Raw genomic sequence first — 277,954 nt, 5'->3', positions numbered from 1 at the left:
TTGGGTCAATCATGGTCAGCAGTCCGACAGACAGTTCAAGTAGTTTAGAGGAAAGTTGCAGAAACATAAGGATTTGATAATAATGGAGATTTGTAAGTGAGGAAAATTGATTTCATGGAGCAAAGGCTTATGGTTTACACTTTTTGTTATTTCCTAAATTCTCAGTTTGTGAGAAAGACAAAGACTGATGGGTAAAACTGGACTAATTTTGTAGTAGTAGTTAAGTAAAATATAATCTTTATTTTAATGACATTTCATGAACATACTTTTGAGAGATAACCATTACTACAGGATTTCCTCCGCATGTTACAATGTCATGTGAAGGTTTACTAGTGACAGGTTTACTAGTGCCACCACAGTAACATTGGCTTACAAACCTAATTCATAAATTCATAATCAATATTCCTGACCTGGACCAGCACAGTGTAACGCTCCTTATCCTGAGGTGGGGAGCCACGAGAGCCAGGGTACTCCCAGTCGATATCCAGACCATCAAACTGATACTGACGCAGGAATTTGATCACGCTGTTGATGAAGGTCTGACGATTGGCAGCAGAGGAAACCATAGCTGTGAACCTGGGGAAAGTCAGGAAGACAGTCAGAAAGGCGCTCTTACCCATGTTACCGGTTCCTCTTGGTGAGGATATTGATTCTCAAGTAATTGCTACTTACTTCTGAGTACCAAAGTTCCATCCTCCAATGGCCAGCAGAGTCTTCAGGTTGCTGTTCCTGCAAGCAGCAACCACATCCACTTTAAACTCTCACACTTCTAAGTACTGTAATGTGTTTTTCCATGTGTCACTGTATCACAATGAGCATTTGCGTGTACTAACTGGTTCTTCAGGGCCTGGAACTGTCCGTAAAGTTTCTCATCATCCCACTCGTAGGTCTTGATCATGTTGCTGTCCATTCCGGCAAAGGCATAGATGAGGTGGTCACAGAGACATGGGTCGACGTTGGTGGGGAAAAACTTGCCTGCTCCGGGACGGTACTGTCCCCAGTTAGTGAAATAACAGGAGAGGATGTAGGATGATCCTGCAGCACACAGAACACGCTGTTACATTATGTTACCAACTTACATACATTTACACATATCATAGCAACACTGAGTGGATAATTACCAAGCTGCACGTGCAGCAGGAGAGCCAGTCCTGCAGGAAGAAGGAGACAGAATGAGAATCGATGCATCATGCACAAGATGAAATTAAGTTCAATTGTGTTGTAACAAAGTTCGAAAAGAGTCTGCGAGCGAGGAACTCAGCTTACCAACGCAGATGAGTAGCTTGCCCATGTTGCCTCTGTACAATGATCTGCGGCTGAGCGGACGCTTTTATACTGCTCAGGTCCTCTGCATATCTGCAGTATCTATCAACTGTGTTTGGTGAGGTTTGACTACTCAGGCAAAATGATAAGTCAAACGCATTCATGTATTTGGTCAGGACTGATAACCTTCATGTGACCTTATGATAATGATAATGATATGATACGATTAAATTAGTTCTTTTCAAGGTTATTACAGTTGACAGAACAATGTTTGTAAAAAAATTGTTAGTCAGTGACCATTCTTCATGGCGTAAGGGAATTACACTACAGTTACCAACAACTTTCCATTCACATGTCGTTTGATTGTGATGTTTACTCAGTTGTTCTTAAGTTCTCTGCCACATGCCTTATCACCCTTACATTGAATCAGTCAGAGTGTCATTTACATCGAAGGAAGTGTGTTTGTACTTTCCTGTCCTTGGATGTAGATCAGCGGGTTGATGATTGTTACGTGATTTGAATTGTAAAATTAATTAAATAATGTATTAAACTGTGTCATCGCTCTAAAATTTCATTATCAGACAATGAATGATAGTTTTTAATGTTGGGCACTCAGCGCTGCCATTCATGCTCCATTTGTGAAATTCCAAATTCTAATCTACAAAAAGTTAGAAGTTAAAATATAATTAGTAGATTTAGAGAGAGAATGTTTAAATATAAGCACAGAAGTGCTAAAAAATGTAAGTTAAAGATAAAACCGAATCTGTGTAGGACTTGAGTAATGCTAGGCATGAATTGGGACCAGGCACAAACAGCAATACATTGTTTGCATAGTAAAATAAAATCAAACATTGTGCATTTTTTGTTGCATTTTCAAATTATGGAGGTGAATAATTTAAGACTGAGGATTTGCAACAACTGACGCAATGTGCTGTGAAATAAGTCCTACAAAAGTGCTTCATGATAAATTTTCCCTACTATTCAGTTATCCTGACGCTCAAATCCTGTTCACATACATGAACCATTTCTATGACATTCAAAACCACTCAAGAAAACAGGTGAAAGGAGAAGTAAAATGTAAGCATGGCATGTACAGCTGTATACTGTAAGGGTTATGCATGTGGGAAGATTATTATATAGGACATATTTTGTAACTCTGACAAGGTCCAGCAGTTACTTCACACCTGGGAACTGCCCATGTTGACTTCTTTTCAAGGACACCACCCCGTGTGTGAGGATATGAAAAACCAACCTGTGCACAGATCTAACAACCCTACAGTCACAAACACACTATTATTACTTTATATATAATTGGCTTTTATTTTATTATAAAGCTGTGCAATGATTAATTAATAAAAGATATATACTGTCTGTATCTCCACAACAGTACTATGTGCTAGAAGCAGACTAGAAGTTAACATCTGCATGCTTTCATGCTCACAAATGTTTCTCAAAACCGAGTACGCAAAGTATAGACCTGAACTTGCCAAGAATGAACTTGAGTACAAACTCTTGCCTTTGGAGCCTCCTGACATCTTTGGCATGCCACTCACCACGGTTTGCGGGACCGTCCACAATGTTGTGGGGGGAAATGATGACCGTCCTCCACAGGGCGAATCATTTCACCAAACCAGAGGAGAGGGTGGCTGCTGGTGCCATCGATGGGAGCACCATCAGGATTCTTCCTCCTAAAGAGCGACAGAAGCGCTCTTATATTAGTAGAAAACTCTTCCCCTCGGTGCTGTTACATGGTTTCTGTGATGCACATTTCTTGCTGTTTGATTTGGGAATCCAGGTCCTCGATCCGCAGATCCCACATGTACTAACAGGTGCTGTATCCACCAGCTGTGAGATGGAGGATATCCATGTTCATAGATGACACCAATCTGTAGCAAGTAAGAACACTCTCTGTCTTAAGAACCACACACATACACACAGACAAATGATACAAAGCAGATTATTACTTTGGTGACTTTGAAATACGATACGAGAGGGAGAAACTCGTGATCTCCAGTGAAAAACAGTTGAACAATAACCACAATCTGTAAAACACCAACCTCTGCATCCTGCAGCTCATTCAAGAAGTTTATATGTTGTGATTCTTTAATTTGGCTGCACCACAGTTGCATCATTACTAAAATGGCAATGTCTTGGGGGTTTACTTTTTTTCCAAGAACTTCTTCCGGCCAACAATTATTAAAGTCACTTTGAAATGCCTCTTTTTTGGTTTCACATTTTATGTCAGCAGAACTTAGTTGAATACAGTTTGAAGCAGGGAGTAACTGAGTTAATGTTTAGCAATTATTTTTAGTTATATAATTTATGATGTTTTTGTGAGAAAGGGCAGAGTGTTTGGTGCACTATCAAATCTCACCACCAGAGGGAGACAACAAGCCGTGTGTAGTGTCCAGATCATAGGTCCAGATCCATTTTGTACAAGACGTGCAAGAATCAGCGAAAATGTGTTCCTGGGTCAATTTAATTCCCTCCGCAGTGATGTCATACGCTTTTCAAAATAACCACAACCTTCAGGTGCTCGTTGTTCTTTAATGCTGTGGAGATCATTTTATTTTGAACTTCTTTAACCTCAAAACAAACTCACTGCCTCTGTCTCTGTCACCATGGCAACCATGTACAGGGAAACAGTGGAGGCACACCGACCTGTTGCCTTACACACACACACACACACACACACACGCACACACACACACACCTAATTAATAAGAAAAATGTGGCACATGGAAACTGTGATTAGTCCTCATTAGTCACGTTGTCTATGTGTTGTCTCTTCTGTTGGAGAGACAGGATGAAGCTGATGAAATGCATCCATCTGGACTTGTGTATTAAAATGAAATACTACAAAATACAATACAACATAATAAATACAACACGTTCATTTAATTTTTCAGGTTTTTCCCAGCAGTGGAACTGGTGTGACGGAGTGGTACGATTAGCAGTCGCTCTCTGCAGTAAATGAAGTTGTAAACTTGGCAGTGGATATTTACATTGAGCCTCCATTTGTCTTTTTCTTTTCCGTTTGACTCTGGTATTATGAGAAAAAGCATTAAAACTGTACGGACAGTATGATGTCACTCTGCATATATGAATGCACTATACAAAAAAAAGTATGATTACAGTGCCAAACGGGGCACTTGGTGTTCCTTTCCCTTCAATGTATCTCTACTCCCTCCATCCTCATCTTCATCCTCACCCTCCCACGAAATGCGGACTTATCAACAGCTCGTTGCCATGAGATACTGCTGGGCTTGTTACCATGGCAGCAAATTCTCAATCATTTCCTCTCTCCTGTGTGTATGTGCAGTGTGAACACATACTTACACATTTAGCTGCAATGTGGGAGGCTTGTCCTTGAGTCCGTGAGCATTCCCAGGCTCAGCTGGGCAAAGGTCCACCTGTGAACAGATTCTCCGCTTCACACTTTGAAACTACGCAACCTGTTTAAAGAGATTGTGTGCATCATATCACATTCCTTAACTTGACAGTGTGACTTGTTTGCTGTGAATGTTTTAGTAATCTCACTGGATTTGACTCAAGACTTTGACTCAATGGAAGCTGGAAACACATTCTCAAATGTATGGCACATGGCGTCAGAGCAGTGTGTGTGTGTGTGTGTGTGTCAGCATTGCTGCAAGGATGATATTACTTCTACTTCTTATCCTTGAAATATGAGACGCTTTGTAAATTTACACTTTGTGACATAACTTTAAAAAAAAAACATTACAAGGAGAAAGTGCTAACCAGGAAGGAATTCGTCACCAGACATGACTTGAATTTTCACATCTTCTGGCAGCTGACGTCAGCTCATGGAAGATGAATTGAACGCGGAGGAAAAGAAAGGTGAGACAGGGCGAGAGAGGAGACTTGAAAGAGTGAGGAGTGAGAGATGGGAGGATAGGCAGCGCTGATTTTTCTTTCTCCAATAAAAGCATCGACCCCCCAGTGTTGCTATGGCGACCTCCTCTCACCCCCTTCCTTTCAGCGAGCTACCACTTATCCTTGCTGCCTTTCAGTCAGCAGGGCCTGTGGGTGGGTGCTTTGGAGTGCTGGCTCCTGAATGAATCACGCAAATGAAGGGGAAAGCCATTAGAGGCCAAATCTGACTGTTTCTCCCTTGCTCTCTCACACACACACACACACACACACACACACGGACATGTATACTCAATACTGGCGTATTCTTCATCGCCGACCAGAGGCTGTGTTCCTGTGCACCTTTGTTCACTCCTCACAAGATGCTTCATTTAATAAACTCTGCTAAATGCCATAAAATAACAAAGACATGGATATTTTCTGTCCACTGCCAGAGCCATTAGGTCCAGCAAATACTGGATGTCATGTTGTTTCAGACTGTCTGAATGTTTCATGATGTTTAATGTTCATATCAAATAGAATTGAGTATTTTACTTCCCCACTGAATACATTTTCAGAAACAATTTTATATTTGTACGTGTTTTGGGTTCCATTTCATACCCCACATACCTTCTGCGCCGCTGCTGCTGAAAATGTACTCTCATATTGCACTCTAACTGTTACTCTGTAATAAACTGTTTTGGTTCCAAAGCTCTGATTCTCACAGAATATCCATAGATTTAGCACCGATAAATGTGCTGGTAACACAGAAATACATGGTCTGTTATTTCAGGTAGAGAGTTATTCTTGTGGTAATGTCCTACATCTGTGTAGAACGTGCTGAGTGGTTAAGAGTTGTGGTCTTCAGATTAGACAGAAAATACTGAAAGACATGTTTTATGCAAAATTGCTTTGTTTTGTTGAGTCAACTAACAGTTTTGGGGTTAAAATAAGCATTGTCATCGTGGTTACAATCAATTAACACATTATTATGGTCGTGGGAAAATTATGCTTCGGTAAAAAAAACGTTTTTACAGTGTGTGGTATTATAATTATATATTTTTTATAGTTAAAATAAAACTATTGATTGTTGCAACTTTAAAAAGAACTGACCCAAACCACAATTCTGTGATTTGAACCTGTCAGTGTCATGTGGAAACTTACTACAAGCTGATTAAGGGATCAATGTGAAAACATTTCAGTCGAGCAGTCTATGCTGCCCACCTGACCCATCATCAGTTTACTGGTTTAATGAAAATGTGTGCTACTTGTAATTCACTGCTGTGACTGTAGGTGCTATATGCATAAGCCTCCACTTCAGACTCCACATGCTTTACACCTTTTACCTGAAGTATGGAGTGTCTTTTCCAGTTTATATTCCTCATGGGGATCACTTACAGATACAATGCATTCATACTCTTTATCATATGACTTGCTGTATTGCTGCAGCAATCCACAGAGTATAGTTACACCTCCTTTACAGTGTAGTCAAACTGGACTGCCTTCTCTATTTTCAATGCATAACCAAATTAATCACAAGTTATTCCTGACGGAGCTGTGGTGATCTGTGGTGAAAATATGAACATGCTGCAGTACGTCTGAGCCTCTCAATGTCTGCACCTACAGTATAGTGGATTGAATTATAATTCAATCATACATAAATTACCACCAGTTGCTACCAACAGTCTCTGTGGCATTACGCAGAGATCGGAAAACAGAAATAGCAATAGAGATGTAGGAAATGTACTAAGACTATTGGAATCAGAGAAATGAGACAAAGGCAAAAAACCCAGAGTTAATTTAGACTTTCTCTTCAGACCTTCTGTATACATATTTTGATGGTTCTTTTCATTATTGCTTTCTCTTGTAAGCACCACAAAACACAAGGCCTGTCAACATAGCAATTAAAAACTCAAATGGCATCAGGAGCCAGAGAAAACTTAACACAAAAGCAACAAAAAATAGCACTATAACTAACGCAAGTGGTTTTCCTTTTGGCTTGTGACTCAGGGAAAGAGAAAGAGTGAGAGAGTGCGGCAGGGAGCAGAAAGAGAGGGGGAGAGATGAGAGGGACAGAAGCTCTGCTGCAGAACACACCTCATCTCCTCTTTGGCTGGAGGGAGAAAGAGAGAGAGAGGGAGGGATTCAGTCTGTGCCAATTTTCTCCCCAGCTCCACAGAGAGGCAGAGCGAGGGAAGTGATATTTGAGGAATCTTAAGAGATCCACAAACGTGTGACTGAGAGGGAGAAGAGGGAGAAAAGGCATCCCTGCACACAGGGCATTCGCAAAGAAACTGACTGACAGCAAATGAATAAAGCAGCAGGAGACAGCGAGAAATGTAGTCGGCGCTTCTGTTGAGGTAAGAAAAATGTGCCGAGAGAATTGTTGCGCTGTTGCACTCACACAGACATGTAGTCACTCATACTGTACACAGAGGCAGCCGCGGATGAACGCACACGTTCACTCCGAGTGAAAGCAGGAAAAAAGGTGGTGGTTGCAGGTGTGCGTTCGAAAAGAAGCATGGAGGTGTGTGGCGGCAGTGCTCTGTCCTCACCCTCTCTCTATGTGTCGTAGCAACACAGAAAAAACAAACCCCATGTAATGTAATGTAATGGATCATCTCATGAAAGCATGTATTTCTACTCCATACCTGTTTTCTTCTTGTAGTCACTAAGAAATGTAGATCTTGCAGCTTTTCCATGGTCCTCTCTGGCTCTAAGTAAAAATGGAGATGATGAACAGACATTTTCGCTTCGGCAGAAGCATTCATGTGACTGTTCTACAGTTTTTCACCTCAACAGGGATCTGAAAAGTTCCAAACTAATGACCTGCTGACAGTTGCTCATAAGAGCACAGAGACCACCGTCTTTGTTATTGCAGAAAAAATGTCTCCAAACTTAGAAATCAAAGGTTGGAGATTTTCTGTGTGAGGGTGTAGGTTTGTAATAATGCTTTGAAGATTCCTCTTTCCGCCTCACTGTATCGTTGTATTGTTTTGCTCTCTTGTATTTGTTATGTAGCCCCTTACTGATAAAAGTACCAGACAGACTTGAATGTAAACATCAACTCAGATGATGAGTTTGTTCAGTACGTATCAGGTCAAACAAAGTGCTCTCACAAATGACAACCTGCCAAGAAAGTCATTGGGTCATTATTTGTCTTTTAGATGTGCAGAAAACAGTTAAAGATGCCTGTCATAATGACCCACAGATAAATGTGACATTTCAAATGTCATGTTTTGTTAAACCAAAAATCCGATGACGCAAAAATATTTAATTTACTAAAATATATAATTATCAAATTCGGACATTTGAGAAGCCGGAACAACAAATTGATTTATAGATAAATTCTTTGTTTGAGCAGTTGACTGGTTGGCCACTTCAAATTGAGGACTACGGTCAGAGCAGCTTTTGACTTTGTGTAACCATCCTTCAATGGCTGGGGTGTAGTTGTGGATTGCAGGAGCTACGGTCCAATCACATATTAAACTTTTAAAGAAATCTGAGTCAGAGGAAAAGAGGGGAGAAGAAATTTTTCCTAAGAGCAAAAATGTTTTCTACTTATCCACAGCGATAAGTATGTGGGGAGATGGGAGGAGACGAAAGAAGCTGCTGAGTCATACAGGGCTTTTTTTCACATTACTTTTCTGAATCGTTCGAATTTAGGGCAACAAAAAGTGCTTTGTACACAAACATCAGCGCACACCTCTCCTCTCCTGAAACAGCAAAAAAAGAAAAAGCAAAACACTATGAGCTTTTAAAAGCAAATGACAAAGGTGAGGAACATCAACATTAAATGAGGAATCCATTATTGAGAAGGTGGTTGCGTGTGAAAAGATGAGAGAGTGGAGATGAAAGTGAATGGCTGATATGAGAGTATGAAGAACCCCAGGAGGTTTTTACTGTTACAGCACAGACATTACATTGGCTTGGATAACACACTGCACCTCACACATACAGTGCTCACTTTTTTGTCATAAAATTAAACAACATTGATATATGACAAGCATCTTTCCACATTCTCTCCTCGTCACCTAACAGACATTAAAATCCTGCAGACTTGTACAGAAACAGTCATGCAGACTGTTGACATTATTGCACAAGTATTTTTGTAGAATAAATGGAGACGGATGAAGGAGGAAATGCAGTTTTTGCAGCCTCAGAAATGTAATGATGATGTACGTTTCTTCAATCCAGTCACTGTTGTTTCATCTGTGTTCTTATCAACCGATTGGACCGAAACAAATCCCAGACTAAATCTCAAAACACCAAGACAGAGCGAGGATGGGAGAATTGTTTCCATGGCAACTATGTATTAAGCCTTGCATGGCTTCTTCTCTGTGTGTGTGTGTTTGTGTGTGTGTGTTTGTGTGTGTGTGTGTGTGTGTGTGAGTTTTTCACACGCAGTAGACTTTTGTGCTTATATCTAATTTTGTTGACATTTTGTTATTTATTGAAAAAAATAAGAAAAAATAAGAAAAGCAGCTCCAGTGGGTCCCACCGATTCGTTTTTAGCCCTGAAAAAACATTGAGTGAGTGGGTGTGTATGGAAAACTATAAAAGCACTTATAGCAGAATAAGTGTTATAGCAGAATATGGGTTGTAAAAATGCAATCCATATACTGTACAACTGAGCAGTTATCTGATGAAAATCTTAGGGTAGAGTTTGATGCAAAGAAATTCAGTGATACGACGCCTGCTCCATTTGGATGCGAGTCGTTACCATGACCAGCTCCTGGGTTTTGTTTATCATTTTTACCAGACAAGTTCTTACAGGGTGAAGAATTCCTTCATTTAAATACTTCCAAAAACAAACCAGTTAAGGTGTTGTCATTCTACCCAGCAACAACCAACAGATAGATAAAGTTAGTGACACAGTGGTGAAAAAAGTTGGTAAAGAGACACATAGTTCTATCAGAGAGACCAACTATGGGGATTATATTTATCAATTAGGGTTAGGGTCAAAACTTACTCCATATCAGTCCTCATCAGGAGCCCACAACACACTTTGGCCTGTATTTTCAGTCCTACTTTACTCTATAAAGAATAACCTGAGTCCAGTGTACTATTCAATTCAAATCTTTTGTCGGAGCATTTTGAAACTTGTGACTACAGCACAAGGTTGTTTTTTTGCCAAATGTCCTCAATTACTTAATTGAACTGTCTTGTACCATGAATACTGAGTATTAAGTCGCTGCCGATATGACAGCCTGCCAAATATGGTAAGATAAAAAAACGACTTGAACCTGTTGTGTTTACTGTAACAGGCAGATAATACAACAGACCCCTGGGTCTTTTTAAATGTTGCATAATAAATAACATTGTGGGATGCTATGTTCAGACAGGCATTGAAATGCTGACATGAAATATTTACATGCAACATGATTTCATCACTGCTGCATATTCACTATTCAATCTAAAAGTAACACTCGCAGACCACTGTTTGTTTTTCCCTCCATTATTTCCTCCCACACTCTCCAAACTTTATTTCTTTCTCTCACTTTTTTCACATGATTGTCTCCACTCTACATAATACATTTTTGAGCACCTTTATCTTCTTTCTCATCCGTCCTCAGCTATAGAGCGTTTCTGATCTGAGATTTCTGCCCGTGAAACTGAATGTGACTTTGTTAGAGCATCAAATGTTAAACCCAAATGTAGTTCCATTCCATAGACACTTGCTTTTGAGAAGTGATGAGGTGTTTAAATGACAGTTGACAATGGCTTATATTTTCTTTTCCTTTTTTTACCCCTCTGAGCCTCAGTGTCTTTCTCCTCTTTTTTCTCTGACTAAACAGTGAGCTGCCACGCTGTGAGTGTTCCACCTGGCGCCAGGATGCGAGATCGATGGTGTGACGACAAAGGCCATTATTGAGCTACAGCCATTGTGCATTCCCTGATCCCTGCAGCCAAAGTTACACATGACAAGACTCTCTGTTTAGTAAAGCCAATCTTAACCACAAAGGGAAGATACTTTCTGTTTGAAGCCTGTGTATAATGCTGTTAATAATATAAACCCTCTTTAATTGCGTTATGATTGACGACACTGTACCACGTATCCTACCTTTTGCAGCCCACACACATTGAAACTCTAGATCACACAACTTCACACATCCCTGGTCCAAATGATTCATCTCTGTTCCTCTTAACAAACTCTTCTTCGCCTTGTCTGAATCAGCCCCTGTGACCTGTGAGGACTATGAGGCCGACTTTATTGTTTCTACCGTCACAGTGTCTCCTGTGTGTGTTTGTCGGCGTGTGTGTGCCCAGTGTTGTGGGCTCACTACCTCACGCACTACCATGGCATGTCTCCTGCCCAGTGCGCTGTGTGTGCCAGATCAAACCGTGGTTCTCCCCCGATTCGGTCTACCATGAAGCGCCTACTGTGGACTGCAATGACCTGCTGTTGTCCAAGTTCCCCTCACCCTTACCCCTGAACACACACACCCTGCGCCTGCAGAGCAACCTTCTGTTTGAGCTCGACACTGACGTGCTGCGCGGACTCCCCAACCTCACCGACCTTGACCTATCCCAGAATCGCTTCAGCCGTGTCAGGACGATAACACAGAGCTCCTCCCTGCCCTCTCTCCTCTCTCTACACCTGGAGGAAAACCATCTCAGTCACCTCCCTGAGTCCTCTTTCTCCTCCCTTCCAGCTTTGCAGGAGCTCTTTCTCAGCCACAACAACTTACACTCAATAGCCCATGGAGCCTTCACCGGTCTGGACTCTCTACTGCGCCTTCACATCAACAACAACAGACTAACCACCATTGACCCTCGGTGGTTCAGGGCTTTGCCCCGTTTGGAAGTTCTCATGCTAGGGGGAAACCCCGTAGAGGCCCTTCCTGACAAAGGCTTCCTGGCCCTAAAATCCCTCCGGAGTCTTGTGCTTGGTGGTATGGGTCTGAGAGGCCTGGCTGAAAAAGCATTGGAAGGGTTGGATGGCCTGGAGAGCCTCTCCTTCTATGATAACCTGTTGACCAAGGTCCCCACACAGGCCCTGAGGAGGGTGCCCGGACTGAAGTTCCTCGACCTCAACAAGAACCGCATCAAACTGATCGAGACGGGAGATTTCCGAGAAATGATCCACCTGAAGGAGCTTGGTCTGAATAACATGGATGAGCTTGTTTCTATTGAGAAAGCTGCACTGGAGAATCTTCCAGAGCTCACCAAGCTGGAGATCACCAACAATCCGCGTCTGTCCTACATTCATCCACAGGCTTTCCTCCAGCTGAACAGGCTGGAGAGTCTTATGCTCAACTCTAACTCTCTCAGCGCTCTGCACCGGCACGTCATGGTCTCTCTGCCCAGTCTCCAGGAGGTCAGCTTACACTCCAACCCACTACGATGTGACTGCCTGTTTCACTGGGCCACCGAGGAGGCCTCTCACCCTCACACTGAGAGAAACACACAATCAGATACAGAAACAGCTCGGATGGTTCGTTTTATCCAACCACAGGCCACGTTGTGCTCTGAACCACCAGAGCTCAGAGCCCGCGGGGTGAGAGAGGTTTCTTCCAGGGAAATGTCAGCCTCCTGCCTCCCCATTATCCCCACTAGCTCCCTCCCATCTTATGTAGGAGTCAGAGAAGGAGGCAAACTGGTCCTGCACTGCAGAGGTCTTGCAGAACCACAGCCTGTAATGTACTGGGTGACTCCCTCTGGGCTGAGACTTGGTCCTGCACCCAGCCCAGCAACCAAAGGTTTACCAGCTCCGGCCTCCTGCCAGGCTCAAGATGACACTGCCTGCAGCCCCTCCAAACACTTCCGGCTACTGCCTGAGGGAACTCTGGAGATCAACAAGGTCACTGCCAGCGAGGCGGGATTATATACCTGTGTTGCTGAGAATGTACTTGGGGCAGACACACGCAGTGTTACTGTCGGTGTGCATAGCAGAAAAAAGAAAGGAAAAGGGGGCATGTCCGCTAACCTGAAGGGATTTCCATTATTCAGCGTCGATGCCAGGTTGGAGGTGAGGGAGGTCGGACAATACTATGCTATCCTGTCCTGGCAGAGTGGGCACAACCTCCCTTCAACTCGCCTATCCTGGCAAGCCATTTACTCAAATGCCCACACACCTATATACACTACACGCATCCTGGCTGGCACACAAAGCTTCAACCTGACCCACCTGCAGGCAGAGACATTTTATCGTGTGTGTCTACATTTAGGGATCAACGAGGATGCCAAGCATGCCAACAGGAGATCGAGAGAGAGCAGTCAGCCTCAGTGTGTTTCTTTCAAGACAAAGGATGTCCCAGATCCTGAGCCCAGCCTGCCGCTAAGCCCAGAGCTGACCTCCACAGCAGTTACACTTCTGCTACTTGCGCTCATACTGCTGCTGCTGGCAGGTCAGAGCTGGGACACTCAGTCGAACAAGGGGGCAGGACAACTCCCTCTCCAGGACATCAAGAGTCCCAAGGCTCTGATCACCATACAAAACACACAAGAGCGCATCGGACATGAGTCAAAGCAGAATGAGAAACAGCTTTTACATGAGGACTGCTGAGATAATGTTGATTAAAATATGGAGTAAATTTGTGGAGGTCAAAAACAATGACACAAACATATAGACATATGAGATGACATATATACGCTTTGTAAATCACAGCTGGACGAGAGGAGTCATGGATCAGAGAAATGGTACAGAAGGAGATTTGTATTTTTTTTATATACAGTATAAAGTATATATTGACGTTCTGTGTTAAGACGTATTGTAAAGAACGCTTAGACCCTACCCAGGGAAATAAAAATGGACAATCATACTCCTGCTGCACAGACGGTGAACACAGGAGAAACAAATGAGTCTGAGCTTCTGATGATCACTGGACTGAGATGGAAGAAAACCGGATTCAATCCAAGGACAGATACTTACAGTGCAGCTCAGACCTCAAGGGTATTTTTAATATTTCCTGTGTACATGTGCCACAGACTGAACCATACTTTCTCAAAGCAGATCAACCTCTGCCTCTAGACTGATACTGAATGACATCTCTGCTTGTTTGAGCTTTGTAAGTCAAAGTGACTGATGTCAACAACCCTTCTGCTTTGCTCTCAGTTCATCGGACCTACTTGTCCATCTTGCAGTATAAATGTGTACAGTACATATCCGCCACCTAACATCCAATATCCTCTTTCAGCCTAAAGGTGACCCAGAAGCAATTGTGTTAAATTCTATTTTGAGCTAATAAACAAAATAAAATGTTTCTGATTTATACACACACACTTTCATCTGTTTTCTTACTTCTGAGTTGAGATTACACAATAAATATGATCCTTATCTCTAAGCAGCTGGTGTCGCACCACAGTAGAAGTAAGGCTGTCGCATACCTACTCAGTAAACACAAGACACATTGTCCCCTGCTGGTTAAGACCTGGAACTGCGCTGAGGTTTCAGCCAGGTTCAAGGATAGGTGCACATTTTAAAAAAGGAAAATACTTTTTTTTTTTCTTTTTGTATTTTGAGAACAAAGTAAAAAGTTCAAGAATAAAATGAAATTTCAAGATTAATGTTGCAACTTTTAAGAATATATCTAACAACTTACTCCAGTGCATATGACTGCCTCGACATAATGAATTGGTGAGAATGCTCTTCAGAATCAGAAACACAGAAAATTGTTTCTCTTTTAGCCACAAACACAGTGCAGTTATCAGTATTAGGTCTTTGAAGTAATTGTGCCAAAATACATAATCTCACAACATCTGTTCACAAGGAGAAAACACACGAATTTGGAAAGACGGAACACTGGCACTTCACCTGTCAGTCATTCCTCCAGATGGATTTGATGGACCAGAAGAATCAACTTTATTCTGGAAGTGCAAAAAAATAACTTATTTACCATTATTCTCAACATTTCTACTTTATTTTTTGCATTCTGACTTTATTGATGTAATAAAATAAAAAATATTCCCTTTGATTTAGTTTGACTTTATTCTCAACAGAAATGTATATACTGAATACATCTACAAAATATCATGACACAAGTCATTGTGCCTTCACAATGACGGCTTTTATTTTTTATATTCTTGGCGGTATATTCTATTATTTACTTTCGAAAACTAGATTTAAATCTGAAACTTACTCTCATTTATATTTTTGAATTAACCTTCATGTGGTTGGTTATTACAGACTGAGCCTTGAATGCAAAAGGTGCACATATCAAAGTATTTGCGAATAAAAATGAACTTTCACCAGCAGTTACACTTTGTATTTATTCACACAAAACATTATAGATCTTTTTCAATAAGGCAACACATCACTGTATATACATACATTTATCTATATGTATTCCATATTTTATGTTGTTATTTCTCAACTAACAACATGTCATTCTTTATTGTTACTAGCAAGTGTAAATAAATAGTTTAGCAAGTCATGTAAAAGAGAACAAGATGCGAAAACCTCAAGTCATACAGTAACGTCCAATGCAACAACCCTTTACACACTGCTGAAGTTTGTTTATCGATATATTTTAGCGGAAGTTTTTCTATTTCCGAGAGCAGATTAAGAGTTTAGTGACTTATTGTAATATAAATTTGTAAGCAGTCGAAAATCAGAAAAGGTTAAACATGATTTAAAAAAACTAAAGGAATATATTCCTTTTTACAAAGAGCTTAAACAGTAATTGCAGTTTTGTTTTTTTGTTTTTTTTGTTTTTTTTTAAATCATTACATTAACACTGACATCATTATTAGGGGCTGGAGTGGGTGTCATCCCTAAATGACAAAAAGTTGTGGTTTTTAAAATGTGGTCGATACTTTAAAAATAAAATAAAATCCAATGCGAAATGTCCTTCCAGTGACGAGCATGCTGCATGTTCTGTACACACTGATGCAAAGTGAAGCTGTGATGTTAGTTCAATACGCATTCTCTTCACAGCTGAACAGATTGTACAATCACTTACAAAAATATACTTCTATTCTGAATTAACAAATGACAGCAGTGTTTAGTACCACATTACAAGTTGACGGGACATTAAGTGACATGAATCAAATACACAAAAAGTTTAAATCCAAAAGCACAAAAAAAATGACATCAAGCAATACAACTGTAATTCAGGCCGTTGTATACAAAGCACACGTTTCTGTACCGTTGTATAAGCCATACTAAATATTCTTGATGCTCAAGGCCACGTCACTCAGCTGTTTTCAGGTGAATTTCACCTTTCATTTGAAGGCAGAGCTTCTGTTTTGTCCCTTTGAATTCTGTTCTGCCCGTGCACAGTGCGATAAGAAGTCTAAAATCCAGCCTCAAAAACGCTGATTAATTCAAACACCAGAGGCATCAAACACGCATGGAATGTGAAAGTAAGTTTGTTTTAAACAAAGCCACTGTACTGAAGAAAAATACTACGGACAATTGTCCCTTTCATATGCCCAAATGTGGTGACACTTTATATTAACCATTTAACAATTAACAAATGGTTTGCAACACGCACAAAAATCGTTGTAGCAGATATAAATCAAACAGTACATGAATGTTTGATATCACAGTATGAAATTGCTGTAACTTTTCAGTAGTTTTAAATATCCCTATGAATGGTTTTATTTCTGCTGTACTGTACTGTACATACGGTACAGTACAATAAGTGCTTTATAGCACAAATTGTTATATATTTAACAAATTGTTGACCACTAACATATACTGTATTATCAAATGTCCAATATCTGTTGAAGAAGTTATAAATGCTTCACAAAAACATTCATAATTGCTTAATATTCTCCTTATATCAGCTACAGCTACATGACATTGTGATATGATGTACCGTAAACCATTCACATACTGCGGATAAAAGCTAATGATACCCAAAAAAAATCTGGTGAGTGTATGACCGATAAGGCAATGCAGTGACTATGATTCAACAGGAAAGTTCATATATTAATGCTTTTTGATGTGTTGGATGTCAGAGCTTTGAATGCGACTTCAGTCATAAAATAATATGTTTACTTCTTACAAGCAACAAACACGAAATCCCCAAATCTTCAAACATACCGGCACAGACACGCGCGGTAGGCCAGCCATATGAGCAATACTTCGCACATTTCCTCACTGTTTAACAGGCTATGAAAAGGAGTGAAGTGCATCCAACAATGTGAACTAGCATGAATGTCGAGTCATAAGTTAACAGATGCCTAAATGGTTACAGTATTTCGTATATAGCGTATATAAATGAGTCTATTAACTGACCAGTTGATAATGAGACAATTTTTTTTTTGAATTGCCAATGTGTGAACAAACTGTAATGTAACCTAGAAAAGGAAACCTTCCCTAGACTTTCTCGGTTGCCTTTAACAGCCTATGTAAAGGACCCAGGACAGATTTTCCCTAGAGGATGTACCGTCTATTCTCGCTCCGCCAACAGAATCGTTTAGCTGACCCCAACACTTCTAACGCAGCTATCTAACACTAGCAGTGTAGCAGTGGAGTCTGCTAACGTCGACTAGCGGCTCCCAGCACAACACAGACTCCATATTCGTTAAACTACAATCTCATGTAGTCAGACCTCTCCACGTTTCAGCGCTGTGCCACCACTGGAATGTCAAATGGACAAAAACATAGTTTATAGTCCAACTATAATAAGATTAGATACTTCATCTGTCATGATTCTGGTCAATCATGATCAGTCTTGTGTAGGTCACGTGCTTCTCAAATATGACTATTTGCTGGTTTTCTTGGTTTTTCATAATAGTGACCCTGAAGATCTTTGAGTTTTGGAAAAAAGAAAAAGAAAAATACAAATATGTCAAATTGGGCTCTGGGGAATGTGATTACAATTTCCAGCATTTTATAGATTAATTTCATTATTAGATTATGTACAACCTTATCTTTAAGATTTTTCTATGATTAATTAATAGAGGATATAAAGATAATTGAATCTATATAAGATAGAAACATTTGTATATAAATGAATCAATACAATAATCATTAGTAGCCCTACACTGTTCTGTCTCCATATGATTGACATTCTAATAGTTACAAACTGTGGATTAGAGGGATTATCCTTGCACTTTACCATTGGTAAGGAATGGAGAATATAAGAAAAACAATTGTTGCCTGGAGACTCCACTGATGAATGAGTTTGATCACTGAATCTGTAACACCTCCAGGAGAACTGCTCTGTAAAGCACCCTGACCTCTGACCGCCCCCTGAAGCTATAAACACATTTCTTCTTTTTGAACAATATAACATCACAAACATGGAGATCTGGAGTCTCCATTGTTCTCAAAAGTAAAATTCAAAGTAGCCTTTTCTGGTGCAAAGATTTGCGGCTAAGTTCATCAAAAGAGGAGTATTCTCATCCTTGACAAACACATGCAGTGAACACACACACACACACACACACACACACACACACACACACACACACACACACACACACACACACACACACACACACACACACACACACACACACACACACACACACACACACACACACACACACACACACACACACACACACACACACACACACACACACACACACACACACACACACACACACACACACACCTCAGCTGTAGTTGTAGGTGAAGTTGTACGAGCTAGGCTCCTTCGGGACAGGAGGAGGGGCTTCTGGGATTGTGATGTTCTCAAGGTCGAGGAGGCGGAGCTTCATCTCCATGCTGATGAGTGTATCTAGGTCACTGCGGGTGAGGTCACTGCCCATCTCTCTGCCCAGCAGTGCACACAGCCCGTCAGTCCAGATGCAGTACTGCACCAAAAACATCATCATCACAAATATACATCAGACATAACATAACAATAGTGAGTAGTGCGGCTTTAAGCCTCATTGTTGCTGAGCTTACCTCATACTTGTTGGGTGCAACAAAATTTAACGTCTCGTCGGGATCGTAGAGGACAGAGAAGGCTAACTCCAGCACCTCCTGAGAGAGTCAAACAGGTCAAACAAACTCTTCCTACACTTGGTGACAGAAATATAATCAAGAGAACAGCTAAGTGACTCGGTTGACAATGAAAAGAGAGGAAAAACTGAAAGTACCTTATTTTGTTTCAGAGCACTTTTTTCTTTCATATGAGGGCAGTCCTTCCCAGTTACCACAGACTTGATATCTGACACAGGGACTAGGAGGAATGAAAAATAAACTATTTATGCATTGTAAGCAGGGGTGTCATGCTATGTGTTTATCATTGGAAGACAAACGCCATAAAAATGGTTTAAATGTGTCTCACTCTTGTCACTGAGGAGTTCAAAAGGCACTTCACCCTGAGGTGACTCATCCAGGTCCCCATAGTGCAGCACTTTGTGATTCAGAGAGAGTCTGCAGAACCAAAACTTCTCTACAAAAGATTCCAAGGGACACAATGCTTAGCTCATATCAGCAGCAGCAGCAGTAAAAAAGCAAAGTGACTGTATGTATAGTGTTATGTACTGTACCTTGCCTTCGGCGGTTCCCCAGCTTACGAAAGCAGCTTCCCTCACACAGCCGGTTGAGTCGCTGTTGCTTGATGAGCTCTAAGATCTCGGGCTGAATTCTCTCCCGCAGCTCACTGTAGCACAAACACAGCTTCAGCAACAGTGACAAATACCACAATATCTACTATTGAGATTTGAGCAGCAACATAGTCTGTTGCTAAGAGAAGGCTAAAAGGCTGAATGCTTGATGCAAAGTGATGTAATACGCTACCCACTCTGTTAAAACTACACTGCTAATGCCTGTGAAAGTCTAGAAGCCGACAGAAATGAGCTGGTTAATAAGATTACATTTAAAAGGGTAGTGTAGAGGTTGTGTAGACACAGACATACATGATAGGTGGAGACTGGAAGTCATCCTGGCTCATTCTCTCTGACTGCCGCAGACGCAGTATCTCTGAATAGTTGAGGCCTCTCAGTTTATTCTTCAGCTGGTCTAAAGATGACGGCTTCATCGCCAGGGCCCTGGTGATCTGCTCTCGGACCACCTGCATCACCTGGTCCAGGTTAATGCACACATGGATTGAGTGAGGAAAAGTAGCTGTAACATTTTTAGATCTACTAGCAGTGGTTTTTAGTGAACCATGGATATTGTTGAGTTATAATTCACAGAACCTTAATTTTCCAATTTAGAAAATCACCAGCAGGTATCTTTCAGGGAAAACATATTTCAAAAATGCACTAAATGGTCTCCGTTTACTCCTTATACTCTGTGACAATTGATTCTTGTTCATTTCAATGACTAGATAAGCAGTGATAGTGGAAAAGTGTTCATTCTAACAAAGTATCTTCAATTGACATAGACAGTATTAAGAAAGTAATTGTGATTCTTTTCTGTTTTTTAAACAAAAAAAACTTTCAGCCTTCTAGTTCAGTGAGCTGCTCAGTCACACAGTATAACAACGCCAGTAGTTAGAGATACGTGTGTACACATGAAGCCTGACAACGCTCACATAAAAATGAAATGTTTCATCTTGGGTTTCAGTTGGGTGTCATCAGCATAGTAGATAGATATGTTGGACCCAAGGAAGTAGTGTATGGTGCAAAGACAAGGGGCCATGCACTGAGCCTTGGGGCACGCCTGAGGTGAGGGGATTCTTGTCCTCAAGGACTTGTTACCTTATCTATATGAAAATTGTGTCAAATGAAAAGTGAACACGCCTTTATGTATATAAATATGAATATGTTCAAGAAAATCGTGAGGGGTTTATTCTCACACCTTGTTGAAGTCTTCGGCTGTGGCCCTCATCTCCTTCCAGGTTTTATTAAGCAGCTGAATGCAAACACAGAAGAACTCCTCCCACGCCCGGTCGTGGGTAAAGAACATGGGGTGGTAGTCATTGCAACCCTCGTTAGCTACACAAAAGAAGAGATACCAACTGTAAAATGAAATAACGTGTGAAATAAATGAACAGCTTTAAGTACGAAAAAGAGACAGAAAACAAGGACAGAGTGAGGGGGGCATGACACGCAGCAAGTGTCCTCTGGCCAGGAAATCAAACATTGAATGTTACAGTTATGTTGTCTGTGCCTTAAACATTAAGACAATGGACATAATGTTTATCCAATTTTATGACATAACTGATTAATAAAAGTACAACTACACCTCCTGTTAAATGCAGATTTAACTTACGCAACTCTCCAACCTGGAGTATCTCGCACAACATTCGAGTGAGTTCAATGGCACACCGGCCAAAGGGACATTCATGCTTGTCCTCTCGGCTACTGTTCTCCAGGACAATCTGTCATGGGTGAGGAGACATTTTAGGTGAGGTAGACTTCTATGCCTCTGTGAGCTGTGCTAGGTCATGGCCGAGGAAAGAAAAACTAACCCTGATGTACGTGTCCTGGTGAACTTTGGCCAGGTACAGCATGTTGTCCAGAGCCAGCATCCCTGGAGGAGTCTGGGTGAAATCCATGGCCGGGTTCACATGGTTCTGCATTTATAACAAAAAATAAGACAAGAAGACAAAAAAAGCAGTTTAAAACATGTAACTGTTTCTAACTAAATCTATTTATATAACTAGTTTTACAAGTATTCCCTCCCCAACCAGAAGAAACTAGGATCTGCACTGGAGACTCACAGTGAAACCCAGCATCTTGTAATCCTTGGTGTACATTGCCTTTCTCTTCTCAGTACCAGTGGGGTCATTTTCTCCATCGAAGGCGATCCTACGCAGCTCAAAAATGATATCTCTCTGGACCTGACCCACATCAAGAGGACACGTTATCAGCATAAGAAGTTAAACTTTAAACATTACATTAAAAAAAGTGGATGGCAGAACACATTACTTTAGGGGGGACAAACCTACATTTGTTTTGTTCTTAGTGGTGCTGGAATCAGTTTAACAGGATTACACAGGATTAAGAACATAAACAGAGAAACTTAAAAAAAAAAAAATCTTTACCTGGTCATTAGGATCCATTTTGGTCATCATTCGTTCTTCCAAAAGGTTAAAGGTCAACACCTGCAGCACATACAGCTGATGTGCCATTTCTGCTTTAATTGGTCGATTTCCTCTAATAACATGCTGGAAAAGAAGAACCTTGAGTTAAGAGAAGAATCTCGACATGGATTTGTGCACCACCCCTGCAACATAAAAACCTAACCATTTATCCTTTGATAAAATTTGGAAAGTCACCTGAATATTCAAGACAAAAATGTTTAACATTTTATGCACCGACTACGCTCTGTGCAAAATGAGGAAAATAATTCAGCCTTCTAACAGGTGATGACATAAACACAGAACAGAACCAGGTCCCATCAAACCGTCCACTAGAGCACACAGTGCTGGTGCAGCTCCAGGAAGGTTTCCTTGCTCCGGGATGGAGAAGTGATAGGACAGTTCAGTACGACTGATATTTGCAGCCATTTCCAAATGAGTCTGTGCCAAAAGGAATTATTTTCAGAACAGATTTTGTTCCACTTCATGGACTTAATGCCACATCACAATAGCTGGTTCTGTGTCTCATTTCCCTACGTGATCACTTTCTGAACTGCTCGTCTCAAGGATGAAACTTCCCGCCCCCAAATGGCCCCAAGAGAGGACAGATTCAAAAGAGCTGAACAGAAATATTTGTTAAGTTTCAAACTCTCTTCCAATGATGTGCTCACGTCTGTGTATTTCACAGCTGTCTGAAAGCCTAAAAGCCAGTTGAGCAGAGCTTGAACCAGAAATACTTTCTGCATTTCTGACTTGATACTCACATTGAGGATGATGGATCGCAAATGTTTCTGGGCCAAAGTGCTTGCCATTTCCTAAAATGCAAGAGAAACAAAAATCCAGACACACAGATCAGATGAGGAAAGAGCAAAACATTGAAAAATACCTAACTTCACTCAAATCTACCAGCAGATAATGGGAATTTTAAAGAATTACTGAATGCAGCAACATCCTGAAGCTATATTTTGATCACTGGTTAAAACCACTTGCACTTTCTGTAAAACATGACAACACAGCCTAATATTCAATAATTCAACACTGTCTGTCTGCTGCTGCAGCAAGCTATGGTTCTATCTCAGTGTGCGTGGATTATGCAGTGACTTGTCATGACACAGAAACAGAGAGAGTGAAGGAGGAGAGGAGGGCTGTGGGGTGGAGAGGATGGTATGAGATGTGTACTCACAGTGAGGTGCTGCTCCAGCGGGTTAGTATACTCCTCCTACGGGTTGAAGGGATGTGGGTGTAACAGTAATGGAAACAAAGAGTGCACACACGGACCATGAGATACAGGGATACATCACTGGCGCAGCATGCAACAGAATACAGACATGAAACAGCATCACATCAGGTAACTTAATATGCCTCAAACAGGCCCCAGAGGAAAAGAGAAACTTTAAATGTAGATTTATGCATGACAGACAGTCACTGTGGTGTCCCGGTATCTCCCTTAGCAGAGATGATAATCATGTAGCCCTGAACTGTTGAAGACTGTCCAATAATAAGAAGGCACCAAAACTGGAGAGACAACCTAACAGTGATAGTTTGATATGTGTTACTGCTGCTCTATTGCTACGCTGCCACAGTCAAACTGATGTCCAGTACTGTTGGTGATCGATTAATTCAACTGTGCCAGCCACATACAGAATGTGCTGTAAAAAATCCATTTACGTTAAGTGGCAATAGACCGTTTTTCTTGCTTTAACTTATCATTATGAAGTGAGACTTGAGTGAGTTAAAACTGACATTTACTTGAAATCATCTCTACTATATCAGTAAGTAACAGAACTTTACCAGATCACTGAGATTGGGCTTTTTAGAAACACTAGGAGGGCAAAGTAGTAAAGTTGTCTGTTTCCACTGTAGGTGTTTTGTGAGGAAAAAGGATCGATAATGTAAGTTAATCTAAAAAATGTTACTGCTTTAGTTAGGTATGACTAAATTAAATTAAATTATCTAAATTAAACTTGAATTTATCAAACTTTTTACCTGAGAATGCAATTACTGATCAACTATGTGATGTTTTTATCCTCCATACTTTCCTTTGGTTCAGTGATGAAGATATTATGTTATTTCCTGAATATGAAACCCTTTCAGAACTGTGTTAAAAGGGTTAAATTGTGAAAAAACTTTTGTATTCTACTTTGGCATTTACTGGAAAATAACATTTTGTTAAACTAGAGCAATGGCCATCAGTGAAATCATTAAAGGGTCGTCTCTCAATTCAAGGAAGTCCAAGTGCAGTTTACAGGTTAAAATACTTTTTTTTCCCCAGACAGCCACTTATTCAATAAACTTTAGTCAACTCTGCACTTCCTGGTTCCCCAGCAATATACCTGAAAAGTTCCAATTCGATTGGATGAGCATTTGCTGAGAAAATCGAAATATAGTAGGAAAAACAAGCAGAAACCTCCATTCATAGATTAGATATAAGATATTATAGAAACAACACACACACAAAAAATCTGGGACAAATCAGCGCATGAAACAGAATGAAGTACTGTAATATGTTAGTGCAATATATGTGCAAATTATCATCGCAGAGTGAGCAGAGCACAGGGAAACGAGACATTAGTGACCAGTGACATACTGGACAGACGTCCAAAAAAAGCACTCCCTCCTTTAGTGTTTGTACATTTGTCTGTGCTTCAATGATATTTCAGATTCAGAAGACTTTGTTTTGCATTTACTTGAATCTCCTCAATCAAGATGAAAAAACTTTGAGACATTAATGTAAATATAACATTTAAACAACTGCAACATCACGTTAGTAAATGTTACTGGGTTTTTTAAAATTGCGTATTTGTTCATTTCTGCCGACACGGCTTCTAAAGCCAGGTTTTGACCAATTAATTGTGATTTGAGTTGTATTATACACTCACACTTGCATTGTAAATATTTGACGTATCACTGAATGGCATCACGGCCAACCCTTGTAACAGAAATGAGCACTTTTCATTGAATTTTGGCTAAAATAAATCTTCAATTATTGCATTTTGCTTGGATCACTTCTGAACTCTTTGTCTATCTGACACTGTCCTCCTCCAGTTACATCTGCATCATAACAAATGTGGACACTTCACAGGAAGGCGAGTACTATTTTGAGAGTGTGTCATTACATCAATGACTGTCAGACAGAATCCACAACATGACAGCTGGCAGACAGACATCTATTCATGAGATTAGGCTTAACTAACACACGGTTGGAAACATGAGCAGCCAGGGTGAGGCAGCTCTCTGATATCGACTATTATGAATAAATGTTACTTTATGTAACAAAGTTTATTATGCATTGGTGGCTTTTTTCGGAACCTAACGTGAGAATGGAAGATTGTTATGATACCAGTTATGTCTATGTAATTTATCTAGTCAACATTTTCACTAAAACAGCCGATTGTGCTGTGACTGTTGTTCACTGACCTGTCGTCTGTCCTCTGGTGCCTTCAGAAAAAGGGCATTGATCAGGGCGATGGCATAAGTTTGGATCTCCTGGTTTGACCTGAAGGATTATCCAGCATCACAACAACCAGTTAGAAGCTTCGTGCTCCACAAATTTCCATACAGAGTTCAAACAAGTGTGGAACAGCTAGGCTACGCCACACCGCAGATTAGCTTTATCACTATTCGACTACTACAGGAGGTGAGTGCAGGATTTTTAGAAGCCGCACTTTCACACTAACAATTTTTCTTAATTTCACCTTACAAATAATTCAAATTGTCATTGACAATATATTTAGTCCCACAAAAAGCCAAAAAACAGCAATGAGTTTATCAAACTAAATAATGTGTCAGTCACTGAAATCTGATGCAGTGTATGTCTGTGTGCTGTTAGAGCACAAATATATATAAAAACAAATGTTCTTGGGTGATATGTGCCATCATTCTCATTAATATACCTAATTTGCTTTTATTTTGAGTCAAACCCACACATATTGTCTTGCTGCTGTAAATACTCAGTGGTGTATTAATTCACTGTTGAAAGTAGTCCCTCACAAGAGCACCATTTACTCATGTTTGAGAAACAACATGTGACCTCTATTTTTGTTTTAGATTGACATCTTCAGTAGCCTCGGATGGGCTTGGGGTTGGCAGCGTAAAGACAGAGACTGACAAAAACATTGTTGTCTTTGGTCATTTCATGGGATTTTGGTGGCAACAAAAAAATAAAAAACCTGAACACACCCTTCAAATAGCGCCATGAGCTTAGTATAATGGCAGCTTTAATTTACTTTCACTTCTTAAGTCACCCCAAACTGCTACATTCAATCAACTGCCCCGCAATCAGAGTGCGTGAAGACCCTGTGCATGTGTGTGTGCTCACACTTGCAGGTGCCCGATGAGTTGTCCCACGGTGATTTCCTGGGCCACTCGATGGTAGAGGCTGTGACTGTTCAGGACCATGCTCTCCAGGATGGCCAGAGAACGCTGCAGGATGGACACGTCCACCATGGGCTGGTTCACATATCCTGCAATCTGAGTGGGGGTAGAGGAGACGCAGCATGGACTTTACTGAATGGATGTCAAATGTGCGTTTCCCAGCACATTCAGTATTTGTGTTAACCCGATGTAAGCTTATGTAATCCAATGTCAAATAGTTAAAGACGAAAATCCAGCGGTCTCTTTTCCCCAAAGAAAATGTAAATTCATTTGAAAAAGAAAACTAAACAGAAAGTTCAGCAAGTTGCCCCAAAACAGCTGTCAAAGCCCCACTGAAGTTCTCAGAAGAAAACCCAAAACATACACACTGAATGAGCACAAAATAATCTGCGGAGTGAGGGGTTGCTAGGCAACAGGGCCAACTCGTTCCCGGGTATGTAGGACAAAAGGAGAGTGAAGTAATAAAATCAAAGCATGTGAGAAAGAAAGGAATAAAAAGGCAGACCTTGAAACTTTTAAACAGTGGAGATTTGTCCAGTGGGGTTTCTGAGAAACTCTAATGTGTCAGATTAATTATTCCGCTGTTGGAAGAGCTACCTGTTTGATGAAGGAGAGTGAGATTAGGTCCCAGGACACAATGCCATGGTCCATTAGCTCCAGAAAGGCAGTGAGAGTGAAGGCCAGCATTTCGCCGAAGCTGAAGTAAATAAAGAACAGTGAGTCATTAAGCGGGCGTGTTACTCATAACGTTTCTACACTGACACAGTAAGTTACATTGTCATCAATGAGAAAAATCTCTTCACTGTCAAAAAAACAGAACTATGCTTACTGGGTGCCACTCTCCACAAGACGTGCCAGTGTCCCGATGCCTTCCATGTTAATGAACTCTGCGGCAAAAGTTGGATCTGCAGACAGCTTGGCGAGCTCTTTCAGAGCCTCGAGGCGAGCGTCGATGCCATGGGACTGGATCCTCTCCAGGAGCTGACGAGCAGCACGCGCCTGTCGGCGGGAAACAACATCACCTCCATGAGGAATTTACTACTGAATGATGATTCTCGTGCTCTGCCTCAGGTGAAAAGCAATTACGAGAGGTTTGTTGAATTTGAGCAGTCACAGAAGACTGGATGGTAATTTTATGATTCGCCTTCAGTTTGTTTAATAAGAAAATAAGTGTGACTATCTGGGGAGTGTTTAAAAAAATGTCTGTTTGTCTGACTGCTCGTGTTTCTTGCCCCATTTGACTTGTTGGTGTTAGCACATTCACAGTTCTCATTGATGTACATGATGAGTTAAAGGTCATCAGTATAGCAGTTGGGCAAAATGACAAAAATAAGACTACTAAAAAGGAATTATCCTTTAAAGCACAGACAAACGCATAGTGCTTTGGTGGCACTGGTTTGGTGTTAGAGGTGTGAGGCGCACAAATGATGCACTTGGAAGCACGGTGGGATTAGAAAAATTATATTATCATACATTAATATTAAGATTGTCAGAGGCTGGTAATATTTATACTACAAAATAGTTTAGGAAACACACACACAGAGACACACTGTGTATAATGAGCTGTCTATCATATTGTTTTAAATAATTTCAACACTGCCTACAGACAGATACAACTGAACAGGAATTTGAGCAAGGGTCACTCACAGGTGAAATGGCTAATCGGAGGATGGTCCCATTTTTGATTTCACCACGGCTCTAGAAAGGTAATAGAGGTGGAATTTTGTTCAACAGCAATTTAGTTAGCAAAGTTATCAACACAAGTTAAGGAAGAAAAGAGCGTCGCTCACCTGCTCAGTGATATAAAGCTGAGGGCCGTCAGCATAACGCAGAGCAAACTGCTCTGCGCCTGACAAAGACCAGCTGAGGAGGAGGACAGAGAGAAAAAGGTAAAAATTCAGTGTGTTAGATCGCTACCACAAACACAGAGGAACATGATGTAGTACAGTACACAGGAAAAAAAGGTTGATGAATGTCAGCTCGCTCCCTCCAGCAGTTTTATTCACACGAATGGCAAATAGAGAGATTGTGGAGGAGAATCATTCAGTGGGTGTTAACAGTGAAGTGCGAAGAATTTTTGAAGAAGTTTCAAAATGGAACAAGGGTCATCAGGAGACGACATTGGATGGATACAAAACGTGGAAGGGAGAGAAATGATGATAAGTAAAGCACAAGGCAAAGGAGGGGAAAATAAAACAAAGCTTCTGAAGTCACAAATACACAACAGGTTGCTGTTCTTCTATCAGGGAAATCCTTTTCGGGCTTTTTGCTGTTTCTCGCAGTGACCAATTGAGTGAATATAGACCAGATAAATCACTGTCAACATTGGACGGCATTTACAAACAGCGATCCCAAGAGACTTTTGGACAAATTAACAGAAAAACTATATAAATACATGTGGCCATGGCTGAACTGCAGAAGTGGGGTCAGACAAATAAATGTGAACGTCAGTCACTGACTGACTGAGTCATGAAGTTAGACCATTAGTCAGCCGAATTCCGCAGGACTGAGTGATGAGGTGGGCCGGCCAGCTGAGTGTGGGAGTTTCCCCACTGACCACTCCTCTTTTGAGAAGAATTGGATTAATCAACTTCAACTTGAGCTGTTTTTGTTTGTTTTTTCCTGAAAAGGTGACAAAGTCAGAGATTTTTTTGAGACAAACTTTAGCTACTTTGTGTATAAAGAGTCGTCAGTGTTGCTCCACAAGGGCAAGGTTGGGCTTTCCTGCTGCAGTGCCTTAATCAAAGCTCTCTGTGCATCTCACTCAGGTGACCCCATGGCAGGTGACAGACATGAGAGCTTCTAACTTTCTCTCTGTGTGATCATTTGGCTTGTAAATAAAGCTGTAAGCATAGCCATAGTTTTATTAATTTATGGTGATTTTGTCATACAACCTTGTGGTTATAAAATCAGGATTTCAGCAGTGGAGAGCAGCAGAAAGGGACAGCTGGTTATAGTCTTAATGGGATGGCACGTTTCATTCACCACAAATCACTTAATTTAAACTTAATCAGAAAAATTAGTAAATGAGAGCAGCTGTACTACGAGATCGGTTGTGTTAAAATACAGTATACATGAGCACAGACAGGAGGAGAGAAGCAAACAGATAAAGGGTTGAAACCAGCAGACACCCCGCAGAATGCAAATACAACTCAGTGAAATCATAAATATTCTAATTAGCATATTACATCATCATGCGACAGTAACGGGCAAGATTCGGCTACTTTCCAACGAACGCTGCTGTTTCCAGCGGTTCCACAACAGTTGTTAGCTTTGTCCTCAATTTTGCACATTAACATGGTTTATTACAGTAACTATGCAAAACAAACTAAGGCAACTTTTACAATCTGCAAACTAGTATCAACTGCAATAAATCTTTGCAATCTTTGCCATGATCTAAACCACCACCGTGACCAAACTGATTGCATTTTTAGCCATTTTGAACCCTTATTCAATATAAAAACCCTTATATATTTTAGGTAAGATATGAGGGAATGCAAACGTATTTCAATTTTGCCAATATTTATTCATTCGGTAATTCCACAATAAAATATAAGACTATAGAGGAACAATGCTTACCCATCACATACTTCTCGTATTATTGAGGACAAAGGTCTTTTCTGTAAACAGAAGAAAAACATAACATAATTACAACATTAAATGGTTGGAATTACACATTAATCATCACTACTAACACTGCCCTGTTTGATTAATCTGTCAACACTAATGGTTTGTTGCAAAAGCCTATCCACCTATAAATGGAGGAATTTCTGTCTGTCTGCCTGAATCTGATGAAGTGCTGTGTTGCGCAACCATCCAACTGATTGTGGTTTCTATGACGTTATCGGTGGCATCACAGAATGTTGCTCGGCGAGTTTGTTAGCAGGACAGGAGCATATTTTAAAATGTGCAACTGGGACACAACCCTTTGATGACATCATCTGAAGGTCACGCTCCAGCTTGACAGCCACTAGTACTTTTAAAAAGCAATTTCTTCAATCTATTACTACTTCATCAGGTTTTTGTCATGACAACCACAGCAGGCAATTCCCTGTTTTCTGCAAAACTAAAACACAGCACAGCATCATTAATTTCTCTCTCGATAAAAAACTCATTGAAGCACCATGATTTCACTCTTGATGACTAAATGACTCTCTAGAGATTTAACCACTAACAGCCAGCGGCGAACTGGATATGTATCTAATATCCTGTCATACAGACCTGGTCCATCTCAATGAGCTGAGCATTAGCACCTGGCCATTCGATAGCCACCTTCACGATGTCAGCTGGGGGTGGCATGGTTGTGTTGTTGTAAAAAAAACCTAAAGAAGGGAAAAAGCATTTGTTTTAATATCTAGCACATCTTCCTCTTCATTATGTCAAAATGTTGAGTTTTCTGATCATTGATAACTTCAGGGTTTTATGAACTAGAAGTTATACATCACCCAGTGGAGAAGTGTTGTGGGGGTCAGTCACTCTCACAGCTCTGCTCTATAAACCGCGACGTCAGCTACCCTGGGAACACGGAAACCAACACAGTGGCCATGTCAGTGCCAAACCTCACTCTCCACAAAGCCCAAATCCCCAGCATATCAAAATGTGAAAAAGTGAAAGTGTGTGAAAACCTCCTGTATGACAATCTTGGGCCAAAAAAATAACAATAAACTGCAGTAGAGAAATGACAAAGATATGTTTGCGATGATTAGGCACGGCTTTGTCAACACGTGGTTTGTCTCCCTGTTAAAGCTGGCATTTTTTCAACTCTATACCGTCTCCACAAAAAAATTCTACTGAAACTTCATGATGTAGTTATTACTTTTTGTTATCATCGTTTTTTTACAAACAGGATCCAAATTTTTAATGCATTTTGGCAAAGAAAAAGTCCAAACAGACATAAATTGTATGCATGTAAAGATGTAATTGTCTGTCCATCTGCTCAGACTCAAACACTATCCAGGATAACATACAAAGCAAGAGTTTGAATTTTCACATTTGTAAAGCCACACCAGGAACGTTTCCTTTCCACTTCAGCACTGGCGTTTTTTTTAAACCTATTTCATTATTTTGAGAAAACAGCTCTGAAAAACAAGAGCAACACAACAGGGACGAGTCTGTGGCAACAGAAAGAGATTCTCTCTCTGCTCTGTCATGGACGAAGCACAACAAAGCTGTCAGCTGGTGATGGGAAGAAGAAGGTGGTAAAAAAGAAAAGACACTACTGTTCTCCAAATGTCTCTTTGCAGTCAGGGTGCTTTCAGTTTACAAAACACCTTGTATGTCTTGCAGCTGCTCATTTGAAAAGAAGTCTTAATCATTACCAAACGGTTGTAAGTGAAACAAACCCTCTGAGGCTGAACCAAAGACCGTATTCCCCAGAGATTTGTCAGTTACAATGTATGACAGCACAGCAGAGTCTTTCTGAGGAGATTGTTTTGTCCAATAAATGTATTCTTTTGAGAAAAGTGTCATCAATAACATCTCACAAAGAAATTAAAATTGAAGCTGTACTATGAATAAAAAGCATATCTGCAAATTTAAACTACAGAATCACTGAACTTTATTCTGCACAGTTAAAGTTAGACCCTGCTAATGATAGAATCCGAGTGAAAACTTGCAGCTGGTTTCAGATTCGAACCAGCCATCTGATGGAGAGACTTCACCCGCCTCCACATGTTCAAGCAGACTTTTCCGTCACATAACATGACGTGTGATCTCTGAGCCCGCGCTGCTGGAAAGTTATCTTGTCATCCATCTTGAAAACTGCCCCATTTTTTTTTTACATTATATTTCACCCTGAATAATTCACAACAAATCTGAGAATGAAGCTGAAAATCACAGTGTGACTCTTCATCTTCACCATGGCGTCAAATGTACATGTACCAACAAAGATGGCCGCCGTGTGAGGAAAGAAAAGAAATCTGCATATATATAATCTTTTAATTAATTTAATATTGATTTTTGACTTCTAGTGTTTGTAGTGTTTTTACAGCAATCCCACTTTTAGGTCCACCCAGCTGAACATTCCCTTTTTTGTTGTGGCTGTTAATTAGTGCATGTCTGTATCCCTTATTTTTTTATTTATTTTTTTTTGGCTTGTCCTGAACCAAATTGCCTTTCGGATTAATAAAATTGTATTGTATTTGTAGTGTTTTACTAGTGATACAAGACTATTTTATTAATCCACAGCTGGGTGGACCTAAAAGTCTGATTGCTTTAAAAACACTACAAATACTAGAATTCCTAAGTCAATATTAAATGAATTAATAGATTATATATATATGCAGATTTCTTTTCTCTTTTTTTGCAATTTTAACAGCAGGCTTCTTCAAATGCTTGAGGTTTCCTGTGGAACCGAACTGGCCCTCGGCTGCATTTATTTGGTGCGTCCCCCTGAAATCACAGCGGGGAGCCACCGCGACCTGACCCACCTACAACACACCTACCAACACACCTACAACACACCTACAACACACCTACCAACACACCTACAACACACCTACAACACACCTACCAACACACCTACAACACACCTACAACACACCTATACCTACAACACACCTACACCACACCTACAACACACCTACCAACACACCTACAACACACCTGCCAACACACCTACACCTACAACACACCTACAACACACCTACAACACACCTACACCTACAACACACCTACAACACACCTACACCTACAACACACCTACAACACACCTGCCAACACACCTGCCAACACACCTACAACACACCTGCCAACACACCTACAACACACCTGCCAACACACCTACAACTACAACACACCTATAACACACCTACAACACACCTACAACACACCTGCCAACACACCTACAACTACAACACACCTATAACACACCTACAACACACCTACAACACACCTGCCAACACACCTGCCAACACACCTACAACACACCTACAACTACAACACACCTATAACACACCTACAACACACCTACAACACACCTGCCAACACACCTACACCTACACCTACAACACACCTACACCTACAACACACCTACACCTACACCTACAACACACCTACACCTACAACACACCTACAACACACCTGCCAACACACCTACACCTACACCTACAACACACCTACACCTACAACACACCTACACCTACACCTACAACACACCTACACCTACAACACACCTACAACACACCTACAACACACCTACAACTACAACACACCTATAACACACCTACAACACACCTACAACACACCTGCCAACACACCTACACCTACACCTACAACACACCTACACCTACAACACACCTACAACACACCTGCCAACACACCTGCCAACACACCTACACCTACACCTACAACACACCTACACCTACAACACACCTACACCTACACCTACAACACACCTACACCTACAACACACCTACAACACACCTGCCAACACACCTGCCACCGCGCCTGCTCTTCAGAAGGGGGTCCTATTGCATTATGACGGTTATTTGTTTGAGTTGATTCTTTTTGATGGGGACTGCTCTCACACTGGCAGCCCCGTGGCGGTAGCTATGGGCGGTAGCGTAGCAACAGCTGCTAAGGCTCTCCAGCCTGAGGAGGGATCCTCCGCAGCCCCCGACTTCTTCCGACGCCATTTTACTCCCCTCGCGGCGCGGCGCGGCTCGGTTCGGCTCTGTGCCGGTGTCCGGGTCTGGTGGGTCTGGGGCCCGTTCACATAAAAGAAAGAAAGAAACACGGACGCGTGTGGCGCCTGTGAAGCGGCCAACTTCGACGACAGCGTGTTAGCTTGTTGAATGTGCGGAGAGCAGCGCCCCCCTCTGGCGGCACGGTGCTCATCGGGAGACGGCGGCTCCATTCGTGCAGAGAAGAAGAAGAAGAAGAAGAAGAAGAAGAAGAAACTACTTTGACGAATTCCCTTCATCCTCTTCACATACTACAACAAATCGTAACCACATTAATATTAACAGTCGTCGTCCCCCCCCGTGAAACACGACAACAGGTATCGTCCTGCACGTCTGCCCGTGTGACCCGTCACCGTCTCTCAGACACCGTCTGACCGAACGTGTGACGGTGTGAGGCCTGACGCTGGGTGATCGATCGGGCCTGGACCACATCGGAGGCGAGCGGACTGATGCGGCGGCGGCGGCGGCTGCGCTCGCAACCGTGTGAGCTCGAAACCAAATCAACCCCAGCTCCCGGTAATGGCGCTCGCTGAACAGCGGCTCACGCCGCCGGCCACTGCTGGCGTCTCCCGACGCTGCTCCGCGCGGAAGTAACACGCAACACGACCAAACTCACTCGCGATCGCCGCCAGCACGTCCGGCGTTAATCCTCACACGGCGGCCAGTGGTCTCCGGTCGTCCGGCGCCGTCGCTGTCTGCTGCTCCATCGCAGTCGGAGATGCAGCCTCGTCTCTGTCGGCGGATGTTCACATCGTGTCCCGATCCTCGCCGCCTGTGATCCGCTCGCCTGCGTGGTTCTTGCTGAAGGCCACTTATCTGTTGATGTTCAATGTTACTCGCGCTGTGGACGGGCCATCGATGATGCCTTCAGTGTCCCCCTCTCCTCTCCCTCTCCCTCCTTAGTGAAATACTTTCGGAGAGGAGACACATTTCCACGCCTTGTGGGCGGGACTCAATGTAAATATGTCACCTCTATCATGTGTGCACGTTCAAACTGACATCTTTGTCCAGTGCAGTGTGCTCAGGTGTGAATAAACCAGCTGCACGTCGTGCAGGTGCAGTAACAGGCTGACAACATCTTTAACAGCTTATATTAGTGAGTTCCCAATATCATGTCTCATAAATGGGACATCCTATACACAGATTATACGTGTTATACAGTGCAATTAGAAATTGTTCGGACACTGCGGCATTCAAGTCCATGTTTTTCAGATCCTGGTTCATTTTGGTCTGTTATGTCACATTGTGCTAAACTTCTACTGACTGGAAAAAACTACTCCGCATTAATGTTGTTGTGGAGTTCTTTGTTTGGGTGGGATGCAATACACGGATCTCACAACAGCAGGAATCCTTTTGCCTGCAATAAGATTCACTTGTCCTTGTGACGTCCATTCAGTCCCAGAAAAACTGCATAAATGTTTTGTAAAAGGATGTTGTCAGTAATTATCGGCTAATCAGAACAAGAGCATTTTTCTTAATGATCTAGGGATAAAATAATGGCCAATAAATCGCGCACCTCTAAATTTGAAGGATGTCTAAGTACAATCATGTGTCTCTTTGACCAAAAGCAACTCGTTTTCCACACACATCCAAATGAATCTACCTTTTAGATGAATTCCCTGATCGCTACCCAAGACAGCCAGGAAACCACACTCGATTCTAGACCTACAGACAATAAATAAAAGGGCTGCATTCACAGCACAATACGTTTTTATTCAACACAGAAACCATGTGTACAGGAAAAATATCCACAGCTTCAATGGAGTATGTAACACTCGCTCACCTGGAGGGATTGCTGCTGGTGAAAGGGGCAACAATTTTTGAGGATCAAAAACAGCTGAATGTATTTAGTCACGTTACACCTCATGCATGACATCAAAAATAGTATTTCTGCAGAACTGTTTCATCAACAAACACAGACATCCCAAATGTTCGACAGTCACAGACACCGAGCAAAACTGTTGCTCTGGGAAATGAAAGTTTAAATTCAGGTTTGTGGCAAAAAAAAGGGACATCATTTTTTTAATTATTAACTTATATCAATATCTAATTGATGCATTTTATTCAATAACATTCTGCAATTTATCCATAAATCAAATGTACCAGTAGCCCCAACAGAACATTCACCAAAAGTGAAACTAGAGTATTTCAGACTTACAAGCTTTGAGATTCTGAGATATCACAGCAGAGTTTTCCATTTATTTCCTGGCAATTCATTTTATTTTCTGTCATACCATTATAAAATAAAAGAACACAAAATAACTGACATAAAGCTTCAGTAATAACAGGTAAACGTTGAGGGTAATGATAATTTGACATGAACAACTCACTGTATCTGACACGCACGGAGATTGACAATATTAAGAAACCAAAAAAAAAACAGCTTTTTAAGGCATTTCAACACTTGACCACACATGACACATGACTGCGGAGGTTAAGCGACACAAATGTTCCAGGGGTGAAAATGGGTCCCAGGAAACCAAGCCTGCTACAATAAGGTCCACGTCAAACCATACAGAGAGCTTGAAACAAAAAAAAAAACAGGTTCACTACTGGGTACTTATCAGCTGAAGGCTTATAGAGGTAGGACATGGGAATGGAATGAAGTTCCCAGGAGTTATCCGTCACTGGTCACAATCTGTGATGGCAACATGTTACATTACCAATCATAAGGCCCAAAGAGGACCAAACATAGTGGCAAACTGCTCTGTGAGCAGTCGATTACTGACTACTGGCCAATGAGCACGCACACACACAAAGCCTCAAAGAATTAGTTGCAAACTATGTATGTTAAGATGCCCGCTGATGTATAACTCCAGACTTTTGTAAATGTTCACTTTTATACAATTCAAAGTCAGTTTAAATTGGTTGAGTTAACTCAATTCAATGAGTTTTAGCTGTTAGTTATTTATGAAAACTGAGCATCTGTAGGTTATTACTGTACAAACAAATTAAACTTTGCAGTCAGATAAAGGACACTCCGTCAGAGAGAGAATCTAAGGCCACATAAGTAAGTTGGGTGCCGCAAAATGTGTCTCTTCTAAACCTTGACAGCTTCTTTGAATTTTAAGATGACCAGAGAAATAGGCTTCATTTTCAATTTAAATTCTACTTGTTAAAATCAACGAGCCTTTCGTGTAACATTTGCATTTATGATGAACAGTGGTAAGTGCAGCTGTCATTTTATCTGACCGAGGATGCACTATGATGATTTAATTAATTCATATTCGTGTTTTGAGAGCTATGACTATTCTAAGCATCCAGCAGATACTGAGCCTTGTTATCATTACTTCACAATTCAGATGTCAATGCAAGTTTAAAGATATCTGAGACACAAAATCATCACAATAAATAGCAACCAAGGTGCAGTGACACTTCACACAGATGTGGAGAAGAGTTCACACACAGTTGCTTCATGGGCGATGACATTTACAATGGCCCGTCAGTTTAGCTGAGGTCACAAGTAACAGGCCGACGGCTTCAGCAGTCACAAAACCATGCAGATAATCTACAGTTCCCATCTGTATCTAGTTATATAAACACAACTTGCATACAGTACATACAGCATATACAATAGCCTTGCAATCACAGATCTATGTGGAAAATATCTACAATAAGCTATGTAAAATCTTTAAACACTGATCATTTAAAAGACCCAAACGTTTACTTCTTCAACATGAAACAACTGCTCATGACCAAAAGGTTCTTTAATAATATGAACTGGACTTAAGAGAAGGCCTGTTTGTCAAAATGCCTGGCCCAATGTAGGCCTGGTTTAAACCACTTGACAACAATTGAATGCAGCCTGTCCTGGCCTTGTGAAATCTTGCTTTAAAACATACCAGTCAGCTTCAAAGGAGACAGATTATGCTCATAATCAGTTTGATAATTCTAAATTGGGTTATTACTTGAAAAGTTTACATGCTCTGATGTTCAGAAAACGCACCAGGTTCCTCAGACTGTCCATTCGAGCAGCTCCTCTTTCCAGCCTCTGTCTGAAACGCTTGGTTTCAACTCCTTTAAGCCCCCCCTCTCAATGAAGCCCAGCCTGCTCTGATTGGCCCGCTGGCCCACTTGGTTGTGATTGGTCAAAATTTTCCAGCGCATTTAGGAAGTATCAGCCTCCGCTTTCACTTTACCTGGCTTTTTGGGGAGTGTGCTAGACAATAAGCAATAGTGACATTGCGATACTGCTGAAGTATCGGCCGGACTACAGTGTTTTCTGTTTGGGAGAGGAGCTCCTTATATCACAGACTTTGGGCTTTTTAACTTAGCAAACCTTTTACATACACAAAGAACCTCTATAACACACTAGAGGAAAGAGAAAAACTGTAAAAGCATAATATGTCTCCTTTCGTATAAGATGAAGAAAAACAAACAAAAACAAAGCATAATATTGCAAAAATCCACCCCTAATTTCAGCTCAAACCTGTGATTAATTGCAAAAGGATGCAAGAATACCTCGTCACTGTGAAATCTTGTTTTAAAAATGCATTTGAATGGGAATTACAATTGATACTGGATCTGAAAATCAAAATATTGTATAAATCAGTCAAAAACAACAGGTCATTTGTCTGTAATTAAACACATCCATTTTGATAAAAATGCAATTTTAAGGTCAGTTTGTTGCGTGACACCAGCGTGAAACAACCATTTACCCTAAAGCAATATCTAAGCATTCTGGGAGAATTTTCTGTCTTGGTAACGAAATGAAATGATTAAACCCCTTGACTGTTTGCACATTTTTGTAATTAAACAAAAACCTCACAAAATAATAACATTAACCAATAGAAAAGCCATTACCACCTCACATATGACATATTAGATTATTTCATTATAATTCATTCATTCATGATTTATTGTAGTCAATGTGTTCCTCTAAGCTGAAAATGGCTCCATTTGATCAAAAATGCGTTTGAAAATCAATTTTGCAAAAACAATATGTGCAAAAGGTCAAGGGTCATTCTCATGATGAAAATAATGTGATTAGTGTTGAGTCAATCATACTGTATTTATAAGGAGTCATATTTACAATGTTAGATTTTCCATCTCATGCATTACTTTTATGTAGTAAATTGCAAACCAGCATCAATATATTTGAGGAGTTCAGGCAGTAAATTTATGACCATGTCTATGCTGATATAGTGTAATTCCCTGTGATGAAGGTAATGTACAATATAAATGAATAAAAGTCAATATTGTTGTATTTTTCAAGAATATCTATTCAATAATGCGCACAACCTCACCCTGGGCTTTGTTCATTGTATCTTGGATTTATTTTATATGTATTTTGAATGGATTGACAGGAACTAAGGGGGACACAGCTCTTTCCCTGAAAGTGCCAGTGAGATGTTCAGAGAGAGATAGAGAGGGAGAGAGAGGGGGAGAGAAGAGAGAGGGAGAGAGAGAGGGAGAGAGAGAGAGAGAGAAGGCCTGAAAAGGGGAAAAAATGGGAGAGGTATGGTTGTGAGGTCACTACCAGTCTGCATTATCCCAGGTGTCCTCAGGAGGTTTTGTGGGACTCTTCTTCGTCTTACCATCCGTGTTATCCCAGTTGTTGTCCCAGGCCTCCCAGCTCTCCTCTGTGCTCTGTTTGTTGTTGGACGCTGCTTCGGAGCCCCAATTGTCCCAACTGTCAGAGCTCTTCTTTGCGGAATTATCTGGGATGGTCCAGCTGTCGCTGCTGGGAGACTTCTTGGCCTTTAAGGAGGTGGTGCTGCCAAAGGTTTCCCAGAAGTCCTTTGAGACAGGCTGGCTAGAACTGCCCTGATATCCCTCAGTGGCGTCCATGTTCTGATAGCTTTCTCCAGCAGACCTGGACAGAGTCAAAACATGAGGATATTGTTTAATAGTTCATGTTTCAAAGCATTAAACAAAGAAGTTTGTATGTGAGAGTTTTTAACTCGTACGAAATGTAATCATACCCATCTTCTGGTTTTCCAGAGAAGAGGTTAGTCAACTTTGCACCAGCTCCCTGGAACTGTGGAAAAGTATAAACTTCGGTAAAACATCAGAAAAACATTTTGCAAGACAGTTACTGGAAAATTAATTCTTGTTTTCTTTTATCTGAAAACTCAATTCAGGAGGAAAAACAAAACAATTTTTTTAAATAATACATTGATAAATTAATAATACTTTTATTTAATTAAAAAATAATAAATAACAAATACACCTTTTTTTATAACTTCAAAATAGAGTCAGCATGAATACAATTGCTTACAATTGTTTATTTTGTAATATGCATGTAGTACTCACCACCACAATAATAATAATAATGGCAGCAAGAAAAAAGATCAGATTACATCAAGTTAGTATTGTTCGTGGTACATTCATCATCACACAAAACCAGTCTCCTTAGAGGGTCACTATATCGAGGGGCACTGGCCATGCAGTTTTTGCACATCTGGACTAAGAGCCCCTTGTGTCACATCAGAACTTCTGTTCCTCGCTCAAGGAAACTGGTTTTGTAATACGGCAGACGTCTGCCCATCCTACCTTGTTTGCCAGCCCAGTGATGCCGACTGTCATTTCATCAAGCATTTTGCCATCTTTCACCTGGATTAATGCACATTGGTTGATGCATATTATTATCAAAAACAACACTCTCAATCCAAATGTGTTTGTCAAAAAGAGCATGTCGTGAAAAACATTTAGTTTTTGGATTGTGAGAAAAGCGATTGTGTTTTTTTAGTTAAGGGAAGAATCAACATGAGAAAAGAGCAACTTTTTAACAAAAGGTTATTCATCACAACAGAGAAAAACTCCACAGTGATCCAGTTACTACTATTTTGCAAGAGAGTAAGAAGATTGCTGCAAACTTACATTCTATAGAAAACTTTAATCACCAATGTCAACTGTACATTAAAAGACAAAAGCTTCTTTATCAGTGTCTCTCAGTCACTGGACTTTCCATATATCAAGCCTAGGGAATAAACCAGTACTGAGCAGGATGGACGAGACTTTCTACTATTTAAAAAGTAAACAATTATTTTATGATCTTGTTTTTGATTAATTAGCAGGATTTCTTACAGCTACACAGGCCTCATTTGAGTTCATAAAGACACACCCAGGAGCTGCTCAATTGACAGTGAGGGTTAGAGCTGGAGGCATTCTTGTGGAGAACACTTACCGTGATTTTGGGGATGATGGCATTCCTAAGTTCATGCATATTGTCAACAGCAAAGCTTGTTTTAGCATAAAAGCTCAAACACGCTGCATTTGCGAAGCCAGTGAGCAATTGATTGTCAACTGAAGAGCTCCGGGTTGTGTCATTTTGTGTTTACAGAACTACACAACAATATCTCACTGAGGAGGACTGGTGAAGCTCGGCTTGAAATTCTGGCCAAAGTTATCTTGCCACGTAAAATCAATTTGGATTTATTTGTGATATAGATTAACATAGATTTCCTTGTTTGTGAGGGTGGGTGTAGTTTGAAACCATAATTGACTCTTGACTATATTTGTAAATGCTGTAGTAAGATAAATACAATTACAACATTTATTGCCAATGTCTGATTGTGTTACAGTAATAGCCAAACCTACTTAAATTACTATTTTGACTAACAATACGTGTTTTAAAAATTTAAATGAGAACATTTCCAAATAAACTCTGGAGTGTCTTGAGATTAAAGTATTTCTTAAAGACCTTGACTCTTAAATTATTTACTCCACAGTTCACACTGACTCCCACCTGCTCCCACCATTATCAGTTGTATTTCTTCAGTATATCTCATGACTAAGTTATTGACTGAGACAAAGGTATGATCTTATTATTGTTTGCAGCTTTGAAAACACAGCTTTTGTCGTTTAGTGTAAGCTGACAAAAGACGAGCAGTGTAGAAAATAGCACTTTCACATCTGAAGCTGTTCTTCATCAAATCTAAAGCACTGCAACCTGCCACCAAATCAACAACTTCAAACATCAATGTTACCTTTTCTTGGGTAGGTTTGATAATATTCTCATTTACTGTCTGTCCTAACTCTGCAGCCTAGTTGGAAGTCAGAGGGGAGAATGCACTTGAATGAAACACAGTTTTACATTCACAGAAGCGCAAGACACTGAGATGTTTGTTCTGCAGTTGCGTAAGTGACACATCAGCCCCATTGACCATAAAACTGAACAAGCTACTAGAGGGTGTAACGGTTCACAAAATCATCTCTGATGAGGCAGCATATCATCTACATCTTTTTTTCTATGCAGTTTGGTTGAGTCGTTAAAGTGCACATCTGCAATTCCAGATATTAAAAGACAACATCTGCATCTTCGGATGCAGATGAGAATACTCTACATCCAAAGTTCTGCAGATCAACATGTTTTATAAAAGATTTGACTTTCCAAATTATTTACGTGTTAGCAGCCAAAAACCTCTGCATGAAAAACCTACATGTTGCTACTTCCAGCATTGACTTTGTTTGATCCATTACACATCTATAGCACTGTTTGCTGTCAACACAAACACTGTCATGCATGAACGGATACTCAGTTTCAATGGACGTGAGTGAACAACTATATTAGGGGTACAGGATTTAAAGAAAACCCCAAGATCATAAATCATAATGTGATATCCCACAAATACAGTAACCAACTGTCTTTTACAGGTTTTCCATAAACTCAAAGTATGGGTGCCAAACAGACACAATCCATTGTGTTAGTATATCCAAGCTGAAGCACATTACGAGGACATTCAAAATGTTTGTTTAACTGATGAAAAACTGATGAGTGGACAAAATAAACAACAAAAGTAAAACAACTATGATCTGCTTTACCGGTTCTGGCGGCGCTTTATAGCCTTTTAACTACATCCAGAGAGGGCATTATAGATATAAAGAGATATTAAAGTAGTCACATAGTTATAAAAGTTTACATGTTCACAGATTTACCAAGAAAAATTGTGTACAGTTTATGAATGCTGACACTCAAGTAAGAGGGGACAACTTCAAACGAAACAGAGAGAGAAAAGTAATTCTGACAGTCAAAAAACTTTACTATCAGTAAATATTATGGGTTGCCCATGATTATGTTAGTCTTACCTTTAAAGTCGCTTGGTTTGCCAGTTTACTTGTCTTTTCAAGGTGAAAAAAGAAACATATAATTAATCACCTTTACATTTTTCCTTTTGTTTTAATCATATGCAGACAGTCTGATGTGAAATTCAGTGCTGTACAAATAGGATCAGAAGTTATTGCCTAAGTACCTACATTATCTTTAGCGATAGAGGCAAACTTGCTAGCCCCAACAGCAAAATTGCTCCAACCCTGTTAGAGAAAGAAAAAAAATTAAACAGGGAGAAAAAAACAACAAAAGTGCAAGTCAGCCAAAAGATCTACCGAATAAATAGAAGACATGGCGGTGTTCAAGAAGTCATCCTCTTTCTTCTCCGGGGTCACCGTGTTGCCGAAGCCAACATACCGATTCTCTTGATTGCCACTATAACCCCCTCCGCTGAAGAAGCATGAAAAAAATATATTTTTTAAAAACACATAATTTACGGAAAACAACGTAAGAGTGGATAACCAAAAAAAGATTTCAGAAGTATGAGGCTCCCTTACCTCTGATAAGAGTTAACATCATCACTCAGCCAGTCTTCAAAAGCTTTGTCGCTAGATTTTGCTGAGTTTTGTCCAGGTCCTGAGCTAAATACCAGAAACATGAATTCACAGCATTGATGGCTGTTCTGGATCTGATATAAAACACAGTTTGAGTATGTTTAAAACATCTTTCCCACTTACCGGTGAGAGGATGAAAGGCTCGTCTTGGGTTGAGGAGATGTCCAGTTTCTGGCAGGTGATGTCTCGATGGACCACTCCTTCCCCTCTGCTAAAGTAGCAACCTGTCATATGCAGCATAACATCAAGAATTTTAATTATTATAATGAACAAAAGGCACAATATGAAGAAGCTACAAGTCTAACAGAAACCTCAGCCAACACAGGACACAACTTTTATACTTTCGAAAAATCTCACCTTGTCCCTGAACAGTGCAGCAGCCTTGCTATTGTATTTCTCCTGTAAATTCCAGGTGGGATCATAATCATCTTGGAGTTCAAGAAACAAACGGAATTTCCCATTTCCGCCTTCTTTCATCTTCTCAAGCTCCATGTCTTTCCACTTGTCCATGGTGACAGAGCGCACAAAACTGAGAAGAAGAGATTAACATTACCAAGCTGTAGTTGAAATGAATGACAGGTACCCTGACTCCTCTGGGTTGTTGTTGTTGTTACCAAAACTAGTCATTACATTGATAAGAACATACAATGACCGATCCATGCATCCACTATTGGTTGTTCACCTTGGTTTTGTGAGGATACTTTTGATTACTTTATTGAAAACTGGTAGAACATAAGTTTATCTAAAAGCTCAGAGTTTAAATGTATTATGTTTTACTTCATTGCTTAATGAATGAAACTGTAATAAGCTGCAAACACCAGAGCCATTACCCAAAATAGATACGTGAGCTCAACAGATTGCGAACATCACATGTGAACACTGCATCATATGTTTCATGGATCTCACCTGAGATGTACCCCCAGGCCTCTGTGCTTCCCAGAGCACTCTAGACAAATCCAGATGCCATAGGTCACACTGACCCACTGAGGGTTGAAAGCCCCGCATTCAAAACACAACTGTAGGGAAAACGATTGATGATTTTTACTTGTTAGTGATGTTACAATTCATTCATTACGTCTTGCATTGAGGCTTTGTACATACACATTTACTAGTGGATGAGATTGTTGGGAGCACATATCTTAAATTGATATTTTTTCATTTTAAATGTAAAAGACAAAACTAATAACCAAAGCAGTATAATGTATACATTTTAATGCAAATATTAACTTGATACTTAGTTGATGTTTAAATATGAAGATATTTTTTCAGTACAAATACTACTGGTACTTTCATGGTTAGTCGACGTTACAGTATATCTGCCCACTGCCAAAGAAGCAGGCAAAAAATATTCCACTACAGGTGTAATTCCATCTAAAATGGCTCCCATCATTTATTTCAACAAGGATGAAAATAGGGACATTTTGTTAAGGGTTGTGAAAAGGTGTTACATTCTACATGGCAAGCATCTCAAACAATTTTCTGCAACAGTATGCGAATTATAAGGCTCCAGTGAGGTGACACTGTTGACTAAGAATAAGTTGCTCTCAGGACTTACATTATTCTCATCCTGGGTTCTCACTTCCTTCAGAACTCTTCTGGTCCTTGGACTTGCCATTTTGACCCACGCTGAAAGACAATTGAAGAGGATATTCGTAAATATGAGACGTGATTATCAAAGCACATTATCCAAATATTGATATAAATCTTTTCAAAAAGAAGGAATCATACACCTGGAGATTACTACTCCAGAACACGTGCTATATTTTGAAGGAATAGCCTCACACTGAATAAAATCATAACAAATATTACAGCTATTTCACATACTGGAATCCTCCTGGACTGTCTTTTCCAGAGAAAATCCACCCTAAAATAGAAGTGACTAATTTATACCAGACAGTTACGTGCTCTTATTTTTTGTGTATGATCGTTTTTTTAATTGTGTATTTGAAGCAATAAAGCTGAACAGCAGAGAGAGAAACTGCTTTGACGGTGTCCTCGAACACAAACCTGGACAGTAGCCTTGTCTGAGATCGTATCTCGTCTGGAAAGTGGACAAAAGCAGCAGGCTGCAACCAGCGTCAATTACAAAAAGCTGCGATAAGGCCTTCTCAAATGGTACAGGAAGTAAATATATCTGGCTTTTTTAAGGTCAGAAATGATTATTACTTACTGATCTAATGGAATAAGCCAAATGAGAATTCAATCTATTATTAAATATTGTGATTAAAGCTGCTGCAACTAACAGTTGTTTACTTAAGTGAATAACCTTTTATTATATTTGAATAGCCTTTTATTATATTTGAGAAGCTGGAAGCAATTTATGTTTGGCATAGTGACTTCAGATTAATCGGTTGAAATACACTTCATTGCATAATTTATTTTACTAATCAATGAATCCACGAAGCAGCTAATGTTTCAGTAGTAGTTAAAATATACTAACATTGATTTCAAATAGGTGGATCGGTCAAATAAAGTGTATTCTTCTGTGACAAGGTGGATTTTCATTTAAACACAAAGAGCTGTGATGCATTCACTGATCACAGGTAAAAACAGAAACTGCGCCGTGAATCATGAAGGTGAATGAATGAGAGTTTCTCTGTTGGACTGCTTTGGTCTTGGAGGATATTCTGTAAGGGCAGACAGATATAATTTGTCCCCAGGAGCTAGGTTATTAATCTATCATCACCTTATGCAGTCAAGAGTCACTTCAAGCTATGTGAAAATAGATGTCATTACATGCATTTTAATTAAACAACTGCGATAACTTGAGTTCCTTAAAGAAATGAAGTGATTTGGCTCAGGATTGCAGTCGTGTCAAAGATCGTCGACTCGTAACAAACTACAGATGATCATACACCGGGTTCCGTGTCTTTTTGACAATATACGTGTACGTGATTAAATATAATGATGCTTTTTGCGTTGTCTCGCTTCGGGCGATGATTAAAAAAACTGTTGATGTGTTGATGTAAAGAAAATTCAAATGCCTCGAAATGGCAGTTTGACTGGCGATGCTAACGTTAGCGGCCGAGCAAGCTAACCGGCTCGTTACCTCTGTCTGCGGCTGAGGAGCGACAAGACGCAGTTTTCAGAGGCTCCGGTTGACTCTCCGAGGACCCGTTGTTCCTTCCGTCGCGGAGGCACAGTGAGTGTTTCACTGCCACAGAAGTGTGTTCTCAGACGGGCTGCTGGTGTTAAACGCCGGTAGCCATGTTCCTGTTTGTCTACGTTGGCAGTGCAAAGCACTCTGGGAGCCCCTCCTCCCTCCTCCACGTCCTCCTCCCCCTCCTCCTCCACGTCCTCCTCCCCCTCCTCCTCCCCGTCCTCCTCCCCCTCCTCCTCCTCCTCCACGTCCTCCTCCTCTTTCCTCTCCCTCTGCTTTTTTCCCGCCGCTGCTGCCTCCACTGTCTCGGAGTGTGAACATGAATATGAAAAGGTAAGCTGTAGTTTTTTTTTAAATTTCCGTTAATACTTCCGTAAGTCACATGCCAGGGGCGGACCGAGACAATGAATTCCCCTCATGGAAACCATTAGGCCAACCCTGTTTGTCAAGACTATAAATCTGGCCTCCATAAAACTATACAACACCTCACTTCTGGCTGACAGATAGACCTTGTTCCACTATGAATACTTCATGTATATTCTGTGAATTTATTATTATTATATTTTAATTGTTTTGGGCAATCCGTATATTTTGAATTTATTGTGTAAATATTGTATATATTTTTGAATGTGTGATGTGTTCTGTGTGAAACATGCAGCAGCTGCACCAGAATTTCCCAACTTGGGATGAATAAAGTATTTATCTATCTATCTATTTATGATTCATCGGAGAGGAAAGTTATCTAGATTAGAAAAGTACTGACAATCATATAAAAAAATTTTGAAATGCATACTACATGCTGTCCACCACTGGTTGCATCCTGGAGAAATAGACAATTTATATATTTGCAAACTTCTCAGCTAAACTTTGTACCCCCTGTATGCCTTTTTTTCTCCACGGACATTTTGAAATGTCACAGAAGAAAATGCACAGGTGTCACCGATAACATTAACAATAGCTCTATAACATGCAAGGGTCAGAGTACTGTAAGTGTGACAGTGAGCCAGCACCAGGCCAGCCCAGACAATACAAGGACCCCTGAAACTGAGGTAGCTGACCGGGATTCAGACAGTTTTAGTTTCATTATTTACACCCGTTTTTTACTACTGTGACATGTGAAAATGTCTTGTCTAAAAGGCTCATTCCTTATCATAGAGTAATATTACCTCTGCCAAGGAAGTCATGTTTTTACCCCTTTCCATTTGTCTGTTTGTCAGCAGGATTAAGCAAAAACTTCTCAACGGATTTCTATGAAATTTAGTGTAAGGAAGCGATAAAAAAATGTTGGCATGGATCCAGGATTCTCTTTTTTCACTTTATTTAACATTGCGACATGTGGCTTTTTTTTACATTTTCGCTGATTTCCCAGGGAATAATGTATGGATCATTTTGAGGAATCTGAGGGATTCAAGTTCTCAGTCGGCAAACAAGGTGCCTCAGTGTTTACTAACCCCGTCCAGGGGTTATGCTCTTTAACCAATATCATTAGCTGTTCTTATCTGATAAAATAGCGGTATAAAGGTGGTGTGAGTGAAGCTTGGAGAGTGACTGTGAGTTGTGCATCATCATGAACAGGTCTACAAGTTTGAAGGTGCGCCTGCCGGTGCTCGTGCTGGTGTTGGAGGTCGTCATCATGGTTTTCTATGCTATCTTTGTCACCTATGATGACAATGCCAATGCTAAGCTGCAGAACAATGAGACCAACCCAATGGAGAATTCCCTGTATCGCGACTATCCCTTCTTTGCCGACGTGCAGGTGATGATCTTCATAGGCTTTGGTTGCCTGCTTGCCTTTTTCCGATTCTATGGCTTCAGTGGAATGGTCTTCAACTTTCTTACAGCTACATTTTCAATCCAGTGGGCGATCCTGATTCAAGGTTTCTTCCAGTTTTTCTATGACGGTAAAATTCACCTTGGGGTGATCAACCTGCTGAATGCAGAGTTTGCCTGTGCCGTGGTGCTCATCTCTTTCGGAGCTGTGCTTGGAAAGACCAGTCCTGTTCAGCTCCTGGTTATGGCATTGCTGGAGATCCCTGTTTTTGCTGTGACAGAGTGGGCTGTATTGAAATACATTAGAATCAATGATGCAGGGGGCAGTATTCTTATTCACCTTTTTGCCTGCTACTTTGGTCTAGGAGTGACATTTGTTCTGTACCGCCCAGGCCTGAATGATGGACATGCTAAAGAGACAACCAGTTATCAATCTGACATCCTATCTGTAATGGGAACCCTGTTTCTTTGGGTGTTCTGGCCTTCATTCAACTCTGCTCTGACTTTAAAGGGTGACGATCAACACAGAGCAATACTCCATACTTTTATAGGACTAAGCTCATCTACGATGACTGCTTTTGCACTCTCTGCAGTGTTTAACAGGCGAGGCAAGCTCACAATGGCTGACATCCAGAATGTCACTTTAGCAGGTGGTGTGACTGTTGGGGCTTCTGTGGACATGATGATTTCTCCTGTAGCTGCATATGGCCTGGGCATCATGGGCTGTACTGCCTGTTTCTTTGGATACAAGTACCTGACTCCCTTTATAGCCCGACACTTGAGGATCCAAGACCAGTGTGGTATTCACAATCTCCATGGGCTCACTGGCCTGATATCATCCACAGCAGGAATCTGTGCTATCCTCTTAGCCAATGAGGAAACCTACGGACCCAGCATGTACCAGATATTTTCCCATCGCGCGCCACCCCTGGGAGATCCAAAACTGCTGGAGCTACAGAAGTTGATTCCTGGATTGAAGCCTGGCTTGGGCCGTACTGCGCAGGAACAAGCTCTCTACCAGGTTGCAGCTATCTTCTCTACCATTGCAGCATCTACAGTTGGTGGGCTGCTCACTGGTTTAGTCATAAAGTTGCCCTTCATGGCATCCCCAACTGACGAGGACTGCTTTGATGATGGGCTTTTCTTTGACATGCCGTCAGACTTTGAGAGCGTAGCCATCAAGACCACAAAAAGCTGCGATGAAAAAGGAGAAATGAACAGCAACGTCTGAGGTGTAGTCCTGTGAATCATTTTACAGAATGTAGACATTTTTCCACAGTTGTCTGCAGGTGTTGCTTATCATTATTATTACATAAATATATATTTGGAATCCTTCACAAAAAGCTGTTTACGTTTTTTTTATTATGTAAATGGAAATTGCCTAGAAAAACATGTAAAATAGGACGGTCAGTTAATAAAGAAGATATATTGTGATGCACTATCTTGTTATTAACTTCATGTGAAATAAATCATCTTTTAAAAATGCACTATCTTTGTATTATTTATGGAATCTGTTGTAGTAACACATTAACAAGGGAACATTACATTTTTTCCATTTTAACTTGCATGTACAGTATCACAGTAACACCTATTCAGAGTTTACTGTATGAGTCAGCCTCAGTCATCAAAAACTTGTGGTCTGATTCAATATGCTGGAATAAAGAGCTGTTACTGGTCAAGTAATCTACGTTTGGCACTATAATTAATTGTTTTGTGTTCTGTTGCACATTTAATTACAGACTCTGCCAAACCTACAAAAAATGAAACAAAAGCATTGCGACAGCATTTCTACCAACATGAGATTTTTAAAACAGCAATCTTGAGGATTACTGCATTAGTCTGCTTTATTCTGTGGGCAGTCAAATTCAAAGAGGTTGTCAGCCGGTAGACACAGATAAGACATTGTCCAACAAGACAACAGAACAGCATTGTCATCAAACTATCAAGTTATTTTTACACAACGAAGGATCTGCCCCAGTTTTTGATAATATTTGACATTTTTCAATACACTGTGCTATTGGTACAAAGGTGAGCAAATTGGTTCCCTGATCCATTAGTGCAGCATGTCCTGGTCATGCCAGCCAAAGATCATGCTTTGCTAAGTCTTGCTAACTTTTCTCAAGATAAAGGCAGAGTGAACATTGATTCCACAATTACAAATGTATGGATTTACACCAAAAGTTTACATTGCTAACACAATTAACACACAAGTGCTTGTGTTTACTGTGCCAGTTTTGGTTTAAGCTTTGTCAAAGCTTGTACCTTACTAAAATAAATGTTGAGTCAGTAAAGTTTTAGTGGGTCCATAACACAATAAGCAGTCAATAACTGATAACAGGTATTTTCTGCCAGGAGTGTGATTGCCTGCATTCACTTGAATGCTTTTTATTACAGATGTTAGAGAACAACAAGCAGTCTGTAATGTTTTGCGTTTATAACTCGCAGAGTGCTGACACAGGGATGTTGATTTGATCTTAAATGGTCTCTGATATAGTTTAATTAGTTTAATTATCAAGATCATTTGTCACTGTGAGCGTGTTTTTCCTCTTGTACTTGACCCTTGGCAAAGATTTCTGGTCAGATTCCGATTGATTGTACTGTTTCTGAATGATCTAACCTCTTTATCTTCAATTCTCAAAAACACATTTTTTCAACATTCAACACTTCAGCACATTTTTAGAGGTCCTACACTCCTACAGGAGATCAAGATCTACAGCCATCAGTAGCCGCCTACTGTGAGCCTGTATTTAGGCACAGCAGTGCGCTGAGGTAAGTAAGATAAAATAATACAGCACTTGCACATGGTCCAACTATCACCCACCATCATTAGATCTAAAACATAAAACTATATAACTCAGCGACGCAAAAGGGTATCTCCAGATGATTAACTTTTGGTGCTGATTGGTCAAATGTCACAAACACATTTTCCAAGATTTCTCTGCAAATAACCGGGCTAGAGATCGATCAATCTAAAGCTTTTATTGATCAAAAAATTATTCCCTATCATATCAGTGATGTCGTGAAGAAGTCACAATAAGTCAGAGAACAATTTTATGCATAGTTGAAAATTGCATTTTTTGATCTGTCAATATATTTCGACCTTAAGCTTGTATAGATTGAAAAATAATAGATTTTTAATAATAATCATTTGGCAAGATTTATGTCATTTTGACAATATTAATATTCAACACTCAATATTCAACATAATGAGTTTCAAGTAGGAGTGCCATTATCTTCCCACGTTTATCGCTCTGTTATGTTGTAGGACAATATTATAACTCTTCTGCAACAACTGTATCATCATTAATAATTACATAAGCTTATCATTTTGTTTTTATTAGTTTAAGTAATGAGTGAGGTGCAATGGAAGTGTAAAATATATAAGCAAACAACAAGCAGTTTTTAATGTATGTCACAGTAAATTCAATTTTACAGATCTTACAACTGAAATATTGAAAAGTAAAAGTAAATTATCTCAGAAACCCTTTTTGTCGAGTCAAATGATGAAGGATTTAGTGATATAACAGGTTTAAACATTAACATATCAGAAATACTCAACTTCAGTTGAAACTTAGAGGAGATTACAGCAAGGACACAAAGCTGGCAAACACCACTGACTCTATCTGCTGAGAATCACAGCAGTAAAAGGGTAGTAAAACATGCAAAAATGTTTTCTACTTGCTGTTACTTGACTGTTTCACCATGCAGACTGATGGAAATGCAGAGTTTTACTTTTTAATAACCCATGCATATCATTTCAATATAGATCACACAATTTACCTCTGTGTAATTTCTAATGGAACAAACATTCACAAAATGCAGTTTAGAAGTATTTCTTTCAAACGAAGTAAAAGGCCAAAGCAAGGTAAGCTTACAAAAAATGCATTGAATGAACATTCTGCAGTAAAACTAGCATCGGTGAGTTGGCTTGCATGAGAAACTGTGATACATGCACCCTCTCTACACAAAAGGTTATCATTTTTGATATCATGACAAACAGTGCCATCTTGTAGCAGTAGATCAAGTTGCAAATAGAGCACTTATGGCATGTCGGCTTCAGTTAAATGCTTCTTTCAGAGATGGTTGGCATAGTCCTCTCCAGTGTCTGCGGTATTGACTTTTTTGGTTTGCTGAGTTTGTACAGATGCATACAGATCAGACATGATGGAGACGCCGTCTGTGTTGCCATCATCTTCCTTCTCTGACTCTGGTGGCACCGCGACGTCTAACTGAACTACATCTGAGTACTGTATCTGTGGAGAGCTGCGGCCAGACTGCGGCCTGGGAGGTTTCAGGGTCAGATTGGCATAGCAGTCCTGAGGTTTGGACTGGAAGGAGAAATAAAAACTTAAAAACGTCTATTCACATCGCCCAGCGCACATTGATAGTTTCTTCAGGTCTTAGCATCTTAGCAATTCACTTTTTTTGGTCTGAAATAAATGATTATAGGCACAGGAAAAGTTTACATTGAAATTACAAAACACTCCTGTTTCGTATTTGAATCTGAATCTAAGGGTTTATTATTTTCCATTTGTTTTGTGCTGCTTCCCTTAATCCCACAAGAGGAAGTATAGTAAAGTGTTTCTGTGATGGTTAGTAATGTCTGTAAATAGCACATGCAGCGTATGATGAGAATGTACAGTGAATGTTTCATTTCCGTACAAGGATTTAAAGACAATACCTGCGAGTCAGAAGTGACTCTCTGTTGGTCCCTCAGAGATGATTGAGGAGGTTCAACTCCTGTGAACAAAGGCATCACACTGTAAACAGACGCTAATGTATAAAGGGGCTAGACATGCTCACACACAACGCACTTACTTGTTCCCATGTAGTTTATGTTTCCATAAATAGGATTGTCTTCCATATGCCTTGGACTCATACGCGATTTACTTTGACATACAGAGAAGAGATTTCTGGGTTGGTTTTTTTTGTAGTTTGGGTAACATTACATCACAGGAACATAATTTGCTCTTTCCTTTGAACAGTAAATATATAGGCTTCATACCTTAGTCTTCGACATGTCCCTTTTCCTGGGAAATAATACAGTCACCATCAAATTCAGAAAATGTATTGTTTCAACTGGATTTTTTATAAAGCAAATAATATAATTACCTGAGCGACATTTTGATACACAGCAAAAGATATTCCAAGATAGTGAGATGACCAACATTGTACTGATAACTCCAAAAAGCACCAGTCTGCGAGAAGGCGAACAAAAAAGAGAGTCTACAGAATAAGAGAGAAAGAACTATATTTATTATGGATCATTTAAAACTATCAAAGATCCCCTCCATACATGACTCTTGTGGAGGGCATGTCATTATGATTGGCTTCCAAACCAAAAAAAACACATCTTGTGTGTAATGTGTGTTTGGTCAGCAATGTATGTGTGGCTTAGGCTTGGCCTATTTCAATTTTATGCTCTTCAATTAAACGTGGTCATCATCTTTTTATCCCACACAGTAATTACCTTGGCTACCCACAGTGCCACCTAGTGACAGCATTTGATATGTCTCCAATGTAACAGTCAACATCCACACATGCTTTCACACGCACAAGTCAAAGCTAATCACATATTTGAATCATAGGTGATAGTGCTGCACTACCACTACCACTGTGGTGCCCAAATGGCATATTATTATTTTGAAGCACAAAATAATACATAAAAATGAATACATGAGGGCAAAACAGCTGCCGTCTCAAGTTTATATATTTCAACCCTGGGCCACATTGGTCAGCTACTGCAGCTTCCTATTTACAGAACCGCTCCCTGAATCCTTTGGTTGCACCTGTCCGATGGACTCATTCCTAGCTGGCAATTTACTTGTCAGTGGAAGTGAGCTGTCACTTCCTTCTTCAGCTGCAGAAGATGTGGTCGCCCTGCTATAATGCATGAATGTGTGAACTGTGGGATTGCAAGAATACGTGCTCAGAAAAACATCGTGCAATGGTTTCCTCCATCGCAACACATTTGTAAAGCCTTGTTTCAGTCCAACATACTGTGGTAGATTCATGTTTCACTGAATCTATATCATGCTTGAGTAAAGTACGGAATTCAGCTTGGAACGATGAATTGGGCATCTTGACATTTAATTAGAGTTTAAAGTCGTTCGGATGTTATTGTTTCAAGAATGGACCCATCACTTCATCACAATGTGATGCACATCCCCTGGATGATACTGTGTGACCCCTTTGGGCAAAGCAGCACCAACCTAGTTAACCCACTGAGTAATTATTTGGGCGTGCCTATGAATGTGTGACACTGACTTCTCTCATTTAGTTGTAGTTTCATCAGAGAGTTTCTGAAAGGAATAATTATATCACATTGTTTCCATGGCGACATCACATTAACATGCTGGGTAATTAGGCAGTTGTCTGTGGATCTACATTAGACGAGACGAAGACAATGGCTCAGTAGTTCTGGTAGATCAGGTCATCTGCCATTTGTGCTTTACATACTCATTTGATCAATTGTCAAGTTAAAGACATTAATTCGTGAGGCTTTAAGGATGGCAGTACAATAGTAGTACCCTTCTAAAACTAAAAAGAAAAACTTTCCGTCATTAATTATCTTAAGTCTTGAGCTTACTCTGCAAAGTGCCTTGAGATGCTGTATGATATGATTTGTCCTAAATAACCCCATTTTAATATTTACATAATCTCACAATGTTCTTGTGATCTCTTGACATGAATCTTTTCCAGACTGAGATTTGTATGGTCCTCACATTATCTAAAACATAAATAGTCCTTGTAGTAACTGAAGTAAATGTTTTCTCTTGCTAACTGTAATGAGCCATACTGTACTTAGTATGTTGACTGATTAGCACTTGACTCATTTCTACAAAAGGGGGAACACCAATGTATTTTTCAATATATATCTGGTGTTAAGAATGAGTTCCTATAGAGGTTGCAATTGCAGGTCTTGTACGTAATATCAAATTTCTGCCTGCTGACAAATTATAGCATAAGCGTGATTCTTTGTCATTGACATTTAAAAAGCAAACCTTTACATCTTACGCCCACTCTCACATCAAAAGTTAAAATTTTACATTGAACAGGGGAATCCTTATTCAAACTTACCGTTGGGTTGTGTCCCATTGCAACAGGACGCCAGGGCAAATTCAAACGAAGACATTTTTCTCCGACTCTTTCTACACTGTATCTAAGGACAAAGAGACTACAGCACCTGCTGCATGTTTTCGTGCTCGCACACGGTGATGCTGTTCAAGAGAAGAGACTGTTGAAACAATTCAGGATGTGTGCTCTTGCAGAAAACCACAAACGTATCATGTGAAACTCTGCTAACTTCTACTAACATTTAACAATAATAAGGAATATGAGCACAGAAACCACAATAGCTTTAAATAACTTAATATTTATTTTGTTATAGTTCAATACAAAAATATGCATATTTCTTTTATTCTTTTTTTAGAAGAAAAACTAAGTTTCCTTCCTTTCAACTCTCAACATAGAAGGAAATAGGATATTTGTTTATGAATTAAAAAATGATGATCAGCCAACATCCAAACAACTCGTCATTATCCCAGCGGCTTCAGATGTGTTCGACAAATGTAAAGTCAGAAGCAAACTTTAAAAAAAAATACCTGTGACATTTACCGAAGTTGAGACAAACCGATGCTGTTTCTCAAATCAGATCCTTCAGTCAGCAGAGTCACATGTAAGACTTCACTTTCAGTTCATTTTTACACAATACAAGATGAGTGGGTTTCCTGCGAGGTGTGTGGGCAACTAAAAGGTCGAGCTTAGTCCACCTCTTCATCATGATGCTCAATTCAATTATTTAAAGCTATAAATTTGCACAAGTTAGAAGTCAGGATGTGCGAGTTTTTGAAGAATAATCAAAGGCAGGAGTGCACAAGACACACAATACAGTAAATAGAGGTTTTTTTAAAAAGGGGGGGGGGCAGTGTGGAGGATTTAGTGGCATCTTGTGATGAGGTTGCAGATTGTACCAACTGTGGTCAGCAACGTGAGCCCATGATCACTATTGCTTCCATAAGGTGATTTTATGACACTCAATGATGATCTAATGCATAATTATGTATTATGTACAGTTGTACATTCATGCCAATTGGAGCAGAAGTGGTAATCACTGATCACCAGCATTATTCAACTGGTGTTTGATTTTTCTTTTCTGAAAAATGTTCAATATGTGACAACTGGGGAAGTGATTTTGGGCCTGTCTATTGACTACTTTAATTTACGCCGAATTAATTTATAATTTATTGTGATGACCAGCACATTGTCCTGCTGCTCACAGTGTGCAAAAAAATCACAATGTCAACTTTCATAATCCTTTAATAATAATAATAAGGTAGAGAATGGTATAGATAGATAGATAGATCGATCGATAGATAGATACAAGTTTACGGACCTCCCACTCTGCTCCGTCCCGCCTCCTCTCCTCTGGCCCCGCCCACCGCCGTGCCTCTTGTCCTCTGCTCCGCTGAACGCTGATGTGTTACTAGCACCACCAGGCGATTCCACGAATAAAAAGAATAATGTTCAACCTAGGATCGAAACTCCTGCTGCTCTTCCTCCTGGCCTTCCCCTGTGGGTTGATCTCCGTGGGTGAGTTGTGTGTGGTGTGTCCCGTCGTCTCTCCCTCTGGTAACAGTGGCACGAGAAGTTTTCAGTCTATTGACGTGGCAAAGTCTCAGAGCCTCACCGGGCAGCTCCACGTCTGCGCCGCCGCCTCACCGACCTGGACGTGTGGACGTTGTATTCATATCATATCATATCCGGTGTCATAATGACTGCTCCGCGTTTGACTCGACATGAATGGAGATGATCGTCGTCCCCCAGATGCTGCAGTTGTTAACAGGGAGCTGCTGCCTCTCGCTGGGACACGTCACCATAGATAAGATTACAGGTTTCTCTCAGCCTATACGTTTGACATGCATTCGTATGGAAATTGACATTGTTCCGTAATGTTGCTCATATTAATTTGTCACCTGAGTGGCACAGTTTATGCAGTCATGCAAATAACCCTGGCAACAGTCACAGCGTATCAGCAAATCCCCTTAATTTCAATTCTTGTTTCCAGATACTGTAAATTCATTTGATGTACTCACTGTTGCTTTTGAATTATTTGCTGAATATTTACTATTTAATATTTGTGTTTGTGTGTGTGTGTTTGCGAGTGTGTGTGTATGTGTGTGTGTGTGTGTGTGTGTGTGTGTGTGTGTGTGTGTGTGATGCTATAACTTCATGAGCATTCTGCACACAAAGCTTTGCAGTATACATTTTTTTAATCACACATTTTCACAGCCACACTGAGCTTTATCCACAAAGAAGCAGCTAGAACTGGGTTTTGACCAAACTCCTTTGATACTGATAAAACAATAAGAAAATCAAAAGTAATTTGGCTAAGATGATCATATTGATGTTCCATATTCACTCAGAGAACTGATGCTGTTAAAACAGCTATCTGCACGAATCTCTTATTATTATATCTCCATTTTCATCGCAATATCAATATGATTTCAAACTGCTTTACCACCAATGCCCCTCCACTCACGGTGGAACATTTGACCTTCGCTCACACCGTCATGTCCTCTTATCCGTGCAGGCCACGTCTCTGCAGAGTCACACTCTGCTGAGGACATTGCTGAGGATGCTGACGCTGCCCTAGATGAGGAGGAAGATGAAGAGGAGGTTCTTGTTGAGGAAGATCAGATGCAAACCTCGGTGTGTATCTTTGATCATGCAGTGCTGTGATGAAACATATATTTTACATATATTTTTTATACTTTAAGGTGGTTACAGTACAATGTCATGTTCATCTTTAGGAGGGAGACGAAGAGGAGACGGATGAAGCGGCTGATTCTCTGTTAACATCTCACACTGATGCTGACACAACCATCATCTTCACGACAGGAGAAGGTTGGTTGATGGCTCGTTCCTTGAGCTCCTACAATTATTGTGTTCACACCAAAACTTGTTGAAGGAAGAACTTAAAGTGGAGAAAACAGAAGAAGGAACACAACACAACTTAACCTGATTTTTTTTTGTGCTTTTTTTTAATCGTATCCATTATAGAGTTTTATGCCAATGAAATTGTGAGGTTCCTGGTGGGTTTCACCAACAAGGGGAGTCAGGATTTCAACGTTCAATCGTTGGAGGCCTCCTTCCGTTATCCCCAAGACTTCCAGTTCTACATTCAGAATGTAAGTTTGATCTGAAATGAAACCACCTGCAAACATCTCTGCGCCCTTTGACTTACTCTTGAGTTGGATGCACAGGAAATGATTTAAAAGTGTGTTGGTTCACTTACTATTTACTTTTACTTTTATGATGGAAGTATGTACAGTATGTTTACTTTTAAAATATTCTTTTGAATGATATAAAGAGCTTGAAGACAATTTTAGGTGAAATAAAGTTATTAAAATCAGTGGTTAGTTACAAGTGTTGATTCAAGACAAATGAAATCCATAACATTTATATTTTGATGCATATATGCATATGTTAATGCATGTTTGTGCTGAGAAGAAATAAGTCAGGAGCAACATTTGTTGTCGGCCCTGCTGCTAAAGACAATAAATACTACTGTAAATAATTACATTAACATTTATCATGGCATAGCTCAGTTTTTTTAATGGTGTGTGTGTGTGTGTGTGTGTGTGTCTGTGTGTGTGTGTGTGTGTGTGTGTGTGTGTGTGTGTGTGTGTGTGTGTGTGTGTGTGTGTGTGTGTGTGTGTGTGTGTGTGTGTGTGTGTGTGTGTGTGTGTGTTGTGTTCAGTTCACAGCTTTGCCCCTGAACACTGTGGTGCAGCCCCAGGCTCAGGCCTCCTTTGAGTACTCATTCATCCCCGCTCAGCCAATGGCCGGTCGTCCATTCGGGCTTGTTATCCTCCTCAACTATCTTGACACTGAGGTAAAAAAAAAAAATCATTGTTAAAAATAAGTTGTGGCGTTGATTGGTTGGATTTATTAGAGAAAATATGCCACGTGAGACAGTGAAAGACATGATGCACCACAGGAAGCTCTTTCACTGGCGGCTCTTTTCTGTCATTATCATTATAGAGTCATTTTGCCATTCTGATTTTTAAGGAGAGGTTTCAAGAAGGCTCCTGAAAGTTGAAGGTATTTGCTTACTTACAGTATTTCCTCACTAGTTATTTGTGATTTTTCTTCAGGGGAACGTGTTCCAGACTGCCATTTACAACCAGACTGTCACCATCACAGAGAGAGAAGAGGGACTGGACGGAGAAACGTAAGGCTTTCTACTAAGTCTTTCTGGATTTATATAATTCTATGTAAATAATGCGTAAATCAAATCATGTTTGTCTACGTTTTACTTATTTGCTGTGTCTTTTAAGGCCACATCTAGTTCCTTAAGTCTTCATAATACCATCTCTCCCAGAACATTGCAGCACATGCAGGAATCTGTTAACGGAGGTGTGAAACTGGCACAAAGAGATTAGTCGTCAGAATTGTGCTGCTGGTGCAAGATTCAGGAACTGTCACCAGCAAATTAGCCAAGCAAGAGACTGAACTGTTTTCCATCCTTAAAATCTAAATTTAATTTGTTCTAGATTATTTCTTATGCTAAAAGAGAGTTGCATTTGAAGTTGCCATTGAAGGCAGCCATTTGCTTGAGTCGTGCTCTGATTAAATTTGCATCCATTATTTAGTAAGTAAACAGCAGGAGGAGTCATAGAGCTTTTTCCATACAATCTCCCTCAACTCATCAAATTATTAAAAACTGTGCTGTACTACTTTATAAACTGAAATACATTCAAAAATATATATACAATTTGAACATAAATGGCTGTAAATTATGGCCCTGTATCATAATGGCTGTGTAAGTGAAGTGAATGAATTGAAGAACTGAATGGAGTGCTTGAATAACATGTGCTATGCACTTATGGTTGATGTTTTTATTACAGAAATAGTTTTGCTGTATTTGCAGGATGTTCTTGTACGTGTTCCTGGTTGGACTGGTCGCCCTGATGCTCTTTGGAATGTACCAGCTCCTGGAGACGAGGACGGTACGTGTTCGTCTTCAATAAATTTGCGGTTAGGTTTGGCCTCCAGGTGAAGTCATCCACCCTCCTTCAACAGGGAAAAATATTGAAGCAGGCTAATGTATGAAGTAGATTAAGGAATAATATGTGTTTTATTCTTTGCAGAAGAGGAGAATCCCTGTGAAAATAGAGAAGGGCACCGGTGGGATGAGTGATGTGGACATCAGCTGGATTCCTCAGGAGACTCTCAATGTCATGAGTATGTTCATTTTATTCCCAACTGTCACAAATGATAACAGCCTCATACGACTGTTACACTCCATGAAAGTGAAGCGACACAAATAACTGATCTGTACATCCTGTCTTACAGACAAGGCTTCCCCTAAAACATCTCCACGGAAACGAACCAAGAGGGCTGCCGGAGCAGATCAATAAAACTTTCCATTTTCCATCCGTCGTCATACCGTCCATCAGGCGTTCAATTAATTTCCTTGCCACAGTAACCCGACGCCCATTCACCATGGATCAGTATTTCTGGAATCGACCAGTTTGTTAAAGATGTTTCTGTGGATTTCAGCCTCTCAGTTTTGATGTTCCTGCAGGTTACATGAGCAGAGAGTCCTCTGAACTCTACAGCTTCTGTTCAAAACGTGACTATTTAGACACTGACAGGACTGAACTGCATTTTAATAGTTTGTGTATGAGTGTGTATAAAAATAAACCATTTAGTCATTAAAAATCCTGGAAAAAATAAAAAGGAATGCGATACAGGCTGCCCCCCCCCCCCCCCCCATAAAAGAAAAACAAAGCTGAATACAGTTCATCCATATGGAAGCTGTCACATTTCATCCTCATCCTGTCTATTATGTAAAGACCATTGTGCCTTACCTGCACTGTGCCCTGCGAAGAGGGATGCAATTGGTTAACGTTGAGTTTGCTGTGATGCTTGTCTCACATGGGGGCAGATGAAAGTACCAAACATTAAAACAGTGTTCTCTGGTCTGGAGGTACAATGTACCTGTTTGTCACCTGACTGTTGTTAGAGGCTCAGTGGAGCATTTCAGACTCTTAGGTGCTAATGGTGCAGTCTTTCAGATTGCATGCCATTATTTTTGATGAAAAAAATAAAAGGTTGAACTAAGTTTTTTCGTTCTTTTACTCCAGCTGGTTTCGCTCTACTTTAATTCTTAATTATCTTGCTGTTTCCCCCTGCATTCAGTCACAGTATGTGATCCATGCGGTAATGCTGCTATCTTCTGCAAACAGTTTCTGCAAAAATGGCAACTGTGGATGGTGTCACCATAGGAAACAACCTCGAAAAGATTTCATATGTATTGTTCTCATGTGTTCATAAAATTCCAGCTCCTGCTGCTAACAAAAAAACAAAAAGACAGACAGACGAACCAAACCAATCACAACCTCCTTGGCAGAGGTAAAACTTGATTCCATATAAATGTAAACTCATGTAACTCATGTATATATATGTATATATATATGTGTGTGTATATATATATATATATACACACACATATATACATACTACTACTGCTCCCTATATATATATATATATATATATATGTGTGTGTGTGTGTGTGTGTGTGTGTGTGTGTGTGTGTGTAACACCCTTTGCACCCTGTGTCCCTGCGCCGTGTGCGTGTTGCAGGATGGTTGCGCCGTGGCCCCTGCTCGGGGAGGTGAGGGCTGTCCGGTGCTGAGGGGGGAGATGAGCTCAGCGCGCGCCGGGGGGCAGGTAACGTCAGCAGTCGGCCGGAGCATACACACCCACCAAGCGTTCCTCTCCGCTCAATCACTGGCACACACACACACACACACACACAGGATGGGCAGATAATCAACCCCCGTGTGAATCAACACCGCATCCTTTCTTTTTTGGAATTTTGAAATTCCGATTCACGAGCATCATCCCGCGACCTCCCGCTCGGCTTGACATGGGATGATATGGGATTTTTCATGTCGACGAAGATCGGAGGGATTCTTGCGTTCGCGCTGGGTAAGATCTCTCGGGCTGCTCTGTGGTTTCACGTAGGCTGCGAGGCGCTATGGGTCGTTTTCATCTCCCTGCATCAGTATTGTCTTTAGAATCTCTGGGCATCTCCATCACTTTTGCCCGTTGGTGACGAGATCCGCACCGTGGGAAGCTGCTTGTAGAACAGCCTCTACCCCTCGACCATGGATACTGGCTCTTCTTGGGTGATGGTGTGCAAGCCTTTAGACATGCAACATTAAAAAATAAAAGCCCACAAATAGATTTTCAGTAAACGCCACTCTGATGTATATTATTGGATGCTTTCACTGGGCTGATCCTGTGTTGGCCTCGTGCAAAATTGCAGATATTTTTGCATTTATAACAGCCTGTATGAACCTAGTGTGAAAGAAATGTGTGAGCTGCAGTGTTTAAGATCGGTGATACAAATCTGCTTCACCCTGTCCACAGTAAAGGTCAGGTGACAGGATTGCAAATTCTCTTGAAATATTGAGGGGTGTCTATTTTTAATAAATGTTGCATCAGTGAATAGCCTGTAGGATGGAAACCAGAAAGAAAACCATTTCACATAAAATACCATAAAGCCTGTAAGCAGGGTGACTCAGTGAAACCAAAGACTTTTGAAAACTTTACTTATGCATTTGTCAGGGACATATTGCAAAGGATTCCTCGTTCAAACTTATCCATTAAAAAAAATAGTTTGGTGAGGACCAAAAATCGGAGGGGTTTTATAATATGGTCAAACTGTCACCTGTGTCCACTTTGCAGTGGCCCTGTCCCTCCCGGCGTCAGGAGACTCAGCAGATGTGAATTGTGAGAAGATTTACCAGGACTTCTCAGATTGTGTCCTGGAGCTTGGAGAGAGCATGGACAACTATCAGGAGAATGTGACCAGTGAGAGTGGAGTGGCGGCCGTGTGCAGGTGAGAATAACTCAGCATGCAGCACAGTACTCACTGGACATCTCTCCTCTAAACACCGGATCTGTCGGTTTTTATTTGAACTAACCCCACTGATTAGTCCACTTTCAAAGAGTAAAAGCCAGTTAGGATGGGCTGGAATAAAAAAAACTGCCAAAAGCACTGATCTACATCACTGTGCGTGAAACTGTCTTTCAGTTCAATTTGTATGAAATAAGATTGAGTGGAATATTATAGAAAGAGACAGATATGCATCTTCTGACCAAATACTTGAGAAGATGCCATAACCTCTGAGGGAGAATAGAGAAATGAATGATGCTGAGACACTGAGCCATTGCGTTAAATAATTTATGACTTTGCTGCAGCAGTAATGAAATTCCAGGGACATTCTTTGTCATTGTTACGGCACGTTGTCTGCAACCCCAGCACAGTATATTGAAGGTGAAGATTTACACATAAGCCTCCTGATGAAAATTGGCCAATTGCAATATCATATGAGATATAGTTTCACTCTCGGATGCAGTTGCCATGGTAATTAAAGCTCAGTTTGACTTACTTGAAGCCACCGAAAACCATCCGAGATCGTCGATAGATTACTGGCAAGACAATTAATCCACGACAGCCAGTGCACATCTGCATGCTGTAGCCAGGATTATTTGAGAGTGAAATGGCAGATGCAGCGTTGGTCTGATGATCATTTGTTTGTCACAGCCACTGGGAAGCTTTCCACACATGTGCCCTCACAGCGCTGTCCGACTGTGAGAAGGAAGTCAGCTCCATCTGGGAGACTCTGAGGCAGGACTCCAGGAAGATGCTCTTCCAGGGAAGTCTGTTCGACCTGTGTAGCCCCAGCTCTGCTCCCAGCATATGTTCACATTTTGCTGCCCTTACTCTGCCGCTGATGTTGATGTTGATCATGACTGGGCCCAACTAGTCCACTGTATAGATGGGGCGGGGGTGAGGGTGAGGAGATGGGAGAGGAAAGGGGGGCCTCACATTACCCGGGTTCAAACTTGAAGCCAAGGATTTAAAAGAGACAAATGTTTCAACAAGGATTATTTTGAGCCACGGATGCCTGTGGCGAGCCAATCAATATTTGCTGTGATGAATAATGTTTGAAATCCTCTCAAATACTTCAGCCTGATCTGTCCCTTGTGTCTAACAACTGGGTGAAGAAAATTTGATTTCTGCCAACTTATGAGTCGAGGCAGACTAAAGCAAACACCGAGTACTGTAGGGATTTCAGATAGGACACCTGTGGCTCTGAGTTACCACAATACAAGGGGCGGACACAGTATCGTGAATACCTGTATCACCTAACACATAACAGTAATGCAATCAAAACTACGTTTGTGAAGATTATAATGTTGGCCTAGTATTTGTCGAGTACTGGTTTTCATTATGTCACAGTAATGTTATTGTGTCCACTTCCTGTACCATGTATGGTTCCATCATGATAATTGAAGACATAGTTCAGCATTTTAGAAGAAAAAAGCAAAGCTAACATCCCCTGGCTGTTTTATATTTAGGGTACAGACGTGAGAGATTTATTGATTGTCATGTCTAATTCACTGCAAGAACAATATAAGATATTTCACAACATTCCTTTGATCTAGCTAGAGAATATGCTAATTTGTAAAGACAGCCAAAAACACCAAAAAGTAACAGCAATGTCTTAGCAAATCTTAGAAAACTATATTAATTTGTTAGTGATACGACCAAACCATACATCATTTTGACAGAGAGCTAATGACACCAAAGGTAAAAAAAAAAATAGCAATGTTTAAATAGGCTAAATGGTGAAATGTCCCTTGAAATTGTTTAAAACTTAGGCTGTATATAAGGATGGATGACAGGTCTCCAAGTGGCAACTCACCACGGCATCATCCATTGGCTTGTAAAAGGGCATTTTGAAGCCTTGAGTTTGGCCATTTTTGGTCAGCGCCATCTTGAATTTTTAAAATCAGAAGTATCCATATTTGGAGGAGCAGGGGGTGGGTCTGACTTGTCCACTGCACGTCCACCTGCAACCTGCACCTATTGGACGTACGAGGCAACAACGCAGTATCCTCGCCCCAATGCATAACGTGCTAATTTGCAAAATGATCATCATTCTGTATTGAAGAAGACTTGAAACTAGAGATTGAGACCATAGACTTCTCAGGAAAATGTTTACTAACATTATAAATCAAGTGAGAAGTAGAGTCATTTTCTCATAGACAACCAGTAGAGCCACCCTCTTCTGGTCATTTAAAGGGGCAGTAAGCGACACTAATGCAATACACGTTTTGTAAAAAACGTCCGATAGCTGTCGCTTTTGTGTTTGTCCCGAAGAGAAATCCGGGTTATCAGCTCAGCCCAGCTCTGTAAATGAATCATGAGCCAATCATGACATTCCAATCCGTCTTTATAGCATCAAATAACTAGTTAAAACCATATTTACTGGACGAATTGTCCAAAATATGACATTACATGTACGAGTCGGGGTTTATGACCTATACTGCAGCCCGCCACCAGGGGGTGATCAGGGAGCTGTCATGTCATCCTTCTTTATACACAGTCAATAGTTTCAAATCGTAATGCACATTAATATAAGTGACAATCAAGCCACTTGTATTAAACCTTTGACCCTTTCTCCCCTACAATATTTCAGCCCACTGGGGCTGATGTTGCACGGCTGCTTTAAAGACACCAAAAACAGACATCTGACACCTGGCATCACACATTCACTCCTCCAGCTCCTCTCTCGCCCTCTCAGAGCCTCGCTCCACACCTCGCTCATGAAACTCCTGACCTATTGATGTTTATTAAAAGAAAATATGGAATGGAAATGGTTTATCCCCCCCCACCCCCCACCCCCACACACACACAAATTTCAGTTAAATCTTGTGAGACTGTTCTCCTGTAGTAAACAGAATATAACCAGAGCTTTACCTCAGATTCCTTCAAGTACGGCAAAAAAACTGGATGTTATGCATGCAGATAGGAGCCACCCCTGTGTTGTCTATCACATAGATTAGAAGATTCTGTTTAATTCAGCAAATTCCGAAATTATCATATTTTAAAACTCATACACAGTACTAAATTTGCACATATAATGAATCTCTAATGAAGTCAAGTTAAATGCAGCAGCAAGATAACAGCTGTCAGTGTTTTTGTTGTTTTTCAAAAACATCCATACAGTTGCTTTGGTATCAATACTACAAATTTAGGATATACCAATTAATGCATTGCATAATTACGCTATCAATATGGATTCCATACTGTGCTGCTTCATTTATCTGTTTCATGATTTTAATTGGTTTGATTTAGAGAAGCTTGAGCTTTGATTTTCAAACAAACCCCAAACTGAAAAGCAGCAAACCGAACAAAAAGTGCAGTGAATCTCATCAAAAGAAATAAGCTTATTGGTGATGAGAGGTTTGTAGAAATATAATTGGCATATTTCCCACTGATTTGACTCCTCTATCAAATAAACTCTGGATATATCATTAGTCGTGATCGTCGGTATGAAATTAGTATTGAGGTTTTTTTTTTCCAAAACTTGCACATTTATTTTGTGATGGTCTTAATAGGCATCATCAAAATATAAATCATTTCTGTGGTCCAGGATATTTTCCATCATATAATTTGATCACAAATGCATGACAATGTTTGTGGCAGTTCTTTACTTGGACAGTGTAGTGGTATTGATCTGTGCATGAAGATATGCTAGCTCCTGAGTGTTTCAGCATCCTCTCTTATGCAGATTCATTAGCCACCCAACCCCACGACCATTACATTAGCATGTATGTTCTAATTGTTTTTTATTTATCCCATGTTTCATATGTGGTAGCATTATGTCATCCATTGTGTATCTGGTGGTGAGAGTACAAAACCAGTTGTTCCTCCGAGCATGAGCAATATGTACGGTCACTTGTTAAAAGAGGAATCTCTTTATATGCTGTTGAAGAAAGCATGAAAATGACTGTGTTATCATGAGCATTGTACCATAAAAATTAACCCTAAAATCAGTTTACACATGGAAAGAACTCCTGAATGTAAAATCAAGTCAGTATCCATGTGATGTTATTCTGTTAACGGATAGAAAAGCACACTATTTACAAGACTGTATAAAGCAATATATGGAAAAAGTGATCTTTGTAATAATAAAGCACCATGTTTAAAATAGTGTGTTTGTGTGTGTGTGTGTGTGTGTGTGATCTTCAGCAAAAAAAAAGAAGGTGTGCAAAGATCTACAAGCACAAAGTGGTAAAACAGTGGAGCATTTAATCGATGCAGTAAGTCCTCTACAACTCATTTTACGACTGCGTTTCAGTTTTCAGTCCTCCCTGCAGCAAAGTGTGGTAATGAGGATCGCCCAGCAGCTTTCCACTCGTTAGTGCTCTCCCATCTGCCCCTTTCCACCTGGACACTTCCAGCAGCGGCAGTGGTGGGAGAAAATGAGGGGTCAGGGCCCAGGGTGGAAAGCCTTAGCAGAAGCACAGACACGCTCGTGCTGTGCCCCTCATTAGAAGATCTAACTTTGATGTCTGAAGCATCATGGCCAATTCTTTTTTTCACCTGCGCTTTCCTGACTGGCATATTCACTTTTTTCCTCAATCAATCAATTACTCAACAGCATGTCCACAGAAGTACATATATTGTACCCAAATGTCTTAATGCTGGTGCAAACACTATTTAAATCTTGAGAGAGAAAAAAAAAAAAACTTCTGTGATGCTTCTGCGCTAGAAACAAGTCAGAGAACATATGTACACGAATAGGTCCAGTTCACAAGTTCTTTGTATTTAAATGCATTATAAAAACTAAAATGATGAAGAATCATTATAGAGAATAAAATGGTGGCATTGCATGTGAAAACTAGCGCAGTCATTGCTAGATATAATCCAATAATGACAAAGAGTAGCCGTGCGTTTGAATGACTCTAGAAGGAATAGTTGACGTTTTGAGATACACGCCTGTTTCCTTTCTTGCCCACATTTGACTTCACCACTGTCATGTCTGTACAGAAAACACAAAGATAGATTCTGGGGGGAAACAGGGAGTGAAGGATAACTTGGCTCCGTGCAAAGTAGCACAATCCATATACCAGCACCTTTTAAACCACATTGATTAACAAAAAACTGTGTCCAAACAATAAGTTGTGCCACCACTGACTTTTTTATGCATTAAACCAACGAGAAACTAGAAAGGTGCTTGGAGAGCGTATACCTCTGCCAAGATTAACGCCCTGTAACGCCGTTGTAAACAGTAAAAAAAAAATATCTGGATCTGCCCGTTTATCCGAATCCACAAAAAAATTCATTCGTTTTTGAGTAAGAAGAAAGACAAACAAACAGCAATGAAACCATAACCTCCCTGCAGAGATTATAACATGTTTCACAGTGATCTGGACAGGTGCTGGTTTGCTTACCCATTAACAACCGTTTCCCCGCTTCCAGTGATTGAACTACACTAAACTATCAAGCTTCATATTTACTGTACAGACACAAAAATAAAAAATAATAAAACCAACTCTGCATTTACAAAAATGCCAATTATTCCTTTAAGTGTCACCTCCGGTACCATAACATTGTACTTGTACTACTCTTTAGAAACCTCACTTTAAATCAAGAGACTGCATCAACCACACTATCACCTCACACAGCGAAAAGACTGTCACAGGTGCTGTAATAATAAGCAGTTGATTTAGACAGAGTTTTCAAAGCTGTGGCTAAATGATAACGCTGACATTGTTCCAGAAATCCTGGGTGATGCACATTTCAGGAATTTTCACGTCATGTTCCCACAAACAGTGAAAGTTTTTTTATCACACCATGACATAAAAAGGGGAAACAAACCAGACTAGCTGCGCAAAACTCTGTACTGAAGGCCTGTGACGAGCACAGTAAGATGTGAGATGAATGAGATTATAAAGCAGACAACTCTCTCATGTGTGGGTTTAAACAATGATTGATTACTGCATCGAAAAACTTTAGTTCATCTTATCAAACACTGAAGCTTGTTCCCCAGCTTCTGACTTTCACACCCAGCTACTGTATTTTAAAAAACCCAGAGAGATACACCTTGATACCTTTGCACACTGGCGTCTCCAAATTGCTGTGAGGTGTAACAGACATTTAAATAGTTAAACCAAAATATCCTGTAACAAAATGGTCAAGTGTGTTTGCCACCCAGCAACACAACATGATGCACAGAAAGAGGAAACATGTCTGGTTTGGACAGTTGTTGGCCTCCCCGTTGAGTCTCAATTTGTTATTTTCAATTGGTGTAAACAAGAAAGAAAACTGTAAATCTTAAAAAAGAATAAGAAGTTTTAAATGAGGGAATGGGAGGCTCATGATAATGTACTTAATTTTGAAAAGAAAAAGATAATTGCCAAAGAAACCATCTATCAAGGGGAAGTTTTAGAGAACGGTGTGAACTGACGACTGTTTTCGTGAGCATTATAAAACGTATCGTAATATGCTCGAGTTAACACTGTCCGACATACATTTAAAAGACATCGAATAAATAGATCAGTTCATCTGGTGTATCAGTTGAAGAGGAGATGCATGATGACAATCAAACACATATACGCTGATGGAGGTTCGTGTTCCATTTCTTTCACCAACGGTGGACAATCCTCCGATGAGCGAGTTCCTATAGAGGGTTAAACATCCACAGATTTGACAGAGTGGTGTCGACAAGAATTCACAGGTTAGACTTAGGTCCGCTATTGACTGGAATGGCCCGGAGTTCCGTTCGCATGCACAAGTACTCCCCAATTACAGCCATCAAGGCCATGCAGGCCACGTTGACGAGCCACCAGGACAGGGCGGCCGGAAGGTGAGCATTGTAGATCCAGCAGCAGATCATGTGGAAGAAATGCACAGTGACTGTGAAGTCCAAGCACTGTTTCCCTCGACGGATGAAGAACCACAGACCAAGGGCGCTGCGGGAACAGTGAGACCAAAGCTTTTGTTATCAGTCATGCTCGTTTATGTTGCAGGTAAGATTCTTGCGAATACAAAGGTGCTTTCCTGAATAATGATAATCATCTTTGTAGGTAAATAAGTTTTTGTTTCCAAAAATCCTTAGTGCCCTTTAAAATCATTAGATGTTTGAACCACAACATTTTAGTAAGACATTTCCCTGCTCTTGGCTGCACATATAAAAAGACTGAGGAATTGACTTACCAGGTGAGAGAGTTCAAGATGAACGCCATCATTGAGAGCCTCCCTTGCATGGATGCAAAGCCAAGGAGCTGGTAAAGAAGAGCATATATTTTAGTAGTCCCAGGAGTGTACAAATGTGTCGACAAAAGAGGTCCCACAAATAGAATATCTTATGACTTACTTCGTAGTTGAAGATCTGATCCAGTGACCGACTAGTTGGCACCAGACTGTCGACTCCAGCCAACCACAGGCCCAGGAAGCTGTAGTAGATGCACTGCATCAACACAATCTGACTCACAATGAGGACCGGGTCCCAGATGTAGCTACGGAAGTGACTGGCCATTGCGCTACACGGACAGGCCCAGGGGGTGTTAACAGCTGGCCTTAGGTGTTACCACCCAGCCCATCTGGTGTGGCCTGTGTGTGATCTCAAAATCTGAAATACAAAAGTTATATTTAATGAAAGCCATCAGTCATAGGTTTTGAATTTTATCCGAACTGCTTTATTACACAGAAATGGAACATTTCATAACTATTTAACTAAGAAGGCCAACAACTTTGCTGCGAAGTACCATGTAAACATCTGTCTGCCAATCTTAATAGACAAACGAGAAAAACCTAAAGGCTAAATAAGATAACAAAATTCAGGCACAGGATGAGTCTGAAGTTGCTTTTAGAAACAGCAAGAAATTCAAGGTTAGAGCTCACAATGAGCTCCATAATACACGTAAAATGTACTTGGCACTTTGCTGTTTGCTTGTGATCTGGTTCTTGGGATGTGAAAAGAACCTGTGATTAGTTTAAACAACACAAACAGTCCTTCATGACCACAGAGTCATCAGCTATTAATCAGTGGAGAAAAACTATCCACCTTTATGTTAAATGTTAAATTTAAGCTTTGAACACAGCTTTAAAGATAAACTTTCAGGTTATGGAAAGCAATGATGGAGCTTCACTATCATAATGGATTTTTGAGGCTGATGTTCAACATTTGTGAGTTGAATGCAGTAACAATATTTCAATCAGTCTTCTCTTGAACATGTTTTTGGTGTATGGTGACCAAAGTCTGTGGGACATTTTATTGGAGAAAACCACTTGTCAGTACATTCTGGGGAACTAACTTTGTAATGAGACACGCTTTCTAAAGAACCTCAAGCCTTGCTTAGCACTTCTGACTTGAAATGTCTTAATACCTACAGTGCTGAGCTAATATCCAAAGTTCAAATACAAAAGGTTTCAGGTTCATCCCAAATGCAATGTGCAGCAGGATAACAACCCAAAACATAAAGTACAGCGGAAGAACTGTGTGCAGGTGCACCTTGGAGAACTGGACCTCATTTAATGGTAAAGGGTGGTCGCAGCAAATATGGATTTGATTTTTCCCCCTATTCAATAGAGCCTGACTGATATCGGTTGGCCTATAATATCGGCCAAAGTAAGCCTTTCACAGACATATCGATATTATCGGACAGATGATATGAGCCTTTAAATGTGCAATTATGTTTACATTTTGGGTCAAATAAATGATTTTTTCTTAATTCAAGTTCTATTTGTTTGGTTGTATTTGTCATTTTAAATTGTTTATTATGATAAAGTTTATGGTAAAACAAAAATATCAGGCCTCAATTAAATTGTCTTTGTCATAAAGGTTTGATAACGACATCTTAGAAACATACATACATGGGAATCTTATATCAACTCCCTAATATCAGTATCTGCCCCGAAAAATCCATATCGGTCTGGTTCTACTCTTTAATGTACACGTGTGAAGAGGGCAGGCAATTCATTGTATTATCATTGCTATTAAAAAGCATTGTCAATTTACATTGACATGTAATACCTTAAACATTTGCACAGTAATTTCTATGCCAACATCAGTATATTTATAATAAGTTATTATCACTTGACACACTAACCTGGCTGATTCATTACCTCAGAACCGTTTTAGTGTTAAGAGGGGGGAGTATCATCTCAACCCATGTGACTGTAGACATAGTTACTTGTGATGAAATGAAAAACCACAACTGATGTCCTGGTGCCACCTCAGTTACAGTGAGCGTCATAACGTCATTGTCAAGAAATACGCTTCTTTTCATTTGACCCAGTCGAACAGCGGGAGCCGACCAACGGGGCACGCAGCTCGCTCCCGGTGCACACACACACCACCAGCGGCGGCGGGCTAAAGCTAGCACCGCCCGGGCTCACTGAGTCAGCACCGGTCATCCCGGTCATTTCACTACACAAACACATTTCTCATGACCACAACATCCTAATGAACACGAGGGTGTTATCAATATTCAACTAGCGGGACTAACTACGCGGGCGATAACCAACAGGTCGCAGCTTGTTAGCGCGACTCTCTTCTTTCGGGGGCACAGAGCAGCACACAGACGGAGGATACACACCTGAGTCCTGGAGCACAGAGAGTTCAGGTGGATGTGAGGAGAGGGGATCCTCTCGTTGTCCCACTGTCTCCAAAACAACGCCGTGGTCGATCCAGGGCCTTTTCTAATCAACTAGCTGGACCTTGTTCACAACACGGAAGTCGCGGCGATGAACCCGGAAGGAAAACTTTACAGCTAACAGCGGTCGTTTCAATGTAAAGTACCTCGGATATGTATCTCCACTAAATCAACTCTCCGCCGACGACCGAGGGAGAAAATGTCTAGTGATGTATTACATAATAATAATATTATTACATAATAGCTACAGTATCGTTGTTTTCCCCCAAATTTTTTTTTCTGTTTTTCAATTCAAATATAACATTTATTCTGAAGTCCTTTCCCATTTATCTTCCAGATCGTTGTAGCCGTAGTTTCAAATCGCTTTTTATAAAACACAATTTTGGACTCAAGTCAATGAGGACATGAAATCAAATTCAAACAATGATAGTGAAAGAAGTTGTGGATTAAGTGAACTTTCTCAGTTCATGAATCTCCAAATAAAATAAAGAATTTAACAACATTTTCACTAGACTTTACTTATACAGTCATACATTCAGAACAAACTGAATCATATTGTTTCATAATATTACTTGCACCACTGGTGTACAATATATTATTAAGTGCTCAAACAACTAGATTACTCTTTCTACAAAAAGATAATTGCCAACAGGCAAAGAACTAATGAATCATTCAAGCCATCTATCTTAATCATCTGTGATATTATTCAATATTTCTGCTTTTTTTTCATTTATTTTAGAAACTAGTAGGGATGGGCCGGCTTTATTTATCCCATTGAGGCTCTTATTATTCTACCTTATTCTGTAATAGAAGCTATTGGGGGGAAAATAAGAAAGCATAATTTCCAGGCATGGCAGGTGGCTGGTGAAACTAACTTGGAGCTTGTAAGGTAAGTTATGCAACTGTTGTGAGTATAATGAATGACGTCACAGGGGTGCCGTCATATATATTGTATGCATTAATGTTCTATCAATCGGAAAAGAATATGTTGTATTGAAGAAGACTTGTATACTGACGACTTTATAAATCAATGCATTTTGGGCGGAACCGAGTCGCCATCTGCTGGTCATTTCAGAGAATACAGGAATTCAGCTTAATTTTCCGGACACGGTGACTACTGCGTCTATTTTTATATACAATCTATGGCCACGTCTGTCAAGTCACAAGTCATGTTGAACACAAAGCATATTGAAGTAAGCTAAATACATCTCTAAACGTTGTTCTCTTCAATCCCCCATTCGTGGAATGATTTTCTAACGGGTTCACGTTGCATTTTTACTCCTGTTTTTATTTTCAGTAATATCTTTTTTTGCTGTTACCTCGTGAGTAACCGATGACTAAATTTTCCTCTATAGACTAAGAAAAATGTTTTCTCTCTAGGTGTGATCCCGTTATGGACAGGATCTACTTGCAGCACAGTTCTTCCGTGTACGTGTCTTCTGCTGTAAATAAAGTTGGTTTCAAAAAAGAAAGAAAAAAAGAAAACTAGTGGGCACAGTTGGATTTTCTTCGTACATCGGTTCTCTTTTCTCTCACAAAATTCCTTGACCTCACTTCATGACGGTCTTCAACAGGGAACTGTTTACTTTTTTTCGCGACCCAAGTTCCAAACCACCACGACGTCTCCCATTAGTTCGTGAGCTTCCGTTTTGAAGGAAGTGCCCACTCAACAGTAAGGTTCCGGAAGTGAAAATCCCATTCATATTCTGATTCAAGCATTTTGATTATTGGCCTTTAATGTGGAGGTATGACTTTTAATATCTGCTGCTGTCAGAGGAAAGTGAACACTCCGGAGCAGAAGGTGATACAGATGGTATAGGCTCAGAATGTGTCATCAACAGCATGAGTCCATGGACAGCAGGCTGCTGGTGGTGTGATGGTGCGGGGGGAGGTTTTTATTTTATTTTTAGGTACTCTTTTGGCCCATCACTACCAACCAATCACTGTTTTAATGCCACAGTCTACCAGAGTATTGTTACTGACCATGTGCATTCCTCTATGGGCACAATTTACCATCTTCTTATGGTCGCATGATCCAACACTTTGCAAAGCAAAAGTTGTCTCAAACTGGGTTCATGAGCATGACTTTGAGGTGAAAGTAATTCAGTTCCCTCCCCGGTCATGAGCTTTGCATCCAGAAGAAAACTTTTTGGAAGGAGTAGACAAAGTCTCACCATTTATTTGTTTGCCGACAAATCTGTACAAACTATGTGACATGGTACGAAGAGCTGATGTGGTTTTCGAGCCCCATCCAATGTTGGGAATATGTTACCCAAGTACTGTATATTTTTACAATAACCGCTGTTGTGAAAACTAAGTACATTTACTACTGTTCAAATACTGTTCCTAAGTACAGTTTTGAGATACTTGGATGTTTGTATGATGACTTCCATTTCATAGTACTTAATTTCCACCTCATTTCAGAGTGAAATAATGCACTTTATACTCTGCTACATTTATTTGATGAATTTGTTTACATGGTAGCTTAAGATTTTAGATGAAACACATGGACAGTTTTCAAAATATGATGTAAAAATTACAATGAGATGAGATACTTAGATACTAAAAACATTCTGAAACAGCTCAACCCTTCATATAATAGGAACCACCGACAAGGTCAAAGCAGAATATAATGTGTGTAGTTTTGGTTACGAATCCAGAAAATCATTGTAGAAATAGATTTAGTTTTAACTCGCATTAACAATTTATGTCTGACAGGTGCAACGGCTTTTCAGGATTGAGCCAGTCACAAAGCAGCATCTCCTGACGATGTTCTTACGCAATACTGGACTGGGCGGTTAATGAGGGCAAAGATCCAAGGTAACAGAGGAGCAGGGCTAAGCATGATAGTGCAGCCTTGGTTCCTGGTTGGATAAGTTGAAAGGTTACATGTTTAACCGGGGCAGGACCACCTTATTTGACTAGATAGACGTGGAAGTCTTTTGCGTTTTCATGTGTGTTCTAAATTCGTTTATCTTTTTAGGGTCAACAGAAACACCACAATGCTGAGACGACACATGAGTGTGACATCAATATGGCAGCTCATGGGAGAGAAGATAACACCATGCTTGAGGTCACACAGGAACCTGGCAAAGTTGCATTGTGCATTGGGTAAGAGTTCTCCGTTGTGCTTTTTCAGATCAGGTATTCGGAGAACTTGTCCCTCAGATAAGCAGCAAATTTCACTCTAACCCTGGGTGAACCTGCTTCTGCTTAACATGAAGGTCTGGTTGGGATGTACAGTACGTGATCACCTGAGATGTTAAGCATTTGTTTTGGGTATAATATAATCACTAATATAAATTCTCCACAGATTCTGTTATTGCTTTGGTGGAGTTACAGTATATATTCTCACTTTTTGTAACCCTTGGGATGAAACTACCTTGGTCAAAAAATTCACAGATGCATCTTAGCAGCATTAAAAATTACCTAATCAGCGCAATAAATACCTGTCAAACGTCAAATGTCTGTATGAATCTTGATCAGCCTTTTACCACAATTATTTGACATTTGACACTATCTACTCACTCACTCAGTTTCTCTTTTTGAATACTTGAATGTTATGTCTCTTATACTTGTAGGGGCAGTTCGATGGTCGAGCAGCTACAGACCAGCCCCTCTGTTGACAGCTGCTCCTGTTCGTGCCCTCATAGATGAACAGACCAGCATTAAAGGGCAGTTCCTGCCCCCACGCAGTCCAGTGACAGTGTGTGCACGAATGCACAATGAAGATGGTGACCTGTGGGAGGCATTCGCCCATTATAACACGAATGCAAATGGAACTTTCAACTGTGAGTTTTACAGTTCAGTATGTTTATTCACTGTTGGATTTTGTTTTTATTTACCTCCAAAACACATAACATGTTATCATACTAATATATCAGACGTCAGTTTGATAACTGATGATGATGATGATGATGATGATGATGATGATTTTGACCATTACACCAGATATCAGTGAACTACACTTGTATTCATTGCTGATTGTGACTCTTGGTGATGATCTCCCCTGTGTGTCTGTCTCTCCCTCCAACAGTGACCAGGGATCATTCAGTTGGGGGTTCATATTTAGGCTGTGAGCCAATGGGACTCTTCTGGGGACTGCAGCCGGCTGCTGGAGCAAGAGAAGGTTTGAGGCAAGATAAATAAAAACAAGATCATTGAGAATCATCAGTGGCATCAAACCCGACTGTCTGTAGGTCATTGTTAAGTTTACATACACCTGATGATAGTATCACACATCAATTTGGATTAATTCAAATATATTATGTTTCTCAAATCAAAAGTAATGGTTTGTTGTCTATGTCGTGTTCACACAAAATTGTTCTTGAGTGTTACAGGCTCACCATCAAACTCAAGTGCTTGTCATCACGCCTATGAATGGTTTGGGGTTGATGAGAGTTTAATGTCCAAGTGTGTCTCTTTCCACAGATTGAGGAAAAAAAACGTTGAAACTCCTTATGTAGTGCATGTTTCCTTACTGGATGGGCATGTGTCACCCAGTGAGGGACAGAGCTCTGAGCTGGCTGCTGTAACTACTGAGCGCTGGTACATGGCACCAGGAGTAAGGAGAATAGAGATTCGTCAAAACAAAGTCGTTGGAACATTATTCTTACCCCCTGGTGAGCACATGATTTAAAGCATAATGTGTAAAGCCATGTAGAAGATAAATGAAGATAAATGTGTCCACTGAACAGCGTCTACTGTACTGATGGCTTGCAGGTCCCGGTCCATTTCCAGGCATGTTGGACCTGTGGGGAATGGGTGGAGGACTGGTAGAGTACCGCTCTGCCCTGTTTGCATCCAGAGGCTATGCCAGCTTGTCCCTTGCCTACATAGGGCACAAAGACTTACCTGGCCCACACACCTCCCTCAATGTTGGTGATTCATATTTCAAGGTAGAATAAGATGCAGGCTTTTATCTTGCCTTATGATGTGTTATTTTCTCTCTGCATCATCTAATCAAAGTGCTTTTAATTATCCAATTGTTCTGTTTGTGCAGTCAGCTTTCCACCTGCTGCAAGATCATCATCAGGTCTGTGCCGACAGAGTTGGGATCATCGGTCTGTCGTTTGGAGTCTACCTGACTCTTCGAATGGCCACTCAGAGTGGTGTCAAAGTACGTCAGAAAGTCCAGTATCTGTCATTCTTTCCTCAATTCACAGAATGATCAGTAAAGGGCTTCATGTACATGAAAAGATACAAAAATTAATTTACCAGTTGTTTAGCAGTATAAAGTTAATTTTCGTATTCTCCTCTCCAGCCATCCTGTTTGATTTGTATCAATGGACCAGTAGGAAGTACCCTCAAGCTCTTAGACGAAGACGGCAGGGCTCAACACTTTGATAAGTAAATTGTACCAATAACTAGTACAGTCAAGTATCATACATCTATGAGATAGCCTAAATTACTGGTATTAGGCTTATACGTCAATAGTTCATTGTTAATTTACTTGCGTTTATACCAGGACATTTCTTTTCTGGTAAATAACATGGACATGAGAGAAATTTGCAACTCAAAATGTGAAACTTCTGTTAACTGTCCTTTAAGTGACCAGAAATATTGGACTTATGATGATCAAGGCGTTGTCACGTTCAAAGAAGTCTCCTTGCCTGCAAATCTTTACCCTGGAAGCATAGCGAAGGTGATGTGAAAGACTTAACAGCCGCTCTGCCACCTGCCATCACCAACATACATTGTCATTCATGCTTTTAAAATATCTATGCAATATGTTTCATATGAATTTTGCAAACATTTCTCCAGAGTTATTGTGTTTTTGCAGATCGAGAACCTCACCTGCCCATTAATGTACATAGAGGGAAGAGATGACCTGAACGCTGCAAGCACGGAGAATGCAAACCTGGTAGATTGTCTCTCTTTTTTTCTCTTTTTTTTCCAGAATGAATTGGGTAGATTTGTTGTTTATATTCCACTGATTCATTTGTCTTTAGGTGGAGGAAACCCTGAGGGCCGCAGATAAATCTCACCTGCTCACTCGTCTGTCCTACCCTGGTGCTGGTCACTTGATTGAACCGCCTTACACACCAAATTCAAGAGTTTCACTATGGAGAGTCAAACCAGAGAAATGTGAGGCCTGTTCCATAGCTGCATTTTTCATTCTGCCAGAGCTTGTTGTCTTCGCAGTGTGTGAGCTGTGAGTTGTCATGAAAAGTAATAATAACTGTAATTCTGATGGGGTTTTTTTTGTTCCTGCAGTGTTCTGTGAGTGGGGAGGTCAACTCGCACCCCATGCAGCCGCCCAGGAAGATGCCTGGAAGAAAATCTTGGATTTTATGGAAAACAATCTGAGACGGTGAATGTGTGGTGTAGTCATGGACTTTTAGAATAGACAGATAGAATATACCTCATGCAAGTGTCTGTGATATGCTGCATTTAGCTGAGAGAGGTTTACACGCAGAGAACAGAGGGAGAAAAGGGAACTTTGTTGTTTCTCAATGTAAATGACCTCTCAGAACTGGTGTGTAACTCACAAGCTCACACTGTCACATTACGCAGACTGTAGATTCACCACAAGGGGGAGCTGTTTGTTCACGATCAGAACAGTTCCGCACATGCCAGCCTACACCAATCAAAAGAGAAGGAAGCTGTGCGGCACTAAAAATGCTGCTCCTGCTACTTCTCTCACCAGAAGTTGCCGTTGGCCCTGGGCGAGATTGTTTGGTCAGAAATGCTTCATTTAAATCACAGCGTGTCCTTGTTGCAGCAAATGCATGATTCTTCATGTGTTGTCGTCACTTCTACATTTTACTTCATACAACCTACCTTTTTTATAATACAAGAACAAAAGTGTACCAATCTGCACTCCAAGTTGGTCAACATCTACACATCTTGATGTGTACTAATCATTCAGTCCCACTTCAAGAATTCAGACACAGTTTCTGTGTTCCTCACTTTGTTTAATGCCTTATCATTTTACATGCGGACTAATTATTCTGATGTTTTGGGATGAAGAGTTCATGGCATGCCGAGGTGACCATGGAGATGAGGGTGATGAACTCTTTAAAGTCGATCTCCAGGTCTCCATTCTGGTCGAGGTCCGCAAAGAGCTCATCCAGAGTTTCATTCTCGTGGATTTTCTGTTCAGCAGAAAAATTGAATGAAAGTAAATTTAAGGAGACCAAAATACCAAAATCTATAGCAATGCTAATGACATTATAAGGTTGACATTACATACATTACACACCAGAAAACAGGATTAATGGATTTAATGAAAGATCTGATGTTTGTTGATAGAGGAATGTTGTTAGTTTATCCTGTCTGCTACATCTCACATAAGCGGTCAGTATAAAAACATTTTATTTACACGTCTACATGCTGGTTTACTATGAATTCAATAAGTATCTAAGCCTGGTGCTAATCAAAGTGTTAAGTTGAAAAAAATCATCTAAAGACATTGAATGTCTGTGCCGGATTTCAAATCTAAGCATTGGAGAGCATGACCTTTCACACAACACTGACAGTAGATTACCATTACTGACAGATGGACAAATAGCAGTACAGTGTTGTCAATATATCCAAGTATCTTGATAGTGGCACACTGTGATCTCAAAGTAGACATGGAAAAGGCACATGCTTCTTGTCAAGCATTATACTGTAAAAACATGCCAATTGTTATAACAGCTCCATAACGTACCATTATGAAATGACTCATCTCATTGTTGATGAGTGCTTTAAGCTCCGCTTTTCTCAGCTTGCACTTGTGGCCTGAGTATTTGTGGAAAACTCGGATAATGCTGGCCATGCTACTCTCCAGTTCGGACATACTCTCCTTTGAAGCCTGCAGCAAACAGTTGAAATCGGTTTCCAAAACACAATCATATATTTTACTCCCACATGAAGATGATTACATTTCAGTTTGTTATTGTACATGAAATGCATTTTAACATATGTATTAGTAACCCATTATAATATCTATAAACTATGACTAGTACAAATGAATGAAAATAAACACAGAGTCGTTCTTACCGTCATCTGAAGAAACTCCTCTGTCATGTAAGGATCCTCAGTGCAAGAAATTGCTTATCTAGCTGGGACTGCCTCACCCACTTCACTGTGGACACTAAAATGTATTGATCAACCACCTCCACTTACATCTACTTTGCTCTATGTAATGTACGACTAATGGATGTTAGTGGTCAGAGATCTGACCAAAAACCAGTTGCTCTTAAAATGTGTCACTTGACTAAGATCAAGTTTCTCCATTTCGCCCTCCCTCCCTCAGTCTGTTCATGTGACGAACTGTGAATGTTATGAGTCCTGCAAACTGGAGCGGATTCTGGATTTGTTCCAGTAATGTCCAGAATACTGCAATGCAATAAGTGGCTGAAGCCTTATGGTGTGCAATTTTCTAAAAAGAGTAAGATTTCACCAAGGCACTGAAAACTACAAAGAACTGTAAGTGACAATTGTCGATGTTTGCCCCATTTGGCTGTAAAACAATTAGAAACATTTTTGCAAGGCCATACTGAACAAGTGAAAATGACGTTATTTACTGCAGTGGACATTTGGGTTCTGTTATATTGCTCTATAATTGCAAGTAGCACTTATCGGTGTGTTTGTGGTCAGTTCGTACAGTTCTGTGGGTGGTTTTGCTGAGCTGTAGCTCCACTCTAATACCGTGGCCCTTTGGGTCAAAACACGTCAACATTTTAGAAAAAAATGCATTTCTGAAAATACAACAATTGGGGAAACAACATTTCACAAAACACGACACTTCACAAAACATATATATATATATATATATTTAGAAAAACGCAACATTTCAGTTTACAGAAAGGGAAGAACGACACTTCTTGTTTGTGATTGGATTGGGAGAACCCAAGTCCCCTGCGACAGTCATTTCCTGTTTCTGTTCTTAGCTCAACTTTTGCCATGAGTTTGAAAGAATGGAAGAGGACTTTGAAATCATAAGGGAATATTGAAACAGAGGATGTAATTCTCAATATGCTTTCAAAATATGTAATTAAAGTGTCACATGGAAACCAATGAACCATGTTTGAGATGGGGCGGCTACCCGACAAGTGACATCAGGGGCCGGACTACAAAGCAATTTGATATCTTCAGGTTCACTTGCATTGTTTATTTATATGAACCTTATATATATTTATTTATATAGTACAACTTTTTTTCTAGTTTCTGTTTAATTAAATCAATTTCCTGTGAGGTTTTTTATTTTGTTGTTGTTTTTTACTTCTCAGACCCAATGTCTAGTTCAGGCCGAATGCTAAACGCGAGTTCTCTTTCGGACGCGGACGTCATGACGTCACGCGAAATCTCCACGATGATTGGCTTTTGCGACCTAACGTCACGCGAATCTTTCGCCCGAGTTCGTAATATTTCAACTCGAGCGGACTGGCCCCTCAGTTTGCGTTGACTTTGTACGTAATGTAAACAAAAACTATACAGTTGAGGCCGTGTTCTCCTTTTTTTTTTAAGCGCCACGGGGACGCCCCGCCGCTGCGCTTCCTGTTGCGCACGAACACGCCGTGCTGCTCGCTGTCCATACCCGTCTGCCTACGTGTGAGCGGAGCCCCGCCCCCCCCCCGGCCCCGCCCCGCCCCCCCGCGGCAGGAACGGGCAGTGACGTGACATGACGTGACGTGCAGAAACCAGAGCACACGGACCCCCGGTGTTCACGAAGATCTCTGAGCTCACTGTGCAACTGGAAACACACACCCTGTCAGAGTCCGGTCGCACGGAACCCTCCGCGGTGCGGCGACGTTAGAGGATCCGGTGAAAGACACAGCTACGAGAGAGAGGCACGGACGAGAGGGAGGTAAGCAGTGTGAGGTGAGCTTTGGCGGCCAGGTCACCGCGCTGTGCGCTGGTCCCCTCCGACGTTTTAAACTCCTCTGTGTATCCTGGTTAATGCGACGCGAAACATATGCGAACCCTGTCCACTGACGCAGCTCGTGGACAGACGCACAGCTGACTGGAGGCGGACTGACGACAGCAGCGAGTCAAAACAACTCCGTGGATATGATGTGCGCTTCATGAAGGCCTGTCGCCCCAATAGACTGCACACAGAGATGTCTTTCCATCCCCAGAGAAGGCACTGAAGTATCCCTCAGCATCGGACAGTGTGTTTGTTGTGCTTCATGTTGTTTTGTCTAACGCATTAAGTCCACAAGTGAGCCACGGTTTTGTGATGAAGTCTTACAAACGTATTATTATAGTTTGAAAAATTGGGGTCACTGCAGTGTTTAATGGAAACAAAGAGCCGCGAGCTGCAGAATTCATGTTGCATCTCAGCAGAGATAGTGTGTGGTTCACATGCAAAGAGCTGAAACCACATCCCTCCCTCCCTCACACTCTTTTTCGGAAATGCCCTGTTTTCATTTGGAGGCTATAATTAACTCCGTGTGTGATAAGACCTGCCTCTTTTTTCTCTCTCGCCCACTCTCACAGTTTCCATCTCCATGTTGACTAAATCCTAACCGTCTTCCCCTTCCTCGCCAGGCATGGCTGATCTGCTGAGGCTGCTGCTGCGGGTGGCTGAGAAAGCCGCTAACGTGGCTCGGGTCTGCAGGCAGGAGGCTCCCCTGTTTCAGCTCCTCGTGCAAGAGAAGACAGGAGATGACAAGAACAAGAAGTTCGTCCAGGACTTCAAGACGCTCGCCGACGTGGTGATCCAGGAGATGATCCGACATGATGTCGGCGCTCAGGTGGGAGAGGTCATCGCGTAGGTGTGCACTGTAAAAGTGAGCATGTGTGTTTTTGTGGCATTTTAACCGTGTCGTGTCTCTTTTGTCGTGCAGTTCCCTGAAATGGCTGGCTTCATTCATGGAGAGGAGTCCAACAAGTTTGAGAATGGGCTTGGTAATTATGTAATATTACACATAACATACACATAACAAACCACCGCTCGTGTGAAGCATGTGTTCGGGGTCGGTTTGTGTCATGCATGGGGATATTATAAGTGTTACGCTGAATCCCTTTCACTCTGCAACAGTTTTCTGCAGAAGGGAAAATCCAGATTTGCTGGTTTGAGCAGTTCATCAACTTCAATTTTTATTTTGAAAGTTGTTAGGAATGTAAGATTGAAGTCTGCTCAGTTTGATCATTTTCTCAAGCACAATATAACATTGTCGAAATTGTCAAAATGTTTTTAACCAAGAGTCCAAAAACCAAAGTCTTTCTAATAATTGTATTGATTCCTGGCGTTTGAGAAGCTGGAACCAGAGAATGTTTTGCTTATAAATGTCAACAAACCAAGTGCTTTAGTTCTTCTTGATATTGTGGTCACCTGGTACACATGCCTGAATAAAGTTTTGTGTTTGATCAAATCAAATTTTTAATTATTGGTCTCGTAGTATGGAGGTTAACAATAGTGATCGTATAGTGGATGAGGCTGTGGTCAAGAAATCAAATGAAGCCTCACTGACTGTGTGTGTCCACAGGAGAGAGCGTGACTGTCACAGTGTGCGGAACAGAGGAGGAGACCGCGGCACTGCTCGCCAGGGTGCTGGACGGTGACCGCACAGCGCCGTCTCTACTGGCTCGAGCCATCCACCAAAATACTGCAACCACTGATGCCAGCACTGACGGTCTGACGGTGCCGCTCAGCCCCTCTGAGCTCGGTATCTGGATTGACCCCATAGGTGAATGGGTCTGCACTTTCTTTCTTTGCTGCAGAGCTGAACGTCTTGTTTCAAAAGTAAGTGAGAAATGATGGTCTATCTTGTTTTTGAATGAAGATGCCACCAGTCAGTACATCGAGGGCCGGGAGGAGGTGCTGCAGGAGGGTCACCTGTCTCCCTCAGGTCTGCACTGTGCTTTGGTTCTGATCGGGGTCTACCGCCGGAGCACAGGCGAGCCCGTCATGGGCGTCATCAATCAGCCGTTCAACTACAAAGATCCCGTAGATGGAGGGTAGGTTAAAAAAAAACTGTTCACAAAAGTTTGACCGGCCTTCTGCTAGTTAAGTCTTGAAATTTGCCTGAATTGACTTGTTGAGGGCTGGTTAAGAATATTTCACAAGTGGAAGAATTTGCTGTGACTCTTCAAATCTTTTGGTAAGACTCAGAAACCACAGGCTCCTCTAAGCAACTAACTGAGGATCTGAAAATTAAGCTAGAGGGTCTGGGACGCCAGGAAAAGTTTCAGATAAAACTGCATGACTTCTTGCAAAACCCCCATATGACTGCAAAGATAGGAAAACAGGAAGATGTGTTTTCTGTTTATATCTACATCTTCTGTTTACCCGTACTGTACGTAATGTTCACCTTCTCGGTCTTTGTATCGGAAAAATATGATAAAAATATCTAGTGACCAGGTACCCTACATGTCAGAGAAACATTAAACTGCCTGATGAAACTCCTGACCATGGTGAACGACTACATGAAGAAGTTGATGTTGGTGGATTGTTGGCAGAAAGGTTTTTCAAGTGGGAGCTCAGTGACTCGTACAGTCCTCCTGTTAGGTTCATGTTGTTGTTCCACTGAAGGAGTCTGCAATGGGTCCTTTGCTCTCCCCTCTCTCTCTCCCCTCTGAAGTAAAACATTCCTTGCTTGCGTTCACAGCTGGAGGGGGAAGCACTTCTGGGGCGTGTCCTGCGGCAACCTAAACATCTGCTCACTGTCCCGGCCCAAAGGTGGATCTGAAAAGGACGGAGTTCTCTCGGTCGTGCTGAGCTCCAATGAGAAGCAGGTGGTAAAGGAATCCCTGACCTCACTGTGCGGCCCCGAGAAGCTCATGTACGCCTCTGGAGCCGGCTACAAGATCCTGTGTGTCATTCAGGGCCTTGCTGACGTCTACGTCCTCTCGGAGGGCAGCACCTTCAAGTGGGACTCCTGTGCTCCACACGCCCTGCTCCGAGCCCTCGGAGGGGGAGTGGTGGACCTGACGAAGAGTCTGCAGTCCGGCTCTCCGACAGAACTGACCTATCACCAGCCGTACACTGAGTGTAGAGGAGCTGACCGCTGGGCTAACCACGGGGGCCTAGTGGCTTATCGAGACTGTTCGCAGCTCCGCAGCATCGTCGGAGCTCTGAAAGGCAAGTTGTAGTTGGAATAACAGTGGATGTAATCATCATACGCTGAAGCAGTTACTGCTGCATATATGATCATATACAAAAAAAAAATCTATGGTAGAGAAAAAGTTATCTGTGAAGGATGAAATATTTTAATTATAATCAATACTATTGTTTTTAACCAGATAAATATATAAATATATATATATGCAAGTGTATATTTTACAAGGTAAACTTCAGGTCCGGGCCAAATGATATTTGCAAATATTGTTTAATTTTTACTCAATCAGAGGGGGGAGGACGGTTTAGTAGAAGAAAAGCCTGAATGAATCCAATTCATATGGGAACAGTAAAAAAAAACTAGAAAAATAAGGGTGAAATGTTCAGCATATCTTTGTTTTTGTTTTTATCTATGTTTTTCTTTTCATTTCATTCTCATAGCTATGCGGGGAGGAAAAATGTATTTCATGTTTCAATATTGTCATTTGATAAAAATCACAGAATCTACACTTCGTGAAGTTGGTGTCAAAGGTATTTTTCAATGTCCTAACAGGAAACTGACAGACAGATGGTTTGGGAACCACTGATTCACGTCTAATCCCGACTGGTGTAACACGTCGGGTTTAGACAACAGAGAGCAAAACCTTTGGACAATCTAGTTCATCAGTCCGTTTCACTCCCATGAGTGACAAGTTATCAATCAGTCACAGGATGGTGGTGATCACTCTGGTTACTTCCTCCAAGCTGCTACTACAAACTGAACATTCTTTGTGAATTCTGTAAAGCTCAGACCTGGCAAGCTTTTATTAAACATCTAAGCTTTGTCGCACAACGAGAAGTTGTCAGGGTTGCGATGAAACTGAGGCACACTTCACTGCCAGAGGAAAGGTAATGTGGCATCACAAGACTGCGTCTCACTGGTCTGCTTGATTTTCTTGGATTTAAAGGAGTTTAAATTGCACTTGTGAAAAGTGATATTGCATTTTTTTCACCCTAATCTGTAAAAGGCTATAATTAGTCAAGCGACTCAAATCAAGCATTGTGCAGGAATCTGCACCTCTCAGAAACCAAGCCTTGTAAGGAGTAGAGGAATACACGTGCCCTGCCCTCTCTCCACGGCCGTAGCACCAGTAGTCATAAGGTCAGAGAATGGAAAAGCCATATGAGGTAAAGCGGTGACACAGAGCTTTTTCTTCTTCACTTTCTGTGAGTTTACTGTAATATGAAATATGAGGCCACTTTGAAGGACGGGACGTCTGCAGGCCGACGGGCGGCTCTGAGGTTTATGTACACGTGTAACCTCACTTTGACAGTCACTGTACATGTTTAAATGTTTTCCAACTTAAATATGTGATGTTAAGTAACTTGAGGACAGAACAAACCCTGTGCATATTGGAAATCATCTTTATTTTGTAAACCAGAGAAAGCGGGGAAACGAAACCCAAAAGCGATATTTTAAAACCGTTTGCCAGCCAGGGAACTCACCACATAATTCCCTTCTAAAAACCCTGATGATTGTCAGATATTTTTTGCAATACTTCTGCATATTCTGATAAAAACTTGAAAATAAAAAAGAGAGAAAAAAACTGAGTGTTGGCTCTTCCTTTGACTTCTTGAACTTCAAACTGCTACCATTCACATAGACCACTGTACATTCTCAAGTCAAGGTGGACGTGTGGAAACAAGGACCCAGTTTCCTGGACATGGACCGATGTAGATATTTGACAGTGATCTAATTAAACATTTGGTTTTTTTATGTGGGGACAAACTCGAGGCCCAAATCTGGACCAAATTTGTGTTGGAATTATTATCAAAGTCATTTTTGAAAATCTAATTTTTAGTTCTCACCTCGTCCCTGATCTTCCTTTGTTGTTGTTTTTTAAATAGTTTTTCCACACAAATTTAATCCAGGACTCTTGGCATTAATCCAGGACTATATTTACTCTCAATCTGAGACAAAACTTTTATTAAGAATCACCCAATCCATGTCTGGGAAACTGGCCAAATATACAAGAGGGGGGAAAAAAGGTGACACATAATAAATTTAACGTCCTGTTTCAATGAACTCTCACAATGTTTGCAACAAAGGTTCATCTTTTAAGGCGACCACACAAACCCAATATCCATTCAAATAGTTCAGTTATTTGAGTGGTAAATCAGCGGAGTGCAATGGTCGTACAACTCAAATGCGGTCTCCCCCCCAAAAAATTCACTCTATTGAAATGAATTTTCTACCAAAACAAAATGTCTACCTTAGCGAGCTACACCTCCTACTCAGCTGCAGCTGGAGGAGTCTGGTTCGGCTTAATCACTGATGACTGTTCAAAACCCTGTGATGTTGTTACAGGGGCGGGTGTGAAAATTAACACAAAAAGAAGAAGAAGAAAAAAAACACATTGAACATGGTATTTCTTATCATCAACTGTCAATATAAAAAATAGCCTTTTATATATCACTATAGTCTCACGATCTTCACAAATCAGGTGTAAACAATATCAGCTCTTTAATTAACCTGTGATGAAGATAAAAGTGTATTTTTTTTTCCCCCCAAGATGTCAAACGATTGTTGGTTTTGTGGCCCGTTCATGTTGTTACATGCAGTAACACTGGGGGAGATTAGAAGGAAGGTGGTTATTTAGATTAGGTTAGATTAACTGTGAGTCTGTGACCTTGACATTTTGAAAGCTGTGTTTAAACACATCACCGCAACACTTACAAGTCGGATGTTAACATTTTTCATTACAAGCTGCCAGGAACCACTGAGGCGCCTCATCTCTCAGGGGTTAGAATTATTTTTTTCTATGGTTGATTATTTTATTACTGACTGGGACCATGACAGATCACTGACGTCTGGGCTTAATGTGCCCCCAAAACGTTGAAGCTGTCACAGAATGGCACTGTCTCATCTTCTAGGTCCATTATGTCTATCCTGACTTAATCATAATAATAAAAAAATAAAAAAATGGCACTTGAAGGAACTGGATGAAAATTGTGTGAAATTTTGAAAGAACTTGAATGTTATCTCAGCTTGAACAACTTTATAAATCTCTGCAGATTCAACATTTTTTCAACTGCTGCCTGTTTACTGTGTAGCTCATACTGATCACGAGGAAAGAGATCAATGTTTACATAAAGGTCACTTGGCATTATGTCTGTAGATTAGAACGTCTGATTGTGAATAACCAATACATTTAAGACTCGGACAGCTGGTAACTTTATATTTTTTGATGTACTGTCGGTGGTTACACAGTGGATCACCAGGGGGCAGTATACACCTAGAACAGAATATCAACATTTCAAAATGTCAAGGTGTCACGTATCAAGTTTTTGAACACAACTGAATTCACTGCCGCTGTTGGACCTGAACTGTCATTATAATGCTAATCTGGTTCTGAGACGATAAACATCAGGCAGGTTCATCTTGTTTAAATCTGTACGTCTCAAAACAAACAAAGCCCTTTTATCATTTCCACTCCATCATGTCCTGGCAGCTTCTGAAAAGAAATGTTCATGTTCACACACTCTTGACCCTAAAGAACAAACCTACTGTTATAGTGAGTGGTCTCTCGCGGGGGATGTGATTCTCTGGTAATATTAAAACGAACCTAACAGAATTCATTCCGAATCAGTGAATGGCAAAATGTTCAAAAAGCAATAACAGGATTGTTTTAGAAACATTCAACCATGGAGATTGCACCTCTGCTGAGCACAAATTTATCATTTCAGCAAACAACAACACCGAAAGATCAGTCATCTTAAATGATCTGACAAATCAGTCAGGAAATGTTCCTGTTTGAAATAATAATAATAATAATAATAATGATACAGAAAACTTGGGGGAAAATACGTATGAACACTTTTTTTGACTGCATGTGACTTCCATCGAGCCATGCATACTAAAGGTGTTTTTGTCATTCCATACATGTGCCAAGTACCAGAGAACCACACCGAGCCCTGATTTAACTAAACCCTGGCGACTCTCAGGTCAGATCACCTGTAACACACTTTTGGCTGGTTTGGAGTCATTTTTGAAATATGCTGGGTGATATGCAGATCAAGAAGTATATCCATATCCCACTATCGTGAGTAACAGAGTGATGTGGCTCAGATCTTTATCTTCTTCATGTCGATTATTGTGATCCACAGTCCAACTGACTGCAACCCTCTCCCCAAAGGTCTAAAGTCAATGTCTTCAACCAACCGTGTACAAAACATGAACATTAACAAAACTGAGAGAACTGAAGTGTTAAAATGCAGGTGAATAAATCATGCATTGCAGGATTTGGCAGGAGATTTTTAAAGGAAAATGTTTCATTACAGCATCCTGATAAGGATTTCAATGCCAAGGCTACAGTCGTCTTAAAGACCAACAGAAAAATAAGGTAAAATGAGAGGTAAAGCACCGTCGCTGCCTCCTCTTCAGCCCTCCTTCAACACTTGTGTTCGGTCCACACACTCCTCTTTGTGAGCCGGTCTCTTCATCCCCTGGCTGATCTGAGCGCAGCCGTACCCACATTCATCCTCTCCAGTCCAGATCTTGGCATGCCAACAGGCAGGCATTAGACAAACATGGCCATTATTTATTGTGTCCCTGTGTTGCTTTGTTGATACCATGAGAAGGGAACAGGCTTCACCTCTGGAAGGGTTTTCGAACCTTCTTCCTCCGCCTGGGGGGTTTGCCGCTCTCAGCCAAAGTCTCGCTGGACTCCGGCCGGGGGCCCCCCGGCATGTTGAAACCTGTCGGGCCAGGGGGAGGGGAGAACGGCGGCGGCACCCCAGCACCAGGTGGGTGATGAGGAGGTGGACCTGAGGGGAAGAAGCCCCCATTGGCAGCCATGTCAGTTGGAGGTCCTCCTTTGAAGATGCGGTTGAAGAAGTCCTGCAAATCGGCGGGATTGGTCGGACCTGTGGCGTGCTCCGAGTTCGTCCTGAAGGGGAAAGATGAAAAGTTCAAAGATCTTTCGCATAAATTAATAGATGCTTTTTTTCTTCTTTTGTAGATGTCATGACACAACAGGCATGTAATCACAATTAATTATCGATCAGTGGTAAAAGCATTGAGTTTGAGATGATAATCTCTGAACATAAATTATATCTTGACTGAAAAAACTAACATCAAAGGTTTATCTACCACACAACAGGATGCCAGTTCAAATTTGTTTGAGAGCAGAATTTAAAAAAGATGACAAATGAGGGGAGAATAAAGTTCATACAGTTACATATTAGATTTTTTTTAAGAAAAGTCCTTTTTCAAAAGAATGTTGTTGGGCTTTTGTCCCAATTTGTTTTCAATCATGTAAATATTATAGATTGTTTTTGCCAAAAAGTCCCGTTCGCCTTATAAAGTAAGAATAAAGAATAAAGTATTCTCCAAATCAGATTATGAGGGAAAATGTAGCCACAGATGAAGAAGATGATTGTGTTTAGGTTCCACAACAACAGCCTCAATATGAAGAAGAAAAAGAAAGGGAAGAAGAAGAAGAAGACTGACAACAGGAGCAGTCCTGGGGTCCCTGACGGCCTGTATACATCACATGTTAAGCACCTGTTTCACTTGAGGGGACATACCTATGTCGTGTGGGGTTGCTGTTGTTCTTTGAACCGAAGGAGATGTGATAGGGCACACGGTGGGTGTCCGGAGAAATACCAATTCTCTGACAACCAGCCCACTCTGAAACATGACAGCATCCCACCAGGTTACAGAGAGAAAACGTTCAACCAGAGAAACGCTTTAACTTGTGAAGGCATGAAGAGGGACGGATACTGATAATGCATGAGCTCATGCAAACTACAGAAAGTGATACTGTGTGTTAACTGGTGCGCAGGAAACATCGTCTCCATATAAAGTCCTGATGTTGGTTCACCTGTTATATCATAGACCTTGCCATCCATAAAGGCAAAGTATGTTATACGTAGGCCCAGCATGCTTGACTCTGCCCAAAGGTCCCCCTCCTCAGCACTATGGCAACGGTTGCATTCGGCACAGAACCGGGCCTCAGCAGGTTCACGATCCATCTCGAACCGCCTGCATGCATGCACACACACCACACACACACACACACACACACACACACACACACACACACACACACACACACACACACACACACACACACACACACACACACACACACACACACACACACACACACACACACACACACACACACACACACACACAGGTCACAAAGGAAGACAGACTGGACACGATTCAGCTGTGTGTAATACACAAAGTTTAGACTGGGGAAATGATTCAGACGCTGCTGTGGCAGATATGTGATGACACAGACTGTGCAGCGACGTACTTGTGTTTGCCCTCACACTTGGTGCACATCATGGTGTTCATGGCTTCCTTCAGGTCATCCTGCAGTTTAGTGAGAAACTCATTCATGGACTTTGAGAGCTCAGTTGCCGCCATGCGTTTCCTGAGTAGGAATGAAACAGACTGGTTGGTGCTGTGCTACAATACAGGCCTATGGCATTTCTATTTACCAGCATGATTTTACGAAACAATCCCTTTTCTTTCCTTGACAGTAAAGGAATAATAATAAAATACAAGGTCAGTGTCGACTGAAAGGCTCTTTCACTCTCCAGTAGTTAACAAATGGAGGATGTAAACTATTCTATGGATATCACAGCTACACAACTGCTGAAATTTTCAAGATTATTTTGTCAGTTAAACTGTTACAATCTGATGAAAAGCAAATCAACCACTACACAGTCAAAGTTTTTGAATCGATATGTTTTAAGTTTTAATTTAACATTTGTCCTACGATGACCCCTTTTCCTGCGTACTCACAACTCATACTCCCGTCGTGTCTCTGGGTTACTGACAATATCCCAGGCAGCCCTCAGTACTTTGAACGCCTCTCCAGCTCGTGGGTGTTTATTTTTGTCTGGATGGACCTGAAAGAGAAACGACAGAGGAAAAGGTTGCATGAGTAAAGGAGAAAATTTCAGTTTCAAATGCAGTTTATTAGTCACTATTTCACATTTTGAATAGAGAACTTTTCACTCAACCACAGTGACTTGACACACACCTGAACAGCCAGCTGTCTGTAGGCTTTCTTCAGCTCGGCCTCAGAGGCGTGCACCTCCACACCGAGCACTGTAAAGGGGTCGAGCTCGTTCTCCGGTATCTCGGCCAAGGCCAGGAGTCGCTCCAGCTCCTGGCCCGACTGGCCCCTCCCTGCTCTGCCAGGTGACTCAGGCGTGGATGGTGGCACGTGGCCATCTCTCCGGAACCGCCTTTGCACTCTCTCCAGCAGGGATACAACCCGCTTCCAAACCCTTGACTCTTGAAAAGCTATCCAGTAACGTTTTCCCCGCTCTCCACCGAGTCGGACTACCACCCCCTTTGCCCACTGGGATCCAAGAAGAACCAAAGCGCTGAAAAGTCTGAAACAAGATGAGGCAGCTGTCTTTACCCACTTCACTGACCGAACAATTTTATCCACAACTTCTACTACTGTGCATTTAGTCCACTTCAGAATCCGACAAGCATCTGCTTTCATCGCGTGTATATCTGTGATCTTAACAAGAAGCTGCTGCCCAAAGTTGTACATTTTCACTCCTCCAGTCTCCACACCGACGCCGCAATTGTGAGTTAATGTGACAATAATCTCAATCATCATGTGGACGCAGGAGATGCACCAGAAGCTGAGAGACTCTGACAGCATTTCCTTAAAAGCTAAGATGAACTGGTTGCCTGTCCGCCTGCGGCCCCGGTTCTGCTGATGGTGGTGGTGGTTACGTCTGCGAGTCTGCTTGTGCCGGCCACCGCTGGACATAACATTGCTTCTTTGAAAGGACGCAAAAGAACTTGGACTGCTCTGCTCTGAAAATGAACCACTGCTCTTCAGTTTGCACCTCCGTCCACTTCCCAGGCTCCTCCAACCAGACTCTCCATTCATGTGCTGCTCCTCCGCAGTCTCGTCCTCTTCTTGATTTAAACCCTTTGAGCTCTCGTGATCTACAGCGCTGTCATGCTCGAACCCATCCGACACCTGCCCAGTGTCCTCGTTGGCCTCTGTAGATCCATAATACTCTGCATCACCAGATCCGAGGTCTTGTGGAGTGACCGGGTGTGTGGTGTCCTGAGATTTGAGACATGTTTTGTCCCCCTGCTCGCAGTCATCATCAGTCTCCCTGTCCTCACACTGACTAGATTTGGTCACTAAGGTGGAGTCACCCTCAGGGATCTCCTCGTCAGTGTCTGTAACGCCATCCATCTCCTTCTCAGCTGCTTCCTTATCCATGTCCTTTACTGCTGTTTGATTGCAGAGCTGTGAAACTGGAAACTCAGGGAAGATGATATCCTAGATCCATAATTTGTGGCAACATTTCCCCAGACTCTCATAAAAAATTGAGACTGGGGGCTTCTGTGAGTCAGTCTTGGGTCCACCATATCAGCAGCCACTTCCAGATCTCAAAAGGCTTTTAAATGCCACACAGCTCACATCATGCATCAGACTGCTTCCTGGAAACAACAGAATGAGGCAGTCATTTATAAAACAGTTCACCATTTCACACGTTACATAAAACTAAAAGGAAACACAAATTTGATGGAAAAGTAAGAACCTTTTTACACCATTCTTTTTATATATCTGGTTGCATTAGGCCACAGTGGAAAATGCTATGAAATTGATGAGCAGGGAAGTTGTATATGGCAGCACTCAATCAATACCATACTGTATCAATATGCAGACAGACACGCAAGTCATTGTGTCGATCAGCATCCCAATATGAAGCTGCACAAGAGCGATGAAGTCAAAATATCTAGTCATTTTTTTTCCAGCTGACTGACGGAAGATTTGAATCAACAATTCTAATCATAGATAATCAGATCAAGACATTTGAACACTGGGCTCTGGGAAAAGTTTAAATATATCCATATTATATAGTCCGTCACGACTGTGTAACACGCCGGCTCCTCTACACATGAAACATGCTTTTAAGTTATAGGAGAGTTGTTCCTACATAAAGGAACAACCTAAGGACGAATGAGTGATGTCACCCATTAATGATCAACGTATATTAACGTCTATCTAAACCCCCGGACCCGCGCCGCCTTTACAGCCGCGATCAAGTTGCGTAAGATGTTCAGACAATCGCAAGTTTATATTCAATTACACTGCTTTGTTGTTTGCTAATTCGCGTAGCCAAGGAGCAGCACGGTGTTCCCACAGGAAAACACACACCGCTGTGGCAACGATCGTTGCGGACGTGATGAAACGCAGAAGACGACGAATCTCAGCCCGGTGACGCCTGTCTGACGAACCTCCAAGTTAATTCAACTCCGACGACAGCAGCGTGTTTGTGCAGGCGGCTAACGTTAGCAGGCAGCCCGACTGTTAGCACGAGAGGAGCTGGCCAGCTGGGCGACAGGCGGCCGCTGCGAGGGGCTAAATTTAGCTTGAATCCGGCGGCGGAACCTGACAGTACTTCTACTCAACGCGTCGCCAGCGAGGTGGCAGCTGAGTGCCAGCGCCTTTGACTTGGCGTCAGCCAGCCGAGCAGCTAGCTGCTAGCAGCGCCAAGGGAACAACAACAAGCCGGACTGGCTCATCTTGACGACTGTCTCGTAAGACGTGTGTAGTACACCAGGCGGAGTCCAGTAAGTAGGAACACTCATTTCCATTCTGCATTCAGACAAACCAGATGTCATATATACCTCTCAGACAACTGTGTAACCTGGTTTGTTAACAGACAGCCAAGTGTCCGTGTTGTTTTTTTTAGCCACTTCTTCTTCTTCGTCGTCTTCTTCTGCTGCTGCTGCTCCTTTTCCTACTTGTATCTCTTCCTGCTCTTTCCGCCGCTTCTTCTTCTTCTTCGATCATTTCTGACCGTCACACAACAACAGAGGGCCACTACTGCCCCCTGTTGGCTTGATAACTAACAGCGCACGTAGAAGTGTAGACGTGTGGAGATTGACTTGGACAAAGCCAGTAAACCTTACCCCTACATTTTAAATTCTAACTTCCAGGTACCGAAACACGTCAATTACCTATTACACGGTCAAATAATGAGACATTGGTCTCCTGAGCACAGACATGTAACCTCCTATACAGTAGAAAGACACCCAGACTGTCTCTTTGTAGCCATTTCCCCATCTTTTTGGTCATGATGTGTCTCTCTGGATGCTTTTTTTGTTTGTTTTCCGCCTCTTTATAGTTGTTTGGTGTCTCTTTGTGGTCAAAAGAGTTTATAGCAGAGCCTGACCACTTTATTTAAAGAAAATGGAGCCTGTGCATTCATGTTTATATTTAAAGTAAAATAAAAGTGTATTTTCTTAACACGAGTTATATATTTGATTGAATTCGTTTTTTCTTTTTCTTTATATGTTAATTATGGTTAAACTGTAAAATAGTTTGATGACAACATTTTAGAAATTATTGGTAATATTTTTTTCAATATACATGATATATTGGTTTTAACCCCCCTATAAATCTATATCGGTCAGGCTCTTGTTTATAGTTTTTTGCATTTTAGTTGATTTGCCTCTATGTAGTTGCTCTGTCTCTTTATAGTCATGTGGTTGCGGCCGTTTTCCATCTCTTGTTAGTACTTTATGGTAAACCTCTTCCACTCCAGTCCACATCATTTGAACTACATGTCCCAGCTATTTGGTGCTGCACATCCATAAGGTTGGGTGGCAAGAGATATATTTATACATGGATTGTCAAACTCAAAGCAGCGGAGGCTAAGATGCCCACACCCAAATAAGCTTCTTTAGTAAGCTCTATGTTAACGCTCATATAGAGTAGATGTATTGACCACATGTCCACAGATTTTTGGCCTTATTTTCAATACGTTTAGGCTAGTCCACGTTCAACAGCGGGTGAACAGGTGGCTTTTATTGTGTTCTCTCACATTTGTGACACAGGAAACTTAATACTGCATGTGAAGAGTAGGTGCACAATAAATTCCATGCGTGCAGTCACTCTGAGGGATATGGCATCTCAGGCATCTATAGAAAGATGGTTAAAAAAACCATAAATGTACTTGCGTGAATATAATGTAGGACATGTATAAATTCAAGGTGATGTGGGGATTGTAGCAGGGCAGTAATAAGTACATAGAAACAGCAGTGAGCAGTTTGTAAATAGGTCCAGTTGTTGATTCGTTGATTTTGTTATTTCATAAGGTGATTTGTGAGGAAAGAGGAAGAGGAAGAACGACACCAGCACCGACAAAGTACTGGAGTTTCACCTGAATTCTCCGAATGAACTAGGACTGGGCCAACCCACCTGCCACATAACAACAGAAAGGAAACCCAAGCAGTAAAAATCCACATCTGTCACATCTGGAGTTCAGTGAATGGGCCATGTGTCTGCGGGCTCGCTGCCAGTTCGGGGGTCTTTGAGACGGCGCAGCTCTGGGAATCCCCCGAAAGCGTCCGTGTGACAGAACCCTCTCGAAGGCGCGGGGGGGGGGGGGGGGGGGGGGGGCACGTCAGGCCCCCGCCGCCGCCACCCACACCTCCACTTTGAAAGCCGCCTCTCTGCCGGGAGAGGAAGGCTCTTTTTCGGTCAGATGGCGTGCTGCAGTCCGCCCCCGTCATTCTCCAGCCCACACAGACAGCGAAAAGGCAGCCAGCGACCAATACGGTGCGCCGGAGGAGGATTTCTGCCAGTGATTTCAGACGAAGTACGACACGCGAAGGGGATTTACTACGGCGACGTGAGGCGCGCAAGCTCGCGGCGATAGGTAAGAGCCGACGGGCACGATGACGGCGGTTCTCTGCTGACCTGCCGGGGCTCCGGGACACCGGATCCGTGTCGATTGCTTTCACGTGAACTGGGAGGACGCATCCAAGTGTGTTGATGATTGATCGAGTGTCAGTAGTTTCCAATCTCTGTATGTTTCCTCAGTATCGACCTGTGACATCGGTGGTTGGAGAGACGAATCACGCCGGTCTCCTCTCTGCACATCTGCCTGGCCTGGAAAAGGTAGGACTGGTTCATGTGTGTGATGTATAACTCTAGGCATAAGAGGGCTCAAAGGGGAAAATAGATGGTAGGACGCTATTCTGCTCCAAAGTATGTTTTGTTTGTTTGTTTTTTTAAAAATCTATTGTTATAAATGCTCCATAAAAGCAAGAAGACATTTTAAATCCGGTTCAATAGGTGTAGTCCAGATGGCAACGTCTTTATCAAAACCAATGACTTTGGCAGGTTCACGTCTCTCCTTTCTCCTGCCTGAACTTTGCAGAGCCGCGTGCCATGTCTCTGCCACGCACACTTGGGGAGCTGCAGCTCTATCGGGTGCTGCAAAGGGCCAACCTGCTCGCCTATTATGAAACCTTCATTCAGCAGGGCGGTGACGACGTGCAGCAGCTCTGCGAGGCAGCGGAGGAGGAGTTTCTGGAGATCATGGCACTAGTTGGCATGGCCACCAAGCCACTGCATGTGCGTAGGCTGCAAAAGGCCCTCCGTGACTGGGCAGCCAACCCTGCCCTTTTCAACCAGCCCGTCTCCAGTGTTCCGCACGGGGGCATCCCTCTGTTCAAAGTGGACGGAACGGGCACAAGTGGATCATCAGGCGGGCCCAGGAAGTCTGTGAGCAATGGGCAGCCGGGGTCACCGTGTGAAAGGGAGGATCGGGCGTGTCTTACTCCAATGCACGGTGGGAGTCCAAGAAGCCCCTGCTCCCAGGCCTCTCCACAGCCACCAGACATGCACTACAGGGAAAAACTGTCACCCATGGACCCTCACTGGCTCAGCCCGGAGCCAGACGGGAACTGCAGCGCATCTGGAATGGAGGAGGAGCCGCCCAGCCCACCTCTGCTGTCAATGTGTCCCCCTGGTCCCTCCACATCTCCAAGTCCTTCTGCTTCTATTGCCCCGGCAGCCCTGTCTGCCTGGCCTGGAGGACAGCTGGACGGGGAGACGGCCAGGGCGGTGGTGGCCAGCGTGGACAGGCTCCTCAGGACCCTGCCGATGTCAGATCCTGCGGAGGTGAAGACTCTGCTGAGGATGAACAAGAAGATGGCCAAGACTGTGGGGCACATCTTTAAAATGGGGTCCCAGGATGTGAACAAGGAGGAGGAGATCCGAAAGTACAGTCTCATTTATGGACGCTTTGACTCAAAGAGGAGAGAAGGCAAGCAGCTCACACATCATGAGGTAAAGAGCATGAAAGACATGAGCTGAGATGTGTTTGATTGTATCACATCATGTGTCACAAGTACAAGGACCTGGTAAACAAAAGTCAACTTCATTCACGTTAATCAGACAACGCCTTTAAAATAAAGATGCAAATTTTGTCTGCATGTCTTTTTTTCTGTGCCCTCCCTCCTTCACTCACTGCTTTTCCTCCTCAGTTGATCATCAATGAAGCTGCAGCCCAGTTCTGTATGCGCGACAATGCCCTTTTGCTGAGACGGGTTGAGCTCTTTTCTTTGGCTCGGCAGGTGGCGAGAAAATGTGCCTACACCTCCACTCTAAAGCAAACAAGGTAAGAGTGCTGCCTGCGGAGCAGAGAGGAGACACCAGATTACCAGCAACCCATGATCAGCTCACCTCACACCAGTTGTTAAGAAATGTTGTGAGAGAATCTGGAAAATGGCTCTAATGATCCATCATTGTAGACAAAAGCAAAGTTTGGATCCTTATAATGTGTTCATGGGAGAAAATAATGTAATCCACATGGGAAAAACTGGAATGAAATTATTTCAGAGGTGAAAAAACACAATTTTTATCATATATTGTACAAGTACCAGGTGGTTTACATGAGTCATCTTCCCACCAGCGTCTTCATTTTCCGAATGAACCTGGTTCAGGTCACAGTGGGAATAATCTCCGACATCTCTAGTGTTTGTTCAATGAGCTGACTTCCACACGGGAATACACAAACCCTGTGTCTTTGTGTAATGTTCACAAAAGCAATTTCACACAATTTCTTCATGAAAGTAATTGCCAAAGTACAAACAAACCAAAATTTCCATAACAATAGAGCACAAACCAGATCCCTGTTAAAATATTTGTCTTTTTTGATTATTATATTTGTCATTATTACAGCATATCTGATTTAAGATTTTCTTTTCCTATAGGTATTATTTATTAGGTACTTTATTCCAGAGATTGTTATATTTTTATAGTTATTGAATTTATGTAAGACAAAGGGAAACTTGAACAGTTGTGCTTGTTTACCACTTTCCATCCAAATACTACATGCAGCTTTATCCAACATGCTATATATATATATATGCATATATATAGTATATTTGCATATGAATAATTGATGTCGATGAAGTATATAGTTATGTTGCTGAATTATGGTCAAAACTATGCTTAAATACACAAGTTGAATAAGTGTGAAGTGTTTTGTGCTAAAACACTTCACACTTATACTATCCTAGTCTGAACATCTCATTCAGATCTCAGGGTCTTTCTACATCAATGGAAGAAGAACTTGTTCCCAAGGTGAAAAATGAGCTTTCACATTCAAAGGGCTTGATTGTTTTCCTCCTACAGGACAAATGCAGATGAGAACAGCGTGGTGTCACAGAAGAGGGCGAGACACGAGGTGAGCCTGCAGGGCAACACTGCCACCGGTCAAGTTAAACCACAGAAAAACGCTCAGATGTGATTTATAACATGTGGTACTTTGTGTAAACGTTGCCAAAGTCCAGGTCACTTGTCAGCTGTCAAAAGTGGTTCATCGGCACTGCATTGACAGCGATGTGTTTTAGGTAATCGATCCTGAGAGCGTGTCATCACTTCTCGGAGTGGAGGGGTCAGAGGCCTTGACCCAGAGGGCGGACGATGACAGCTTATCTGCAGAAAGCCTCGACAGTGTATCACATGGTAGAGACCTCAGATATTTAGTCTGCCATAAAAGAAAATGTTTTTTTTTACTCTGATCTTTACCCCAGACATTCCTCCTGTATCTAGAAGAATTGTGTTGGAAGACAGCATTTACACCCAACTCTGTCTGTCCTGTTAGACATCGGCTCACAGTGCAACCAGTCTCCTTCCCCCCGTCCCCACACCGACGCCTCCAACCCTGCCAACTGGAGTCGCCATCTCATACAGCAAACACTAATGGACGAAGGGCTGCGATTGGCTCGGATGGTGTCTCATGATCGGGCCGGCAAGATCAGCCTAGGGTCAGAAGGACCTCGTTCCACAGGTGACTTTTCAAACAATGACATAACCATCTTATGTGCTTAATAATGGACATAGAAGAAAAGTCTATTTTGCCGTGTTTTTGCTTATCTTTCTTTGAGTTGAAGGAATTGTTTGTGATTTTTGGAAGCACCATACAGGTATCGCTTTCTGAGAGTTTAGATGAGAAAATAGAAACCACACTCAAAACATAGGATATAAACCGGTCGGCTATTAACTTAACTTAGCATGAGGACTGGAAGCTAACCTGGCCTGTCCAAAAGTAACATAATCCAGCACCTCAAAAGTTCACTTAATGTTAATTTAGATCTTGTTTGTTTAATTATGCCAAACAGAAAAGTATCAAAATGACAATTATTTACTAGGGGTTTTGTGATTATTCCTTGGCTGAGAGCAGGTTTTCACTTTGGTGTTTGTAAAGCCTGAACAGATGAGAAGACAAGTTACTTAGTGAGCCAGGCTGTTACCTCCTGCTTCCGGTCTTTATGCTAAGCTAAGCTAACTGGTTGTGAGTGGTAGCTTCATATTTACCATGTAGACATGAGACTGGTTTTCTTCCAACTCTCGGCAAGAGATCACAGAATTCCCCAAAACGTAAAATTATTTCTTTAAGTTGGAAATGGAGGGAAACATGTTTTAAATGACAGAGACTCCCTGACCTCTCCTAACAATGAATATTTTATAGCCCTACAGCTTGAACTCTAATGAGTCACATTCTCTCTGAGGTGACGCCTCCCACCATGCACAGCTGAACTCCACCACACTGTAAATTAGAAGGGCTAGAAGTAAGAAGGGGAAACAGAAGGAGGTGGAGAGCGATATGTAGAGAGGAAAAGAGTTAGAGAAGGAGGGTAGAGAGCGAGGGTGGTGGTGGTGGGGGGGGGGGGGGGGGGGTGTTACACTGTTATAGCACTTCTTTAATACCCTGTTACTGTAGCATTTGTCTGATGCATCACAGCTTCTCACAAGAAAGAAAAAAGCAAGTGAAGAGCAAGTTAGCCGTTCTCAAAGAGATGGAAGCCAGCAAAGACATGAGGGGGCGGGGGAGGTGGGGGGAGGAAGTACTCTGTGGGCGGCTGAATCAGGCGACCCCCCCCCCCCCTTCTCAGCAGCAACTGACGTCAGAGTGCGTTAGGTGCGTGGGCTGGAGGGCGGGATGGATGGGGCGTGGGGGCGAAGGAGTGGGAGGTAATTGGAGGGGCGTTGCATTGACTCACCAAGCGACAGTGTACAAAAATAAAACCTGTGGGCAGGGAAATGGCACAGTCTTTTTTATACATCTTCTCCCTCTACCAAGAGGACTGCGGAAATAACAAAGAAAATGACATATGTTACATCTCTGACGTCGATCTCCCCCATGCCATCTTGTGTATTTTCTATCTCTCTCTCACTCTCTCGTCCAAGTTTCCTACACTTCTCTCTCCCTCATTAATCAGACTTTCTCTCACTTCCTGTCAACGTCACCCTTTTCCACCATAGTGCGTCTTCCGTTGTTGGTTTATCTGCTCAGCAGATCCTTTCTCACACGTCATGTTAACATTCAAATCACGAATACAGAATTCTTCATCCAGGAAATCAAAGCGCTTGTATTTTTATAATTATTTGTTACTAAATATGTGCTATTAAATTGTTGTGGTATTACAAATAATATTGTTCATATATTACTCTGATTTATTGTTATTAAATTAGGGCTTTCCATTAAAACACATGGATACTGGGATTTTCTAAATCAGCAAATGAATACATTCAAAAAATGTATATTGTTTGACTCATTAACCAAAGAGAAACACTAAGTGCTATTAAGATATTACTATTTAATACTATTTATTACTATTTCCCCAAATTTCCCCATTGTAGGACAAATAAAGGAATATATTTTTAAGATACTGTAGAAAAGTGTTGCCTGCAGAAGTGACACACGTACACAGCGTCATTAACAGGATGTGTCTATTCATAGCTCCTCATTGGTAATGACTGCGCTTCAAGACTATAGAGTGAAAGTCAAGTTTTGTATGTTTGACTTATTTCCTCATCTTGTTCCCTTGATTTTTTGACTTTTTAAAAATCTTTAACTCTGCAATACTGGAGCCATAATGTTATCCAGCAGCTTGGTCTGCTCATATTTACCACACTGAATCCTTACTTGTTTATTACTTATTTAAACTATTATTCAATGATCCTGGTTTCATCTTGATGACTGTGACTGCTATGAAGTATGTAATTAAGTGCTTTAAAAAAAAATCTTTTCAGTGCTTCTGTATCTAGTACTTGTTCTTCAAGCAGCTCCTGAGCTCATCTTGAACTTCACATCTCTCCACAGACCATGACAGTAAAGTGGAGAAGCGGAGCTCATTTACAGCGTGTAGGAGCAGTAGCCCTTGCATCACCAAAGACAACACCAATCACCGGGGGAAATGAGAACGCTCGGAGGTCATCTGGGAACTTTTTGTGCTCAGGCCTGCCACTGAACTCCACACTGAGACTCCGCTGTACAGGCTGTAACTGAGCAGGTTATTCCACGTGTACTTCACTGACATCACAAGCATAAACATCACAAGCCTAAACAGTTAATGTCAGAATTTACCAGTGACTGATATTATACACATGCAGTGACTTCAAAAAGTTATGGATCAAGTTAAAAATGTTTTGACTTTATATTCAGTAAAGACACCTTTTTTTGTTTGATTTTTTTAATTCCATGACTACATGTCCTGCAGATTTTAGCTGATAGTAAAAAGATCTGAAACTGATCTTTTTTGTTAAATGAATCAGTCTGTTGTGAGCAGTGCTGTAAAAGACACCTTTCTTCAGATGAAATGGGCTCACCACAGCAGGGGGCACTGCAACTCTGTAAATGGACTCTTAACTTGGGTAAAACTGGAGTTACATGGTTGCAGTCTCAGCAAGTAATATCATAACACGACAACAATCCCTGCAGCCCATCACCCTCAGGAAACAAACAGACATCAATATTGTAGTCAGACTGATTCAAACATGAATGGTATTTTTCAGTAATTTTACAGAGAAGGATAACATGAATTGACCAAGATTGCCCAGATCATGGAAAATTTGATCATTTACTGCATTATCTTATCACCCATCCAATCTGCACTGATATATACTGAGATGTTTGATATATGAAGCTACCAGTCTTCCCCCTCACATCCTTGTTGAACAATATTTGACCACAAATGGCTGAAATTGTTTGCATGAGAAGATGCTTCAGGCTTTAGTTTGAGGCATTTCACTATTTTCAATTCTGTTAAAAATGTACTCTGAATATATTTTCTAAACTCAATGAGATTTAAAAAGAATACCCACATTTTATTAATTTCCAGGCAAAAGTTGAATTCTTTTCCCCCACTTTATATGGTGAAGTCAGGTTTACAAGGTTTACAAACTCGCAGGGTTCAGTGTCTTGCTCAAGAGCATTTCAGCAGGGAGGATGTTCTCGGACTCTGTATAGAGCCTTTTGATTAAACTGCATTCAGAACTTCATTGCAAGATTTATAAAAGAATTAATTTAAAACTGTTTCACTGCATTTTTAAAATATTCAAATGTGGTGATTAAGGTAGATTATTGATGCAATTCTTTTTTTAGGTGTAGCGGACACTCGTGGGCTGTAGCGGTGTTATTTTGGGATGATTTATTTAGTCTAAGATATTAACAAGGTGAGACTTACGTTAGTTTTACTTTTTCAAAAAATTCTTTTGACCTTTGAGGCTTGCAGTAATTTAAAATGAATAATCTCCCTTTGTAAGCTTGAGAAAAACAAAAACACACACGCAGAGGTTTACAGAAAGAAACCATATGGTGCTTGACTTTTGATACATCAGCAGCATCTGTAATTTATTTCAACCTACTGGCCCCCTCGGAATTGTTGAAATGTGTTCATATAACAACAAGACTCATGTTGATAATTAATGAAAACATTACGTTTTTTGGAACCTTAATCACAGTATGTCAGTGAGGTAGCTTGTGTGAATCAGTTACACCTGCCCGTCTCCTGAGCATTAGCAACCTCAGTTTATTATGTTGCAAAACAGATTATTTATTTTGTTACATCCTAATAAATGTTATTTTATTGTTTAAAGCTAAAGTGTCTTGTACTGTTTTCCACAAAGAATATATTTTTTTCAGTTACAGTCAGCAACACCTCTGCTGACGTCTGGTTTGTTACACTGATGCTCTGCATCAAGCATGACTCACCTGTACCAGTGATGCCATTAGGGCTCATTCTCTCACACTCTCACACACACACACACACACACACACACACACACACACACACACACACACACACACACACACGCACCATAAACATGAAGATAACCCTCAGGAATTCAGCTTTAGGATTTCAAAGCTACAAATGGTTTTCATGTAGCTACTCTGTAACACAGAATCATTATTTTATATGAAAGATTCAATTTAAGCATGGCTGTTATGTGCCGTGGTCCCAGCAATAGACCTCTGTCCAGAATGAAATATTGATAACACTGATTTAATGGATAGCCGTGAAATTAGTTCAGACATTCATGGTTCCCAGACTATTTATCCAGCTGGGTTTGGTTCTTAATTTTTCCTCTAGTGCCGCAATGAGGATTATCATTTCTTTTGTTGTTGTTTTTTATTGAAATATGTTGACAACTACTATATGGATTGTCATGAATTAAGCCGCAATCATGATCCCCAGGACATTATTTGTGACCAAATACAGTACTTGCAGTGCTAAAGAGAATCCCATCAGCTTCGGCTGTACTTTGCATTTACTTCTAATCAGCAAAATGAAAACACGCTAAACTAAATTAGTAAACATTACACCTGCTAAACTTCTGTAAAATAAAAGACGTGGAAAGATATTTGTGGTGATGATGTAGTTATGTTTAAAAAGATTGCAGTGAGCTCTTTGATGAAACAATAGCAAATTACATTTGAATTGTTTCTTTAATGTGTTTATGAGAGCAACATGTGGCAACAGATAAAGGGAGGGGCCATCATCAATCAGCTGTCAGTACCATTTATGAGGGAGTTAAGTGTCTGAGTCTATTCTTAGCCCAGCTTCTTTCTTCCAAACCACGGAGCTGAGCAGCAGACAGCTGAGTGGTCTAATGCAAATGACTTAAAAGCAATAAACTGGCAAACAAAATATGACAATTTGAATGTTTTGTAGAATATCCTTCTGAGTGCAATGAGCATTGCTCACTGTTTAGTATCTGCAAAACTTTTGCACATCCAAAATTTGTTAAATTTGATAGTATGTTCTTCAAACATGTAATCTTAAATAATCTCTTCTTGTTGTTGTCTGGGCATTATGGTAAAGGTATTTCTGGTGTAAAGTCATATGCTATATGAAAATATCTGGGCCGGTGGGATCACAATCATTTTAGATGAAGTATTAATGACTTTAAATGAAGGATGGATTATAAGATCTAAGAAAATATCTTGTGGTTGATCTGAGAGGAACCAAGACTAAATTATATGACTTCAACAGTTAAACTGAATTTGGGTATAATATTACTTTCTAAGGAAGAAATTGTCTCTATTATAATTGTACAGAGGGAGGCCTGTAGAGTCTCTAGATTAAACAAATAATCACTTATTCTGCAAAGGGATGTGGGAATTTTTAGTGTGTGTAATATTTCAATGCTGTGAGCACAACATTTTAAATTATGATGGTTTAAATCTCAGAGAGGGATACCTGAAATCTTGACAAATAAAACCATGGCTATAGATTTTAGTACTATAAATATAATGAGAATATTTTCTAATTTGGTCGTACTAAGCCTTATAAAATTGAATATGTCCATACGAAGTGTATTTCCTCCTCTCATTTCACAAATGAATTGAGTTTTACCTGCTTTACCACAGCATTTAATGCAAACACAACTCATACAAGAAAAAGGAATGAATAAGCATGATCTGCTCTGTCTAGCTGATGTGAGTGTGGAGATGTCGTAGGAACTCTCCTTTGGTGGTTGTGTCTCCAGGGAAAACGGCCTGGCAGAAGTCGCAAATGTGAGACTGCAGTGCCACGTCTGACATCAGCAAGCCCCCAGACTGTTTCAGGGTGTCAACGCCCCGGGAGGGACTGTCTGACACAGGCATCTGATATAGAATATTAAAAAAAGAGTTTGTGAGGAAGAACTGGAGAACCTATGGCCACATGCTGGATGTTGGTCTGCTGAAGACACCTACCCTAGCTGTGTGCAGAGTCCCGTCTCTGCCGGGACGATCTGCTTGCACTGGATTTTTTGATTCGTTGGAAGAGGCTCCTTGCCACCTGGAGGACTCCAGGCTTGACAGAGGTGCCACCTTCTGCTCCAACTTCCACTCCTCCTTTCTACGCAGTGGAAAATCCATGCAGAGCTTGGACATATCTCCAGCAAGGAGATCAGACAAAGTCCCTACATTTGTGGGGTTGTTTGCTGCAGCTGTTAACGGTTGAGGGTTTTCATGGAAATACACAGGGATTTCCTGGGAACACTGGACGGAGATGGACATCATGTCAGTCAGTTCTCCATTGGGAACAGTGGCACCTGCAGGAAGAAAGTCTCAGGTGCGTTTCATAACAGACACGTATGTGAGCCTTAGAATTATCTTTTATATGGACCTTGCTGTTTCTGCAGGGCTGTTGTGAGTTGGTTCAACAAAGCAGCTTGTCTCAGACAAAGTGACCTCAGGCGAAGAAACTGCTGGTACAGTTCACTGTATGCTTCCTCCATCTTACCAGCTCAGGGATCTGCAGAGACTACAATGGGCTGTAAAGTAAAAAGGATAAAGACAATGGTGACAAATCAGAAACACCACCAAGCGATAGGAATGCTTTAAGCTAAAGGCTCATAATGACATTGCTGACAGGCTCATGTTCAGGACAGTCCTAAAAGACATGATATTTTAATTTTAACTTGCAAATGCACAAATGTCGATCTCACTGACACGTCGCCTCAAAAATCCCTTGTTTAATTGTAAAGGTGACTCTATGGAGGCACCTGCATTTTATGGTTCTCAACTCATTCACTCTGTTTATGTTCAACTGTAATGTACAACCCAGCTGCACAAACACTATCCCTGACATACATTAAAAGGGGCAGATCATGCATCAGGAATCTCTCTTCTTTTTGTTCCTTGTTTCTTAGTTCCTTGAATTGTGTAATCGTGCTGCTGACTGTGACTCTTGTTCTTAGGTCTCTGTTATATATTAAATATTAAATGATTAAATAAAGATCAGATAATGATAGAAATAAAAATGCGGGTGGTTTACCACATCTTTGAAACAGATCTGTGCAGGAGCCTGTAGTTTATATTGCTATTTATCCAACTATATGTGAGGATTGGAACAAACGACAAACCAGTATATGCAAAAGTATGATGTTTCTGCTTACAAGGGGAAATAGAGCATGTGCAGACAAATCTCCGCTCAAATGAAAATGTGAGTTTGTATGTATTTTTTCATCTATAGTACGCACCTGAAGAATGCTACATTTTCTGACTGTATGCTAACATAACCAAAACATATCCAACTAGCGGATTTATACAATTTTAAATTCCCACTTTGATCACACTGCATCGTGAACATCAGTACTGATCTACTTACCCTTGCTAGGCTCGTCGTATGCTCCGTTGCTAGAATTCAGGACGCATAGTCATTCCTCACAAAAGCAACATTTCCCTTGTCGATCCTCCTCCATCTTACACCGGCTTCCTGTTATTGTCAAGGAATCAGACACCATTTAGATCCCGACTTTAATCCACTTTCTGAGCACGGTCTCCAACAAATTTGTGACTGTGAAATCCGTTCTGCAGATGACGTTTTACCAGCCACAGTGATACGTCTCTTCTTCCCTGTTGAGCTAATGGAAAATATTCGTTACTGTTGAACATAAGGAAGTAGCTCTTGAAAAAAAAGAGAGAACTGAAACCCGTTTAGTATAACAAGGAACCTTTGTTGCCTATAAAGATTTTTCAATTGTCTCTGCATCTTGCAAAGGATGTGAGGTGATGATTCTGGTGAGCCACATCACCAAGGAATAGGTTTCAGTTGTGAATGTGTCCTGAAGGGATTGTGCAGATACAATGTCCTGCAAGCACAATGTTAAAGTTACTTGAAATAAACAGACAGCAACTGTCATAGTTTGTTAGGTAAATGGTTTAGTGCTGTACAAAGGTTTAATATTCAGAAAAAAAAATTATATATTTTATTTTGGCACAAATATATAAATTCAATCACTGTCCGTGTCTATGTTTTGTCTATTAAAACTTTTTCAAAACCTCAACCCTTTTCCTCAAGTTCACAAACTTTCCAGGATTTGAAGGAACCATGGGAACCCTGTTAAGTACTCTAGTATCTATAGTACAATCTCATTTAAGCAAAATACTTCTCCCCACACGGCTCTGCCCAGGTACAGTATGTCACCATGTGTCGCAGTGATCCCAGGGTCTTACACTGGTTACAAAGACTGGAGGGGAAAAACTAAATAAACCAAACAAATTTAACTATGTCCAAAACTACACGTTTATATTGTTTCAAATCACAGCTATTGTTTTTATTCTTGAATGAACCCATCAAATCAAAGCATTGATCATCTCTGCCCCCAGAGATCTGCTTGGCAAGCAGCTTCCTGTCTCCAGTGAACTGGTCCATATGGACATGTCTCCTGTGGCTCATCGACTCCTTCTGGCCTCATTTCTTTTCTTGTTTCCTTCTTCCCTTTTTTTTCTATATTCAAGGGTGTGTTATATTCTTGTTCATTTACCTAGTTTTTTTTCCTAATATATTGTGAAAATAGCATAAAAACACCTTAAAAACCTTCAGTTTTAGTCTCTAACCATGAATCACAACAGGTTCTTTTCTGTATTGTGGTGAGGAAGAGTCCCATTTTAACTCGTTTGCGTCACTTTCACTTTCGAGCGAAATAGTTTTTTTCCTGCTTGTGAGGCAGCGGTCATGAGGACTTTGTCTCCTCACTGTGTGATTAGTACAAAAAAAACTACATTTTCTTACATTGAAACTGATGGATGATTCCCAGCAGAAACTGCAGACACTGAGACCTTGATGACGTGAATATCCCACTGACCGAACCGGACGGGATCAGTTTTTTATGATGACGTCCCTACCTCGACTGTGGAAAAAAGGAAACGAGTTTACCTGCGTCAACACGTCAAGCCCCTAAACGCTGCCAAAATAAAACTTCCCGTTTAACAATGCTGCCTTCAAAATAAAAGTCACGACCTCTCGGTAATAAGAAACCATATGAACCTAGTATTACTTCAGCTTTTGGTTTAACTGTTAATATTGTGAGATTACTCAAAATCAGCCTTAAAACCTTCAGACACTAAAAACAAAGTCTGTTTAACAATGGATCCTTGGATATTTTTTAAGTGTGTTGTTATAATTATCTACATTTTATTTAATCCTCAAACCCTTTGGTAAATGCTGTTTTTGTTTGTATGTGAATTTTTTGTTTTTTTGTTTGGTTGTTTTTTTCTTGATGGTTCGCAATTTTTAAGTGTTAAATACTGGAACCTGACAGTAAAAATACATATAAACTCACTTAGGTCCATTAAAACTCCAAAAGTCCCTGAAAAAAAGACCCAGATATTTTGCTTGATTTTATTGATGACTAATTTGACCTAAAATTCAGTAATCAATAATAACCACTGCTCACCCAAATATTTTTGTGTGACACCAATTTTCCTCAGAAAGACGTACCTGCTGTTTACAACAGTATTGTATTATGATGTTGAACCTGTAGTGATCAGTTTTCTTGCCACTTGGAGGCAGTGCAACAAATTGTAATCACAACATTGTCACCTTATGATGTGGTGAACATGTTAATTTACACATTGTGTGCATAAAAAGCAACATCAGCACTCATTTTGGAAATGTACGGTAATGAGTGTTTGTCCACCTGAAGAATATTCACTCTTCGTTTTGCTCTGTTTTGTTCTCGACTAGTTTGTGAGGCATCTGCATCTTCAGCTGCTAACTGCTCTCCTGTCTTCATCAGTGAGTCACTATAGCTGCCTGCTTATCTGTCTGTCTGTCTGACTGTCTGTCTGTCTGTCTGACTGTCTGACTGTCTGTCTGTCTGACTGTCTGTCTGTCTGTCTGAGCAGCTTGCTTGCTGAGAGCAATTAGGGTGAACCAAAACTAGCTGAAGATATATGTTTATATATATATATGTATATGCATATGCTGTGTAGTAGCACTAAATATTAAGTTCACCTGAAGCTGATGGTAAAACCATTACCTCTGCAGGTATTTGGGTAAGAAACAAAGAATTGGACAAATTATAAATTTGACTTCACAACTACACTTGATGAAAAGTGAGTGAGTTCCCCCCTAAGGGAGCATGAATGTGTTTAACAATTAGTTCATCTAATGCTTAATTATTATTTTAAAATATTTCAATCACAAATATGAACTTAATGGCAGTACTAGATGAAAACTCAGTTGATGACCAAAGTCTATAGAAGTTAAGTAATCTGGAAACTATGAACTATCTGTGTCTATACAAAATTTCATGGCAATACATACAGAGTCTGGACTACTGTGACAGATCAACCAAAAGATTGACATTTTCAGAGAACCTGATGGCTTTTGATCAAAACCATTGAGGGTTCAAACCAATTTGGCCCAATTGGTAAAATCATCATTTGACCATTGTGATCCCACTGTGTTTAGTCCTGTTTCTTCAATGTGTGTGTGTGTGTGTGTGTGTGTGTGTGTGTGTGTGTGTGTGTGTGTGTGTGTGTGTGAGTGTGTGTGTGTGTGTGTGTGTGTGTGTGTGTTGTGTGTGTGTGTGTGTGTGTGTGTGTGTGTGTGTGTGTGTGTGTGAGTGTGTGTGTGTGTGTGTGTGTGTGTGTGTGTGAGTGTGTGTGTGTGTGTGTGTGTGTGTGTGTGTGTTGTGTGTATGTGTGCGCGCCCTTCTGGGCATTCAGTGTTGGCATTCAGAATGGAAAAAAATAGACTAACATTAAGGCAGCGGAGTCCTGTGGGTGGCAGAGTGCCTTCCATGCCATCCATCCACTTAGGAGGAGCAGCAGTTTCTGCCCTCAGGGTCAACCCCAGACAGCTGAGTTCACAGCCACCCCCTCGTGATCTTAGAGGGGTGCCAGCTCCCTCTGCCTCAGACTGGTTATATAACTCTGTGTATGGGATGGGGAGTCTTTATCCCTCCCATACTTGGAGTCATGTCTTTGTCAGGTCAACTCTTATCCAAGAGGACACCGTTTCGTTGTTGCCCCTCTCTGTTGCCAGGGTCATCCTCACAACAAGTCCTTTCAGCCCCCCTTTCCCGTCTTAACACCGAAGGGGAACAGGCTTTTTCTGCTGCTGCCTTCAGGCTCTGGAATTGTCTCCTGTCATTGGATCTCGTCCCACCATCAATAATCTTGAATCCAATTTAAAGCCTTTATGACCTTTCTTTTTTATTAAGCCTGTTTCTGTCTTATGATTCTGTCACTGTCTTATTTTCTTTTATCTTATCTTCTGTGGCTTTTACCCTTTTACTGCCTATTTCTCTTGCATCATTTTTGATTCTATCTTTCTTTACTTGTTTTTCCTTTGACATTATTGTCATGTACTTTGACTCAACTCCTGTTGTTTTCAATGTGCTGCATAAATACTTCAGACTTGACTTGATTTAATACGTTATCTTGTTAACAACTCTTCTGTTTGCTGACCTTGTAAGTCTGACCTGTACTGATGTGGTGTAATCTGAGGTCAATTTACATTTTGCCTAATTGACATGATCATTTTGAGAAATCTGGGCAGGGAGAGTCCTGGAAGTCACACATAAAACCCTCAATTTGTCATTTTTACATTATGATTGTGAACAGACAAACAAACAAAACATACACTCTTAAATTGTAAAATATGCTGGTGCTGTAGTTTTTTTTTATATTAGACAGAGCCAGCTGTTTCCACCTGTTTCCAGTCTTAATGCATAGGCATCAGCTGATTCTATCATCATGCTGGGTGCTATCACCGAAGAAAAACTAAAACTAAACTTCAGACTCTTTCTTTGGACTGTGTGAAGACAGAGTCTGTATGTTAGTTCCTATTTATAACAGCTCCTCATGTGTCGAAGGACATGTGTGATGCTTCAACACTTCCGAAGCTCTCAGTGCAAGGTGTTGAAAACTGTTCACAAAAGGTTACTTTTCATAATAGTTGTAAATCTGATATAAATATAAAACACAGCTACTAGTTAGTCTTCATCAACATCCATTTTTAGAAGTCAGATAGTGAATTGTTGCAGTTATTTTTGTGTGGTGTATCTTTTGCCACCATTCTGTGCCAGTGTGTTTGTTGGTTTGCGCTATGTGCTTGCTCTGACCTTGAACCCCTCCCTCCACAAACACACACACACACACACACACACACACACACACGCACACCACACCCTGTCCACCAGCTCCTATGTCGCGGTCTCTTTTGCACTTGATCCTTCTGTGTGTGTGTGTGTGTGTGTGTGTGTGTTGCTGTGAATAACTTCCAGGCATACAGCCAAGAACTATCATCTGCTAGTGCAACACTATCCATCCTGTCAATCTTGTTTTATAATTGTAGCATTCTCATATTCTCCGGCTGAGCAGAGACAAGTTTCCAACATAGTTACACACACACACACACACACACACACACACACACGCACACACACATGCACACACAGGATATCATTTTGTATTGCTTACTATGATTCTCATGCATGTTATTACAGTAATCATTTTTTAAAGATGCAGATTTATAGAAATGTCTCTAGTTTATGGTTGGTGATATATAAAAAAAAGTCATCAATCGCTTCCCGTCCTTCCTCTTCTCCCTGTTTTGCTCTAAACACTTTTTTTGTTAAACATTTTGTTCTCTATTTGCAGAAGTGATGCTCAGTTTTGCAATGCACAGGCAAGAATTTATCAAACATGACAAACTAATATTTGAGCCTTGTACCATTTTAAGAAATAGAGAATTGTGGCTAAAAATGTAATAAAAGAGAGACTTACAGTTTTTTTGTGTGTACAAAACAAACAAAATACTAAGTTTTTATTCAAACTACTTTAGGCAAAATACTGAACAATGAACTTTTGTGGTGCTTTCTCAAGTCTTTATTTTATCCTCTCTGTTAAAATAATAATCACTTTTATATCTGAAATATGATATCACTTGATCAAATGCAAAATATAAAATAATATCCAGGGAGATGAGGCTCACCTTTCACTTATAAATGTAATCCTGCATGGACTAACGGCTCAAGACGGTGATGTGGGGCGCACAGTTATCACAGGGATGGCTTGAGCAATGACGTCTGCCAGCTCATTTATCACCAGACTCCCTCTTAGTGAATGAGACCATATCCAATTACAGAGGTTTCTATGGGCTCAACAATGGCCTGCTATAAATACACTCAGAGGGTTTTCCACACTCAACAACACACCCACACACGTATTAGTGCTGTTGCACAAATATACTGTGCATGTGCAAATAACCGTGTGTTTGGGATGATCATGAGACTTAATGTTCATAATTTTTTACCTTTAACTGTTTTTAGACACATTCATTTCTTGTCTTTATCATCCTGCACTGTGCCGAGATGCTCACGGAAATAAATGAAAATGAATATCAGCAGAAGAGTATTGAGCACCTGCATGAAGGTGTGAATGCATTGACCACGTACAGAGGGTTTTGAAGAAAGATGAAAGAAACACAAGTTCACAGATCGCATTGAACAGGTTCATGAAGTTGTTTTCAGCTCAGTCTATCATCAATAAGCAACAGGTGCTGTATCCTCACAAACAAACCTATTAGCTTTCCTCCCGCTGGAGCAATATCTTCTCCAGAAATCAGCTACTCTCTCTCACACACACACACACACACACACACACACACATACACACATCTTTGTAACAGTATGCAATTTTTCACAAGTTAATTGCTGAATTAAAATTATGCTGATGTTAAAATTTAAGTGCGGAGTAGAATAATTTTCTCATAGACTTCTATTGGAACAGACTTCTTTTTACAACCAGTGGAGTCGCCATCTTCTGGTCATTCAAGAGAATACAGGTTTTAGGCACTTCTGCATTGGCTTCACTTTCCGGGTTTGGTGACTACGTCCATTTTTATATAAAGTCTATGGCTAATTCTCAAGAATAATCCTGACACTTTAGGCTGAGATGGTGACTGTTATAAACATGTTAAGTGCTGAACATCTGCATGTTAGCTTTCTAACATTAGCCTTTTGCTAGGAACAGCCTCAGAAAGCTGTTGGCATGGCTGCTCTAAAATAAATAATAAAAATAGCAATTTAATGTTGTAATTGGTCATTTTATCTACTTGATGATCTGTTGAATTTATGAAAACCCTTTAGTAACTGTAACTTTCCAATGAATTAAACCTCAAGAAGCTTCATGTAACATAAAATACACACATAAAGTACAATAAACCTTTAAGTTGTTCTTAAGAACAATAGCCTATTTGTTCAAATGTAGGCTATAGAGTTTAAAGAAAATGTTTTGATGTAATCCACTCTAATGTTACATGTTTCAAGCATTTCCTGTAGATCTATTAAGGAGAGGCTGCAGAAGCAAAGTGTAAAACATGTAGCTCAGCATTTTGTGCAACAAATCACCTTGACAAGTGAGACAAGTTCTGGTCAGAACACGATGTCTCAAGTGCACATGGTGTAAGACAACACTTTGTTCCTGAATGCTGAGTCTTGCATGTTGGGGCACTGGTCAGAAGTTGAGGGGCCGATGGCAGCTCCGGATGGTCAATTTCCACTTTTGGAAAAGTTGGTGTCAAGAAGCACAGCGAGTTCTAACATGAGATACACAGAAGTGACAAATCAAAGAAAGAACAAAATGTCGTCAGGTACTAGACGATGACACAAGCCTCCAGAACCATTTCAATCCACTTAGATCCACTGGCTTAGATTTTACAAGTCTCAGCAGCTCTATGCATGAACAACATTCCTCTGACAGATATTCAGGTATTGTGTGTTTGGACGATAGTGGTGGAGAGCAGACGACAATATTAATATTTGAAAACTCTGTTAACATGGATTTCTGGATTGCATGTTCAATGACAATGTTTTTTTCATGTTTTTTTTTTCATGCAATGCCAATGCTTTCACCATTTGAAATTTTGACATTATCAGCCATATACAAATATAGTTAACATGAGGAAAGGATTGTTGCAATGAACCTTAAATTGTCTTTAAGTTAGGGTCAGGCAACGAAAATACTTGAGGTTAAGGAGATATCATGGTTACAGGAAGAAGACAAAATGTGAATTAAAGTTATAGGACATGAACTCAAGCATGGAAGTCAGACATGGTACATTCCAACGGATAAACTCTCCACTCTCTGCTCTGGCACAGAAGGTTGGAATTAGACATAAACACCTTAAGGCGCAAAATTGTCCAATGCGGATGCACTTCCAAGGGATTCTGAGCTGGTCAAATATGTTGGTTCAAAATCTTCCCTAAGTGTCAAGTTAGGTTGCAATCTGGTGACTGTTTACACCACATGTTATTTACATACTCATCAAATCTTTCAACAACAAATCGTGCTTTGTGTGGAGGTATTAAAAACATAATTTGCTGTAAATCTTTTATCTTTTATCTTGGTTTTTCTACATTTTTTACGGGATATGTATTTTGAGTTTAGGCAACATGAACAGGCCACAACAGGTCAGACCAACGTGTCTGACATGCTGTAGATATGTGACTATAAAGAATGAAAAGTCCCACTGAAAATCAGATTTGATTCACCCTGTAGATAACTCTGTGTCTAAATGTTTTGGCAACAACCAAAGGAACTTTCTGAACGGTTGCATTCATCTAAATCCACCTTATGAAACTTGTCTGCTGTTCCCATTACATCTGACTTTGGCAGCATGCTCACCATTTTGTACCATAATGAACACCTCAGTTCAGGCTAGCTTTCATATTGCCTCCTCCTCTTTTCTCCCCTTGTCCCCTTTTTCCACTCTGTCTGCCAACACCAAAATCCAGATGACCGCTATGTGGTGTACAGTGGGATCGGGTGTCGAGCGGCTGAATGCAGTCAGTGCTGCAGTCTGCTGTGGCTGAGAGTGGGACGGTGTTGGCTTCCTCTGGTCGGGGATGATGCCAACATTAGTGCCATGTGTGACAAAACAACGCAGACACAGTGTGGAGGAGACGAAGGACTACTTTTGGTCACTTTTCATCACATCAATATGCAACAAGCTGCAGCACAGTGGGGCTTGTGTTAAATAAAGATATGCTTTGTTGTCTGCTGTGTATCAGCTGACAATTTTTTCACTCTTCTTAAAGGAGCAGGGATTTTTTTTTTCTGATATGAAAACCAACAATGAATAGATCCTGCTAACAAGTTTTGCCAATGTAGCCAAACCATCAAGCTTCTATATCTTCTCCTGGTGCTTCGTTGAGCGTGTTCGTGTTGTAACGTTGACTAGCAGATAACGCAAAGAATATCTGACTGGTGAAATTTGTGTGGTTTGGGGGGGGGGGGTTGACCTGGTGATGGTGGTCCAGTTATTAAAATTCATCGTGGGGGAAACGTGAATGTCTGTACTAAATTCCACAACATTAATTCTGTGTTGATGACACGTACAGTGTCCTGCTGCTGTAAATACTCACTGTTTCATCAAATCAGCAGCTGAAAAACAATTCACTTCTGTTGAGTGGCTTTTGCTAAAAACCGCAGTGTGCAACAGTGTCCAGAGATTTTATCAGCTTCACAACTTCAATAGGAGGGAACGGGCTTTAGTGCGTTTGGCAAGTCAAAAACTATGAAGGGAGAAGATTGAAGCTTTAAGTCACCTCGGAAGATTTGCTGACAATGGTAAAAATATATGGTATTACAATTTTAAAGCTTAATGCTCCAAAGGATAAAATACAAACTATACATCCTATGAAATTTGGAAATATATTTCATATTTTGTCGCATATCATTTCGTGTTCATTTCAAACAGTAAAAATGACAAATCAAGAATGAAAACTGAGAATACGTGACAAAGAAATGAAACTCAAACATATGGAGGAACTGAAAATTCTTCTTTCAGAGCAGAAACCATACAAAACCAAAAGATATATTAGAAGAATGAATGAAACCTTCGTCTTTGACGACCAAACAACTGAGCTCTCGAGCAGCAGAGCAGCGCCACAATATAAGAGAGACAAATTAAAGACCATGATCTGACAAAGGAAATACAACACTCTATTTCCTCACATTCAAATGAAGGCAGCCAGTGGTATATTTTTAAAAACATTTATTATCAAATATTCTCTGTCTCTGAATACTTTTGCACCATTATACAAAAGCCCTGGCAGCATTATTTTTTTCCACACACATGTTCCAAACTAAACTCATACAGAAGGAGAGGGAAGTATCTTTCTCACTGTCTGAACATTGTCAACATTGTGAATACCTGCTCATCATCTCGTCACATTTCACTGTGATTTCTTAAGATTCTGTATTTCTTTAGTTCATTTTGAGATTTAAAAAAAAAAAAATCAACATGTAAAAAAAAAAAAATTCAGAAGAAAGTGGAAGACAGTAAGAGAATCTTTTCACAGAGGTGATGTTCATAAACGATTAAGTCAGCATGTTACAGCCACAGACTAGTTAAGGTCAAACATAAGATGTCTGAATATGCTTCAAGCATTGTGGGTTTTTTCAAAATATATCCTGAAATGTGCTCTGACATACTTTAATCTCAATGGACTGCTCTGCTGTAGTTCCAACTTTCACTGCCTCAGGAAACATGTGAACAGGATTTTATGAATGTAGATCCTAAACCACATTTCTCCACTTGTTGCCCTTTGAGTTTAGCAGTGTGCGTTCAAGTATTGTATGCCCTTTGTCAAACTATGTTTTGATATTCACATGAATTTAAAGCTGGCACAGACTTGAAATCATATTCATCAATGAGGAGTTCAATATGAATTCTGATGGTGACACATTTTTTTCCATGTCTGCAACAAATGGGGGATTGTACTGTGATATCTGGAATGAAAAATCACTTTGTGTCCATTTAATGTGCTTCATGGACTGAGGCGTTATAAAAGGCACTTTGCGTTTTCAATAGACAAGTCGATTTTTGTTCTCAAAAGCTGGAGAAGTATGTTATTACAGGGATACGCTGTTCAACAGGAGCTCTGCCAGCATCAGCATTTACAAGGTCTTGCAAAATGGCAGCACAAGAGTTATGGCGTAACATTGTGTTTAGCTTAAGGCAATAAGGTTCGTAACTGAGAGTATCAAAATAAGAGTAAACTTTGGTCCGAGACCTTCCACAGGAGCACGAGTATGACTAAAACTATCCTTTGTGATACAAAGAAATTTGTAAATTGGTAAATGAAGTACGACTCCGCAGTTCTTTTTTTTTACAAACAGGACTTGTGATTCTGTCTACCCCTTTCAGCTAAATAATCTACATCCTCAGATTCTTAGTGGGGTCAAAAAGTAATTTCAAAAACAATGTTTTTTTAAAAATTAGTGTGTTTCTGAGTACGTATCACTGCATTGCATCTACCCAAATACCCATGTCTTTTTAAGCTGCATAGCAACATTCACACATATAGCACGGCAATAAAGTCAATTTACAAATGGACACAAAATATATGTGAACTGTACTGTCCATACTCCTGAACTGTTCATATTGTTTCAGTTCTGTCTATGACAGTTTCATGGAACTGAAATAAATGTTTATGTAGCACTCACACAGGTACCATATTCAGTTTTTAAAATGAATGTTAGAAAAATAAGGGTCTCTTGAATAATGTCAGACATCTGACAACACACAGGTCAGCGTGAGAGAGGCAGGTTCACCAGTTGAGTTCAGCGATGAAACCTCTCATTAAATGCGTTCCTCCATCTGTGTGCCGAGCATTTTTACATATCAAACATGTTTTTTTCAGAATGGCAGTGTATCCAGGAAGATTTTCTCCACAATTGGTGGAGGTGGGACCAAGTCCTCCAGTTTCAGGTAAAAGATGCGCTGCAGGCCTTGTGTGCACAGAGTTCTCAGTTCGGGGAGTTTGCCCAGAAGACGAGAAAGATAGTTGGGCTGGGTCCTGGTTGGTTCTGATCCGTTTCCACTCACATGTTCCCTTAAACTAGTGATGAGATGATTCTGAAAGTCCTCAACCCGTTTGGGCTCCTTGAGGCCATGACGATCTGGGTACAAAAGATGTTTGTATCAGAAACACAGTCCTGAATATAGATACGAAATACAAATGCAGTAAAATTCACCAAAAAACGAAAGGCCCTCACCAGTGATGATAACAAGCGCCGCAAGGCAGGAAAAAAAGGAGATGTCTAAGTTCATGCGGTGAAGGCTCTGGGAGAAATCCATGATCGAGTCGATCCAGTCACCGAAACTGCGAACACACTGCAGTCGGTGGAGGACCACGCCGTTGCAGAAGATTAACTTGTCCTTCTCTGGATTTGACCTGTGCAGATTCAAGCCATTAGAACAATCAAAGCATTGGCGGTGTAGTGAAACAATAGTTAACACGTTTTAAAGAAAGCCTACCTGTATGCGAGTCGGAGGATGAAGAGCTCAACAAAGGCAGATTCAAGCAGCAGCTCCTGGTCCTCTGTGCAGAAGTCTGTGAATCCAGGGATGGTTTCAGCCCATTGTCTGATCACATCCAAGGCACCGGTCAGCAGGTCATAAAACTGCTGGATGTCACCAGCGTCTTCCTTTTCTTTCAGGTTTTCCACTGTCTCCTGGTACTGAGGAGGGAGAGGAAACAAAGGGTCTCTTTCACTGAACTGAAGTGTTTGCTGTATTTATTTTCATTCTACATCATGTAGCCAGTCTGACCAGTACAAAGGAGCTCTGGACAGGCCGCATGTGTTGAGTTTTTACCTTGGAGTAATCCAGCTTTCCAGTGGTTGGGTTTGAGTCCAAATGTGCCCTGACAAGAGAGGATATGATGTTGACACTGGGGGTTGTGGACGAAGCTTCGGCCACAGTCTTGGGTTTTGAGGGAAGGCGACCCCGGCGACCTTTAAGGCTGTCCGTGCGCACAACTAAGAGAAAGATAAAAGAGGAGAGGAACACTATCAGCACACGTTTGTGACTCTCACATTGCTGTCGCTGCACCCCACTCTTTAAAAAACAACTGCTGTGTCAGTTTCAGTTTCCCATTTTCTGCAGTTGGTCATGAAAGGCTCCAGTTACATGATGTGCCATTTCTAGCACTGGTCTCACAAGATAAATGATCATCATAAATCAGTCACTGAAAGCTTTGAGAGAGTCTGACTTTGCATTACCTTCTTTGACCATTCCCACTACGAGACATTTCTGGAAACGGCAGAACTGGCAGCGGTTCCTCCTCCTCTTGTCCACCGGACAGTCTTTATTAGCAAGGCACACGTACTTTGCATTTTTCTGCACAGTTCTCTGTGGAACAGGGAATAAAATTACATTGTTATATCATTTAATAATGCTGCGCACATATAATATAATAAATTATAGAGATGCATCAATAAATCTGCGCACTATCTTATGTTGAATAAGCAATTATGATTATTTATTTTTTATCCAGTTCATTGTCTGACTTAACAAAAAAATCAGCAGGATAAAAATGTTAATTGGTATCAGCCAATAAAATATGGTGCATTACAGGTAAATGTTCAATATAAATGTCTGCCCATATTAATCTATTTTTTTACATAGACACATAACATAAGCAAAATCTTTGAATAAAGATACCCTGAATCTGAATTGAGATTAATTTATGTAATTTTGTAAGGGTGTCACTGTTTCTAAGTTTCCTTAAACATATACTTACTTTCTGAACAACATACACTTTAATACCATTATGTCCCGTGATAAGGTAATATCAGCCACTGTTTGGCTATTTATTCTACACAGAATAATAATGAACCTCAATTATTATTATTATATGAAACCTATACGCTTTGTTGTACTGTAGGATAAACTTGCAAAATGCATCTGTTTACCTTGAAGAAACCTTTGCATCCCTCACAGGTGCGGACTCCATAGTGCTGACAGGATGCATTGTCCCCACACACTGCACAGTGGCCCTCACTGGATCCTGGGTTGTGGGTCTTAGGGGACGACATGGCCCCCTCCATTATCCTGGGGCTTTCCACAGGTACATGATCCAGGGACATGGGGGGACAATGAAGTGGAGAGACGTGCTGCTGGTGAGACAAGAAGAAGGGGTCGTCCTGGCCTGACTGAACATCCTGATGCTGCCCCAGGGGAGAGTGCTGTTCCGATGTGGGGCTAAAGGTGAAAAAGGAGAGCTGCTGAGCCATGGCGGCCTTATCAGCCACAGATGAGGGGGGTGCTGAGGGGTAGGAGCAAAAAGGGGAATCCCAGGCGGGTGCAGACTGGGTCTGAAAGCCTGGTGTTGGAGGAGAAGCAGCGGCATAAACTGGGCTGCCATAGTAGTCTGAACCGCATGACGACAGTGTTTCATCGAGGCAGCTGAATGCAAAGGAGCCTGGGTAACAGCCGTACACCTGGAGATCATCCAGCTTGAAGGCCTGGTTCTGCATCTGAGGGCTGGAGCTTTCAGCTACCATGGCATGATTGAATGGCACTGTAGAGGCGGGAGGAGAGGTGGTAATCCTGCAGGAATAAGCATCAAACTCCCCCACATAGCCATTTCCCACCAAGGTGTTGATGCTGGGCAACGAAGATGTAGACAGCTGGTCCTTTTGGCCACTGATGTCCATCACCAGTTTGGCACTGAGGTCAGGATTCAAGAACTCAGAGCTGAAGTAGGTGTCATGGGGCAGGGATGCATACTGGGCTTGTACACAGGGCATCGCTAGGAGAGAGGACAGACACAATTACTATGGATGAAAATAAACCTCATGTAAGATAAAAATGGCTTACCTTTATATATACTAAATATGTTATTAAAGCAACTGTAAATGTCTCAATGATTATGTGTATTATGTATTTAAATGCATTGTAAAAAAAAATTGCAAGAAATAAAACTTAGAAAATAGAACCAATTGATTTGAAGCACTGAGGATAACTGGAGCTGAAGAGGAATTTACTGTTTAAACATCTGTATTAAATGAGATGTGGCTTAATAAATTAATATTATAATTTTATAATCCTCCCTCTACATGCATCCAAACAGTAGCCTACATTGGCACCTTGAACGCACACAGTCTCATTTCCACAACATGCCATTTCTCTGGCTTCAGGGCCTATGTGTCCTCTTTAGAAAATGCAGAGGGTGGTCCAGCAGAGCAATCCGATATAACCAGATATTGTGTTACTGTCTGTTAATGTTCTGAATCCTCCTTCAGTTGGGGGGCAACCCTCTGTCACAGGGACTATACCAGGGAGTGTTGCAGATTGTATTTCAGGGTGGGCTGTATGCCAGCTGAGATGTGAAGGGTGGCAAAGCCTGTTTGCGTGTGTACGTGTGTGCGTGTGTGTGTGTGAGCATGGTTGGGTGAAAGGACATGTATCCACAAGTGGTAACTTCCTAACGATATTTTTTTCTCAGTACAAAATGTACTGCGCGTCTCACGAGAACACCTGACCATTCCTCGAAAGCTCTTAACAAAACCTAAAACCTAAAACAAAACTGTAAGTTTCCTTATCTTACCATTAAAGCTTGATTCAAACATAAAGACTGAGCTCTGAACAATTTACTTTACTTGCTCTACACCGCTTTTGTAGTTTTTCAGCAAAGTACTCGTGGTACAGTTGCAGCAGCAGTATTATTACCAGCAGGGGTCAATCATTCAGTTACACCCTGGGACCTTTCCTCAATAAGAACAAAATAAACTCAATATAAAACTGTGGTGTAACAGAGAATGTCTATTTTGCATTATAATTAAATTACACCAAATTGACAGTTTTATTAGGTACACCGAGCTAATACTGGGGCTCAGTCATTGGTGTTGATTCAACATCATGGTCAGTTTGGAGACTGTGGTTTGTTGGTATTGTTGGTAAGATTTGCTTGTAAGAATGTACTAGTCTGCATTAGTTTTAGCAAAGTGTACCCAATGAACTTTCTACTAAGTGTAAAGCTTAGACTACTACAGATATGACAATCTTTGAACATGCCGTCCCACCAAACTGTAGTAATAGTTGAAAGAAACACAAAGTTACTCATATACAGTAATAAAATAAAACGACCAGTTCACTGTCACTCACCTGATTCATGTAAATATCCGGACCTCGAAGCTTGTCATTAATTCCAAACCAGTGAAACCAATGAATGTCACCTCTGCCAGCTGCTGTCAGGGCACACACTCATTCAAACACACTGGCGCACACACACTGGGTCGGACCAACGCCGACGACTTCACACACTCTTGTTTTATTTTGGCTGCGTCGACAAAAAGGCGGGCCCATGCCCATAGATGGTAAACGGGGCGGTGGAACTTTCCGGAACGCTGGCCAATCGGCGCGGCGCTCACGGCTTACGTCCTTCCGTGTGACGCACGCTCGGGATTCCATTGACGCAAGAGCGGGGGGATAGTGCGTGCTAAATATAACCCGACAACGACAGCGGCGCTCACGTGGGTCTATAACTGGATGAAAAGCGCTAAAAATAACCTCGGTTTTGGAGGCGCAGACGTTGTTCTGACTGGAAACCGAGAGTCGATGGCGCGTTGACAACGGGGAGGCGTCTTATCTCAGCACAGGCCAGGAAACACCTGTGGGGTTCCTTCATGAAACAGGACCATTGTTGTCATACGTGGGGCTAGAAAGCCCCTCTGCTCTGGTGTCATGAGCACACGCATGTACTATCAGCATCTAAACTGTAAATACCCGTCTGTATCATTTTATACATGCGGAAAAAAATGACCTTCATTAACATTGGAAAAGGGAGCAGACTTTTAAAAAATTAAATAAAAACCCTAGTTGAATTATTCAACGTTCATTTTTGCCTGTTTTTAATCATATGATTATTTGTTTATGTGAGTTGTTTAACGCTGAACACGTTGGTTTCCCACTCACACCTAATAATGACTCAACACCCTTATCCCGAGGTCATTGGTGTTCATTGGTTCTGGGGCTTTCTCTCATTTCACATGAGCTTCATCTGAAGAGGAGAGTTTGCCCATCAGCCATGGAATTGCAGACAACTTTTTCCAAGCACTTTTGCGGCCAACCATGTTGTCTTAAAAGTTGAGTTGTAGCACATTCTTGACCCCGGAAACAGCTATTGACAAGACAGTAGGTTCCCTTCATTAACTCTGTCATTCATTTCTAGTCATCTGAAGAAAAAAAAATGGAATCATTATTCAAATCAAACATTGAAATTTAAACATCTGCATCATGTGATTTCACTGAGAGCTCCAAAACAAGGACTAAACAGACAACGAGGTGTGATTGTTTTATACATTTATAAAATTGACTCAATAAAAGTATGAATATAAAAATGATAGCATAATGAATAATTGATGAGACAAAGTATCACTTTTTGAATGGTGATGAATGAACTTGTTGCAACAGATGATTATCATTAGAGAGAATCCATTCAGTTCAGATAGACTGTTATTTCAGTCAAACACAATCGATCCTCAGTCAGAACAATTATCTTTATTCTGACCTCCTACATACTTTACGGCAATTACAGTCATTTTACAGACCATTTCATACTGTCATGGTAATTTGCACTATGTGTGTCCGCAGCTGCAGGCGTCTGTTTGTCAGCATCAATTTAAGCATCACTTAATACCCCCATGTCATAACTTCTCCTCAACAACCAGAAAATAACAACACTCAACGATACTTGAACCTTCTCAGGGGATCTTTGATGTCATTTCTTTTTTAAGCATGAAGAAAGTGAGAAGGACCACCCCTCAGGAGGAGCAGTTGTGATATTCTGTGAAGCAGCTAATGACACTTGCCAGACGGTCCAGGAGTTCCAAGAGAGAACCACAGGGGTTTGAGCACAATGCTGCGTATGTGCGTATATTTGTGTATGAACAGAAAATAACAGACTAGACTGGACATACAGTAATCTTTCTGTCTTTTTATTCACTGTCACACAAGAATGGTTTGTACGTTTACTGTAAAATGTTAACCTCCGGGGAATGATTTAAACATTAGTTTTTCTCTTTTTTGTGACAATTTCTGCGTTAATGAAAAGTCAGTATTGTGGTGTTTTGGCAGTGAATGAGTCATAGAACTGTTGTCAAAATGTCAACTAATGTAAGATTGTTTTAAATTCTCTATCAGTTGATGTGGTTACAGAGGTGCCATGTTGTTGAGCAGTGGTGGAAAGGTTCCAAAAACCTTTACTCAAATACTGTTTTTCAATACAATTTTCAGATACTCGTACTTTGAGTATTTACATATTACTTCTACTCCAGCTACATTCAAGGACACACATATATATATATATATATATATATATATATATATATATATATATATATATATATATATATATATATATATATTAGCATGATTCAGTACATTGAGCATTATTTGTTATATTTATTCAATATTTTATTAGATTTGTGTTAGATATTAGATTAGATTTGTGAATGTTTTTAAGGAGGACTAATTAATTGGGAGAATATTTTGTACAAAGATGAATCAAAGACATCACTTGTCAGTAAAGTTACAGGACAACAACACGGAGGAAGTTAATATTAATCATGTCCAGTACAAGGCTTCTCTGTCTCTCTCAAACACACACACACACACTTTTCTTCACTGCCTTGGGATAAGTGCTCTGGCTTTCCCTCCCACTTTGGTCCAAAGCCTTTCTCACTGTTTGCTCTCATGCTTTAGTCTGCTTATATAAATTATGCGTTGAGCTTTTGCCTCTAATTTCAATAAGTGGGCTGCAGGCAAAGTAGTACAACATAAAATAATGCTTTACATGAATATACAAGCCACTACAAAATAAAAGCATTGTGGGGACCTGACAAAGAATAACATAAACATACATTACTCATACGGTAAATGTTTTTTATCCAAAATGCATACATCATTTTCTTCTATTTGTCTGATTTTATAAACCTTTGCGCATGCTTCCATTTGTCCTTTTGATGTAAACTGTGTTAGTGTATCCTCACAATAAGTACTGTTGCCATACAAGTACAAGTCTTTTCCACTCCAGACCATTCTGTATGATTGAGCACTGAAAATGAGTTATTGTCAATACATTGCAAATTAAAGCTGCACAATTTGACACAAACATGTAACATGTAGACAAGCATACTGAAAATCCAACACTGACACAACACAGTGACTTAGAAAATTATTTTGTTTTGTGTAACGTCCAACACATTGAGCATGATTCAGTCCATTTAATCAATATTTGATTAGATTTATGTATTAGATATTATATACGATTTGTGAATGTTTTGAGGACAAATCAATTGGGAGAATATTTTTGTACAAAGATGATGTAAAGACATAACTTGTCAGTAAAGTTACAGGACAACAACACTGAGGAAGTTAATATTAACCATGTCCAGTACACCTTCTATTCAATATAACAGAATCATGTTTTTTTTATACAACTCAGTTACAACTGTAAAACAAATATTTATGAAACCACATTCAGTCACATTCAACAAACGTTTCTCACGTCCTTTCATCAACACCTATTAAGGTAACAGTGGAAAAACAAACAAATGAATAAATACATACATATATTTTGTTTCAGTTGGATCAACACTGACAGTGAAAGACATCTGAACAAATCAGGGAGAATTGAGTTGTTGAACAAGAGCAGCTGCTTTGAGCAAATGAAGCCCTGAAAAAAGTCACTTCGTCACGAGCTGCATCAGGAAGCACAGGTTAGACTCAACTGTAAACTTGATTAACCACAGAAAGCGCTAATGCAACATAAAATAAGTAAATATATCATATAGTGTAGATACACTATGCTGTTTTATTAACGAACAGAAAATTACATGAGACAAACTTACAATTGAGTTGGCACACAATGGCAGTGATCCGACTGAGTAGTGTTGGTCTGTCAGTGTGGTCGCTGCGCAAGTGCAAGCTGTCTAACTAGTTGAGAATTACTGTATATCAGGGATCAAGTGCAAAAGACACACACCGTAAAACTTAACCTATAATAAAAACCCAAAGCTATCCTGCATCCTTTTCAGGTTAATGTGAGTGGAGCCTCTGCAGACCGGAGGATACAGTGGAACCGTTTCTCTACTTGAGGTGAAAGAAGGAGGATGGTTTGGTTGGTGCAGCCATGAGCATGTTGGCTTGGTTCTTGTGAGTGATGTGGATCTACAGTAAATGAAAGACAGGTCATTATAAGACAGTGGTATGTTGCACTGACGAAAATAACATTGCTGATATAAAAAAAAATAGGGGGAAAGTCAGGGAATTACAGCAACCCCCCCAGAATGAGTACAGGTAAATAAGAATGGAATAAAATAGTCGGCAAATAATAATTTTTTGCAAATGCAAAGACTGTATATCATGTATATGATATAGTGCATTAAAACATTGAAATATGTGCTGTAGAAAAAAAAAGTATGATTAAGTTGAAATATTGACCTCAAAATGTAGCACAGTGAAATTACTTTAATAAATCTGAATCACAATGTCTGAGCCTTTACTACACTTACAGTACAAGGAGGTTGCATCCATGGCTCCCCGTCAATCTGCATGGGCAGAGCTTTGATTGTCCTGCACACAGGGAGGAGGGACAGTGGCATTAGATCATATTGTACAAATTTATATGGGAACATTGTGTCCAAACACCAGACCGCAGGGAGAAGGATACAACAACAGGGACACCTTGTCATCCATCTGTAGGTAAAAGTAGCTACACAACCTGATGGTGATCTGAGAGGTCTGTGCCAGTCTGCGCCCAGCACTCTTCAGTCCAGTGTAGATTTGTCCCATCTCGATAGCTCCCTCCAGTCCCACCACCTCCAAACGCCTATCGCTCATATCTGCAGAGTGACGAATCACAGAAGAAGAGAGGGAAAGACAGGGTTGATGGCATCTACATCAAATTAAGCGGGACAAGTAGGAATTGTTGTTTTGATATTTGGACCCCATTAATAATGTGAGAGTACTGACGGCCCAACCGTCCAAGCCTCACCCTGTGAGATTTCCTTAAGAAGTTCAGGGTCAGTGATAACCTCATTGGGCTCCACCTCTGGCACACCATCAGGCTTCTTGGACTCGCCCCAGAGATTGGAGCCTCCGTGCATGCTGGGAATGTTGAGGACAGCTATGCCCTCAAGAGACATGCTGCTCAGGTCCAGGTATTTCCCACAGCACTGGCGGAGCACGAGAACAGGTTGTTTTAGTAGTGTCAGCAGTTATGTGAGTGGCATATTATTAGCTCTGGTGAAACAACAGCATGACTGTAGGGAGAAGTTTTCACCTCAATCGTGAGACAGTCCTTCAGCCTCTTGCAAGAGGCAGAGATGGTCTCGGACGTGGCAAACTCAAAATACCAAAGTTTGTTCTTCATTCTTAAAAACAGGAGAGAACAGAACTTCACCATTACAGATTTGTTTTTGTTTAAAGAAAAACTAATCTCTGCTTTTCACATGAAAACACTCATACAGGTAATGTGAGGCCTCACCTGCTATTGAACCTATGGGGGTGTTTCTCTCTCATGGAGTGGAAGCGATGAGCAATAGAGGCATCCTGCTCACATGGACACAAATACAATCATATGAGATCATATTTTGAGCAATGTTTTACAATTCATGTTTATGTAAGAAAGAATTTAACAGCACGTTTTCAGCTAGGACTAAAGGAATCCATCAATAATCATGTGAGGTATGTGCACTGTTATTCCTCCCTGCCGAGGTAGTGACTCACCACTCCAATAGAGAAGTAGTTGTTGATGATCTCGTATGGAACAGGGTCTCCTGCCTCTCGAGGGTCGTCTGGTATCACCTGGACGCTCCAGCGGTCCATGGGAACCATCTTGCTGGCTTCGATCTCCCTCAGGATCTCTCTCAAGTCCGACCCATCGTAGCCTTTAAGTGGAGTAACAAAGGCAGCAGGATGAGTGTGTAGCCTATGGCGCCTATGTCAGTGCCAATGCCTGAGCGATTGGTTTCAAGGTAATGTGTTTATGGCTCTACCTCCTCCCCAGCGCAGACAGCGAGCCAGGTCGTTCCCAGTACCCAGAGGCAGGACAGCTATCGGAGGATGCACCTGCAGATCAGCTTTGTCTGAAATCACAGGTACATGGTTTAGCTCAGAGATGGTTATCTGTCATCACCAATGTGCTGCACGAAACCCAGAAGGACCTGCAGCACCTATAGCATCCAGGAGCCAGCCCACTGTGCCATCTCCTCCACACACCAGGATCCTGTAGTCACGCAGGTTGCGGAAGAAGTGCAGTCTAAAAGACAAATTTTCAAAAATGAATGTGAAGGAGAGACAAACAGACAACCTGCAAGTCCCAATGAAGTGTAAGTGTTGTGTACCCTGGTGCAGGACCTCCGTTGGACAGGTTGTACACTTGACGTGGGTTCAGCAGGTACTGAAACTTCCTGAGCACTCTGCAGAAAACACACAGACAGAAAGAAAAAAAGAAACAAACAAAGAGGAGATTAGTCTTATTAGATTAGTCTTCATTTTTTTACACAAGGGGTGGAAATCAAGGGAATTATTAATAATACACTAATGCCAATGGCTGTATGGTAACCAAACACAAGTAAATCGTCAACACATCATAATCTCTGTGAAAGTAAGAAAGTAAACATTTCGGACAGAGAGCAAAACGTTTATCGACAGATTTTGTGGAAATACTGCACATGAAGCCTGTGTATTGATAACATATTGTATAAATAATTATAGTTGTACTGATGTTCTATTGCCTTACTGATTATTTCTACCACCTGTGTCAGGGCTTTGAGCTGCTCACCTTTCACCCTGCTTTCCTCCACTCTTTGGGTTCACAAACACCAACAGTGGATGGGTGTCTGGAAGTGGAACAATCTGAAGAAAAATGGGCAACAGCATAAGCCGACTAGATCGTTTAACTCATCCGGAGTAGCTATGTATCAGTGTGTGGACTCACCATCACATGCTGCAATACATAAAATACAAACACAAATTTACGCTGACGACCGCTGCCTTTCTCTGTCAAGTAGCACACAACCAATTACCACCTGATACTAAAAATATACACTTCAAACTGAAGCATTGGATCAGAGGGTTTATCTGTGCAGATGCAGACAAAACCATCACTGTTGCATTCGTCCATGACTGAAGTAAACTGAACAGACTATAAAGACATTAGCATAGTCTTTTTAAACATGAAAAATAACATGACGAATCACAAAAATTAGAGATCCGCCAAGTAGCAGTGATGTGCAGATGGTAGATTGAGCAGACAACTTGAAAGGGAAACACAAGGGTGAACAGTTGGAAAAGAAATGAGAGTCTGTAAGAAGATTTGATGAAGGCAGACCTGCAGAATGTGTCCATCAGGGGTAACGTTTAACAGGCTGGTGTCCTCCTCCTGAATGAAACGGAGGATAATTAACCAACAAACAGGAAATTAACTCACAATGATCCCAAAAATATACATTTGCCAAAGCCAAATTATGGTTTTGATTTACTTATTTATTTATTTGTTGGTTAACAGGCTCATTTCACCTTGGAGACGGCGTATATGGCCCAAGGAGGCAGTATATGATCTCTGAGTGGCCCACATTCGCAGGACGATAGGCCAGAGAGGAGACACTCAACATGACGCTTAAAAAGAAGACGAGGTGAGCATGACAAACACATGTTCCTCTCTAATTCATGCATTATGATACACAAACACACAATCCTCACCATCTCCTGGCACCACACACAACGTCTCCCCGCTAAAGTTTTGATCTTCTTGTGGCAGATCTGACACTTGCTAGATTTGCAGTCAGCTTTGATCCAGTCGTGGGATGCTACCTGAGACACAGAGGAGCAGAAGCAAGGGTGATGTCCCACTACTGCAACCTTTTTTTTTTTTTCAAGTATTACTTTACTTTTCAAGTATTATTATTTTCAACATGTTTACACCCATACAGCAGAAGTGACTGCAATACCGAGCATTGGTTTCACGTTTCTGTGCAATGTCTGGACAGGTCTTAAGATGCAAATACAATTCAGCAGAACAATGTTCATGTTTGCCACTGTGGTGCTAGCAAAACAATCCAGCCCTGAATGACTGCAGGAAAAATTGCATCATTATGGATTTTTTTAAAGGAATCAGCACAGACCACACCGTCCTCCAGAGCAGCTGTTGAGGCTGCTGATTCATGACTTTTTGGACAACCATCGACTTCTCAGACATGCATCACCAAATCAAATTTCCTGAAAGCACACTGGCACCTCAAAGGTGCCAAAGCAACTGACACATTTCGGGCAGCTCACTGTTTTGATGCATTAAAGATCAGTGAAATCAGTGAGATGTGGCTGTGATGCAGCAGAGGGAGAAAAAAAAGATCACTGTCTACATTTGTGCAAAATCAGGACATTTAAACAGATGTACGGAGCAGACTGTGCCAGCTGTAATCCGCACTTAAATTAAAAAAACACTGATGGGTTGCACTTATTACTAACTAATGCCTCCTAATGCTTCCTGTGGTTAATGTGTTTACTGTCACTGCCTTTTGGATTTTGTCAGGAAAAAGAGAATTGAATATATGAACATATTCTCCTAAAATCATGGTCAGTATAATTTAACTTAAAATTCAAAAGCTCAGAGCAATAGAAGGAAGTGGTTATGAGAAGGTATTGTTGCGCTTTCTTACACTGATCTCCATTTTAGATTTGACAAAGGTACGACCACAGGATTCAGGATTCTTGTTGGCACACTGATTGTGGACAGTGTACTTGCAACCTGTGGGAAGAAAATCGGACAAAAGTGTTCATGAAAAAGTTTTCTCTTCTTGAACTATAGATTCCACAATGTTTTCCTATTTCTAGAAAAATATGGTGACCCTGCGAAATTACAGGCAACAAACATTTTTTAAATATGTATGAGGTGCGAGTCTGCCGCCTAGTGGCTTCTCTTACAGGTGCAGCAGAGTCCCTGCTTTCCGAGTCCGAGCAGCATGTTCTGACACACACCACAGTAAGTCGGCTTGTTATAGTGCTTCATCCTCCAGATATGCTGCCCATCCCTCTCTGTCATCTGTGGGTGAGGGGGACAAAAAAGGACATTAAAAAAAAATTGTAAAAAAAACCAAAACACTTAAAAAAATTACATGAACTTGAGGTGCTGCATACGGAAAAAAAATAACAAGACAAGACTTAATGAAACTGTAAAATGTTTTTCACCTTCAGTCCAAGCAGAACTAGTAAAGGCACATTGTTCATGCCTCCCTTCACCCATTCTTCCAGGGTGACGGTACCACTGTCGTCCACATCGATCGCTGTCATCATGTCTTTCAGCACCTGTACAGGCACAAACACATCTGCTTCTGAGGGAAATCCTTTTGTGCTGGAATTAAAAATCACACAGGTTTTCTCATTGGATGAATAAAAAAAGAAAAAGACTCATACTGGTCTGAGCTCAGTCACGTCCCAGCCCAGGTAATCAGCAGCTCGCATCATCTGGGTGATTATACGATCCACTTCCTGATGGAGAGACGACAGACTTTACCTCCACGGTGGACTTTGGTGTGGCCTAATCATCTTGAATTAGTGAGCAAAAATACTATAAGACAAGACAATCATGCTATGTGTTGTACACTGACTTACTGAGCTGTCCAGGAGACCGTTGCAGTCTTTGTCGTAAAGTTTGAAAGTAACTAGAAACACAGTGAAGACAATCAGTGATCCAACTGTCGTTTCTTCAATCTTAATTACTCAGTCGTATACAAGACACCACAATAAACATGATAAGTGCGGTAGATAAGGAAGATAAAAACCAACATTCAAGCTTCTCTCGTGGCTGTCCTTCCTCCAGCACTGAAAAGTAACAGGACACATCACGCAGAAAGACGCCTCCTGAAATCAAAGAAATGTGCAGAAGCTTTTGACCAAATTTATTACATTACAAAAATCTAAAACATCTTAATTTTGTCACAGCAACAGAAAAGCAAACAGTTTATCATAGATTTTGGAACAGGTGCACTAATCTCCTGAGCTACGCCTGCGACCTCATTCCAGTGACGCAGCACTACAAGAGGAAAGAAACAGACTAACAAACAAGTGGGCGTTGGACAAAGGGTCCACCAGGAAACACAGTTTGTAGCATTTCTTTTTTTTAAGCTCTGAGCTGCTTTACCAACCACTATCTGAGCTGAGCATCACTGTAGAGCTCAAGGCTTTTCCTCTGAACACTTGCTCAGACGCACAGAGTGATTTACCTCCTTGGGGCAGTGGGCTCTTGGTACTACCATCCTGCTCTACGTGTTGGAAATAGCGAAAAAGGTGTTCGCAGAAATCTGCCGGAAAGACATCCACCTCCAGGTACGTCTTGAGAAAGAGGTTGAAACCCACTGCGTCAATGCACTGATGAGAGAAATCAAAGCAGTTGTCACATTGACAAAGCAACAATGTGCTAGTGTGACATTTATGGTAATGCTCCATTTTACAAGGAATGTGTTTTCTGGATATTTTCTAAGATTAATTATAAGACATATAAAATTTTGAAATATTGCCATGCAATTAATGGCATGCATTGTGCCATTATTATTTTAAATAATAGCATAATTGAGGGTGCAAATGTAATGATATCTGTCTGCAGTCAAGCAGACAAAGATAAATGTGGAGTAAAGTTTCCTTAACCTAAACGAATAATGAAATAATATTTACTTGAGGTTTAAAGGTACACTATGCATGGAAAATTCACATTTTCCCAATAATTAGCTCAAATTGTTTTCTTCAGGAAACTTCCTAAGTGTAGAAGACGAAACATAAACAAGAACATGCACTTTTAAAATAAAGTGTAGCCACATGTTTGATTGTTGAGAACAGATCTGTGTCTACTGTGACGGTGACTGACCTCTCCAAAGGTGTGCCGGGCCAGCCGACCCCCGGGGTGAAACTCCTTAATCACGTCTTTCACCCTCAAACTGCTGTCTGCAAAGAGAACAGTTGACATGAAATTCACTCCCGTCAACACTTCTACTCATACGAATCTGTGCCATCTGTCTGCTCTGAAAAACCCCACATGGAAGAGAGAACAGAGAAGCTCAGTGAGTAATTCAGTTCTTAGTCTATTTGCCATTAACTCCCACATGATGATTACATGGCTCCTGCAACAGGAAACATGTCAGATCATCACTAATTGTGGACATGGACGTACGTTGTGTTTCCTATATTAAATCTGGGTTTAGGCCTGGCTGTTGGACGTAACACACAGCAGTGCGAGGCCAGAGATGAGCAGGTGTTATTATCCATTCTTCCATTATTAACTGTAAAAATACCCCCCCTCCCCCAACACTAAAAGCCTACAGACCAATTTCATTTCTTTCAAAGCCTCTGCAACATATTTTTAGCACCGTGCCACTTTCTGTTTCCTGTCAGCAGGTCTACTAAATTCGGCACTAGCTCAAACCCTGGGCTCAAGAGCACTGCACTTGCATGTAAGCTGTTGTTTGTGTTTCTGTGCTGATGGAGAATCACGCTCCAGAGACCAGTGTTTTTTGTTTGTAATGGTGCATCAATAAGAAGAACTTCCTCAGTCGTTGATTTTTTAATGACAATGTCCAGCACTAAGTGGCAATAGAGCTGTTTGTGTAATACGGATCTTCTCAGAGAGGAAAAGACTCTCAGCTAAGTTTGCACAAGTGTTTCAAATGAACAGAGGAACAAAAACAGCATAGAAAAAAAACAATATTCTGACTGATTTAGGCACGGGAATTTTTCTTCTTCTTCTTGGACTTTGATTTTAAATACACTCACCCTTAACTCTCTTCTTTTCTTTGTTTTTCTCCCTCTACTAGTGTTAAAAGAAATATTCAGATCTTTTACTTAAGTCAAAGTAGCATGTAAAAATGTAAAAAAAAAACACTCACCTTGCATTTCACTGTTGCAGCTGGATGCTAATTTTAAATAGATCATATATAGTTGGGTTGTTTAATCTGCAACAATTTTATAAGCTGATTATATATTTTACATATGAAATGAAAAATCAGCAAGTAAATAGTAGCTTACTCTCAAATACATGTAGTGGAGTAAGAACAACAATAATTCACGCAGGAATGTTTTGGAGTAGAAGTATCAAGTAACAAAATGAAAGCCCTCAGGTAAAGTACCTCAAAACTGTAGTATCACAATACTACTAATAGTTAGTATAATGTATGTATTAACATTCTGTGATGCATACATTATTTTTAAGTACACTTATTCAGTCTTGACAAGCCTGGTACCCAGACAAATTCTGGGAGCTCATTTCATTTGCTCTGCCAGACTACTAATAAGCATTTGATGCCAGGCTAGACTACTGCATATATAATCACATTAATAAATATTTTGAGAGAGAGAGAGATTGTCTTTTTTCTTGTCCTCCTCCATAGCAACTACAGATAGTCCAAGCTTCAATAAAGCTCCCCTTCAGCTGCTCACTTAATGTGTCACATGCTGTATTAACATGCCAGTAATATCTATCAATTAACTGAGGAAGTAATGTAAAGTGCAAAGGTTAAACTTACATTCCATATAATGCTGCAGCTGAATAAAATCCACAGGAGTCAGGGAGCCCTCTGTATCGTCAGGGGAGGCCATGTCGATCAGCTGTGTGAGCAAAGAGAAGATGAAATGACATGACAGTCACAGAGGCGACGGGGATGAAAACATCCCAGGCTCAGGCACCAGTCCCCCTGCGAAAAGTAGGTGAAAAGAAGGAATCAGTATATTCCATGTAATCGTCTTAGGCCATCCTGTTTTGGCAGTGACTCATACGAACTGGTTCGCCTCCATTCCTTGAACTATGCACACCAGTGACGCCAGACACTCCCCTGTTAATGGACACTTGTTTGGTTTCATGGAGCTTCTCTGATAACTAAGGAATCCAACAGAGAATTACACAATGACCTGCTGCGCATATAGCAAATGTTATCATGCAGATAGTTGTCAGCAGCTATTCAAACATGGGGATTGGGTCAAAGGTGTGCTACAAAACTGATCAACATGATGAACTGGCCACAATTTACCAACATTGCTGCAGAGCTTCAGACTCTTATGAACTATTAAATGCAAAACAGCTAAAGTAGTTAATACCAGTCTGGAGAAACATTTACTGTAAACCTAACCAGCTCTATTCTCTGCTCCCTCAGCTCCGAAAAGCCACTACAATATGTAATATCCCATCAGCTTGATCAGCACCGTGCTGCACCACTCAAGAGTCTGCAAAGCAATTCAGAAATCATCCATTGAGATGAAAAGGGGGGCATCCATCAAACAGGATTCTAACAGGAGACCGGACAGGCTGGCAGACTTTGAAAAGAGCTGCTCAGGTGTTCGGTCACCTGCCATGACTCCTTACCTGGTCGCTCACTCTCTCTCCTCGGACGTCCGCTGGTCGTCAACACAGACGGTCCCACACACGGAGCTCCGCCGCACGGAGCTGTCACACGTCGGCTGACGGCAGCTGGTGCTTGTGGGTACTTGCGAGCCGCGGCATTAGCGGATATAAGGGATTAAGAACGGTCGGAGGAGGAGGAGCTCCCGGCCGTAATCACAGTTAGTGGCACTGCCTCGCACTTTTTGCGCGCACGCACCCACACATTGCGCACACGCACTCTGATACAACGCATTTTTCTAAATACTGAGGCTTTGAGCCTGGAAAACAGAATGAGGCCTCGGGCTTTGTCTGGTCTCCAGCTCCAGCAGAGTGAATGAGCAGATCTGAATGGATGAAATGCGCCGTGCGAGTGAGTGAATAGATGGATTGGATCCGAAGAAACAGAACAGCTCAGCAGTGTATCCTGGGTATAAATATTCAATAAGTGAAATAAACTGTGATGTTTTTCAATAAATTTTCCCCGTTTACAAGTGACAATTGGCTTTTCACCACGACATGTGTCTGACAAAAGTAAAACAGGCTGAGAGTGGGACATAAAATAAAACTAAGTTCATTAAGTTTGAAAAGTGGATCAATCTATCTATATATCTGTCTGTCCATATATCTATCTATCTATCTATCTATCTGTCTGTCTGTCTGTCTGTCTATCTATCTATCTATCTATCTATCTATCTATCTATCTATCTATCCATCCATCCATCCATCTATCCATCCGTCTGTCCGTCCGTCCCCGTCCGTCCGTCCATCCATCCATCTATCTATCTATCTATCTATCTATCTATCTATCTATCTATCTATCTATCTATCTATCTATCTATCTATCTATCCATCCATCCATCCATTTATCTATCTATCTATCTATCTATCTATCCAGCAATCCATCCATCTATCTATCTATCAATCCATCCACACTGCCTCCACGGTCATCTCTGGCACTAGGTAGCGGTAATGCGCCTCGGTTACAGATGACAGCCGAAATTAAATAGTAGAAGAAGAAGTGGTTGACGCAGGTGTTTACGCTTGGCTTCTTCCGGAGCTTTCTAAAACGGAGCAGCATTTTTCCAATCTGACGCCAAATTCAGACTTAGAAAGACACTCGCGGCCATGTTTCTTCCTGTTAACTCAAGTCACAGAGATGCGTAGCAGATGAATATGCTTAAGGTTGTCTGCCGTCCGCTATAGACGCTTGTATTGCGAGTTTTCCTTAGCATTCATCGCAGGCGAAGCTAAAGCTAGCGGTGCGTTAGCAGCGGCTCGGCGGCTGTGGACATAAATCGAATAAACCATCCCCCGATCCCTTGTCCACAGTTAACTTAGATATCAGGCGAGGCAGTCATGGCCACTCGGCGTCTGACCGATGCCTTCTTGTTAATGCGGAACAATGCAATCCAAAACCGGCAAATATTGGCTGAGCAAGTGAGTACATACGAGCCGCGTCTGAGTACACGTAGCAATGCTGCGGTGAGTGGTCTGCATCGTTTTGACATTTTACTGTGTGTTTGCATGTAGCCAGTCAGTGAGAGCTGTTAGCTAGGTACAGGTGTGTGCCACTAGCTGCTAGCTATTCTGCTCGACGTTGTGTTAGTGTGCCGCGTCCTTTCACCCCAGGACTGAGGGAGGTGATGGAGGAGGAGGAGGGAGGGGGTGCAGCCATGTTTTTATATCTTCAGTGGCTTCATGTAAACAGTGGAGGTCAAACTAGTTCAATTAAAGTCTGCACCACTTATATATGAGTAAGAAGTACAGATGTATAATATACAGTGTAACTTTTTGTGTGTGTGTGGGGTTTTGGGTAAGTTAAAGCATGTTTTTATGATCACATCATTCTCCTCACTTCTAATAAGCAAAAGTATTTTGTGTTCTCCATCGTGTTTTGACCCAGTCGAGATTGTGGCTGAGATCGTTCCACTAGAATAGTTCTATTTTATTTTTTCCCATAAATATTATTGTTATTCTATTTATTCTATTCTTATTCTGTTCTTATTCTGTCTCTGATCTGCAGTAATACCCTCATTTTCCCCCAATAAAGGATTCTTTTATTTTATCTTATCTTAATATTAGTTGATGAAAAAAATATATAAACCACTATATCATAATATATGCAATTGTATTACTAATTATATATTGTGGCCATTTGTTACATGTTCTTGAAAATCAGTTTTCTTGACAGGGGAGCCCTGTTTTGGAGAATTAAATTCTGGTGAAATTTTTGTTTTGCTTCAGCATCTCATACTGCCCCTTTAACATGCTTTTTACATGACATCTTACTATTTATTTGATAAACGGGTAGTAATGATGATGTTAGCTGAAGGAGAAGAGTCTTTGATTGAGGTGTGGCTCATCCGCCAATTTCCAACACTCCAGGTAACCCTGGCCAGTTTATCCACAGACATATCTAGAGACGTCTCGCCCAACCCTACACTAGAATGCAGCTGGTTAGCATTTGTAATTACATAAAAGTTTGACGGCTGTCAAGGCAACAAAAATGGAAATAGACAGAATATGTTTTTAATCCTGAAAAAAAACGCAAGTCATCTGCAAATACTGATGATATTTGTGTTTGGCGTATCTCTAATGGAGCCATTAAGAGAAACTTAAAGGCTCCTCATCAGGTTTTGGGAAAACATTTAGGTTTATATTAGAAATAATCAGGTATCAAGGTCAGTCAACAATGTGTCACTGTACTCGAAATTTTTAGATTCATTCTTGCCAGCCCCGTACACACAGAGACATGAATATGATGGTGGTGATGCAAGGGGTTTGCATTTCCCAAAATATGCCACTGAATTTCAGCTGCTGAGCAGGGTGAGAAGTTCTTCTCCTAACAATGAATGTTTTGTTTGCTGTTCCTTGTGACCGATCTTTCAAATGAAACAGACGAATCAGCCCCACCAAACCTTTAGATTGTTGTGGTTCTTGACGCACACTCTCTGTTAATGCTGTGTATGGTAGTGTGTGTACTAGAGTGATGTGCTGGGTTTACCTCAGGACCATCAAGTATATCAGCAAGTAGCCTCCCAGTAAGACAGTGGTCTTCCAGAGTTGGAAACATTTTGTGAAGGTTGATTCATACCTGAGAGTGCAGCAGTTGTGTTCTTTCAGACAGACCATTAATAAACTGTCTGTAAAAAAACAGACATTACTTGTATATTACTCAGTTAGTCCCCTTTATTTTTCCTTCAGAACAACAGCAGTCATCGAGGAAATTAGGCTTTAGACAGTTGGACTCCCTCTGCTCATGCGGTGGTACCCTTATTGGATGGATGCTATTTTTTTATTTTTATACTTTAGCTCTGTGTGTACATCATCATTTCACATTTATAAAAACTGCTTTAGCTCTTTGTTAACTTGGCCATTGATGTGTCTGACATTTCAATAATTTTCACCTCAAAGTAATTAAGTTGTTGGTTGGAGTGGATGCAAACACACTTTTGGGGTATTTACTGCTGATTTTCCAGGGCTCACTTTCTGTTCCTTCTCTCTTTCTCTCCCTTTCCTTGCTCTGTATTGGATGGGACCACTCTGCTCTCTGCCAATCACATTAGGAGCTTGATGAGGTACTGCTGTTTCCCTTCCTGGTAGAATTTAGACTCATGCAATGGTACACCACTGTCATTGTGTTGCTTTGTGGTATTATAAAACGTTTTAATTAGGTGATTTGTTTGTGTTTTTAAGTTGGCTGATGATCGAATGGCCTTGGTGTCCGGAATTAGTCTGGACCCTGAAGCTGCCATCGGAGTCACCAAGAAACTGCCCCCCAAATGGGTAGAGGGAATTGATGAGGTAAAATTGAAATGGGAACATATATATGTAGATACACCAGTGTATATTGTGAACTATTATAATATTTTTGTAAATAAACATGCAATGAATAAATAAATACACTTGGCAAGTAGAAGTCTTCAGTCTCCAGTAGTTTGTGAACATAATAAGGTATTTGCCTTTCAGATCCAATATGAAATCACACGGGTTCGGCAGAAGATGAAGGAACTGGCCTTACTTCACGACAAGCATATGAATCGTCCCACACTGGACGACAGTAGTGAAGAAGAGCATGCAATAGAAATCACAACCCAGGAGATCACACAGGTAAATTCCCTTTTTTCAGTTTAGTAATTGAGATGCCGCACAATATTTAGATTTAAAAAGTGAACATCATTTTAAAAATTAGAAACACTAACTCAAGTAGTATTTTGAGAATACTACTTGAGTTTAAACAAAATATTTTACATTTTTACAACTAATGTTGTGTCCACCGCAGATGTTTCACCGGTGCCAGCGAGCTGTGACGGGTTTGCAGACTCGCTGTGGCCACTGCACCGAGCAGGAGGAGAGACTATTGAGAAACGTGGTGTCGTCTCTGGCACAGAGTCTGCAGGACCTTTCCACTAACTTTAGGCACACACAGTCCAGCTACCTAAAACGTAAGGACTCACTCTGAGGGACTTGGTCTTCACTAAATCCTCATTCCTTGCTGTCTCTACTCTTGTGTTTGGAGTATTGTCAGGGGGTTCATATCTAATATTATAACTCTTGTGTAATTGCTTTGTCTGCCAGGTATGAAGAATCGTGAGGAGAGATCGAAGCACTTTTTTGACTCGGGACCCTTAATGGAGGAGGATGAAGATTTAGCCCTGTACGACAAGGTGAGTTGCTTATGTGGCATTTTTCATTTTTTCTGTGTACACTGTACAGTAGAAACAGAAATATAACATGTTCTAATCTTCAGTACAAACATGATTATACTACTAAAAGACACAGTGAATGTCTCAGGGAATAAAACTGACTGAATGGTTGTTGTTTTTTTCTAATATTCAGGTTGTGACTACATGTGGTGTTAAATTGGGAATATTCATTGTATCCTCATTCATTCCTTTCTTCTATTTCAGGGATTCACAGATGACCAGCTGATGCTGGTGGAGCAGAACACAGTCATGGTTGAAGAACGAGAGAAGGAGATCCGACAAATAGTGCAGTCCATCTCCGATCTGAATGAGATTTTCCGGGACTTAGCTGGAATGGTGGTTGAACAGGTATTTAAAGCTACAATGAGATTATGACACTGAATTAGATAATGGTCCATTCACCAAAATAAAAGAAACCAGAGAAATTATTTTTCGGTCCTCTCAGATATGTAGTCAGCGAGATGTTCAGATGACTTCTGAAATGTAAATCATTCAACATATTAACATATTTCATTTCATTTGTTTTTTCTTACAAGTGAGAATTCATGTTTTTTAAGTAGCTGTGAAGGGCTAAACACTTTTTATTAACTGCCTTCAAGTCACAAATGTGTTTTAGTATTACACGATACAACTAATACTTTTATTACTTTATTACTTGATACTTTTACTACTTTTTTACTCAGAAAGATTAATGAAAAATATCCTCCACTAATAACATCCTCCTGTTTCTCTTCCAGGGCACCGTTCTTGACCGGATTGACTTCAATGTGGAGCAGGCTTGTGTTAAAACAGACGATGGATTGAAACAGTTACAAAAGGTAAACAAAAAATGCTCATGCCTACTGTACATGTGTGCTTTATCTGTTACTTTACCCTCTCTTTTTTATTTTATTTTTAGGTGATTTTCATTACAATGTACGGTGCAGGTTCGTGTTAAGGAATGAATATATTAAATTGAGTCTACAATCACACCATCGGGATGTGTGTTTTTGGGTCCAATATGTTGATATTCTGTATTATGTGAAAGTGAGAAATTAATTGTCTGGTCATATAGGCAATGTGCTGAAGAAAGGGATACCAAACATTGGAATGGTAAAAAAAAATGTAATGTGGTATATAAAGACAAAATCAAAAGCATTCAGAGGGTTTGTGCTAATAATTGCTTACGACCACAGAGGGGCAACTTTCAGCAGGCTAAAGAGATTACTATTATTATATCCTATCAGTGACCATGTCTACAAACCGTTGTTGTTAAATACATAAACTGCTGCTCGTAATCCTCACATGAAACTAAATACAACTGAAATACTTCATAGTTGACTTTTTTTTCATTTTCCTTGCAGGCGGAGCAGTATCAGAAGAAAAACAGAAAGATGCTGGTCATTTTGATCCTCTTCATCATAGTCATTGTTCTAATTATAATTCTTTTTGGAACAAAGTTTTAGTCATGCATTCCTCTGGTGTTTGTCTTCTGTGTGGGTGTATGTCGTGCATCTGTGTGGACTTGGTTTTACTCCAAACAAAGCTTGACTGCCTTCCAAACCCACCGAGACGCGACAAGAGGAATTTCACGTCTTTTTGCAGATGCACTTATGGTTAAGTGGAAATATTTTTTGTGGTCCATTTTCATGAATGAAACAATCAACATTTTGTTTGAGCCATGGCCATTGTATCAAGTGGCTCGCTCCAATGCTCTCTGACCAAGATTTGTCAAACCCAACCACATTGATGTATCTCTTCTTCAGAAAAACAAAAACATCAAGTTTGTGCTGCAAAAAAATGGACTGTCAATGTTGAGTTTTAAGGCAGTGTTCTCTGCTTAAACTGAAAGCATGAATTGTGATCTTGCGTGAAGAGGATGCATCATTTCTGTTCAATATCATTGAAAACATGTTGTTTCTGTGAGGGGTGTATGAAAAGAATGAATGTATGTGAAAGAGAAACATGCAGTAGATCTTATTTTAAGGAAAATCATTTTCATCTCTGCATTTTACGTAACCTTTGTGTTAAGGCAGCACCAGATATGATAAGAATAGTCATTCAGAACCAAAAAATATTCCTTTTGGTTTAATGACCACCATTTTTATTTTTTAAATCCCTTTAATTATAATTATAATTATACGGAGTACTGAGGTCCTTGTTACTCCACTGTCGGCCTGAGGAAGGTCTATGCAGCCACGAGTATCTTCAATCTTAAGATCAACCCTGCTGTACTTGGCATCAAGTGCTCATTGTAAACACTTTATACTTTTTTTGTTTTGTTTTTCATGGTCCTTGCATTAAGTGCTACCTTTTTAAAACTTGCAGTTTGCACATATTGAGGCCTGGGGGGAGGGGAGGGGTGTTAGGGATGTATTACTACTGGCATCTGTATAATGAAAAGAAATATTGACTTATTTATTTTTAATAGCTTGAAATAATCCTGAGGTTAAGAGGTGTTCGGTTCCAGGCACAATGACTGTATATTGAGTAAAGTGTATGTGAAGTCTGAAGCCAACAGTTATTGTCCACTTCACTGAGCAAACTGTTCTGTGGTCCAACACTAGCCGACACATGAAGACAGCATGATGAGGTTGTTTATATTTTTCTCACATTACATTTGTTTGGCTTTCTTGGAAACGTGTGTTTTATGAAGACTGATAAGATGAAATGCTAAAGAGCTTTATTTGACATCTGTATGCTACGGTTTATACCCCTGTTAAATCATCTTTGTCATTGATGTGAAGTTGTGTGAAAAAATGTTAATATCCTCGTGGTACTCTACTGAAGTTTTGTTTTTCCAAACGAAAGAGACAGAAGCTTTTTTTCCCTTTTTTTTTTTTTTTTTTTTTTAATAAACCTGAAACATTGTGTTTTTTGTCTTTTGAATTTCACCATTAATACAGAGAAGCAATTAGCTTACCCATCTGACTGAAAATATGTGATTTTGCTGTTAAAAGATGGAGTGTATCAGCTCCAAGTCACTTCTTAGTATTCTGAGAAACATCACTATTTTTCACGAAGTTGTTTTTCAAGCAAATATGTCAAACATGATGGTTGTTATTTCTAACGTGAACATCCTGTTTCCTGTATTTAAATTGAAATGTAATTGGTTAGTTGACCATTGGTTTAACGAAAACAATTAGAAAACAAATGAAAAAAAAATTCCCTGAGTGAATCAACATGAGATCACCCATTATTTAAATGAGAGCAGAGACTGATGTATAACAAAAACTAAAAAAAACAACACCAGCAATATTTAGTATAATCAGAGCATTATATATCTCTACTCCATATGAATGACGTTTAAGACTATAGTAAAACACTTGTGATGACGTCAGAGTAACACTCTTCAGGACTGGCTGTCTGACCCGGAAACTAAGTGCGGTTGTATTACATTTCAAAATAAGAGCTCTATAGTTGCAAAACATATTGAGTGAAGTGAAATGATAATATTCATAACTCTCTTTCTCTAAGTCTGTGCTCGGCACTAAGTGCAGGCTGAAACCAAAAAGCAGAACCAAGCCAATTGATAACAACTGTATAGCTAACTGTGTGACCGGGACGCCAGTCGGCTCACGCGTCAGCTGACCTGGAAGACGAGCCGCCGATGTGAACCCAGCGAGCTTCACACTGGGAACACGACAAACGACACGATGCGATTCACCACCGACGACCAACCATGACTTGTGTCGGGGACGAAGACGACCCGTTTCCCGCGGACCACTGTCTGTTCGCGGAAACATTTTCCCAAGACAACCTGTACACGCTGGTCGGTCAGGAGCTGAAGATAAGACAGGTGTTCGGCGCCAACCTCGGCGTGGCGGCCCCGGTCTGGGAAGCTGTGAGGAGTCACTCGCTACAAAATAAAATACAATCAAATATATATCTACATACCACTAAGTGTGTGTGTGTGTGTGTGTGTGTGTGAGACAGGCGTTACAGATGTGTCGTTACTTCGAGGAGCAGTGTGTGGAGCTGAGGGGGAAGCGCATCTTGGAGCTGGGAGCAGGGACCGGAGTGGTCGGCATTTTGGCAGCACGCCTCGGTAATGTTCATGATTCAAAGGGACAGTGTCAGATCCTCCTGAACCTTCACTCACGTGTGAAAACCATACCTTCATGACCATGTGTCCCAGTGATGACTCGGGTTCCTCCTTCAGACGGTCATGTAGTTCATCACCGTCAGTCATGTGCCAACATGTTACAAGTGTACAGTACCTGAATACACGTGGCCTTGGTATTTTTTTGCAGTGTGTGTATAAAATGCCTTTACTCTCCTGTGATCCCGAGTTGGAATTAAATGTCCATGTCCTTCCAGGTGCAGCCGTGACCCTCACTGACCTTCCTCTGGCCCTGCCGCAGCTTCAGGCCAACGTCTCGGCCAACATGCCGTCCAGTGGTTGGCCCTCTCCTCCTCCCACCGTCCTCCCTCTGTCCTGGGGTGAGGACCACATGAACTTTCCGTCTGACTGGGACCTGGTGTTGTGCGCGGATATAATTTACCTCCCCGAGACGTACCCGCTGCTGGTGGAGACTCTTGCTCACCTGTGCAAGAACGGAGCCGTGGTTTATCTCTCGTCCAAGATGCGCAAAGAGCACGAGACTCCGGTTTTCTTCAAGGAGCGTCTGCCGAACAGATTCAATGTGGAGCTTTTGCACCGTGATGAGAGACAAAACATTAATATCTACAGGGCATCACTAAGAACAGATCTGTGAAAGCAGGGACAGGCATCGACTGGCCTGGGACTCAGATCAGTTACTGAAGTGAATCATGTTATGGCTCTGTTTTCTTGGATATATATTTTTTTAAATATAGCAAAGACATTCTGCAAAATGAAGCTGCCAGAAAGAGCAGGTCAACCACAGTATTGGTTTCACAGTACATTTTTACTGAACTGACAATTTGATTGTTTATATACATATATATACATATTTATTTGGGTATTACGAAAAATAGAAAGAGTTACTTCCCAAATCTGTAATATCCAAGGAAATGTTCCTCAATATATGTTTTGAAAAAATCAAATGTGTCCATTGTAATTATTAGTTTTCTGATGATTTTTTTTGATGTTTTTGATTTTGGCTGGGCAATGCCAAAATAACAAAATGTTCAACAACACTTCTCTAGAAAATGATGCGACTCAGTTCAGTGCTGCATATTACGAACACTACAGATTTGTCAAGTTATTTTTCAATGTACAGTTGCAGCTTCTCTCCTGCAGATACAGGCTGCAGTCTAAGAATGATCACCTGACTAGAGATTTTCAGTCTTTCATGTTATCACTTGTCTAGATATTCATTGTTGTCAACACGCAGGTTCACAGAAGACACCATTCTTGATGGGTTTCCTTAAATTTTTCCAATTTTAATTTATTCGATCCTTGTCATTGAAAAGAAAATCTTCATTTAATATAATAATATACACTTGACATATGTTTTGGGGTCATTAATATTTTAGAAAAATGCTATTTTTGTATTGAGATGCATAAAGCCGAAAACAAAGTTCATCACATCCCTTCCAACTATTCTGTCAACATCAACACATTGTCGTCCCTGCAGCCTGCTGTCTGTACGAACTTCATCCCCTCTCTCCTGCTCTCTGCTGATGTACTGACTTTCTGTTCAGAAAAGAAAAGCCTGTTTGTTACGCTGGGGAGTTTCAAAGAAAGGGAGACAAATCGTTCGCTGCCCGTCTCTCCCTCTGCTACAATTCAGCCGACAAAACAACAGATCCCTATCTCCAGGCAGAGTCTGCTCTGCCATCACACCCGGCATCTCCCACGCGTGTCATGCACAGTGCAGAACAATGGCATTGAAGTTGACCAGAGTTCCCTTTTGATTGATGAGACAACATCCAAGGAACTTTAGTTTTGACTTTAAATATTAATTGTACACTTGAAGTGTTTTGTAGTTTTATCTGTTATTTAATTTTTGATCAAAAGTAGTTGGTGCAGGTATGTGACTTAGGTGTGTAATATCATTTTATCTTTATCAATCTGACAAAAAAAGATACATGGAATCCCAATCAACTTCTTTCTATCTGACAAAATTATTTTTTTTAAATTGTCACAAAACTCAACTGGCAAACTGGCAACAACATATAACAAACAGTTTTTTTTCCCCACTGCTTGTTAGATTTTGACTGCCCATGTTAGTTTATGCATGTTTTAACAAAATTCTGATTACCATTACCCTCCACTTCAGGGGGTAAGGGTGGAATTTTTGAGATGGAATTTATAAAAACCTGATGAAAAAATTCCTCTGTGATATTTTAACTGGGCGTGTTGGCTCAATGAAAGGAGGATGGGCTTTGTAACTTTGTGTGTGTGTGTGTGTGTGTGTGTGTGTGTGTGTGTGTGTGAGAGAGGTGGGTGGGGGATAAAAACCATGATCCTTTTAAACCTTTGTCAGGTTGGACTTCATTAGACCTCATGTCCCCACATGAGCACTAAGGACAATAATCTGAAAATAGTAGATAAAAGGTATGTGTGCATCTATGACTTTATTTATGCATTTAATATCTATTAATCTAATTTGTGTTACTTTTTTTATTAAAACTGTCTTTATCTAGTAATTCCATGTCACATTAAATGTTGATATACAATATGATTCATTATTTACATTTGTTTTTAGATCTTTTCATTTAAATATAAAATAATCTTTAAATCATTAAACATGTTTTCAGATCTTTGTTTCACACCAAATGATGGAGTTCTGGCCTGAGCATCAGGGACAATTTCCTCTACATGCCAAATTTGGTACAGTTCCTGGGAGAAATTGTGCACATAAGTGAGTCTGGAGCTATGAAAACTGATACACACATATTTGATAATTGAATAGTTGCCCAACAGAATGTTAAGCTGCCTATGTACTTGGTGATGCACTAACCTTTGATTAATCTTTACTATTCCACGTTGCTGTTATTATTATCTGAACTGTTGATTTTTTCGATAAGTAAGTAGATGTTCACTTGTTAAATATACAGAAGCACAAGGTCAGGTCATAAAAGCAACCACTTGTCATGGAAAGATTTTCTTCAACAGCATTTCATTAAAGTGAGCTGAAATTACAAATTTGACCCATTTGAATAAATGCCCATATTTCCCCACCATTTTACCCACAGCTATCATGACAGACATCAGACAACCCATTTTCCGTTTTACTATGGAGAGCAGCAGGCTCAAGGCAGGGAGTCTAGTTACTGGACAGTACCAGGATCGAGAACAGGAGGGGCTCTACAGGACTACACCACCTGGACGGACCCAGAGCTATCTGCCCCAACTTCTTCCCACTTTCCTTTTATTCTGGATCGCCATGCTCAGCAGCACCAGGACCTGAGAGAGTATCAGCAACATGAAGTCAGAGGCAGGGAGTGGACAGCAGCTCAACAAGCAGCGAGGGAATACGAGAGAGGATTTCTGAGGGAGGGATGGCAGAGGAGGTGGGAGCCCTCTAATCCTGTTCGCTCCAGCAGGGAAATGGCCACTAAGAGGAGCGAGAGCAGCTACCGGGAGCTAGAGGCTTGGGCAGCTCGGTACAGCCACTCACTTCCGAGAAGGAGACAAAGAGAGGCAGAGTTGAGAGGCACATCTCATGGCCCGTTGGAGAGCAGCAGGGCCCCAGAGAGGGACAGCAGGAGTGGGACAGAACCTCAGGCGGCAGGACTGCAACAAGTCAGAAAATCTGCCAGTATCAGAGAATCAGGAGTGTGGGATAGAGGGGGCAGACAGCAAACAATGACTCATTATCCAATACAAGCTCCTGCCCCTGACACAAGCCACATGTTGGACATTAAAGAAAAGGCAGGCTACCAAAGGAGGTTGTTCAGCCAACCTCCTGGCTATATTGCTCCTCCTCCCTATAACAGCCCACATAAAAGCACACCTGTAATGCAACATTGTGACATGAGATGTGAGCAGGAAGGAAAGAGACCAACTTACTGGTCACAGCCCACACTCAGACAGCAGATCGCTGCGGTAGATTTGCAGGGTAAGAGGGAGGTAGAGAAAGAGTACATCACAAAACCAGATGGGAATACAAGCTGTGCAGAGCTGGAAGGATCCAAGCACAGAGCACCAGGACCAGATGCCTTACAGGGAGGCAGTCCTATCAGAGTCCAGAAAACACACATTCAACAGGAGAGCATGTTGTCTCTCCAACAGACACAATTGATACAAGCAGTTCAGAATACAAAGATTAATGAGCAAACGTCCTCGAAGATCATTGAAGGAAGAAAGTTCAGATTAAATAAAAAGACAGGTGGAATGACCATATTCTGCCTGGTGTCCCGAATAGCTGACACAGAAACCCCATCCTTGCCACTTTTCACTTCCCAAGCAAACATTCAAAGCATAGAATTTGAAGAGGTTTCTAAAGGTTCAATGGACAATGGTGACAACGGTCACACACAAAAGCTTGCAGATGAAGTAGACTTCAGAGCGCCAACACTCACAGAGCAGGCAAACACTTCTGATGCAAAGAAAGTCAATGCCAAACAGAAGAAGACACCAACCGGCTCAGAAAGTGAGATGCTTGGAGATGGTCTATCAAAAAAGACAGACACGGGAGTTGTGTCCCCAGAAAAAACAAATTTAAACGATGCAAATTCTCCATTTGGGAGACAGGTTTTACAGCCGCAGTCAGTCAAATATCCTTTGTGGAGGGAGCCAAGTTTCACAAGCAGGGCTGACACTGAAAGTGCATCAACATTTTTGAAAGTCAAAAGTGAGGAAGTAGAATCAGTTGGTCCACACAACGAAGAAGAGTGTGCTACAATTCATCCAATCAACGTTGAAGTAAGAAGACTAGACATCAAGAAAGACGCACAATCTGAGGACAGTGAGGGTCTACTGGTCATTGACACAACATGTGTTGTTGTCAAAATGGAACTGATTCCATCACCAAAGAAAGATCATGTTCACCATTTAGGCTCCACAAGACACACTGAAGACAGTCCACTTGATATCCAGTCAAGCACCTCTTCTGAATTAAACAGTCAGCTGAATCAGGATGTGACTCAAAATACAGAAACAAACCCCTTTCAGATAAATGACAGTCCTGAAACTGAACAAGATTTTGGGGAGAAAACAGCACCTGGAAGAGGTTGTGATATCTCTGTCCCGTGCATGCCTTCATCTTCCATTTCCGATAGGGAAACGTCGGAAGGGCGCGCTGAAAGAATCCTAGGTATCCCTCAACATGAATGTGTCACTGAGCAACATCCTAAAGATGATACATCAATCTTTGACACGTGTGTTGAGAAATGGGATGCAGAGGTTGAACCTTCTCCAATGACACTTTGTGATGCAACTGAACAACTCTCAGAGGACACAACGGAGAAGGAAAGGTCCCAGAATCACTTAGAAATTGGTCAAAGTGAGGATGATGTGCATTTACAAGAGAGTGATGATGCTGAGGATCAGGTGCAAAATGAAGATGAGCATCTTGCAGCACCTCAGGAGCAACTGTCTAATACGTGTGAAGAGAAGGACACTGACCTCCAACTCGACAGACACAACAATACGTCACAGGAAACCAAAATGGCTGAGGACACTGTAACTTGTGAAGAGAGTACAACTGAGCAAAGTCCAGAAGAAAACCAGCCTGAAAATGAAACACAACATCCCATTCAGTGTTTTAGTCCATGCAAAGACCTCTCTGATTCTTCTTTGCTTTCATACTCTGTGACTTCTCTCTCATTGGCCTCACAGTTAGCCACAGTGGAAGGTCTTGATCCTCATTTGGCTGTATTTGATACAGCTGAAATCCTTGCTCCTTGTTCCGAGACCTCATCCCTTACTGACACACCATTACAGCAAACATTTCCTCTCCCCCCTGGATTGACCAAATCCTCCTCAAGCTCCACTCTCCATGAATGTAATACCCCCAGCCCTTCTCCTCTTGATTTAATAGATCAAATGGCAGAAGCGATGCCATGCATTGAAGATCAGCATGAGGAGAGTGAAACATCACATGTAGTAAACAATGAGATCAGTGACACTTTTGAGGACCAAGGAGTAGTGTCACAGCCGCAACTTGAATGTGAACAACCAGACAATGCTGCTTGTGTAGAAGACAGCAACATCACTGAAGAGCAACAAGCACAAGAAGGCGACAGGGATCCTACCAACCTTTTGGAACAGACTCTAGAAATATCCAAAGAAAATGCTATTGATGTCAACATTTTTAAGCAACAGTTTCAATGTGTCCCAGCAGAAGACATTGCTTGTATAAAAGAAAGTCACATGACTGAAGAGCAGGTACAACAAAAAGCCAATGAGGATCCAGCAGACCTTTTGGAAATGACAACATCGAAAGAAAACATGACAGCAGGTCAAACTCAAGTAGAAGTCAAACTTTTGCAGCATCAGTTCGATAATGGCCAAGAAGAGGAGGCTTTGAATGGAAAAGATTATATGACAGAAGAGAAATCACAAAAAGAAGCCAGTGAAGATACAGGCCTTTCAGTTCATTCATGTGAAATATTCAATAAAAATGCAACTGACAGTCGAACTCAAGAAGAAATAACAATTTTGCAGAAACAATTTTATCGTGGCCTAGAGGAGAATGTTTCTTGTGAAAGGAATAATTATACAACTGAAGAGCCGTCACGGACAGATACTGACGAGGAACAATCGATGACCCAAGAAAATGCTACAGACTCTCAAGTAGGAATTGAAATTGTGCAGGACGTTGAACCTGGGACTGAACCGTCTGACTCTACCTCTCCCTCACCTTATCACTCAGACTGCAATGTGTCTCCGTCACCTTTGGATGAGCTCTCATCACCAGCCCTTCCTTCTCCACCACATGCATCACACGAGTCAAACACAGAGCATGCGTCTCTACCAGAAATGGATTATGTCTGTTGCTTAGCTCTAAATCCCTTCACTACTGATGTTGGCGTCGCAGAAACTGTCCCACCTCCTCTTCAATTGGACTCTTATGAAGAATCCCCTCAACTTTCCTCTCCCTCTATCAATGAATCAGCCCCAAATTGTTCTCCTAGCCCTTCCACTCTTCCTCATGTAGGAGGTGAAGGCTTTTTCTTTGACGTACCCCACAAAGAGATCCAATATCCCAAGTCCCTGTGGGATGCGGTAAATCGCATTAGGAAACATACAGCACCCGACTCTGAGAATGAGGAAGAGGAAGTGAGCGAGCAGTGGGATCCAGAGAGCATCAGGGAAGATTTGGGTTGCCCAAATGTGATATTAAACATGAACTCAGAGATATTAGTCTTCAATAAGGCAGGGCGTTACGAGTTTACAACAGGAAGTGTTGAGGATGTAGAGCAACATCCATGTCATGAAGGGCCAAGATCACATGCTGAAGAAGACACACTATCCTGCGGCAGCAACAGCAGCTGCAGCTCTGGAGACACTGTTATTGTTGCAGAAGATGATGAGGTCGTGGAAACACCACCCGAAGCCGTGACAGATAGAAAAACAAAGAGTGGCGAGGATTTACCCACAGCTGAAAAAGAGCAAAGCTGCTGTAGTGAAGTAAATGATGGGACTGCAGCTGAAGAAGAGGGAGATGAGCAAGACAAGGGGGACAAAATAGAATTGTGCCTGAGTGAGGACTGCACCGCTGAGGTGGTGAATATAACAGCTAAGGACATGGAAGTAACGGAAATGGAGCAACATTAAATAAGGCGTAGGGTCGCAGGTTGAGACTGTACAGGTGTAGGGACGCAAAGTGAGTCGGTGACATGACTCAAGAAACAAGAAAACTGGCCTTATGTGTTCAATTAGGCATCTAACAGCTTTGTACTTTAGAGAAAAGCATTTTTTCAATGTAATTCAATGGTTTTTATTAAATTTTCTGCCTGGTTGGTGATGCAGTCATTGTCATAGAAATGTAGGAATTTGACAGTAAGAAAATCTAATCTAAAACTTTTTAAAATTTAAAATTTAATTTAGTTTAAAATTTTAAACCACTTCAAAATCCATGCGACAATACCTTTTGTAAACTGGATGTCACTTCTTAGTTTTACAATTAGATTCAATTTCTCAATATTTGGGTCTAATTTTTCTGAATACAAATGCAATAAAGTTGTATTGGCTAGTGAATGAGTGTCCCCTCCTCTCCATGAAATTTGTTCAAAAAGTTGTGAATTAAAAACTAAAAATTCTTGGGAAACTGCTTTTTGTTTAAAGTTATTTGTTTCTCATTTTTTTGTAATAATTTGGATGTTATGTATAGGCAACAAGAGCATTGAATCCAATATATAGAGCAACAGAGGTCAGGAACCTTTTGAGCGTGAAAGTACGTTCTTGGGTCTTGAAATTTCGCAGCAAAATATATAAGCCCATTGCAGGCCATACAGTGGCAATAACACGCATGTGAACCCTTTGGAATGAACTGAATTTATGCATGAACTATTCATAAAATGTGATCTGATTTTCATCTAAGTCACAATTATAGAAAAATAGGTTTAACCCAAAACACACAATTATAACCTTTAGTGTTAACTAAACATTAACAATCCTGGTGGGAGAGGTATGTTGCGTGCAAACATCAGAATATACTGTATGTGATATTAAATGACACCAAGTAATGATTGAAGGGATTTATGGTTTAAAGTTACTATGACTTGTAGCTCAGAAATTAGATGATTGATGATTGATCATTTTGATGTTGTACAAACATATTTTGGTTGATTAAAGACACAACAGATGCAGAAAACGTACAAAATTTATATATTAAAAAACAAAGATTTCAAGATAATGTTCAGAACACAATAAGTTCATTTTTTTTTTCACACAGTGGAAAATTAATGATACCAAATATACGTCCTGGACTTTCCACATCAACAGAGCAGCATGAGGATTTTCCAGCTAAGAATGATTCTTTACTCAGGACTTATTACAGATTATGGATAGAAGACTAATAGAATTACATTAAAGTTTAGTTTTAGATTGAAGAAAACTATGCTAGGAAGTAAAGAGAAACAATCATATATTATAGTGCAGTTGGATTGCAGTTGGTTTTATTAGTGTTTAAAGAAAATAAGCCAATAGCCTGCCCCTGAAGTGATAAACAACTTATGCTATTTCAATTTCTGTTTTTTTTGGTATTGAAGGGGCATTATGGGAGGAAAACAGATCTGTTTCCAGAAAATAATTACTTTTAACTATCAACCCATACTCTGCAACATTTCAGGTCTTTTACAAATTAGTACTTAATAACTTTGAAACCCAATCAGATCCAATGGTTTATGTTTCATTGTCCCTGTGGGTGTTTTGAAGTGTTATTCTCGTGATCAGGGACTGTTAGATACATTTTGTTTAAAATTAAAAATTCTCTGCAGGACCCAAAACTGAAAGCATAATTGGACATCAAAAGACAAGTTGGTTGTCAGTGAATAGTGTCTGCAAAATACCTCTGTATAACTTTGGGAGAGACTTTCCTCAGTGTGCATGAAAATGGGCTTGGGAACCACATGACCAAATTTCAACCCCAATATGAAACTTGACTTAAAGTAGATTTCTTACTGTATAGACACAAACAATCCTGTAAAAAGAACTGTATCTTCCTTGAAGTCCACTTCATTTTTGTGGTTTCACAGTTTCAGTTTTATCTGGTGAAGATATGAGAAGAGCCTAAACAGAAAGTGTAGTTGTAATAACTTAAGTTAAATAAACAAGAGACATGAAAGTCCGTAGGTAAAAAAATGGTCCTTAAATTCTTCATGGTTACAAGAATAACACTTTCTGTTTCAAGGTGATTGTTCTAATTTTTGAGAATTTGTATACATCTTGCAGCACTGCCATGACGCGAACCAGTGATGAGTGACAACTGAGAACGTTACAGCACTCGGTTTCTCCACTTCAGCTGAGGAGATAGACGGCAGTCATGGCGAGGTGACATCAAAGTTCGTCATGGGGTATTTTCAGAGCGTGATCACAGAGGTCTGCAGAGCACAAGGGGACGGGACAACAGCTCATTAGAATACAGCCAGTGCCCCAGATCCACTGAAACAAAGTGTGTAACAGGGCGACAACCTACCTGTTCTCTTGCTGCAGAGTTTGTCTTTAACATTGTCCGTGTCATGAGAGAAGAATTCAATGATTTCATCTTCATTCTGCTCAGCAATTGTTTCACACTGGAGAAATTAGTCAAAATGAATGGTTAGAATCTGTCCGACTCACAGTAAGTAAAGTAAACAATGTCACAAACTGTAGGGGGGAAGGTTCCACATGAATACTGTACAATTCAAGACCATCTCAGCCCAGTGATAATTGTCTAATGCAGGAAACTGTGACTGTCACTAAATTATTTGTAATTTCTTGAACCGGAAACTGAACTCACCGCAAATTTCAAACTGGATGTGACTCTTGAATCCAGCGTGGCCTCTGAGAGGTCCATGGGCTCGCCGCTCCGAGACTTGATCCTAACGTAGGATTTCCTGTTGGTCGAAGAATCGGTGTGCTCGCCGTAGTCCTCCATCCTCTCGCACACGCTCTCCATCAGCTCCAGGAGGTTTCCCTCCGAGCGAGCCAGGGGAACCTGGAGGCCACAAAGGTCATGAAGAAACAAACCACTGTGTGCAACAGCAGCTCAATGGTGCAGTCTACAGAGAGTGGGTTGTGCAGCTGCGCCCTCACCTCCCTGATGGACTGGCTGCCGTCCGGGTTGATCCGAAAGGATCCGGTCTGGATCATTTTCTTCGGATCTATCTGGGAGATGGCCCACTCCATCTCATCTACCAGAGCCCTGCAGGCTGAGAGGGGGAGGAGGACACACCGGGGTTAGGACTCTTCTGTGTGCACTGATCAGAGGCTTGAGGCTTGAGGCGGGGGCGCGCACACGCGCGCACGCACACACACACACACAAACACGCACGCACGCACGCACGCACACACACACACACACACACACACAGACACACACACCTCCACATCTGATGTCGTGTCCCTGTCTGGCTGCTTGTCCGGGGCCCAGGACGAGACCCAGCACCACGCACGATGCGAGCAGGAGAGCCGCGTCCCTCATTTTGCACCTGAACACAGATTTCAGCATCAAACAATCTGGCAACGTCAACCGGCACAGTTCAGCCGGGAACCACTGTGATCCACGTCTCACTCCTTCCTGTCCGCCTCCGTGGTCCGACCACGTTGAACCCGCAGGACGCCGCGTTCTGCAGCAGGTGAACTTGTCATTCATCTTACCTGTCTCTGGCGGGGTTCCTCGACACCTCCTTCAAAATGTTCCACAACGTTCCATCGCGTTCGGTGAAATGTGGTGACGTAGGCAACGGGGTTTGCGCTGGACAGGATGTTGTCGAGCTCGAGGTGGCGCCCCCGCGCGACCGGAGGCCTGTACTGCGGAGCAGGACATGCGATTAGCGAGGTAACTCCTTCACTTCTGAGATGATCGAGCTACTACTCATGGATGTATTATGAGAATTTATAATAATACTATAATATGAATATAAGATTAATATTAACATAGAGTTTATAATAAATATAATATTCTATAATACATTGATCCAGATTTAACTTCCTGAGGGGTCCTGGGCCAAATATTGGGCCCCAACCAACCCCCAGAAATAATTAAGTTCTGTACTCAATTGTTGACTGGCAACAATTTTGATAACTGATACCTTTAGTATGATATGTTTTTTCATTTTCAAGAATATTTAATGGGGGGAGACAGAGGAACATGACATGCAACAAATGTTCCCGGCCATGAGTTGAATCATGAGTTTCTCTAAGATGACCAAACATTTATTTCTTGTCTTTCTCTCTAAAAGATGAATTAATGATAATTTGGAAAATACACTTTCAAGGCATGATAATTATAGGTTGTTTTTTTAAAACGTTTTTATTCAACAAGAGAAAAAAAATCAAACAAGTAAAAAAAACAAGTAAATCAGAAAAACACCTTTCATAAGCTCAATACTGTATCATATTGTACAATTTAACCATATCAGAAATAACATTCAATATAATTTACAATACAGTACAGTACTAGCGTAATGTCTGGACATATAATGAGAAAATGGTCTCTGACAATTTTTTACAATGCTAAAAATATGGAAAAACTGAAACTCACATGTTTTTATTGTTTATATTGGAAGCAACTTTACAATACAGTCAGAATGTCAAATGATGTACACTTGTACTTGTGGTGTGTCTTGCAGGGAGATATGTTCATTGATTATTGTAAGAGTCCACCCAAAACCATTTGCTGAACATTGCTTCTCTGCTGTGATCCCATCAATGGTCCCCCACAATTTTAAAAATATGCTTTCATATAGCTTAAAATGTCAGCGTTTATGCTCTCACTTACACCATGGTCCATTTCTTTTGTCATTACATTTGTTTGAGTGACATTATCTTTTTGGTTTTATTTTTCATCATATATCATTTTGGTGACAAAAAGTCTGAATATTAATTTGTAGCGACGTTGGATTTCAGCAGTGCATTTTACAATGGACAGAAAGGTGTGCTGAAGATGTGATACATGAGGCACAGTGGTGAACACAGGAGGCACAGTGGACGTCTGGACAGTCATTAGAGGACACACGTGAAGTCCAAGGAAAATGGTTTTGTTTTATAAAACAGCCCTATCCATGATAGCTGTGAGGTTTTTATGATGGATCCTGCTCTTGCTTGGTGTTATTATTTTACATAATTTTGTCTTCTTGTCTAGTGTCAGCTATGTACAGTTTTGACTTTTTGTTCCTCACCTGTTTGCACCACAATGCCAACTTTTTCCGCCATATGCAGAATTTTGAGAAATTAAAATGTTGTATTTTATGTAACAGAATACACATACATACACCACAATTCTGCACACATTTTTGGCTTCAGCAATAAAAACTGCCCCCCCCACCCACAAAATAAAACAAAGAGCTAGCTGCTTTTAATGCCCAACCTGCTCAAGTGAAAAGTCCAATGAGCCCTTAATAAAATGATAAACTACACATAAATAAACAAATCTTAAAACAAACTGACATAAGTGCAAATGTGAAGGAAAATTAAGAAAGAAAATTCAAATCAGGGTATAGATATATCTGCCAGCAACACTGTGGGAGAACATATCACGTCAGAATATTCTGGCATCTCTGAAAATTCATAAAAAGACTTTTAAAAATTCAAAGGTGTACATCTCCAAGATGAGTATTTGAATAAAACGTATCCAAAAATATTTTTTGCTTTACTGTAATACACAGAGAAAAAACTATCACTCTACTCCAATTATGAAAACATGGAAAAGTGTGACTTATCACGTATAAATACCTTATATAGTTTCGAAGTGTTATGTTCATATTCATTATATTAATCAAATTAATTTAATAGTCTAATATTAACAAAGATGAATTAAAGATTTAATTTGAATATAAATTAGAATTTAAGGACGGACGCTTGGTCCCACCAAAAGCATGCAAACTGTTAAACATGCTGCAGCTTTGGTGTTTGACTTTTTCTTTTCATGTGTAAAAAATCTTCCAGCATTCACATCACAGCAGAGATCGACTTGGACCTACTTGTTTTCATTCTTTGGGGATGTGAGGTTATAATGTCATGTCTGGTAAACCAGAATGAATGAAACACAGGCACCTTTACTGTGTGAAATGTCTTTGTCGAATACTGGAGGTCCACAGCATCTTTAGACAACAACTGGTTATGTGTCTGGACTTATAACTGTGACAAATCCACGTTTTGGAACAGTCAATTAATGTTGCGTGCTTTCTGACTGGAAAGTGATCATTCCATCACAGAAGTGTCTGACTGACATTTCTCTTACTCAAGCTATTGGCTTATTAACCTGTTGTGGTTCCGTCATTTGGAGAAGCCATTATCTTGAACATTCAGGCAAAACTGTTTTATCAAAAACGTTTTTATGGGTTACCAGTCAGTCACGTTTTCTTCAGACAAGTGTCATTTTGGAGCAGAGCTATTTAATCAATATTTGCATAAATATTACTCATCAATAGGCCTGCAGCATGTGTTTAAGTAGTGGCTGCTGAGACATCTGCGATGGAAAACACCCATTACGGAAGTGAACCACTTTGGACATCTGTGGGCGCACAACAAGTATACTGACAGAGCTCCAGTAGTACCATGCTCATGTAATCTCTCAGTGTCCTTCAGTCGACGCAGTTCGACATCCACTCACAAGGCTGCATCCTATCTCTCCACCACAGAGTCCGTGTCCATGTCGTTCAGTAAGTAAATGTCCGTGTGACGGGACAGTCCCAGTTGCCCCTGAAAGAGTGAGAGAAAAGAAGAGAATCAATCGTCATCAGCGAGGAGATTGTTGTTTTCAGCTAGTTATATCATTATTTGCCAATTCCTGGGAGGAACCTGAATTATGAAAGGAATTTACAACCGATTATTGACTTTAAATGAAGGATTCAACATGGAAATTCATGAAAATAGTTAAACACTTAGAAACAGTGCAAAACCTCACACGGTTACCTGCCAAGTAGACGCGTATACAGTTTATTATAACAAAGCTCATTTAAAACCAACTCTAGATCTTTGTTCATTTTTTTTTCAGAGACTGTAGATACCCATGATGTCATAATGTTAGTGGTCATCTGTACTGTGATTTAAATATAAGAGGAAAGCAATCAATATCGTGTTTTGATCAGATGTAAGAAGAGTCCAATCATTTCACACATTAAATTCGATGGTTTATGATTACAGATTAATTAAAGGTGCTCACCTTGGGTCAAAGTGCTACTTTCCTCATTTATTCCTGGAAAATCCTGGAAAAGAGCATTTTGTACCACATACAGTGCTGTGGTCTACCATCTACAGTGATTAAATAAAGGTGTATATCAGAAATGTTGCTCTTTGACCCCTTAATCTAAAAAGAAAGAGAATATATTCATATAGTTTCATCTTTTAAGCAGCTTGTGGGAAACTCCTAAAACCCAACACATCTTTTACATTTTCTATTGTTCTCACAGGTCAATTCAACAGTAATGTGAATATTAAACTGACTTTAAGCTACTCTGTACAGTAGTTAAAAGGTTGTACAGTAAGGCAAGTTATCAGGTCTAGTCATATATTTACTGCACATCTTGTCAAGTTGACACAAATAAGGAATCGTTTGTGTTTTTTCAATATTTATAAAACTTAAAACACATACAAATCACAAGTTTTTCTTTTGACATTCGGACAGAAGACGCCAACAAATGTCCATATATCCATCGTTTCCCATTTATTTTGGACACATGGTGTTCTTAGCAAAGAACAGACACTTATTCCTTCAATCCCAAAGAGCATAAAATTACGCAATGTAGTAATGTGTACTACAAGTTTTACCTGTAACAATTTATATGTTTTCTGTGCTGTTGTGTCAGAAATGTTTCATGGATAATATCAAAAGTACATTTCCACCGCATCTATGAACACCATGAAAACTCTGAACCAGTGACCTGATCCAACACGGTAGTGAACATTGAACAAAAGAATAACCTCTGAAAGAATCTGAGATCTTTACGATGTCAACACAAATCGCTCCCAGTCTACCCAGTTAGATGGGATTCATCAACTGTAACTGTACTAACTTAAACCTTTTCATTTGTCCTGTCACTGTATGTACTGTATACTCCCCAGTTCAACTTTAATGCTCTTAATGATTCATATATATATATATATATATATATATAAAACTTACTTGGATACTGCAAAATTAGGTGCTGTAGTACATAATCTCATTTTAAAGTTATAGAATGTGAAAATAAGGGCTGTAACACTTTTCTTTTCACCAAGCATTGATCACTTCCTGGTTCTACAGAACATGTGTTGACTTTAGTCTCAACTGTAAGCTACTGAGTATGAGGGAGGAAATGGTGGAACTTGGTGTTTGACAGCTGATATCAAAATATGATTAGAAATAGCCACATTTTCTTAAGCATTTTTTAATATACATCTTTCGCACTGTTTTTGTTTTTTTTCAAATATCCCTACTGTGAAAAACAAGTCATGGTTTAACATTTATTTTGACCCACAGTTCTGCTGTCTAGCAGACTTGTGTTGTGGAGAGAGAGCAGATTTTGTACCTTGGCCTGATGTGAAAAAACAAATAAACACCACTGTAGTAAAAACACCAGGAGATCTGAAAATAAATCAGTGGAGAACACTGGATACACTACAGCTTAATTTACAGAAAAGGTGCACCAGGATTACAATAAATCGACAATAAATTGTGTTTGAAAGAATCTGATCAGAATGAATTTTATTCTGCGCTGTAGTATTTTTGGACTTTCATTCACAAAATGACTACTTTTGAGGGTCTAAATTGTGATGTGCTGTACAGACTGTAAAGCCCTCATGGCCAAACTTGTGATTATAGGCTACATAAAGAATCTTGGCTTTCTCTGAACTTGTCACGATACTTACAACAACTGTGACTAAAACATTATTTTTAGGCAAACATAAAAGTGGTTCTTTTGCTTGTCTCTACAGAGCAGTACAAATATGTTGCAGTGATTTTACTTCAGGAATTCTGACCATATATATATTATAGGAATGTATTATCCATGACTATATTTTCTCCTGAGGCTCTCCAAAGAAAAATGATGCTGACCTGGAATCACAAAACAAACCAGAAGTATTTCCCCACACCTAAGCTCTGCCAGGCAAGAAGGAATGAAAGGTCTCCTGTGAAATGTTTAAAATGATTTGATGATGATCAGATTCTGCTATAATGAATTTTAATTCACTGATATGATGACTGACTGATTATTTAGGCACTTAAAGAGGCTCTATGGATGAGGCTGCGGTGATGAAACGGTTCACTTGTTTGAATGGTGCAGTTTAGTTCGGGTCAGGAAACAGGTGTGATCAAAAGTTTTCTCTCCATAAAATTAGGGCTGGATATAATTAGTACATATGATGCACTTAACAAAAACTTCATGTACTGTCTAATGATTATGTTTTCTTCAAAATATGAAGTGTTTCTGAATTACTACATGCAAAAATCCGGTGACTTAGACTGCTACAGAGAGGCAGAGAGACAATTGAGATCACATAGTCGAGGATGTAGAGGAAGTCGAAATCACAGCAGATAGCAGCAGCTCCTCCTCCAAACCAGGACTCTGGGGCTCAGGGAGAGCAAAGTACTTAATGCAGCTAATATTAGTTAATGTCATGAAGAATTAATCTGGAAAATATTACTTCATGATAGCTAGACCTCTCTTTTCTATTTAAAAGAAATAGAGCTAAAAATAAGTGTGGAGAAAAAAAGTGGCTTCATAAGACTTGCTGATGTTGCGTTGTAACAGTAAAACAATATTTTTTATTAATACTGACAGTTTAGATATTATTGTTGTAATTGTATAATTCTGATGTTGTTTAATCCTTAACAAACACTGGATTGTCGTGTGCTTATATTGCCTGTGCTGCTCTTGTCCTCTCACAGGCAGCAAAAAGCATCAAGGTTGTTTAATTAATTAGCAGCAGTACAGTCCCAAACAAGGTGGCCAGTATTGGAGTTCACCAGAAGGTTTTCTTGTTAGCTGGGGTCTAAAATCACTGGAACCTCTGTGTAAAACCTAAACTTTTATTTGACATTCTTTGTCACCGTACTCACGACTACCAAAGTATGTGAAAAACAACACAGACTGCTGAGAATGTGTCCTCTCAATTACAGTGGTAACAAAAGCTGAGCTGATATTTCTACAAGTCTAGATGACATTTTATAAAAAGTCGGAAAATTGTTATTTCAAGATACTGACGGTTAAAACAATGGAGTTACACTGTATGTTGTATGAACACTTGAAATGCAAAGGTAGATGCAGTTGTTGCCTTTGAGGATTGTAGCAATTATTGATTTGTCAAATATGTACATATTTTTCCTTTGAGGTCATCTCAAGCATCAATTACTGTCATTGAATATACTTTGCTGGTGTGGTATTAATGTTTGTCTGGTTTCCTAAAAGGCAACCAACTTTTGATACCCCGCCCAATACAAAATAAACATGTGACATTAGGGAGAAAAATGTGCGTTCAAGATCCTATGTGATCTCGAGAAGTCCTGGCTGTGTAAAGAGTCTCCGAGAGGACAGAGGAATGCTGGTGGTTACTGTCCTGTCCAGCTCTACGAGTCGTACTCTGACTGCTCCTCTATCAACACAGCAGGTCGCTTTCTTACCCTGCTGCTAAAGTCCAGGCAGGAAACCCCCAAGGCAATCAGACAGTGCCATGCCTGCAGACAACCACAAAGGAGAGAGGGGTCACGACACAACAGGGTTCAATTTTACACGTGGGTTTTTTTTTTCTTTCACTCAAAGAATTGTGAAACACAAACTGAAACATTTCAACACAGAAGCAGTTTTCAAACTGAAAGTTTATAAATATCAAAATCATGCATACTAGTAATATGTCATGCTTTAATTACAGAAACCCAATCAATTGTTGCCGCAATAAATTTTTTTGTCGCCTCTATAGCTTTTTAGAATTAAATTTCTTAATTCCTTCAGTTCATTGCTTAAAACTCAGACCAGTTCTGTGCGTTGATCATGCTGCTTTAACTGCCTTTACACTTTTAATGTTGGATCACTGAATTCTTATTAAGTATGTTTTGCTTGTGCTCACACTTGTCACCGTACTCTGAGTCTATTTCCACGATCAGAAATTCAATTTTGTATACAGCTATTAAAACAGAATCTTGAAGAGTTCAATTCCTACATGGTATTTAAATATTTTTGCTGCATTTTGGTTCTTGGTTAAAAGATAGATAGACTGAGCCGGCAGCAAATTTAATAAAATGGCTTCATTGTGAAATATTTTGTCAGAGAATCATTGTTTGCATTAAAAAGGTCACAAAATGCCACAGTGAATGTACAGCTGCAGTATAACTTACCAGGTAGACTACAAAGCACAGATAGGCTATGGAGAGGAGGGAAGCGAGGACGTAGAGCAGCACACTGTTCAGCGACGTCACATAAACCACCACAAAGTACATGTTGATTGCACAAACCACCAGGATGACGACACTCCCGGAAATCTTCCATACCCTGAACAAAACAGGCCAGCAGTCAATCAGACTTTGAGAAATATTTTTTTTTTTTCTAAAATGAACAGGATCCTGAACAATCTGTTTTCTCCCTAGAGTGAGAATTTACTGTATCAGGATGACATTTTTTTGTCAATGAACAACAGTTCAAGGAATACAACTAACAAAAACAGTATGTTCTTCGGAGGCATGACAAAAACAATTATTAAGAAATTACTATAGAGTGAAGAAATTCATGATTTCATATGTAGAAATTTCACTCACCATCCATTTGCAAAGTCGTTCATTATGGATGTCAGACTGGTGAAGGTTAGGATTGGGATCAAAGCAAATGGAAGCTGTTGGAGAAAGAAAAAAAGCCATACTGAATATTTTACAGGATTATGTACCACACTGTAAGGAATGTATCCTTCTTTTATTGTCCCTACAGTGTGCTACATAATCAAAGAGCTGGGCTGTTGATTGTCTAAGAGCAGAGTAATGTTTGAGAGTTTTTTACAGAAATGATCTTTAGAGTTTTCCACAAGACTGGATCTTACCTGCATGCTCTGAAGCACGTTGAGAAAGTCATTCATGCCTGTCAGATGCTGGACATCCTGAAAAATGGCCACCAGCAGAGTAGGCACGATGGCGATGGAGCGGGTCAGCAGCACCCGCGCAAAACGCGACCATCGTAGGTTCAGGAAACCCTAAGCAAACAGAGAAACACAAGGATGAGTGTACACATTTTCAGATATATCTTTGTTTTTAGGTTTTTTTGCTTGACCATAAAAGAAAAAGGCATTCTCACCTCCATGACAAACTGCCCGGAGTAAGTGCCTGTCATTGTGGAACTCTGCCCAGCTGCCAGGATCCCGACGGCCCAGATGTACAGAGCTGCTGGGCCAAAGACGCAGCCCAGGACCACTCCCTGAACAAACAGACCAACAGAGGATTCATTCATTATCCATCTATCATATATCTATCACAAAAAAAAATAGTATATTTAAGTCTGTCACTTCCCCAGTGTGAACATAGCACATATTCAAATGCTTGGAACTGGTGTGTTGTATGGACTTTGTGATACAGATATGCAGCCTATTGAACTAACAGTAAGTGACAGCAGCGGTCTGCCCAGTCTTGATATGACTTACTGCACCAGAATAAGTGAAAACACCTGATTGGAGGTGCGGAGACCTAGAATAGAAATTGTCAAAATAGTTCTGTCCTGTTTACATTTCATTGTTTTTTAAATTTTAATACTAACACGTAGAGGGTGGTGACAATATCAGACCTGTTCCGGAATCAACTAATAATGCACAGCATCGAGCCAGTCAGAATTGTGTTTTCTCGAATCTTCAAATCCTGTTGAGGATGTAATGTATTAGTAACAATGCCCTGACATACCCCTTTGTAGATGTCCACCTCCAGTGTGTCGTTGTTCAGAGGGAAGAGATCAGTGTGAGGACTCCCGGTTGCGTTGCATTGCTCATTCTGCAAACAGAAATCAACAACTGTACTGCACTGTGTGAGCCCAAAACAATTACATCAATGTATTAAATACGCGCTTCAGGGTACACCCACCACTTGTATATTGGTCTTAGCGTAGAAGGCCTGAGCAAAGACAGCCACCACAAAGACGTTGATGAGAAAAGAGATGAACAGAGCGATAGTAGATTCGATGAAGTAGTACTTGTTGGCTTCTTTTACTTCCTTCTTATTTCTGCGGTCAATTTCCCGAGACTGGTACATGAGGGAATAAAAAGAAAAACACTCAAAACACAAATCTACAATTACATTTATATTTTTTTCTAAATGACATTCATGTCTAGTTAGAAAAATCCAATTGTTGATTCCTTCAGGATTAAGTCTTGTGACGACACATATGTTTCTAACCTTGACCAGCGCAGAGTGCAGGTAGATGTTATGGGGCATGATGACGGCGCCCACGATTCCCACGGCCTGCTCCAGCTGCACAGGTCCACACCCGGCACAGTACGGTAAAAACATCCCCTTCAGCAGCTCCCCTTGGTCTGGCTTTACCAGCACATACTGAAGACAGGCAACAAGTTAAGCATGTCAGGATGCTATGAATGACTCTTGTGCGAGATATGACAAAAATGTATAAATCATATTTGAAACTTAAGGGAGCCACCATACCTCGTAACCAAAGCTTATTGCCATTACAGTGATGAGAAAGCCAAAGAAAGCTTCGAGTTTCCTCAGGCCTACAAAGAGACACAGACTGTATCAACACTGAGAAGCACAGTTTTTCAAGCACCGACTTGAAGCTGGTGGTTGTTTGTCTATAGGACAGAATCACATACCATATTTGTCTAGGAAGAGGAACACAAATGTGTCTGTGATAGTAATGAGGACTCCTGCCCACAGTGGGATCCTGGAGGAGAAAACAGAAACAGTTATTTTTGGTCAGTAATTTTTAATAATTTGGGGGAAAAAAAACTGTAATAATATAAAGATGTTACCTGCCCACAGAGAGGAGGTTGAGTGCTATGGCACAGCCAATGACCTCCTGCATGTCTGAGCCAATAATTGCCAGTTCAACCATCAGCCATAGGATGATCCGAGGAACCTGAAAAAGAAAATTATCAAAGATTCATATAATCAGAGTTTAGTAAATGATATCAGTTAACAGACTGGAATAAAGTCTTTAGAAAAGAGCTTCTCATACTCCAGCTCAGGGTACCTCTAGTTCACAGTTCTAGTAATTCGACCTTATATAAGCAAAGGTTAATGTAGAGGGAAGAAGGTAAACGTGTAATAATAGACATGCTCACTGTTGGATACTGGCGGTTGCAGACTTCAGCCAGATGCATCCCTGTTACGACCCCGAGGCGAGCGGCTAACCGCTGCAACAGCAGCCCAATGATGGTGGCTAACAGGAGCACCCATAGGAGCTGAGAGGGAAAGACAGACACACCGATCAACACAAAGAGATTCCACCTTTTAATCATGAGTTTTATTTGGGCAGAATGCCAAATTAAAATGAAACATGTAAAGTCTTCATTTCAAGCATTATGATAGTGTGGAGCACTGAAAATTATGGTGGTGGCAATAATGCCCTTGTTCAGAGTAAAAAACAACAGCACAATAACCAGAATAGACGGCTAATCAGTGGAATCGTCAGTGAGCAGCAATGTAAACTAATGAGCCACGGCAACAGTCATATTTTTATTAATCACCTTAAAGCCAGCTTTAGCTCCAGACTGCAGGTCAGACTCGATGTTCCCTGGATCCAAGTAAGCAATGCTCATTAAAAACCCTGGTCCAGTGAAGGCCCAGAGTTTACGGAAACTGAATATCTGGAATGAAAGACAGCAAATAATTTTTTTTCTTACCAATGTTGTAATCTGAAAACTTTGAAATATTGAAATATATAATAGATCCAATTAAATCTAACAGATTATTGGTTCACTTATAAAACATCTAACAGTTGTCGTCTGTACCTGGTTTTCACTCTCTGGAATCGGCACCTTGTCTTCAAAGTATGTGGAGAAGGGTTCTTCGTCGGCCACGGGTGAGGCCGGAGGCGAGATGGAGTTGTACTGGCTCGTCTGGACTCCATTATCCGAAGGGGAGTCCTCTAACAAAACCACAGAATAAAAAGGAACAGAGGGGAAGGCTTAGTTCATGATAAACGAACACAAAAAAAAAAACATCCTTCCATCCGCTTCCTTCTTCCTTGCTTTAAGTCTACCAAACCCCCCTCTGTAACTGAGGTGCCATTACAGATTTTTCAGATGAGGCTTGATCACACGGCTACAATGTTTTTTACAAAAAACATAAATCAGCTTTTAAAGACCCAGACATTTACAGTTGCCTAAACAACATTAGAAAGCATAGCAATTCCTTATGTAAGTATGCATGAGTATGTGTAGACTGTTCTGGGGTCCAAGTGTGTTTATTAAAGGGGCAGTAAGTGAGTGCGACTCCTGGTGTCTCCTAACTTAACATTTAATTTATGAATGGGTGTGTATGAGTCTAAGTATAAATGAGTGTGTGAGTGTGTAGGTGTGGTCGCGCTTTGCACACCTGGAGCAGAAGCTGAGCACAATCATGAATCCATTTCCGACGGTACAAAGTCTCCAGTCCTCTAATCACACAACTCTAATCACACAACTAACTAGCGGTAGTTTGTGAAGGTTCTTAAGAAATGTCAAGAAATGTGACAAGAATGTCTTTGCCTTGTACTTTGCTCTCGGTAACTTGTGTTTCCCTGGGCCAAGGATCCGGACGGTAGCCTGTCTGCTCCTCGTCACCTCTCGTACCACCTACCCCCACTGTTGGACCAGCACCTCTGTTGCTTTGATAATATTAAAAGACTGTTACCATTGCCTTATCCATTATAGCGATTTTAATCCAATACACTTTTTGTGGGATTCAGCGTATATTTCCTGATGGTCCGCTAGCTGTCGGTTCCTTGTGTGCACCTATTAAAAAAATAGTTTTTTCCAGCACAGTCGGGCTCTGTAAATTGAAAAAATGGAGCGGTACACACCACACAACACTGTGTGCACTGTGCAGTTTTCCAGACATCACTCCCCGACACCCTAGGAGACGTGCTAGCGACAGATGCTAGAACTCAGGGGTTTTGGCCTAGTGGTTAGCGTCTCCCATACTCGAGGCTGCGGGTTCGAGCCCCGACCAGTTCGGTCCAATCATCAACAACAACAAACAATCTTTCTCCAAAATCCCTTGCGTACACTTTTTGTGCCAGTTTAAAGAGCCATATGCTGTGAAAACATCTGCACCGATAAGCTAAAATCACTTAAACCTCAATTTAAAAAATGTTACATGACAAAAGACTTTAAATTACATGTATTCAGTTGTTTAACAATAACATGTAATTAGGATCACTTTACTCAGATCCAATGACTGAGAGCATTGAAGGGAAAGATTACAACAGTGAACATAAACAAAAATCACACATGAAATTCTAAAGACATGTAATTATTGTTTAACATTCATGACAAATATGCAATTATGGTTCCTACATATACGTAATTTAAGTAAACCTGTAGAGGTGGTGTACAACTCACTGAGTTCAGAGTTTTCATTCTTGTCTCCCTTCATCTCCAACTCACTGCTGGTCCCAAGGTTCACCGCTCACTAACAGTATCTCTGCTTTCAATATGACTCAGCCTTTATCATGCTTTTTCTTTTCTCTCATTAGATGTCACAATGACATTCTGACACCGTGTTTCTAAAAGTGACCGGCCAAGAGAAAGAAGTAAAGACCGCCCACATGATAAACTTGTGCCCAGGCAAAAAAAAAAACCTGCCTGCCCTTTTCCCTTTAACAAACTAAACAGCATTTACACAAGCAGCAATAAAGGTCATAACTATAAGAATTAACAGCATTCAGACTTTTAAATAACACAACCAAAAATTATTTATCCATAGATACAATAATCTAGCATCAGGAATAAATCAAGTAGATCTCGCTTTTTGTAAATATTTTGTTGGCCTATGAGTTTCCAAAAGCTAAACTCTGGTGCTGTACGTAAAATATTGTTTCAAGCATGCAGACTGTGGCTGAACGTATTCTGCAGCCTTAACCAAATTCCCAGCGGTTTTAATGAAAACAGCAGGTGTGTTTATGAGGCGATGATCATGTTTCTGTTATCTTAAGCAGTTACCTTCGACGATGTCTCCTTCTTGCTCGGCCTTCATCAGGGCAGGCTGAGAGATCCCTGGGAATATGAGGGATGGATATCAGCCCCCCTGCAAAAAGACAACAGGGATGAGTCAGAAACACATGACTGTTGAGGGGTGAACAGTAATTATCATGCTACGTCAGTGACGCTTTGATCTCAAGAATTAACAACTATTGCTGCCAAAAAAAATAACTTGAGTTTTTCTCACACCAAGAATGAGCAACTTTAATGTGAGACTGTGCAACATTTTGTTCTCCGTTCCCCCTTTATTGAAAAACATTTTTTTTAAATCATGTCTTAGAAATGACTTGGCAACATCAACAGCAAGTAAATGCGGACTTCATTATTGAGAAATAGGGTTGAGCACTTGTGCCGGGGTTTCACTTCCACCACATCCATCATTCCTTGAACACTCTGCTCGGAAACTCTGGTGCATAACTGACAAAACCTTAGTCCAGCAAAACAGCTGGTTTTTACAAAGTAGACTAGTGTTCTCTGATTTAGAGAGTGGCTCGTCAGAAAGCACATGACTGGTGTCACATGACCCACAAGTGGGGCAGAGGCAGCAGACAAAGCAGCGTTCCCAGCAGTCAAGGTTTCCATTGGAATGCCACTTACTGCGGCTGAACAAATGCTGAGATTTACAACCAATCATCAGTGTGACCGGTTCTTTGACACGTTCCTCAATAGCAACAATTAATGTAAAAAAAATTGTATTTGAGTAAAAGTAATAACTGGGAAATAGATACGTTTCCAGCAAAAGATGAGACTTATTTTAAAAGGCCACAGGAACATAGTGTCAAAATGAATCAACCTTTCCACAGGACATGGGGTTTACTACTTTGGAGACTGGCCTTTTCTAAGGAGACTATCGAAGAACTCTCTTGTTCTTTTTCTCCGAGGGCTCTATTGGATACTCATCAGCTATTTGACGTTATTTACATTTTCTTATTATTTCAGTATTTTCAGCTTGCTGCCTTTGTTGTTGCACCTGGCTGATGCCGTAGATGTGCACAATGTTTCTGTCTTTTCATCGCAGTCATCTGTAAAGTGTGTTCTGCTTTTGATCAACCAACAGAAGCTGTGCTCTTTTGCGACAAAGCAAATGTGTCAACACACAACAAATTCTTTGGCTTTATTTATACTGACATATTTGAAACTGTATCCTTAATGTGACCCAGAGTCCATTCCTGGATTGTGTAACTGCGTTTTAATGTGTCAGCATAAATCTTATCAAATTCCATGGGCACCAAGTGTGTGTGGTGATAAAACAGGTTCAGACTGACAAAGTGTTGCTGTAGCAAAGAAGGTAACTTGGTCATATTCATCCGTCATGTTCTGGCAACAGTGCCACTATGATGCCCTCCTCTCCTTCCACATTTTTCAAACTAACATAATTCTTATACTTAATATTCAACATTTTCTAGATCATTCTAGTTATTACACATTAACTACCCATTTCGCACTTGTCCTACTCCTTCAGCTTCTTTTCAGTAAGCAATCCAGTTTATCTTCAGCAATCACCATTCATAGCACAATTCCTTCAGAAGTTGCCTTTTCTAATTTATTTTTGATGTAACCAAACTCTGTAAAGTTTGACTGGTCAAGGTTGTAGATCTAAATTTGAAAGCAGTAAACCTACTAAAAACATTAGTCATCCAACTAAACTTCTCCCAAAAAGCTTTGGCCTTCGCAAACACCATATGGGCGTTATCTGCACAGAACAGATTTTACAACACTACTGTACATCTGTGACAACTCCCAAACTGACTATGATCACTAATGTCACAGCCGTCATATTATGGCCCATGCACACTCTTACACTCCATGGGAAAATAAAGAATCTCAATACAATAATGACAAACTAACAAAATGACAAATTAAAAAAATGTTAAGTGTGGTTTTTAATCCTCTTGTTAATCTCACCTGCAATTTCTAGTCGCTCCTAATATCTTCATGCAACAACAAATCATCAGAATCAAACCCAATCAGCTGCCGTGAAGGTTAAACAATGAGTTGCCAGATGACATCATACCAGTGAACCCAATGTTCAAGGAAAAAATTGGTCCATATAGAACATGTTCCACAACTCACATGCAGCATTACTGATTAATTAATGTCTACCTGCGTTCATGAGCTTTCCGTGTTTCCAAGCTTGTGCTTGCCGATCGGCTTCAACAGTCTAACCAAAATATAAGACTCAAATTATGCACAATTGAAAGCAAATATGTATTTTTGTTTGCGTCACGAAAGATATTACCATAGGGGAAAAAAATGAAACAGTAACTTTTCTTTCCTATTGTAACTGACAATAGGTGTCAATAGTGTATAATTATGTCAGTTCCTTTGTTTACACTTGCAAAGTAAACAATTCACATATTGGTAGATTTAAGGTGGTTCCAAATAAATGCGTATTACACAATTTGGCATAAGTTACATTACATTTTGCAACATACCTGATGTATCTTGCATCACATTATACTGAATAAATTTCTCGTCATAGGCAGGAAGTAAATTTACTTAATTAACACCTTAAACTCATCTTCCTTAAATAAGGGACAACAGCCACAAGAGATGATCTAGTTAATAAAACTATACTATTCTTGCAGAGTGGGACTTTCCAACACAGTATCACTTGCTTGCAAGCTGCTTGAAGTAAGAAAAGCAGACCTAAATACTGCGAGTAGGGCTGCAAATAAAACATTTTTATGACATTTTTAAGATATTCACTTCACTGTTGTAAATAACAATGAAAATCCAACCAAAGACTGTTTCACAGATGTTCTTTTAAAATGATTAAAACGATGAATCGTGTTGCTTACGTTTGGACTCTCTGTGATATTATCTCCCCTCATTCTGCCCTGTGATGCTGAGACTCTCTCAACATGGAAACATATTAACACACCAACTAGTCTGATGTTTGACTTTCCTACCTGCAGGCTGACATCATCTCTCAAGGTCTAACACGCAACAGGAAAGGCTTGTGCAAATCTGGAAAACTTGACAATGTAAACTGAAGTTGAGTTAGACTGTTGTGTCTGTGATCACATTTCAGGACGAGGATTTGCTTCGCAGCTTTGTCACTTGACCTCGGTTACGGTACAACCGGTGTGTTGTCTGAATACAATCTGACAACAGTGTGACCCCCCGAGACGTGGTGAATAGCAGCCAGGATCTAATCAGAATTAGAAATAGGAAACACCACTTGACCTCTCCCCTTGCAAGCTGCGCGATGGCTACAGATGAACCAACTAGCTATAAACAAATATTACAGCCAACAGACACGTGGCACGTACCTGTATGAAACAGCCTTGACCCCATCACCTTAAAATAATAAACAACCAAACACCAACACTGTCCGAGCGCTGCTACTGTGGAGCTAACGAGTTCCCATGACATGTTAGCTACCCGGCTGTGTCTGTTAGCGCTGGCCTCACAGTCCAAAGTACGAGAACAGCCTTACCTTGGTTTACGTTGTGGGAGAGTCGGCAAACACACTGTGTTTTCACTGTTAAATCTACTTTTAAACTGAAACCGCGTATGCGAACGTGAGCCGAGCTGAGCAGCACGTTACCGCTCGATCCTGGCAAAGTCGTACCTGAGTCCGAGCGACTGAATGAGCGCAAGACCCACTGCGCATGTGCCAGGGTCCAGGACCGTTATGATTGGTCAATAGTTGGGATAATTTGTCCTGGGCTTAAACTGTCAGGCGCACAAACGGTCAGGCTAAACTCGGGACGAATAGACTTATAATGGTTTAGACCATATAAAAAGGTTACAACCTGTGAAAAATACAAAACTACTATCGGCAAAATGTATTTAAAGAAACAAAAGTAAAAACATTCAATACAGAAAATGACTCTGTGGGCTTTATATAATGATACAGTATTTAATATTTTAAAATTGACGCATTCATGTGTAAGTTGCTGTTTCTGTTGTAGTCGACATGGAGCTAACTCTAATATACTCTTATACACCGTGGTTATAAAAATAATGAAAGGTATAAGGACATTATCTCAAGTACTGTACTTTCTGTACTGTACTATTCCAAAGTTCTTGGAGTATTCGAGTATTTCCATTTGCTACTGCTTTATCCTTCTACTCTACCACATTTCAGAGGGAAATCTTGTATAATTTAATCCACTACATATATCTGACCATTATGGATATACAGTATATATATATATATATATATATATATATATATATATATATATATATATATATATATATATATATATATATAGCTGGTTGAACAGCTTAATCTTGAAAGTAGTAACTGTTAAACACTACAATATCTCCCTGTGAATTGTTGTTGAGTGGAACCGCATTAAATGGAAACTTTGGGTATCTCAAGTTTGTACATGAACACAATATTTTTAGTAAATGTACCGCAAATTAATACATGTAATCATTCATTCATTTATTTATATTCAACATTACGATAATTATCCTTTTTTGAAATTGAACTATCACAAGGCTATTTTTTCATTTTTTTCTATTTATAAAATGGGCAAACACATGATTAAAAATCGAAACAAAGTAAACCCATATGAGCTCACACAATATGACTGACTCCTCCAAATCACGTTCACCTGCCTCGTCTCGCGAGATTCCGGCAGCTGTGGAGTAAACGTCACTGATCTCAGCTAGCTAAGCTGAAGCTAGGCTAACTAGCCGCTGAGCGCTGCAGAGGGACATGTCGCCAGTCAAACACGTTTAGTCTCAATGAAGGATCTTCCAGAGTGACCGGGCCATGGAGCTAAGAAACATCAAGGACCAGGTAGTAAACGAAGCGTTTCGTCGCTGTCCAAGTTACCGTGAGACGACTCGCAGGACTTCTCGCACAGCTGGCTAGTCACGGGGGCGACATGGCGAGCAAAGTTTCTTACACGGCTTGTTGTTAATGTCAAACGGTTCCTGCCACGCAACATTGGATCATGTTTGTTCTACATTTGCACGGTCGGTTGTTGCAGAACTAGATGTTTGAAGTTAGTAATGCATCCAGATCCTATCATCCGTAGGATTATTGTTCCCCCTGTTAGATGATCCCCAAAACCTTCCAAAGAAAAAACCAACAGCCTCCACCAAACCTATTCCTCTACTAAATAGCTACGTGTGATTATTGCTAAATGTAGAGGACATGTGTTGATATTCTCATCCTAAGCAAAAAGACATTTCACTAATCCTGCTTTCAGGTGATTTCCTCATCAAAAACAGATTGCATCCATCGTTTTAAAACCATTTGCTCAAGTCAATTGAATCATCAGAAGAGATTGTTATTTACTCACGACGTATTGACATCTCGGTCGGATTCTGTACATATTCATGATCCCAGGAGGTTATAAAAAGTTTGCTGATGAAAGCTGTTCACCTGAAATTGTGTTTTAGTCCTGCTGCTATGCTGCACTGCTTCTCCTATCTAATGAGCCATAAAGACATCAACCCAGTTTTAATATAATTTGATGTATTTTGTATTGTTCATTATCTGTTTTGCATGTCAAATCCCTCTTTCAGTCTCCAATGGTCCAAGCTATATTCAGCCGAAACACAGAAGAGGTGACGTTTTTATTGAACCACAAAGAAGATGTCAATTCACTGGTAATATTATCCCACATTAACTCAGCAGTCATAATGTTTATCAAAGTTGTCATACCAAATTTTCATGCATTATGTTTTGTGCAATCGGTTTACATGTGTAATTCTGCCGTCTGCACACAGCCTCCCTTTAAATGTAAATTCACGTATGTTTGTGTTTAGTTAACAGTTGTTGCTAAGAAAGTTTTCTGAATTAGTAGAAATGTTTCATGTGAACGTTCAGAATGAGCATCTAAAAAAGTTGTAATTGCACATTAACTGCTTTAACATTTTGAATCAGAATTTACCTAAATAATATTGTCGCACAGGACAATCCTGTAAAATGGAAGAATATGTCCTTTTTTCCTTTCAGGACCAAGAACAAAGCACACCACTTCATGCTGCTTCTTATTTGGGTGATGTCCACATTATGGACCTTCTCATTACTTCAGGTAGAAAATGATTTATTTTACTAAGAAGCATATCACTATCACAAGTCTTCTATTAAGGAATGCAATAAGTCATTTCTAACCCAAAACCATTTCTAACTAGCCTAACTTTGCTTTTGCTCTATGTTCCAGATGCAAATGTCAACGTGAAGGACCAGGGTTTGCTGACTCCTCTTCATCGAGCAGCTGCCTCAAGAAATGAAGTATGTCCCTTTTTTTCAAAAACACAAAAAGGAGAATTTGCATATAGAGTCATTTCTAAGACCATCAGATATTTAATGTTTAATTGATATGTTCACTTAATGTTGCCTTTTTCTCTCAGAGGGCTGTGGAGCTGCTACTAAAGCACAGAGCAGAGGTCAACACGCGAGACAAATTCTGGCACACGCCTTTACACATGGCAGCTGCAAACTGGGCTGCAGGTTGTGCTGAGGCTCTTATACCACATGTTAGCAGTCTGGATGTTTGTGATCTGTCAGGGAGGACACCACTGCATCATGCAGTGCACAACGGCCATGCAGAGGTAAACTGTAAAGTTGATAGTAGTGTGTAGTAACGTTGTAGTAGTGTCATCTGTAATCATTTCTCCCTTTATCGTTGATAGTAATAATTTCACGTCAACACAAGGCTTGACAGTAGATCTTCTTTAAGAAGTGAATAATGACTGTGGAGCATTTTCTTGGTTTAACACAATATTTATTTCTCTGAGACCAAAATATAACTAGAGTCTTGTTTGAATAAATGTGTGTTTGCTAAACTTTCGCCAAGAAAAAAGGTGCCGCTCTCCATTAGACTTTAGAGTTGGATGAGATGGGTTGATAGATACACTGGTTGACCTAGTTATTGTGTTTTTGTAGATGGTGACCTTGCTCCTGAGCAAAGGTGCCAGTGTGTCTTCCAAAGATAAGAAAGAAAGGCAGGCAATCCACTGGGCTGCTCACCAAGGTAAGTGGTTTCACTCCCCTTAACATCCCTAAAATGTACGGGTCACATTTTTCCAGGCTACAGGCAAGCAAGTGAAGGGGGTGTGTTGTTATGTGCGATCATGGCAGATGCTTGTAGTAAATGTAAGGCTCTTCTTTCAGGACATGTGGAGGTCATGAAGCTGCTGGTGTCCCACAGCGCCGATGTGACGTGCAAGGACAAGCGTGATTACACTCCGCTCCATGCAGCGGCCGCCAGTGGACATTTAGACGTCGTCAAATATCTGTTGAGGCTGGGGGTGGAGGTAAAGTGGCTTAGTTGCAAAACTATTGGAAATTATTTTCCCCATTTTATTATATTATCAAAGCTGCTATTTATTTTAAATGCTGTACAGGCTTACAGCTTTTAATGTGCCTGATACTGCTGCAGATAGTATTTTTTGGATTTGTCTTTTCTTTAAAGACAACATCTGGCTCAGTTACTCTCCCAAACACTGCAATTTGTATTTTTAAATGCTTTGACACTAGATTAGGCTTCAGTAATGTTTGGTTTCATGCTGTTCTTTTTCTATGTCACTTTTTATGCTGCTGTATCGTCTGTAGTGTGTAATCTGCTTTTTGCTTACAGGGTCATCTGGTTACATAATGCATCTCTACTTTCACAACTGAAGACAACAATTTGAGATATATTATGTACTTGTCTCTGAAGTTAAAGTTAAATTGTCAGAAGTCTTTTTTTAATTTAAGACGTCTCCGGGTTTTAATCAGCAGAACCAGCAGTGTTTCTTGTGCGGCCAAACAAAGCTTTGATGTTGACAAATCATGTTTCATCAAACATTTTCCTCCTCTGCCTCCCAGACTGACGAACCCAACACTTTTGGGAACACGGCGCTCCACATGGCCTGTCACACAGGACAGGACACCGTGGCCACCGAGCTGGTGAACGCTGGTGCCAATATCAATCAGCCCAACTGCCACGGCAACACACCGCTTCATCTGGCCGCTGCCTCGTCAAGCGGGGTGCTGTCTCTTGAGCTGCTGATCAACAACGGGGCTGATGTCAACATGCAGGTAGAGAGCTTGTTTTTACTGAAGTGAAAAGAATAGAAGAGGGTTTAAAACAATTGTTACTTATTTATATTTATTGGTCCAGAGGATTAAATCTGCGCTTTAGAGATAATGTTGATTTATGCCCTTTTTCTTCTTCATAAAACATGTTTTTATTTTCTCTGTTAAACAGAATAAAGAAGGAAAGAGTCCTCTGCACATGGCTGCTATGAATGGACGCTTTACAGGCTCCCAGATTCTGATCCAAAATGGTAACATAGGCTGCAAAATAATATTTTCACAGCATCCTGTTGTAGTACAGGACAAATTATGAATGAACTGCATTCTCACAACGCTCTCCAACTCAAAGTATTAGAGCATGTCCTCATCTGAAACACTTATTATTATAATAATATTAACACCATGTTTATTAACACCATGTTTCCCTCTGCGTCTGTGCACAGGTGGAGAGATCGACTGTGCTGACATATACGGAAACACTCCTCTTCATATTGCTGCCAGATACGGTCAGGAGTTGTTGATCAGCACTCTGCTGACAAATGGTGCAGACAAGGCCAGGTAGGAGATTATTTTGATGACAGTCTTACACTGCAATACGTTCAAATGGCATTTGTTTTCTCACATACAGCCCCTCAAGGAAAATAGTGCATTTCTGAAAGCAGCTATACACATACATACAGATTTAGTTATTTCAAGTGATTCTATAATATTGTGCTTGTTAACACAACTAACTAACTTTGAAAAGAATCGGGGGGGGAAAGTTTGATTTTGCACTTATTTTCCAATATTATGCAGAAAATGGCGTTCTAATTTATCTGATGCTGAAGTAATTAATCTTTCTCATAATCTCTGAAGACAAGGGATTCATGGGATGCTGCCGCTCCATTTGGCGGCGCTCTACGGATTTCCAGACTGTTGTCGAAAGCTGCTGTGTAATGGTGAGAATCTGTTCTGAGTCATCAAGAGCCAATTTCGAATTCATTTGCTTCCTTGTTGCATTTTAAGCACTGACAACAACTCACAATGTTTCCACTAAAGTGTCATCGTGTAATGTTTAGGTCAGTTTTTCAACATGGCGCCGTGTCAATCGTCGTCAGTTGGGTTTGATATTAACATCTCGGATGACCAAGGTAGGACCTGTCTGCATGCAGCTGCCTCTGGAGGGTGAGTGAACACACACACACACAAACACGTAACTCTCAATTAGTTTTAAGAATACATTTTATGAATGTTAATCAATTACTTTCAAATCTATATCTAACTTTTTATTTATTTGTATTTAATTTTGTGTTACAGAAATATTGACTGTCTAAACTTGATCTTAAATACTGGTGCTGAACTGGACATAAAGGATAGTTTGGGAAGGTAAACTGCACTAAATAGCTTGAGCTAAGAATTTAATTCATCGATACCTGAAATCACAGCTATCCACTCTTGTTCCTCGTAGATCTCCTTTGCACTATGCTGCAGCCAGTGGAAACAGCCAATGCACAATCTCCCTGGTGAGAGCCGGTGCAGATGTCAATGAGCTGGATCTGATGGGCTGCAGCCCTCTGCACTACACTGCTGCTTCACACACCTTCTGTGGGTGAGACCGCACACACACTTCGATATTTATTAATTGATGACTCCGATATATCAAGGACAGCATTACGTGGACATTACGTTGTTGATAATGACTGACCTCATTCAAGCAAGTGTCCTTTTTCCAACAGTGGGAACACAAATTCTGAGCCTGACTACAGCGGGGAGAAGCAACAAGAGGCCTCTCTGTAAGTTACACATTGTTGTCTTATACAGGAAGTAGATACTTTCCATCAGTCATAAAGTCTGATATATCTGTCTTTTCAGTGTATGGCTACTTAAAAGCGCATTACCTCAGTTTACATCTCATGTTGTGTAATTAAGGGGAAAAAAACATGCATAGAATGCTTCTATCTGACGTAAAATAGTGAAATCAGACTAATCTTTCTATGTTATTAGACTTTTTTATGTCACTTTGCTTCAGCATTTTTTTTTGGGATATTTAAAAGCAAATACTAATGACACAGAAAAGGCATGTTTCAATTAATGGGAACTTTGGGAGTAAGTGGGAAGTTTCAAGTAAGGTAAATGTTTGTCAAGCGCATCATGAACACGATAATTTTTGCAAAATTACTTTTGGAAGAAGAATAAAAACCAGACAGGATTCCTAATCGACCTTTGACTCTGTGTGTTCAGGTGTTTAGACTTCTTGCTTGACAACGGAGCAAACCCAACTCTGAAGAACAGTAAGGGTTACAGTGCCGTCCACTATGCAGCAGCTTATGGGAACAAACAGCACCTGGAACTGGTCAGTCCTATCTTTGATTTAGATGCATTCATTTAAATGAATCAATCGCACACTAAACACAGTTTTCCTCTGACCCTCTTGCAGCTCCTGGAGATTTCTTTCAACTGTCTAGAAGAGGTTGAAAGTAATATCCCCGTCAGTCCTTTGCACTTAGCTGTGAGTAGCCACTCTGTTCACACCATAATGTAGAGTAGCCACGCTGTTCACACCATACGTGTCAACTCTTTTGAGTGAAGACCACATATGAATACCTTTGACTCTTTGACTACTATTTACATACATTCTGCTACTGCAGGCGTACTATGGTCACCGCGAAGCGCTGCGTTTGCTGTGTGAGACACTGGTGAGTCTGGATGTGCGGGACATTGAAGGCCGCACTGCCCTGCACCTGGCTGCTCAGAGGGGTTTCGCCCCATGTGTGGAGGTGCTGCTGAAGCATCAAGCCTCTTACAAACTGAAGGAGCACAAGCAAAAGAGGACCGCTCTCCATGCTGCAGGTGAGCATGTATGCGTGTGATTTTATGTAAAAGATCATTAGAAAATTTAGAAAATTATATTGTAACTTTATTTTATATGCAAACATATCTGAGCTTCACTGCTGATATATATTGGGTATTCACGTGTATTATCCTTGTACTCTTTTCCCATGTGCAGCTGCTGGAGGCCAAATGGACTGTCTGCTTTTACTGGTCAACAGGGAACAAAGTAGCGACATCATTGACAGTCTGGATACACAGGGACTGTGAGTCACTTATTATTTAATGCTATGATTTTTTTTGTTATTGATCATTAGACATTCTTTGCTTTAACATGCAGCTTGTTAAATGGTAGGTATTAAATGGATACTAATTAGACAGTAGCATATAAAGGAACTAATTGACTTAAAGGTTGTATCATAAATTATTTTCAAAGGTATTAAACAAAGTACCAAAAAAAATCTGTAATAACCTGATATTGTTTTATAATGTTACTTACAGTACTAAACATTTTAAACATTAACTTAAAAAATATTAAACCCATTTTTTGCTACCTTTGCATTAAATGCTGATCTACAAACCTGATATGAATTTTACATATGAACCCTTTGTGTTGTTTTGGTCTGTGTGCAGGTCGGCTCTCATGCTGGCGACTTTGGGACGTCACACTGACTGTGTCCACATCCTGCTGGAGAAAGGAGCGAACGCTGATGCTGCAGACATAAAGGGCTTCACTGCACTACATAGAGCTGTACGTGTATTTTCTCTGTGTCCTATCACTTTTTTTATCTACAATTTATACCTATGCAGAGGGAAATGCATATTTTTACAGCATCTGCGATGTTCCAGATGTTGTCTTTCCTCTCACATCATATGTTGTGTTGTCCGTCTTCAGGCCATGTTGGACAGTGAGGACTGTGTCTCTGCTCTGTTGGAACATGGGGCTTCTGCTCTTTGTCGAGACTCTCAGGGAAGGACCCCGCTGCACCTCGCAGCCTCCTGTGGTCACACGGAGCTGCTCCGCAGTTTGCTTAAGGCTGCTTTGAAAGCTGACCCTCTGGACTCCATGCTAGACCACAGAGGCTACACGCCCACCCACTGGGCTGCCTACCACGGTGGGACATCAGGGAAAGAATTCATGTCCAATTAACTTTGAACTAAAAGATATTTGCTCAGTTTAAAAGACTAAATATGAACATGAATACATTTACAACATGACAATAAGAGCAGCACCAGCAGAGTCTCCAGCTTTATTTTTCATCCACAGCATTATTATAGCCTCTAAATCATTTCTCAGTTTTATCACTTGGCTATCTTGTTTAACACTTGCATGGCGAGATACTCTATTACCATAATTTTACAAAGAATTTAATGTCATTTGCCGCTTTGTTTCCCGTTTCTACAGGGCGTGAAGGATGTTTACTCATTTTACTTGAAAACAAACTTTTTAGCAACCAGGAAAGAAATCTGTTCACACCATTGCACTGTGCTCTGTGAGTATCATAATAAATGTAAATGCTCATCATAGATTTGTTTAGTAGACATTCGAACAATAGATATAGTGTGGTTTTTAAAAAGTAATATCTTCCTCTGTAGAGTTAATGGACATGGTGTTGCTGCTGAACTTCTAGTGAAGACAGTTGGACCTCAAACTGTTAATGTTAGTGATGCCAAAGGAAGGTGGGTTCTGCTCTATTGTCCATAATATCCACAGTACTTTCATGATATGTTAAAAACCTTTGTGTTGGGTATTACAAAGTTTTATATTTATATATATATATATATATATATATATATATATATACATATATATAGTTATGTTTGATTGAAACCTCAAATTTATGTATAACTAATGTCGAATACCTTTTAAACTTGCTATAGTTTTCTAATATTTAAATGTACAAGTTTCATAAATTTAAAGGCAGTATAAACCAGTACTTAAATCATTAATACCTTCCAGTTCAATATACTACCTATGCAAGCTTCTGCTAATGAAGAAAAAAAGATTTTTGTTAGATTTATAAATTCATCCATGTGGGATACACTTTTATATGGTTAAAAAAAAGATACTTTTATTTTGTGTCAGTTTTCCAATTACTTGCAGAAAGCTGCCAGTTGAACAGTATATATTTTCCTAGTGAATCTGTCTGTTCTCCCAGTGATTTGTGTATGTATGTGCGTTGTGTAACTGTAGGACCCCGCTGCATGCAGCTGCCTATTCAGGAAACGTTGCTGGGCTCCAGGTTGTCCTGGCCCAGGCAGGAGAGGTGGACGCTGTGGACCACTGTGGGTGCTCTGCTCTGATGGTTGCTGCTGACTGTGGACAGACCATGGCTGTTGGTATGTAACCAAAATCCCTGATGTCAGTCTGTTGAAGTGTGCAAATTATTATTTACATGAAAACCCATCAAGACTACTTACAGCTCAAGAAGAGGATAAAAAACACAACATTCCTGCAAGAGGTCCTCACTGTCACTCCTCTATCCCTGTCTTTTTATTTGTTTGGGATTGTGTTGTCATCATGTCTGAACATTTTCATTTCGCTTTCTCACGTGTTTATTCATACTTGCAGGGACACTTGCAACTTCTTTTTGCACTTACTGTTGTTAACGTGGTTGTGACCCTCACAGTCTTCACAATTTTTTTTTCTTTGATGCACAATAAACATAATTTTCCCTGTTGCAGTGTTCCACATAAAAAAGAGACATGTAGATGATTCAAACATAAAGACTTTGTGTTTGTTGTGAAAGATCTGTCTTATTTTCTTCATTTTCAGAATTTTTGCTGCACAAAGCGAAGCCAGACCTGACCCTGGTGGATGTCAATAATAACACAGCCCTTCACCTAGCCTGCAGCAAGGTCACACACACATACACATGCATTACCTGAATACATGCAGGGGCACAATAACTTTTGCATATTTTATGATAAACTGTCAAAATATAATAATCAATAATCAATCTTGGTTTTCAAAATGTCATTATAAAACTTTATATATCACTTTACAAGTGCTTTAAAGTCAGTAAGATATCAAATCAAATGAATAGTTCAATTATTAAACAAAGGGCTTATTATACTAAATTTTTAATTCTTTTAATTTCAAATTACCTAGTTAAACCTGAAAAGGCTCATAACAGTAGGGATGTCATAATGTGCTGCTTTAACATTCCACAATGTGTAATTCACAGTGAACTTAAAAATAAAGTTTTCATTACATTTTGACAACTTAGTACATTCAAAAGTAGTTTGTACAATGTTGATTTTTTTTTCTGCATGTTTTATTCTGCAGGGTCATGAGATGTGTGCCCTGCTGATCCTTGGAGAGATCAGCGACTCCTCCCTCATCAATGCAACAAACAGCGCTCTTCAAATGTGAGTTGTCTTGATGCACTCGCCACTGTTGTCGAATTCTGTCAGTTAAGAAAACCACTGATCAAATTATGGAAGCTATTAGATTCGAATTTATGCATTACACAATCAACCAGTATGGATTCTGAGGCTTAGTATTAAGAGTCGTATTACACATACAGGGTGTGGATGGATCACATAAGTTAAAAGTGTAGGGCATGAAAATATTGAAATGTAATCCATCAGACAATTTAGACTACTGGAGTTGAGGTTTGACAGTGCAGGCTCACAGGAAAGGCTCCATTGAGCTATAACCTGGAAAAAAAAATTTTGTTGATGTCATTGTCACTGGAGCTACAGGCGGTTAAACAAAGGTGCCACAGATTCTTCTCACAATTCTGTGTCAAATGTTGTGTAGAAATTAAATTCATTGTGATGATGCTGGTGAATATTTTTCACTCATGATGGAAAGCACCCTGATATAAACATCCTTTCAATATGTTTCACAGTTTAAGAAGAAAGTTTCCATGTGTATAATATCGGGTACCATTGACCCCAGCAATAGTGAATTCACCCTGCGAGTGAATTCTTTAATATGGCTTCATGTGTGTCTTTCTCGTGTAGGCCACTTCACATTGCAGCAAGGAAAGGCCTGGCAACTGTAGTACAGGTGTTACTGAGCAGAGGAGCAGCAGTCATGGCTGTAGATGAGGAAGGTAAGCAGAAATAATTATAATCCTTTGCTACAGTACCACGCTGACCTCTTTTCCATGCCAAACATTGTCACTGATATTTACTTTTCCTGTTGACCCCCTGCAGGCCACACACCAGCTCTGGCCTGTGCACCGAACAAAAATGTGGCCGACTGTCTGGCCCTGATCCTCTCCACCATGAAGCCTTTCCCTCCCAGTGAGGCCGGCGGTGGTACAGCCTCCCACTTCAACCCCATCCTGAAGAACTGTGGGATTGCTGCCACATGTGGGTCCAGTGGAAACCTTTGTCACGCCTAAGTTAAAAACCATTACTGGCCTGCATGCGTGTGTGAAAGAGTGAAATGTCATCTTTGTGAAGCCCAAAGTTTCCATGTGTAACCACGCACATACATGTGTGGTCAGGCAGAGCTTCTTTTCTCACATATCAAGACAGTAATACTTGTGTGTCACATGCAGCTGCACACACACTATGTGCTCATGCACCAGTAGCTTAGATGACTTCTCTAGAATGTAGTCTTACACATGATTAATATTATTAGCAGAACCTTTAGATGGTCTTTTCTGTTATTTGAGTTGATTTTAGAAGCACTAACCATTAGAAATTAATGGGAGTTTTACATAATCATACTACACAAGCCTACCTGAACCACAGATACTGTCAGTATTGGCTCAATTTCTTAGCTAATTTTAGGCTCACCAAGGCTGAAATCTCCAATTTCATCCAGAGGGGGGTGTGTGTGTGTGTGTGCGTGCATGTGTGTCTGCATGTGTGTGTGTGTGTGTGTGTGTGTGTGTGTGTGTGTGTGTGTGTGTGTGTGTGTGTGTGTGTGTGTGTGTGTGTGTGTGTGTGTGTGTGTGTGTGTGTGTGTGTGTGTGTGTGTGTGTGTGTGTGTGTGTGGGTGGCAAGTGCTCTTTTGCATAATTACACATTGCTTCTTAATATACTTTGATAATTCATTATCAAAATATCTAATCTAACAGGTGCTATAAACCCTTTATGCAATTATTAAGAATCTATTTTCTTATCCTGTCCAGAGTGTAGCAGACACTACATTGATATAAAGAACCGTATTAGTCTGATATTATTATGTTTTACATTTCAGTTGAGAAAAAATAACAGTCACAAGCATCATATTGTTTTACTGATGTAGTTTTTCTGAGTTAAGTTTATATATATATGTAGTTTTTAAAATGAAGTTAATCTTTTACTTGTATAATCTTGAAAATCCCAAATAATTGAGAATGAACCTCAGGTCAGTGTGTACTGTACAGTAGGTGCAATAAGAAGCACATCTGGAGCTGGATGTTGCATAACATGTATAAAGCGGGACAGAAGTTTTTAATAAGCCAGAGACTAAAGCAAACAGAATATAATCTTTCAGGCTTTGATCACGAAAGTTGTGTATCTTAAGTAAATCTAACATTTCACCACATCTCCTCAGAATAAATGTAATTTTTTATTGAATTATGTTTTGAATGAATGAATTGAATTAAAGAGCAAATACATTCAAAGAGCCCCAGCTATCATCTTCAGGCTGTTATGATCAGCCCTCGAAACCCAGAGATATTTATTTTTTACTGATAAAACACCATGAAAAACAGTTAATCTCTTGTTTTTGAGGAATGAGAACTAATGAATGCTTTGCTACTTTAAGGATTTGCCTGCTATGAAATCGTTGTTTATCGACTAATCAATAATTTCAGCTCAATGTTTCACGTTTTTTATCTGTACAATTAAATGGATTTTAAGGAACTGTTCAAGTTACATGCCACTAACTGAAATCACTGTTTTCAAAAATGTTTTTTTTGGTGGGTGGAGGAAATCTCCTGTAGCAACACTTCCTTCATCAAAACTGACTAGAAGATCATTGTCCAGCCATCATTTTACAAATGAAATGAGAGAAATTGTCAGAGCTCACAGAATTCAATTTTTTTATTTTTTATTAATTATTGTTTTCACTTGCTGAATTCTTCTTGGCACAATACACCTGTGCTGGTACAAAGATGTCACTGCCTCCGTCTGTAACGATCAAGGTTTTATAAATTGAAAGTGTGCATTAAGTGTTTACCTTTTTTTACATTTGCACTCTGACATAAAAGTTTACATTGTACAGTCAGGAATCCTCCTTTGAAAATATGCAAATATTCTATCAAATTTGAAAGTGCATTTTACAAATTAAACTTTCATTTAACAGTAAAGCACTATCCTGTGAGTGTCTCCTTCTGTCTTTCATTTGGAGTAAAGTAGTACAAGTAAATGCTTGTTTTGTAGTTAAATGTTTTGAATATTGTTGTTTGAGGAATTTCTGTTTCAGCCTTTCATGTGAACAAATCAATCGTCTTCCCGAACATCTTTGAGATTTCAGAGTACAACAAACTGAATACTCTATGTGGTTTATGTGGATGGCATTCATATGAGAGACAATAAATAAACTTGCTCCAATGTGAAGGTTTAAGGTTTTTTTCTTCATGTAAAGTCAAAGCAAACAAATTGCCTCTCGTTAGACCTTGTGTCTCTAATAGTCAGCCCTAGTGCACCACTACTTAATTTAGCCCTATTATCATCAGAGGCTTGGCTCACTGTGGTGGGGCTCTGGCCCCAATGCCTCTTTGGCAAGCTAGAAAGCTCAAGTATTGTCACAGAGGAAAAATTAATTCTGACCAATCCCCTGTGCAGTAAATCAGTTTTTAGCTCAGAGTTTGTACACATCACTGATCTCAAGCCTCAATGCATCAAGCCAACTGACATTTTATCACACAGAAGGCTGTGCTGTCTGTGTGAGTGTATTGGCAAATTCACTTCAAAAATGTTCCAGCAATGATTTTCATACATGACAACACGGAGCTCAAACGTGTCCAGTTTGAGCAGTTAACAAGACAGACTGAAGTTTGCTTTTGCAAATCGTGCTGCAGTCTGAACAATTTTGTGGCTCACACAAGAGAATCCATTGTGGTGTCAATAGACAGGAATCTGACAATGCATACAATATGTAGTGGTTTTAACCAACATGAGTGAATTATTAAAAGCTGAATTTAGCATTGAAATGATATTGATATCATTGGATACTTACTATTATGTTATCTCTACTGTTATTGGAAAAGAGTGATTGCAAAAATAAAACAAAAAACAGCATACAAGGCATGTAGACTAGGAAACTACTTGGGATGGCTTTGTCGCAAAAAAACAACTTTACTGATGTGCAACAGGACAGTTTAACGGTTTTCAGTAAACGACTCCTCATATAAAAGTGCTTTTGATACTATAGAGATTGTATCTTTGGAAGATTTATTTTTTGTTTGTTTTGTTTAGTTTAGTTTAGATTTGTTTTTAGTGATACTGATCCACACTACTTACCAGTTGGTGGCGGTAATGCGCCATTTCGTTGTTTGCCAACCGCCTCAAAACAGTAAAAGAAGAAGAAGAATTTTAATAATTATATTGTGCAGCTGTCCTCTCCAGTCTGAAGTAGCTCTCGCTGGTCGCCGGTAGATGTCGCTAGAGATTTTGCACTGTTTACAGCCACTATAAATTAAGCGAAGAAGCGCCGTTTGGTCCTCTCCCGGCTGCCGTCGCCGGTCCGGCCTACACAAGTGAACAAACGTCCTCTTCTCCACTCCGCCGCCGCCGTCAGACAGACGTCTCTCTTTAGCGGGTCACCGACATGGCGAACGTGCTGCTGGAGTTTAAGGCTTCTGCCGGCGACTCCGAGCCCCAGAGTCGCCCGGTCCTGGTTGTCGGACAGCAGGCCAACCTGCAGCAGGTCAGCTGGAGCCAAGTCAGCGGGAAACTGCAGCCGGTCGTTAGCAAAGAGGTAAAACGACGATAGTTGAGTGACAGCTCGTGGAAGCTAACGCAGCTAGGCTAGCTGAATGAATGTAACGCTAACTGCGCCGCACACGAGTAGCTCATTTCAAAGTAGCAGCGCGACGAGCTGTAACTAGCAAACCAGCTGTGACTCGAGCACTTAACGACCGTGGTTAACGTTCTGGTTACGACTGGTCGACGGGGAAATACAACGAAAACGGCGTTAAACAAAGCCACTTGTTTGACACTGGTTCGTTTCTCAGCTTTAAGTGGCAATATTGTAACGACATTGTTTTGTTACATCTCAGTCCTGGAACATTGAGCAGTTTAAAACTGTTGGACTGTTGAGGTTAAAGTCCTTCTACCCGAACCCTTGTGTGATTGTTGAAGTAATAGGAAGTCTTTGAGCTCATGGAGCCAGTACACGGGGCTTCCGGTGACCAGGGACACGTCTGGTGGTTAGAAACACTGATTCCTCGTTGTATCATTGAGCAGCGATCAGTCTGTCGCACAAAGTCCTCAGAGGTGGTTGTGCAACAGTGGAGTCTATAAAGAGACTTGACACCGAGTCTGTGGGGTCAAGTCATCAAGAGCTCCTCATTATCCTCGGACAATGATTGCCCAACATGATTACTACTCTGCTGCTGGCCGTGCTCTTGCTCTTTCCTCGGTGGTAAAACGACTTGGCTTCACTCAAGCAGGTCGTCGTGACGCAGTCTGGATGACCTGTGATTTGTGAAACTCATTGTGATTGATTCCATGTACATTTTGATGGATTTCGATCTGGGGTTGGTCTGACACACACACACACACACACACACACACACACAACACACAACACACAACACACACACACACACACACGCTTGATCTGCTAAATTTATAGTATTTGCCAACTTTTCCCCCCTATCCTAAATGGCAGGAATACCATATTAAATCTAACATGTGATGGTCTCTATCATAGACTCAGCCCAGTGTGACAGGCCGTGAAGTAGCTGGAGGCCAATTGTCTTCTCCTTGATAAGAGATCGTTAACAACAGTCATACAGACCGATCACATATCCAGACTCCAGATAGTGAGTATAAGTGATAGACGGTATGTAGTGTCTCTATAACAGACTGACAACGTTTGCTTTCCCAGATCTGGCAGGCGGCTCTCAGTGCTTTAAACCCAAACCCCACGGACAGCTGCCCCCTGTACCTCAACCAGGCTGCGGTGGCTGCCCTTCCTTCACGGGTCAGCAGGCACAATAGCCCGTCTTCGGCCCACTTTTTGTCCCGTCTGGTCCGTTCCTGCCTGCCCGGAGGGAACACCCGCTGCATTGTGGTCAGTATCTTCACTCTTAATTTTATTTGTTCTGGCCTTTCATGAAATCGTTTATTGATCCCCGTGGGGGAGTTTTCTTTCCCTTTCTCACCTCCCTCTGAGAGGTCAGAGAGCACTTTCAGCTGCACGACAGGTCGTCTGTTTGGAAGGAGAACTTTATGACCGAGTGTTTCTTTTCCCTCCAGATGGTGTGTGAGCGTTCAGATGTGTTCCCCTCTTCCTGTGCCATCGCTAGGGCCTTCCCCATCTTCTCTCGCCGCTCCTCGTCCTCACGCAGGGCTGAGAAAAAGCATGTCACTGTGGAGTTTGTGATCGTCGGGCAAGAGAGCAGTCCTCTGAATGTCGCAGAACTTGAGGTAATGTCCTGACTTTTTAAAAACCTTTTCTATTAAATTTACGAAGCATTTGACATCCTATATACCCAAACATCCTGCCATATCTAAAGGAGTTTCTTATGTTCAGTGTCTCTCCAATGCTGCTGATGGAGTGCGGCTGGCAGCTCGCATTGTGGACATGCCATGCAATGAGATGAATACAGACCACTTCTTAGATGTGAGTGGAAGTTTGTTGACATTACTACAGCAACATAGTTGTAATCATTTTGCTGCAAATCCCTGTTACATATATAATTTTTTTGTTTCAGGAGATCAAGGCTGTTGGATCTGAACTTGGAATCACTCCAGTGATCATTCGTGGAGAGGAATTGAAACAAAGAGGGTTTGGAGGTACCGTGTGTGTAGATGTCTCTTCATTCCTGTGATTAGCTTCGATTATGACCCTTCAACCAATTTACTGTATATCATGGAAGTCTATTTCCACCACTTTGTTAGTCATTACAATAATAAACTTTCTCAAAATAATGAGAAATGATAAGTCACTTATTATTAAGTCACTAGTTTTGGATACATTTTGAGCAGGCTGTCATTATATTGACTCAGTGGTGGCAATGGGCTTCATAGTATACAGCATTTTTTGTTAATGTTTTCTAGGGTTGTTTTGCTCTTCAGTTGTCCAGTTTCAGATCCCATTTGGTTTCTAAGGGTCATTTTTTTCAGAAAATAATAATTCACAAATATGCTGATCATAAAAAATATAATACATTTCCATCCATTCTGTAATCCAAACTAAATGTAATTGTTTTTCACTGCCTAGACATCTTGTGTTATGATCTTTATAGAGGGCTGCATATCTGGCCTCCATCTTAGAGACAACAAATTTTCAGCTTGATCATTGGTTGATAGGATTATTCATCATTGTTTCCTTTCTCTTCACCCTGTCAGGTATCTATGGAGTTGGAAAGGCAGCAGAGCATCCTCCTGCATTAGCAGTCCTGAGCCACACACCAGATGGTGCGACCCAGACTATTGCATGGGTGGGCAAGGGCATTGTGTATGACACTGGTGGACTCAGCATCAAAGGAAAGGTACTAAAGTGTTGAACTGTTGTAAACCATGAAAGATTCCCCACAGTCATTTAGTTAAACAGTTTGAACATGAATGTCATTGTCTCGGGGCTGTTTTCATCCTGTTTGCAGGATAAGTATATTAAATTATCCAAGGTCAGATCTGATTTCAACTGTAGATATGTGAGAAGTCTTTGTGACTGATTTCCTAATTTAGACTCTTCAGCATCTCAGGAAGAATCTCATCCACACCTGGCACGTTGCTGCCAAGGAGCCCCTTGACTTCCTCAGAGATCTTACCCAGAGATATGATGTTGGTCGGGTTCAGTCAGAGCCTTCCTCTTAGCAATTTTGTTACATAGGAGGGACCCGCTCAATCCCCAAGGAGAACTCCAACACATCAGGGCTCAGCCTGAGGTTTTTTAGTATCCCCACATCAGTGTCTCATGTCCTGAGCTTGATGGAAGAGTCTGTTCTGTGTGTGGCAATGACTAAATCTAGTTGGTAACGCTCCAATTCCCGCACACTCAGACTCTTGTCCATGTCAATGGGGGAATCTTTGTTGCCAGGGTTCAGCATGTCTTTGTTCAACTCAACACCCTGCCTCCTGTCTTACATTACACCTGACTGCCCAGTGTATTTAGTCACTAAATCATTGGCTACTAGCACTCATTTTTATCAAATGTAAACTTAATTTATCTTGATGGTAGTGTGTTGTAACAGATAGCTGTGATCTTGGTGATCCTATAACGTGCATGCTCTGACACCTCTGTTTCGTTAGATTAAGCTTTAAGTAGATAGAATAGAAAGTTCAACACTTATTCTGTAGGTACTGTACACGGTTTACAAACCAGCCGGTGAAGCTTTTCTTCGGCATTGAGACAACATGAGATGAAAGTAATTAATTAAATGTTTCATTACATTTAAAATATGGTTTATTTTTTCTAGACCACAATGCCAGGAATGAAGAGAGACTGTGGCGGAGCTGCTGCTATTTTGGGAGCTTTTAAAGCTACTATTAAACAGGTGAGGTGACATTTTGGATTATTCCACAGCTCTCATTTCATTACCTCTGTGAATCGCCATCTTTAAATTTCTTTCTAATCTCTTCTCGGTTTGCTACAGGGCTTTAAGGATAACCTCCATGCAGTTTTCTGCCTCGCTGAGAATTCAGTTGGACCTGCGGCCACGCGACCTGATGATATCCACACTCTCTACTCTGGAAAGTGAGACTTGATATATTGTATTGTCTCCTTTGAGATTCATGTGATGTTGAAAGTGTCCATACCCTGACTTGTGTGTGCTTTGTTTTGTCTGTCCTTTCATGGTGTGTTGAACAGTTTTTTCAAGCCAAATTAACAGGAATTTTGTAAAATGTTCTCATCATTGTATTGTTTCATTGTCAAGGACGGTGGAGATCAACAACACTGATGCAGAGGGCAGGCTGGTGCTGGCTGATGGGGTGGTGTATGCCAGCAAAGACCTGTCAGCTGATATAATTCTGGATATGGCGACCCTGACGGGGGCACAGGTGAGTTAAAGTCTCAGTGACTGTACTGGAGGAAGAACGTCTACCATAAATAAATAGATTATAAACTTAACTGTCAGCAACACTGCACCCGAAGAGACAACAAACCTTTCTCTTTGTTGTTGTGGTACAGGGGGTGTCCACTGGAAAGCACCATGCAGCTGTGATGACCAACAGTGAGCAGTGGGAGGTTGCGTGTGTGCGTGCAGGCCGCAGCAGCGGAGATCTCGCTCACCCTCTGGTTTATTGCCCCGAGCTGCACTTCAGTGAGTTCACCTCTGCAATGGCGGACATGAAGAACTCTGTGGCAGTAAGTGACAAATTACAAATCCATCAAAATAAAGAGACAGGAAAAAGATAGAAAAAGCACAGAAATCTGACATTGAAAGTAACTATACAAAATGCTTGGTTTATTATTACATTAATGAGAACTTTAGTCATGTAATTCTTGGCTTCTGTTGGTGCATATTGTCTTCGGAAAATAAGTCTAAATTGTCTTTTTTGTCAAAAACAAAACAATAAACAACTCCTGGTTCGCAAACAAACTTCTCTCTGCCTCAGGGCCAGAACTTAGCGTTATCAGTTGTCAACTAAGTATTTCAAGTAGAATATATTTTTGGCCATTGATGTGATAATTATGTTGGAGGAGTTGATGGGGTTTGTCATCCTTTTCTTGTTGTGACAGGATCGGGAGAACGCCCAGAGCTCCTGCGCTGGCCTCTTTATTGGTTCCCACTTGGGCTTTGATTGGCCTGGTATCTGGGTCCATGTGGACATCGCCTCTCCTGTTCACACTGTGAGTACTTGAGGTTTGGTTGTGCCGACCGACAGTTTGTAGTGAAGTCAGTGCTCTGATTTTTGTCCTGGCGCAAGTCCGGTGATGATCATAACTTTGAAGTGGCAGTTTTTTTAGGCTGGTGTATATGTTGACTGCTGCCTGGTGTTGGCTTGACTAGTAGTTGACAAAGACATGTGCACATAGACCTCTACTGGTTCACATTAAACTTTTATATAACCTTTGACATAAAACCTACAGCCACTGTTTGTTCGAGTAATGTAGATACATTTAATAATAAATTAAATATAATAATTAATTTTAATTATCTGCTTATGGATTTTCCAATGGCTGTAAACAGCTGCAGCTGTGGTAAATGTTCCTGTTTTAACTATTACCACAGATAGAAAGAAGAGTCAGCAGAATGTTTCAGGAAGTTGGCAACAGACTTTTATGAATCATAACTTTTGTATTATCACAGAGTTGCGATGTTTTGCATGAGTTTAGCTTTTTGCATCTATAAATCTTTAAATCATCATTGTGGGAGAGTTAGAAAGTAGCATATGGAGTTAATTTAGTGTTTTCAGTACAGTAGAAGGGATTACAAGTTAAACAGGGAAACTAAACAGGAAAAACTGTAACCTATCTTTCAGGAGTTTAGCTGCGTTTACACTTATAATTGTTGCCATATTAGCAAACCAAGAGATCTGCATCTAAACCTGCTCACTATACCTTCTGGAATTCCAACAACCATTTACAACCTGTGCCAGGGTTGCACCATCACTTCATTTCAAAAATTTAGGAAGAAAAAATCTGATGCAGTCATGTGATTGAGCTCAGAAAATAGATAATAATTACTTTTACTCTACTACAACCATGCAGTGTATCATCCGTTGACTGTCTTTTCATTGTGGACTTTTTTCAGGATCATTAGGATTTTAAAATAAACAAGGCATTAGGTTTCAGTGACATTAGCTGGCGATAAGGGTTAATTACAGGGTAGCTTTACCATAACGACACTGGATATTGTTACCAGATCTGTTTTTATTTTGTCTATGCAGGGGGAGCGCGCCACGGGATTTGGCGTCGCTCTGCTCATGGCCCTGTTCGGTCAGGCGTCAGATGACTCCATGCTGAACCAAGTGTCTCCTCTGGGCGCAGCCACCAACATGTCTGATGGCCAGATGGGGCGCGACTGCAAAAGACGAAGACTGGTGTAGATCGCACGGAAGAGTTCAGGCCTGACTCTTGACTGCTCTGCTGCCACCACACACCCTAACTGTTGAATCAATGAAACTGTGATTCAAATTTCTGTGTTTGATTAAATGTTACTAAATTTGGCTGCATGAAATATAATCATAAGTAAATCAGATGATAAAACACAGCCAGTCATTTGTTTTCATGATCTGGCACTTTCTGCGCTCATCCCCTCCATCGCTTCTCTTTTTTCTTCCCTACAGTCGTTCTTTAGGTTGATGTTGATTCTTAAGAAATCTGAACAAACAGGTGGTTTATAGTTATGACAAATTCATTCAGATTTGAATAACTGGCCAATCTTTATTTTTCAGTAGTAATTCTGTCGTTCACATTTTACAGTCAATGGTTTTACCACTTGAAACATGTTCGTATTCAAATATCCACCTCATCATCAGACATTGCTGTATCTGATCCTATATGCAAAGTGAGGATTCTGCCATACATGTTGTCTCAGACATTGGGAAAAATTCTGTTTCAGGATACATAGCGCTGGATATTATCATTTTGCACTTTGTAATCATCCTGTTAATAGTTGGACTGAGTAATCTCTTGACCAAAATGGAGGACTGAGTGCATACTACAGTTTTTAACACTTTCACAGTTGTGCCGGATTAGTAATAATGAGCATTTACTTCATGTGTTGTCAGCAAAAAACGCACGTTCAAGATGTTAACTTTGTTCGATAGGTTCCAGTGCGAGTGTTTTCCACCTTTGTGACATTCGGTTTGTCCCTCAATAAAGGCAGTGCCATCGGACCTCTGAGTTTTGTGTGAAATGCCCCAATTTAAACAAATCAAATAATTGGGTCAAGATGTTATGTCTATTTTTGTTGCCAAGATAAAGATTTTCACACTTACCTAAAAATGAACTTTATTTGTCGGTCATTCACATGACATCAGCACCATGGATGTTTTTACCTTTGCCAAAACCATTCTTTACAAATTATACACTTTATTCTTTGTCTTTGGTTTGTGCAGCTTAAATAACTGAAGTGAAGTTGTTCACTGGCAAACAGCCAGTTCACATTAAACGCCCCAAAAAACCACCAGGTCTACAGTATCTACAGAGATAGTAAATCTGAGGTTCAACACAGAAACCTAACAATCATGGGAAGTATTTCACCTGGAGCAGATCTCACAGCAGTGATGTGGCAACAGTTAGAATGTGAATGCAACTGAACTTAAAGATGGGTTCACATTTCCCCAAGTTCATGATGTGAGATTAAAAAATAAAAAATCCTACATACAAGAAAATGCCTAAAAGCCAAAGTGATTTTCTCACGTGATCAGGTCAATGACTGACTCTATATTTAACAATCTGATTCTACAAGCAAAATTCTTTATCCACAAATCCAAATGGATGAATATGAATCCACTTTCTCTGTTTTTAAAAGGGACCTTGATATGTCCCTTAAAGCTCATGAAAAGGAAAGAGGCCAAATCGCTCCTCAGAGCTTATGGCTCTTTGAAAATATTTGAAGACTGACCTCTGTGAACCCTTGCGCGCTCAGAGAATCTACTTTTCATAATTATTTATGTTATTTTTAATTCAATTTAATTTTATCATTATTTAATTGTTATTTCTTGACACGTTTTTAATGTATCCTTAAGTGCCTTGAATGTTTTTTAAGGGTCAATAAAGTATTCTGTATATGATCTTTGTTCAATAAAAAGAAGGAAAAAAAAAGATGGGGTCGATGAGCCACGACCTCCCACTTCCTCGTCGGAAAAACAGACCAAAAAACGTGCATGTTTGCGTAAGAAGTGCTGCCGTGGTCACGTGACTGAACTCTCCGCACTCGCAGCGACACTCTCCAGTTCCTCTCCCCACCGGCTCGACGCCTCTCTCCATGGAGCTCACCGGCCGCTGCTCGCCGTCACCGACGGCCCGCCGAGCCGCCGCCGTCGCGGTGCTGCTGTCGGCGGCGGCTCTGTCCGCTGTGTCCGCGGCAGGAGCGTCGTTCCGCCGCCAGCAGCCGTGCTACGTGCGCGCACCGAGGGGACGCGACTTCGGCCTGAGGTGAGTGAGCCGGGCTCTTTGGGCTCTTTGTGCTTTTCACAATAAGAATCACGGGGGTGAAACCTGGCAGGTTCGATGAAGTGTCAAACATGGAAGTTGATGTTTATTCCAAACTGTGAAGAAAAGTTCCTTCATGGAAGAATCTCCTGCCGCTGAACTCTGCCATTGGCAGGTTTGACTTTTTCTCCCCCACGGTAGAATGAATAAAGACCTGGTTAGAGATATGTCCAGATATTCTCCGAGAGCACTTTCGACACATCACGAGGGATTCGGTCGATCACATGTTGAGGAAGCTGGCAGCCGAGGACATGTTCCTTCAGTTGACGTTATAAAACACTGTCCCACACCGACGGGCAGAGCTGGAGCCTGGACAGAATAATTAAAAATAACACATACTCACACACTATGCACATGTATTTGTTTATTTATATTCAATCTCTCATCATTAGCGTCTAAATCCTGCTTCTAATCCCCCGTAATGCTGCCGTGTACAGTGTGCGATGACACACGACAGAGAGAAGATGGAAATCTTAATTTGAACCATATTTGAACGGGCGGAGTCTGAGAATATGTGGGCACTGTTTCACAAGTTATGAATGAAAAATGAAATCATATTTTCAAGTCTGATTTGTCTGAATGAAATGAGATCTAGGCATCGAGAGCCTAGAGCATCATGTACGCTTGGAAATGGCAGAAAATTGTGCAAAAATAAACTTCAATTCAACTTTATTTGTATGGCGCCAAATCACAACATACATTGTCTCAAGGCACTTTACATAGTGAGGATTATTATTACAGTATTTCAGAGAAAACCCAACAAACAAATCTCACAATGAGCAAAGCACTTGGCGACTGTGGAGAGAGAAACAACTCCATTTTAACTGGAAGAAATCTCTGACAGAACCGGACTCAGTTGTGTGCGGAACATCAGTGTCTCGACCGGTTGGGCTGAGGAGAAAAATGGGGGAGAGAGGAGAGGTGGGCAGAAGGAGGTTGAGAGGAGAGAAGAGAGAGAGAGGACAGTTGTATAACCGCTGCTTTAATCTCTGCCAGACTGATACTTATAATTACAAAAATAATACTGACAATTATAGATGCCATTATGTTGTTGTTAATAATGATAATAATAATAATAATAATAATAATAGTAATAGTGACAGATTTAGATCCTGCAGCTCTGGAGTCAGAGATACACTGCAAAATGTTGTTTTGTCTGCACAACAAAGACTTAATTCTTTTCCTGTCTCTTTATTCTGAGAAACAGAATCAGAAAATACTTTGTTATCCCCTGGGGGAAATACAGCTAAATGATCACATTTTAAAACCCATGATTTTGTTTTCTCGATCAATGACGACGTGAAAGTATTGATCTAATGACCTGGCTGTTCACAGGACCGCTCCTCGTCCCCATGAGTACCTGAACATCTCTGAATTGCCCAAGTCGTGGGACTGGAGGAACATCGATGGCGTGAACTACGCCAGCACGACCCGCAACCAGCACATCCCCCAGTACTGTGGCTCCTGCTGGGCCCATGGCAGCACCAGTGCCATGGCAGGTATGACTCGCGGCAACTTTTCTTCTGGGGACTTGGTGTGGATCAGCTGGTTCCTCACATGATTTCTCAGACATATTTTAAAACAGGTATAATAGTTCCACTTCCTCTTTGCACAGAAAGGAACTTAACTGAAAGTTCTGCGGTCGCTCTCTTTGCCAGATCGCATCAACATTCAACGGAAGGGAGCGTGGCCGTCTGCCTACCTCTCTGTGCAGCACGTGATCGACTGCGGCAATGCTGGCACTTGCCACGGAGGGGATCACACCGGGGTCTGGGAGTACGCTAACAAGCACGGGATCCCACACGAGACCTGCAATAACTACCAGGCTAAAGACCAGAGTGAGTGTCCCTCAGGCTCAAGGTAATGGATCACTTAGACAGACTGAGACTGAGCTGTGAACATGATCTGTGTCCCTCTAAAGATTGCAAGCCATTCAACCAGTGTGGAACCTGCACCACCTTCGGAGTGTGCAACATTGTGAAGAACTTCACCCTGTGGAGAGTGGGAGACTTCGGAGCTGTCAGTGGGAGGGAGAAGATGATGGCTGAGATCTACGCTAAAGGACCCATCAGGTTTCCTTCTTGCTATTTCTCTTAGAGCAGTGCAACAGTCCAATCACTCTGCTTTTATGATTGCAAAGCCGGTTATAATTATATTGCACATTTTATGACACGCAACGTGCTCCACATTAAGATGCACACACCTGCTCCAACTGCGAGAAACCCACATCCACTTATAGACACAAAACCACAGTGTCCCACATACAGACGTACACAAACACACAGTTACCTGTTATACGTCTGAGAAGATAAATTATTTTTCATTTTTCATTTTGATTAGACACAATTTGGGCAGCAGGGTCATCAAGAAGTTTGTTCCATAAGGACAAAAAGTCTTTCACAACAATGGAGCTCCACGAAGAAGCGCAAATAAATAAGGAATGAAAAGAATTATGCTGAATGAGACACATCTGTCCCGTACACAAACAGACAGATGTATGCAACGTGATACGTGTGTTTCAGAATTTTTTTTTAACACCTGATGAGGTTTACCTCTTACCACTATTTTTTCTTAATCCTCCCAGCAGTGGGACATAATAATCAGTATGTCCATTTATAATCATTCTGTTTCCAGAGCAGAGCTTGAAAACCATTCGGAATTTTTTTCCATGAAGCTTCACAATTATGTTAGTCAGGTAGTGAAGTGGTGCCTGTTGATACTTTGGGCTTTATTGTACTTTTATAATGATTCAGACTTTGACTGGCTCTCTGACCTGATTACATCCCTCTAAACTAGGTCTATCACCACTGTGACAGCAAAGGATCATCTGCTGTTTTGTTTTTGTGGCTGTCTGGGGCTCATGTCTTGCAGTTTAAAATACTTCATAAAGCTCCATGGCACAGCACACTGATGTATAACTGCTGTGGAATATTACATTATTGTGTATCCACATCTTCATTGCAGTGCAGATGATTTCAGTCGTTGTTTCACTTTCTCCCAGAGAAGATATAAACCGTAGTTTTTGTTTTCTCCAGCTGTGGGATCATGGCCACAGAGAAGCTGGACGCGTACACTGGAGGTCTCTACTCTGAATACCATGAAGAGGCTTACATCAACCACATTGTGTCGGTGGCAGGATGGGGAGTGGAGGACGACGTTGAATACTGGATTGTGCGCAACTCCTGGGGAGATCCGTGGGTAAGTCCTCATCAAAACAGAACATATGGACTGGTTTTAGATCTGTTGTTTCTAAAAAAAATTCAACAGATTTGTGTCTCTGTGAGATAAGTGTCACTTAAAGCCCCTGAAAAGCCGTTTAGTTAAAGAAAACATCCAAAGGTGTGATTTATTCTTATCAACATTGCCAAACTAGATTTGACTGACATTGGCGTCTTCCTGCCAACATAATCAAACACGCCCTGTTATAAGTCGTCAGTTAACTACAAGATCACAGAGGAAACTTCTCTGAAATAACCTCAACTGGCTCCTATGTCAGTGAATTTTATTGTTGATTTTTAGCAATTTGTAAAAGGAAAAGCAGATTTTTTTTCTTTGGAAAATGTTTACAACAGTTTGTTAATCATCAGGATTATTAGTCGCTGATGAATTTCTCCCCTCTCTTCAGGGCGAGAGTGGCTGGCTCAGGATCGTGACCAGTGCCTACAAGGGAGGAAGCGGTAGCTCGTACAACCTGGCGGTGGAGGAAGACTGTATGTACGGAGACCCAATAGTCCCGAAGGACGACCTCTAGAGGAGACCGGCGCCCAGTGTCAGAGGTCGTCACTGCACAAGCTCATAAGGTCTTCCTGTCTCAGGCAGAGGGGAACACTTTATATATGAAAGCTTGAAAAGGGAAATTAGGATTTCTACACTTGTAATTAGGGTGTCAGATTTCAGTGGCAGGAGACCTGCTCGAATCAATATCAATTAGTTTTTAATCGCAGACGAGGTGTGAAGGCTTTTATAACAGTTTTGAAACTTTAAATTTAGGGAGGAGCTACAACTCATATCTGTGCTCATCAGCCATTATTAAAATCAATAAATTCAGTTTACATTATCTAAAGGACATGAACACAGCAGGTTTTCAGTTTTTACTTGAATGCAAACGGACTCAGCCAAAGAACAACTGGTGTTTGTGCTGCACTGCTCCGACACTGAATGTTGTCAGCGCCTGGTGTTACTGTACTTACCAGATTGCACCACAACCCGATGCAGGATTTGAAAGAGTGCCTTTTTGATTTCAAATAAAGATTTATGTAATTTTTTTCACGCTGAACAATCTACACATCAGAAATTTTTAAATGAGCTGATAAGTTGTTTCAAACTATGCCAATAAACACTAAAAAGGAATGCTCCACACAAAATATGACCTTTGAGTGTCAGTTACTCCGTCTTGACATGATAATACAAAGTTCTTGGGCCACCTGCATTTACCACATGTATCCATTTTTTGCAGAAAACCTGTACTCTGATGTTACATAAGACTGTATATGATAATGGACGTCATCACTGAGCCCAGAAAGTGACGCCAATGCGCAAGTATCTGAAACCTGTATGCTCTTGAATCACCATCAGAGGGCGACTCCGCTGGCTGCAGGAAGACGTCTGTTTGATTTGTTAAGCAAGTAAACATTTTCCTGAAGAGTTCATGGCCTCCATCTCCCCTTTCAAGTCTTCGTCAATACAGCAGGATGCTCAAAGATGATAAAATACTAAACTCAGGGGCTTCAACAGGGCTTCACAACCCGATGGGTGATGTCACGGTGGGTTGTCACTTGGTTACAGACCATAAATATTCACCAATGTCAGATAAAGTAGATCTTATTCTCAACAGTATCTGCACTTGAGACGGGCGACTCGAGGGTCCTCACCTGTACAATGATGTGTATTTGTTGATCACACCTGACTGCGAGGTGGCTCCAATATAAACACAAGACTGAATGGAATTTACGTAATCTTATGGAGAATCATTTTTTAATCATGATTGCATAAAATTTAAATGCACAGTAAAAATCTACACATTCCGGTTTTTATTTTAAAATCGCTCAAACAAACATAAAATCTAGAAAATACAATGTTGAAAAAGAAAAACATTTAGCTGCATGTTCAGAGAAGAAGCTTCTCTGCCGTGTTACCGTACTTCTCTTTCAGTCCATCAACTCAGAGACATTTGCCTTTTTCGTTGTCTCAATACGAAATAATCCTCATTCACTTGGTCAAAGTGAAAAGTCTGTCTCGTCTCCGAGCGACGTGCTTCAGCATCAAGCAGAACGTTCAGTTTGTTGTCAAGATCACAGCTCTTCTGTCCTTGTAACTTGTCTTGGTGCAATCTCCACCGAGAATGTTTTCAGTGTCCGTTTCCACATCAGTTAATCATGATGAAATTTGACTTGCAATGAGCTGGAGGAAAAAAAAAGGGCAAAACTCCACACATTAGCTCCACATACGCATTATTTTAACTTCCGGTTTCACAGTCACATGTTCGTTCGTTCGTTCGTGTGTGATAAAAAACACTCCCTACTCATGTGCAACATGCAAAGCTCTAATATTGTTGGGCCAAATAGAACGACTGCTCCGGCTCAAACTGCCGGCGCTTCACTCACCGATGAACTCTGCCACAGGATCATGTTCTCCCTCGGTGCGGATTGTCCCTGCGATGCTGTCGTTCTCCAGGATGGGCAGGAAGAGCTGAACGAAGTCTGATGTGTAGGGAGGCGCGATCACATCCAGCACCTGGTGGAGAAAAACACGAGTTGAAACATGTTAGTAGTAGAAGTAGTCGTGTGCATGTTAGTAATATCTGTGAACACGGCATTAAAACAGGACGGTTTTCAAGTACGTTAATTTGACAAATACTGATGTGTGAACACTAACTGACAATTGTTCATAAGATTTACCCTAAAAAAATTATCAAATAATTTTATCACAGCTCATGCTAATGCTTCACTGTTGACACAGTGGCAATATCAGTAACTCAATGACTTCATACTGCATATTCAATCATTTACCATTTTCAGGCACCTTTTTACTTTACTGACTCGCCTAGTGCTACCTGACATGTTTCGACTTTTAGGCCAGAGGGGCCTCATGTATAAATCATAGTTCGAGACTTACAGGATCTGCAAAGATCAGAACCGGCTGTTACCTCGGTGACAAAGTATCTGATGAGGGAAATATCTGTGTTGAGTTTCTCCAGACACTTTCGAATGTAACCAACCACTGGCAGGACATAGCCACGACTCAGCAGATGAACCATTCGGTCCAGCAGAGTCTTCTTCAGCTCCAGCTGGGGGAGGGGGATAAAACCAACATGCTGTCAGACTCGTGTTGAAAAGTGAAACGAGAAGTTATTGTATTTTATCATCCACAAAACGCACACACCTGCTCCATGACGTCCAGCTGCGAGTGCTCCGTCTCAAACAGCTTGATGAGCAGCTGGAGGACCTGTGGGTGCAGCAGCTGGTGACACGTGCAGATCTGTGCAGAGAGGAGGCGTTTGTGTTAACATTCACCTCATGTCTTAAAGGCGGGAAAATTGTCATCTGTGTAGTGACCTCCGACCTCGTCCAGCAGAGCTAAATGTACTGGAGTGTGGTCGGTCTGGAGCTGAAAGTACCGCGGCTCAGACACCGTCCAGTCCACCCACTTTAAAACTCCCATGGCAACGACTGGAAAGCTGAACACACGAACACAAACACACACATTGAGTCAGGGTGGTCAGTCAAGTCAAGGAAAATCCTGTTATCAAATTACAGGTTATTTATATGTTTTCTTCCAGATCAATTTCAATTGCCAATGTCACATACACATTAAAAAATCTATTAAGGAGCAAGTGGAAGCGTTGCAAGTTGTGTTGCTTCTGTGGAATCCAACGTAAATACTGATGTACACTGATCTTAAAAACTGCAGGTAAACATTTAATAAGATGTTTTGGTTTTCTTTTCACTTAACGTGAGCTGAGAAAAAACATTTTCTGTGCGATTGTTGGACAGTTTTCTCTGTTCCCTTCAGTGTGCAGATGATTCAAAGCCATATGTTCATTCAACCTGAGAAATGTTGTGATAAATTTCATATGATGTGATAGTTTTCATAACAATTTTCATAACATTTTTGGAAAATGATTATGTGTTTGTCAACACATTTCCCATAATTTCTGTTCTAATAATTATATTCTTCCTTTTCTGTTATCACCAACAAGTTAAATAAAATCCATTAATACACCTTAACTACATTTAACAAATGTTTGATTTAACTTAATGCACATTAGGTCATTTTTTCCCCATCTCCTAAAACATTATCATAAGTAGTAATCTGTTTTTCTTCAAATGAAACACGTTCTTTCCTTTGCAATAATCAGGAGATGTGGGTGGTGCAGGAGCTATGGCAGAGAAATCTTGCTCGTCCACTCACCGGATGCACTGGTACAAAGTGCCGAGTTCAGCCACCAGCTCTGTAGCTCCTTTGTTCTCGTTGCAGCACAGGTTGTGCACGGTCTCGATGGCCTTCGAAGTCGACTTGAGCTCATCTTTATTGATGTTGACTCGCTTATTCTGGGATTGAACGGGTGTCACGTGTTAAAGAGAGTTGAAGAAGCAGGTGTGGAACCACAGAGCGTAAAAAACTATTTTTCTATTGATCAAAAGTAGACGACTACTCGTCTGGCAGAACATTCTTGCATGTATGTAACTTTCTCTAAATCGTTATATCAGCTGATTTCAAACCCTGTTCTCTGTACCTTCTTCCACGTCTCCACCACACTGGCAGCGTAGGCCAGGATGTGGATGTATTTGTGTTTATGGTCTTGGTTGATCTTTGATCCAGGCTTGAACAGCGACTGCATGAACAGGTCCAGAAAGGCGGGCACTCTGATCTAAAGACGAGAAAGAGGAATGTTTCAGCCTTCGGCACTTTAACAGGTTATTCAGTGGACACGGGCTGAAAGACGCTGTTTCCTCACCAGCTCCACGGGAGGAGGGTCCATGCTGCTGAACATCTTGAACAGAACGGTGATGTCCGCGGGATTCAGGGCTCCTTTAGACAACATGGCACCCAGCGCCTGGCAGGCTCGAGGGTAGGCTGCCGCTGTACCGAGCGCGAGGGTAATCTGACTGGCATCATGACCTCTGAGATAAGAATCACAACCACAGAATTGTTGTCAACAGTGAAATTTGGTACTTCTTAATGTCACCAAAAACAAAAGTATGTACAGGTGGCTCTCTCACATGCGTGATCAGTGTTTGTGGTTTTTAATGGTTGAGGCAGTTTCCTGGGCCTTGTTGCAAAAGGCAGATTTATGCGAAACCTGGTTTTATCCAGCAAAATCATCTAAATAACTTGATTCAGCCCCTGTGATGTTTTTTTGCAGTCAAATATGATCAATGCTGCTCTGTGAAACCAAAGAGAAGAGCTCAGGTCCAACTGAAAGTGAGAGAACTGTACCTCTCATGTGCGGACTTCTGCACCTCCTGGCCGATCCTTCGAACAGCTGAACCGCCCTGTTCCTCCTGGGCCAGGATGGACATCATCGCCTGGGCGAAGAGGTAGGTGTGCTCGCCATGACACACCATCTTCTACAGGGGAGAGGCGGGAACAACTCAGCAGAGATCAGCAAACGCAGAAACAGCAAAATCAAGACCCCAAGATGACGCCACATTCCTTGTGTCATCTGGGCAGTTGTCAAAATTCTGCATCATCTAAATGCTACACTCAGAGTTTATAGATGTCAAATATTCCAATAACTGCAATGTACTAAAGGATGGGATACTTGGAAATATCCAACCAGACTTGATAATAACTAACCAAAATCCTCTGCACTCTAATTAAATAATGTGATTGCTTAACATGGTTGATGACGTTCTTCTTTCATAGAACCATGCTTTACAGAGAGGAAGTGGAAGGAAGCCTCACAGCAAACTCTGGCAGGTTCTTCTCCAGGTTCTCCTCTCCTCCGTCCAATAGCGTGGCCAACGACGTCCTCAGCACTCTGGAGAAAACCTCCAGCTGCTGACACGCTGTAGACACACTGGTGATCTCACCCTGGTAACCAGCGTCTGAAATGAGCTACACATGCGCACACACACACACACACACACAGGCACACACACACACACACACACACACACACACACACAGACACACACACACACACAAATCAATAATACCTATACTATAGTAAAATGCTGAGATACAAAAAACCTTGACAGAATACATTTTTCATTTCTACCTGTCTTTTGCCTGCAACTGTTAATTATTTTATCATATGGTCATCTATCATCATTTGTTTGAATGTTAAAAATAATGCCCAAGTTATGTCTTTAAATTAAATGCTCTTATACTAAGAGGCAATGAAGAAAATCATGAAGCAATAATATCTGTGAAGTTGTTTTAGAGTAAGTTACCTTGACAGTGAAGTTGAGCATCAGACAGTCGGGGTGAGCCTCTGCCAGCTTATAAAAGAGATCTCTCCACGTAGTGTGTGCAATCATCTGCTCGAGCCAGGCAGGAGTCTGACACACACAGCAGACTGGATTAGTTTCATGCGTGCACATCTTCCGCACATCTCGTGCCAAATATGGCTCATAACAACTCCAGTTGAATGTAACCTTGGTGACAAAGTCTTTAGCACACGATGCACATAATATGAGGGAACTGTTATTGTTAAAAAAAAACACAAAACCCCCACTAGCGTTCACAAATCTCACCTCTCCCTCAACAGTGAAAATGGAATCTGCCTTCTGAGGGTCAAAGTGCTTTATGAGGAGACTCTTGAGGTGGTTTTCTACTCGCTCTTGGACCTGAGCAGGCTCCACACCTGCAGTGAAAATACAGAACTTACAGATTAATATCAATCAAATAGCAATGATGACACACTTACCTCAACAGCATGATCACAAACGTGGCCGGCGGTTACCTACCCATCTGAATGAGCCACTCTGCCAGCAGGTTCACAGTCTGCGCCACAGCAGAGTAGTTTTCTGAGAGAAGTTGGATGACGTGTTCTGGAGAACCACCAGCTTGGAAATACCTGTGGGGGGGAAAACATGGCTTATGTTTAAGGATGGTTATCATCCAATTTTCAGTAGATCTTAATGATTCCTCTGTTAGTGACCAAAACACCAGTGTTTGATCATTTCGTTGTGCCGATCTCATCATGGCAGAATGACAGACAGTTTACATCGTGTTCGTATGGGAGACGGGCGCTTACGTTTTGAGGGTGTTGAAGACCGCAGGCTCCATGATGTAGTCCCTGCTGGAAAACTTCTGCAGACAATCTTCCTGGGTTTTTCCGTCATTTTCCCCTTCGACGTAACCCTCCTCCTGAAAGACACGTTTGTTTTACGCTGCTGTCAAATTCTGTCCTCTCTCTTGGTGTGACACACAGAGGTGTGCCAGGAGGACTGGTGAGTCACATACTAACACCATGGACACTGTTTCCATATGGTTGTCAGATGTATGATATGTTTCAAGCTCCAGTGGCATGACTGACTGAGCATCATCAAATGAATGTTTGACATTATTGAATAAAAGTGATCAAACACGCTGCGGATGGATTCTGTCACTACACGTCCACAGAGACAACTCCTGGATCTGATCGGTCACTACAAACTATTCGACAAACCGGTGGGTGCACGTGTAGTGAACACAACTGACGTGCTGCTGATTTTGCTGCAGACGTCCAATCTCTACCTGAAGTCCGATTTAAATTTAGGTCACGCAGCCAACGTGACGCTCGAGGTTCGTTGGCGGCTGCAGCCAAGTGGACATGAGCAGCGTGTCGTCAGTTAGCCTGCAGCTCCCACGGAGCCGCTGCGGGTTCACACTCTCGTTACACCATTACATTACAGCGGCGGGGACACATCTGCCCCCGCTCACCACCTCTGTGTTTGGGCTTCGCGGGTGTTTGATGTTCAATTGTCACAACGAGCCGGCGGCGGTCGCAGCCGCAGCTAAGCTAACGCTGCTTCCACCTACAGCAACAAGTGGAGCTCTCACCGTGTGACCGTCCGTGCCTTCCCAGTCTCCTCCGCCGCTGTAATACTCCTCCTCCATGACGACGGGGACAGGGCGGCGGTGGATCGTCAACAGCTACTCAGCTGTGAGTCGAATATCTTTATTTTAATTATTTCTTTGGACCGCGAGTGATGCTAGAAACAGGTAGCCTGTTTAGCTAGCAAGCTAACAACAACAGGAGGAAAATGGCGAGACGTTGAACGACAGGCCACGCCCCCTCAGGGTCCAGGGTACTTTCCCCTGAGTGTGGACTGTCAGGTACAGTTGTCCACAGCACATCACCTTTTTATTTGAAGTAACATAACTTTTAATTTCCTTAATAATTTACAAGTATTGGTAAATACAAAAATGTATCCTTAAATATATAAAATATATTCTAAAATGAAAACGATAACTTGACAGAAGCAGCAGGTGGTCAGGCTGCTCAGGATGTGAAATTACACTTTTTTCGTATTTGCATAGTGTGTGAACAAAAAGGAAGTTTCACTGAGAACAAAGTGGCAGAAATATGGATTAATTTGGAGGTAACGTCCATGGTTGTGACAGACTATTTAAACATTGTTAACGTCTTGACTACTTTACATGTGAAGTGACATTTGTACTGCAGACTACTGCAAACAACAGGACACCACTACAACCTGTGTACTGTACGGGCTAATAGAGATATAGTTAATATGTTTATGAATCATAATTTATCAGTCACAACATTTTTTTTAGTTTTAGCTATTAATTACCCACTGCATGTTCGTGTGATACAATGAATTATGAATAAGGAACAGTTTTTCCCCCCAGTATTTATGTACCCAACTGTTTTTCCCAACAGTATATGAATTGTTTGAGTTCACCTTTTTGTGTTTTTGTGAACTGAACAATCAGCCAAAAGTGACATCTCTACACATACAGGATTGGTTCCTGTTGTTGTGCTTAAATCAGTTTAAGTAAATGAGTTCTTCTTTTTACAGATCAAAAATACATATGCAACAGGTACAGACTCAAGCTGTATAAATTCATTTGAAGTTAACACTAATCATAATCAGCAGCTTTGAAGAGATGAGGTGAGCCACTTCAGATCACATCCTGTCGCTATTGGGTTTCAATGTCTTTGAATGCGTCGGTTCCCAGCAGGTTAACTTCAGGTCACAGTTGCTTCAACTTGCAGCAAAGACTGAAATGAAGATGTAATGAGCAGCTACATTGAAGAGTTCTAAAGAAGCATCTCAGCAGCCATTTGTGATCAAAACAGCACCGATACCAGCTGTTTGACATTCTTTTTTCTAGGAACTTTAAAATCAGCCTTGCCAAATGTTTTCAGACAGCAGTAGATACGTTTTACTTGTATGATTTTCAGCAAGATGGACAGGTCCAGGCATATGGGAACAAACATTTTTTTATTTTATAATGCAAACTGCAACATATGAATTATATTATTTACGCAAAGGAGCAGAAAAAGGTCATATACCCGTGGCAAATAAATCACACAGTCGGTGTTAAATCTAAATCCAACACGATATTTTCATCCTAAACCATATAAAGGGAAAATCCACCCTAAAAACAAAATGTACATTCCTTTGATGTCGGACAGTTCATTCTTACTTTGTGAACAGCATCAAGTCTCCACCAGCACCAGGAACTACAGATCCAGGGCTCGGGTTATTCCTCCGCAGACAGCGGGAAAAGGAAATCTGACTAAATATCAAAGTCAATTATTTCTTAAAGGGAAAATCTTCAGGTGCAAATTTTTTGCACACTTTAGATCAACAAGTCAGACGTACAGTCATTGGCTCTCTTGTTTCTGATTCGATTTGTTCACAAATTTTAACTGAACTGTGTAAGATCATAGGATTCATAAAGTGAATTTTAGCTTCAACAAGGCATCCTATCAAAGAATGTCTAAGCACAAATATAGCTCAGTTGAAAACTGAACTTCAATTGATCAGTTCAGTTATTGCTTAGATAAATAATATTTACTCTACAAGAGAAAGATAAGTTTCACATTGTTCAGATGCATGTAAAAAAAAAAGAAGAGAGAATTTCTTTTTAAAATCTGATGTCAAATTGACTTTTTTCTTTTCTTCTTTTGGTTGAAAAATATCCCTGCGCTGTTGGTTCTTGAAACATTTTGCCATTTTGTTTATTTGCATCAAGTCTTGGAAAGTTTCAGAAAGGATTAGTTGATTAGCTGAAAAACCAGCCACGTGATCAAAACAGCGACAGAAGTCTTTCGTAACTCCGGAAAAAAAGTAAATAGCACCAAGTTCACTAAGGGCAAGCCAGAGGGTCGGGGTAGGTGGGGGGGCACAGGGCACACAGAGTTCAGGTGTGCACTTAAGTGCTGCGGCAACAAAACTGCTGATCCTTCAAAGTCACATTTTGGTCTTCATTCTCCTCTTTTGTAGTTCGGCTGTGTGCAGCTTATGCAAACATAGTCCTCCCTCTCTGCTCGCTCAGCAGACAGACCAACACAGACCTGATGGAACCACTGGTTGCAGCTGCCGTCACACTGGACCCAGTTTACCTGAAAGGCGGAAAAATGTTGTTTTTAGGTGCTGTTCGATTCGTCAGTTCACACTCAGGTCAGGTGATGTTATGTGCAGTGTATGTGATATCAAACGAACCTCGTCACCCTCTGGCTCTCTGCACCATGGTGCAGCACACAGTGAGTAATCCTCCTCCGAGTCTGATGGAGCAGACGCGGTGTGTGTCGGAGAACTTGTCCTCTTGGTCTCTTCACTCCTCTCTTTGCTTTTCTTGGACTTCTTCTTACGGCACTTCTTGGCCTTCTCACTGTGCTGAGAGTCAGAGCTTTCCTTACGCCGCTTGGTCCTTTTGCTCTGACAATTCACGGCATCCTTTTTGAGACTGGGGGCTACTTTCTGCATGGAGACATAATCATTACAATAAATATATTTAAAAATAGTGACTTAATATCACATGTGATTGTGAATGTGCTCCCCGAGCAAAAATCTAAGCTGTGATCATCATTACCTTGTTGTGATGGGGGCTCCCTCTCGGAGACTGCGGGTCCTGGTCTGTGTGGTTCCCACTGGGGCTGCAAAGTGAGGGCAGGGGGGCCAGTTTGTACAGCAGGTATCTGTACAGCTGCTCGGTCTCAGGTAGGGTGACCTGCAGCAGGAATCCCTCCACCATCAGCTCATCCAGCTCAGGACCAAGCCCTGTGACCAACATGATAAATAAGTTCAGAGGGTGAAATAAAAAGAATAACTGTAAAGTATGTGTGGAGGAAAATTGTGTAAAGGCTTTAACACTGACCCTGGAGTGGGACAGACTTGTGCTCTGTGTAAAAAGATGAACCATTTATTTCCTGAGTCAGATGTGAAGATGTTCTGGATCCAGCTCTCACCTGAAAACCAAACAGAACAATGCATCCATGTCACTAGTGAAGCAAGCAATCCTTCTGATAATGACTTATATCTGCAGAGCAACAGTCAGGTGATTCAACACGTTTTAAAATGTGTTTCCACTGACCATCTTTGACACCTTCTCCAGAACTCCCTCTGTGCACGCCTGCTGAACTCTGTGCTGCCACCGCACTGTCCTCTCGATGAGGAAACGAAGGGCGTCTCCTTCTGGAAGTCGCACCCGAATCCTCTGCAGTGAAGCCAGCAGTGGCAGGACCTTGTCCAGAGGGGGTTTTCTCGACCGCTGACAAAGAGGGCAAAGCCAGGCTTGGCCGTACTCGAGGTCTGCGGTTGCGTCCACACAGCCGCAGTGGAAAACTTCTCGACAGAGCTCACACTGCACCATGGCACCTGAGGGGACCTTTTGGCAAACACAAACACTGGGTGTGCCACAGCTTTCAGCAGGAAGAAGCTTCGATTCATTCGAAGCCCTCAGAGCCAACAAGATCTCCATCTCCCTCTGGCGGACCTCAGCGAGAGTGGTCATCTGTGAGGAAAGAAAATTAAATAGATTAAATAAAATTATAAACAATTCTCAGTCTGTCAGTATTTTTTTTTGCAGTCTGAGAAGTTTGCTTGCTTTTTGATTAGAACTTTGTTTCACAGGTGTATTAAACAATTATACTTGTTGTGGAGAAAGAAAAATCTGTAAATACAGCTCCACTCACAGCAGAAGCGGAGTCCTTGCTCTCAGAGAGCGCTCTCTCCACGTCACATAGAGACTCCATTTTTGCTGCAGCTTTTTTATTTATCTGTGGAGCCTCTTTTGCTTTTTTAGATCTTGACCTCTGGTGTCCGGTCCCTATGTCACATCTTGGGCAAAGCACCTGAGAACATGAAAGCAAACACACATTACCGGTTGGTCTGAAAATATAAAATGGCTTTAAATGACTTGTGCCAAGTAATATGTCGGTTTACCTCAAGGAGAGAGAAAGGGGAGTTTTTCAGTAGGAATGTCTTTGCTGCGCTTTCCTTCCAGGCCTGAACATCAGTGACGAGCGCCTCCAAACGACTCAGTGGGTCAAGCCTCACTGGGATGCTCTCTGCTATGAGAACCAGCTCAGAGAGGCTGTCCAGCACAGGAATACGACCCCCGAGCTGCGAACACGATCACACAAGATTAATTCCACACACCATCTGTGGCCAAATCCCAGAATAAATTAGATTTATTTTACCTGGAGAGCTTCAGCTTCGTGCAGCCACTTCTTGGCCTTGGTGACGACATCCTTCAGCTGAAGACAGTTAGGCAGATAAGCCGGGATGTTTTCTACTTCTTGTAGAGCAGCGTCAAGTGTTTCTAAGCTGTGACATGGCCTGTGAAGTGACAAGAGTTTTAATATTCATTCAACTAATGTATTTATGGATGACAAAAAAAAATCTGATTTCAACAACATTTTCCCCCCACACAGTTATATATAAAGACCAAAAATCTGATTATTTGACGTGTTTGCTGCTTTACAATGTGTAGTCCCTGTGGAGCCATTAGTGGGTTAAGCACTATCACAACACCATGATCCTCTTTATCCACCATGATCCAGCTCTGCAGACGTGGCACATTTCACTCTGCACTGTCTGGAGTTTAAGCTGGTTTCAAACAACAACCATTTGTTATTTTTGTAGTTCTACTACTGTAGAATCCAATCAAACCTTATGTTACCATGTAGTCCATTTGTTTGTTTCTTCATTCAAAAACATAGCTACAGGATTGACCCCCTCAAAAAAAACCAAAAAAACTTTGGAAACTGAAGGTGCAAATGCAACAGGTCCAGTGCGGCTTTGTGACCTCACCTGGCCTCTATCAGGCTGAGCACCTTCTCCTCCCACTGCTCCGATACCGTCAGCAGCTCCTGCAGACGAGCCATGGCTCTCTCCACGGAGCCGTGCGGGGCCAGACCTACGCCCTGGTCAATCAGCCTCCTCATGGTGTCCAGACAGAGGCTGTCCGGCCAGCTGCTGGCCTGCTGCACGGCCTCCAGCCAGCGAGCCTGCTCCAGTCTCTCCCTCAGCAGGGGCAACTGCGGCAGCTCCACGTCCAGGCCCAGACTCACATCCAGCAGGTCCTGCAGTTCCAGCGGACTGGGGGACTCGTCTGAAAGGAGACGTTCACTGCGCTGCTGGAAGTCATCCACCCGGGTCAACAGGTCCTGAAAGTCATATTGAACATGTATGTAGTACCAGCATGTAAATACTTGGACAACAATGTTAAAAAACTTAAATAACTTCACTCAAATACATCACGAACCCCCCCTCCCCAATTAAAATCTTCATGATATTTAACATTCTGTCATTTGGAGAAAAATATGTTGGAAAACAATAAATTCATCAAATAGAAGCTTAATTACCTTCAGTAAAGGAGCCTGTCGGATGGTACATGGCAGGTTGTCCAACTGTTTGATGAAAGACCTCAGCTCCTCCACAGTCAATTCATTCTGGTTTTGAGATTTTCCTCCTCCAGAACGATACCTGAAACAGACGGAAACTGCTTAACAGACAGTAACAGCACTATTTTTTGGGGATTTCCTCTAAACTGAGGTTGGCATCTTCAAAATAAAGTCTGTATTTTGCCACCTATTTCTGGCATTTAGTGGAAAATACTAGCAGTAAATGAGTCAATAACAGTTAATAAGTGTAATGGGAGTCAGCTTTCATCAAAATATACTGTAAAGCCGTCATGTCTAGAAAAATACAACAAGCTAGAGATTTAATATCAGCAATATCTGACTTATGAAATGGATATTTGTGTTTCAGTCTGATTTTGATTCTCATGTAAACATGTCAAATCTATTTTTGTAGTACCTCGTCTGCCTCTTCCCATTGAGAAGCTGTTGTGCCATCACAGCAACTTTATCAGCCTCTGTGGTGACTGTGCGGAGCTGCTCCTGCAGGCTGGTTTGTGGGAAGGCCTTTGTTTCTGCCTGCTCCACCAAACTGTGAAGCTCTTCCAAACCTGACCAGAAAATTTTACTTTTACTTCTCAGGAAACACACACACACACAGGCGGTAGGTCAATGTTATTATTTTTACTTTTGTAATAAAAGGTTTCTCCTTTTCTAAAAAACTCCAAAATATCTGCTTTGTACATGGCTGGCATGCAATATGGATAATAATATATATAAAGTGATATAATGAGTGTATCTCATTAAAATAAGGACAAAGCAGATTTGGGTTTAAAATACAAGTTTTCTTCAAACCTCTTTTCTTGTTTCCTTTATTTTCCAGGATCTCCTGAACATTAGAGAGCCAGTCTTTGTATGACTCTGCTCGCAGCGTCACTGATGCCATCATGGGGTACAACTCATCCAGTGTAAACTTGTAACTACAGGAAATGATAAAGCAGGAAAATGAATTTACCATGGTGATTGTGTCATTTGCTGAGGCCCAATAGAAAGTAAAATGTAGTAGACATTTTTTTCTAAATAAAATAGTACACAAGGCAGGAAGCTTATGTGTACTTCTTAATTTTTTACATTTACCAGCTACTTTTCATTTTCAACTATTACTGCAAAACCAAACAGCTTGGTTATTTATATAACACAGCTGATTTGACTTACGCAGGTATATTTTTAGAAAAGTATATGTAAGATGTATCATTATTAGGATGTTGCAAATTGATTTCCATCATCTAATGAGGTTAAAACTTAATGACATTTTAAAACCACATGTACCCAAATCACTGCCCCATGAACTGCATTTTTAAACTTTTTTTTAAATTTCTGACGAAAAATGCAAAAAAGTGCCCTTTAACTAAGAACATGTGGGCAAAAACCTCATAATCTTGAAGTTAGATGATCCATTTGTGAATTGTGCTCAGAAATATAATGCAGCTGTGATACATAAAGTAAGTAATTTTTTATATTTTATTTTAGCCAAACTTGAAAAATACAAGTTGCTTCTATGGTAGTATTTAGGAAAAATGCAAGTACCACTTCACATATCTCAGTAAAAGCTGAAATCTGTCAAATCAAGGAGTGAGTGTGTTCAGTTGATGTGGATACAGAAGACTCACTGGATTGTCAGGTTGACGTGAGGACACGAGCAGAGGTCCCTGGTGTGGTACAGACAGACCATCTTGCCGGGACTACAAGCACATGTGACACCAGACAGGTAGCAGGTGGTCCGACACTTGCTGCACTGCCGCTCCTCGTCTGGGAGCACCTCAAAATCCACCTGCTTTGACTGCACCACGCCCTGGGGACACAAATTCACAGTTGTTAGAGCGGCAAGAGACAGATGAGCCAAATGTGACAGCTGTGCAGTCAATTCATCCAAATCTTTGAACCTTTAATGTTAAATATCTTCAAGTTTTCTCTAATTTATCCTTGATGACACCATTTAAAAGGTTTACCTTTGTGATAACAGGATATAACCTACTGAAGAATTAATGAGATTTAGACCTTAAATTTCACCTCTGTAGTCTCAGTTTCAATCGTGTTGTGTGCTCTAAATGCAGAAAAAACGTCATGCTGCCTCCATTTCAAATATTTACTGATGAAAAAAGACAGGTCCTTCTGACAAAAGCTGCTCACCAATTTGTTAATCTTCCGTCTTAGTTCTTCTTCTTCTTGGACCATGATGGTCATCTCCTTCTGCACCGCTGATGCCAGGTCCACGTCCATGGTGTCTGCTTTACAGGCCATGTTACAAACCATCTCGTCATGCGAGAAGACACAGTACCTGCTCAGCTGGCGGTAGTGTTGCACACAGTTACGACCGATTGGCATCTGCCAGAAAAAATAAAGACAAGTCACTAACGCAGCAGAAAAATAACAATAGAAACAACATTATCATTATCATTACTGAACACATACATGTGAAGACATTTTTCCACCACATTCATTTCTTAATTCTTTTTCAGATCTTTATTTTTTATTATTATCTGTGTCGTATGTCTACAGGTGTTTTCAGAATTGTTATTCTCTTCTGATAACTCCATATTTTATGTTAAAGGTCAAGTGTATAGTATTTAGGAGGACCAAGCCGCATAAATGGAACACAATGTTTATAATTATTGTTTCATTGGTGTAACAATGCCTATGGTTTCGGGGCATTCAGTTGCAACTTCACCGCTAGATGTGATTAAATCCTACACACCGAGCTTTTAAAAGAAGAAAAATGCTCCTAGTAAATTTTAAGTAAGCATGTTATCCCTGATCTCTGGAAACAAAAAAAAAAACATTTACTGGAGGATGGTGCAAAATCACTACATTTGAATAAAGACAAAAAAAAATATGGCTGGTGCTGTGTAAACAGATGGATGAACTAATTTCTTACCCAGTCCATTGTACAGAAGTTGACAGCTTCTGCAAAGTTGAAACCCTGGTTGAATCCACTGTGGTAAGCTCTGGGAAATGTGATGACAAACTCGCCTGCACACTGGTTGGTGCGATAGATCTAGTAAAGAGTAATAAAAGGGCAGAAAAACTCCAAGTTCAATATTTGTTTCAGATTTAATCTGATGCATTAGCATCATCACCAGTACTTCATTTGCAAAGCAAAGTATGTGAATCATATTTGAATTTGAAATTTGCAAAAGACCGATGAATGAGTGTATGGGTGTGAGCCGGTTACCGGGACGCCATTGTTCATCAGCGTATTGGGATTCATGATGGTGACCAGCTGGTGTAGGAGGTCTGGCTGGGAATGGAACAGCTCAGGGGCCAGTTTCTTCATGACAGACTCGAGGTGCTCTGCAGCATAACCAGGGGCCCCGTACCACGTCTTTGGCTCCCCCCTAAACATATGGTCAAACAGTTTCAATAAACTCCAATAGGAAAAGGTTATATCACCAGTACTGACCACAATGTATTCTAATTTTAGTAATACTATTTTCGGCTGAGTGAAAAAATACTCAGAACATCACCAAATGGATAAATTACTTCCAGGTTGTCCGATTTTGAAAGATATTTCAGTAACAAAGCGATCAATCACTATTATTGACACATTATAGAGTGAGGTGAAGGCTCTTACCAATGCAGATAGTTTATGGAGTAGCTCCAGTGGTCCTCAATATGCCAGCAGAAAGAGGAGAAGCACATTCCCACATACAGCCAGGGCAACTTCATCCCACAGATGTCGGCTGTAATGTGAGTCAGCACCGAGGCATCGAGCACCGGCATGTTGTTCAGGTTCCAGCCGCTGCTCAGGTAGTGCTGTGGGTCAGAGACAGGTCTCAACACTCAAATACAGTCCTGTGAACTGAAAACTCATCACGTCTGAAATCAAATACACAGTATCAGTGTTGTCCATGTCTCTCAGGGTCCAGTCGAAAACCTTCACTGCTTTAGGAAACACTGAAAGATGTTTTGAAAAAACCAACATCCTTTGGAGAGAATTTCCAATTTTTCCTTTTTAATCAATATTTGTATTGAGGGTGAGCATTTTTTAGGCATCATTAACTGTATTTTTCACAAGATATCGGAGAGTGACAAACATAAACATATCTTATCAGGTTATCATCAAAATTAATTTTCACAAGTATAAAACATCATCACCATAACAACAGACTGTTTGTACCTCGTCCTCAGGAGAGATCTCAAAATGGCTGTTCCTCACAGGGAAACCACTCCCAAACTCCTTGGAGGCGATGTCTGCTCCGTACTCTACAGTGACATCCTCCTCGATGGTGCTGACGAGGCGCCAGAACTCCTTCTCCACCAGCTCTGTGGGAACCATCTAAAAATACACAGAATGCACTGGATTAAACACACGAAAAAACACACATTGACAAGATTAACTTGAATGGGGTTTTTTTTTTACAATCACTGCTGCTCTTGTTCATGAATTGTTTAGATCAATGTAAAGTACATCAGCTTTTTTAAATTAATTTTTTCAAGAATTTGTGTAGCTAACATTTTCTATCCTTGATTTCATGAGGTCTGCTTTGTCTGGCTCCCTGCCCCCCTCAAGTATCAGATAAGACAAACAGGACTCTCTCTGAAAGTGTGTTATCAAAGCATTCCTTTGTTTCAGACCAAAGTCATAAAACCAAATAACTGGGAGTATGAGAAAACTTCCCTTTAGAATCTGCCCAATTCTCAGAAAAGGTTTTTTGTGATTAAAAATAGAACATTTTCATGTACTGGAATATTTTGTGAATGTTGATATTACCAGTATTTGGTGCACACAGCAGTAATAAATAATACCAGTAAAAAGTTTACTTCCACAGGCTAGAGAGGCCATATTTCAGGTTATATATTAGAATAAATAATGTCAGGATTAGGACAGTGTGTGTAACTGTGCAATTGCACCACCAAAATGCTAATAAATGTTGAACAAACAGTTACTTTTATTGAAATTACCGCATCACAGAAAGGACAAAAGACGTAAGAGGAGATGATGTGTAAAATGGCAGCCACTTAAATATCAATTTATGAGTGTTGTGAACTCACATGAACTGGCATATTGAAATAATCAGACTTGAAGGAATCAGCCATGTCTCCAAAAGCTTGCAGGTTGTAGCTCCTGCTGGCCTGCTCAAAGCCAAAAGCGACAGGAGGTTTGCCACATTCCTGCGGGAGAAAGGTTAGAATATGAAGTTCAAAACAAACCACTATATTTGTTGATATGACAGGAGCATATACTCTTGTTCCCAATTACGAGCTTCTCTGTCAGGATGTGGCTCCCTGGAGGGAGGAGGGTTTGCAGCTCACCTGAGCCAGGCACTTGGGGCATCTCCAGTCGCCTTTGGGAACGTCGTGGAGGGGAGGGATCAGACAGAAGATGTGATAGCTGTCGTCACAGCCGTCGCACAACAGCAGGCGGTCCTCAGCACTCCCACTGCCACACACCAGGCACATGTACTGGTCCACCTAAGGACACGGAACAGCGGTGGGTGCTGCATTATTCTTTCATGTGTGTGACCCACAGCAGATTGTGATGAGGATTCTTTGCGACGTCAACCATCATCTTAGTACCATAGAATAAACTTACTTTATTCTGGGGAGGTTTGTTTATTATATTCAATACAGTTTCTTCATATTCTGTTGGATCCTTGTGATCAATGGGCTCTGTTTTCACCTCTGTGACTGCCATTCTCACTGAAACACAACGACGAAGGCTCAATAGAAGCTTTAAGATTCTCTAAAAGTGTCACTCATTTCAACCAACACATTGATATTGTATTATAAACCAAAGAGCAATGACTGTCTTTGTTTCCTACCAGGCTCTGGTTTGGCAGTACATGTTCCCATCCTCCTCCTGAGATTGGGACGATTCTCACAAACTTCCCCAGGTTCGGTTTTAACACAACCTCTCTGTTAGAATCAAAGATAGATGTAAAGATCATATTTAGAAAGAAACATAAAGCCAGGAGCTGTACATAACACTGGGTCGCAAGTGAGGAATCTAGTGTATTCCCTTTACACCAGGGAACTAATGTGGGAAATATGTGGCTTGTCCCAGGTTCTTCAGTCCTGGTGGAAACAAAATGTAAAAACATCTTGTTGTAAACTCGACAGCCTCACAAGACATTTTTATCTGCTCTGTGGTTAACCTGTGTTGAATGTGTGTTAAAGTTGTATGGATATGAATGTTATATGACTGGTGCGACAATATCAAGAGCACAGTGAGAAAGAAAGATCGACTCACTTCAGATCTCATTCGTTTTGCTCGGCGAGCGATACTGCAGGTCTCCTGGGGCTGGACAGACTGCCGCTGCGGCAGGTCATGAGGGGTGTACTCCTTATCTTTAGTGTCATTGGTCAAGGTGGCCTTCTGCAGAGAGAGGCAGGCAAAACCTCACGTTATTTAACACTGAACTAGTCTGGTTAAAACTAAAGCAAGCAAAAATAGCTGCATCTCCCCCTGAATTTAATCAAAATCAATAAAACCACAAACAATACAGATTGGACAAAAAATGTTGGATGCACATGTGTTGTACTGGTTATACAGTAACCTAGGTATTGCAATCATCAGCTAAAGAGAGGGTTCAACTAAACAAAGCTCTCTTTCTTTTGACACCGGTGTCTCACCAACTATAATACTGTCAACTATATCAATCCTGTGGGTACTGAGCTGGTGGACAAAATCAGTAGCCTGTTGTCCTGCAATGGACTGCCATTGTAAATTCGACCAGCAAACATCCGCTCAACTGTGAACAACAAGCTGTGAACGAGTCGAGCTGCAGCTGCTCTGCTGGGAAAAGAAAAAACATACGTGACGTACGGGCAGATTGGATCCAGTCCGGAACAGGTTATATGGGAAGAGGATCCTCTCATAGTGTGTTCGCAGATGAGAGCCAATTGCTTTGCCTGGAGCAAAGCCCATCTTGACGGATATCCTGGTCCAGCGCCGCTCTCTGCAGACCGCATCGAAACCCCCCTCTTCTTTCACCAGCTATGGAGAGAGAGAAACCGTGAGTTCAATATTTCAGAATGCGGGTTCTCATTCCTGTGTAGAAACAAGTCGTACAGGTGTAAATTATTCCACAAACATGTCTTTTTTTTTTTGCCTGGCGTAGTCAGGCTAAAAGTTAAATATGTATTAGTCTGGGACCTCCTGGTTAATTTTTTCGAGGCGTTACCAACGGACGCAGACGAATCATGTGACGTCTGTTAGGAATGCGAAAAGTGTTAAAAAACTAGAGCAGAGAGGAGATGTCTGTGATGATGATTCCACAGTGTCTGTGAACGAGCGTTGCCGTGTTTGTGGGAGAAATTTGGAAATATAGCGCAGAATTTGCACATACCGAATTCAGCTGGTAAAGATCCAAAATCTTTCTTTCCACGTGAGGAATTTTCAGAGTGCATCCTTGAAGCTCCCAGAATTTTGCTATTTGATCCAGGAAGTTGAGCTTGACTCTGGTCTGAGCCTAAACACAAAATCAAACAGAGGTTATTTAATTGTGAGAAAAAAACAAGAAATGAATAAGAAAAGAATAAAAATTCAATTGACTTTGTCCGTGTTTCGTCAGCTCGATTTTTAAACTCCCTATATGGAGGGGGTAAAATGAATACAGTATCTTAAATGTATACATGATAAGAATCTACCTCCAATTCATTAAGCCTTTGTATCCGTGGTGTGAACTTCAGTCTCTCAACATCACAGGCAAATGGTGGCTGCCAATCCTGCGAGAATAAAAACAAACATTTTATTAAGCAAAATTAAAACTTTGATGATCAAACTAAAACAGAAGACTCTGAAAATACATTTTGTTTAGGGATTAGTACTACCAGACCCCATGTGAATAATGTGTCATTAATGTAACAAGATATACTGTCTGTACTGTATTCTTAAGTAAACAGCAGGAATAAATTGTGTTTTTGATTGAAACTATATTCAGCTGCATATTCATTTGGGGCCCTGTGACATTTCAGAGTACTAGAGTGTTCCCAAAATAAATTTGGGAATATGATATAAATGTTCGACAACAAAAAGACACCAACATTAGAGGAAATAAAGACTCTTTATTTTTTACCATCTAATCCTCTAACTAGCCCGGTTTAACTCAACCAGGGATTAAAGTCTTTGTATGAATCTGCACACCCATGTGATCATCCAGTAAACTGCAGTGCTACAAGTCAACTCAGGGCCTGTTATTAAAGGAAAGCCTACAGGAAGCCAGTGTGTGTGCGCACACACTCAAATAGCTGAGAGCAATTGTTTTGGGTTGGGCAACATGGCCGATCAACACAACATTACATTTAGATTTTTTGCGTGACATGTATAAAAGGTAACATTTAAGTGTGTTTGGCATTAACAAAACTACAAGAATTTACATTGACAGCAATCAGCAACACTGCAATTTCAAAATCCAATGTTGCAATTTAAAATGTCAAACCATTTGAATGACATTGGCTTATTATTAAATAAAAGAATCACCAAAATGTGAGTCAACAAAAAAAGAACACTAAATTACTGCCTGGCCTTAGTGATAAGAGATTACTACAACAAGGTAAACGGACGGACTGTCTTCTTGGCAGACTAAACACCAACATGCCTGATATTCATGCACTTGCACACTTGTATAAAGCAAACCTACTCGAAACGAGACCACACAACTTCCTGCAAGACTAGAGAACAGCGACAACTCAATAATGTGATGCCACGCTACTACTACCAGAAAAAAAACAAAAAAACTGGTGAAATTGTGTCTGAGATTAATAGACAGTCTGATAATAACATACACTGTCATAGACTGACATGATTCAATTGGTAGTTTGTTGACTAAACAGCTGTTGTATGTTAGGAAGAATAAAACTCAACATGTACGGTTGAAATAATCCAGCTATTTCTAAAAAGATTGCTGAAATCCCTGAGTAATGAAGAAGAGACAGTGGTGCGTGTCATAAATGAACAGCCACACCTGCTCTCACACAGCAAGAGGAGGGTTATTGTTTCATTCATTGCTCAGATTCTGACCTCACAAGTCTGTGTTTAGGCTTTGTCAAAAAATAAATAAATAAATAAATAAATGAATAAATAAATTCACATCAATAAATTAAACATTCTTCAAGACAGTATTATTTCCAATTGTAAAGTACTGTAAAGTACTTTTAAATTCACATCAAGTACATGGATATTTGCTTATGTCACAGCAAAATAGACCAATCAAACTAAAATAAGGCCTTGGTTTTGCTCTAAAAACATCATGTTCACATCTTGGAACCAAAGTCCCTCTGAAACTACATTGCAAGGAAAAGGGAATGAGAAGTAATGTACCCGTCATGTGACTTGATTCAGCTGTGCCTAGAAATTAAGACTACAGATCTGGATCTAATCCAAATTTGTATTATTATTAAAGTATTTCTTCAATAGTACAGAAACAACCCGTTCATTTTGTCTTTACGAATGACCAGCTGTCACAGTGAGATTAGTAGAAAGAAAGATACAATGTGTTACAAACAAGATTGACTGGGTCGGGATGGGCAGTTCTCTCCCTGGGTTGAAACTAAAAGCCAGAGGAGGGACTACAAAAGCTTAATTACCAGCACCTTATCGTCTGTAGACATAGCTGGATTACACCCACTGAAGTCAGGCCAGGAAAGGAAAACAATCATCTGACCATACTTGTAGCAATAGTCTGACCACAACAGTTAAAAGTTACACGCACAACTTTGGCCTCACCATGACTGGCCTCCCCTCCAGCACAAGCTAACAATTATGAGTGGTGAGAAGTTTACCACCAACAGCCATAAAAATAATACGTGGGAATCATTTGCGCATGTACAACAAACATTTTCAATATGTAAAAACCCTGGCATCAAAAAACAGGTTGTGGTGTAACGTCCTCTTCCTCTCTCAAACAGCATCTTTTTTTGAAACGCATTACATGAGCGAAAAAGGGAAACAAAGAAAAAGGAGATATCAGGCCCGATCCTGTCTTGAAAACGCAGGACGTTGCGTGTGCACAGTGTGCGCCTTTGCCATGCAAGCCCCCAGGATGTCCGACACTGTCTTGCCTTTCCACTCTCAAGAGCTCAGATTTGAGACTGTTTATCGGTTTGCTTGGCCCAGAGCTAAATGTTGGTCTAAATATTCAGAAGAATCTGATGGTGCATGACACAGAACTGCAGCTAATGGAGCTCGCATAGTGCATGGGGAAACGGTGGACTTCTTCTTTTTGTGTTTATCTTACGCACCAGTGTACACTCGATGAACAGCTATTGCATTTGTATTTCTTGTTCGTTGAGCTGCTGCTTCGATTTGTAGGAACTGCGTTGCTTTTTAAAACTTGTCATTGTGGTCATTCAGTGTATCTCAACGACTTGCCGAAGCCTTGGTGGGCCACAACTCTTGTCTCCTCATTCCTTTCTAAATGATGATATCGACAAAAGGTTTCTCTAAAAAGATCTGTATTGTAAAGAGACGGTGCGTTTGAGAACCGATGGGGCAGTGCAGTAACTAGGCCTTCCCTTCTTTGACTGCTACACACCGGGAACGACCTGGACAAGCAGGTTCCACTCTCTGCCTTCTTTTGTTTACAGGAGCAGTGTGTTGCACTGAGGTCAGCCCCTCGCCCACCGTCTTCTGACAACACGTCAGTCCCTCACACACCTAACCCGGCCTGGGGAGCCATGCAAAGCAGACTTTTACAAGCTTCTTCCGGATTTCTGCAGCAGATGAGCCTCCTGTTGGCTGACGCCACGCAGATCAAAGAAGAAGAAGAAACAATTTCCACCTCGGACCCCAGTGTCTTCTAACTAGAGACAAAGAGACGTCTGCCATGAGTCGGTCGTGACCACATCGTTTAGTTGGGCAGAATATGACATTGATCTAATTTGCGTGGAGGCTTGGACACACCCTTGATCGCCCCCCTCTCCCCCAATGGTGTGTCAGAAATAAGGTCAATGTTAGATTAACTTCTGTCTTTATGGGGGGGTGGGGTGGACATTCATAATTATTAGAATCTTCTTTGTGTGCTGGGACACTTTCTAAATTCTTGCTCCTGTGATCAGGCGAGGATCCTCAGATTAGAAGAAAGAAAAAAAAAGAAAGAAAGAAAATGTAATAAGAGAATCGACAACCAATGGGAGGGTTGTTTTCCAATGTTGTGTTCGAGAGCTTTCAAAACGCTCCGCCAACTGACGGAGTCGAAGCGTCCGAGGAGCTTGTGCTCGCCGACAGAAGTCCAGGAAGAGGCGACGTGTGTGGACACTCGTCTCTCCATGAACAGTTGGTCACCCAGCACGTAGTAGCGTCGGGCAGCCTCCGAGCGGGCCCCGGCCGACGCTCGCTCGCTCAATCCGTCAAATCCCGCTGCGAAAGTTCCGCTCTACGTTTTCAACCGAGCGACCCGACGCGGGGGCTTGTTGCGGGGCCACCGACTCCACGGAGCGCTCGCTTCTGCGCTCATGTAAACAATTGCCTGTCGTATTTGCATACGAGGCAAACTTCGCCGTTTGAAGTGGGTTTTTTTTTTTTTTTAATTTTTAAATTTTTTAAACGACTGTCCCGACGCTGACTGTTGTCGCGGAGTTCACGTCCCGAGTGTTCGGATGTTAAAAAAACTTGTCCCGCACACGGATTTCCCCCAGAACGAGCAGTGTCGGGGAGTTCCTTCTGTCCGCGGCCGTTGCGAACGCAACACAGTCCGGGCTCGGGCGAGCTGACGATTCAACTCGCAGCCGCAATCCGCCATGTTGAAACCCGTCTCAAAACACACAACTTTGCCTGCTGAAACCACCAACAGCGGCGGCGGGCGGCGACACTTTCGACACGAAAACAGGACGAACAAGGCAAAAAACACAAGCTCGATTAAATGTCCGAGACACGCCGGAGACACTCACCGGCGGCGGGCGGACCTTGCAGATGCCAGTTTTCTCTGCGATGGGTCGTATTTTGTTGATGTACGCAAAAGGGTCGGCGAATTCCTCCCAGCTGGGCTCAAAAACAGGGCACTCCGGGGGAGGAATGAACTCATTTATCTGAGGCTGAGTCATCGTCGCATCTCCGTTGCGACTGTCGCTTGAAATATCTGTCCGAACGGGGTTCTCCTCACGACCAAATGTGCTCGCCACAGGTTCGCTGTGTCTCAGTTCATGTCCACTCTCCACTCATTGAACTCAAAGACGAATTATCTAGTTGGAGACGAGAGGGTGACAGCCGGAGCCCCGTGCTCCTCCGCCTCGGAAAGTAGACACGCACAAATGATTTAGTCCCCAGTCGGGAGCCAGGTGGTGGAGTGGCCGCGTCAATGTTAAGTGTTTACTTCACATATTTAATGCCGACTGATTGTGTGACTAACGTTTACTAAATCTATACAGCGCCAGTTTGATATATGTTTGATGAGTTAAGTGCCCGTGGGACTGTCGGGGTGGAGTAAAACGCCTTCAACGTCACCACAGTCTATTTTAATATCGAACAAAATACACAGCGCTGCCCTCGAGCAGTTCACACATTGAGAGTAAAATACTCTTTAGTTGAGGATTATAGAGCTCATTGGTTCCGTGGTTTCCTCACAGATGATCGCTCCCCGCTGGGTGAGTTCGATTCCCGTCACCCCTTTTGCACGCAGAACAATCGGCTGTGAAACGGACGGGATATGAGTTGGGCTGGCTCTTCCTTCTCCCCGCCCGGCTGAGCCGAAATAATGGACAGCATTCCGACGGTACGTCGGGTGTTACTAATCGAACACACTCACTAGATCTCTACGCGCTGACCGGCACTTCGTTTTTAAATGGTCTAGAGGAGCTCGTTGATTGGCAGAGACCACAGTCATATGGCTATAGTTGGACTGTTTATGTTTTCATAATAAACATTTTAATTCATTGATACTTTACCGGCCCCTAAACGCATCTGGTGAAGAAAGGTATGTCGTCCATACGTCAGTAAAATATATTTTGAAAACTCTTCCTTTCTAAATCATGTGTTAAATCAAGCCAGTGTGCATTACGTCATTTGCTAAATAATGAACCAACCATGTAGGAAAAACTCGAATTATCTATCTGCCAACCAGTCAAATTGCAGTTTACATCGACGTCTGTCTAGACTCTTAGTGAAGACAAAGGAGGAAAAATAATAACAATGTTTGAAGTATATTTTGTGATTTGTGATATTGAGATATAAATAAATAACATTGATTTGAATTTGTTAAGCGTTGTTGTTCTTGTTCTGCTTTTGTGTCTTTTGTACTAACGAGTAGGAGATAAACAACAAACCAGAGTCAGCGACTTTTGAAAAAGAAGGATTAAGGCAAATTTGTGATGTTAAAATGTAAATATAGCTGGCATTATATTAGAGTCAGAGAGTTAACAGATTTGGCCTGCTCCTTCACTCGTTTCACTCAATATGAGCCTGATTTGAATGTCCCTATTCTCTGTTTCGTTCGAATTTCCTGTTAGTGGATTTTGAACAGCTGACTAACAAACGGCGTTTTTCACGGTTGGGAGAAAAACAACTTTACATATTTAAAGGTGTTCAAGACAACGCTCACACACAAACATGTATAACCACATGCTTCCTGTCGTTTCCAGTGTCTTGATTATTGTGTACAGAGTCATTTGTTGCAATTTCCTTTAATCAACATGGACATAATTCTGTATATTCTGTGCATAGCCAGCCCGTGATCATCTTTGTACTTATTTTACGTCAATAATACTTAGTTTTTCCAATCATTTGTACAACTGCTATAATTACACATTTTCTAATATCCCTTTTAAAGTATTCCAAAAATAACACCCTCCACATCCGTGATGGTTTTATTTCTGAAAAACACACAAAGAAGCACACAGCTCCACCACCATCACTCAGCTGACTAGCACCATCGCCACTGGCTCGGTGGTGGGCGGAGCTATTGACAGCGCACACACACAGTGTAACAATGGACCACATCACAAGGCAAATTAACCATCAAACAATGAACGTATGGAGATTTTAAAGGCTTAGTTTAAAACACACACCCATTTTTTTCCACTTACATAAACTACAAAGCTGGGAACTTTTATAATTGGGAGTATTTCTTCAGTATCATTTGCAGCCAGAGTAATGTGTTGCTTTGTTGTTGTTGTAGTAAATATCTGTTACTGTTTGTGTTACTAATAGTCGAATGGTGGCTTTTCATCTACATCTCCTATTTACTATGGTCGGTGTACACTACTCATCCTAGACTCATTTTAGGATTTACAGATTAACTTTCTGAGTTTAAAATTTGGTAAATAAAGTTATCCTGCTAATAGCATGTAAGGATTACTTAGCAGGAGCATGTAGTGCACACAGCAGTGGATTTAAGAACCCCTAGAGCCCCAACAGCTCTAAACACTGACCTTATTTTCCTGACCTTCTGAATAGTAGACTACTGTTGCCTGTTGCACAGAGCAGTTTGTAACAACATTTGCACTTGTTTCTTTGGGCACTTGAGAGTTGTGAGACAATGTATACGCTTTAATAACAAATTAATGACTGAAAATGTTTGATAAAGTCCAGTTACAGGGTAAAAACCTCCTATAGCTCTCAAAAAGAAATGCAGCAAACTCAGGTGATCAATTGTAAATTACACCACGGAATCCATTCCATGTATCTTTAAGGCAAACATATGTTATCAAGGCCCTGATACATTTAAACAGTTGGTCAAATTATTACAGAATTTAATAATCTATATTTTAAAGTCATTAATTCACTTCTAAGATGTCAAAAAAAAGTGAAATTCAAAGTTTCCACAACCTGTGTCGGCGAGGAGTCGTCTTCAGATCGTTTTGTTAGATGTACGGTCCAAAATCCAGAGGAATGTTTAATTTACAATGATATGAAATATAAAAAACCAACAAGAAGCCGTAACTAATCAACTTTTTCTTGGTAATTGACTTGAATCAGTTATCAAAAATGTTGCCTGATTTAGAGCTTATTGACTAAATGTTTCCTCACTCAACGATTTCATACCGTTCTTTCGGTTTATGAATGCAGCAGATCCCTCAGGGCAAAGGCACCAGTCTGCTTCATGCTCCTACAAAGTCTGGTGAGATTTCACATAACATTAATGTGCCTAAATAACTGAACAATCTGCAGCTGACTTTAGACTAATAATAACAACATGACCACTGAAAAGCAGCAAGAACTTTTTGTTTGGTTTAATAAGTAACCGACTGGTGCCCTGGCACTGTTGCTTTTGTTCACTATGTATGTATGGATAGGGATATGTATACGTCTGTGTTTAGATAGATAGAAAAAGTTACAATACTACAATGTAAAAATGATCATTTACAAACAACACATACACAACTATTCCCTACATTATTGAGCATTAACTCTTATAGATGGATTCCACAGGTAACATAGACATCTCTATCTCTCTGAGATTAGTTTTTTCATGGATAAGAAGACACTGAGAAGAAGAAACTAACATCATATTTCTCAGGAAACAGCTGGAGGACGACATTAACAGCTTCCCAGAAAACAATTTTATTAGAGCAGAATGGTCACACTTTTGTCACTGTGCAAGCGTGTGTATGATGGATTAGGTTGGCTGGGGGGTCAACTCTGGCTTTAAATCCATGAAAAGATGCATAGCCTGTCAACGCATTTTTTTTTTAAAGTTCTTGTTGGATCATATATGTATTTACACTATGCATAATTCACTCTTTCCACAGCAACGTAGAAACTTTTCTTGTCATCCAAACAGTGCCAGCCGATTGGTCCAATCTCACAATCCGCGCAGATGAGATACTTAATTCTCCCCACATCGTTAGTGAAGCCCACATTCTCAAAAGTGTACATGTCGTCCACTAACCAGTGGGCGGTCAGAGTGTCCCCGTCCACTGAGCCCTCTGTGGTGCTGAGGCCACTCTTTTTCCGCATGGAGGGGAGGAACAGCTGGTGGGAGAAAGAAGAGTCTCTGATAACATAAAAACACTTGAAAGGACTCAGGTTGACCTAACATATACATGAAAAGAGTGATGCGCATTTAAGTCTGATACGAAGGTCTGTGGGCAGACATAGCCGGAAGTGAGGGAAAAAATGACGACATCAAACCTCCACTAACAGTTGCTTTCAGGATGCAGTTCAAGATCTTCACCCTGATGGGCAGAGCTCAAAATGACCTTGCTCTAAAGTACACATCAGCCTTTAAATCCATGTACTCAGTAAGTCTCTCAAGTCCCAAGGCACCAGGCCTCATCATGTTCCTACAAAGTCCAGTGAGGCTGCATGTAACTTCTATAGGCCTCAATAACCAAACAGTCTAATTTTGGACAGATTTCCGACAAAAATAAGCAAAACTTATGCACCTAAAATTATTAGATGTAAATGATAGATAATTAGTTCACATTTAATAGAATAATTAGTTCAATTGGTGACTCGCAAGTATAAATAAACTAATAAATACTATCATACTGAATTATTTTCCAGTCTATCATGTTTTTTTTTGATGCTGTTGTTGTTTTTTAAATGAACATTCGATTCGAGCTTTCCAATAGATGTAGTAAAGAGGACCATGTTGTGAGTAATGGAGTATAAAGTTGTATAAAATGGAAATAGTCCAGTGAATTACAAGCATCTCTGACTTGTACTTGAGTAACTGCATTTAGTTGCATTGCATCTCTGTTTTTCCCCCCCGAAAAGAACCTTGGATTTATCTTACATGAACAAACATCAATCTGTCTAAGTGCGATTCGACACATTGAAAGCTCAGAATGCAGCACACTGACACGAAGTGCCTGATGTCTCACATCGTACCTCTTTCTCTTCCAACGTTGCCATCCCCGGGCACAGCACTTTGGACCCGCAGCGCTGACACAGCACAGACTTGATGTTCTTGCCGTCCGCAGAAACCAGGTCGGACCGGTCCGTACCGTCTGTGGACTGTTGACTGTTTTCCATCACGAACCCTGACAAACAACCAGGTTCTGAGATGTCGATGCACAGAATGATCGAGGCTAAAGTGTCGTTCACCAGGCGAACCGAGGGACAACAGGGACTTATTAGCTCATGGGCAGAACAGACTGAGTGAAACCAAGTAGCGAGTCCCGGGAACATCTGTAGTTCGGAATTAAATTGAGAATTATAACCATATTTTTAGTTTAATTTGACTAGCTATCAGCCTCGTAGCCACTACATATAAGCCCCGCCCCTTGAATTTATGCTCACACTGTATTATACGACTATACGACAAATTGCTAAATTATACAAACATGAAAATTAGTGACACGTTTGGAAAAAGTCAAGCAAAACGTACCTATTTGTTCGAGTCAAAACAAGCGTGGACACGACAGACAAATCGTTAGGTAGAGGTTTGCCAAAGCTAACCTAGCATACTAACTGCGCTTGAAATGTACCAGCCACTAAAAGCTCTCGTTCAGAAACAAGAATGTACTTTGGTTCCTGATTAGGCAGGCTCTCTCAGGAACGATGTGGATTATTATTTGATTATTCTGCAGTCTGTCAGGATAAAATAAGTAAACTGTAAAATTAATTGTATCATATATATTAATCCCACCGCCCATTTATAGTCTTTTTACAATGTTTTTTACTTAAACTTTCAAAAATAACAAATGTTTTCCAATAAATGATGAATGTTTGACATTACCAAAGTTGTCACATTTTTTCAGAGTGGCCTATGAAGATACAACTTAAGCAGTGGTGACAAAACACTTACAAAGTAGTAATGCCTAAATGGAAGAAAACACATTAGTATGAAAATGAAGTAATATAAAAAAATTTTAACATTAGAACTGTACTTACAGTACTATATCAATGCACATAGAAACATTATAGCACTGAGGTTATCTAGTATCTGGTTCATGAAACAGATGCATGCCGCATGGCATAAATATGACCTTAAAAATGCAGCATAGGACGATAGTGTATTTATTTTCAATTTTAAGGGTGTTGCACTATTAGACAACATATTATAGGACCGACACATTTCCATTAGTAAAGTTTAGGAGATAAGTTTGCAGGTGTCCGAGTGGGTGGAGGAAATTGAAGATCATTGGTTCTTTTTACAATGCATGATCCTGACAGACGAGTTAAGAGGAAATATACTTATGTGACGTTGTAGAATATCACATTCAGCGAGCCTCGGGTCGAGAGACCGTTTTACTATTTTGCAAAATTCACCATTGTATGGTCAGAATATTCAGAGATTTAGAAATACAAATCAGCACAGTCATCTATCACTATGACTGATTTTGATGCAGATCTGTATTGAGATAGAGATTGAACATACTATTAAGTGAATATCGAAATGATTGTGAAGTTTCTAATTAATTACATATGATTTTACTCATAGTTTGGCATTTTGATACAATTATGTAGTATTTCTTTAGACAGCAACACAAGCTGTGAACACACCCACACGCCACTGCTCCTTCTCTCAGGGCCACTGATCTCCAATCAGCAGCTAAGTCTACTGGATGACTGGGAAATTATTAGGAGTATGAGTTTTAGCAAGATTTATATGCTTAAAACATAAATTCAGTTTTAAAAAAGTGTGTTAAAGACAGAATATGAACCAGTAATGACCAGCAGTTGATGAACCTTGTTGTCTTCAGTTGCTTGCTGCTGATGTGACACTTTAAATTCAAATGTCGGGTCTTACATTTCCAAGAAATCTGCTCTCGTCCGAGTATACATTACTCAAACCTTCGAATATACATCAGCGATAACTGGACACAATTTGTTTTACATGTGAAAAAAAAAACATACAATCATTTTCCAAGATGACCATTAATAAATATTTATGTTTACATTTCTGTGAAATGTATGATTTATCACTTTCTACACAGGACATTACACAAAGGCAAGAACACAAATTGTTTTAGTCTTTGTAATAAAGCTTGAATAAGTTGATCTAGAAAAAGGAGTCTTAAACAGCAGTTGATACAACCTATCAATGGAGTTGTAAGTTCAATAATGATTTGATTGTATATTTATGGTCAGGAAAACATAAAAGTCAACATTTGGAAATCCTTGAAGCTCCCTTGACGGTTAAGATAGGCCATTTCCTTTTAAAAACATTTCCATTGGCCTAAGGCACAGAAATACTAAAAGTTTATATCAATCATACCGTACATAACAAATAAACCCCATATAGGGATTTAAAGTTTAGAATTTGATGGTATACACCAAGGTGCATTTGATATTTACACCTCTCATTGCATCTGAAATCTAGCACAAAAGAAAGACATCTAACTGACAAAAAAATTGACCAATCCAGATCTGTACATTGTGCGTAGCCCAGGAACTATTACTCTAGAAATGAATTAATAGTGTCGTCTGGCTGAAAGATGACAGATTCTTTTCCTTTCAGCATTTTAAGAAGTTTAGTCTAACCTGAACTGAGCCAATACATTTTACCACAAAAGGTACAAACCTTTACAGCTTTTCCATGTCGTCAAACAACTTTAAAATCATTTTTTGGGGGGACGCTTGTCAATTTAAATAACACAACATATGCAAAAGTACTTGAATTTCAGTATAAAAGTCCAAGAAACTGAGAAATATCCATCCCACCGATTAATTTGTTCAAAAATGTGATTACCATTACCCCTAGAGTTACCCAGAAACACATATAGGTCATATGTTAAGCTAAATGTTCCTTTCATAATCATGATTTGTTTTGCTTCAATGAGATTTTAGAGGACTGACCGGGTCTTCAGAGTACAGATTAGATTATATTTGCAATATGGACATGAGTGAGTCTGTGGTGGGCCCATGGGTTTTAACAGAACGCTGTACAGTAAGTGACAGCACAACATATCTGGCAACATCCATATACACTGTGTATACTTTCTTCCCCCTCAAACAAACGTGTGTAGGTCATCAAGCACCTAACATACTCCAGTCCTCTAACCTACATGTAGACTGGGAGGGATAAAAGGAATGGTTTATAGTATGTGCTCTATGCTACAGCACAAATAATACTCTCTTTACCCTTTGCACAATGGTAACAGACTATGGAGACGTCGGGCTACTAGAGAGTTTCTAAGAGACCAGGAAATTACAGTAATATATGATTTTGGTTAAAATCCCATTTTGACCTTCCTTAAAAATGCAAACTAAGCTTCATAATTTTTGAAGAAGTAGTGCCTGTGGAAGATTCCCCCTTAGTTCAATGGCCAGTTGATGCTACTTTATTGGAGTAAAAAGGAGCCAAACCAGTAAGATAACCAAAACCCAAACAGGATGATAGCAAATCAAAAGCACACAGGGAGCAATAAGTGACTATACTCAATTCCAGCAGCATTTTAAGTGTGTTTGTGTGTGTGTGTGTGTGTGTGTGTGTGTGTGTGTGTGTGTGTGTGTATACATATATGTGTGTGTGTGTGTGTGTGTGTGTGTGTGTGTGTGTGTGTGCGTGTTTTGTGGGGCTATAAAGAAAAGGATGTCACAGCCAGGGGCTCTCAGAGTAGAGTGTCATCTGTGCATCCTCCCTCGAGGCCATAGCGGAACTCCTGCAGGTTGGAAACGCCGTAGAAGTGAATGAACGCTGCTGCCACCACCAGAACATGAAAAATCTGATGAGAATGGAACTATAGAGAGGGAGAGAAATATATGTGCATTAGTTAGATTCATAACAATGTCCCTCCTAGATCAAACAAAAATGATATCCAGAAACACTTTAAATACTTACCCAGATGTCACACTTGCCAGGGAAATAGCGTTCAGGGATCCTTGCTGCATACAGACCAGCACCAGTGATATACATGGCACCCATTAGGTAGAACCAACCCATCTGCCCGACTGTGGTAGCCTTAACAAAACCCTCCTCAATGGTGAAATGCATGGTGGGAACAATGCCACTTAGTCCCAGACCCATGAAGACACCTAAGAGAAGCATGGGGTAAGTTTCTTTGTATAATTTCTAAATAATAATAATAATAATAATAATAATGAAATATTTTAACAAATCCACATCTACATTTCTAAACATTACAACACAAAAAGAATAATTATTAGAAAACTATTTTGAATGTTATCAGTGTTTACTCTGCATTTGTTAGTTTGCATGCAAGAAAATTATTACAACTTTTCAGGAAAGCAAACACAGTTACACGTGTAGTGAAACTATACATTATAAACTAAAGCAAATAGCTACAGAATATGAGAATTTGAATGACAGAAAACAACATATCTGCTTATCATCCAAAACTAGTGGGCACCTGCTCTTGTGGGTCTGTGACGGGGTGTAGAGAAGCGGTCCCACTGGGCCACTATGATGGCAGCAATGCCGAGGACACATACAATGGTGAGGTAGATGAGTCGAGGTTGAGGGGAACAGTAGAACGAGTAGTACAGCCAGGGCACGAAGGAGCCCATGATCAGGAGGGCAATGCCCGAGTAGTCGAGTCTGAGGAAAGAACAAAGAGACAACAGCTGTTGGGTGTTCGGCTGAAGGTCTGCTGGATGCAAAATAAGGCAAATGTTTTCTCATGTTTCTAAGTATGTGCATTTGATGTCTATCACATGACTGTTCATGTAGGAAAAAAATGTACAAAGACACAATAACATAGTTATTATAATTATAATAATTATATTTATAATAACTGTATAATTGTATTGTTATAATTATAAATATTTTTAGGTTGTAGTTTGATCAATGATAAATGTCAATTCAGCCAAGTACAGGCCATTTTGTGTTGGTCCTTGGGCCTGACACACATTAATGGGGCCGACCACAGGTAACAGATTGTAGCCTGATACTGTAACTCGGTAAAACTCACAACTAAATACAAATGCAAAGGTCAGTCAGAGCTGAAACTCTAATTCAGACTAAACTGCTCTGGTCCCTTGTTTACTGAAATGAACACTAGGTGGCAAGCTGCATGTCCAGTATGATGACACATGAATAAATTAAATTTAAAAAAAAAATCTACCACAAGAGCAGTGAGTCTAAAATAGAACAAGGCTTTGACAGTTACAAATTATTAATTCATTACAGTGTGAGTTCTTACTTGGAGAAGGTGCGAGACACTTTCTCGGAGTGGCAGTAGACGGTATGAAAAAGCCAGGAGAAGCTGAGGCAGAGCACGGCTCCCAGGAAGAACATGCCGAATACCACTTTCTCTTGCAGCGGAGCCATAAAATACATGTTGGGCCGCAGCATGGTTAACGTGCCCAGACAAATGAATAATATCAGCCCTAAGGAAGAAGACACAACAGTTTCAGTAATAGCCAACATGAGAATAAACCAGAACCATTCAGGGTTTTTCAGAAAAAGAATATGTGCCCATCCAATGTGTCTGGCTTTAAACCACAACAGAATATGCTGTCAAAAATCTATGCTCAGTCATGTTACCAATGTTATTTAAGGCCTTTTACTCTCACCTAACAGGTGAGTCCAGATGTTTCCTGTCTCAGTGTGAATTCTGAAGATGCTTCCAAAACAGGCCCGGAAGGAGGGCATAGGGGGTCGGTGTCCATGCAAGAGGTAATCGTTGTCCTTAAGCCACTCTGGCAGGACGTGAAAAGGGATGACCCTCCAGCGCCCCTCCCAAACCTGAAAAGTAACGAGAGCTTTTACTCACAGACGCCCAAAATCACATTGACTGAACATCTAAAAAAGTTTAACCATATTTTACTGTTAAAAAGTAGAATCTCAATCACTCATTACTTCATTTTAAGTACAATATAAGTTTAGTGTGTAAGTGAATTGAGAATTGTTTGCAATAATTTAATCATGGGAGAAGATTTTTGTTCTTGATCACTCTAAATAGTCATGGTCAATAATGAATATCTCTCTTATATTCGAAGCTGGCATCGTCTTTATAATTGTACATGTAGGCAAGATCTTTTTTCTTCTTCTTCCTGCTGGCTTATCATTAATCTCTAAAAATTTGTTACAGTTGTCACTTATGCTTTTGTCAGCTGTGCATAAGCCGACGTTGATCTGGTGAGCGTCTTATATTAACAGGGATATAAATCCTGTGTCTGATGTGGAATATGAGAACATGCTAAACTCACGTTTGACTCACTCAAACTACATGTCAGTCACAGGTTAATCCCAGATTGTTGTTGTTCATCAAAAGCTGCTGCTACATGACCATTAACCTGGCAGCTATAGCACAGGACTGTACACTTGTACATGTACGAGCTGAGCAGAGTGTTGAGGTTCTGCTCATTTGACATGGTTGCTGCACTATTTTTATACTGATTCAATTTAAGGATGCGAGCCAAGTTGTGTAAGGTTATAGGATCTCTTTTCCTTTTCTATCAATATTTACTATACATTATGTTTTTAACAACCTACGAGTTCTATAGTAAAAACCAAGGTATTACTGAAACCTATTTGGAGTTTCCAAACTAAAGTAAAGTAATGAATTGTTCTACAGCCCAGTTTGAGTCCAAGAAAATCCCATTGGATGACATGAGCTGACCTGTTCACATCAACCTCCAACATTGGTTGATGCCTGGTCACTGTGTCAGTATAAACATTTGACTGACAAAGTAAAATCTGGATCAGTGCTGTAATCGGAAACTCTATAAATTCAACAATTATTGATTGAATATACATTTGGTACCTTGTGTACAAACTCCTCCATCTTCTCCATGGCGTGGTGAGCCTGAAGTGGTAAAGTCAGGACCTCTCCCACCTCATCGTCCTCCTCTTCCTCCTCAGCAAGCATCGCAGCTCCCTTCAAAGAGACCATGAGAGAATACTGAAGTCACTGAGCATCAACAACTTTTTTAAATGGCCATTTTTCTTAAATAGTCTACCAACCTCTGGATAGACGCCTTTAGACGCTGCCTGTCGCCCCCCTCCTTCGTCCAGCAGCGGCCCCAGCTCCATCAGCTCAACATCTGGGACTTGGCAGTCCTCAGAGATCTGGCAGTCTGCATCACTTGCAGACCCGTTTCGGCCTGACATAGGGAGACTGCCTGATGACCCACTCACAATCTCTGTATTCGGCTTCAGGCGGCACACTTCAACTTCCTCCTGAGCAAGAATCACAATCAATATTTACTGGTCACGTACGCAAACAGTATCTGTCAGTGACGTCAACAAGACAGCTTTGCCTCACACAGTATCTGTATGCAGGTCATACTGCTAATGTGTTTTGTACAAGGTTGTTTGCAAAGCTTCTTATTATGTTACAATAATGCTTTTATAGTTTGGATATGGATGTTAAAAATCAGACTACTTCCTTTTATTTTTCAATAAGAGCTTGACAGACTGTTTGGTTCTAGTATTATGACTGACTTTTTAAATTACACCTTTACAAAGTAAGTTTTTACTTCAACAGGAAACTCTCTGAATGTTGCTTTTGTTAGTGAGAACATAAATATGCAAATCAAGAAAAGAGTGCTGTTTTAACCCGAACCTAGAAGATCACTACTTAAATAACAGATTGATAACGGCCATTCATTTATTAATTGGCATTTACCGGAATGACTATCTGATCCGAAGCCATTTATAAAGACAATAAATTGTTTAGTTATGCTTAACAGACCAGTGATAAACCATCAATAACAACAACAACAAAAATTTGCCAGCATGTGGAAAATCCTCCTCCAGCTGGACACTTTGGTGGCACTTATAGTCCTTAGGAGTAGTTAACAAAGAGTCTCTCGCTTTCAAAAAAGTATTAATAAATGCTATTAATAAAGGGTAATAAGATAAGATTCGTTTGGGTGTCAACAGCAGCAAAGTAGATACCAGAAAAATGGAGATCTATGTCAATACAAAAATACAATAAAATAGCAATAAGATATGTATAATGGGTTTGCCATTGAATAATTAGCCATTAGCTAAGTTTAGACAATCACCTATGAATGTCAACATTTCTTTTATAACGGTGTGTGATAGTGTGTGTTGTGGATCAATAGGTATGTTGGAAAATCGCTTCAGGTGTCAGATCATGCCACTAAATTTGTTCTGAGGTGAGAGTGCAGACAAAGGACGGATGCAGGGTCCAGGTGTGGAGTTTGGACTCCTCATCTAGATGCAGTTCAGCATGCCAAATGCAAAGTCCATCCCAGTTTCTGTATTTGTGTGCCTCGCCTCGCAGTCTGCTATAATTCAAAAAGATGGGACTCACTACCTGTTATAGGCGATGAGATCACAGGTCACAGGAGTTTGTGTGTGCGCCTTTGATCCATTGATCATTGCATCAATGGGGATCGTGTGACAGGGTTTCAATTAAGGACAGTTACTCACTAATCAACAAGCGTCTGGTAAACGGGAAGAGCATAAACAACACACATCTAGCAAGTACAATGCACACAACTGTAGCTAGCAGAAGAATACTGTGACACAAGTCAGAAATATTATTACAGACTGGCAGTCAGCTTTGACTCGCATCATTTAAATAGACAGAGACAACTCTCCAAATGCACTTTCAGCTTAATAGAAACACTAACAGTGTGCTTTTCCTTATCAAGTGTGTAGTTATTCATAATTAATAACCTGTTTACAGGTCTCGGTCCAGATGTCATGCAGCCCTTTTGTCTATGGTCACAAAGGTCATTGGAGGGGTCTCCGGAAAGCATTAAATGAAGACCACCTGGCGACCTCAGAAGACATGCTCACATTAATGTCTTACAACTGATCTGATTGTGATGATAACACACGTTGGCGTGCAGCAGTTATCTCACGAAGCCTTCATGTGTGGGTGGTGCAACATTAACCTCACCCCTGATTTAAAATGGCTGTGGAACGTCTCATTAGAAACCACACACGCTGTACAAGAGAACAAAGAAGCGGCCGGACTTGTTCATGTGTATTAACACCGGCCGAAAGTATCGGCGGGCGGACGATCCTCCCCGGAGCCAGGCGAGGTGCGGACATTCGACGCAGAGTCGCGGCTGACAACACAAACAAAACACGACGGACCAGACGGATGTTGATCAGCAGCGCCAGACGGGACAAGGCGTGCGAGCGGTGACCAGCCGCAAGATAGAACAATTCATAACCTACACGCGACCTGGCACGAGTCACAGCGAGGAGCCGGATCGATATCAACACAACACCGGATACATTCCAGCCAGCTGACCGCGGATCGCTCGTTTTATCCGCTCGCTAACGTAGCCGCTCTTAGCTAGCGCCGAGCAGCCGAGCGGGCGCCGCGGCTCTGTGGATTAACCTGCACGGACACACGATTCTGTACGACGACACAAAGTTAGAGCAATAGCTACACAACCTACTGCACCGACGTCTGCCGAGACAGTTTCACCCGAAAGGACACGATTTACCTGACAAGGTAGCCTTCGAACCAGGAAGGTGAATTATTTATGTATATGCGAAACACAATCCTTTCCGGAAGTTGGGATCTCTTCCGTAAACCTTAATCTCAGTCCCTTTTCAAAATAAAAGGACTTATTTTACGTGTGGTCGAAAAACTAGAAAACCAAACATGTTTATATTGTTACCTTAAAATAAAAGAAGAAAAAAAGAAGCATTGATCTGTTGACATCACTTTCATGTAATTCAAAAATAAAAAGCAGGAATCAGTAAATGGAATTTTTTTTTAATCATAGTTACGTAACGTCCTCCATAGTGTGTTACTAAACACTATGGCAAAACAGAAATATAAAACATTTAATAAAACACGAAATGTCAAAGAAAACCCCCAGGGGATTTCAGAAACCCGACAACAACATTAGAAATCCAAACATCAGAACAAAACACTATAAAATTTAGAAAGTTGAAAACATTTTCTGAAATGTTATGTTTTGTACCTCATACATTTACATACACATGTTGTCTTTGGGAAGACAAATGTGTGAACTATAAATTTACTATTGGATGCTATTGTACTTGGGTTTTTTTTCAAGCGGTATGATAATGATAGTGATGATCACTTATATATCTACCTGAAATGTTGCTGGAAATACTGCATGTTGAGAATTATTTCTGTGAATTATTTATTATTATAGCCTGCTCTGGTTTAAAAAAATAAATATTTAGACACTGACAACATACAAAGTGACTGTTCTCTGAAGACGGGCCCAAACACTCTGTACAGGGGATGAAATCACAGACTAATGTTGTGTCTCAGAGGAATTACATGTACCACATTTTAAATGACAATGGTTTCAAACTAGATCTGAAACAGTTAATCGATTAAGCGATTAGTAATTGACTACTAAATGAATCATAATAAAAAAGTAAAAATTCTTAACTTAAACTTAGACGGATATTAAATTGAATATATTCTGGTTTCTTTGCTCCTTTATGACAGTAAACTAAATATCTTTGGTGTGTGGACGAAAACAAAACATCATCTCATGGTTTGGAAAACACGATTGACATCAAGTTTTAAGCACACAAACCTCAGGTGTAAATAAAAAAATATATTGTTGACTGTTCTGTTAAAACCTCCAGCAGGTCATGACCATGACCAATACCAGTAACCACAAACTCAACAGCTACATGGGACTTGACTGTCATTCATTTTGACAATTTTCCTACTTGAAAATCTCAAAATGTCTGATTAAAAAAAGGCCTATAAAAGGGCCCTGACACTAAAACTATGACAGTAAATAAAACTCTACAATTTGCAACATTACTCTTTATTTATTTCCACAGGAAAACATTTTCACAGATTTTTAAAAAAGCAACCTAACACGTTATTAGGTCCTCAAGCTACTGCTAACTGATAAATATAAGACAGTAAAAAAAGATACACACGGCACACAAGGTAACATGATTGTGGTCTGTCTTTTTTTTTCATACTATATAACTAGACAGTCTTTTCAGCTGCTGGATCTTGCAAACTCCGGTTCACGTCTTCTATTATTTCAAGTCTGACATTCCATGACTCCAATGGTGCAAATCACAATAAATTAATACACGTAAAAAGTGTGAGACCAGTGAATGAGACCAGTCAGTAGCTGCTTTCAGACATGCACTGAAGTACGGACTGTACAGTGGCTGTATGAGAGAACACAATTTGTCAGCAGGAAAATCTCAGGAAGATTCATGACGAGCGAGTGGGCGTTTTCCCCAGGTGCCACACCTCCTGCTGTTGTGAATGAAACTGACTCGATCTGCATATGTGAACAGCATATGTCATGACCAAATTTTCCGGACATTTTCCAGAGTTCATGTCTGAAAACAGCTAGTGTTTAGCTGAATCTGAATTTTTTGTAATAAACTCTAATTCTTAAATGACCTACAATAAAATCTTGTTTGGTAGAGAGATGTAGACACAGTGGCAGTGTTTTGAATAGCATTCAAACTCAAGTTAAATTTGATGCTAGCAAAAAGGTGAGTGTATAGTGATCTGCCGTCTCAAACTTTGAGAAATATTAAAATAAAGCTCAGGACAAATTTATATTTGACACATTAGCTGCCAAGCATCAAGACACTGCTTTTGTCTCAGTTTGCTACTTTCTATCTTGTGTGATTTAGTTAATATCTAGTTTCAACTCATTGATTAAATCAGTTAGAAATTCAAGTTAACTGGCACAGCCACAGAAAAGTGTAAGTATAAAAACAGAACAAATTTGACTCCAAAAGTTCATATGACAGGACAAACATGGGAGTTAAATTAAAGCAGCTCAAGTTCATTAACATGGTGACAAAATCAAGGTAACATTACAAACAAAATATACTTGAAAAGGGACAAGTTGCTCATTTAAATCATTTTTTTACAATGGATTTATTTCCTTCATAAGACTAGTTGAAAAAAGCACGTTATTCCCAAACTAACAAACTGCAAAAAGCGAACACCTTGCTGTTTAACAATAAAGTTAAGTATATTTCTCATAATCTAACTACAATGAGCAGATTTAGTGGCTATTTCTGTGTACAATGTTGTGCTTTCTCCAACCAGTTTGATGCCAATTACCATTTCATCTGTGATTGCCTAACATATGGACAAAAAAACCCTGTATTTAATAGCACAGAAACTCTGGGGCGATGATGAAAACAACACATACGCTGTAGTTCTCCACATCAGAGGAGTGTGTCAAAGAGGTGTGAATTAAAGTTTATACTAAATTTGGAGGCCGTAGTTTGTGTTGCGCCCAAATACTTTCATGTAGAAAGTAATTCTTTATCAACAGTCAATCCAACTGGACTTTCTGACTACTTCGCCTTGGTCTATGGGAAATTATGTGTTTGCAGCCTTTAAGTGAACATGTACAGTTTGGTATTTGAGTTGAATCTCTTTACACTTCACTTGTGAAGTGAGATCCATCATTTACAACCCAGTGTCCTTGAGTGTCATCTGCACCTCTTTGGAGAGCCCTTCTTTGGATCACCTTGAAGTCAGAAAACATGAAAAAGAAGGTTTAGAATCAAGACTCAATCAGTAAAAAAAAAAAAAAAACTGTCTCAATGTAGTAACACACATTTGATTTGGTAATATGAGAATGTACCTGCAAATGGTCACATTAAGAACTGGTGGTAAGATTCATATCTATGTATTTTCAGCAGTTTCATTTATTGTGAAAAAATAAACAAACAGAAACCCAAATCTGCTGCTTCCAGGATTTTCTCTATGACTTTTTAGAGAGGAGCTTCTATTCAAAAAAATTCTGGAGACAGGGAAAGGTGTTTACACGTCTTAACAAATTGAAGCAATTAAGAGAAATGTTAACCACTGAGAACATTCAGATGATCTTAAGCACAAGGAGTTATTGAAGCACGGTGCATCGATGAGAACAGAGATGACACTAAAAATAAGTATTCGTTCCAGGTGTTTAACCCCACGTCACACTTACATTTCCAAATGGTGTTTTTCTTCATGGACCCTCATCACATCTATATATGTATTCAGATTCGATTGGTTTCCTAATCCTAAACTTTTTAAATAACTTTGTGTACCCGTCCTACTTTGAGAAGCCTTGTGTAACTAATTGGCCATGACAAATTAAGACACAGATTGTGTGTTAGGCTAAGTGCAGGCTCATCTTATCATATCCTTTACTAAATGCATTGGGTTTGTGCTATGACCTTGGTTGCTATGGCAACTGCCAATAAGGGACTGGGCCAGTTTAACTCTATCAGACAGCTTGAGGCAGACAATGGATGTGAGCTGTTACTTAACCCTCCTTATTGCAGTAACTTTGGTTGTCAAATAGTGAGTTCTCTATCTGCTGACAGACAGTGAGACATAGATTGAGATTAGCGCTCTTACCTGTTCGTGGTACTTTTGAATTTGGTAGCAGGGCGACTCCCGTACTGGAATGTTTTTCACTCTGACTGCTCCCTGGCGGTCGAGGGAACGGGACCTGGGGGATTTCAGCTGACTGCGCCATTGCCACGACTTAAGTTGTTCATTCACAACTTGCCGTGGGAGACCACTGGAGCAGTAATGTGGGTGGTCCCATTGAGCTGGGGAGGGGGAGAGTCGGATATCAGGAGGTAAAGGCCTCTGTGCCCTCTGGTGGGGCACAGCAGGGTCTTTATACCTATAGTTATATCTGTTGGGAGGACAGGAAGCCTGCTGGGCGTAATAGCTCCGTGGCATGTCCGTATCAGGTGAGTAGACCATTTCATTGTAATATGCCTTGTGAATAGAGGGGCTGGACAGGTGCCTGGAATTGTGGTAAAAGCCACTGTGTGGGAACGCTTGAGGTCCATAGCTGCCAACTGGGCTAGAGCACGGGAATGCAGACTGATACTGTTTGGGTAATTCACAGGGCAACTCCTGACACGGGGAGCTGTTGTAAGACGTAAACGAGTGTTCGGAGTTCCCATCCTCAGAGCTAGCATGGCTTCCATAGGTCACCGTAGGGGGAGGGGTCTCTGGAAAAGTCACTGCATATTCCGTCAGTCGCCGTCTTGGACCTCGGGTGCGGCCGCGGTCCTTTTCAAACTGAGATTCAGGGTTGGACAACCTGTGCAAATCACAACAAATTTATATAGCAACTATATCAACAACGCTTATGTCCATCTCACAGTCTCTTGATTTTTTTTTCTCTTTCCATAAGCACCTGCTACTAAATTTCTGATTCTGATTCAAATAATGATGTTTTCAAAAGTGTGTGTGTGTGTGTATGTGGGGGGTACCTGAGGGAGAGTTGTCTGTGCACACGCATCTCTGGTGTGGAGGGCATACTGCTCGACTGGGCGCGGCTCAGCCTCAGATGGGAAAGTTGCAGAGGCAGAGCAGATTGTGCTAAGCAAGCCTCCAACGGTGGCAGAAGTTCGGATTTGGCTGGACTACTGAACACACAAAATGGCAAATTAAAAACAGTATATTATATCTATATTTTCGTGTTTTTATAAATCAGACATTGTTCTTGATGACATCAATGGTGGAAATTCCAACAACTAAAGCTACCTTAAACAATTTTTTTAATTTAAGGAATGTAGGATTTTAACATTTTACAAAAAGTCTTTTTGTATTGCTTCTGACATGCTGCACTCTGAACTCATTAGTTATTGAACACAACACTGATCTATTACACTGTCAAAGAAGACTACCCATTATCACAGTTTGGAGTTTTTAATACAGCAATCGACTACTGGACAATAAAGCCTGAATTACAGTCCTGTGTGAGGCTGTCACTTTAAATTACTACAGATTTATCGTTTTTCACACTGACTGTTAAACAGCAGATGGCAGTGTTGCACATCTTTAAACACTGACATCTTCATAGTGAAACGGGCAGCAACAATGACAGTAAAAAAAAAGAGAGATTGCCCTACGGTTTTCACCTGCTTAATCTTCTAAATAATCGCACGCTTTCTAAAACTTGATGAACAGGAAGTGAGTCATGATGGATGGCCAGTGCTACCTTGTCTTGATGGAAGAGCGAGACTTCTTGCTCTTCTGGTAAGGCTGGTCCAGGCTAGACTCTGTCCAGGGGGAGTGTTGGATGGGAGGAGTGTCGTACACAGAGCTCGAATTTAAACTCAACGAAGAGTCAAAGCTCGGGTGGGGAGACTGATTTGGGGTCAGCAGCTGATCCACAGAAGGAGACATCCAGGAGCCGTCTACAGTGAACAGTGAGGACTCAGTGGGAGGCTGCGGAGGATCCGTCTCTACTGGATAGGGGAGTCCTGAGGACGGCTGCGATGACTGGCTTGTCACTTCTAGAAAAGATTAAACAATGTATAGTATGATTATTCAGTGTTGCTCTCTATGCATCTCCTCCAATGACTTTTTCCAAATCTTTTCTCTTTTATGAACATAAACTGAGCAATGAGGTATTCAAGGTCAACACTTGATGGACTCTGTTCACATTGCCACATGTTATATGGTTAAATGGTCATGTGACGAACGCGGCCCGGCTTTCAAACCTGAAAAATTTGCTTTAATCTTCACCGGCCTGCAAACAAAACTTCTCCTGCACTGATAGAGACAAGAACAGGGTCGTCTTACCTTCATCTTGCACAACAGAATCAGACAGGGAGCTGTCGTCAGATGTACCCAGATCTGAAAAACAAACACAGACAAGAGTCAGACAAAACATTTTGAGTCATGTAAAATGACACATTTCAAACCTATGAAAAGTTAAGGACTGGCCGTCTCTCACCTAGTTGTGTAATATTAAAAGCAGGGAGTGGTGATGATCGGCCGTGCTTCATTCGCAGCTGAAAGGACGTGTCTTGGAGCTGTTTGAGTTTCCTCTCCTCTCTCTTGCACTGCTGCGAGCGACTCTTTTTGACAGCCTTACTCAGGTGATCCTCCTTGCAGAGCTTCCGCGCTGCCTCGTATATTTTCATCTGAAGTGCCAACTCGGCATCCACTAAACTCAGTTCTGACTCCTAGAAAGCGGTTGAGACAGAGGGTTAGAGAGAGACAACAGTGTGATGCTCGAAAACAATCTACAACCTTGAGCTCTCTGCATTGTTTAATAAATAATATTACTGTGATTAACAGCCTCTAAATGCTTCTTCTACCTCTGTTCCCTGAAGGATGCTTTGCTCATCCAGTTTAAAAGCAGCTCCGATGCGTCTGCGAATCTGTGGAGGTTTCTCTCCAGGCAGCAGAGGGTAATCATCTGACAGCCGTCCAGTCAACACCTGAACAACACAGACAATGATTAAAAGCCAACTGCCCACAAAGATGTTTGAACATAAATATCATGTTTTTCTGGTCATCAAAATAAAGGTAAAATTCACCATAAATCCTTTCCGTTTATTTGTTCAAATCAAGACATGCACATATATTCTGAGAGTTTATTCATAACTGCAGCAGTTTTGAGATGATGTACAAGTATCTTTGCTCTCCTTACATGTTGAGGCGTATAGGTTCAGGGAATCTGTTGCACAATGCTGGGAGATTTCCTTTCACAACACATTCTTTCAGTCTCACTTTCTCACTGCAACGCATATCAATGACAATCCAAACCAAACTCAGAGTACTGACAACGCACTGCTACGGATCTCATAAAAGAACAGTCATTAAACACCGGTTTACTTTGCGTCACTGCTACACAGTCGCCTTTACAGACGTAAAAACAATGTACGAGTGGCCAATGAGCTTACTTGTTCTTTTGTCACTGAGGGAAGGGAGACGCATCATGTCTCCCATTAGTTCACCTCAGCATGTCCCAACAGGAGAGCCCAGCCCAGTGTCAACAGGAAAGAATGATCAGTCCTGGGATTTTACCCTGGAGCAACTACGTATGGCAGTGATACTCGAACACCTGAGTACGTGTCCAGTTTTGAAATGACTTAATGAGCCTTTACGATACAACGGTTTCATGCCTAATTCAAGTCCAGGCTGTTATGGGAACTTTTGAAATTGGTTTGGCTGACTGAACCAGAAGAATACGCCTTCAAAAGTTATGATATATTTTTAAAGTTTACTACAAAATGTAACTGACAGGAAACGGATGATGTTTGTTTTCTGATTATTGGCAAAAGCCAAATTAATAATGTCCCAAAGGAGAGGAGGTTACATTAGACGACCTGCTGCTACTGATAACCACCGTGACATTAAGGCCACGCTGAAGCAGATATAACACAATTTGGTGAATGCTCCTTGTAACAGATTCACTTTGACTAGGTCTGTTAAAAACTCCATTAGGATAATAATGAACATAGATTATCATGATTATGTGACAGGCAGTCAGGCACATTACATAACATTTATGTAGACCTATTGTTTAGTAGATTAATATAACTCACAGCTTCACGGATGCAGAGCTTCTTTAGCTCCAGAATGCAGAGCTCCAGTCGGTCTTGGAGAGCCTGGTGTTTGAGCTTCATGGCTCGTGTGTGTGTGGTCACATCCTTCGTATGCGTCGTTGGACTGTCAGAGCCTGCGTCATGTAACGGGCAAAAAAACAAACTTATATGAAATAATGTGAAAGTATTGCTTTATTCAGTACTCAACACATGAGACGTTGACTAGATGGAAATGAAAGTTAGAAAATTACTTTCTGAAGTCAAAACATTACAGCAAAACCAAAGAAAATATGCAACTGCACATTTCATTCTAAAAGGGAATCTCATGGAAATGTAATTAGAACTGCAACTAATGGCATCATCATATTATTTTGGTTAACCGACTTATTAAATTTATACAATACATTTTACCATTTCAATAGGTAATAATATACAGTGTTTATCACATTAATTTACACTAACATAAAATAGGGGAAAAGGAATATCCTCAAACTGAAGCAAATCCTCCTGTAAATGTTGTGAAGATTCAAAACAAAAACTCAAACTTCCAGGATATAAATACATATTTTTGGTCTTGTAACAAAATTCCTTCACACCATACATGTTCATCCTTTCATGCTGCTACAACTAGATTTTTTCCTAGCAACTGGTTCCATTTTCACTTTGGCCATTAATGAGTTGTGCACATTATGAAATGCCAGAGGTGAAGAAAATAAAAATCATTCACACTCTACAGTTTGGTTCTGACTCAGTCTGGGCTTCAGTTCATTATTACAATTTTAATTGGGGTTTTTGTTGCATTATATTTCCTATACTTATTCTAAAAATGTAAGCATGCACCATGAACCCTGTGTATTTCTTTTAAACTCGTCATTCTTTATGTTCAGATTAACACCAGATGCCACAACACAATGGTTTAATGTTCGACTGGTGCTGTCTGTTGTCCTGGTGAATAATGACATTAAGATTAGTCTCAGAGCTGTGGGAGTGGCTTCAGGAAAAATACACTGAGTGCCACATAGCTTCAGAGATTATTAACAGGATCCCTGCAGGTACTGACAAACCTCGGAGGTGCGACAGGAACGAAGTGTGACAGCACGACAATAGAGCACAGAATTCCTCTTCCTGCACTGACAATCCCCCCATTCTTTGTAGATGGACACTTTCTCATTGTATGGGGCAGACGTCACGTGGCTCAATTAAGACACAAGGAATGTCAGTGGCCATAGCTAAAGAGCAGACACTGCTGGGTGTAAGAAAAACCAAGAATGCCCAAGTTTCCAGTTAACTCTGTGGCACTGTTACCAATTGGGACTGAGGTAATAATGCAAACGACCATATTTGCCTTTCATGAAGTTGACTGTGGCAATCCCAAGATATAAAAATGCAAACAATATGCTTAGTAAGGTTGCAATTAAAGGGACAATAAGCGATTTTGGAGAAAGATTGTTTGTCGTTGATAAGTTGACTGCACTCGAACACGCAGCCTCGGGCATGGGAGATGGACGCACTTACCACGAGGCCAAAACCCCTGAGTCGTATCGTCTGTCGCTAGCGCATGTCTTAACGTGTCTGGGAGTGATGTTGTCTGACCAACTTTGCAAAACTAAAAAATATTCACTTTATTATTATTATTTCAGGCTACGAAATACAAATACTCACAACTGAGATGCAGAAAACATATAAACTTTGGACTTTTAAAACTGTTGACTGACTATTAAAAATGTTAAATTGTTGCAGATTAACTGATTCTGTACACCAACTCATTTAAATATTAAACTGGTAAAAGTGGTGAATTTTGTCCGGAATAAAATATTTTGAAAGCAATCAAATCAAACCACTAACATTGTGTGTCATGTGGTGCAGGAAACAGCCACTAATCTGGCAGCTGAAGTCACAGCGGACCACATGCATGTTAGTCTCTGCCCGAGTTTTCACATGACAACTTGTTTCCTTTAACAAAGTCGATAACTTGTTTCCTTTAAGAAAGTTGACAACTTGCACTTGTTTGCAACTGGCTGGAATTACGTACAACCTAAACCGAATTAAATGTGATGTATTTGGATTTGAGTTGACTTAAGAATCTAGATCCTTTTATTGAGAACATAACAGATCTCTGCTAATCACTCAATGTGAACCTCTGGGACTGTGTTATGCACTGAAAGGATGTAATTTTGCTAAATATTGGGTTGAGCACCAGCGTGACTTCACTGTCATAAGAACATTTTTTGTTATGGACAGGATCTGGATTTAGCGGTTGACTTTTTTAAAGTTTTTTCATTTAGCTGTAAATCTACAGGTACAGTTAGATATAAGATATAAGCAGTGCCGTTGGCAGAGAGACATTAACATCTAAACTAGAGCAGATATTGGTTAGTTAGAAGGAATAACAGCTCTGTCATGTGACTGATAACTGAGCTCAAAAGAGTCAATAAATCATTAGTTGTGACAGTAAACAGATTATTCAGGTCACATACTGTTTTGTTTGCACAAGTGCCTGAAGGTTACAGTCACTTTTTGTCATATACAATACTAATCTATGATTTTACTTTTGACATTCTCATTTCTCTTCTGTTTGAGGTCATTTGATAAGCAGGTGCTGTGATGAGATTATCACGTCATGGACGAATGTGTGTGCTGAATTCCAATATTGATACATTTTACCAACCAACCAGGAAATCATCAGCCCAGGTTGTTTTCAACTAATAATTTCAAGTCTCATGTAGCTTACTAATGTTAAACATTTACATCCAAACACCAAATACTGCAGCAGAGAGCCACAGTGATCACATGCCATTTGACTTGTTGTTTAGTGCATGTCTGCTCCATCATGTTATTCTTTACTGATTGGAGGAATATTTTAAAATTCAGTTATGTTGCGGTAAGATATTGGATGATGAAAAAATACAACATGAATGTGGATTCATTAAGACTGAATATGTCTATGACATATTTAAAAAATGCCATACATAAAGGTGTTTTACCTGAATGAAGAATGATGCCGCTGTCAGTGTCACTGACTTCTCCATTGACTTCCATATCAGCAGATCAACTTCCTGTAGTTCTTCAGTGGAGGCCAGGGATGATGTTGATGCTCAACATGTCCTGTAAAATATGATTTCAGTTTAGGAGTCTTCACTATTTAGGTTTAGGGTTTTCAAGTGAGCATCTACATGGATTTTACAAAAGAAAAGGTTATTTTCTTTTACGTTGATAAAAATTATTGTGATTGTTTGTGACAAAGTCCAACATTTTAAAATGAACTGAATCTTGTGGTATTATTAAGATCCACACAAAAGGCAAATTATTCAAAAGAAACCAAATCTTTCCACAATATTTAAAGTAAACAACATTTAACATTCCACACTAATTTTATTACATTTGATTAAAAAACAAACATGATTGTCTTGTCAAGGCTTCAAAAGACCAAATTAGGACTGATTCTGATTCTGAGCAGCTGAGTGTTTAAGCTCAGAGAGTCCAGTCACGGGGGAAGAAAACTTTAAGAACGAAACGCTAAAATACGGTTACCAGCAATGACTCATTAAGCTATAAAGAAAAGCGAATCTAAATTCAAACAGCATTAGCACAAGCTTTCCAAATCTGCCCATGACCTCATCTTGTGACCCGTTGCCTCAGTGATTCAGGTGTGACACGCCATTGTGACACCACAATCAGGTGTAGTCATGTCTCCCTCAGCAAGAGTACACATACACACCCATGCTGCCAAGTCTAGTGTGTTTCCTGTGATGGCTTGTTTTATTAGTCTCTGCCATCATAGGATCGCCACTATCTCCTTCTGATAAGTGGCTCAGGACACATCAGCCGCGTATACAGCCGGTGTTCAACAAAAACTGTGAGTCATGTTGGTTAGATTATTAACTATGAGAATACGGCAATGTGGCACTGGTTCCTTTCCTGAACAGAGGGAAGTTATCCTCGGCTAGTCACAGAAAGCTTCTCCCTGGCTACTGTTAATGAGGAACAACCAGATGAGGTAAAGTCAAGAGCTAGAAGAGGAGATTCTACCGCAATGTTGTTTGAACTACAGGGCGACATGCAGGAGGATTATGATCCTGACTATGACATGAACGTGACACATCCTCCATCTCATCATATGACTGTGACTGGTTGTGTCACACCACCCACAGTAAACTGCTGTGTTTACATAATTAAAGCAAATCATTTTATGTACAACACATAAAAACAAAAAGGTTGTTGCAGAACTGTCACCTCAAATCCAATCAGCTAAAAATGACGTTAACCATAAGCTACGTTTTGATTTGTCTTGTTCCAATACAATCCTACTCAACCACAGGATATTTTATTGTATAACTACACATTATAAAACTACAGGCGGTGTGTAGATCTAGCCGCTGTAGCTAACAATCATTTCCATATTTGATACATGAATGAATCGTTTTGATTAATGGACTTATCATCTACAAAATGTTCCCAGAGCCCATGGAGAAAAAAATAGAACATATTGGAAAGGTTGGAATGATTCAATTAATCAAACAGTGGTAGATGTCAGCGTCCATTCATTTCAGAGTCCCGTCGATCGACCAATCAATTGATCAACTAACCGATTCTGAGCTAAAACCAGTTTAAATGATGATCTGAAGCAGTACTGAATATGTGAGACGAGTAAATCCATCTCTGAATTACACACATGACATGCTGTTCTTTAAAAAATGGGATGTCCAAATGCATGCGTTTTTATTTTCTCTCCTGTGCATGATTGTGTGCCAATCACTGAAATCCCCTGAAAAACCTGCCGACTCTCATCCCCCGTGTTAGAGGGAGGGAAACAGAACTACTAATGTAGTTTGATGCACAGTAGATGTACATCCTGTTTCTGATCAAATATTTTTTTACTTTTTGGGAGGAAAATACATCTATGAATAAGCATGGACATTTCTCTGGGAATAAGAAAAAATATATAATAATAAAAATGTATATACACATACAAAGAGCAGTTAAGGAGTTGTCCCAATTCTAGAGGTGGTCTTAATAAAAGTGCTATTAAGACCACTTCATTCCAATCCAAATTAATCTAGCCAATAGACAAATCTTAAAAAAAGGCGGCACACACATGAATCATCTACTTACTTTGAGAAACTTTGGAAAAAACGCTGAACCCTGGAGACTGAGAAGCGTCCCCTTAGAATTCCCAACGTCAATGAAAATGCAATAGCTGGGCTGAGACTCGCCCACTAAGAAAAGAGTTCCCTGCTGAAGAGGAGTGGCCTCACACACACACACACACACACACACACACACACACACACACACACACACACACACACACACACACACACACACACACACACACACACACACACACACACACACACACACACACACACACACACACACACACACACACACACACACACACACACACACACACACACACACACACACACACACGGAGCGGGAGAGGGAGCTGTACACTCGACTCATATCATATAACTCAGCACTCCTGTCTGATTTTTTAACTGTGTCAACAACAATGACCGAGAGATTGAGAAATTATGCTTCACTTCACTCTTATCAGTTTACTAATAGATAGGTGGTGGCAACATGATTACAAGGCTACACAAAAGATACAGTGTGACAAAGATGTGAGGCCCCAAACAAGCAACTTGAAGACATTTTTGTAACACTTTATAGAACAAACAATAAAGAGAGTCTTATTCATGGTTTCACTTTGAAATGTCTGGGTGCAGGTTTAAGGGACATTTTGTTAAAAATCCAACATTTATACATAAATATATAAAGTCAAACATCAAGCTCTCATCACTGATGACACTGTGACTTGATAACAAACTGTTAATGACTCTCTTTAAGTCGACTACTGCACCTCTTTCACAATGACCACCATAAATCACTACAGCGACAGTTCATCTCTTGGTGCTGGTCAGTGTAGGGCTACTTCCATCTCACTGCTTTTCAAAAAAGGTCAACCAATAGTGAACTTGTGAACTTGTGAATTGTGAACCTATTTTGTAAATTAGATTTTCCTGTAGTTTTTTCCTAAAGCCTGAGTCTATAGTATGTCGCCACTCGTAACCTACTTCAAGTATGCCAAACCCTTTTGTGGTCTGCCATTTTTGCCTCAACTAAAAGGAAGGAAACACATGGCAAGTGGGATAGTCATGATTTATAGTGACCCCGAGGCAGCACCTGCTCTGTAACCGCATGGCTCACATTCATTCTGAATCCCAATATTCATTTTGGCTTTCCAGGAATGCTGGTTCAGAGACACTCTGAAAAAAAGGCCCAGCAATTCTCAGACTCTCGAGAATCAGACCTCAGACGACATGGCACCAAGAAAGCTACAGGACAAAAGCAGAATATATATGGGTCAGGATTCAGCAACATCTGCTATTAGGCTTCACATTGTGAGCAAAACTGGGCTTGTGTCAAAGATAGCGTGCATGTGGACGTGAGGAGAGCTGCAGCAATCAGTCTATCAATAGATAAGTTTATCAACGTCAGAACAATTAGAAAAATTAAGATAATAATTTCATTGTTGGGTTACTCTTAAGGCAAATACATCTGGTTTCCATAATTCCATTATGGTATTAACCATTAATAGGGTTGTCAACAGATCAGTGTCGGTGCGTAAGTTAGCAGCCTTCAGTGAAATACCAGTCATATTTATAAGTGGAAAACTTCAGGAAGTTTCCACCACCAAGTACAATGTGCTTCAGCATGTTAGGATTAATTGCTGGAATCTTGTGATAGACGGCGTGAGTATTGGCTTGGTGTTCCTAAAAAGCTGCACAGTGAGTGTAGTTGTAAGAAAACATCTGAGGGGATAATAATATCTACCACTGACCAGCACCTGTAAGGTTAAGAGAATAAAAGAGCCACAGCAGCAGCAGCAGCGCCTTGTGTAAACAGGCTGCATACCAAACAGATTGATAACCAAAAGCAGATATAAGGGAAGTGTAGTCACACAGATGATTTGCAATCTCTTGTGATCATGGGAAAGTTCTTGCAAGAGGCGAAACCAACACTTAAGACGACAACAAGAGGGAAATGGGTGAAATGAGAAATGCTCTCAAGACACATCTGAAAATCAATATTGTCATTACAATGCCTCTGCAGTAAAACGTGTTATGCTTGTGAGGACTAGTTGAGCAACATCACACTGAAAACTCCTGGTCAACACAAACACCCGTCCGGTGTTCAAGGAGACAGTTGGTGGATGTCACCGGTAGTGTGCATAAACACAAAGTCCCTGAGAGACAGAGAGAGAGAGGGCTTTGTGCAGGCCACCCAACAGCTGGCATCACAAATTCTTTAAATATTCTTGAGTCCTTTTTATAAGTGTACAGCTAGACTACCGCTGCCAGCACGGGCAGACATCAGCTGCCAGGGGATCACACCGTGTTTTACAACTTGCTTCCTCTGCCAGGTTCTAATGGGTCATTTTGCTGTAATGATGCTCAAATCAAGGCGTTGGCATTATAAAGTGCTATAAAGTTGAACTGGTGTAGTTGAGATCCCGAGGCTTTAAAAGACAAGCAAAGCAGCTCGTGGAGCTACCCTGCTCCCTCACACCTTCTCGCTGGCCGCGGACGACTTCAAGCTTCAGCTAAAGGCTCTAATTGAGTATAATAAAGACGTGAAATGAATAGTGCGTGTATCTCGAATGAGCAAGCAGGCAGAAGCGGCGAGTCTGATGTGGAGTGCTGAATTATAGGTTTGAGCACCACCATGGAAATCAGGGTTTATATTCTAAACTGTAACCAAGCCCTGGACTGTGGTTGAGAGTGAACAAGCTTAAACACATCAACATCATTACACAGTGACACATTTGTACCCGACACTCCTCCTATTTAGTTTAAAAATCCGATTCTTCCTGTCTGCATATTCTGCTTCAGCACGTTTGAGCTCTTCAACTAAGCCATTAAGATGTTACCAATGAGGAAAAACAGATTTTTCAGTGCTGCACCGATTACTCCACTGGGAATAATCTAGAAGTTTTGTTTGTTTTTTGCATAATTTCAAACCAATGTCTCTAACATTAATCCTGATACTAGTAATATCTTTGGAAACGTCGCAATCTCCACACAAATTTGAAATAAATATGTAGATTTGCACAAGGACTCAACCACTGTAAAGAATAATTCACTGATACAAAAGTGCAATAACCAACTGCAATATTTCTATTTATTCTCCGTGTGCAACTATTGCTACTGCTCTGTAAATAGTATTTATATTTTTAGATTTTGTACATGCATACTGCTTTTTAAAAATTTCTTTAAATGTCTTTGTATATTCTGCTATTTCTTCTATATTCCGTCCACCGTGCTGCCTTAACGACCCAATTTCCCCAATTGTGGGACGAATAAAGGCATATCTTATCATATCTTATCTTAATGTTAGTAGATTTAAACGAAATCAAAATGGTTCAACGGGCGAGATCAACTTCAAGAGGTGACTTGACTATGTCAGGTCAAACCTCTCAGGGGTTATGGATGACGTTCTAGATGATGAATACATCAGTGGAGAAATGTTGTGGTATTTCTTCCTCCCTTCCACCCACTCACCTCCATGAAGCTGCTGGGCCTCAACTTTCAAGAGTTGAGACAACTTTAAACACTTTAGTGCCAAGCTCTTCCCAAACCGTCCACACTCTGGTTGAAAGTTATTTGTTTTCAAAGTATCATTGAATAACCGACCAACTGCGTCAGAAGGAAAAAAACAACTTTGATAGCATTTCTCTTTAGCCCTTACCTCGGTGGCTAGTTAGCTGGCTAGCATCGTGCCTCATCTGCATCCATGCGATCTGAGCTCCATTGGCTTCTCCCAGATTTCAGATGGAAGTTGTTGTTTTCTTTTTATCTCTCTCGTTACATTGACGAAAGGAGCCGAAGACGACAAAACACTAAACCCGTCTGTTGTGTCTCTGTGTTCTAAACGAGTGTACAAGAGGAAGCGCACACATTAAAACTCACGTTTTCATGCCCAAACGGAACTTTTAGCTGGAGCGGCTCCCTCCTCGGCAGTGCCGTGCTGCCTTCACGTGCCGTCGAAAACATGCACCCGCTAACAACAGCGTGTGTTTGCGTGGTAACCGCGAATCCCACCCGTGATAACGTGATAATCGAGTCAAACATCACGGTGAAAGTGGTCGATTTGTCCTTTTACAGAATCCATCGATTCATGTCTTTAGACCGCTGTCTTAGTTTGCGTTTACTCACTCTGTTCTCTTTCCTTTTAGGATTTCTGCCAACGTGCCACGTGATTACTGAGATTTAAAAAAAAAAAACAACAGTCGCCACGTAAAATGACCATCCACTTTGCAGTTATTGTCGTTTAGTGGCACTTGAAAAGCGTTCAAGTCATATTTACCACTACAGTCGTAGAAGTTACGAGTTTAACATGGGCTTGTGAACGCTGCATACATCATCCACTTCTCCACCTCTGTGCGTGTGAGCGCTTCAGGGCCGAAGGGATGCAGGTACGTCTAGACTCTGGAGTGATTGTTTGCCGGTTTGCTCATATTTAGCAGTACTTTAAATCAAAATAACTTACTTGGATATTTATGTAACGTTGCCATGTTTTTTTCTGTGATAACCGAGGAGGACAGCAGATTTGGAAGAAGGCCAGAATTAGCACAGAATCCTTTTAATTTCAGCCACTAGAGGGCAGCAGTGCGTTACAACATGTGTCCCACCCTATGGTGCCACCAGGGAACAAAACATGCAGTATGTTGAATTAAATGACCATAAACCCTCTTTTGCTACATAAGTACAATCAAATGTGGCCTTAATGTCTACTGTATATTGTTGGTGTCAGTCCGTATGTCTCAAACCTGCTGGAGCTGCGAATGAACTGGTAGGTAAAGACGAAATATGAAAAACGACATAAAAGTAGCTCACTTTGAAAAAATTGTAGCCCTCTGGTTCACTAAAACAACAAAGGATCCGACAGTGTAATGTTACCTGCAAAAGCAAAAACATAAATTTTCTCGGAGCAGAATTCAATCTTACATAATATTCTTTAACCATAATAATCCCAAATCAATTAAGCACAATTTTGTCCCACAAGTCGAATGTATGTAGAAATAAATAAACAATATCTTGAAGCCTGCACAATATTTATGTTAGTAATATGTGTAAATGACAACACCATATTCATTAGAGCATCTGTATGACAAGCTAATGTCAGTCATCTTTCCATTATGTCACTGTAAAACAGGTCTAATACAGACTTTTTTCAAGACATGACTTTGAGCCTAATGTTATTAGAGAAGATGAATTACTCGCATCACAAACAAACTGTCTAAAGCCACTCTCTGAAATGGACAAGTTTGCTGTAGCAGTGAACACATTTAATGACAGTTTGTGTAAAATGATTAAACTGATCATCACAAGCTCTCTAAGTGTGAGACACAGAACATTTTTACTCTGTATGTGAGTCATCTGTAATAAGCAAAATATTTCCAGCCACAACAAAGGTATTTTTCTCTGGTTTGTCAACATCTAACTTTTGCTGTTGAACCTGCTTTTATTTATCAGCTATCATATAATTTCCTTGTTCCATTTAGAGCACATCCAGTGAACATAACTGTTCTTGAAGTTATGTGATGAAATCATGTTTCCAGAAACTACTGTAACAATATGTTCCCCTTCATGTTGATGGCACTGAAATCACAATCAGCTCATAATTACCGTATGATGCATTGAACAGTTTCTAAAGTTGTATACTTTTCTGTTAGATATCTTTCAATGTAATTTCTGATTGAGGATGTCTAATTGTAAATAAAGTTTGTACTTGAGCTTGAAGAGCCTCTTATCACAAACAACATCATTCAATCACATCTCCCTCAGCGTTTATATTTAGTTGTAATGTATAAATCTGAAAGCATGGTCCTATAACAACTCTTTAACGGCAGTTTTTGGTTATATAAAGAACAGTTAAGGACCTTCGTGGCATATACAGTATTTTCAGATGGGGAAGTTTCAGCAGCAACCCAAGTCATGACCCCTCTTGACATCTACATGCCCTGAATCATGTCATGTACAAGTCATGACCTTTTCATGTCACTCTTTAATCCTGCACAGGAGAATTTGTTATAGTGAGTAAGACACTGAAGCTTTGTGAAAAAAGAAAAGAAGTCCACACATGCAAATGTGATTATGTCAGGTTTGTTCACAGGACAGTCACAAGTGAAACATCTGATTTAAACGTCTTAATTTTTTAACCTTTTTTTCTACTTTATTGAGCTGACTTTGCACAGATCAGGTGTGGCTCATGTAGATTTTAAGATTTAAGGAAATGGAACCCACAGCCAATCATTTGATCTGAGAGTTGCATTGTTGGCATGATGTGTGAACTCTCTACAGGCTGGTGGTTCAGCAGTGGAAAAGTTCAAATGCACCACCAGTGTGCAGAGCTCCTTTTTTCTTCCACATTCAAGGCATTTGTAGTAAAAGTTGGGCAATGGTGGATATAAATGAGACATCACTACAGGGAGAGTATATTGTGTGTGTTTTTTTTAATCAATTTTATCACCAAACAGTTAATAATACTCATTATACAAATTGAAGGTTCACAGGTCCACTGATGCGGTTGTGGAAATATCGGTTTTGTAACGTGATGCTCACAGAAGAGTTGCAACAGTCCTGTGAGAACCTTGCATGTTGGTCATCTCACCAGCAACAGAAACAGTCTGATAAGACTAAGAGACTGACGACGGCCAACGTCACACTGTCTTTCAATCCTCATAGGATTTTTTTCTTAAATAATGACAATACATTGATAACTTCTTTGCTCAATTTGAGAATCCAAATTTTACTTTCCCAAAAATAAATTAATTAATAAAATATTATTCTCTGGTAAAAATGTAAATTTCAGCATTAAATAAAATTAACAAGCTAAGTTGAGGGTAATCATAACATTGTAAGGAATTTCTTCATGAAAAAAATATAAACTTCAAAAATGGTAATCAACTTTATTGAAAGTGTCCAACAATTATCAGATATATAATTTTCAAAATCATTTAAAATTACACAGTCAGTCACTTTATTTTAATAAGCATATTCAATAAAATATTGTGTACTTTGACTCTATTCACAAACCATGCACATCCAACATCTCTACCATAACTTTTTTTTCCAGTTCCATTTAATCCACTTGACCTTTAACATCACATGAACACTGGAGAAAAATATATTTCTCACAGGACACAACACAACACAACAGTGACTGTTGTATATAGAAATGAATAAGTTTCGTTAAAACCAACATCAGGCATACATTCACATTTAATCTCTGTGAAACATTTCCTTGTCATTCAGTTCACAGACATGAACAGCGTCAGTTGTCTGTGTTCTGTGTTCAGTCACTGCTCTCTCCTTGAGCAAGTGTCCTTGAGTAATTCACCAAACTTCGGGGCAGCTAGTGACTGGCATTGCACTTCCCCTGCTGTCGCTGTGCGTGTGTGTGTGTGCGTGTGTGTGTGTGTGTGTGTGTGTGTGTGTGTGTGTGCGAGAAGCTTGCGAACTTCAATCCACAATATCTTTAACTGTGCAATCACCACAAAAAGTCATTCTGTAATTTATGAAAAAAATAGATAGAATAGAACAGGTTATTTTTGAAGTGCTTGAATGTTATGTAATCAGTCAAAATTCAAAGATACAAAAAGGAAAGCCACACACTCTTTTGTTTTTTTACAACTTGAAGTAAATGTCTCAGTTGTGTGTGGTTTTTTTTTGCTGCCAGCTAGGCAGTGGACGTTGGTGCGTTTTCCCTCCATTATAAAAAAATTGACATCAAAATGCAAAGCACTCAAAAACACATTGGTCTAGACGTTGAAAAGCTGGTCTCAATGCCCCTAAAATGACTTTGATTTAGGAGCAGGGGAATTCCTGAGCCTTTGCACACTCACCCTGGCACCTAGTTTTGAAACAACCAGATTCATACACAACTGAAAAACAAGTGGGCAGGCGTGAACATTTGAACTTTCAAATTCTGTAGCTGACTTCAACCTAACACTTAAGTTCATTTCTGAGAAGATTGTCCGAATGACTATACAACAAACAAGCTCTTATTAAGAGAGCAGGGGGAAAAAAACATATACTTGTGCACATACAAACGTTTTGCACATAGTCTTCCTCTCAGGAGACGTCACAGATGTCGGATCAGAGCTGACATTAGTGAGTTTACCCATTTGTCTCGCTGTAAGTGGGAAGTTGTGACCTGGGAGTCATTGCTGGACATTTACATAAACCTCAGCCAACGTTACTGCCAGTGGGTCTTTTCATGTCTCTACCCTCCTGCACTGTTTCCTGTTGCAGTCATCTGAATTTGCTCGGTTGTAGGTTGCCACAGTGTCTCTCCTAAGTGTCTCTCTGAAGTGATGCTCTCGTTTGTCTTTCTTCTTGGGTTCTTGCTTTCATTTGAAAAGCTCACACGTGAAAGTAGTAAATAAATAAATGACCTGACATTTCACACCTCTCGTGGAGTTTAACATGAGTCTGCATGATGTGTTTATTTATTGTCCTCTGTGCAGTCTGGAAATGCCAAGATGCGGATAAACAGAATGAGTGATTGTTATTCAGTATTTTCAAATGATTGGTATTTTTTGCGAAGCAGCGTGTGTGTTTTTGATAGATTTCAACACCTCAATAGGTATAAATGGTTGAATGCAGATTTTTTTGAAAAACACATTATTTCCTCTGAATGTGAATGGAACTTTGTCCTGTGCCTACATTACATTAGAGAACCAACATACAGTCTCCAAATTAATTCTAGCTTATACCAACACAAAACATTTAAAGCCATAAACTTGTATAATCTTGCTTTTACCACACAGTGCTGACATTCATTTCGGTGCGTTATCATCATGACACCAAAACTGAAACATATCGCTATCATATTGGGCCTTTTTGCATAAACTGTGATAAATTGCTTTAAAACCGATAATTACTGTTTCAAACTGGACACTAACACATGAATGCTGGATAGTAGGGAATTGCAACAAATGCTACAAGTCCCTGCACTGGATCTCTGGATTGCACAAATATGACTTAACGGCGTATTATAATTACAACTATGAGTTTCAGTAAAACACTTATATACCCTTTTAAATTAATTTGAATAATGATAAATATATATCAATAATAAGTGTATTTAATAGATTAAATTTATCAGCTCTCTAATTTTCATATCATGATATCAACACATCATCATTAAAAAGGTTTGATTTTAGTGGATAAAGTTCTGATGAAACAACAAAAATGTTTTAAATGTTTATTTTAAAAATGCAACTTTCTTTATCATAGCATTATTAAACATTACTCACGCACCAACTCATACAATTGTATTATTGGATTTCATACAAACAAATGGTATTAGGGCATATATACACATACTTTATTACTGTACAATATGGTTTGGTTTATCCACTAGGCTATAAACAACGTTCAATACTGTTGAAAAAAAAAAGAAACTTATAATTATTGTACTAAGTTTTGTGTGAAAAAACAAACATCCCATCAAGGTCTAAGTATGCAAAAGCGTCTCTTTTTTTTTAGATGAGCATAACAAGCTGCCACACAGAACTTTAAGAATTATAGAAGATTATGTTAACAGCTTATCATAAGATATCATTCTCACAGATCTACTCAAACATCTGAAGCTGAGTTCTCCCACCACTTGTCCCAAAGCTCTCTACTTCTTTCACATTGGTGAAAGAAGCAGAAGAGTTGCGACTCTGCTGTAACTGTGGCTTCCCTGTGCAGGTCTTGTACAGGATCTCGGCCAATTGCCTGAAGTGATTGTCCAGGAAAAAGTAGATGGCTGGATTGACGCAGCTGTTGAGGAAGGCCAGGCAGCATGAGATGAGGAGCCCGTTTCTTTGCCACGACAGAGCATCACAACTCAGGTCGACATTGGAGAGCTGCAGGCCGACTATAATGGCTTTGAAAATGTTGAAGGGGAGCCAAGACACCACAAAGGCCACGATGATGGAGAGGACCATCTTGACAGAGTGTCTGCGGCGGGCTTCAGCTCGAGGATTTACAGCAGCTACAGAGTGCCTGTTGAGATGCGAGAGGATGGTGCCATAGCAGAGCACGATGATGAACACTGGCAAGACAAAGGTGAGGACAGTCATGGTCAGGCTGAGGCCAAGAAAAAAAGTTGAGCTGCTGTTTTCCACACAGAACAGGCCGTCATCGGAGGGCTTCACTCCTCGGTACAACAGGGATGGGATGCCAAGAACCAGGGAGCTGGACCAGACTGCTGCACAGGTGGAACGGATGCACCGACTGCTCCTCAGGTGCCTCGAGTCCAGCAGTCTCACCACGGCCAGGTAGCGATCGACACTCATACAGGTAAGAAAGAAAATGTTGGAAAAGCGGTTCACGGCAATGATGTAGCTGCTCAGCTTGCACAGCAGGTCTCCAGCCGGCCCGAAGTCCCATTGGCCGCCCCGGCTGGCAGAGATGGCCCACAGTGGCAGTGTGAGGACGAAGATGAGGTCGGCCAGGGCCAGGTTGAGGATGAATGTGTCCACCAGTCGCCCACCTCTCCTTCCTTTGCAGCCCATGACTGTGATTACAAAGAGGTTGCCCAAAAAGCCTGTCAAAAATATGAGGCAATACACAATGGGGAGGAAGATGTTGGAGCCTTGAAGGTGAGAGTTGGGACAATCCAGAGAGAAACTGCCATCTTCAAAGCTATAATTGTAGTAATCATAGAGTGGATAATCAGTGAAGCTGTCCATATTGAGGGAGGCTCTGCACTGCAGCTGCGGGTGGTTAAATGCTGTTACTTCATACTACGCCTGAAACCCACAGAGAAAAATACAGATCCTGTTTTGTTTTTTCAGCTCTCTTCCTCTCAACCCCAGAAGATTTGATCATTTGACTGTTCCTATTTATATACTTTTTAATTGATTTAAGTGAGTCAGAAAGGCTGAATATTTATTCGCTGATTTGAAATAATCTCATAATTCGAATCCTTATATGATATATAATAATATATCTGAACTACATATATAATATTAATATAATCTCCCACTTTTTCATTAAGCATGTAACTTACGTATGTGGGTAATGGTTATGGGTGAGGTTTTGTAAGTAGCATAGTATCATATTTGAGTATTATAGATATATTTAGTAGTTTTGTCTTGCATATGGACTGGAAAATAATATTTGAAGTCCCATATAGACTTTAAATGCAAAATATCTCAGCAGACAGAAATTATGCGTGTTCACGTGGTCATTCAGTAGATACATGCACACATGAGTGATCATATCTGCCTTGAAGATGTGGAAGACGACACATTCCCAGCTGATACTGATGTGGATGATCTGCCAGGAGTCTTTTACTTGTTGCATGGTGCATGGTTGCATTAGACGTGTCTAACCAGTAGGGGGCAGGTAAGATTTACTTGTGTTTGTATGTGGGGACCTCCTGCCTAAATTCAGGCTTGACTGTGGTTCTTGTGCAAATGCCGGAGATATTCTGCAGAAGACTTTGCTTCATCGAGAACCCCCTTCTCATCAGTGAGAGCAAGGACGGAGGAGGCTTGTGAGCTCGCAAATCAGATTTTTATTGTTTTCAAATCTTTCTTCCAAACTATTAATCCTTTGATAATGACTTAGAAGTCTGTCAGCCATTTTTCTTTCTTCCAAACCAGATGGTAATAGTCATATTGCCTGTATGGTTCAGTCTCTGTGTATTGATCATTTTTAAATCATCTTCCTTTCAATATCACACGTAGTAGTTTTTGTTAAATTTGAAGCTGCAGTGTTGTCGGACACAGTGAACTGTAAGTACGTTTTGTCCTCAATGATTAATTCTTGTACCAGGCACTTTAAGACTGCAGGTTAATAATATAATCACATTGGACTTTATGTGGACTTTTTTATCATCGGCCTCATTCCTGAGATTCACGATGGGAAGATTGTACCGAATGAAAGCACTGACTTTCACAGAGGGAGGTGGTTAATAGCTTTCACTTAAACAATGCAAGTAAATCATAGCAGCTTTCACCTAAAATACTGATGAGAACTGGGCAGGCTCCATCTGCTGAGGCCAAACAGCTTGAAACAGAACAGCTGCTAAATGGACCTTGTGGGGAAGTTATTTGGTCAACTATGTTTCCAAAGTCAGGATAAGCATTCAATCTCTACTTATATGAATATGTAAATATGCAAATTCCAGCTAGAGTCCAACTCGGATGTGTTTCCCAGCTTCATTTACTTCTCACCGACTTCATGAGAGCTGATCATGAACGCGGACATCTGCCGCCCTTCTTTCCTTTGGAACACCGACTGGATAGAAACTGGTTTGTCTTAGGACTTACCCACCATTACCGTCAGATGTAGGATCTGAACCAGTGACTATCCATATAGCACTTTGAGATTGCTTTTAGCAATGAAAAGTGCTCTATGAATGAAATTTATTATTATTATTATTATTATTAGATCACAAGCTCACTTTATTACTGACTATTCATAGAGGCTGCACCCAGCATCGTCTAAGCAGAGCAATAGTTAAGATCATAGCCATTTGGGCAGTTATAAATAAATAAAATCAAAGACATGACCAATTGCCACCTGACTGCCACATTGTGATGAGGTCAAAGGAACGAGGAAAAAAAAAAAATATGATTCATCCACCAGAGATATAGTAAAGCTTGAATATCCTGTGTCCTGACACAGCAGATGATGTAAGTGATGATGTGATGTACAGATACAGCTGTTTATCTTCATCAGTCGCCTGGCGCACACTGTGACAACACACCGCAACGGGAACCAAGCTGAACCTGAAACTGCTTGACACTGCTATTCTGTGCATTCGCTCGTCTATCTTTACCAAATACTCAACTGGTTTCCGGCCCGACCATATGGTTTCTCTGTTTGCCTCAGCTATGAGAGGTTCTCACTGAGCCTTGGTAAAAGATAATAGAAACTGACAGGACAGAGAAGGCTTTGGCAGCCATGGCCATTGTTACGGAGAGGGAAACTGTCATCACAGTTACCTCCTCAAGACATAATAGACCTCAGGAGAAATGAACTCCATGGTCCAGCTCGCAGCTATTGTGCTGGGGCCGGGAACAGTGAGGTTGGAGGACAGGCCACATCTTACAAGAGGCTGGAGAACGTGTCATTGTTCTGCAGGGAGTTTCAGTTAAGAAAGCACTGTGTGTGAATGACCTCCTTATAGGATCCCTGCTCCACTTTCTGGCACTGTGTGTTATTCAAACGCTGCCTTACTTTGTAGTGTCAAGGTGATGTTGGGATATACTCATCACGGCAGAAAATCCCGTCCGTCCAATAGGTTTCGGTTTGCAATTGTTCTCCCACACACTCAGCTGTAATTTTTTCCTTTTAAAAAAGTTTTAATTATTTCTTCTGCATTCTTGCTGCTCTGTCAGTGGAGCGCTACATTCCTCTCCTCGAAGAAGTGCTGTCTCACTCCAATTGAGCAGAGTAAATGTGAGAGCCAGTGAATGGAGCAGCTTCAATAGGAGAAAATAAACAATTGCGTTGGTCCATGGGTGCAGCGGGGGAGAGCGGATGAGAGGAAGGGAGAAAGGCCTCCCTAACGTGCTAAGATTCCCATGGATACTTGGTCCTTTTTCTGTTTAGAGGAGGATCTCGTAAAGTACTTCAACAGTGGATGATTTCTCTTTTCCTTTTACTCTGTTTTTATTTGAGGAGAGAAAGGGTGGTATGCGTCAGGGTGATTGTTAGACATGGTGGGGGGGTCACATGCACACTCGTGTACCCACGCACACACACACACACGCACGCGCGCGCACACACACACACACACACACACGTACAATTTGCTCCTCACTTGTCGAGTGCTAAGTTTCAGAAAAGGAGTCTATTGTCTGGGTGTGAAAGGTTCTTGTTTTAGCTGTTTAACTAAATCAAAAGTTCCTCGAACACAATGGAGAGCACAGCCTCAGTCCTTCATTCTGTCATTTTAAGTGGTCAGAGGCTTTTAACTGTTCCCTTTTGTAAAAGAAACAAAAAACTTTAACCCTCACTCCTCTTATTCCATGCCTGATGTCCTCTCCATTTATGTACAACTCATATAATAGTCATAGTTTATTTATATTAGAAATGCCAATTTGAAGATTAAAAATCATTCCCTCTGTCACTTCACCTAACTAACAATATCAGCTGTCCTCAGTGTGTGACCCTACCCAGCCTGTACCAAAAAGTTTGTGTCAGTTAGATACAAAAATGTATTATTGAACAAAACTCAAAAGATTTGGCTGATTATATTTTACATACGCTGTGCTAAAAACCCTGGTTCACTCCTTCATCACTACCTACTGTATATATATACAGTGTATATTGCACTATACAGGATTTAAATTTTCCCACACCGATTCAGACAATGACAGTTAATGTGGTGCATTTGCTAGTTGTTGTAGTTGGTCTATAGGTGGTTACTAGTGTGCTAGGTGTTTTTATTTTTTATTTAAGAAAATAAAACTATTTATGTGTTTAGGGAGCGTTGTATCTTTCTCTTTTTTTCTGTCTGCTCCACTGAGGCCTCCTAAAAGTGAGGCACTGACATGTTGGGTTCCTCTGCTGCTCCTTTGCATGCCCAAAACTGATTTCTTATATGTATCTGTCAATTTTTTCCAAATGCAGGATATTCCACTGAAGAATAAAAGTCATTGCTGAATTGCATAAAAGCAATTAACAATTGAACATCAAATGTTTTTACTTTGCTGTTTCTGAAATGATAAATTCTGATGCACTATTTACAAAAAAAACCCAAAGTACATGACTTGACACAAACTGGAAGCTTCAGTCTGTCTGTGTCTCCCTGAGGGCAGGTTGACTCCTCATCTCAGAGGCACGGACTTCATTGAGAGAGAGCACCAGTTACCCACATGACTGGATCCGGTTTGTGTTTAGGAGACTATGATAGTTATTTGATGAAGTAAGAAAATCGTTATTGTTGATGTAGTGCTGGCAGGTGGTGGCAGGATTGGGAAAGAACCAGGAGTTGTCTCCATGGAGATTCTCATTCATGCAGGTCATAGTTTTCCAAAAGGGCGTTGAATCAGGAGCAACCGGAAGAATCAACAATCGATTGAACAATCTACAACAAAGTCCAGTTGCTCCTGATTCACCAGGAGTTTTTTTTAAACATCCTTGACTGTCTTAATATCTTCTGTTTTCAGGTTTCTGTTCTGTTTGAACCGTTTTATCTTTTTCATGTAAAGCACCTTGGAAAGCGCTGTATACTGTAGATAAAGTTTGTACTTCACTTTGAAGATACACAATATCAACATACTCCTGTATATAATTCAACACACAGTTCTAAAAGACAATAGCAACAAGATGATACTGTAGTATGACACTGGGCGGCTTACATTATGGTTTAAATATACAGAAAATAGATTTAAATCTTGTGTTTTTCAAATCTTGAACCTTGTTTTGGTTTGTGGGATTATGTACCATTATTAATTCGCTTAGAGATTTTTTTTTCCCCAAATCCAATGAAGTCCATTAACGTGTTGCAGGTGTCACAAAACACTGAATCATGTTGCAATGTTGGCAAAACTACAAGAGACCTGTCCACGCAGGTTTTTCACTGTTGGAAAAGCAAGATGTTTGTCGGCCTCCATGCAGAGATGTGTGATCTCAGAGTCGGATGTGAAGTAGTGACACTGTCGGAGACGGGGTGAACCTGTGATTCATGCTTCACTTTTTGTTGGGACATTGATGAGCAACAAGTGCCATGAGACATGTAAACACATGGACAATACATATCTCATTGAGGTTTAAACACTGACTCTCAAATCACAACTCTCATCGCATGAAATCTTTTCCTTGAGGCAAACTTTTCTTTTTCCAACAGCCCAACGTTGATGGTGTAATAGACCGACTGACTTAATGACCATGTCTTTACAATCACCTACTTACATCGGTAATGATCATGTCTTTACAATTACCTACTTAAATCTGGACACAAATGAGGCCCAGGAGACCTTTGCTTTGCTGCATTAATGTCATTGGTGTTGGGTCGTAACATCTTACACTTTTATTACTTTGCATTACCGCTGCATGACTCCAGTTTATGACCCATTCATAATGTCTGGGCTTCATCAGAGGCACATTGAATAATGAACATTAGTTCTACTTTGTCTTTGTTCTTACTCATTTTCTCACTCCTATAAAATTTGAATATTTTTTGTAAAACCTGACAAAAGAATCTTCATGACCATGGCTTTTTTAAACGAGAAGTGTTGCATTATGGGTAACTGTGAACGTGTGCATAACAAGTGATGAGACTGTGGCTAAACTCTGTGAAAACAATTGATAGTTTAAGTAATACATTTTGACAGTTTCACACCGTCGTTTTGGTTAATAATGATGGTGAGATCGTGGATATTTGTAGGGCCTGAAGACTAGAACAGGGGTACACTTGTCTTGCTGAACTGCCTCTGTGTCCCAGGGGAGAGGTTTTGGAGCAGATGGTTGCCTCAGTGGGCAGAGTTGAGTGTCAGCTGACAGTGAATGACCCTCTCAGCAAGGGGCCAGCATGTTCAAACTTGTCCTTTTAAAGTTAAGAACAAGGTTGTACCAAATTGTAACGAAAGATGCAACAATGCTTCTGATCTTTTGATGTAGGAAGCGGACGACGATTGACATTGATCCTCGTCATGTGACTCAAGTTGAGCTGCTGCTGCCGCTGCTGGTCCAAGCTGATTAGGCAGGAGATGATCTCGTCCCGGGGTGATCCCGGGGAGGTGAAAGTCTCAGCTGTGTTCACAATGAAGGAGCTGATCTCCAGGGGGGGAGTAGAGCGGGCAGGCTCCCTCTGATGTCAGTCCTCATCTTAATCGTTTTGTGTGTTTTGCACAGCGAAGGGGAAGTGTTTTTTCTCGTCATGATTGATGTCAGCATGACCGTCGTTTATTTTTAGCACAATGAGCCCATAAAACTGCCCGTGCCTCTGCAAAATGTGCGCACAATGTGTCTCACCTCCTGTGTGTAACGCAAAGCAAGTCGTCCCCGCTCACTCTGACTCGGCTCAGGTTTGTTATTAGCTGTGCGGACCTGTTCACATTAGGAGTGTTGCGGGTCAGAAGGTCAGCGGACAGGCTCACCAACACCTGGGGGACACAGAGGTTCATCGTCCCATTTGGAACAGAAGGCTGAACCCTGACCAATGACGGACAGCCGCTTCTAGCGCCAAATGGAGGTGATCAGTAAAAACATGCATTTGTGCACTAGGTGTTTAGTGAGCTTTGAAGGAGTCAGAGGTGAGGCCCATGCGGCGCACAAGCGAGGAAGTATTGTTGATTTTGGAGAAGGGAATGTTTTTTGGGATAGAAAGAATGAGGGCGGATTCAGAGGTGGGGTTGATGAATGTGTTGATGGTGGCATTTTGATAGGGGTAATTTTGACCTGACAGGGCCCAGGCTCTCTCATGAATCAAAATGTGTCAGCCAGGCGCTGGAGATGGAGGGCCGCTCATTGTGGCTCTGACACCCATGTGAGGGGCTGAGGCTGCTGGGGGTCAAGTGTGACACCTCATTAGGACGATGTTGATTTAGTGTGGCCACGGCGCAACAGACCTCCTCCCATGGGGTATAGAGAGGCGTTTGAGTGAGGGGGTGGGTAGCACCGAGCACTGGACAGAGAATTGGGGCCTACTGCTCTTCATCCATGAGGCCGGCGTCTGACAGCTTGCAAATCCTGCACTTACATCGCACACCCCCCCCCCCCCCCCTCTTTAATTTTCACTTCGTCGCTAGTTTTTAAACATGCATTTCTTTAAACACAAAGAAGGTGTGGGTGATTGTTTTTGAGAGACATACATGTGTGTCAGAATCTAGTTCATCATTTAATTTTTTTTTTTGAAGGTTTGGTCAGTTTCCCCCTTCAGTGAACCCAACGCCCCCTGACAGAATAATTTTGACCTTTCACCTTTGATCTTTGGATTTAAAATTGTTTTCTGTAATGTCAAGATTACTCCTGACAAGCTGCAGTTGCTCTCTCGGCTCAAGTGCGAACTGTCATTTTCTGATTTAAGGAATGAGAGTTCAAGATTTGAAAGCATCCTTTTCTTGTAGATGAATGTGTATTATTTGTAAATTTGTGTTGCGCTTTATTTTGTTTTAAGATGGTGATATTTACAGATATTAAACCAATAAGGAGCTAATTAGTTATATCAAAGTATTAATAATTTAGTGGGTTTTTTTTGTTTTTTTTTACTGTTTTCCTTTATACCTTAATTCTGTCTGTATAAACCTGTCAAAATGTTCCTGGTCGTTTGGGGTGCTCTAATTAAACACTTATATTTAATCTATGAAGTAGATAGAAAATCTCCTAGAAAACCAGCACAAACATCATTTTCAGTCGTCCTGGCTCCATATGTATTTTATTATTTAGGGATTTTCAATGATTTCTTCATTAAACAGAATAGTTTCACAGCAGGAATTGTATTTATTTTAATTGTTTATTTTTGTTTTGAATGAAGTTTGTTTTAGTTGCCTCACAAAGTCGTATTAAGTTGTAGATCCACATCAATCTGCAGAATGAATAGATACACCACTACTGTCCATGACAGGTTAATTGTAACTCAAAGCAAATACATTATTTTTCTTCAGATTTATGTCTATGCTAAAGTTTGTATACATTTTGTTCATACTTTTTTATGAAGCCTATAATCTTAAATCTGCTTCTCCTCTGTTGGCAGAGTGATGGCAGGATTAAGCACAAGTGAGGTGGTTGAGACTCTGACCTTTAGCTGTAGTGCCCCCACCTGGCCAACGTGTTGTACTGCATTGAAAGTTGTTCAGATGCAATTCATTCAAGGTACATTTTGTTTTTAATCTCTTTTACTTTATGCAACACCTCACAGGACATTGAGAGCAATTGTGGTAAAATATCCTATAATGTTTAATTTAAATGTCATTGTTTTTTATTGATAACCAATATGGACACCGTTTAAATGTCAGCATTTAAATAATGTCTGGAAACGGTTACAAAGCCTCGTGATTGATCATCTCCATTAAACTTTTTATTCACGTAGCTTGACTGATCTATTCATGTCAACTGATTTTCTGTCTCTAATTCATTCCCTGTTATTACATCTCAGCTTTAATTTCACCACAAAGCCACATGATGCTGGACTGTTATTGCATCTCATTAGCCTGGAACTCTATCTTAACCTCTGCAACTTGAATTTGATTACACTGACTCAGGGGCGTCCCCAAAATGTCAAGGCTTGTCACACAAAAGACATTCAGTATCGCTTTTTTTGTTGCATTAACTCATCATGCATACCTTAATCTGAAATTATGGAAAGTATCAAACTTAATTGTGTATCAGGTAATGCATGAATAATGAGTCGATCTCAATTCACAGATATAGTCATTTATCATTCGGTGAATGAAGATGATGCTTTTGTCTGGTAAATATTTGGGATTGTGTTATTTACACATTGGATTCTGGCCAAAATAACCTGATATGTAAGCATTTAAATTTAAAACAACCTTGTCAATAAACCTGTCCTTCTTCTCTCTTTTTGTCTCTGAGAAGTGTAGGCCCATGTGTGCGCACACACACACACACACACACACACACACACACACACACCCTCTAACAAAAGTGTAGAGGACCATCTGTCTTTTCTGATGGCACAGATCTGGGAAAACAATGAAGGCTTCGTGACATTTCACAGATTTCCCCCCAAACAACAGCCCCAGCAGAAATCTGACATTCGTGTCACAAATGTTGTGTGCGATCATTAAAAATCTATAAGTTGGAGAAAATTATATTTGTTAAGCAATCCCTCTCACCGAGAATGAATGATTTATGAATGCTGTTATAGCCGATGTCACAGTCCACTTTTGTTGCCTTTGAGATTTTACTCATTAGTCTGAATAATAACTGTCACTAATTCAAGCTGTTCTCGAATGGCTTTTTGAATAGAAAGAGAGGGAGAGAGTGCGAGTGAGAGAGAGGCAGCAATAGAGAGGAGAGAGGCCTGAGAGATTAACTCCAGTGAGCTCACTCTGAGAGGCCCAGGAATGGCTGAATATTGTTCTAGTGGTGGGGAGATGGGGAGATGGGGAGATGGAGGGTGGGTGGGTGCAGGGGTGGTGGTGGTGGTGGGGAGGGGGGGTCGAAAGGAAAAAAATCCCTATGCAGCCAGAGAAATGAACTTGATGATCTCAGGGGGCGGGGGGAGGATCACCATTCCTTGCTCCTGACAATCAAAATTAGATTGGCCAGCACTGTGTCAACACTAGCCTCAGTTAAGGCATGACAGGGGAGGGAGGGAGGGCACCCCCCCATGGGTGTTTGAGAGTTTGCCATGTGAACTATGGAGACCCCACAGTGCCTTTCACTGACTGCTCAGGCCTCAAAGAAATCCACAACCCCTTTTTATTGGCCAGCACTGTAACCGACGGCATCTCTGCCCCCGAGCTCTATATATTTTGGTTATTTCTGTTTTTGCTGCCATGTCTCATTAAATCCAAAATCGGCAATGATGACATTGCAGTCTGCCTGGGCTGTGAAACAGAACATAAGTATTTATATATTAATCTGCTAGCAACAGATTAGCTCTGAGTTCATTTCTTTTCTGTGTTCATTTCTCTATAGTGTGTGTGAATGTCTCTGTGATGCTGACCGCTGCCATTGAAAGGCAACGGGAAATCTGTATATATGGATCAATTCTTAAACATAAAGAAACTGCAAAGTTCTTTTTGTGTATTGAAATGAAACAAAAAAGAACTTGAAAACATAACGTAAATTAAAGATATCAATGCTTTTGCAAAAGCATCTGTAATTCCTCTTGTATGGGAGAAACAGTTAATATATTTCAGTTTGAAATTATACAAATTGAAAAGCTTCACATCAGGCAACAGAGGAATTCACTTATGTACTGTATAGAATATAAGTAGGGGACAAGTATAATAACATATGTATGTCTTTGCAGTGTGATGTGAGACCTCTGAACTTTCAAGGTGCGCAGGAGTTACAAGTGTATTAATCATTAAACACACAGAACAAAATCATTCTGAATTGTTCGTTACCACTGGGATGTTGAAGGTTTTTTTTGGGAGATTTGATCAGTGACCTGGAATATTTCAATGTGGTCAGCTCTACCACGTTGGTAAGGGAGTGCAGCTGTGTCCTTGTGTAACCTTCCTGTTCGATTTTTGAAATTATATAATTCTAATAAATTTTATCTGAAACAACTCAAGAGAAGAACCAACTGTTTGGTGTGTTGTGTCTTTTCACCTGTTTGTTTTTTCTTAATGTTCACCTAATACTATATGTAATATTAGTAAGACTTTGTGTGATATTTCTGTGATTTATTTACAGATTGAGGACTTAATTCCAAAAACAAGGCAGATTCAGGATTATTATTACCAGGACTGCAGGATAACAGCGTGGGACAAAAGGTTTTGTTTTTCGCTCATGGGCCGATTCCTGTTGTTGCCAAAAGAGGGATGTCCGACTGACTTGCAAGTAATCACACACTGCTGTGAGGAGCCTTCAAAATAAGTGGACAGATTGTGCAGATTGTTTGTTTTTTTATTGGCAGAGGAGAAGCTGGTGATTTATGATTTCAGTCGGACGTTGTACCTGTGAGAAACACAGAGGGAGAGATGGTTCTGGTTTATGTTCTGCTCATTGATATATTTCTCTCTGAAACACTGAAACACAACACAAAGTTGTTTTATCTTGAGAAAATCTTCATCTGCTTTACTCATGAGTATATATAATAATTCCCAGGACACTTTTGAAAGCCATGCTTGAGGAAGCTAACATGAAAATTTACAGTATTCTTTACTTATTTGTTGTTGTTATATTCAGGATTTATCAGGACTAAAGACCCAGGATCCAATACAGTGTAGATTATTTATAACTTGGCAATAACAAGAATGTAAAGGCCTCACTCGACACAACAGAAAGGATGGACAGATTATAATTAACAGAGTATAATTAAGACCTCGGCAGCCTCCTATTTGGGCCTAGCTGTTAGAAAGGAAATCCTCCAGGGTAGGGGTGGTGCTCTTGTCCCCAGGTATGCTTTCAGATCTGTGGGACAGTAGCCTACAGCAACATGGCAGGCAGGAGTGTCGGCCCCCACCGGACTGCACCTCACCAGAGCCAGCAGTCGTCAGCTTTCAACCAGATGGTGCTTTGGCTGCACAGATGAGTGACGGCTTTTTCCCTAAAAGGACATGAGTTTTAAATTTGTTGCTGTTTTTCATGAAAAGACACTGAGCATTGCTAAGGTAAATACCTGAAACACTGCAACAGCATTTAGTACAGTACAGCTAATATTTGTACACACTAAAATTGACAAAAGACCTGTGTCAATAAAGTTGCAATGCTGTAATAACAGTGTAATTACAAGGATGTTTATGTAGTGGAGCTTATGTTGCACAACTTATCACATTTGTTGGTATCACATGAATAAGTGTGAGGTTATAAATTGTGTGAAAAACTATTCAAAGCTGCTTTGATGATTTAAAAAAAATCTAAAGATAAGAGACTTTCAAATGATAAAATTCAACTTAATATGGTAAATCCATTGAGAGAGTCTGGAGTGATTTCTAATTTATATTTGATGGAAAAAAATATGAATCCACTTTACAACAGTGTCCATAATTTGACATTTCATCCAGTTTGTCTGGCTGTGACGACGCATCGTAACTAAAAACTTGTGTCTTTGCAGATAATTTTATTGTCATGTGAGATTCTTTCACCCCATTAGAGTGTGTGTGATCTTTTCTGAACAGTTCCCTCTCTAAAACACCGGCCAGTCTCAGAGCCAGACAAAAAGGTGTTACTGACTGTGTCCAGCAATTACAGCTATTAAGAGCTACCCCCCATTCACCTTCTTTCTTAACTTTATGGCTATAATAGCCACAAAGCTCCTCCCAAATCCTCCCAGCCCCCACTGGTCTTTTCTCGGGGGCTTTGTAACATGTTCAATATCCCCACTGTACTGTACTTTTGTTTTTAATTCGGTCTTATTTTCACAAGCACCTCCACGGCGTAGTTGAATGTTAATTTACTGAAGCTGGGTCAGAGTTCATCATGTTAGTAGTCTCTAGGCTTTGGGTGCAGCATTCGGCATTTAATGCTTGACGTGCAACTTGTACAACTTCTCCGTAAGTGCTAAAACAATAAAAACATCCATCAATGTCCTCCCTTGTCCAGGGCGTGTATGACTGATGATGTGCATGGCACATTGATGCACTTGTAGGGCAGGGAACTGTGTGAATGTTTGTTTATGTCAAGTGAGGATTTGTCAAAAGGTTTATGTCATTGCTGGCATGAGTCTCCTCGCGCTTGTACTGGGTGGTCTTTGTCTGTTTGCATCCGTTAAAGAGCTTCGTTCTCACTCTCATTTGTCCCCTATTGATTCTCTAAATTAGGTTGATGAGAGGCCCTCCTATCAGGTGGCATATTAATTGGGTCAGGCTGGATCTCATATGAAATCCAAATAATGGCGACCCAAACCCCAACACTAAACCGTTGTCCTCTGAACACTCATTCACCAATTAGCCTCGCGATGAATCTGCTTCCTGCCACCTCTGCTGTCCGTTACGGTTTTACAAGAATCACAATCACTCCAGCCACCAGTAGCTTATGCATGCATGCGTGTGTGTGCGTGTGTGTTTGTGTGTGTGTCAGTAAGTGCGAGTTTGATGTATAAGTGTTTCTCAAGGTGTGGGAGACATACTGCATATCTTATTTTGTCAATCTTTCATATTGACAATTTCTAACTTACAGAAATTAAACTCAAACAATTGACAAAAATGGAGATGTCCAAGTAAAATTATTAAATTTACGTCATTGCGTGTTAACTATGGATTTTCAAAAAGATGCACTATGATATTGCATTTCCTTGCAAGTATCGTCATTAATCTCAAAACTACACAAACTGCACAATCCCTTAGTTTTTATTTTTATATCACAAAACAGTCTAAATTGCATTGTATTAATTATTGTGTGTAGAATTTTTTATTGTACGTAGTATTTCTATTATATCTTACTTACCTCATATTCTGTTTTTCTATTCCTATAACATTTCCTCCTTGTGCTG

At 40.6% G+C, this 277,954-nt stretch overlaps 29 protein-coding genes and 2 long non-coding RNA genes across 64 annotated transcripts in view; 13 read left to right on the top strand and 18 right to left on the bottom strand.

Annotated features, from left to right (window-relative positions):
- The window catches only part of LOC118309809 (acidic mammalian chitinase), a 3,130-nt gene extending 1,738 nt beyond the window's left edge, over positions 1 to 1,392 (bottom strand). Inside the window, exons 1-5 of the mRNA XM_035632323.1 lie at positions 1,267 to 1,392; positions 1,122 to 1,151; positions 834 to 1,035; positions 673 to 729; positions 411 to 576 (exon numbers count right to left, since the gene is read on the bottom strand). Coding sequence (XP_035488216.1) covers positions 411 to 576; positions 673 to 729; positions 834 to 1,035; positions 1,122 to 1,151; positions 1,267 to 1,291 — 480 coding nt within the window. The 5' untranslated portion in view covers positions 1,292 to 1,392. The remainder of the gene's footprint in view (positions 1 to 410; positions 577 to 672; positions 730 to 833; positions 1,036 to 1,121; positions 1,152 to 1,266) is intronic.
- A 1,388-nt stretch (positions 1,393 to 2,780) lies between these two features.
- On the bottom strand, positions 2,781 to 5,365 carry LOC118309825. The gene is made up of 3 exons (XR_004793598.2): positions 5,023 to 5,365; positions 4,603 to 4,676; positions 2,781 to 3,149 (listed from the first exon to the last, which is right to left on the bottom strand). It is a non-coding gene; the product is annotated as an uncharacterized LOC118309825 (long non-coding RNA).
- Positions 5,366 to 7,214: 1,849 nt separating this feature from the next.
- On the top strand, positions 7,215 to 14,354 carry LOC118309799 (leucine-rich repeat neuronal protein 2-like). Its single transcript, XM_035632301.2, has 2 exons — positions 7,215 to 7,493; positions 10,932 to 14,354. The coding sequence occupies exon 2, from the start codon at positions 11,333 to 11,335 to the stop codon at positions 13,640 to 13,642; it is 2,310 nt and encodes a 769-aa protein (XP_035488194.1). The 5' UTR covers positions 7,215 to 7,493; positions 10,932 to 11,332; the 3' UTR covers positions 13,643 to 14,354.
- A 355-nt stretch (positions 14,355 to 14,709) lies between these two features.
- elmo2 (engulfment and cell motility 2) lies at positions 14,710 to 35,109 on the bottom strand. Of its 6 annotated transcripts, none has more exons than XM_035632311.2 (24): positions 34,686 to 35,107; positions 30,833 to 30,902; positions 30,609 to 30,709; positions 29,967 to 30,007; positions 28,178 to 28,250; positions 28,035 to 28,085; positions 27,217 to 27,386; positions 26,985 to 27,084; positions 26,332 to 26,483; positions 25,431 to 25,509; positions 23,197 to 23,232; positions 22,778 to 22,828; positions 21,978 to 22,100; positions 21,654 to 21,773; positions 21,402 to 21,506; positions 21,203 to 21,311; positions 20,789 to 20,925; positions 19,903 to 20,066; positions 19,534 to 19,646; positions 19,329 to 19,436; positions 19,138 to 19,220; positions 18,944 to 19,021; positions 18,648 to 18,849; positions 14,710 to 14,943 (listed from the first exon to the last, which is right to left on the bottom strand). In XM_035632311.2, exons 3-23 carry the CDS (start codon positions 30,684 to 30,686, stop codon positions 18,649 to 18,651), a joined length of 2,172 nt encoding a protein of 723 aa, XP_035488204.1. In that variant the 5' UTR covers positions 30,687 to 30,709; positions 30,833 to 30,902; positions 34,686 to 35,107; the 3' UTR covers positions 14,710 to 14,943; position 18,648. The 6 variants fall into 6 exon arrangements, with proteins under 6 accessions (XP_035488204.1, XP_035488203.1, XP_035488206.1 ...); XM_035632310.2 differs by lacking the exon at positions 14,710 to 14,943 and adding an exon at positions 15,327 to 17,835; XM_035632313.2 differs by lacking the exon at positions 14,710 to 14,943 and having other exon boundaries at positions 15,327 to 18,849; positions 26,338 to 26,483.
- Positions 35,110 to 35,761: 652 nt separating this feature from the next.
- Positions 35,762 to 46,942, bottom strand: arfgap1 (ADP-ribosylation factor GTPase activating protein 1). 3 transcript variants are annotated; one of them, XM_035632329.2, is made up of 13 exons: positions 46,725 to 46,941; positions 45,231 to 45,301; positions 44,582 to 44,691; positions 44,033 to 44,204; positions 43,799 to 43,899; positions 43,619 to 43,702; positions 43,397 to 43,511; positions 43,268 to 43,324; positions 43,100 to 43,132; positions 42,001 to 42,057; positions 40,565 to 40,624; positions 39,994 to 40,049; positions 35,762 to 39,884 (listed from the first exon to the last, which is right to left on the bottom strand). In XM_035632329.2, the coding sequence occupies exons 2-13, from the start codon at positions 45,288 to 45,290 to the stop codon at positions 39,545 to 39,547; spliced, it is 1,245 nt and encodes a 414-aa protein (XP_035488222.1). In that variant the 5' UTR covers positions 45,291 to 45,301; positions 46,725 to 46,941; the 3' UTR covers positions 35,762 to 39,544. The 3 variants fall into 3 exon arrangements, with proteins under 3 accessions (XP_035488222.1, XP_035488224.1, XP_035488223.1); XM_035632331.2 differs by lacking the exons at positions 40,565 to 40,624; positions 42,001 to 42,057 and adding an exon at positions 42,836 to 42,865 and having other exon boundaries at positions 39,994 to 40,043; positions 46,725 to 46,942; XM_035632330.2 differs by lacking the exon at positions 42,001 to 42,057 and having other exon boundaries at positions 46,725 to 46,942.
- A 546-nt stretch (positions 46,943 to 47,488) lies between these two features.
- On the top strand, positions 47,489 to 50,032 carry rh50 (Rh50-like protein). Its single transcript, XM_035632325.2, has one exon. The coding sequence runs from the start codon at positions 48,343 to 48,345 to the stop codon at positions 49,774 to 49,776; it is 1,434 nt and encodes a 477-aa protein (XP_035488218.1). The 5' UTR covers positions 47,489 to 48,342; the 3' UTR covers positions 49,777 to 50,032.
- Positions 50,033 to 56,979: 6,947 nt separating this feature from the next.
- On the top strand, positions 56,980 to 61,676 carry LOC118309817 (translocon-associated protein subunit alpha). The gene is made up of 9 exons (XM_035632340.2): positions 56,980 to 57,137; positions 58,138 to 58,256; positions 58,358 to 58,451; positions 58,608 to 58,735; positions 59,308 to 59,442; positions 59,705 to 59,781; positions 60,481 to 60,559; positions 60,701 to 60,794; positions 60,906 to 61,676. The coding sequence occupies exons 1-9, from the start codon at positions 57,068 to 57,070 to the stop codon at positions 60,968 to 60,970; spliced, it is 861 nt and encodes a 286-aa protein (XP_035488233.1). The 5' UTR covers positions 56,980 to 57,067; the 3' UTR covers positions 60,971 to 61,676.
- Positions 61,677 to 62,200: 524 nt separating this feature from the next.
- Positions 62,201 to 67,629, top strand: LOC118309823 (neuritin-like). The gene is made up of 3 exons (XM_035632351.2): positions 62,201 to 62,546; positions 63,309 to 63,462; positions 64,171 to 67,629. Exons 1-3 carry the CDS (start codon positions 62,495 to 62,497, stop codon positions 64,391 to 64,393), a joined length of 429 nt encoding a protein of 142 aa, XP_035488244.1. The 5' UTR covers positions 62,201 to 62,494; the 3' UTR covers positions 64,394 to 67,629.
- An 82-nt stretch (positions 67,630 to 67,711) lies between these two features.
- Positions 67,712 to 73,193, bottom strand: sys1 (SYS1 golgi trafficking protein). Its single transcript, XM_035632350.2, has 4 exons — positions 73,023 to 73,193; positions 70,799 to 71,053; positions 70,639 to 70,706; positions 67,712 to 70,394 (listed from the first exon to the last, which is right to left on the bottom strand). The coding sequence occupies exons 2-4, from the start codon at positions 70,958 to 70,960 to the stop codon at positions 70,154 to 70,156; spliced, it is 471 nt and encodes a 156-aa protein (XP_035488243.1). The 5' UTR covers positions 70,961 to 71,053; positions 73,023 to 73,193; the 3' UTR covers positions 67,712 to 70,153.
- Positions 73,194 to 74,547: 1,354 nt separating this feature from the next.
- Positions 74,548 to 81,070, top strand: LOC118309812 (bile acid-CoA:amino acid N-acyltransferase). 3 transcript variants are annotated; one of them, XM_035632327.2, is made up of 13 exons: positions 74,548 to 74,751; positions 75,798 to 75,899; positions 76,063 to 76,190; positions 76,661 to 76,870; positions 77,116 to 77,215; positions 77,511 to 77,701; positions 77,802 to 77,977; positions 78,082 to 78,198; positions 78,343 to 78,428; positions 78,630 to 78,723; positions 78,862 to 78,942; positions 79,031 to 79,166; positions 79,296 to 81,070. In XM_035632327.2, the coding sequence occupies exons 3-13, from the start codon at positions 76,082 to 76,084 to the stop codon at positions 79,394 to 79,396; spliced, it is 1,401 nt and encodes a 466-aa protein (XP_035488220.1). In that variant the 5' UTR covers positions 74,548 to 74,751; positions 75,798 to 75,899; positions 76,063 to 76,081; the 3' UTR covers positions 79,397 to 81,070. The 3 variants fall into 3 exon arrangements, with proteins under 3 accessions (XP_035488220.1, XP_035488219.1, XP_035488221.1); XM_035632328.2 differs by lacking the exons at positions 74,548 to 74,751; positions 75,798 to 75,899 and adding an exon at positions 75,915 to 75,963; XM_035632326.2 differs by lacking the exons at positions 74,548 to 74,751; positions 75,798 to 75,899 and having other exon boundaries at positions 75,906 to 76,190.
- Positions 80,024 to 81,505, bottom strand: LOC118309824 (protein S100-B-like). The gene is made up of 3 exons (XM_035632352.2): positions 81,066 to 81,505; positions 80,734 to 80,877; positions 80,024 to 80,176 (listed from the first exon to the last, which is right to left on the bottom strand). The coding sequence occupies exons 1-3, from the start codon at positions 81,090 to 81,092 to the stop codon at positions 80,024 to 80,026; spliced, it is 324 nt and encodes a 107-aa protein (XP_035488245.1). The 5' UTR covers positions 81,093 to 81,505.
- Positions 81,506 to 82,670: 1,165 nt separating this feature from the next.
- On the top strand, positions 82,671 to 87,660 carry inpp1 (inositol polyphosphate-1-phosphatase). 3 transcript variants are annotated; one of them, XM_035632332.2, is made up of 6 exons: positions 82,671 to 82,875; positions 83,559 to 83,764; positions 83,858 to 83,918; positions 84,500 to 84,700; positions 84,797 to 84,971; positions 85,622 to 87,660. In XM_035632332.2, exons 2-6 carry the CDS (start codon positions 83,561 to 83,563, stop codon positions 86,103 to 86,105), a joined length of 1,125 nt encoding a protein of 374 aa, XP_035488225.1. In that variant the 5' UTR covers positions 82,671 to 82,875; positions 83,559 to 83,560; the 3' UTR covers positions 86,106 to 87,660. The 3 variants fall into 3 exon arrangements, with proteins under 3 accessions (XP_035488225.1, XP_035488227.1, XP_035488228.1); XM_035632334.2 differs by having other exon boundaries at positions 82,671 to 82,889; XM_035632335.2 differs by lacking the exon at positions 82,671 to 82,875 and adding an exon at positions 83,009 to 83,179.
- dnajc14 (DnaJ (Hsp40) homolog, subfamily C, member 14) lies at positions 87,459 to 95,889 on the bottom strand. The gene is made up of 7 exons (XM_035632316.2): positions 95,744 to 95,889; positions 93,111 to 94,549; positions 92,870 to 92,976; positions 92,376 to 92,495; positions 91,935 to 92,095; positions 91,639 to 91,741; positions 87,459 to 90,998 (listed from the first exon to the last, which is right to left on the bottom strand). The coding sequence occupies exons 2-7, from the start codon at positions 94,326 to 94,328 to the stop codon at positions 90,701 to 90,703; spliced, it is 2,007 nt and encodes a 668-aa protein (XP_035488209.2). The 5' UTR covers positions 94,329 to 94,549; positions 95,744 to 95,889; the 3' UTR covers positions 87,459 to 90,700.
- A 1,673-nt stretch (positions 95,890 to 97,562) lies between these two features.
- nab2 (NGFI-A binding protein 2 (EGR1 binding protein 2)) lies at positions 97,563 to 105,295 on the top strand. The gene is made up of 8 exons (XM_035632324.2): positions 97,563 to 97,779; positions 97,944 to 98,021; positions 98,284 to 99,197; positions 99,395 to 99,528; positions 100,548 to 100,599; positions 100,766 to 100,880; positions 101,020 to 101,205; positions 103,522 to 105,295. Exons 3-8 carry the CDS (start codon positions 98,295 to 98,297, stop codon positions 103,617 to 103,619), a joined length of 1,488 nt encoding a protein of 495 aa, XP_035488217.1. The 5' UTR covers positions 97,563 to 97,779; positions 97,944 to 98,021; positions 98,284 to 98,294; the 3' UTR covers positions 103,620 to 105,295.
- Positions 105,296 to 107,045: 1,750 nt separating this feature from the next.
- On the bottom strand, positions 107,046 to 110,357 carry zgc:113184 (uncharacterized protein LOC553745 homolog). Of its 6 annotated transcripts, XM_035632348.2 has the most exons (7): positions 110,204 to 110,354; positions 109,143 to 109,280; positions 109,018 to 109,052; positions 108,797 to 108,904; positions 107,813 to 107,960; positions 107,398 to 107,738; positions 107,046 to 107,307 (listed from the first exon to the last, which is right to left on the bottom strand). In XM_035632348.2, the coding sequence occupies exons 5-7, from the start codon at positions 107,922 to 107,924 to the stop codon at positions 107,131 to 107,133; spliced, it is 630 nt and encodes a 209-aa protein (XP_035488241.1). In that variant the 5' UTR covers positions 107,925 to 107,960; positions 108,797 to 108,904; positions 109,018 to 109,052; positions 109,143 to 109,280; positions 110,204 to 110,354; the 3' UTR covers positions 107,046 to 107,130. The 6 variants fall into 6 exon arrangements, with proteins under 6 accessions (XP_035488241.1, XP_035488239.1, XP_035488236.1 ...); XM_035632346.2 differs by lacking the exon at positions 109,143 to 109,280 and having other exon boundaries at positions 110,204 to 110,357; XM_035632343.2 differs by having other exon boundaries at positions 108,797 to 109,052.
- An 8,108-nt stretch (positions 110,358 to 118,465) lies between these two features.
- On the bottom strand, positions 118,466 to 124,538 carry LOC118309807 (nuclear receptor subfamily 4 group A member 1-like). The gene is made up of 7 exons (XM_035632319.2): positions 124,382 to 124,538; positions 122,188 to 123,026; positions 121,495 to 121,624; positions 121,088 to 121,251; positions 120,749 to 120,951; positions 120,487 to 120,665; positions 118,466 to 120,390 (listed from the first exon to the last, which is right to left on the bottom strand). Exons 2-7 carry the CDS (start codon positions 123,022 to 123,024, stop codon positions 120,128 to 120,130), a joined length of 1,776 nt encoding a protein of 591 aa, XP_035488212.1. The 5' UTR covers positions 123,025 to 123,026; positions 124,382 to 124,538; the 3' UTR covers positions 118,466 to 120,127.
- A 2,607-nt stretch (positions 124,539 to 127,145) lies between these two features.
- Positions 127,146 to 137,795, bottom strand: dgkab (diacylglycerol kinase, alpha b). Of its 6 annotated transcripts, none has more exons than XM_035632304.2 (25): positions 137,625 to 137,795; positions 136,792 to 136,959; positions 136,156 to 136,182; positions 135,141 to 135,217; positions 134,503 to 134,647; positions 134,066 to 134,140; positions 133,892 to 133,941; positions 133,694 to 133,768; positions 133,469 to 133,585; positions 133,205 to 133,322; positions 132,940 to 133,028; positions 131,984 to 132,094; positions 131,801 to 131,899; positions 131,613 to 131,663; positions 131,064 to 131,137; positions 130,624 to 130,698; positions 130,453 to 130,538; positions 130,276 to 130,365; positions 130,007 to 130,167; positions 129,765 to 129,829; positions 129,561 to 129,651; positions 129,273 to 129,453; positions 129,000 to 129,120; positions 128,791 to 128,851; positions 127,146 to 128,446 (listed from the first exon to the last, which is right to left on the bottom strand). In XM_035632304.2, exons 2-25 carry the CDS (start codon positions 136,862 to 136,864, stop codon positions 128,366 to 128,368), a joined length of 2,193 nt encoding a protein of 730 aa, XP_035488197.2. In that variant the 5' UTR covers positions 136,865 to 136,959; positions 137,625 to 137,795; the 3' UTR covers positions 127,146 to 128,365. The 6 variants fall into 6 exon arrangements, with proteins under 6 accessions (XP_035488197.2, XP_035488196.2, XP_035488201.2 ...); XM_035632303.2 differs by having other exon boundaries at positions 136,792 to 136,873; XM_035632308.2 differs by having other exon boundaries at positions 136,156 to 136,221; positions 136,792 to 136,873; positions 137,625 to 137,793.
- An 854-nt stretch (positions 137,796 to 138,649) lies between these two features.
- stx16 (syntaxin 16) lies at positions 138,650 to 145,200 on the top strand. Of its 4 annotated transcripts, none has more exons than XM_035632336.2 (9): positions 138,650 to 139,124; positions 141,209 to 141,220; positions 141,339 to 141,446; positions 141,612 to 141,752; positions 141,925 to 142,087; positions 142,221 to 142,309; positions 142,553 to 142,696; positions 143,086 to 143,166; positions 143,692 to 145,200. In XM_035632336.2, the coding sequence occupies exons 1-9, from the start codon at positions 138,999 to 139,001 to the stop codon at positions 143,791 to 143,793; spliced, it is 966 nt and encodes a 321-aa protein (XP_035488229.1). In that variant the 5' UTR covers positions 138,650 to 138,998; the 3' UTR covers positions 143,794 to 145,200. The 4 variants fall into 4 exon arrangements, with proteins under 4 accessions (XP_035488229.1, XP_035488232.1, XP_035488230.1 ...); XM_035632338.2 differs by having other exon boundaries at positions 138,651 to 139,079; XM_035632339.2 differs by lacking the exon at positions 141,209 to 141,220 and having other exon boundaries at positions 138,650 to 139,079.
- Positions 145,201 to 145,718: 518 nt separating this feature from the next.
- Positions 145,719 to 148,933, top strand: LOC118309818 (EEF1A lysine methyltransferase 3-like). The gene is made up of 3 exons (XM_035632341.2): positions 145,719 to 146,171; positions 146,264 to 146,375; positions 146,648 to 148,933. Exons 1-3 carry the CDS (start codon positions 146,010 to 146,012, stop codon positions 147,043 to 147,045), a joined length of 672 nt encoding a protein of 223 aa, XP_035488234.1. The 5' UTR covers positions 145,719 to 146,009; the 3' UTR covers positions 147,046 to 148,933.
- A 6,077-nt stretch (positions 148,934 to 155,010) lies between these two features.
- cnpy2 (canopy FGF signaling regulator 2) lies at positions 155,011 to 157,638 on the bottom strand. Its single transcript, XM_035632349.2, has 6 exons — positions 157,506 to 157,638; positions 157,230 to 157,336; positions 156,942 to 157,057; positions 156,646 to 156,843; positions 156,343 to 156,439; positions 155,011 to 156,247 (listed from the first exon to the last, which is right to left on the bottom strand). The coding sequence occupies exons 2-6, from the start codon at positions 157,327 to 157,329 to the stop codon at positions 156,204 to 156,206; spliced, it is 555 nt and encodes a 184-aa protein (XP_035488242.1). The 5' UTR covers positions 157,330 to 157,336; positions 157,506 to 157,638; the 3' UTR covers positions 155,011 to 156,203.
- A 493-nt stretch (positions 157,639 to 158,131) lies between these two features.
- Positions 158,132 to 174,595, bottom strand: LOC118309808 (natural resistance-associated macrophage protein 2). Of its 2 annotated transcripts, XM_035632321.2 has the most exons (17): positions 174,436 to 174,595; positions 170,955 to 171,039; positions 168,762 to 168,898; positions 168,498 to 168,617; positions 168,093 to 168,212; positions 167,781 to 167,887; positions 167,622 to 167,692; positions 167,455 to 167,522; positions 167,191 to 167,346; positions 166,879 to 167,037; positions 166,702 to 166,788; positions 166,106 to 166,225; positions 165,855 to 166,004; positions 165,580 to 165,653; positions 165,163 to 165,316; positions 164,452 to 164,505; positions 158,132 to 160,550 (listed from the first exon to the last, which is right to left on the bottom strand). In XM_035632321.2, the coding sequence occupies exons 2-17, from the start codon at positions 170,986 to 170,988 to the stop codon at positions 160,473 to 160,475; spliced, it is 1,689 nt and encodes a 562-aa protein (XP_035488214.2). In that variant the 5' UTR covers positions 170,989 to 171,039; positions 174,436 to 174,595; the 3' UTR covers positions 158,132 to 160,472. The 2 variants fall into 2 exon arrangements, with proteins under 2 accessions (XP_035488214.2, XP_035488215.2); XM_035632322.2 differs by lacking the exons at positions 170,955 to 171,039; positions 174,436 to 174,595 and adding an exon at positions 170,355 to 170,507.
- A 1,001-nt stretch (positions 174,596 to 175,596) lies between these two features.
- Positions 175,597 to 188,307, top strand: LOC118309691 (serine/threonine-protein phosphatase 6 regulatory ankyrin repeat subunit C). Its single transcript, XM_035632088.2, has 28 exons — positions 175,597 to 175,755; positions 176,490 to 176,573; positions 176,923 to 177,001; positions 177,131 to 177,201; positions 177,321 to 177,521; positions 177,856 to 177,943; positions 178,084 to 178,226; positions 178,780 to 178,992; positions 179,162 to 179,240; positions 179,433 to 179,547; positions 179,845 to 179,927; positions 180,048 to 180,153; positions 180,286 to 180,354; positions 180,437 to 180,577; positions 180,705 to 180,761; positions 181,210 to 181,321; positions 181,406 to 181,477; positions 181,617 to 181,818; positions 181,976 to 182,063; positions 182,431 to 182,548; positions 182,693 to 182,912; positions 183,203 to 183,290; positions 183,394 to 183,477; positions 183,992 to 184,137; positions 184,574 to 184,656; positions 185,087 to 185,169; positions 185,770 to 185,861; positions 185,965 to 188,307. Exons 1-28 carry the CDS (start codon positions 175,729 to 175,731, stop codon positions 186,153 to 186,155), a joined length of 3,135 nt encoding a protein of 1,044 aa, XP_035487981.1. The 5' UTR covers positions 175,597 to 175,728; the 3' UTR covers positions 186,156 to 188,307.
- A 1,092-nt stretch (positions 188,308 to 189,399) lies between these two features.
- On the top strand, positions 189,400 to 196,714 carry npepl1 (aminopeptidase like 1). The gene is made up of 12 exons (XM_035632892.2): positions 189,400 to 189,670; positions 190,805 to 190,990; positions 191,176 to 191,346; positions 191,453 to 191,542; positions 191,634 to 191,715; positions 192,271 to 192,413; positions 193,341 to 193,418; positions 193,518 to 193,618; positions 193,800 to 193,923; positions 194,054 to 194,230; positions 194,606 to 194,716; positions 195,757 to 196,714. The coding sequence occupies exons 1-12, from the start codon at positions 189,521 to 189,523 to the stop codon at positions 195,913 to 195,915; spliced, it is 1,572 nt and encodes a 523-aa protein (XP_035488785.1). The 5' UTR covers positions 189,400 to 189,520; the 3' UTR covers positions 195,916 to 196,714.
- A 906-nt stretch (positions 196,715 to 197,620) lies between these two features.
- Positions 197,621 to 202,392, top strand: ctsz (cathepsin Z). The gene is made up of 6 exons (XM_035632893.2): positions 197,621 to 197,971; positions 199,364 to 199,527; positions 199,687 to 199,866; positions 199,950 to 200,100; positions 201,064 to 201,226; positions 201,654 to 202,392. Exons 1-6 carry the CDS (start codon positions 197,802 to 197,804, stop codon positions 201,777 to 201,779), a joined length of 954 nt encoding a protein of 317 aa, XP_035488786.1. The 5' UTR covers positions 197,621 to 197,801; the 3' UTR covers positions 201,780 to 202,392.
- Positions 202,393 to 202,983: 591 nt separating this feature from the next.
- Positions 202,984 to 209,216, bottom strand: nelfcd (negative elongation factor complex member C/D). The gene is made up of 15 exons (XM_035632891.2): positions 209,021 to 209,216; positions 208,233 to 208,345; positions 207,943 to 208,052; positions 207,730 to 207,839; positions 207,427 to 207,534; positions 206,936 to 207,088; positions 206,468 to 206,598; positions 205,986 to 206,151; positions 205,764 to 205,898; positions 205,439 to 205,578; positions 204,590 to 204,704; positions 204,410 to 204,505; positions 204,174 to 204,314; positions 203,632 to 203,761; positions 202,984 to 203,428 (listed from the first exon to the last, which is right to left on the bottom strand). Exons 1-15 carry the CDS (start codon positions 209,075 to 209,077, stop codon positions 203,394 to 203,396), a joined length of 1,740 nt encoding a protein of 579 aa, XP_035488784.1. The 5' UTR covers positions 209,078 to 209,216; the 3' UTR covers positions 202,984 to 203,393.
- Positions 208,697 to 212,991, top strand: LOC118310092. Its single transcript, XR_004793702.2, has 2 exons — positions 208,697 to 209,123; positions 212,546 to 212,991. It is a non-coding gene; the product is annotated as an uncharacterized LOC118310092 (long non-coding RNA).
- Positions 210,408 to 227,012, bottom strand: kdm5ba (lysine (K)-specific demethylase 5Ba). Of its 2 annotated transcripts, none has more exons than XM_035632888.2 (27): positions 226,683 to 227,012; positions 222,444 to 222,521; positions 222,143 to 222,265; positions 221,611 to 221,790; positions 221,044 to 221,169; positions 220,616 to 220,709; positions 220,387 to 220,493; positions 220,107 to 220,265; positions 219,846 to 219,965; positions 218,971 to 219,129; positions 218,425 to 218,606; positions 218,026 to 218,188; positions 217,729 to 217,848; positions 216,984 to 217,178; positions 216,464 to 216,645; positions 215,649 to 215,773; positions 215,254 to 215,404; positions 214,800 to 214,920; positions 214,246 to 214,601; positions 213,633 to 213,771; positions 213,376 to 213,555; positions 213,126 to 213,284; positions 212,525 to 212,944; positions 212,309 to 212,399; positions 212,024 to 212,211; positions 211,654 to 211,911; positions 210,408 to 211,553 (listed from the first exon to the last, which is right to left on the bottom strand). In XM_035632888.2, exons 1-27 carry the CDS (start codon positions 226,833 to 226,835, stop codon positions 211,416 to 211,418), a joined length of 4,467 nt encoding a protein of 1,488 aa, XP_035488781.1. In that variant the 5' UTR covers positions 226,836 to 227,012; the 3' UTR covers positions 210,408 to 211,415. The 2 variants fall into 2 exon arrangements, with proteins under 2 accessions (XP_035488781.1, XP_035488782.1); XM_035632889.2 differs by having other exon boundaries at positions 221,620 to 221,790; positions 226,683 to 227,010.
- Positions 227,013 to 228,575: 1,563 nt separating this feature from the next.
- On the bottom strand, positions 228,576 to 232,201 carry rabif (RAB interacting factor). Its single transcript, XM_035632014.2, has 3 exons — positions 232,061 to 232,201; positions 231,562 to 231,713; positions 228,576 to 230,700 (listed from the first exon to the last, which is right to left on the bottom strand). The coding sequence occupies exons 2-3, from the start codon at positions 231,703 to 231,705 to the stop codon at positions 230,452 to 230,454; spliced, it is 393 nt and encodes a 130-aa protein (XP_035487907.1). The 5' UTR covers positions 231,706 to 231,713; positions 232,061 to 232,201; the 3' UTR covers positions 228,576 to 230,451.
- A 1,346-nt stretch (positions 232,202 to 233,547) lies between these two features.
- Positions 233,548 to 241,108, bottom strand: adipor1a (adiponectin receptor 1a). 5 transcript variants are annotated; one of them, XR_007030833.1, is made up of 9 exons: positions 239,593 to 239,834; positions 238,547 to 238,762; positions 238,347 to 238,460; positions 237,154 to 237,325; positions 236,781 to 236,967; positions 235,989 to 236,176; positions 235,460 to 235,653; positions 235,132 to 235,358; positions 233,548 to 235,101 (listed from the first exon to the last, which is right to left on the bottom strand). XR_007030833.1 is itself a non-coding variant. In XM_035632008.2 (8 exons), exons 2-8 carry the CDS (start codon positions 238,691 to 238,693, stop codon positions 235,230 to 235,232), a joined length of 1,131 nt encoding a protein of 376 aa, XP_035487901.1. In that variant the 5' UTR covers positions 238,694 to 238,762; positions 241,018 to 241,108; the 3' UTR covers positions 233,548 to 235,229. The 5 variants fall into 5 exon arrangements, 3 of the variants coding, with proteins under 3 accessions (XP_035487901.1, XP_035487903.1, XP_035487902.1); XR_007030834.1 differs by having other exon boundaries at positions 233,548 to 235,085; positions 235,142 to 235,358; XM_035632008.2 differs by lacking the exon at positions 239,593 to 239,834 and adding an exon at positions 241,018 to 241,108 and having other exon boundaries at positions 233,548 to 235,358.
- Positions 241,109 to 242,321: 1,213 nt separating this feature from the next.
- Positions 242,322 to 257,908, bottom strand: inavab (innate immunity activator b). 4 transcript variants are annotated; one of them, XM_035632002.2, is made up of 10 exons: positions 257,833 to 257,908; positions 251,842 to 251,962; positions 248,858 to 248,991; positions 247,625 to 247,747; positions 247,258 to 247,489; positions 247,104 to 247,157; positions 246,517 to 246,814; positions 245,786 to 245,941; positions 244,911 to 245,613; positions 242,322 to 244,032 (listed from the first exon to the last, which is right to left on the bottom strand). In XM_035632002.2, exons 2-10 carry the CDS (start codon positions 251,894 to 251,896, stop codon positions 243,940 to 243,942), a joined length of 1,848 nt encoding a protein of 615 aa, XP_035487895.1. In that variant the 5' UTR covers positions 251,897 to 251,962; positions 257,833 to 257,908; the 3' UTR covers positions 242,322 to 243,939. The 4 variants fall into 4 exon arrangements, with proteins under 4 accessions (XP_035487895.1, XP_035487896.1, XP_035487893.1 ...); XM_035632003.2 differs by having other exon boundaries at positions 245,786 to 245,938; positions 257,612 to 257,904; XM_035632000.2 differs by having other exon boundaries at positions 257,612 to 257,903.
- A 5,270-nt stretch (positions 257,909 to 263,178) lies between these two features.
- gpr25 (G protein-coupled receptor 25) lies at positions 263,179 to 264,649 on the bottom strand. The gene has a single exon (XM_035632011.2). The coding sequence runs from the start codon at positions 264,609 to 264,611 to the stop codon at positions 263,505 to 263,507; it is 1,107 nt and encodes a 368-aa protein (XP_035487904.2). The 5' UTR covers positions 264,612 to 264,649; the 3' UTR covers positions 263,179 to 263,504.
- Positions 264,650 to 277,954: the final 13,305 nt, after the last annotated feature.

The sequence above is a fragment of the Scophthalmus maximus genome, chromosome 6, assembly GCF_022379125.1.
Source record: "Scophthalmus maximus strain ysfricsl-2021 chromosome 6, ASM2237912v1, whole genome shotgun sequence".
NCBI classification, from domain to species: domain Eukaryota; kingdom Metazoa; phylum Chordata; class Actinopteri; order Pleuronectiformes; family Scophthalmidae; genus Scophthalmus; species Scophthalmus maximus.
This window is presented reverse-complemented; position numbering and strand designations above follow the sequence as displayed.

Excerpts from the sequence above, each read along its gene's own strand:
- LOC118309691 (XM_035632088.2), top strand. The coding sequence starts at position 175,729 with ATGGAGCTAAGAAACATCAAGGACCAG. Across the intron at positions 180,762-181,209 it reads AAGCAACAAGAGGCCTCTCT|GTGTTTAGACTTCTTGCTTG; the intron begins GTAAGTTACACA and ends CTGTGTGTTCAG. Across the intron at positions 181,819-181,975 it reads GACCGCTCTCCATGCTGCAG|CTGCTGGAGGCCAAATGGAC; the intron begins GTGAGCATGTAT and ends TCCCATGTGCAG.
- dnajc14 (XM_035632316.2), bottom strand. The coding sequence starts at position 94,328 with ATGGATAAGGAAGCAGCTGAGAAGGAGATGGATGGCGTTACAGACACT. Across the intron at positions 92,096-92,375 it reads AAGTGTGAGGGCAAACACAA|GCGGTTCGAGATGGATCGTG; the intron begins GTACGTCGCTGC and ends GCATGCATGCAG. Across the intron at positions 90,999-91,638 it reads AGCAACCCCACACGACATAG|GACGAACTCGGAGCACGCCA; the intron begins GTATGTCCCCTC and ends TTTCCCCTTCAG.
- LOC118309823 (XM_035632351.2), top strand. The coding sequence starts at position 62,495 with ATGGGATTTTTCATGTCGACGAAGATCGGAGGGATTCTTGCGTTCGCG. Across the intron at positions 62,547-63,308 it reads GATTCTTGCGTTCGCGCTGG|TGGCCCTGTCCCTCCCGGCG; the intron begins GTAAGATCTCTC and ends TCCACTTTGCAG. Across the intron at positions 63,463-64,170 it reads GGAGTGGCGGCCGTGTGCAG|CCACTGGGAAGCTTTCCACA; the intron begins GTGAGAATAACT and ends TGTTTGTCACAG.
- sys1 (XM_035632350.2), bottom strand. The coding sequence starts at position 70,960 with ATGGCCAGTCACTTCCGTAGCTACATCTGGGACCCGGTCCTCATTGTG. Across the intron at positions 70,707-70,798 it reads ATCAGATCTTCAACTACGAA|CTCCTTGGCTTTGCATCCAT; the intron begins GTAAGTCATAAG and ends CTTCTTTACCAG. Across the intron at positions 70,395-70,638 it reads ATCTTGAACTCTCTCACCTG|CGCCCTTGGTCTGTGGTTCT; the intron begins GTAAGTCAATTC and ends CTGTTCCCGCAG.
- stx16 (XM_035632336.2), top strand. The coding sequence starts at position 138,999 with ATGGCCACTCGGCGTCTGACCGATGCCTTCTTGTTAATGCGGAACAAT. Across the intron at positions 141,753-141,924 it reads CAACCCAGGAGATCACACAG|ATGTTTCACCGGTGCCAGCG; the intron begins GTAAATTCCCTT and ends TGTCCACCGCAG. Across the intron at positions 142,310-142,552 it reads ATTTAGCCCTGTACGACAAG|GGATTCACAGATGACCAGCT; the intron begins GTGAGTTGCTTA and ends CTTCTATTTCAG.
- nelfcd (XM_035632891.2), bottom strand. The coding sequence starts at position 209,077 with ATGGAGGAGGAGTATTACAGCGGCGGAGGAGACTGGGAAGGCACGGAC. Across the intron at positions 206,152-206,467 it reads CAGAAGTCCGCACATGAGAG|AGGTCATGATGCCAGTCAGA; the intron begins GTACAGTTCTCT and ends TTCTTATCTCAG. Across the intron at positions 204,705-205,438 it reads ACTTTGTACCAGTGCATCCG|CTTTCCAGTCGTTGCCATGG; the intron begins GTGAGTGGACGA and ends TCGTGTGTTCAG.
- zgc:113184 (XM_035632342.2), bottom strand. The coding sequence starts at position 107,924 with ATGGAGGAAGCATACAGTGAACTGTACCAGCAGTTTCTTCGCCTGAGG. Across the intron at positions 107,739-107,812 it reads AGCCCTGCAGAAACAGCAAG|GTGCCACTGTTCCCAATGGA; the intron begins GTCCATATAAAA and ends TTCTTCCTGCAG. Across the intron at positions 107,308-107,397 it reads GGACTCTGCACACAGCTAGG|ATGCCTGTGTCAGACAGTCC; the intron begins GTAGGTGTCTTC and ends ATTCTATATCAG.
- inpp1 (XM_035632332.2), top strand. The coding sequence starts at position 83,561 with ATGGCTGATCTGCTGAGGCTGCTGCTGCGGGTGGCTGAGAAAGCCGCT. Across the intron at positions 83,919-84,499 it reads CAAGTTTGAGAATGGGCTTG|GAGAGAGCGTGACTGTCACA; the intron begins GTAATTATGTAA and ends GTGTGTCCACAG. Across the intron at positions 84,972-85,621 it reads AAAGATCCCGTAGATGGAGG|CTGGAGGGGGAAGCACTTCT; the intron begins GTAGGTTAAAAA and ends TTGCGTTCACAG.
- adipor1a (XM_035632008.2), bottom strand. The coding sequence starts at position 238,693 with ATGTCAGGCCGAAACGGGTCTGCAAGTGATGCAGACTGCCAGATCTCT. Across the intron at positions 237,326-238,346 it reads TGGAGGAGTTTGTACACAAG|GTTTGGGAGGGGCGCTGGAG; the intron begins GTACCAAATGTA and ends GTTACTTTTCAG. Across the intron at positions 236,177-236,780 it reads GTGTCTCGCACCTTCTCCAA|ACTCGACTACTCGGGCATTG; the intron begins GTAAGAACTCAC and ends TTCTTTCCTCAG.
- LOC118309824 (XM_035632352.2), bottom strand. The coding sequence starts at position 81,092 with ATGACAGAGGAGTTTCTTCAGATGACG. Across the intron at positions 80,878-81,065 it reads AGGAGTTTCTTCAGATGACG|GCTTCAAAGGAGAGTATGTC; the intron begins GTAAGAACGACT and ends TGTTTGCTGCAG. Across the intron at positions 80,177-80,733 it reads AGATGAGTCATTTCATAATG|AAAATCCACGAGAATGAAAC; the intron begins GTACGTTATGGA and ends TCTGCTGAACAG.
- elmo2 (XM_035632311.2), bottom strand. The coding sequence starts at position 30,686 with ATGCCACCCCCAGCTGACATCGTGAAGGTGGCTATCGAATGGCCAGGT. Across the intron at positions 28,086-28,177 it reads AGCTTTATATCACTGAGCAG|AGCCGTGGTGAAATCAAAAA; the intron begins GTGAGCGACGCT and ends TTACCTTTCTAG. Across the intron at positions 19,221-19,328 it reads TGAACTCCTCAGTGACAAGA|TCCCTGTGTCAGATATCAAG; the intron begins GTGAGACACATT and ends CATTCCTCCTAG.
- LOC118309808 (XM_035632321.2), bottom strand. The coding sequence starts at position 170,988 with ATGAAGGCCGAGCAAGAAGGAGACATCGTCGAAG. Across the intron at positions 167,888-168,092 it reads GCAACCGCCAGTATCCAACA|GTTCCTCGGATCATCCTATG; the intron begins GTGAGCATGTCT and ends TTTCTTTTTCAG. Across the intron at positions 160,551-164,451 it reads GCCTGGACTTTAGCAGCAGG|GGGCAACTGGGACTGTCCCG; the intron begins GTAAGAAAGCGA and ends TCACTCTTTCAG.
- LOC118309799 (XM_035632301.2), top strand. The coding sequence starts at position 11,333 with ATGAGGCCGACTTTATTGTTTCTACCGTCACAGTGTCTCCTGTGTGTG.
- arfgap1 (XM_035632329.2), bottom strand. The coding sequence starts at position 45,290 with ATGGCAAGTCCAAGGACCAGAAGAGTTCTGAAGGAAGTGAGAACCCAG. Across the intron at positions 44,205-44,581 it reads GGCCTGGGGGTACATCTCAG|TTTTGTGCGCTCTGTCACCA; the intron begins GTGAGATCCATG and ends TCTTCTTCTCAG. Across the intron at positions 43,900-44,032 it reads CTGCACTGTTCAGGGACAAG|GTTGCTACTTTAGCAGAGGG; the intron begins GTGAGATTTTTC and ends TGCATATGACAG.
- LOC118309812 (XM_035632327.2), top strand. The coding sequence starts at position 76,082 with ATGCTGAGACGACACATGAGTGTGACATCAATATGGCAGCTCATGGGA. Across the intron at positions 77,702-77,801 it reads AACATTATTCTTACCCCCTG|GTCCCGGTCCATTTCCAGGC; the intron begins GTGAGCACATGA and ends GATGGCTTGCAG. Across the intron at positions 78,199-78,342 it reads CCACTCAGAGTGGTGTCAAA|CCATCCTGTTTGATTTGTAT; the intron begins GTACGTCAGAAA and ends TCTCCTCTCCAG.
- inavab (XM_035632002.2), bottom strand. The coding sequence starts at position 251,896 with ATGGAAGTCAATGGAGAAGTCAGTGACACTGACAGCGGCATCATTCTT. Across the intron at positions 245,614-245,785 it reads CACAGACAACTCTCCCTCAG|GTTGTCCAACCCTGAATCTC; the intron begins GTACCCCCCACA and ends TGATTTGCACAG. Across the intron at positions 244,033-244,910 it reads TTCAAAAGTACCACGAACAG|GTGATCCAAAGAAGGGCTCT; the intron begins GTAAGAGCGCTA and ends TCTGACTTCAAG.
- kdm5ba (XM_035632888.2), bottom strand. The coding sequence starts at position 226,835 with ATGACTCAGCCTCAGATAAATGAGTTCATTCCTCCCCCGGAGTGCCCT. Across the intron at positions 222,266-222,443 it reads AAAGGCTTAATGAATTGGAG|GCTCAGACCAGAGTCAAGCT; the intron begins GTAGATTCTTAT and ends TTTTGTGTTTAG. Across the intron at positions 221,791-222,142 it reads ATCTTTACCAGCTGAATTCG|CTGGTGAAAGAAGAGGGGGG; the intron begins GTATGTGCAAAT and ends CTCTCTCCATAG.
- rh50 (XM_035632325.2), top strand. The coding sequence starts at position 48,343 with ATGAACAGGTCTACAAGTTTGAAGGTGCGCCTGCCGGTGCTCGTGCTG.
- npepl1 (XM_035632892.2), top strand. The coding sequence starts at position 189,521 with ATGGCGAACGTGCTGCTGGAGTTTAAGGCTTCTGCCGGCGACTCCGAG. Across the intron at positions 191,347-191,452 it reads TGAATGTCGCAGAACTTGAG|TGTCTCTCCAATGCTGCTGA; the intron begins GTAATGTCCTGA and ends TCTTATGTTCAG. Across the intron at positions 193,924-194,053 it reads CGACCCTGACGGGGGCACAG|GGGGTGTCCACTGGAAAGCA; the intron begins GTGAGTTAAAGT and ends GTTGTGGTACAG.
- LOC118309818 (XM_035632341.2), top strand. The coding sequence starts at position 146,010 with ATGACTTGTGTCGGGGACGAAGACGACCCGTTTCCCGCGGACCACTGT. Across the intron at positions 146,172-146,263 it reads CGGCCCCGGTCTGGGAAGCT|GCGTTACAGATGTGTCGTTA; the intron begins GTGAGGAGTCAC and ends TGTGTGAGACAG. Across the intron at positions 146,376-146,647 it reads CATTTTGGCAGCACGCCTCG|GTGCAGCCGTGACCCTCACT; the intron begins GTAATGTTCATG and ends ATGTCCTTCCAG.
- ctsz (XM_035632893.2), top strand. The coding sequence starts at position 197,802 with ATGGAGCTCACCGGCCGCTGCTCGCCGTCACCGACGGCCCGCCGAGCC. Across the intron at positions 197,972-199,363 it reads GGACGCGACTTCGGCCTGAG|GACCGCTCCTCGTCCCCATG; the intron begins GTGAGTGAGCCG and ends GGCTGTTCACAG. Across the intron at positions 199,528-199,686 it reads CAGCACCAGTGCCATGGCAG|ATCGCATCAACATTCAACGG; the intron begins GTATGACTCGCG and ends TCTCTTTGCCAG.
- LOC118309817 (XM_035632340.2), top strand. The coding sequence starts at position 57,068 with ATGTTCAACCTAGGATCGAAACTCCTGCTGCTCTTCCTCCTGGCCTTC. Across the intron at positions 58,452-58,607 it reads CATCTTCACGACAGGAGAAG|AGTTTTATGCCAATGAAATT; the intron begins GTTGGTTGATGG and ends TATCCATTATAG. Across the intron at positions 60,795-60,905 it reads GGAGACTCTCAATGTCATGA|ACAAGGCTTCCCCTAAAACA; the intron begins GTATGTTCATTT and ends CCTGTCTTACAG.
- nab2 (XM_035632324.2), top strand. The coding sequence starts at position 98,295 with ATGTCTCTGCCACGCACACTTGGGGAGCTGCAGCTCTATCGGGTGCTG. Across the intron at positions 99,198-99,394 it reads AGCAGCTCACACATCATGAG|TTGATCATCAATGAAGCTGC; the intron begins GTAAAGAGCATG and ends TTTCCTCCTCAG. Across the intron at positions 99,529-100,547 it reads TCCACTCTAAAGCAAACAAG|GACAAATGCAGATGAGAACA; the intron begins GTAAGAGTGCTG and ends TTCCTCCTACAG.
- rabif (XM_035632014.2), bottom strand. The coding sequence starts at position 231,705 with ATGGAAAACAGTCAACAGTCCACAGACGGTACGGACCGGTCCGACCTG. Across the intron at positions 230,701-231,561 it reads CAACGTTGGAAGAGAAAGAG|CTGTTCCTCCCCTCCATGCG; the intron begins GTACGATGTGAG and ends TTCTCCCACCAG.
- cnpy2 (XM_035632349.2), bottom strand. The coding sequence starts at position 157,329 with ATGAGGGACGCGGCTCTCCTGCTCGCATCGTGCGTGGTGCTGGGTCTC. Across the intron at positions 156,440-156,645 it reads CATCCAGTTTGAAATTTGCG|TGTGAAACAATTGCTGAGCA; the intron begins GTGAGTTCAGTT and ends TAATTTCTCCAG. Across the intron at positions 156,248-156,342 it reads ACTCTGCAGCAAGAGAACAG|ACCTCTGTGATCACGCTCTG; the intron begins GTAGGTTGTCGC and ends TGTGCTCTGCAG.
- dgkab (XM_035632304.2), bottom strand. The coding sequence starts at position 136,864 with ATGGCCTCCCCTGACGATACAGAGGGCTCCCTGACTCCTGTGGATTTT. Across the intron at positions 134,141-134,502 it reads GAGCCCACTGCCCCAAGGAG|GAGGCGTCTTTCTGCGTGAT; the intron begins GTAAATCACTCT and ends CTTTGATTTCAG. Across the intron at positions 133,586-133,693 it reads ACGTGACTGAGCTCAGACCA|GTGCTGAAAGACATGATGAC; the intron begins GTATGAGTCTTT and ends GTGCCTGTACAG.
- gpr25 (XM_035632011.2), bottom strand. The coding sequence starts at position 264,611 with ATGGACAGCTTCACTGATTATCCACTCTATGATTACTACAATTATAGC.
- LOC118309807 (XM_035632319.2), bottom strand. The coding sequence starts at position 123,024 with ATGCCCTGTGTACAAGCCCAGTATGCATCCCTGCCCCATGACACCTAC. Across the intron at positions 121,625-122,187 it reads GATGCAAAGGTTTCTTCAAG|AGAACTGTGCAGAAAAATGC; the intron begins GTAAACAGATGC and ends CCTGTTCCACAG. Across the intron at positions 120,391-120,486 it reads GGCGCTTGTTATCATCACTG|ATCGTCATGGCCTCAAGGAG; the intron begins GTGAGGGCCTTT and ends TTTTGTACCCAG.